The sequence below is a fragment of the Gopherus flavomarginatus genome, chromosome 4 (genome assembly GCF_025201925.1).
Source record: "Gopherus flavomarginatus isolate rGopFla2 chromosome 4, rGopFla2.mat.asm, whole genome shotgun sequence".
In the NCBI taxonomy this organism is placed as follows: domain Eukaryota; kingdom Metazoa; phylum Chordata; order Testudines; family Testudinidae; genus Gopherus; species Gopherus flavomarginatus.
In genome coordinates, this window is record NC_066620.1 from 24,447,142 (window position 1) to 24,735,499 (window position 288,358).

Genomic DNA, 288,358 nt, shown 5'->3' on the forward strand with positions numbered 1-288,358 from the left:
CAGGGAAATATATATCTACATAGTCCATGATATGAAACGTTAGCTGCTGCATATTTTATCTACAGTTCTTCAACATAAAAAGTCCAAAACCTTTTTTCATTCTTGACAACCTGATCTCAGTTTCAGCTAGAAACAATGATCCAAATGTATCTAGGGCAAATATGCTACGATTGGGGCAAATGTATGAGAGAGAGTCTGTGCCTAAGCTAGTATTCCTAAGCTGCCTTATTGTGGATGCCATGGCACCATTTAAGGCTGAGATGAGTTTTGCACTTAGAACAGCTGTTCACCCTCTTTATTACAAAGGAAAGTTATAACTTATAGGCCCCAAAATTACATTTACTCTTTAAGTACTGAATGAATTTGTAAGCAAATCTTTTAAATTATTAAAATTAATTTTAGTATAAGTCCTTTAAGAAATTTTCCACTTGTCAGACTTTTCCCCTGAATGATCTTAATGGAAAAATGCAGACTATTCAAGCTTCCCATGTAATTAAAACTCCCTGATATCTTGTGCATAGACTACAATGGAAAAAATCTTTTAAGGATTAATAGGCATATTTTTCAGTTTTTCTTCATAACTGAAAGTTTCTCCTTCAGCAGAGGCTGAAGAATAATATTCTCTGACAGATAATTCTACAAAGAAATGCCTTCTTCCAAAATAGCTGTTTCTCCTATTGTTATCAATGAGCCAGAGGTTACAGGTTGCTCTTGGCTAAAATGTCATTTTCTATTCACCTTCTCCTCACTGGCTCCTCCTCCTGATAGCATAAGGGGCAGGGAGGCCTCCACCTTCCTTGAGGGCAGCTTGCTTCACTTCAGTCAGGAATAATTGGAGGTGGCCATTTTGAAAGAGGGCATCTGAAAGCAAGGAAACATATGGTCTTAACCCCACCAAGAATAATGGGAGATGGTAGCCATTTGGAAGGAGACCAAATCCTCAAGAGTTTCTCTGAAGAAGAAGGTTTAATTCTTCAGAGAAGAGCAACAAAAATTATTAAAGGTCTAGAAAGGTGACCTATGAGGGAAGATTGACAAAATTGGGTTTGTTTAGCCTGGAAAAGAGAAGACTGGGCGGGGACATGATAACAGTTTTCAAGTATATAAAAGGTTGTTATAAGGAGGAGGGAGAAAATTTGTTCTTCTTAACCTCTGAGGTTAGGACAAAAAGCAATGGCCTTAAATTGTAGCAAGGGAGGTTTAGGTCAGACATTAGGAAAAACTTCCTAACTGTCACGGTGGCTAAGTACTGGAAGAAATTGCCTAGGGAGGTTGTGGAATCTCCATCATTGGGGATTTTTACGAACAGGTGAGACAAACACCTGTCAGGAATGGTCTAGATAATACTTAGCCCTGCATAGTGCAGGGGACTGGACTAGATGTCCTCTCAAGGTCCCTTCCAGTCCTATGAGTCTATGATTCAGACTCTGCTGACAGATAAACATTCCCATGACCATTAATCCTAAATATTTCTGTTCAAAGCAACTCGTTGCACAAGATCGACTCAAGAGGGAGGGCAAAAAGGAGGGGGAGTTAGGGTGTGGAATGCAGGAAACAGGATGGGGAAATTACAGAAGGTGAGTGAAGGAATGTGGACGTAAGGTTTTAGTGCAGGACCAAGATGAAAGGGAAGTTGAACAGTGAAGGAGAAGATATTTTAACATGTCTGATAATTGCAAACATTTAAAGAAAACACAAAATCGGTATTTGAAATCTGATACGCTTAAAATGTCCCCGATACAAAAGCCCTACACTCAGAATTCCAAATCATAAGTAAGACTACGATTATGTCGCAGAGATCATGGACTTGGTGACCTCCATAACTTTTTCCACTTCAGTCCCGGGGCAGCAGGACTGGAGCTGTCAGCCGCTGGAGACCCCTGCAGCTCCCAGCTGCCCTGGGGGAACCCAGAGCTCTGAGCCATTGCAGGTAGTGAGAGGACCCAGAGTTCCTAAACACCACAGGTAGCAGAGGGACCTTGACCTCCCAGCCACAGTGGCAGTGGGTGCTGGATCCCACCTCCCTTTCCTCCCACAGTAGGGCTCAGGCTCACCCCATTTTGTCACAGTTATTTTTAGTAAAAGTCAGGGACAGGTCACAGGCTTCCATGAATTTTTGTTTATTGCCTGTGACCTGTCTGTGACTTTTACTAAAAATAACCCTGACAAAATCTTAATCATAAGTGAAAAGAGAAGGCAGCCATTCTATAGATTGTTGGGTTATCTGCAAGCTGTTGGGCTACAAGCAGGAATTTCTGCATGTAATCTGTGTCCTGTGTTATGCAGATTTAAGTATTATAAAGGTGTTTTATGTCCTTCAAATAAATAAAGCTGTTAATCTAATCTAGGTATGCTTGCATAAAGTGCTGCCTTGGGGGAATACTACTCTCCCTGCAGTCAACAGGTGCAGGACTATTTGGGGGGTGGGGAAATATAGGAGATTTAAATTAAGGTCTGACCATGCTTCCAGTGTGCTTACTGGCCAAACATCCACATGCATTCAGAGGAGCAGGCCATCAGTCTGTACATGGAACAGTAAGAACAGCTGGAGCCCAACATTCCAATACATAGCATCAGTAACATTGTGAGACGGAAGGGAGCAATCTGACCCCTGTAGGTCCGCCCACCTGCTTGAAATTTATAATTTACCCCTCTTCTAGGTGCTTTCCTAACTCCGGCTGGAATGTGGTGCTGCTGACACTTTTACCTAGTGAAGAAGATTACAAGTGCAGAAGGAAATTGTCTGAATTAGCAGCTGATCTGACAACATAGAACAACCACACTGCAGGAACAGTATGTGACTGATAATGGTAACAGTCACAGTTCCAGGGCAAACTGCTCCTTTGTCTGCTCCAGGGTCTCCTCAAAGTGACCTCTTTAGGATTCAGGCCTCCAGCTGCCACCTTTCTGTGGGCTGGAACCAGCATTCTTCTCCCACTACGCCCCCTACAATCACTGTGCTTATGCCAGCAGCTCTAAGTGTATATGGAAGTTATTTTAAGAGAGACCTTTTTAGGGTATGTTTCTCACTGAAGAAAGGATCTTTCCTCCCATAAAGTCTGGAAAAAATCACCACATGGGAATTCCTCCAGCATAGGTGGAACCTGCAGGTGATGTAGAGACAGTATAGTGTCGGCACTTGCTGGCCCCCGTCACAGCTTCTGTTGCTTCATGGTTGGAAAAAAGATGCGAGGCTGGACTATCTCAATGTTCCAACTATTGTCAATTGCTGGAATGTGCCCTCACAGGCAATGGAACACAGTTAAGAACAATCGTGAGGGTGCTCTGGCTTATGCCAAGACTGCTCCTTTGCATAGCCAACTCCAGAATTGGGAAGCCTCAAAGTTGTTGTAAAACCACATTTGCTTCTCCCCATTAAATAAGTACAGTTCAGCCAAACTTGAGAATTGGTGCCCTTTGAGTCTTTTTTCCGCCCTCTAACCCTTCAGCCCCCAATATATCTTCTGAGTCATAAGCTTTTATGAAACCAGCCACATGGTCCCCCTCCTAGGATCATATGACTAAAATAAGCATCAACTTTTTCTACTGCCCTATTAGTATCTCAAAGAGAGAGGAAAAGAAGAGACTGGAGTTGGACACCAATTATTGCACTAAGATCAAAGATAACACCATATTTTCCACTATGGGCGTAGAAAGGTCTCAGACCATGGTTTGAATGTTATGAGAAGCCATCTTCTCTCAGTATTGTTAGTTCTTTCCTTACAATGAAGAGGCATTAGGCAGAAGAAATATCAGCTATATGGTCACCTGGAAGTTCTTCTGAGAAAAGTTCAAGAGATGGTTAGATGCTATTTTTTTACTTATTCAAAAACCAGTGGAAGCTGTTCACAGAATCTAAGGCAGCACTGGATTTTTAGTTCAGAAAATGATTTTCCTTTTTACTCTTGTAATTCTTTGATAATCAGGAATTATTTCACAGTTGAATCTTATTGCAATCAAGGCAGACTTTTTTGCCTCCTCTAAAATCCAGATTCCCATTGACAAGTGGATAGGGTACCAACCAGAAAGTCTGTTGTTTGCCTAACTATAAACTATCATGTTTATAATGGGTAATCTAATAATTGATTTCTCGAATAGTGTGACTATAGGTCTAAACCCTGGAAACCAACTCTTGATCCTGCAATGAGCTTCACACATCAGACCCATGCATCCATTCAGAGCCCACTGAACTATGCAGACACAGGGGGTGCCCAAGCAAAGGTCATTGGATGATCATGGCCTGAATGTTTGCAAAGAGTAATTAGAAACATTAGCCACTGAGTATTAAGAAGTGTAGGCCCCAAAATGAAATTAGGGAATAGACGTAGGTGATATAGTGAAACCTTACAGTCTGTCTCTACCATTTCAGCCAATCAGTGGCTGGATTAGCCCTTAGTCATGTGGCCTAGGCAATATTTTTATTCACAGCCCTTGTAGAAACAAGGCTATTTTTCCATCCTTCTAGTGGTTTCTAATATGTTTCAAACCTCCTAATGGTGAACTAAAAAGCTTTTTAACCCATCAAGCCCTGAGTTCAGACTTCAGTGTTGCAAGTGAAACACAAACAGGTTCAAAGAATAGCTTAGTGTGCCAGATTTAGCTGCAGGGTTCAATTTGTGAATTAGCTACAGACTTCCTTTGTGACATCATGTAACCCACATGCTTTATACTGCAGCATTTGACTTTATCTTTTTCCACAGAAAGGGAGAGAAACCATGGGGAAGAGACATGGATTGCAGAGTACGGCAACTCAGCTAGAAGGGTCCAGAAACACCCAGAGCATGATAGTTACCGAACACACTCAGTATCTGTTCTGATTCTATATAGGAAGTTTTCATTGTGGTCCACCCACCTGGCAAGTTATAAGAAGTTGATATTTAATCTATCCCAGTATCTTGTCTTCCAATAGTAGTCAATGCTAGGCGCTTCAGAGGGAATGAGCAGAACAGGCAGTCATTGAATAATCCATACTCTGTCATCTACTCCCACCTTCTGGTAATCAGAGGCTAGAGAAACCCAAAGCATGGGCTTGTATTCCTGACCATCTTAGCTAATAGTCATTGATGGACCTACCATCCACGAACTTATCTAATTCTTTTTTTGAATACAGACTTTTGGCTTTACAACAGACCCTGGCAACAATAGTCTCAGCCAAGTTCCTAGTGAACAGGTGATCATATCACAAAAATATTCACAATTGCATGCAGCCATTCAATGAATTTATTGTGATCAGAAGACATTGCCATCTCATGGCCATTCACTAGCTTATATACAACCCACAGTGTAAGTGATATAAATACTTTCAAATGTTTTACACAGTTTGAGGGATGTGGCAATTTCCTGCAAAGTCTCTGAAAGATCTTATTGTATTAAATTTATATATAAACTATGGCCCTGGATTGTATGTAATGTCTCTAGAGAGGAGGTGTGACAGACATTGCAACCACATGCAGTATCTTTAGATTCCTTTGTTGTAGAGAAATGGTTCGTGTATGACTTGTTCTAGTCCATGAGGGAGGGCCACCATAGCTCGTCCAGGAACTGAAAACACCATGGTGATTAAAGTCAATCAGCCAAGTTGTATCATCCCTGTACTCCTCCCTGCCCCTCAGAGGTACCATCCCCTGGGAAAGCTTCCATATACTAGTTCAGATTACTTTCTTCAGAGAGCAGGTGACAAATAAATGACTGTTGGATAAATATCCTGATTTTAAACTGACTCGGGGCCTGTTTCTGAGCCAGCAAAGGGACAGAACCTTTTGTCTGGAGGGTGGCGGGGCTCAATCCTTGTGGAAATGTTGGAAGCACTTGACCTACTAGGGCCTCATAAGACTGATAAGTGACTTCTGGGAAGCTTTTAGCATTTATGTAGATTCGTGTATTGTTTTCAATATGTTTCGCCTGCAGTGCATTTATCTTTAGAGTAAATGTGCTTGCTTAGAAGGAGCTGTGTGGTAGCTTATAACTGTGGGCAATACCCTGGTCATAGCCCTTGAAGAGAAAGTGAAGTGGAAGCACTGCCCTTTTCAGGAAAACTGGTTTGCTGAGGATATTTCAGTGTAATCTAGGGCGTCATGCAGCCTTAAAACCCCAGTCAGAAGGGAGTGAGATGTGGATCTCGACCCACATGAACAGACAGCTGGGAGACTAAAGTGGAGCCTGTGAGAGACTTCTGAGAGGGAATACAGCTGTAGGTCCCCTGAAACTGTGACAAACAGCTACAAGAAGTTGTTTGCAGTGGATCTTCTGTATCAGGCTATTACACCCTTGGTGACAGCCCATGTATAGTCATGCACATTTGTCTTCTTGCCAGTTAATCTATAGTGCTAATGATGGTGAAGAAGAAAAAGGATAGTGTTTCTGCTGGTATGCTGAGGGTAGTAGTAAGTCTTTCTGGTGCTCTTTGTGTCTAGTTTAAAGAATGGCCTCTCCACTAGTGTGACACAATACAGTGCTAGATTGGTGCCTCTGAGGGACAGTCCCAAGGAAAAAAAAATCAGTATAGTGGTTTCGGCCAAGTCTCCATTGCTTCTCATCAGGAAACCAAAATGTGGTTGATTGTGATTATGGTTGCACTTGTGCAGCACAAGAGGAAAGAAGTCATTCAAAGAATTTATTGTGACCGAAAGATATTACCATCTCATGGCCATTCACTAGCTTATATACAAGGAGGAGATAGTCTCAGTCCAGTTCCCATATCACAAAAATATTCACAATTGCACTCAATGATAACTTGTCTTTGCAAACTCAATAGAGCTGTTACGGTTTGAAAGTGTCTGGAGACAAAGAAAGCCAGACTGACAAACTCTCACAGACAATTGATGGGGAGGAGAAGAAAGCAGGCCATGCTGGCAGTTGTGACCAGGATTGGACACAGGAGATTCTAATGTGGATTTGTTCAGTTCAGCACCTATAATATGAGAAGAAAGCTAATCTAATCTATCTTGTAGTGAAACATAAAATGAGATGAGACCAAATATGCATGTAGGTTGGCTGTTTCCAAATCCTTCCTTCTCAAATGCTTTGTTCCAACTGCTCAATTAATATACTTCATTTTAAGAAGGCTGTTGGGCAGTTCCATGGGTCATGGATTCAAAAAGGGAGAACCAAGCAGGTGCTCAAATCAAGATAGGCCTGCTCAGTAAGAAGCAGTTGCCTTGGTATTCATGGTGTAGCCAAGTCCTGGTCTAAGGGGAAGAACTGCAAAATCCCATCATGAAGCAGGTAAAGTCTAAAGGTCCAAGACCTGAGGTGAGGAGACCAGTAAGGGGACAGAGGTGCAGCTAGCCCCATAACCATGACAAATATAATGTTCCAATCATTTTAGGACCAAGAACTGTCGTCAGTGTTTAAGTGGAAAGAATTTTAATTTTCAAAGGTGCCTAAAGGAATTAGAAGTTGAATGAAATTCAGTGGAGTTGGGCACCTAACTGCCTTAGTCTCCTTCGAAAATCTCAGCCTTACTTCATACATTTAATTTTAATTCGCAGCACAATATCACCCCATCTACTCTTTCTCCTCTTTCCCTCTGATACTTGGGTATGACAAGAAAGTCACAGCTAGAGAAGGATTATGATGGAGTTATTTTATTCCCAGGGCTGCTCAGTTATTTCAGCAGCATGCTAACAGCTTTGACAATTCCACTGCTTTCAGGAGTTTCAGTGGCTTGAAGCACTTCTCAGCAGCTTTGAGGCTTGCTTCAAACAGTAGCATGCATGTGAGGCTTTCCATGAAAACCATGATGGTCTGAAGCCTCTTTGCCAGAGTTCACATCTCAGATAAATTGTGTGAGTTCTAGTTAAACACAGTACACATACTTGTAAGTACAATAATTTGTGTATATAGTCAAGGCCAGTATTTGGGGGGAAATAACAAGTTCATTTTGTTCCTTAACGTTGGAAAAATCACTTCTCTGATCTTTACTTCAATATCTGAGTCACATGAATTTTCTTAACTCCTCTGTCTATCTAATCTACCTATATACACCAGACATCACCATATACCTACATCATCACCTGTATACCACCCAAGCATTTTAAAAAAACACAAGAATCTCTCTTCCTTCCCAGTGTGTAGGAGAAAGACCTTCCTTCATTTATAGGTATTTTTGTTTATCTGTCTGTGTCAGAGAGACAGTCCAACAGAAGGGAGGGGTTTTGTGTTGTCGTGTGTGTATGTGAGAGAGGGGGAGGCAAGAGAGAGAGGGGGAAGAGAGAGAGTAGAATGTCTTGAGGTGAAGCTAAATGGAAGAGATTAATTTTTTATTTAATCCTGAAACTGGTGAGGTCTCTGCCCACCTTTATACGCTATATTAGAAGAATGAGCTGCAGATTCTAGGTCCAGCTCCTGTGGAAGTCCAGTCTCTTGCACTCATGAGCCACTCCCACATTTTTAAGCTGGGGGGAAATGTTCTCTGGAGAACTTGCTGCTATGGAGTGCAGTGTACCAATAAATCCAGCAGCAGATTGCAAACCTAGAGAAATAACTCTGAAGCCATGTGTCAAAGCTTTCCTATTCTGAGATCAAAAGGTAAAGCTAGAAGTGCTACAGCAATGGTCAGAAAAGGGCAATCACTACTGAATACAGGGTTTACAGAGCATTTTTGCAAGGGACAATGGAGCATTAATGGAGAAAGGTTATTACTATGTAATTTACAAGTGTGCTTATCATCCAGAAATTAACCATGAAATTGGCACCATCAGCTCAGTTTATTTGCTTTTATCCTAAGTGCTTCTGCTGCAGTGCCCATTGGTGAGGGGAAAGGATCTAATGAATTGGGCCTGAATAAAACCTCCAAGTCTAAACACTCCTGAAGTTCAGATGCAAATCTGAACTAGGCAGATTGGATCCATCCCAAGTTACTCTGAGCCTGATTCTGCAGCCCTTACACATGGTGAGTACTCACTAACACAAGCAGTCTGACTGACTTTCAGTGGGAGTACTCATGGGACTGCTTCTCTGCGTGAGTAAACGGTGAAGAATTGGCCTATAGCAGTCTTCATTTGGGGCGTGGTCCCAAGCCTACTGAAGCCAATGGAAAGACTCCCATTGCTTTTGGATCAGGACCTAAATAATTTTCAATTTTCTTTGACACACTGAGATTTACTAATCTGATATTTTCCTCCATGCAAATTAACTGTAATACACTAATTATATATCTTTCCTCCTCCACAGCAAAGCTGGTCGAAAGATACAGCACTCTATATCCCTTACTTTCCCCTAAATTTATTAATGAGATCTGCAGAGACCAAGATTAATTATTCATTCTTATTTTTAAGCTTTTTCTTTTAAATCTTTTAGTAGGACAATTAAGTAGCACATGCATTTTTGTGATAAACCTAATTTACAGTAATAAGTCATTTCTGGGCAGTGAAATATTTTCTTGTTTTGGTTTCTTAACCCTGTAGACATTTTATTTACAGTACATTTTCCTAATTAGCTGCAGGTACTAGAATGTTCAGAAGGTGCATATGTCAAACTTGAATCAGTTCATAGCAGGCTCCACCGAATGCTATCATACAAATAAGCAGTATTGATATGAATAGGCAAGATTTGTTAGCTTTTGATTACATTTTTAGAATTATTTTTAAACATTTTTGAGTAAATATACTGCTCAGAAAAGTGAAGAAGTAATAGTGCTATCTTGGGACATGTTGTTAGGGACCATATAAACAGAAATTCCCCTCTTCCCCTGTAATAACCTTAGTCCCAGATTTGGACCTTAGCGTCCAAAATATGGGGGTTAGCATGAAAACCTCCAAGCTTAGTTACCAGCTTGGACCTGGTACCTGCTGCCACCACCCAAAAAATTAGAGTGTTTTGGGGCACTCTGGTCCCTCTGAAAAACCTTCCCTGGGGACCCCAAGACCCAAATCCCTTGAGTCTCACAACAAAGGGAAATAATCCTTTTTCCCTTCCCCCCTCCAGGTGCTCCTGGAGAGATACACAGACACAAGCTCTGTGAATCCAAACAGAGTGAATCTCCCTCTCTGTTCCCAATCCTGGAAACCAAAAGTACTTTCCTATTCCCCCAGAGGGAATGCAAAGTCAGGCTAGCAATCCAACACACAAATCTCCCCTTGATTTCTTCCTCCCACCAATTCCCTGGTGAGTACAGACTCAATTTCCCTGAAGTAAAGAAAAACTCCAACAGGTCTTAAAAGAAAGCTTTATATAAAAAGAAAGAAAAATAAGTACAAATAATCTCTCTGTATTAAGATGATACAACACAGGGCAATTGCTTAAAAGAATATTGAATAAACAGCCTTATTTAAAAAGAATACAAATCAAAGCACTCCAGCACTTATATTCATGCAAATACCAAAAAAAAGAAAACCATAGAACTTACTATCTGATCTCTTTGTCCTTACACTTAGAAACAGAAGACTAGAAAGTAGAGCTACTTCTCCAAAGCTCAGAGAGGCAGGCAGACGGAAAACAAAGACACAGAGACACAATTCCCTCCACCCAAAGTTGAAAAAATCCGGTTTCCTGATTGGTCCTCTGGTCAGGTGCTTCAGGTGAAAGAGACATTAACCCTTAGCTATCTGTTTATGACATCCCCCAACACAAAAGCCAAGTAAATAGGCCCTATTTGGCATGCAGATAGGATCTTCCATATGCCTACCGGCCCAGGCATGGTGTTGGGTAGTTCTACAGCCCCTCTGGGGCTGCTATTCCAGTTCCTCATTTGGAGCAGTGTATGGAATCCTTGTGGATCGCCTGCACAGAGATTTGTATCCACATAACCAAATACCCAGTGGTCTCACACTCCCACCTCTCTCAGAGCTTACTCTACCCACCTCACTTTCTGGAGAGCCTGCATGGAGTCCACCTCTGCCATCAGCAAAGAATGCAGAATTCCACACAAGGGCATCACACCCATTCTAGGCACAGTAGAGGCATTGAGGTTCACTCTGCAGCCCCAGTGGACATGGAGAAATGTCACCCCACATGGATAGTAACATAGATAAATGAGTTTATGGTGTGCTCAAGCCCTGGGCAAGCTTCTCCAAACATGCATCTCCCTTCCCCACCCTTTGTAGTTTCATTTTATTCTTGGATAAGAAATGAAAGCCTATAAACACAAAAACCAAATCTTGCTCTAATTTGCCCACTTAGCAACCTCATTCAACCCCAATGGGATATGGTCCATTTCTTTTAATGAAGCTGTTTTATATTTGAAGTGAGACCAGATTCAGAGCTAGAGAACAAAAGTACAAACCATAAATGGAAAGCTCCTAAATGAATCTACTATGGCACCTGAATTATTATCTACCATTAAAGTTTATTACTTTCCTTGCTTGGTGCCTGTGGCTGTTTTCTCCTGCAGCCACGTAAAGCAGTATGAATAAGTCAGACTCCAACAGCTCAGTTGGTTTTTGCTGGTATCACACTGCTAATCTTTCCTTAATTTATAAGTATTCATGCATAAATTGCTCATGCTCAAAGGTATCATAGAATATCAGGGTTAGAAAGTCATCTAGTCCAACCCACTACTCAAAGCAGGACCAATCTCCAGACAGATTTTTGCTCCCAATCTTTAAACAGCCCCCTCAAGGGCTGAGCTCACAACCCTGCATTTAGAAGATCAAGGCTTAACCCACTGAGCTATCCCTACCCCACTTTGGTCACTCTACCCACAGCCCCCCTTTTACACACTGCAAGTGTCCTGCCTTCACTATAGCTCCTATGTCCCTGCCACCTGAGGGAAGAATTTCCAGGAAATTCTATGAGGTTCACTTCAGAGAGTTTCTGGCCCAACTCCTCTCCAGAGGGTACCTATCCCATGACATGATACAATTCAGTTCTATAATTCCTTTGTTTGTGGAAACTGTTGTGTAATAAAGAACTCTGGTACCAAGGGTCAGATCCAGAGCTGGAGTGAATCTGCATCCCCCACTGAATTTTTTGGTACAATTCTATATATTGTGTGGTAAGCTGTTGCTAACTTCCAGGCTCTGGATATGGCATGGTCCACTGTTTCTCTTAACTGTGCATGAATTTTGTAGTGGCTCTAAAACATCTCAGAATTGTCATAAACAAGCACAGTGAGCATGATGGGTTCTTTTTATGTATTCAGCTATGAAGGCATCTCTAATGAATGTTCTCCTGACCTTACTAGCTTTCGTGTTCTGAAATGGTGCAAGCAGTGCTGCTGGAAAAGCATTTTTCTCCTGACACAGAGAGGTGAAGTTATGTGGACCATTGATCTAACATTTCTGGAGGGCCTTAAATGACAGAGATGCTGTGAGACAGCATGTAATAGAAGATGGGATTGTGATTCAGTGAGACAGGAACCAACTTAGGTGCCCTGAAATTTAAAGGTCCTTATGCCATTTGTAACTTCTAGTTTCCTTGAAGAGACAACTTCTTTCCATTTCCTGGAAGACTTCTCTTTCTTTCTGGTGCCAGGTCCAATCAGAAAACCTCAGAGAGGAGTAATATTTACACAGACAGTTTGTGGTGATGTTACAGAACTTCCACACCAGAGCCTTAGTGAGTATAGTCAAAGCTTGGAGAAAAAAAACAAACAAACTTTTGAGTAAAGGTATATGAGCATCAACTCTTTCTCCTCACCACTCCACACTAAATCAGCTCATAGGCACTGCCTTTTTGTTACAGGGCTGTACAAACACCGACTCCGACACAGGAGCAGCTCTATGTTTTTTGCCGACCCAAGCACGGTAGTCGGGCGTCCTTTGGCAGCATGCCTGTGGGCGGTCCACTGGTCAAACAGATTTGGCAGCATTTCTGCAGGTGATCTGCCAGTCCCATGCCTTCGTACCCACTGCCAAATTGCTGCCAAAGCCGCAAGAACAGCAGACCTCCTGCAGTCATCCCTAACGGCGACCAGTATGCCTCCCCCTGCGGCTTGCCACCCCATGCACGTGCTTGCTGCGCTGGTGCCTGGAGCCGTCCCTATTCTGACACCAGAAAACAACATAATAATGCTGTCCTCATCGGCAGGCAAATCTATTCAGAAATAGCATCCCACGGAAGGATACTCAACATCCCCCAGCAATATGAGATGGAAGCACTAAGTTCTCCATCACCCATTCCCACTATCACAAGTCCTGTCACCCCACTTATAAAAATTCATTTGTTGGCCTCTACTCAGTAGGTGAGATGATATTCAGGTTCACCTCTACTCTGTAAGGAAGTACTTGAATGACACATTTCACAACAGGAGATAATTCCCAATCCAACAGACTTCTGGTCCTCTCAAGGGCCCTGGGTCTGGTTTTGCAACCTTTCTTAACTCATAACTAGGTATCACTGAAAAGTCTTTCCTTTCTAGAACTCAAGCACTTTGCAGTCCGGCATCAACATAAATCAGATCCACCTAGAACTGCTCTCCGGTTTCATCCCACTTGGCTGCTGTCCCCATCCCTCTCTGCTCTTATCCCTCCTTCAACTCATTTCTCCTCCCTTTCTGCTGACCTCTCCTCAACCCACTCCTCAAATCCTTCTCTCCCTCTGGCTCTATTCTCCTTTTAGTTTCTGTCTCCCCATCTCTATTCCAGTAAGGCTGGTCATTTTCATTGCCTGGCCACCAGTACAGGGAGCACTGAGAGCACAGGAGAAACAGACAGACTCCCTGCTCTCACTTCCTGTGCTTGGTGCCACAGCAGCCCTGAGCCACCAAGAAGAACAATTGCATGGAAAATCCTGCTTACCCTGCAGCCCCATGAAGGAGCATGCTCAGGGCAGCCAAAACCTTTGGCACATTTAGCTGCCAAACTCTAACAAGTCTCTACTGAGCATGTAAGAGCTGAGATTTTTTCAGAGGCTTCTAAATTGGACAAATTTGGGCAGATTTTCATGGGGATGACAAAAGGCATGGCGCTGATAGCAGATGTAACAAAGCGACCTCTTGGGGGGACACTACTGAGAGTATCAATTCAGGACAAATTGCGTAGAGCAGGGCAGTCACAGCCCACGGCTGGGTTTCCTCCACGTCTAAGGCACACCAAACCAGCCACACTGAGTGGAGTTCGGTCTCACCCTCACTGGCTAACCAGAAGTCATACGAGCAATTCCCTTAGACACTCCAGTTTCCCAGTATCACCACCAGCAGCCACTTCTTATGGGGATGAATGGTTATGAAAACCAATACCCCAGTAAAAGAAAAAAGATTCTCCTGATCCCAAAGGACCAAGCCCCAGATCCAGGTCAATATACAAATCAGAGTTTACCCACAAATCATGCTGTTGCCAATCCCTTAGAATCTAAACTCTAAAGATTTATTCATAAAAAGAAAGAAATATAGATGAGAGCTTAATTTGGTTAAATGGAATCAATTACATACAGTAATGGCAAAGTTCTTAGTTCAAGCTTGTAGCAGTGATGGAATAAACTGCAGGTTCAAATCAAGTCTCTGGAGAACATACACAGCTTGGATGGGTCATTTAGTCCTTTGTTCAGAGCTTCAGCTTGTAGCAAGGTTCCTTCAAAGGTAAGAAGCAGGATTGAAGACAAAATGGGGGGCGGGGTTTCCAGGACCTTTTATACCCTCTGCCATGTGGAAGGAACTCCCGTTGTTCTGACTGTGGAAAATCACAGCAGCAAGATGGAGTTTGGAGTCACATGGGCAAGTCATATGTCCATGCATGACTCAGTTTGCAGACGGCAGCCATTGCTCACATGCTACCTTGAATGTCCCTTGAAGGCTCCTCAGACGTGGATTGGAGTCTCCTAAGGTCCACTGTCAGTTAAGTGTTTCTCCATGGGGCACTTACTCAGAATAGTCCTTTCTCAAGAAGCTGACCAAATGCTTCACTGATGCTACTTAGAATCAAGCACATTGAGATACAAGTACATAGCCAATATTCATAACTTTAAATACAAAAATGATACACACATATAGACAGCATAACCAGCAAATTACAACCTTTCCATAGACACCTTACATGACCTCTTTTGTACATGATTTGCTGCAAATATATAACAGTGGTTGCAATGATCTATATTGAGGTAGGCAACCTATGGCACATGTGCCAAAAGTGGCATGCGAGCTGGTTTCCAGTGGCACTCTCACTGCCCAGGTCCTGGCCAGTGGTCCAGAGGGATCTGCATTTTAATTTAATTTTAAATGAAGCTTCTTAAACATTTTAAAAACCTTATTTACTTTACATACAACAATAGTTTAGTTATATATTATAGACATAGAAAGAGATCTCTAAAAACATTAAAATCTATTACTGGCAAGCGAAACCTTAAATCAGAGTGATAAATGAAGACTTGGCACACCACTTCTGAAAGGTTGCCGACCCCTGATCTATATGTTCACAGTTTATGTCAATAACGTTACAGCAGGGTAACCCCAAATTTCAAGCACCTGCTTCAAAAGCATGGAAATGCTAGGAGTGTCTTAGTTAATGAGGTATCAGAATTTTTTAACCTGGGCAACAGTGTCTTTTTTCCCCTAACCTTATCCTTGGAAACAGCTGAACCATTTTGGCTGAGGACTTCAAAAAAATTTCCACCCAGCATAGCTTTTATAATGAGAAGTGTTGAGTAACCTTAATTATAGGTGTCACTACCAGCTCTGTATGTCACTTACTGACCACAGGTAACATAGGCAAAACAAAAACTCTTCTCTGTGAAGGATTTATGCTTGGCTGCCTAAAGCTAAAGTCAGAGAATACTAGGGTTGGAAGGGACCTCAGGAGGTCATCTAGTCTAATCCCCTGCTCAAAGCAGGACCAATCCCCAGATAGATGTTTGCCCCACATTCCTAGAATGCCAGATTGGAAAAATGTTGGCCTTTGACAGTTTGTGTCTCCATTTCCCCATCTGTGAAAATGGAAATATTATTTCCTCCCTGTTTGCAGGGAGGATCCTTCCTCTGGACTTTGTTTTGAACCTACAGACAGCTCTTTCCTCTAGTTCTCTGTGAAGTATTCAGAGGGCCGATCGGTTGTATGGTTGAATCCAATGAGGGGGGAAGGAGAAAACTGTTCCCTTGGTATATTTGGTACAACAATTAGCGAAAGAAAAAATAGAACCACATTTCACACAGCCAAAATCCAAAATGTCTGAGTAGAAAATTCTAGCATCTGTAATTAAAAACTAAGGGAAATTGCACAGAGTAAAATCCCCACACAAACCAGAACGTAAAAACAGGAGAATATCAAAATCTGAAAATGATGTGAAAGAAGAGAGCATTTTATTTAAATATTAATGCATGATGAGACTAGCTCCTTCAAAATGTAAGACTAAAATACTGGTTTAAAATTTGTTTTACAATTTATATAGGCTCTGATTCAAGAAAAAAATCCCTATTCAGGACAGTGCTTAAGCATGTGCTTAAAGTTGACATCTGCTTAATTGCCCTTCCTGAACCATGGTCTAAGGGTCTAATTAATTTACAGTATTACAACTACAAACATTTTTTCCAAGAAATGCAGTACGTGTGACTGTAAAGCCCTCCCAATATTGCTATTTTGCAGATAATGTCAAATAAAATGTTAATTGTGTCCTTGTCCTAGTTTGTTTTGACTCAGCTAGATGGAGCAGTTATTAAGATTCCCTCCTGAATACAGTTGATCTGGGTTCAAAGTTTCCTGCAGAGAATTCAAAAAACAGGCTGGTTGAATTAATAGAGTATGTGAGGTTTGTATTGGCTGTATATGCTGTAATTAAAATAATTTTTTCTAAGCCTTTTTTGAGGGTGGAGAGATGTATGTGGACATGGAAGGGGGCTCCAATTCCAGATTAATTTAAGTTTAGCTGATTTGCTTCTCCTTTCTATTTGGATTGCTTTTTAGTTTTTAGTTGTTTGTAGTTTGGTTGCAGAGAGTGAGACCTGTTACCATTTATATTATTGGTCTATTTTCTTAGCTAGAGTACAGGAACTGTTCCCATGGTAACATTTTCTGGTGCACTTTTTCTTGGCTTTTCAAGGCTGCTTTGCGTGTGCTCTGTGGTGCTCTGTTAACCTTCATCATGCATATGCAGCATTTCTACAAACTACCTGTTCTGGTTGTTTGTGGGGGGAGGTTATCTGTTTGGTTAGTTTTTTGCTAATTTAGAGTCTCTTTAGAGTATATTTGCTTCTATTATTGTGAAGCTTAGTGCCAATGAAAGGGAACAGACTGACAGCCCTGCTCTAACAAGGTACAGCAGAGTTCAAGCATCTTCACACCATCCTCCCTGTGAGTCTCATCTTAATCTGCTGGGCCATTTCCAGAGCCGAGAGAATTGTTTAGCTTCTTCACTCATCCATTAGTTGGCCTCTCTGCTGAGAACACGATGCTGGTTTTATGACGGGGGGCTCTGGTCAAGATTTTCCAAAGTGATTAGTGAGTTTGAAAGCCTCGCTTTTCGGGAGCTCAGCTACAGACACCTTAAAGGAGCTTGATTTCTGGATTACTGCTCTCTGGAAATCAGGCCTTTTAAGGTGTCTCTATGTGGACATCTGAAAACCAAAGCACCCTAAATCACTAGTCACTTTCGAAAATCTTGATCTAATGCACTGGGATAAGGATCGAGGTCCTGCAAACCAGCTACCTTATTTAATGCAGTCCATTGAGCAGACCTCAACATGAATTAAATCACCTTCCCCACTTCCTCTTAGACAAGTTATGGGGATTTCTCTTTTTTAATCTCTCTGGATGAGTCTTTTTCTCAGGACCCTCCCATTGCTCTAGACACAAGTGACAAATTTAGAAAATGAATTCTATTGCAACTGACATAAAAGACTAAGGAAGAATCATTAGTCTCCTTTTTAATCATCTGTAGTAATGAGTCTAGTAATGATTGCACCTGTCCCTCTTTTCATACAGTCCCCTTTTTTCATGCCATTTAGTGTGAGATTTCCAGTGATCTGCTTTTTTTCTCACATTGTCCTAGTTGTCTGAAGACTTCTAAATAAATTATTCAATCATTTACTTCAACATCTTCACCAGAGCCAAAATATCAAGGCTACTGCATTGAATAAGAACTTGACAGGAGTGGCCAAATTTACTGACCCTTTGAGCCACATATGATAATCTTCAGAAGTTTGAGAGCTGCAAGACACACACAACCTTTACACATGCATTTTTTAAAACAGTAACATCCTACTTACTGTATCACACCTAATTACTGCTAGTGCTAGAGGTTTTGTGGGTCTCCATCCTGGTCGTAAATCTTTGGAAATCTGATTGATATGTTGTCAAGGCAGAACAGAGGAAATGTTGATTTGTAAGGTCTGCACAATATTTCTATTTTATGAACTTCATCATGGACTAGAGGGATTCACAGCAGTATGTTGCGCAGAAAATTGAAATGAGTCACACACTAGTCTTCTTGAGTTGAGGATACTTCATTCCTGGCACTTACTTCCAGAACTCAATTGTTGAGTATGATTTATGCATCATCTTTAGGTCCAATAGTTCCATTTCTACAGTAGATGTTTCTGTTCCCATGGTTTTGGGAATTGGACAGCTGTCGTTGATCACATCAACGATGAATGGGTTTACAAGAAAGGCAAAGCGGATCTCAGGGTTTGGCTATACTTGCAGCTGTACAGCGCTGGGAGTTACAGCTGTCTTCGTATAGCTGTGTAGGGAAAGCGCTGCAATGTGGCCACACTGACAGCTATCAGCGCTGCAGTGTGGCCACATTTGCAGCATTTGCAGCGCTGTTGGGAGTGGTGCATTATGGGCAGCTATCCCACAGAGCACCTCTTCCCATTCTGGCACCGTGGGTTGTGGGAAGGGGGCGGAGGGTGTAGGTCATTCTGGTTCCTGTCCCAACGCCCTGTAATGCATTGCTTCACATCCCAGCAATGCCTGTGTTTCCGTCCACTCGTGGCGCCAGCTTTGCATGGTTTCAGTGCAGCGCGATTCTGTGTTCCGTTTTGGTCTGCGGGAAATGGAGCCCGAACTGCTGAGGAGTATGCTGACGAGTCTCGCCAGCACATCACGTTTGGCAGTTGAGCTATTCCTTAAGATCCAAAGTGATAGTGAAGACTCCAACGATGATAGCGAGTCGCGTAAGGCGTACGACACGAAATTGCTTGTGACATTCACAGACATGCTCAGCACTGTGGAACGCCGCTTTTGGGCTCGGGAAACAAGCACTGACTGGTGGGATCACATCGTCATGCAAGTCTGGGATGACGAGCAGTGGCTGCAGAACTTTTGGATGAGAAAAGCCACTTTCATGGGACTGTGTGAGGAGCTTGCCCCCACTCTGCGGCGCAAGGACACGAGATTGAGAGCTGCCCTGCCAGTGGAGAAGCGGGTGGCTATTTCAATCTGGAAGCTGGCAACTCCAGACAGCTACCGATCGGTCGTGAACCAATTTGCAGTGGGAAAGTCGACTGTTGGAATTGTCTTGATGCAAGTTTGAAGGGCCATTAATCGCATCCTGCTAAGAAGAACCATGACTCTGGGGAACGTGCAGGACATTGTGGATGGCTTTGCACAAATGGGTTTCCCTAACAGTGGAAGGGCGATAGATGGGACGCATATTCCTATTCTGGCACCACTGCACCTAGCATCCGAGTACGTTAATTGGAATGGGTATTTCTCTATGATTCTTCAGGCGCTTGTGGATCACCGTGGGAGTTTCATTGACATTAACGCAGACTGAACCAGAAATGTGCATGATGCACGCATCTTTCGGAACACTGGCCTCTTCAGGAAGCTGCAGGCTGGGACTTTTTCCCCAGACTGGAAGATCACATTAGGGGACATGGAAATGCCCATTGTGATCCTTGGAGACCCTGCTTACCCGTTAATGCCATGGCTCATGAAACCATACACAGGGAGCCTTGACAGCAGCAAGGAAAGGTTCAAGTACAGGCTGAGCCAGTGCCGAATGACTGTTGAGTGTGCTTTTGGCCGTTTAAAGGGGCACTGGTGATCTCTGTATGGGAAGCTGGACTTGGGGGAAAGCAGCATCCCCGCGGTTATATCCACGTGCTGTACCCTCCATAATATTTGTGAAGAGAAGGGTGAAAGATTCAGTCAGGCATGGACTTCCGAGGTTCAACACCTGGAGGCTGAATTTGCACAGCCAGAGAGCAGGGCTACTAGAGAGGCCCAGCACAGGGCTGCAAGGATTAGGGATGCCTTGAGGGAGGAGTTTGAGGCTGAAAACCAACAGTAATGTTTGCTGCCTTGCATGGGAGTGAAGTACAGTGGTTACAAGGTTAGAAGGAATCTGTGTTTCCTAAGCTGATTTGCAGTGCCTGTTTCTTTCTTGAGCTAAGGTATCTTTAACTTTCTGCAATAATAAAGACTGTTTTTAAAGCCAAAAATTAATTTATTGAAGACACACAACTTTTTTTGAATCTGAAAGGGCAAGGGGGTGGGTTGGGGAACTGTACAGTCACAGGTTCGCATATGTCCTCTCTGGAGTGCTGTGCAATGACTGCTGCACTTCAGAATGGCTATACTGCATGGTGATGGGGGCTGAGTGCAGAGGGTAAGGGTCATAGTTCTCAGGGCTGGTTGGTGAACGTACAGATGTTGGAGGCAGCTGGTAGTGGTAAGAACCCGGATGCTGGAAGGGGGTGTGGAGCTAACATGGGGGCACAAGGGAAAGAGCTTTGGGACAAGGGCAGCGAGGGGGGCGGTGGCGGTAGTGCTCCACCTGCATGGCTACAGGTGCCTGGAAAGAGTCCGCTTGGCGCTCCAGGATGCTTATCAGCCGCTCAGCACATTGCTTCCTTTGCGCTGCATTTTCCTTGCGGATCCTGCTTTCTCTCTCCCTCCACTCCTGCACTTTTTTGATTCTCTGTGAGAGATTGGTGCATCACTTCTTGCAGCATGTCCTCTTTGCTTTTTCGCGGCCTCTTCCGGAGGTTTTGTAGTCTCTCAGCCGGTGATAACGTGGACAGTCAAGATCTCAAGGTTGCTTCTGTAAACGCAAAATGCAACACTTAACAAGGGGCAGCACTGTTTATACCAGACAGAGTAATTCCCCCGCATTGAAGCAGGGCACATTAACAGTCTTCACAATAGCATAACTTTCTCATCCCAAAGAGAGCGCACATAACCCACAGGAGCCCCAAAATGGTGAGTAAGGGGGACTGACTGTTTCAGGGCTGTGCTGGGGTTTCTGTGCATTGGGGAAAGCAAACAGCTGTGGGGGCATCTACACTGAACACTATCCCAACAGTTTCCACAGGAGTTTATCCTGGAAGATATCTCACTGCTGCGGGTCACCTGGGAAGCATGGGAGGGTCTTCTACTGCAATGCGGATTCCGCCCTGGCCCCTATGCAGCTTGCCTGTGTGCAGCAATGGTCCCCCACCCCTCGTGGCACAGTGGCGTGGATGCGTTAGCCTGACTGGGACAAGGACCACAGTGGCTCTCCCAATAAACCTGCGCAAGCACATTGCCCACAGTCTGGCTGAGACTTTTGAAGAGATTACCGAGGCCGATTACTGCGATGTGATAGATCACATCAATGCGTTATTCCGCATCTAGGCATGCATGCATGCAGCCCTAACCCTCCTTCCTCTCCCGAAAAGTTTCCATCCTGAAAATAAAAGCCGCTTACCGGGAACCCGCTCCTCTGTTTGTCCTCCACCAAGTACCGGCTGCTGTGTCTGGCTGTCTCCCTCCTGGCTTGAGAAGAGCTCCTGGTTGCATGCCTCCAGGGACTCTGGGGTGTCTCCACCCACCCCAGTACCCTCAGTCTCACTTTCCTCCTCCTCCTCTCCCCGCTCTGATGTGTCCATGGTGGTCCTCAGAGTGGAGGTGGGGTCACCCCCAAGTATCGCGTCCATCTCTTTGTAGAAATGGCAGGTCGTGGGGGCAGCACCGGAGCAGCAGTTTCCCTCACAGGCTTTGCAGTGGGCACTCCGCAGCTCCTTCACTTTAACCCTGCACTGCAGCGCGTCTCGGTCATGGCCCCTTTCCATCGTGGCCCCTGATATCTGCCCATAGGTATCATAGTTCCTACAGCTGGAGCGCAGCTGGGACTGCACAGCTTCCTCCCCCTAAACACTGATGAGGTCCAGCAACTCGCTATTGCTCCATGCTGGGGCTCGTTTGCCGCATGGAGGCATGGTCACCTGCAAAGATTCACTGATTGCACTCCACACCTGGCTGAGCAAATAGGAAGGGGATTTTTCAAATTCCTGGGGAATTTAAAGGAGGGTCTGACGGTTGGTCACCTGAGGCCAGGGCAGTAGAGGTCGAACTGATGAGCAGAGTGGCTAGAATAGGCATTCTGGGATACTTCCAAATACCTCTGGAGGACAATAACAGAGCTTTTGGCTGGGGGAAGTAGAGAGAGATTAGCCACAGTAGAAGGATGGCGTGAATCTTCCCCTTCTGTCGCTTCTCCTGGCCCTGGGATCTATTTGTTACTTAACAGGCTGAACTTTTGGTGAGGAAAGAAATTTTGACACAACCCAGCAGCCACCTCCTTGTGGGCCACCGTACTTGTTGAGAAATACTGTATTTAAAAAAATGGCATAGCATAGCAAATGTGTTTCATCAAGCATGTACTGGTCTTCACAGACAAGGTCAACTCCCACACTGCTGTCCTGGATAACACAGTATGGGGAGGAGGTGAGCAGCCCTCAGTGGTGACAGAACAGGTTAAGGACTATTTAGAAAAGCTGGACATGCAAAAGTCCATGGAGTCCACATCTAATGAAGCCGAGGGTGCTGAGGGAATTGATGTGATTGCAGAGCCTTTGGCCATTATCTTTGAAAACTCATGGTGATAGGGGGAGATCCCAGACAATTGGAAAAAGGCAAATATAGTGCCCATCTTTAAAAAAGGGAAGAAGGAGAACCCAGGGAACTACAGACAGGTCAGCTTCACCTCAGTCCATGGAAAAATGATGGAGCAGGTCCTTAAGGAAACCATTTTGAAGCACTTGAAGGAGAGGAAGGTGATCAGGAACAGTCAACGTGAATTCACCAAGGGCAGGTCGTGCCTGACCAATCTGATTGCCTTCTATGATGAAAGCAGTGAACGTGATACATCTTGACTTTAGCAACGCTTTTGATATGGATTCCCACAGTATTCTTGCCAGCAAGTTAAAAAAATATGGATTGGATGAATGGACTATAACGTGGATAGAAAGCTGGGTAGATTGTCGGGCTCAATGGGTAGTGATCAACGGCTGGATGTGTAGTGGGCAGCCAGTATCAAGTGGAGTGCCCCAGGGGTCAGTCCTGGGGCTAGGTTTGTTCAACATCTTTATTAACAATCTGGATGATGGGATATGGGTTGCAATCTCAGCAAGTTCGCAGATGCTGGGGAGAGACGTAGATACACTGGAGGGTATGGACAGGGTCCAGCATGACCTAGACAAATTGGTGGATTGGGCCAAAAGAAATCTGATGATGTTCAACAAGGACTAGTGCAGAGTCTTCCACTTCAGACGGAAGAATCTCATGTACCGCTACAGGCTGGGGTCCGACTGGCTAAGCAGCAGTTCTGCAGAAAAGGACTTGGCGATTACAATGGATGAGAAGCTGGATATGAGTCATCAGTGTGCCCTTGTTGCCAAGAAAGGTAACGGCATATTGGGCTGCATTAGTAGGAGTGTTGCCAGCAGATCAAGGGAAGTGGTTATTCCCCTCTATTTGGCACTGGTGAGGCCACATCTGGAGTATTGCGTCCAGTTTTGGGCCCCTCACTACAGAAAGGACGTGGACAAATTGAAGAGAGTCCAGTGGAGGGCAACGAAAATAATCAGAGGGCTGGGGCACATGACTTATGAGGAGAAGCTGAGAGAACTGGGCTTGTTTAGTCTGCAGAAGAGAAGAGTGAGAGGGGATTTGATAGCAGCCTTCAGTGACCTGAAGGAGGGTTCCAAAGAGGATGGAGCTAGGCTGTTCTCGGTGGCAGATGACAGAACAAGGAGCAATGGTCTCAAGTTGCAGTGTGGGAGGTCTAGGTTGTATATTAGGAAACACTATTTCACTAGCAGGGTGGTGAAGCATGGGAATGGGTTACCTAGGAAGGTGGTGGAGGAATCTCCATCCTTAGAGGTTTTTAAGGCCCGGCTTGAGAAAGCCCTGGCTGGGATGATTTAGTTGGTGTTGGTCCTGCTTTGAGCAGGGGGTTGGACTAGATGACCTCATGAAGTCTCTTCCAAGCCTAATCTTCTATGGTTCTGATTTTACGGCTGATATAAATAGACATGCCCCATTATGTATATAGAGAGGCCTAGTTCCCGCTGAGTTTAGTGGCCTTACTTTTAGATTCTCAGCTCTCTACAAGCAATAGGAGTAGCTCCTTCTTTATGAGTGAGTCTTCAGGGGCATTTCCAGTGTGGCTTCAGACAGTCATGGCCTATATATCCTTAGCTGAATGTTTCACCTGAGCCTGTATAATAGTTTTTAAGGTTGGACCTTGCAGAAATATGCCTAGATGTATTTGCTGCTCTATTTTGTAGGAATACAGCCTCAAACCGGTCTCCCTGAGCATATTTCCTCACATATCTTCAGCTCAGACTCTTTTCTAAGTGTCATATTTGTGAGACGAGTATTGAGTATCACTTTCTGCTGGGAGCAGGTTCTCAATATGTCCAGTTTGATTTGGGGCTTCATTTAAACTTTATACATAGAATGGAATGAATTAGTGTCTGGAATTGGGGGTGGGGTTTGTTGGGGAGGTCATTGACAGTGACAAGTGAAGCAGAATGTAATTGAACACAGAGAAAATCTTTGGTGCAGTCGATCTTGAAGAGTCTCAGTTTAATATAGCATAATACCATACACAGCTCCTGCTCTGCAGAGTACGCTTGTACTAGATCTGAGCCCGTGTTCAAAGTACTGAAGAGAGCATGACAGCTGTGTATCTTATTCATAAACATGGCCTGTCAACTGTAGCCTTTTGGGAGCAGACTGCACTAGAGTCATTCAATTTGTTTTAAAAAAGTGCTCTTCCGTGTTGTCTAGCCCCTTAAAACAAAATAATTTACTCCATGTAAGAACAAGACTAAACTGTTTGCAGTTTTGTTTTAGCTGTGCTGGACTCAGAATCTGAGAGAGACAAGGTGGGTGAGGACATATCTTTCACTGGACCATCTTCTTTTTGGTGGAAGGGACAAGCTTTGAACTTCACAGAGCTTCTCTTCAGGTCTGGAGAAGGTAAGCAAGAGTGTCACAGCTACATACAAGGTAGAAAAGATTGTTAAGCATAAGGGGTTCACACTTGTTGAAGGAGGCCACTTGAAGTGAACAATTCACTCCCCTGTAGCTATAGCACAAAGGAGGGTGGTAGGCAGCAGGGTGTGTTATAATGAGCCATAAAACCAGTCTCTGTTAAGTCCATGGTTTTTATTGTCTAGCAGTTATTTATTTAAGTTCTCAAAACTCATATTTAGAAGGTTTTGTGCAGGTTTCCTTTGAGGATGAGGCCTGAAAGCTCAGATATAGAGTTATCTCTTTATGAAAAGTTTTTACCCATGGGTGACAGGGTGTTTTTGTCTTTTAGCATTTTTCTGTGTGAGTACATTTTAGAACATAGTGATTTTCTGGTTTCATCCATATAGTTGTTGTGGCATTTACTGGATGAGGTGCATCACATGTTGTGATAGGCACATGTAGAACCCATGGATCTTGAAAGGTGTGTTGTGGAGTGCATTGATCCATCTAACAGTGGAGATGTGTCTGCAGGTTTTCCATTTGTTACTTTGGCAGGTGCCACTTTGAGTTGCTGAGTCCTAGTCTATGAGGAGCTCCTGATTATGAGATTGGAAGGTTTGGAGGGTGGTTTGAAGGCCAGAAGAGGGGGTTCAGGAAAGATTTCTTTCAGGGTAGTCATCAAATATGGGTTGTATGGGTGGGGGTGGTAGGTGACAATTATGGGTGTGCAATCAGTGGGGATTTTTCTATATTGGAGCAGGTTCTTTTGGGGTATTGAGGTAACCCAAAATATGATCTGCTTCTCTGATGGAGCATCCTTGTGTGGTGTTAAGGTTAGTTTCCTGGCCTTTTTCTTCAGAGCATATTCTGTGATATGTGAGTGTAGATGACATATTTCTTGGTGCATCTGGGGTGGTTACTGGATCTGTGGGGTTCTTGTATACAGTTGTCTGTAGAGTTCTGTTGTTGAAGCTGATCAAGGAAATCGATGCTGGTGTAGGAGTGTTCTAGAAAGTGTTTGATTGGATGGGTGAAGTTTATTGAAGCTGTGGTGGAAATCTACGAGGAAGCTGAGCTAGTCTGTCCACAGGATGAAAATATCATCAACCATCCACAGGCATGTCCACTTGCAGCTCCCAGAGGCTGCGGCTCCCGCAACTTCCTGCTGCTTCCCGCAGCTCCCATTGGCCGGTAACAGCAAACTGCGGCCACTGGGAGCTGTGGGAGGCCATGCCTACGGATGGTCGATGTAAACAATCTATCTTGTGGCCCACAAGCAGACTACCCTGATAGGCCGCGTGCAGCCCATGGGCCACAGGTTGCCCACCACTGCTGTAGGTCATATTATGATCTTATGTTACACTTGTGTAACAGTATTGTCTTCAGATTATAACCTCAGTCTCACCTGTGCTTTCATTGGCACACTGAAAGTGGACTAAGGTTAATAGACTTTAAGGCCAGCAGGGACCATTACGATCACCTAGTCTGACCTCCTGCATAACACAGGCCATAGAACCTCATCAAGTTATTTTTGCATCAAGCCCACACTTCCAGTTTGAGCTATAGCATATATTTTAGAGACATATCCTCCCTTTATTTAAAACCTTCAAGTGATGGAGATTCCACCGCATCCCTACGCAAGCTGTTTAGTGGCTAATTACTTTCACAGTTAAAACTGTCTCATTTCTAGTCTGAATTTGTTTAGCATCAGCTTCCAACCAGTGGAGGTTATTATACCTTTTTCTGTGAGATTAAAGAGCTGCCTTCTACTCCTCCCTGATCTTGTCCTTTGCTTATCCAACCAAGGACTGCATATCTTCCCTATGTAAATTCTAATCATCTCTTGGATTAACTAATTAACTTGACCTTCTTTAATCTCTCAAAATAAAACACGATTTCTGGACATCAGATCATTCTTGTAGCACTTTTCTGAACCTTTTCCAATTTGTCAACATTATTTTTGAAGTGTGGGCACTAGAACTAGACCCAGAATTACAGTAACAGTCTCGCTAATGCTGTATACATAGCCAGTACCACCTCCTCTTTAGTCCTGCTTGATATCACTCCTCCTGCATTTACACACCCAAGGATTTCATTCATCTGCTTAGCTACACCCTTGTATGGGAGTTCATGTTCAATTGGTAAACTATCATAATCCTTAAATCCATTTCAGAGTCACTGCTTTCCAGGATACAGTCACTCATCTTATAAGTGTGACCTACATTCTTTGTTCCTAGATATGTGACCCTGCATTTGACTGTAGTAACACACATTGTTCAAATGAACCCATTTTACCAAGCAAACCAGGTCGGTCTGTAAAACTGACCTGTTCCCATCCATTATTTACCATTCGGCCATTTTGGGTGTCATATGCAATTTTTGTCCTAGCTCATTCATAAAGTTATTGAATAGCATTTGGCCAAGAACAGATCCCTGTGGGATTCCACTAGAAACACCCCTAATGGGTAATAATTCTCCATTTACAGTTAGTTTTTGTAATCTATCAGTTAGCCAGTTTTTAGCCCGTTTAAATGGGCTGCGTGGACTCAGGAGAACTGTACTCTATTTCTGACTCTGCCACTCACTGCTTGGTGACCTTGGACAAGTCACTTTACTTCTCTGACTTGTTTTAATAATAAATAATTAGTATCAGGTGCAACTGCTGGAACAATAGCATTGTTTTCTAACAAGAAAGAACAGAACTTGCACTTGACCCTGAAATGGTAATAGGAGTAAAAAGCAGCAAAAACTTCTTTTGGCACTGAAGTCAGCAGATAGGACACTGAGTACATATAAGGAGAATATTATTTCAGTTAGGGCCATTTTTTACATAGTGAAGCCCTGTTAAAGGCTAAATGATTCCCAAGATATATGTTGAAGTCTCTCAGATTAGAGATTAGGATATAATGACTGTTCTTAAAATTCTGTTAGTTTCACTACACACAAGTAGTAAGATCTTGCTCCTTCTGGACCTCAGCACAGATATGCAGATGGAAGATGGCTACCCTGATAAGTCCTTCCATAAAGGGAAGAAGTTGAAGTCGATATATATATAGTTTTACATTCTGAATTTTGCTATTTTTATCCTAATTTTCTTCTTTCTTGACCAATGTATATTATGGGATTTAGGGCAATAGCCAAAAGATAGTGATGAGCAATAAAGAACCTAAAATCCAGGGCAAAAATCTATGAAGTATTTTTCTTTCTGTTCAGAAACATTTCTGAGTGAGTGCTTATTACAATGAAAAAGGATTTAGCTACAGTAATTTTCTTTTCTCTATAGGAAGTGACTGTTTAACAAAAAAACCCAATTCCTATTCAGAAACACTATGACAATCTCATAGGACATTTTCCCAAAGATACTCATTTCAATCCTCAGTTATGGACAAAGACTCCTGGAACAGTCTCAGAAGTAACCCTGGGCTCCCTTCATTCTGGACCAGCTGTATACCAAACTGAACTCATGCACAACAAGGCTGCTTTAAATTAACCCATTTGCCAATGGAACTCATAGATCAACAGGGCAGACTGGGCTCACCATCCCATAAAGAATCCTTGGCTAGTCCCTGTTTCTCATGGCTGCTCCCCGTATGCCACCAGCAGGAAGGAGTGGATGGAGTAGAAGCCACTATGTTGATTCTCCATCCAAGCAATTCTCCCTACACTAAGATGATCCTCCCATGCCCAGCTATATCAGAATGATAAGTTGTTCTGTGCCAGCTACCTTACAAAAACCAACACCACCACACAGTAGGATCTGGGCCAGTGTATCTAAGGCCTGGTCTACACTACGCGTTTACACCGATTTTAGCAGCGTTAAACCGATTTAACGCTGCACCCATCCACACAATGAGACCCTTTATATCGATATAAAGGGCTCTTTAAACTGGTTTCTGTACTCCTCCCCGACGAGAGGAGTAGCGCTGAAGTCGGTATTACCATATCGGATTAGGGTTAATGTGGCCACAAATCGACGGTATTGGCCTCCGGACGGTATCCCACAGTGCACCACTGTGACCGCTCTGGACAGCAATCTGAACTCGGATGCACTGGCCAGTTAGACAGGAAAAGCCCCGCGAACTTTTGAATTGCATTTCCTGTTTGCCCAGCATGGAGCTCTGATCAGCACGGGCGGCGATGCAGTCCCAAATCCAAAAAGAGCTCCAGCATGGACCATACGGGAGATACTGGATCTGATCACTGCATGGGGAGACAAATCTGTTCTATCAGAGCTCTGTTACAGAAGATGAAATGACAAAGCATTTGAAAAAATTCTCCAGGCTATGATACAGAGTCCACAGCACAGTGCTCTGTGACAAGCGTTAACGGAAAGCCAAAGAATCAAATGGACGCTCATGGAGGAAGGGAGGGGGGACTGAGGATTCCAGCTATCCCACAGTCCCTGCAGTCTCCGAAAAGCATTTGCATTCTTGGTTGAGCTCCCAATGCCTGTAGGGTCAAACACATTGTCAGGGTATATCTTGTCAATTTGCTCCCCCTCCCCCTCGTGAAAGAAAAGGGAAAAAAATCGTTTCTTGACTTTTTTCAATGTCACTGTATGTCTACTGAATGCTGCTGATAGACACGTTGCTGGGGCAATGAACAGCAGCATCCTCTCCCCTTCCTTCCCCGGTGGCAGACGGTAGAGTGCAGTAGGACTGGTAGCCATCCTCGTCATCAGCCCGTGAGTGCTCCTGACTGTCCTCAGGTGAGGTCGGCTGGGGGCGCCTGGGTAAAAATAGAAATGACTCCCGGTTATTCCCGGGAGATGGTACAGAACGGCTGGTAACCATCCTCATCATAGCAACTGGGGGCTGAACTCCATCAGCCCCCCCCCTTTCATGTCTAAAGAAAAGATTCTGTACTGCCTGGACTATCATAGCAGCGGGATGCTGCGCTCCTCTCCCCTCCACCATTTAATGTCCTGCCTGGACTATCATAGCAGCTGGAGGCTGCCTCCCCCTCATTCTATCTCACTAAAACATCAGTGTTCCTTAATCCGGAATTCTTTATTACTTCATCACACAAATGGGGGGGACCCTGCAATGGTAGCCCAGAAAGGTTGGGGAAGGAGGGAAGAAACGGGTGGGGTTGCTGCAGGGACACCCCTTAGAATGGCATGCAGCTCATCATTTCTGTGGGATCTGACACGGAGCGGCTGTGCTCTCTGGTTCTCTGGTACACTGGTTCTCTAGTACACTTGCCCCATATTCTAGGCAGGACTGACTCTATTTTTAGATAGAACATAAAGGAGGGAATGACCCAGGGGGTCATTCCCATTTTTGTCTTTGTGCCCCCAGCTGACCTCAGCCAACCTCAGCGAAGGTCAGTCAGGAGCACCCATGACAGCAGGAGACGATACAGAACGACTGATAACCGTCATCTCATTGCTAATTTACAATGGCACAGCAGATGGTACAGAATGACTGGTAACCGTCTCTGCTACCTTGCAAAGGCAAATGAATGCTGCTGTGTAGCATTGCAGTAACACCTCTGTCAGCAGCATCCAGTACAAATATGGTGACAGTGACAAAAGGCAAAACGGGCTCCACGGTTGCCATGCTATGGCGTCTGCCAGTGCAATCCGGGGAAAAAGGGCGTGAAATGATTGTCTGCCATTGCTTTCACAGAGGAAGGAATGAGTGACGGCATTTACCCAGAATCACCCGTGACACTGTTTTTGAACCATCATGCATTGGGACCTCAACCCAGAATTCCAATGGGCGGGGGTGACTGCGGGACCTATAGGATAGCTATGGGATAGCTACCCACAATGCAACACTCCAGAAATCGACACTAGCCTCGGTACATGGACGCACACCACCGAATTATTGTGCTTAGTGTGGCTGCGTGCATTCGACTTTATACAATCTGTTTTACAAAACCAGTTTATGCAAAATTGGAATAATCCTGTAGTGTAGACGTACCCTAAGCAGCAGAATCTAAGCAGCAGGGAGTAGACAAGACAAGTTAAGGGGCCGGAATTTCTATTTTTGAGCATCCAGTTCTTCCAGTGACTGCATTGGGAGATAGAGCTAGATTATGTATTTTTGAACACTAATGTAATTACTATAGAAGAAGTATTTAGAATAGATCTGTCAGTGAACAGAATTTGCTTTTGGCATCAGTTTGCATATCTCATGAAATGCATCATTAAAAGAAAGCAAACAACTATGGGATTAAATAATTTATTACCATTGCTAAGATGAACACAGATACTTGATACTCAATTGTATGCAGAACTGTAAAAAAATAGTTTTAATACAGTATCAAAATTTACACAAGTGTAACATCAAAAGACCAGTGTCCCTTGAATTAGCCCCTGCAGGTAAATACTACTGTTTTACTTCCCCCTCCCCACTTATTATAGGAATACAACAATTTAAGTTAATGATAAAACTGCTTGAGAGAAAAATATGGAAATGTAAGAAGCATTTTTTATATATATATAATAACTATTTTAAAAATGCCATGTTTCAAATTAACAGCCAGATTCTGCAGTCCTCACTCAAGGAAAAGGAATCAACAAGAGTTGTGCCTGAGAAAGGAATGCTGGATTGGAGGCCTTACAACTATGTTGAACGGTACCAAATAAAATGACAGAACAGATATAATTACCGCCACAAATTAATCCATAACAGTTTTCTGAAGACAGGAAGTTGATTTTACACTACCACATAAAAAAGGTTGCACAGCAGCCCAACTACATTCCACTAGCTACAAACCAGTAATACAACATATAACAAGCCCACAAAAAACAGAGGATATCACCTTTGAATCAAATTTTAGTAATCAAGAACAAACCCAAAACCTGGGAATTGTTGCATTCCTATTTTTTGATGCTCAGCTATGGTAAAAAGTTAAGCAACAGCATTCAGTCACAAGCCTGTCGCACATTCATACAAGAAAGTATTGTTGCATTTAGATATACAATAAATACCTATCACAGCATTTCAATACACACAATCTAATGTTATACACATAGAAAAAAACAAACTAAGCACATCTAGGGCACCTCCTGGTCAAAATTCAGGCAATCTGAACAAGAGCTTTTAGCCTCAGAATAAATTAAAGACATGCTTTGAGAAGGATAAAAGTTTTCTTTGAAAGAACACTACAGTAGGCAAGGAAAGCTTTTCATAAAAGTAGTGCAATCTTTTAGACTCATATTTTAGCTAAATAAAACAGCATGTCTCTAAACTAAGTGGTAGAAATTAGCACTGGCAATTGGAAAATGCTCTCAGAAAAGAACTCTGATGGTGGGTTTGGTTTGAGGTCTTAAATGTTGTTACCTCAGTGTTCTTTTCAAGGGATGGTGCCCATCAGGTATGTCTCCAGGAGGCGTGCACCAAAGAGAATGAAAAATGTCTATCTTCACTTTCATTTAGAAAGAAATTGTGTTTTACTACATGTACTGTAGTTTTTGCTACACTACTGGCTGGTTAGGAAATTTTATGGTCTTTTAGCACCTCAAAATGCAAGTTATTCTAAAAAAAAAAATAATTTCAGCTGCAAATTGCCTAAGCACCATTAACTAATACTGTAGACTGAAGTGTGAGCTACCAAGTAACTGACTTTCTTGTAACTGTGATGACTGAAGGCACAGTTTTTTGGTGTCTCTCCACTCTGGTGAAAAACTCCTGCTAAACCTAATGGAAAATTCATTCAGACTCAGTAAAGGTTCACTGTAACTATCTTTAAAAAAAATCATGTTCGTGTATCTCCTGCAGAATACCAATTATGCTTTAAATAAGAAGCATTCAGATCTTTTCATTCTGAGTGTGTATTTTTGAATGACAATGCCATGGCTAAGAGGCAGAGTTTAACTATACAGTACACTGAAATGACAGTGCCAGGACTCTAGGGTACATAACTGTTGTTTGAAAGACTTTTATGAAGAAGCTGTGCCAATTTTCAAAGCAGTAGTGTAGTCAAGAGTAAACAGAGTTTACCCACTTCTCAGTTGGAGAGTATGGAGTTTAGGTCAGTTTATCCACTTTTTTACACCACTTCACCACTGTTTCGAAGAAGTCATGTATACTGCATGTAGACATCCTGTTGTCAGCTGAGAAGTTACTGTGGATAGAATAAGTTCCCTCTGTCCGTCACTGGCTATTTAAATTCTATCTTCTGAGAGAGGTGACACTCAGGTCCTTTTACATAGGTCCCTTATATTGATTTCCTGACAAATGTTGTCTAATTCCAGGACATGAACCTGCAGCATCTCCAAGCTTCCGCCACACAACCTAAAGGCAAGTGATAGAAAGAGATGTCAGCTGTATCGTCCAACCAAAAGTGGATTTATGTATCTGTATGCATCACACACACACACACACACACACACACACACACACACACACACACACACACACACACACACACAGAGTTCAGCATAGACAGAAATAGAGGCAGAGAGACAAAATAAGAAGGAAGAATATATTTGGAAGGAAATACAGTATCTTCATTGTTGACCACTTGTTTCTTAGAAGTCTGTTCAGGAGCAATGTCTGTCTTGAAAACAAGGTTTATAAATCTTAATGCAATTGTTTATTAGGCAAAACTCCCATCAAAGTCAATGTCAGGCACACAGGCCCAAATGCAGCAAAGTGTTTAAGCAAGTTCTTAGCTTTAAGAACATGAGTAGCCCCACTGAAATCAACGGAAGTGGTCCTATACTTAAAGTTAAGCACATGCTCCAGGGCCTTTGCTGGATCAGGGTCATACACGTTTTAGTGAGAATGTTCAAGATTTTTCACAGTGTGGACTACAAGTGAACAGATTTGCTCCTTGTCCTCACCTCTGTTCCCATTCATGACTGTATTAAATACATGCCACAATTACAACAATTCTTAGCACAGAAAGGTAATATTAGGAAAGCATTTAGTGTATTCGTAGTTGGCTTTTAATGAAGTTTACAAACAGGAAACAAGAACAGTTAGCAACACATGACTTTGCATCTCTCTGTGGACCTCCAAGAAGCAAGAATTGGATCATTGGACAAGATTGGTTATTAGAAAGAGAAATAGAAACAAGACAGGGTCAGAAGTAAAGATGAAATATGGGAGTACAAAATCAAGCACAGGGCTGTGAAGAGGAGATTTGTCTTTGGACAGTTGGATGGCCCAAACCAAGATTCCAGAGCCCAATACCCTCTGAATTTTGTATTCCAAATTGGCCCTACATTGTCACCTGAGCCCTGTCTGTTTTGAAGGAGATGGGTGGAATGAACAAAAAGGCTGTTCCTAACAAAACAGTAACAGTAAAACTCATGGAAAATATGTCGATAACCAGAGACCAGTGTCACACCTATAGCACAGTAATTGACACCTATAGGCTAGTTTCGCAAAGGGACTTAAGTGTCCCGATGCCTCCAGAGTGAGGCAGCAGCGCACATGCTGAGAGGCAGAAACACAGGTGACTTTAACTGCAAAAACTTAGGTACCTACAGGGTCAAGCAGCAGGTGAGTGGTAGGCTGTGAATCACAGTGGTGCCTAAATCCCAAAGTCCCAGATTTAGGTGCCACTGGGATTCACAAAATCCACACTCAGCTGCCCCCTAACCCTCAAACTTAGTTGGAACCAAACTTTTTGCTGTAAAAGTTCCCTAGTCACCCAGCAATTGTAAAGATTAAGAAGCAAAGTTCCCTCATAACTTTTAGCCCAGTGGTTAGGATGTGAAAGATACCCAGGTCCTCTTTATTTTTCCAGAGAGTCATTGGAGCAGGGGTACTGGATCCCAGGTGAGTGCCCTGCCCTATCCACCAGGCAACAGAGCCATTGTCACACTGTCTCCAGCCCAGGGATTTCAATTATTTAGCAAAGTGGAACAGCTTCAACAGGTGAGATTTAGGGAGACTCACATGAGACTATCCCATAGCTCAGTGGTTAGGGCCCTCACCTAAGAGGTGATAGATCCTTGTTCAAAACCCTTTTCATCAGCTGCATGGGGGTTAATATCAGAATTTGAATGGGACAACCACATGGGATCTCCAGGGCCGGCTCCAGGCCACAGCACGCCAAGCGCGTGCTTGGGGCGGCATGCCGCAGGGGGCACTCTGCGGGTTGCTGGGAGGGCGGCAGGCGGCTCTGGTGGAACTGCCGCAGGCGTGGCTGCGGACGCTCCGCTGGTCTGCGGCTCCGGTGGACCTCCCGCAGACACGCCTGCGGCAGCTCCACCGGAGCCAAGGGACCATCGGTCCCTCCGCAGAAACGCCTGCGGGAGGTCCACCAGAGCCGCGGGACCGGCTAGCAGCAAAGCGCTCCCCGTGGCGTGCCGCCGTGCTTGGGACGGCGAAATTGCTAGAGCCAGCCCTGGGGATCTCTCATCACCATCAACAGCCATCTTTGCTTACGTGTGGAAAGCAACCTATATACGGGCCTTGAAGCTATTCCAGCATATTGAGTTTGGTACTAGTTAGGATTTTCACTGGCACCTTTCTGAATACAGAGTAATGTGGGCCAAACATCTCAGGAGTGGCCGCAAATACCCACAAAGGCCCATTTGTCCTCAATCAAGTAATTGTATTTGGAACCTCATTTGTGTGGGCATGTCTAAACAAGGAGATATGCCCCAGCTTGCTACACAGTAACTCTACAGTGCTCCAGCAAGCCAGGCACCAAATAGCAATGTGGATGCTACTGTCGCATGCTAGAAGTTTCCCAGTGGTGTGCACCCTGATGTACTGTTGATACAAACAGTAGTATGTCAATAAGTACTAGCAGTAGTAGGGTCCACTGGGACAGTTAGCGTGCAGCACGCTGGAGCACCGCAGATTTACAGTGCAGCAAGCTGGGCAGAAGTTCTCATGCTTTTGAATGCCAGCTCACAGTAGCTAATATGAGAGAATAACTCCAATTGCACCTAGGATTGTTACTTGTGATAAGACAGTGGCTAGAGGCTCCAATCAAAACCACGTGTTTCACTGTACTAAGCACTGTACAAATGCAAAGTAAAAGGCCTATTTAAAAGTTATGTAGACACCCAATGTGAATAAAAAGAGGAATGTGTTAGAAATGGTTCCTCTTGAGGAACTGGCATAATTAGTGTGGAATACACATGCATCCTGAGGGGAGAATGTGCCCCTTAGTGTAAGTTAGGGGAATCCTTAGGGATGGAAAGTGTGCTGAAAACATTACAAGGCCTTCATATTCTGTGATGCAGACATTTTATAAACTGAAAAACCACATAGTAGATAAATATTTTAAAAACAAAACCAAAATTTTCAGACTTGACTAGTCATTTTGGGGTCTCAACAGTTAGAGTGCTCACCTACCCTCTGAAAATCAGGTCCCTTTAAGATGCCCCAAACTGAACACCCCAAAAAAAGGTACCTCAAAAAATCAGTAGTGACTATTGAAAACTCTGACCCAGAATACAGAGAGAAAATGATCACATGACAAATATTTCACCTAAAAAAACAAAGCTAAACAGGAGCAAAGTAATGATTCTGTAAGCCCTAGGAAACTACATTGAGAATTAAAACAAAAGAATAAATAGCTAATCAAAGGTTTGCATTTCATCTGAATACACATGGATAACCCAAGGAGAAACAAACATTTAAAAAGTTTAAAGAATATATCTAAGCAATAATGGAGTAAAAACATTTAGCATTTCTATGCAAAGGAGATGGAAAAAAAAAGTATTTTTAAAAAAACGTTAAATTTAAAACGCAAAACATAAGTACATTGGGAAGAAATGATTGTGTCAGACATAATACATGAACATTTCAGACATGAAATTACATAACTATTGGGAAGTTTTATGGATTTCTATAACAATATTTATCATTTAGAAAATACTTTTTATCCATAAATCACAAAGCTCCGTGTACAGGTGGGTAATTATCACTAGCATTTTATAGATGGTAAAATGGAGGCACCAAGATGTTAATACAACTCTACGCCGATATAACGCTTGTCAAGGTTTTTTCCCCCACTTTGAACTTTAGGGTACAAAAAGTGGGGACCTAAATGAACACTTTTAAGCTTAATTACTAGCTTAAATCTGGTACATTGCCACCAGCCAGAATTTAGTGTCTGGCGCACTTTCTGTTCCCCCAAAACCTTCCCTGGGGAACCCAGACCCAAACCCCTTGGGTATTAAAACAAGGAGAAATTAACCATCCCCCTCCTTTTCCTCCCAGACTTTCCCCTCCCTGGGTTGCCTTGAGAGGCTTCACACCGATCCAAACTCCTTGGATCTTAAAACAAGGAGGAATTAACCATCCCCCTTCCTTTCCCCCCACCAATCCCTGGTGAGTTCAGACTCAATCCCTTTGATTTTAAAACAAGGAAAAATCAATCAGGTTCTTAAAAGGAAAGTTTTTAAGTAAAAGTTATCTCTGTAAAATCAGGATGGAAAATGCTTTACAGGGTACTCCGATTCATATAGACTAGAGGGACCCTCCCCCAGCCTTAGATTCAAAGTTACAGCAAACAGAGGTAAAAATCCTTCCAGTAAAAAGACACATTTACAAGTTGAGAAAAGAAACATAAGACTAATCTGCCTTGCCTGGCTACTACTTACAATTTTGAAACATGGAAGACTGATTCAGAAAGATTTGGAGAACCTGGAATGATGTCCCATCCCTCTCAGTCCCGAGAGCGAACAACGAACTAAACAAAAAAGCACAAACAAAGACTTCCCTCCACCAAGATTTGAAAGTATCTTGTGCCCCTATTGGTCCTCTGGTCAGGTGTCAGCCAGGTTTACTGAGCTTCTTAATCTTTTACAGGTAAAAGAGACATTAACCATTAACCATCTGTTTATGACAACACTGTCCTCGGGAGCCAAAAAAATCGTACCGTGTTGTAGGTGAAACTGCGTTATATCGAACTTGCTTTGATCTGCTGGAGCGCGCAGCCCTGCCCCCGCCCCGGAGCGCTGCTTTACCGGGTTATATCCAAATTCGTGTTATATCCGGTTGCGTTATATCGGGGTAGAGGTGTATACTTGCCCAATGTCACGCAGAGATTAGACATCTTTTAACATCCTAGTCTTGATGACAAAGCTGTGAATAAAACCCAGGTCTCCTGAGTCCCATTCTAGTGTCTTATCCATTGGACCACTTTCTCTCTTTATAGAGATATATTTATATATTATAAACATAAAATACGCTGACCAAAATGCAATGATTATTTAGTTTGTAAAAATTCAGTAAATTATATTATTGAAAAATCAGAGTGTAATTGGCTTAATTTTTATATGAAAACTTTAAAGGCACATTGTCAGCAATTTTTAAATATTAATAACCTGGGTACAAATACTGTTTCGGGTTTCAGTACAGAATACAAAATTAAGCACATTAAACTTACATTGCACATTTCTCTGACTATAGCTTTTTCTGTCTCACTAAGGTCATGATCATATTCTTTACCAAGCTGCCGATCTATATTTTCCTGAGCTTCCAAGACCTGGGTATGTTAAAAAAAAAGTAAATTTTATTTTACAAATGAAATTTGTTCTTCAACTACAATAAGAACATTAAGAAATTTAACCTCTAAAAAGGCCTTTTCAGTGTAAGAATATGCATGTGTAATTGAATAATAGATTTAAGTGTAATGAAGCAGATCAGAGTATGCAGTCAGCACACAATTCCTCCAGTACACAATGAAATTGGACTAAATTTAAAAACTTGATGCAGAAATTAGGAGGTCAGAACAGATGATCAGAATGGTCTCTTTTGGCCTTAAGATATGAAAGGGGCTGCACCTTACATCAGTCTATAACCTACATGGAACTTGTACACAGTAGAACCTAAAGGATATAAACACCAGAGTTACGGACTTACCAATCAACCAGACACCCTGTCAAACTGGAAGTCATCAATCAGACAGTAGTGCATAGGAAAAAGAGAAAAAAAGCAAATACTGTACTGCCTCAGGGCATTAGACCCGAGCCTCTGGGCCTCAGCCATGGAGGGTTGGGGCTGCAGCTGCAGGGTTGGAGACAGGGGGGACGGGGCGGTCGGGCTCCAGGCGGGGGTGGGGCTCAGGGCTTTTGACCCTTGGGAGCACCATGGCTCTGTTCCCGGCTTTAGCTCCACAGGGGGTGCCAGGGCTTGGGTCTTCAGCCCTATGGCTCTGCTCCTGGTTTCAGCCCCAGGGGTGCTGGGGCTTGAGCTATGAGGGGAGTACTGGTTTCAGTCCCTGTAGCTAAAGCCCCGATCCCGCCCCTCCTGCTGAAATCAGGAGTGGAGCTGCTGGGCTGAAGCTCCAAGCCCCAGTTCCCTGCCCCAGCTGAAGCCAGGAACAGAGCTGTGAAGCTGAAGCTCCAATCTCTGGTCCTACAGGCACCAACTTCATTGGTGCTCTGGGGCTCGAGCATCCATGGAAAAAAAAAAGTTGGTGCTCAGCCCACTGGCAGGCCCCACCAATCAGCTCCTCTCCCTCTCTCCTAGCACCCCCCACCCACCACAGTCAGCTGTTCAGCGGTGTACAGGAGGTGTTGGGGATGAGAGGGAGGAATGGAAGTAGCAAGGGGCAGAATGGGGGCAGGGCAGAGCGGGGGTAGGGAGAGGTAGGACAGGAAATGGTGTGGCAGGATTGGGGGCTTGGGGGAAAGGGTGTAGTGGGGGCAGGGCATGAGGTAGAGTGAGGGTTGAGCCCCTGGGAACACAGAAAGTCAGCACCTTTGCCTGGCGCCATTCCCCCGCTGAAACCAGGAGCAGTCTGGCGATTCCCACAGGGCAGAAGCTGGGAACGGAGCTTTGGGCCTGAAGCCCTGAGCCCCAGTGCCCCCTGCAAGGCTGAAACCAGAAGCTAAGCTGTGGGGCTAAGCTGAAACCCAAGGACCCATTGACATCAATGTGCTTTGAACTATGCCCTTGAGATCTGGATTCAGGCAAGGATCCTGATTCAGGAAAGCACTTACACACACACGCACACTTAACTTTGAAGTCCATGGAATTTAAACACATGCTTAACTTAAGCATGTGCTCAAGTGCTTTACTACAGGGCTGCCCGGGAGGAGGGGGGGCAAGTGGGGCAATTTGCTCCAGGGGCCCCGCGAACCCTGGCCGAGAATCTCTTCCCTGGCTAGAGGAGCCTTTTTAATTTTTACTCACCCGGAGGCGGTCCGGGTCTCCGGCGGCACTTCGGCGGTGGGGGACCCTTCAGTCGCTCTGGGTCTTAGGCAGCATTTCGGCGGTGGGTCCTTCAGTGCTGCCGAAGACACGGAGCGAGTGAAGGACCCGCTGCTGCAGACTTGGAGCGCTGCCCAGTGAGTACAAGCACTGCAGTGGGTGGCGCCTTTCTTTATGTCCACTCCCCCGTTTTGCCCCAGGCCCCCTGAATGCTCTGGGCAGCCCTGCTTTACTAAACTGAAGCTTTGGGGGGCACCTTTCCGAGATACACCACATAGGAGCTGACTTTTTGTGTGCTCCAGAGAATTGTATTAAAAATCAACTTAATGTTTAATAGACTTCAGTTTTGAGGAAAACAAAGATCTAATTTATTTTATTTTTGCTAAATATATTCATGGTGATGGTGAAAGGTGCTACTCTCTTCTATGTTCTGAGTCACTGAGGTACAAACACTAAGGATATACCTCGCCCTATCTAGACAGTTCTTAAAGGGTTTTGGGGGGTTAAGTAACTCCTGGATGGAAAATAAAACTTTCTGAAATTCCTTTATGTTGCAGAGCATCTGCACAAAAGGAGGGTCAGTGGCCCACTTCATCTTACACATAGGGATAAAAAACCCACAGCTGGCTCGAGTCCCAGAGCTCATGCTGCAAGGCTGAAAAATCGCTATGTAGACGTTTAGGCTCAGACTTCAGCCCAAACTTTGGGACCCTGTGATGGTGGAAGGTCCCACAGCTTGGACTCCAGCCCAAGCCTGAATGTCCACACAGAGATTTTGAGCCCCGACAGCCCAAGATCCACAAGCCTGAATCGGCTGACTCAGGCTAGCTCCTGCCATGCCACAAGTCTTTTATCCCTGTGTAGACATACCCTCAGTGATCCTAAGTCAGGAGCCTTAGGCCTGGTCTACAGTTAGGACTTGTAAACCAACTAAAGGTATGACACCAACTCAGGAGTAAAGGATTAAGTTACAGCAAATTAAGACCACTTTACTCCGGAATCACATCATCCACACAGGGGTTTAATGTGCTTACACTGACTTCAGGCATTTAGATGATTCACCTTAACTTTCCTTAGTGCAAACATTTCTGCAGAAGTTTCACTAGCGTAGTTTAAAAAAAAATCAGTACAAATTTCTAATGTAGACAAGACCTTGTGTTGGGGCTGAGGCAGCAACAAGGGACTGCGTTTAAGTACAGAGATTCCATGAGAGTTCCAGGCTTATCTATACACAAAAGCTTTCCTCACTTTATAGATACCAGTGTAGTTAAAGTGGAACAATCCCGTTACTGTAGATAGAGCGTTGTTGGTATAAAGGGGCCTTCTACTGGCATAGCTATTCCTATATAGAAATGGAATAAGCTCTACCAGGAAAAGGCACCGGTATGCTAGTATAACTGTGTTCATACTAGGGCTTGTACCACCCCTAATCAAAACAGTTATACAGGTAACTTTCCATTACAGACCAGGCCCAAGAGAGGCAGAGGTCCAAGTGAGCTTATTCTTGGAGACAGGGCAGTGGAGGGAGTTGTCTTATGTGTTGTTTGTGACCACCTCTTTTCAAGGGATCAGGACTCGTATACATTTTTCAGTCTGGCTGAAAGGAAGAAATTTTATTTAACTGGATAAAATTTAGCACACACAGGAAAATGCCTAGCATCGTTCATCTCTATTTCTGCCTGCTGATACAATTCCTATCAGGATAAAAGCAGGGGCATCACATCACAGAAAACTAAATTTTGTATACATCTAACCATTTTAATAACCCTAATGAGTACTTTACCACTGTAAACACATCCACTTACACTATCAGACACTATCAAAAGCATGTTGATAATTGTTCCAATCAAAGCAATTCGCCAGAGGCTATACAGAGATAACTACAATAATCTTATTTTGTACATCCACATGATCTCTAGGCTAAGTTGTTTTAAGCAGCTTTGTTTTCCATAATGACAGCAGGTGAAATTCACCCATCTGTGGAGGGCACACACGAGACCGTTGGTGCTGCTGAAACATGCACTTCTCAAGCACAGAGGAAACTGAATGGCTTCCCCACCCCTGGATACTACAGGGCTGGGATTTGCACTGCCCCCAAGCAGACTGGGTGTAGGGGAGCAGCCACAGGAACCTCAATTATGTGCAGGTGGCAGGAGGCTAGTCCTAAGGTACAGTAGTGGATGTGGAGAGGCTGCCCAAACCCTGACATTCTGCTGAAGGAATGGCTTTCACTGCCACAACGCCTAAACATTTAACCAGCATAGAAAGCTGTTTACTCAAGCTTTATGTAGGAGAATTCAATGTCACCCATCCACATGACTTCACTGGCACTTTTGTCTGAGTGAGGAGTGCAAAACTGGGCCCCTTAAGTAACTAATTTATCCTTACGTCATTTCCTGGTATGGCAGGTAAGGAGTTACAGTGAGTATTATTCCCGTTTTCAAATGAGTAAGCTGTGTAAGAATGATTCCCCCATACCTCACAGAAGGTTATCACTGTCAGACCTGGGAGTTCCTGGTTCTATGCTCAGACCATTAGGTCATGACTTTCTCTGTCAATTAGTAACACAATTGTCCAAATTGTCTCGAAAAGAGAAAAGATTTCTATTGCATAGCTGAGGCATATATAGTGGTGGGACCGTGTACTTGCACAGTTGCCATGAGAAATCTCATGATATGCTAGATACCTCCTGACGGGTCATTGTAACATTTTATTTCATTAAGGGAAGTAGTTGCTGCTAAAGTCACAAAGGGCCAGACTGTGAGCCCTTTGCTCACATAATTTCTTAGAAATCAACAGGACTATTTCTTGTGTGCTCAGCAAAGTAAGAAAGAGGTTCACAATCTGGACCAAAGTTAGCATGAGAACTGAAGAGATTATCGTGCATCGTTTTCAGCACTACATAGTAGTATAATCACACTCTCTGAAATCACATGACAAAGTTCATACCATTCATGTGCATGCTGTATAATTTGGTTTCATTTTTATAAAAAAATGTGTTTGTGATTCATATTATTCAACTTATACTGTAGCAGAGAATACATCTAGTCACAGAACGCTTGTCCCACCCTTCATCATAATCATAGTAATAAAAGAAAATATGTATCATTTATTATGGGAACACAGTGGGACCATTGTGCTAGACACTGTATGCTCACAACGGAGTTAGTCGCTGAACCAAAGAGCTCACACTCTTAAGTACATGACTGAAATAAAAAATAATGTTGTATATGAAGATATTGCAGGGATATTGCTCTAAGTACAATGGAACATATGTCAAACAACATACGTAACATTTTGCACATACTGTATGGGAGTGTGTTACCTTAATAGCATTTACAACTGCTTCAGGCTGCTGAGAAGGTGAGACATGTCCACTGAAGCTAGCTGGATGGTTTGGAGAGCAGTAACTCCCATCTGCTCCTGATGGCATCCTAAGGGGACCCTTAGTAGAAAATTAAAAACTATTTAATAATGAAAGATGTTTGTAACTAAATAAACAGACGTAAATTTTTTTAAAAGGTGGGTTTATCATGTGAGCATGGAGGGCATATTTCATTCAAAACCTTTGCCTATCTCTATGACAAGTCTAAAACACCTCAGCTACATTGATCAAACTGCCTGAGTTTGATTCTCTAAAGACGCTTGTTACCCTTGTGAGTGGTCATGTCATAAACAGATAGCTAAGGGTTAATGTCTCTTTCACCTGAAGCACCTGACCAGAGGACCAATCAGAAAACCGGATTTTTTCAACTCTGGGTGGAGGGAAGTTTGTGTCTGAGTCTTTTGTCTGTCTGCCTGCTTTCTCTGAGCTTTGGAGAAGTAGTTTCTACTTTCTAATCTTCTGTTTCTAAGTGTAAGGACAAAGAGATCAGATAGTAAGTTATATGGTTTCTTTTCTTTGGTATTTGCATGAATATAAGTGCTGGAGTGCTTTGATTTGTATTCTTTTTGAATAAGGCTGTTTATTCAATATTCTTTTAAGCAATTGACCCTGTATTGTATCATCTTAATACAGAGAGACCATTTGTATGTATTTTTCCTTTCTTTTTTATATAAAGCTTTCTTTTAAGACCTGTTGAAGTTTTCTTTACTGGGAAATTTCAGGGAAATTGAGTCTGTACTCACCAGGGAATTGGTGGGAGGAAGAAATCGGGGAGATCTGTGTGTTGGATTTGCTAGCCTGATTTTGCATTCCCTCTGGGGGAATAGGAAAGTGCTTTTGTTTCCAGGACTGGGAACGGAGAGGGGGAGTCACTCTGTTTGGATTCACAGAGCTTGTGTCTGTGTATCTCTCCAGGAGCACCTGGAGGGGGGAAGGGAAAAAGGATTATTTCCCTTGGTTGTGAGACTCAAGGGATTTGGGTCTTGGGGTCCCCAGGGAAGGTTTTTCAGGGGGACCAGAGTGCCCCAAAACACTCTAATTTTTTTGGGTGGTGGCAGCAGGTACCAGGTCCAAGCTGGTAACTAAGCTTGGAGGTTTTCATGCTAACCCCCATATTTTGGACGCTAAGGTCCAAATCTGGGACTAAGGTTATGACAGGTCACCTACCAGCACAGAGATGAAACATGGTTAAGTGGTTAGAGCATAAGGAACAAGATGCTTTGGCTCTAGTCTCAGCTTTGCCACTAACTTAGCATCTGCAAGGTGTTCTACCAAGGTCTGTCTGTACAGAGCAGCTTGCTGGACTGGAGCCTCACTGAAATCTTGAGCATGTCACTGAAACACTGTGGCTCAGTTTTCCCATCTGGGAAATTAGGATACTGCTACTTACAGACAGTCTTCAGAAGGGTGTTGTGAAGCTTAAAGGTAAACAGTTTTGGCCCCAAATATAAGTGTCACAGTTCAGGGCAACTGCACCTGTTTTCACCTCCATGGTCCAGCTCCTCAGTTGTTACCTCTCTTGGGAAGAGACCTGTGTCTCTCTCCCTCTTGACAAGGGTTATTCCAAGCTGCACAGTTCCCTGCCTACACTGAGTTCCCAGCAAGTCAGACTACCTAAGCAGGCCTGCTTTGCTTTCTCCTCAGAGGCTATACACAGAACAATCACCCTCAATTAAAAGTTTCCACACAGCCAATTCTGAGCAAACGCATATATTTTCAAGGTGAAGGCATTACAGAGGAAACCAGGGGCGGCTCTAGACATTTCACCACCCCAAGCACGGCGGCATGCCGCGGGGGGGCGCTCTGCCGGTCGCCGGTACTGCAGCTCCGGTGGACCTCCTGCAGGCGTGCCTGTGGAGGGTACACTGGTCCCACGGACCACTGGTCCCGCGGCCCGAAGCCGCAGAACCAGCAGACCCTCCGCAGGCACGCCTGCAGAAGGTCCACCGGAGCCGCCCGCCGCCCTCCCGGCGACCGGCAGAGCGCCCCCCACGGCATGCTGCCCCAAGCACATGCTTGGTGTGTTGGGGCCTGGAGCCGCCCCTGGAGGAAACGTATTACAACAATAAACAAAACCTACACACATGCTAATAAGCTTAGCAGAGATCGTCCCAATTCCAGCAAGGGCTCAGGAAGGATTCAGTCCATGAAATCCCACCAAGATTTTTTTCTGCGGTCACAAGTTCAGAACAGCTTTTGTTCAGAACAAGCACACTCAGGACTCAGAGTCACTCATTGATACAGTTTGGGTCTTTGACCTTGGGACCCTGGGAACAAGTAATCAGCAAAGGTCCCCTCCTCAGGGCAAAGCGTCAAAACATGAGCTCTTGTGTACCCAGAGAGGGTATATTTGCCTACACCTCCCCCTAGAGATTTTCTGGGAAACTCACCTAGATTTGTTTGTCCCATAAGTTCATTTTTCTCTGGAACGTTGTTTTAAATAGTCCTTTGATCCCCATAACACTTCCTAGGGTTTATACTAGTCACATCTCCCTTACTGAAGTTACATAGAATTGCACATTAACACAAAGTTTGCATTTTGAATACAATGGACTCCAAAAGGTACTTAAACTTAATTCAGTACACTTTTTTTTCCCCAAGGATTATGCAGGAAGTCACTGTATCTATCACAGTAGGTTTTGAGAATGCCTAACCTCAATCAAAATGTTTACATGAGTGGGAGTGGATTTTTTAATTACAGTTAAATTGACTGGAAAGAGTTTAATTTTGGAACATTCCCCTGTAGAGTTTGCAGCCCAAATACTGCTGTACTTATTCGGTGAGGGGCAGTGCGAGTGGGGAAAGATACAGGACTCCTGATTTATCCTTTTCCCACTTTAAACATATGCAGTCTGCTAAAGATAAAATGACATGTGGGTCCTCGAAAGTCACCTGCATTCTCTCACTGCTTGTGCAATGGCATCAAATGTTACCAGCCTTGGAAGCAGCTCCCATTTATGGACATATGGCTCAGACGGCAGCCTGGCAAGTCCATTCTCTTTTCTTTTGGCCTGTGGCATTCAGAAATGCCATGAGTGGCATCAGTGGATCTTCTCCCACTCTGAGAGGAGTGTAGACTTCCAGTGAGTAGGGGAATGAGGCAGTGAAGGAAAAGGGAAGGGATAGCTCAGTTGTCTGAGCATTGGCCTGCTAAAACCAGGGTTGTGAGTTCAACACTTGAGGGGGCCATTTAGGGATCTGGGGCAAAAAGCTGTCTGGGGACTGGTCCTGTTTTGAGCAGGGGGTTGGACTAGATGACCTCCTGAGGTCCCTTCCAACCTTGATGAGAGGAATTTTAAAAATGTAACAATACAAAAACTCAAAAGGAAAAAAAACACCAATGATACAGAGACAAAGGGGGAGAGGGAAAGCCAAGAGAGTAGCAGCTGGCCTTGCGTGAGAAGATGCAGGATACATCTACACTGCAATAAAAAAACCTGCAGCACCACGTCTCAGAGCCTGGGTCAGCTGACGCAGGGTATGTCTATACTTACCAGGGAGCGACGCTGTGGCAATCGATCCACTCGGGGTCAAGTTAGTGGGTCTAGTGAAGACCCACTAAATTGACCACAGATAGCTTTCCTTTCCTGTCAACTCATAGACTCATCCCACCGGAATGAGAAGCGTAAGACAAGTCAACAGGAGAATTTCTCTCCTCAACCCAGCACAGTGTAGACACTGCACTAAGTGGACCTAAGCTATGCCGATTCCAGCATGTTATTCATCTTATTGTGTAACTTTTGTCAACTTAACTCCATAGTGTAGACCTATCCTCAGTCTCATGGGGTTTAGGCTGCAGGGTGAAAATTGCACTGTAGAAGCTTGGGCCCAGGCTGGACCCCAGCCTCTGAGACTCACACTCTGTGCAGGCTCCAGCCCAAACCTGAACAGCCACACTGCAACTGTTAGCCCCACAGCGTGAGCCCCACGCTCCTGAGTCAGCTGACCTGGGCCTTTTACTGCAGTGTAGATGTGCCCTAAGGGGATACCAAAGCATAAAGAGTTTGAGGACCAGCATGATCTCGTGGATGAAGCACTGAAGCAGGGATCGACAACCTTTGGCACGTGGCTTGCCAGGGTAAGCACCCTTGTGGGCTGAGCCGGTTTGTTTACCTGATGCATCTGCAGGTTTGGCCAATTGTGGCTCCCACTGGCCATGGTTCACCGTCCCAGACCAATGGGGGCGGTGGGAAGTGGCGCGGGCTGAGGGATGTGCTGGCCGCCACTTCCCAGAGCCCCCATTGGCCTGGGACAGCGAATCGCGGCCAGTGGGAGCCGCAATCGGCCAAACCTGCAGATGCAGCAGATAAACAAACCGGCCCAGCCGACCAGGGTGCTAACCTTGGTGAGCTGCCTGCCAAAGGTTGCCGATTCCTGCACTGAGGAAAGCTGGGTTGTATTACTGCCTCTGCTACTGATCTACTGTAAGACCTTGGTAAGTCACTCCCCACTCTTCTTCTGCTTCACCTCTCACTCTTCATCTGTCTTGACCATTTACATTTGTAAACTCTACAAGGCAGGGGCTCTCTCTCACATTGACCATGTCTACACTATAGACTTCATCCAGCATAGCTATGCCGGCCAGAGGTGTGAATCTTGACTGACATAGCTACATAGACAGAAGCCAGTAAAAGCTGCATCAACACTAGAAGCACTTTGCCAGTGTAGTATAATGGTATAGATATACTGGTAAAGCATCCCTAGTGTAGACATGGCCTATGTGCTTAGCTGGGGCGTTTAGGTACTTCTGTAACAGAAACAGTAAAATCATAATAGCCACTGATCTAAGCATTTAAACAACAAACAACAACAGTTAGTAATTCTTTTCAACAGGGACTTAGAGTTGGCATTCTGCTGCAATAACTTCACTAGCTAAGTAAACATTTGCTGTTTGAGCACCTCAACTTGCAGTATTCAAAGGAGTTCCTATAACAACAATAGGGAGCAAAAGGCATAACTGCTGTGCTGAAGAAACCTTATCTAGCAGCCTACTTCAGTTAAATGCTAAAAATACTGTCTTGCAATAGCAACCCAATAACACCACAGAGAAAAACAGCTATGTAATACACTTAGGAGGTGCGGATGATCTTTTCAACTTGACTGTTCTAATATGATCCCTTGCTGTTTTCATCCTTCAGACAGAAGTTAACTGAAAAAGAAAGAAAATCATGCAAAGCAAAGCAAAGCAAAGCAAAAGAAAGCATTTAGAAGTTGCTAAATTAGAGGAAATTAACATTTTTTTTGTTGGAAACACTGTATTACATACAAAATTCCCTAATTATTTGTTCTGTAGAAATGGGAATGCATTTCTGTTATAATCATAATAGTTAATAGTGCCAAGAACCTCCAATGAAAATCAGTGCCTCATTGTGCTAGGTCCTGTGCAAACATAATATGAGACAGTCTCTCTCCCAAACAGCCTTCAATCTAAATAGAAAACACAAAGGGGCTGACCGGGGGAGAATAGGCACAGGGAAGTGACATGCAACTGAATTCCCTGACAATATTGCATAAGAAACAGCCTGAGTTTGTATGTTCTGAGTGATTTTATGAAAACATTTTGGGCCTGCATCTCCATTATGTTACCCTTGATATAGATATGTACATCAGTGCAAAGTGTAAATGACTGCACAAGATGAAGGGAACAGAGAATTGTCTGATTATTACAGACAAGGGGCCTGATCCTGAGACTTTCTGGGAATTCACAGCACACTGAGATTGTGGGACTGAGCCGCATGTGTGAAAAATCCTAGAAATAAAAGCATAGCTACAGAAATGAGAATGCTCCTATATAGACATCATAAACTGTATGCTGAACACATGTAAATGAGTGTTTAGATCAGCATTTGAAACCAGTTTAGGTTCTCAAGCATCTCATCCTATACCATTCATCTTTTCAAAGGATGCTAGGATTTTTCTATTTTATGAGAAAGTGATTAAAACAATTGTAACTGATGGCATATGAACCTAGTAATTGGGCTGATAACACTGACATACAAATGTATTTATCACAATATATAGTGAATCTTACTGTTCTCCGAAGTGATATACTGGTATCAATTTGGGAAGGGAGTTTGGATTTATTTCTCTGTTATATAAAGTAAAAATGTATAGATCTGCTAGTCACTGGACAAGCCTAAAGCTACTCTTTTGGAAAGGAAATAAGTGTTCAGTGGGGAGGGAAGAAAGGAGTAATAAAATAGATTGGAGCAATTCTGTTTTAGGGAAAATTCTCTCAGGTCCATTTGTTTTCTTATGAGTCAATATTTTCAGTTTCGTTACTGACCCCATGGCCAGTGAAAATGCTGGCCAATTTCAAACTGTGTAAAATAAATAAATATTGATATTAAAAGCAAGGAAAATACAAGATGCTGCACATGCATCTAAAACCTCCCATATGCCAGAAAATATGAGTCCTGCGAGTTGTGCTGCTGTCAAGAGTCCATGCCTTCCTGCAGGCGCTATGATTTCTTCCAGGAAGTCACTTCTGTGTACGCACAGAATGCTTACCCCCACCACTGTCCCCAACTGAACATGAGAAATAGTTGTTAACATTTATGGTTCAAAGCAACCACTGTTCTCAAGGCAAATCCAATGCACACATTCATAAGAGGTGTTTGGAAAATGAACCTCTCTCCCTCAGGCAACCAACTCCTTTTGTCCTTTCACAAGAGGCAACAGCTTCCTATGTGCTACGAAAGGTGCTTTACTGCCCCTGCCTGCCATCCATCTGAGCAGCTCAATGTGGCTTACAAAGACTTGCCCGAAGTTGTTTACTTTGTGAGAGTAGACTCTAAAGATAGACTCAGTTTCTCATTTTGGATCTGGACATCAAGCGTTCCAAAGCTGGGAGCAGTTTGGAGCTCAGGTTTTCGTTTGGCCCATTAAGTAGATAACGGGTTAAGAGTCAAAGAACTGGTTGGGGATCTCAGTGCTACCAACTTTGGTGTACTTCCTTATCAGAGGTTTTGGTCTGGGCCACTTCTGGCAAATAGTGGCAGTGCTGTATCATCAGACTGATCTTCTGCAGCAGCACTGAGAGGAGTCACTAGGGATGCTTATGAACTAATAAATAAAGAATAAGGTCAAGGTTTTCTAAAGAAACTATAGTAAAAGCTGTTTTATCTGACACTTCACCAACCGGAAAGCTCTATAAACCGGTATTTCTGATATTCACTGAAATTCTAGTTTATAGTCTGGTTGGCGCGGGGCTGGCAAGGGGCTGGGGAGTGGGAGGGGGTGTGGAGCATGGGTTCTGGGAGGGAGTTTGGGTGTTGGAGGGGGCTCAGGGCAGTGGGTTGGGGTGTGGGAGGAGGTGTGGGGTGCCAGATCTGAGGGGTGCTCAGTTCAGGCAGCTTCCTACAAGTGGTGAACTGTCCTGGCTGGTCCTAGGCTGAGGTGTGGCAGGCAGCTCTGTGCACTGTCTCCGCCCGCAGGTTCTGCCCCCGCAGCTCTCATTGGCCAGGGTTCCCAGCCAGTGGGAGAAGCGGAGCTAGAGCTTGGGGCGGTGGCAGCACGCAGAGTCGCCTGCCACACCTCCATCTAAGAACAGCTGGGACAGATTGACACTTGTGGGGAGCCGCCCGAGGTGAGCACCCCCCTGATTTGACACCCCCCACCTCCTCCTGTGCCCCAACCTGCTGCCCCGAGACCCCTCTTGCACCCAGACTCCCTCGCAGAGCCTGTGCTCCACACCCCCTCCCACGCCCCAACCCTCAGTCCCACACACCCCCCCCCCCCACACCCAAACTCTCTTCCTCTTAGTTAACTGGCATTTTTCACTTACTGGCACCCCCAATTCCCTCAACATGATGGATAAAATAGCTTTTACTGTAGTAATTGTGAGTGCCTCCATTTTTGGGTGTCCAACCTGAGATCTCCAAAAGGGGACCAATTTTCAGAAGGAAAGTGCTCAGCACTTTTTGAGAATCAAGCCTCTTTCAAGTGTCTCAAAAGAGACACCCCAAAACTGAGGCAAACAAAACCTCTAGTCACTTTTGAAAATCATGATCTGTGTTTGGAAAATGTAAAAAAATTAAAGCTGATTCTTATATTGAAAGTGAAGCTAGGTAAAACTCTTGGTATTCTGAAGATTGATGGATGCCAAGTGAAGTCTTGGATGATTCTGCAGCACAGCACTTGCGATTCTCTATTAAATGCCCACAAGAGGTACCTACATAGTTACTAATTACCATAGGAACTTCTTAGGGTGGCCAGGAGCCTGTCACATGAGAGTTGTGCAGTGGCCTGAATTCCACCCCCATAGAAGAAAGCATTTAGAAGCAGGTCCTTGCTTCTTTGTTAAAATCAGTGCACTCAGGGTTCCGTCACTTCATAACTGCAGGACCTCTTGCACCTTATTCTGAGGCAGCTGGTTCTGGCTTCTGTCAGAAACAGACACTGAAATAGACTGACCGTTGGTTTGACCCACTATGGCAATTCCTATGGTCACTACTGGGCACCGTAGACTCCATTATGAGCCTGAGAATCATAGACTATCAGGCTTGGAAGGGACCTCAGGAGGTTATATAGTCCAATCCTCTGCTCAGAGAAGGACCTATACCCAATTAAATCATCCCAGCCACGGCTTTGTCAAGCCTGACCTTAAAAACCTCTAAGGAAGGAGATTCCACCACCTCCCTAGGTAACCCATTCCAGTGCTTCACTACCCTCCTAGTGAAAACGTTTTTCCTAATATCCAGCCTAAACCTCCCCCACTGCAACTTGAGACTATTACTTCTTGTTCTGTCATCTGCTACCACTGAGAACAGTCTAGATCCATCCTCTTTGGAACCCTCCCATCATCCAGATCATTAATAAAGATTTTGAACAAAACCAGCCCCAGGACTGACCCCTGAGGCATTGCACTTGATACCGGCTGCCAACTAGACATCAAGCCGTGATCACTACCCATTGAGCCCAATGTCCTACCCAGCTTTCTACCCACCTTATAGTCCATTCATCCAATCCATACTTCTTTAATTTGCTGGCAAAAATACTGTGGGAGAACGTATCAAAAGTCAAGATATATTATGTTCACTGCTTTCCCCATATCCACAGAGCCAGTTCTCTCATCACAGAAGGCAAGCAGGTTGGTCAGGCATGACTTGCCCTTGGTGAATCCATGTTGACTGTTCCTGATCACCTTTCTCTCCTCCAAGTGCTTCAAAATGGTTTCCTTAAGGACCTGCTACATCATTTTTCCCAGGGACTGAGGTGAGGCTGACTGGTCTGTAGTTCCTCAGGTTCTTTTTCTTCCCTTTTTTAAATATGGGCACTATATTTGCCTTTTTCCAATCATCCATAATGCACATTGGAAAGCATAATCCTAACTATACATATAAAACGATGGGGTCTAAATTAACTGTTTCCACTCCAGGAAGAGATCTTGTAGTCATTGTGGATAGTTCTCTGACAACATCCATTCCATCAAGAAAGAGACAGATAATAGGACAGAAAATATCATGTTGCTTCTATATAAGTCCATGGTACACCCATATCTTGAATACTGCGTGCAAATGTGGTTGCTCCATCTCAAAAAAGATACATTGGAATTGGAAAACATTCAGAAAAAGGCAACAAAAATGATTAGGGATACGGAATGGCTTCCTTATGAGGAGAGATTAATAAGACCGGGACTTTTCAATTTGGAAAAGAGATGGCTAAGCGGAGATATGATTGAGGTATATAAAATCATGACTGGTGTAGAGAAAGTAGATAAGGAAGTGTTATTTACTACTTCTCATAACACAAAAACAAGGGGTCACCAAATGAAATTAATAGGCAGCAGGTTTAAAACAAACAAAAGGAAGAATTTCTTCACACAATGTGTCAATCTGTGGAACTCCTTGCCAGAGGATGTTGTAAAGGCCAAGACCATAACAGCGTTCAAAAAAAGAACTAGATAAATTCATGGCACATAGTTCCATCAATGGCTATTAGCCAGGATGGGCAGGAAAGGTGTCCCTAGCCTCTGTTTGCCAGAAGCTGGGAATGAGCAACAGGGGGTGGATCACTTGATGATTACCTGTTTTGTTCATTCCCTCTAGGGTACCTGGCACTGGCCACCGTCAGAAGGATACTGGGCTAGATGGACCTTTGGTCTGACCCAGCAGGGCCATTCGTATATTCTTAACACTTCCCTTTCTTTATAGCCACAAAACTACAGCAGAGGGAGATGGAATCAATAAACATGTGAACCTATTTTCTATTGTAACTAAACCTATTGAATTCCTAATACCAGGTCACCCAAAGCAGCTCTTTAATGAACAGGAAACAGAGTAAAATCTAGCACAGCTTCACTATATTGCTCTAGGAAAAAAATAAAACAAACAGAAATCTTGCATCTCCCTGGCGTTGACCCCAGAAAATTGGTGAAACTCAGACTTTATTTCCACAGTGCACAGGTGTAAGTGCACTTCACAAATACCTAAGTCACACAGTAAAGGCTCTTATGTAACAGTGCATGAAACAGCTTGCTCCTTTAAGTGGAAAGCTAATCCTAGGCCTTTTGCTACTTGAGCTACCGTAAAATATCATTTTTCGGCCTATGCTATTGATAAACATGGCCATGAACGAAAATCCACTATAGCATATTATGCACTGTATCGGAACTCAACGTACATTCAATTTGTCAGCCAGCCGCCATCCACGAAAGCTTGTTGTTTACTATCTTGTTTACTATCTCACTAGCTTTGGCTATCCATGACACATGCAAGAATATCCAAAAAGGAAGAGACACAATACACTGCTACCCAGAGGAGAGCTGTATTCACCTCCAAAGCTTCCTTCAGAGAAAAATACATTTTTTCCTATCCACTGGGGTCTGCACCAATTGCTCACTGGGCATAGGACATTCTATATTCTACTTCAGCAAATGTAAAGCATATTCTTCCTGCTGGGTAACTCCCATTCCAGTTCAATCACTGCCTGATTTTGAAATTCATTCACTTCCCCACTGTGACAGGTTCCCCCTGGGGTGCCATTTGGAAATGGGGTACCACTGAGCCCCCCGATCCACCTGCTTGGGCTCCCTTTATACTGTACTGCTGTGACCAGCCTGCCAAGCACTCTCCCGAGCTCCAGCACATATACAGATAGGGACACACCCAGCTGCAGATGTGATCAGCTCTGCCTGGGGAGGTTACAGAGAAGGAACTACCCAGCTGCTTAAGTGCAGACCCCCCTCTGGAGCGTAAACCCAAAATTATACAATTTTGTGCTGCACAGAGATCTGTACAGTGTAAGCTCATGAAATTTGCCCCCTCCCTCAGTGTGGAAAATGATACGCAACAGCTTTCTGCCCCAAGTTATGACTCCTACCCACTGGTTTTAGACAAAGCAAAAATAAATTCAAGCAGGTTGCAGAGATTCTTAAGGGGCCAGTTGCACTTGATTACAGCTTAAACCCCCCAGGTGTTCCTTTCACAGGCTAAAAATCCCTTTAGCCTGGGTCCAACACTCCCCCCGCCACCCCCAGTTCAGTCTGTGTTCCTCAGGTGTTTCCTAGAGTCTCTTTGTTGCAGGAATCAGTGAAGAATTACCATGATGTCACTCCCCTGCCTTAAATAGCTTTTATATAGGGTGGAAAAACTGTCTCAAAGCTTGGTTCCCACGCCAGTCAGTGGAAAAACACTGGTATTCCAAGATGGAGTCCAGCACCAGGTGACCTGGTTACATGTCCCTATAGTGCCACAACAGCCATTGCTCAGGAGGCTGTTTTTAGCTTCCTCAGGAAGATTCCCTGTTGGGAGATGAGCTTCTTCTAAAACCTCTTGTTTTCTCCTAATGGCTCATGAACCTGAATGGGCCCTTCCCAGCCAGCCATCTAGACTGAGCATCTTTTGCCTAGTGGGTGTTTCCCAGGTGTAAACACATTTGTCAATATTCCTAACTCCAGATACAAAATGATACCTGCATACAAATAGGATAATCATATTCAGTAAACCATTAACCTTTCCAGTGATATTTCACATGGCCTATCTTGCATACAGAATACACCATAGTTATGCCATAATCATATCTCTTTGAAGAATATGGGGTGCAGTGTCCCACGCACCCTCCCCTGTTACCTCTAGTTCTTGCAAGACAGAGGGTATATTTCTTGACTTGTTTGAAATACTCAAGAGAATGGGGGGGTGGGGAAGGAAGTAACTGGGATAGCAGGATAAACTGGACTTACATGGCCATGCTGTGAGGAAAAGGCCATTAAGATAAACTGGCAAGGAGTTTGTTGAAAATAATACTGTTGATTAAAATGTACATTGTGTCATTTTTGTTCACTACGTTTCTTGCTTTTGTAGATCTCAGAAAACCTCCATTTAAGGTGTTTTTTTTTTTATAATTTCTTCAATGAAGGCAGCATCTTAGAACTATAGCCTCTCTGAATTCCCATCTGATGTTAAAAACCTTTTCAGATGGATATTTCCAACTGCATTCACTTGCTGTTTCTGAATCCTTCCTTAGAGCAGATCTCATCACTAAATAACAATATAACTAAACTAGCCTTTCACAACCCACAACACAGAGCCTGAAGAAAAATGCACTGATCTACAGCTAAACAGGACATTGAACAGCAGAACTAAGGAGTGCATGTGTCATTTTTTAAAAATTTCAGTTTCCAAAATAAATAATCTCAAAAGTAGTGGATACTGACACCTGACATGTGACGGGGCATAACTTTTTGTAACCCTGACCCAGTAAATGAAGCAGTCTCTTATTCGCAATCCTATATGCCTTCTTTATCCTGTAATATCAGAAGGGAAGTAAATCTTTGGCAAAAAAACACATGATGTCACGACCCTATTATACACAGTTGAATGGATAAAAAGAAAAGTAAAGCAAACAATGAACATGAAAGGCCTGTCTGGGATCCATGCTTAGCCCTGCTAGAATACAACACTCTATTAATATTGTCAGTTGAGAAACTGAGTCAGAGAAGTGAAGTCAGTCAGCACAAGGCCACAAGGGAAAGTCAGCATCTGACCAAGGATTAGAAGGTTGGAATTCCTAGCTCCTAGTCCTATGCTCAGAACATTAGATCACATCTATTTTCTACTTTATTTTTTACTTAACTACCAACCACTTTCAAACAGCATATTAATGAAGCAAAGATGATTCAATCTTCACATTCTGGACAGTCCTTTAAACTTCATTGGAAAAAACAATTCACTCTGAATTGTCATCTGATGTAATTTTAAAAAAGCATATGCTTTCACCAGGCAATTTGACACAAAATTATAACATATACAATTAAACCAATTGCGAGATCAACATATTAGACAACAGCTAAAAGTTAATTTAGTGCATGTTTTGTCTAACATGAGCATTTTTACTATATGAAAATCTTGCAATACCTTATTAAATCTCTAGATGTGCATGATTCTACAAGAAGAAATTTGGGAGCTCTAATTACAGGTAGTACAATGGAGAAGTCTCCAGTAACAGCACTGAAGTTACAGTAAAGTAGTGAGAGAGTTAATCAATTCTTATCTGTCTTTATCTTACATACCTACTCAACACAATGGAAATACAACTCACTCCAGATAGTACTATATTTATAGACCTTATAGACAGGTCTTTTAAGTGTTACTGTACCACAAACCTTCTTAAGAGCTAAACAGAATACATCTATGACTTCCTACAGACCCTTAAACTCATATTTGTTATTTCCTTTAAGATAGTAAATAGTTTTGGTTAGGCATGTTTATCAGCAATCCATGCTGAAATTGTACTGGTGGAGGTCTTCTCCCATTTTATCCCTACTGTGTGTTTCTAGTGTTTCCCTAAAGCAGAAATCACCCTTAGTGGTATGGAATTTCCTAGGTCTTCTCTAGATCATTTATTAGATATTGATGTCAAATTAGCATCTCTTTTGGAGTAAACTCATATTTTCACTCCAGCTCCACCTGTCTGAAGTTGCTAGCACTATTAGTATCTTCTGAATCTGTGGTAATAATGACTTCCATTTGCTCACTTTTCCTGCTAGTACCATTCCATGCCTGTTTGCTTGCAGCTCCTTTTCATCACAGTTTGGTCAGCTCCTGGTCAGTTTTATGCCACCGAGAAACCAAAGCCTCCTGAGAAGTTCTGTCTGTGTCTCTTTGGATAACTTGTTCTGATCTGGCCTGGCTGTAGCAGAGGAGAGGCAAGTGTAAGAAGCTGAATAATCCCATTTGCAATCTGAAGCATCTTTAAAGGACTGACAGTTGGGAGATCACTGTGAATTTGTCATGGGACCACAAGACAAATAATGCTGGTTAATTAGTGATCCCCTGTAAAAAGCCTACAATGACTGCAGGAAGATGTCATTTTGTGACCCTTTACTGAGTACTGTGACTGAGTTTAAAAAAAAAAGTTTTTCGGAAAGTTCTTTAAAATCTCTTTTGCTGGCTATTAGAGCAACAGAAGAAAAGACTTGAGGCTACAAAAACAACGAGGAGTCCGGTGGCACCTTAAAGACTAACAGATTTATTTGGGCATAAGCTTTTGTGGGTAACAAACCCACTTCTTCAGAGGCATAGAGTGAAAATTACAGATTCAGGCATAAATATACTGACACATGAAGAGAAGGGAGTTACCTTAGAAGTGGAGAACCAGTGTTAACAAGGCCAATTCAGTCAGGGTGGATGTGGTCTACTCCCAATAATTGATGAGGAGGTGTCAATACCAAGAGAAGGAAAATTGCTTTTGTAGTGAGCCAGCCATTTCCAGTCTCTATTCAATCCCAAATTAATGGTGCTAAATTTGCAAATGAATTGTAGCTCTGCAGTGTCTGAAGAAGAAAGAAGTGCTAGAGGAGCAGCAACAATGCATGGTGGCTGTGGCACCTCGGCAGAGTGCAGATGGGGAAGGGATAAATAGTTACATGGTCTGTACTTTAGACAGTTGCTTATTTGTTCTTTGTCTATTACCGTCTATGTCTTGTCTATTTAGATCATAAACTCTTTGGGGCAGAAATTGTCTCCTATGTGTCTGAATAGCACCTTGCACAATGGATCCCACGCCTCAACAGGGGGCCTTCAGCACTATGATAACAATAATAAATAAATAAAAGTCCCAGGAATCAAGAAACTGAAAAGGAAGGACAGAATGCACAGAAAGAAAGAGTGCTAGATAACCTCATAGATTCTTTCACTGACACATTGGCTAACCTGTGCATAAGCTCTGCCTTGTCAGACTTGTGCTGCTTTGCCATGGAAGCTGAGAATTCAATTCCTCTAGCTCTTGTACACTCATATAAACTTCTGGCAACAACAACATTCTTTTTGTTTGTCCAGACTTGGTTGTCCTGGCAATATTTGCCTCTGGCTTCCTATTTCATTACTAGGTGGGACTTGTAGCCAAGTTACATAAACAGAGACTTCTTTTTCATTCTAATCCTTTCTTCTCTCCACCATACAACTTAAAATGGAACTAATATAAGAAGAGAGTGGCTCGACAGGAATATTCTTACCAAATACATTAATTGACTACACAGCACATGTACACTTGTGTTGTTTCAACATACAATGTTATCATCACTCCTAGAAATATAATCAACCTATTCAATTCACAAGCTTCTTTTTCTTTTACCTGACTTTTGGAGGCCTGATTCTGATTGCACACCAGTGTAGATAAGGAGTCAATGGGACAGATTTTGTTCACAGTTACACATGAGGGAAAATCTGGAATAATGACTGCCTAATCAGTGGAGTTATTCTAGATCAGTAGCTCTCAATCTTTCCAGACTACTATATCCCTTTCAGGAATCCGATTAGCCTTCAGTACCCCAAATTTGACCTCACTGAAAAAACTACGGGCTTAGAAAATCAGACATAAAAATACAAAAGTGTCACAGCACGCTATTATTGAAAAAGTGCTTACTTTCTCATTTTTATCATATAATTATAAAATAGATCAATTGGAATATAAATATTGTACTTGCATTTCAGTGTACAGTATATAAGGCAGTATAAACAAGTCATTGTCTGTATTAAATTTTAGTTTGTACTGACTTCACTGGTGCTTTTCATGTAGCCTGTTGTAAAACTAGGCAAATATCTAGATGAGTTGATGTATCCCCTGGAAGATCTCTGCATATCCCCAAGGGTAAATGTACCCCTTCTTGAGAACCACTGTTCTAGACGTCCACCAACATAACTGAGATCAGAATGTCACCTAATGGATTTACATCAATGTAATATTGATGTAAATGAAGTATGAATCCAGTTTTTTCTTTAAAAAGCTTCTTGACTACTGCAAAGTGTCTCAGTACAAGCAAGCATTATGTCTCTGTTAACTTCACAATGTACTATCAGAGATAGCCTAAAATTCTATGCACAAGAGCTGATCAATAGGTAGAGACTAACAGCAGAAAAGGCACATGAGAAGGGTGATGCATAAGTTGTTTTTGTATGGTGCATCTTATAACATATTGCATTTTAATACAGCCAGCTCATTTACTGCAAATCTTTGGTTAAGGACTGTGGTTACAATATTATGCATGTTATTTACTGCGTGCAATAAAGATGTGAGGTCAGATCACACCCTCTGCTTTTATGCATGGGGACAAAAAAGCCTGTAAATAAGGGCCTAATTTTTGTAGCAGCCTCTCCATCCAAACATTCAGAGATTTCCCAAACAGATCCCCACTCTATGCTCTTAACCACCCCACCTTTCTCACCTACCCATTAATTAAATCAGAAGGGGACTTCTGTTCAACCACTCTTTTTTTATCCTTTCTATTCTACTACCTTGTGAATGTGCTCTAACCACCCAGATTCTTCTATTTTAGTCCAAGAAAATGCAATCCTAATTTACTGGAAACTTGTCTGGAACAGAGATACGAACACTGCTAAAATGAATCAAAATTTTAGTCAAGTAAATATCAGTAGAAAATCTTGGGAAACTGATTTTAGGATTAAGCAACTGCAACTCTCTCTAGACTTTACTATATGCTTACACGGTGTCTAGAACAATGGGGCCAGAACCTGGCTGAGAATTCCGTAATACAAGTGGCAAATACTAATCATTTTAATGGGAGCTGTGTTGACCGTCACATTAATGAAAAAAACTTTTCTTATATAAATAATTTTACTCTTAACTTTACAGCGAAGCGGTAGAAGACAAACCAGAATCAGCTTCTATCTGAAACAAGCAACTCCATTCTGTTCAGGATTCACAGAGCCATGTACTGTCATGTGAAAGGTGGCCATGAGAACTTTCAATCCACCTCCCACAATCTGACATAACAATAGCAACTATTTTACACAAGAGTTGTGCCTTTTTTACATAAGGACTGAAACTAGTCTATACACTAAGGCCTAACCTACACTAGAAAAGGCAAACCCTCCTAATGTAGACGCAGTTTACACCAGCAAAGGAGGTGCTTTTGCCAACACAGCTTATCTTGGTTTTCTCAAACAAAATAAGCTATCCCAGCAAAAGCACCTTTTTTGCTGGTATAACACTAGGGCTTTGCCAGTATAAAAAGGTTTTAAAAAATTATACCCCAACATTACCGCAGTGACAAAAAGTTTAAGTGTAGACCTGGACTAAGACAAATTTCTTGCACTGAAGATATTAAATTAAAGATAGACAAGACAAACAAAAACATGAAATAAAACTTCACATAAGATGGTGCAGAGATATTATTCTTCACTGCGAGTTTCTGGTAAGGCTTAAACAGGAATTCTAAACTTACCCTGAATATATAGGTGAAAATAATCACCGTATAAACCAAGTTGCTTAAACATACATACATACTGGATACACTCTTCCAGTAATATTATATCTAACCATGAATCTCCTGAAAAGAAGTCTGACATTACTGTTTCCTAAGTCTGCTTTCTTTCTGATCCACCAAAATCATCATAAATATTTTGTGCTTCTGTGAATTGCGGAGAACAGCCATGGGCCAAACCACAGATCTCTTAAAGAGTCTTATTACATGCCAGATTTTCTTGGTTCGAATTACACCACCATCCTTGCCCAAATTGTGTCTCTCTATGTACATCACTTGCAAGCATTGTTATGTACTTTTGTGTTTGAGAAGCACTGATATTAATCTAAAATATACTGCTTCCTCATGCCTAGCCAATGTAGTTTGGCAACTGGTAGGAAGACCCTGTTGCATGCTGTAAGTCTTGGAAAGTATCTGGTTTCTTTGCCAAAACTCATATCTATGGTCATATTTTGAATGTGCTTGGATTATATCTTTTGTTTGCCATCTGAAAACAAATACATGCTAATTGCTGCCCCCATCAACAAAGCAAATTTACAACTTGTCTGCAGCTTCTCAAACTCTTAAAATGTACTAGAATGGAATCAACCAGCATGAGAGCAAATGTTGGGAGACTTTCGCAGTCTTAAATGAATAGAAGCATTTTTGTACCATTTCTATTCCCTGCTCTGACCGAAATATTGACTCATTGTAGCTATTGTTTTTTTCCCTAGCCATTGTAATCTCTTGTCATAGTGCAGCAAACTAGAGCTCAAAATTCAATTTGGACAGTGAAGATATCACTGAAACACTTTTCTCTGAAGAGATGTGTCATAACTTTCCTACTCAGATCTGAACCTTAGAGTTCAGAACATGAGAAGCTAGCATGAAACCTCCAACTTAATTACCAGCTTGGATCTGATATCGCTGCCACCAGCCAGAATTCCAGTGTCTGGCTCACTCTGGTCTCCTCAAAACCTTCCCTGGGGAACCCCAAGACTTAGATGCCCTGAGTCTCACCACAAAGGGAAATAACCCACTTCCCTTCTCCCTCTTTACCTCCTCCCAGATTTCCCTGCCCTGGGTACTCTAGGAGATCCCCTGCTTCAAGTCCTTGAAACACCACACCGAGAAATCAAATATTTCTCTCCCCTCACCCAGAGGTTATGCAAATTCAGGCTTAGTAAATCTATTACAAAGAGATTCTCTCTTCCCCCCTGTCTTCTCTCTCCCACCAATTCCCTGGTGAGCTGCAGACTCAATCCCCTTGAGCCCCCACTAAAAAAAAAATCCAACAGGTCTTAAAAAGAAAGCTTTATATAAAAAGAAAGAAAAAGACACAAAATGGTCTCTGTATCAAGGTGACAATATACAGGGTCAATTGCTTAAAAGAAAAAAATGAATAAACAGCCTTATCCAAAAAGAATACAATTTAACACATTCCAGCAACTACACACATGTAAATACAAAAAAAACAATATAAACCTATTATCTTACTATCTTTGTACTTACAACTTGGAAACAGAAGATTAGAAAGCCTGGAGATTCCTGTGGTCACTCTCAGAGCCCAGAAAGAGAACAGATCAAGAACAAAGGACTCACACCCAAAACTTCCCTCCACCCAGATTTGAAAAAGTCTTGTTTCCTGATTGGTCCTCTGGTCAGATGTTGTTTGTTACCCCTTTCCAGGTGAAAGAGACATTAACCCTTAGCTATCTGTTTATGACAAGGTGCCTGCTGCTAAATATTAATAAAACCTTTAAGTTACAGGTAGAGGGTGGCTGAAATAAAAACTAATATGTAAGAAAAAAGACAAGAAAAGCAAAGGAAAAGGAGAGATAACTAATAGATTGTCAAGGGGTTTTGTGCTCTATGCAGGGTATAAATGGTCACACCATTACAAGTTGGTATGAGTAATCAGCAGTGGCTCTATGTTTTTGCCGCCTCAAGCACCCATTTCTGCGGGTGATCAGCCGGTCCCATGCCTTCGGCGTTCCTGGGGCGGCAAGCCGCGGGTACGCGCTTGCTGCGCTGGTGCTTGGAGCTGCCCCTGTGAGTAATGAATATCTAGAAGAGGAGAAATAGGGCAGGGGAGGAAAGGGCTTAAAAAGAGGAGGCATAGGAGAAGAAGAGAGGTGAGCAGGCAGGAAAAAATAAGCATCATAAGTAGCACTGATCATACTCACTGAGGGATAGAATAGCTATTAACAAGTGTATCAATAACAGTTCACCTCTCTCACTCTCTTCTAATATGTACAGTTCGGGAGCTTTAAAATCCCTGTTGTCCTGCAGGATGAGTGCCACTGAATAACAAGGGGTTTTGTTGTTTTTTGTTTTTACAAAAAGACATTCCCTTCCCACAACACAGGTGGAGTTTTTATATCTGTACCAGGAAAGGAACTTCATTTGATGTTGTACATTTGGAGTGGAATTGTCAAAAGCACTGAGAGTCAGCCTAACCCTCATAAAACTCCCATCGCCTTCATCAGAAAGAGAGTTAGACCAATATGGAGAGAGCTTTTGAAAATCAAAATCCCATCTATGTCTTTCTATTTCTGCTTCAGCCTGACAAGTGTCCATAGTATAGTTACCATGTTTCCCATAATGACAACCAACCCAGACAGACAAGGTTAGGCACTATTGCCCTTTTTAACCTTAGTAACTTTGAATATAGAAAAACAGATCAGATAGAATGTTGCCTGAACAAGAGTCTTTCACCAACTCACCTGAAAGCCCCAGAATATTCTTAATAGAACATGCTGGCTGGGTCCCGACTGTCTCATATAAATGAAACACTAAATGGGTCACTTGCTGGTGGATTCTCTGCAGCTTGAGATCTTCAAACCACAATTTGAAGACTTCAATAACTCAGACATAGGTTAGGGGTTTGTTATAGAAGTGGATGGGTAGGATTCTGTGGCCTGCTTTGTGCAGGAGGTCAGACTAGATGATCATATTGGTCCCTTCTGACCCTAAAGTCTATGAGTCTATGACTATGACTTCAGAATGGGCTAGCAGTTCACTATGCTTCCTTCCTGTACTGAAAGCAATGAAATTCCTAAGATGAGCAGACATGCTATGAAAGGCCAACACGTCATTCTCATCGTTTCTAATGATAAAGTGTTCACAGGTGTTTGGTTAGCTTCTAGAACCAATAAAACAAGCCATAGAGACACACATTTGGCCATAAAGCATATATTTTTGGCAAGATGCAGACTTCATTGCCACTTAATTATTCCCCTTGCATTTCCCTCAGCTTGTGCCCTCCACCAAAAACACCACAGCCTCTATTGTAGACTTTTAGGCACTATTTTTAGAACTGACTAGTGATTTTGGATACCCAACATGAAAGACCTTAAAGGGCTATGATTTTCAGAGGTTGGGAGTTCTGCGCTTTCTGAAAAATCAGACACCTTTACAGTGTCTCAGGTGTGCACCCCAAAATGGAGACAAACAAAACCACTAGAAACTTGAAAAATTTTGGCCCTAAAGCGTTTCCTGAATGACCTATCTCCATCTCCTACTACTGCTTCACCACACCAAGACAAATCACAAATTATGTTTTTAGGTCAATCATTTTCATTTGCCTTGAACATCTTGCTTGGCAAGACAATAATACTCTGCATAACAGAGTATCTTGCATCTCAAATGCTCTGCAAATGTTATTTTATATATGATAATCCTCATTATCCCTTGCAGGTGGTAAGTATTATATGCCCATTTTTCAGATGAATAAACTAAGGTATAGAGAAGTTAAATCAATTGCTCAAGGTCACGTAACTAATCAATGGCAGAACAAAGAATAGAACCAAGATCACTCCTTTAACTATTAGACAAAACTTTGCTTAAAATCTGCTTTAGCAAAGACATCACCAACTCTGATCCTGAGCCATCCTTGAAACTAACGCATTTGTCTCTATACTTTATAAAAACGATTAAATTAGAGTATATGAATATCGCTGCCCCTTCCCTTTACCACTATCTTCAGTTTTACATACAAGTGATAGTATTCTGAGTAAGTACTCCTCTAACTCGATATATCATGATCCGATATAACACAAATTCAGATATAATGCGGTAAAGCAGTGCTCCGATGGGGCGGGTCTGCGCACTCTGGTGGATCAAAGCAAGTTCAAGATAACGCAGTAAGATTTTTTGGCTCATGAGGACAGCGTTATATCAAGATAGAGGTGTACAATCAACTAGCAATACATGGCTATTTTTTTAAATGAACACGGTATTTCACTTTGAAAAGTTATTGATTTCCACAGTATTTTAAATGAAATATAGTAGCAAGATGCATTAGTGAATAAAAAAATTAAGATATATTTGAAAAATGCAAATATTAATTCATTGCTAATAAATAAAAATAATTAAAAGAAAAAGAAAAGCATGTACCAAGGGGAGCTAACTCCAATTCACTTGATGTTTATTTTTAAAATGTAATTTCAGTCTTCCCATTAAGCACTGAATACATCCCCCCCCAAAAAATTACAATAACCAATTTATTATTTTAAGTGCTTGACCATTTCCATTTTTGAATCAAAGTAATAACATATGAACCGCCAAACAAAAGGTTTATATTTTAGAAAGATATAAAGACAGAAATTCACTCTTAAGATGAAACTAGGACTGTCAAAGGTCAGCTGTTTGTAATTTTAAATGTCTTAATTGTTAGTTATAACATAAGTTTCAGCCCCCAGTGAGTTCTTACAAGGTATCAACACTTGTAAAGGAAAAAAAAATGCTCTGAAGTATTGTCATGATCTCAAATACACCAGTAGAAATGCTTCACTATAATCAGCAATGAGAAATGAAAATAAAAGATGCTAGAGGCTTTGATTACTGTAATGAGAGCCTTTGATCACTGCGAGAGTTCAATTATATCAGTGTCCCACTGCAGAAAACACTGATGTTTAACACTAATATATAAGCGTTACTATCTAGCTAGGAGCTACTGTTCCTATCAACAGGAAGTCACCCACCTGGGGTAGCATGCGATTTTCCTCCTCCAGCTGTCTTACTCTTGCCTCCAGCTGCCTAACATAGGACAAGGTTGAGTCTAAAATTAAAAAGAAAAAACTCACATTATACACACAGGTCTGCTTTTGTGCACTAGCATCAGTGCCTATATAAGACAGGAGATTTCTGATTTGGAGTAATCATAGCAGATATCTCCTCTTAAATGTACCTTACAACCTTCAGTTCTGTTTCTCTCTAAGATAATACCAGTTAGTGCTGATACCATAAGTAGTTTAAAACGTTAAGACTTGGCAGAATCAGCCTAATTCCTTGTTGATTTTGAGTCTAAACTACTGTACTTTAAATCAGTGGTTCTCAAACTTGGGCCGCCACTTGTTCAGGGAAAGCCACTGGCAAGCCGGTACATCCCTCATCCCACACTGCTTCCTGCAGTCCCCATTGGCCTGGAGCAGCGAACCAGTGGGAGCCGTGATTGGCCGAACCTGCAGACGCGGCAGATAAACAAACCGGCCCAGCCTGCCAGAGGCTTTCCCTGAACAAGCGGCAGCCCAAGCTTGAGAACCACTGCTTTAAATGACAAGGCAGTTGCTTCTACACTACAACACAATAAAAGTCCTGAAGAAAGGCAATGAAGATCAATTTCTGCTAATACCTACCCTAAGCTTTCTGAATTTGCTGTGCTATGTAACCACATACGATTTTAGAAACATAAGAACAATACAGTGAACTATGGGGTCACTTGCACAAGCATGGAGATAAAAAAGTTTGTTCTATAGCAAGAGCCAATCACAGAGGTAAATCTTGTTCATCCCATCCTGCTCACCCAATTCACACAAATATTTTCATTGGCCTCAGGTGAAGAAGGAGAGCAGGATTTCCCTCAGCTATGAGATTCAAAAAATAAGCATACATCAATCCCATGGGCTCACTTCCACCCTGAAGAGAGTCACATATGGCCAGTTCTCCTCTCACTGAAGCAAACAGTTTTCCTAATGACTTAAATGGGAGCAGGATTTGGTTCATAAGGAGAACCAAAGCCAAAAATCAGAATATTCCAATACAGATGACCAAGCATATCTTGACCCATATGGAAGCTCTGCAGGTAGAAAACTGCCTCTAAAGAAAATGTTCATGGAATGAGGTGTAGTTTAATTGTAATATAAAAAACTACTTCTCAGTACAAGAGCATAACCGTGACTCTACCAGCCCCTATTAATTCAGAAGAAGTCAGCCCTTCTCTGGGACCTGATTCATTAATCCTCTACACCATTTTTATGCTCGTATACTCTAGTGACTTTAGTTAGAATTACACCAGCCACTACTCATGGAACAGAGTGTAGAATTAGCTCTTTGGTCTTGAAAGGGTGCGTCTGTGGACATGCTGGGTCAGGTGTTCCACTGGCATAAACCCAATGGCTCCACTGACTTCACTGGAGTTCCCCGATTGAAATTAGCTGTGCATTTGGCACTCTAGATCCCTAATATATCCAAATCAATTCATGTACCAGCCAGTCCATGAAATAAATATGACAGGAGACAGGGAATGTAATGTAGTTGTAGTTATGTTGGTCCCAGGATATTAGAGAGACAAGGTAGGTAAGGCAATATATTTCCAACAAAAGCTATTACTTCACCCACCTTGTCTCTCTAGTAGACTAGGTTTCACTTACCACCCTTATGAGGAGGTAGTAGACTAAGGGCTATTTTAATTCTGAATTAGAGTGTCCACTGGGGGGTTAATATAGTTTAACTAATCCACTTTAAATTCATACCTTTATTTAATTCTGATTAACTTTCCTGAGTGTCTCCACGAATACAAGCCCTAAAACAGCAGTTCTCAAACTGCTGGTTGGGACCGTAAAGTGGGTTGCAACCCCATTTTAATTGTGTCACCAGGGCTGGCTTTAATCGTGTTGCTGGGGCCCGGGGCTAAAGGCCAAGCCTCACCGCCTAGGGCCACCAAAGCTCGAGGGCTTCAGTCCTGGGTGGCCGGGCTCAGGTTACATGTCCCCGGCATGGAGCACTGGGGCTCAGGCTTTGGCCCTCCTACCCACGGCAGCAGGGCTCAGGTGGGCTTGGGCTTCGGTCCCTCCTCCTGGGGTTGTGTACTAATTTTTGTTGTCAGAAGGGGGTCGCAGTGCAATGAAGTTTGAGAAACCCTGCCTTAAAATATGCAAACACATGTAGTTCATATGAAGTTACAGAACATGAAGGCAATATAAAGTCATTTGTCAGAAATGATTAGTACACAGTGAAGTAGTGGACTATACATAAAAACAGAGGGAGAAAGGTAATCTGAGGTTTTATATGCTGTGCTCTGCAAGTGTTGTATTAACTAGTGCTGGATGAGTCTCTGTAGAGTCCCACAGTTTGGTTTAGATAAGCACTGAAGTTGCAAAGCTTATCCAAAACTAACCACATCCTTTAAGAGGACCTCCCACCTCATGACCCTCCTTCATTCTCTGTAACCCACCCCTTGTAGTAGCAGCACTCACAACTGTCTCACACAGTACCTTTCCTACCTTAAGGGCAGTTATTTTGGGAAGTAGTTCACAGTACATTCTTCCCTTCCAACAACACTCTTCTTGCGGAAAGACTATATACTTCTCCCTCTCCTACAGTACGATCTTCTCAAGGGAGTTGATTTGCAGATTTCCACAGCAAGAGGAGGCTTCTGGACTCAGTGCTGCTTCTTTTGAACATCATGCTCTTGCCAACACATGCCACTGTGCCATTTTCTTTGGAATTCACTTTTACTCTTGATGCTTTTTGCTTCTGCCATTTTCTACTCTACCACCTTTCGCATCACATACATACATATTATATTTGTAAAAGATTTTCACCCCTCATATTCCCTTGTTTGATACTTTATAGCTTAAGGACCAGATCCATAGTTGGTGTAAATCTACTCTACTGAAGTCAATGTTGATTTCCACTATCTGAGCATCTAGTGTAAAATCTCCTAGTTTTTCAACCCTTCCATAGTATGAAAGATTTTAATCTCCCTACCAATCCCATAAATACTAACAATTAGGTCAGATACAAAGGGCCTGATCTAGCAAATGCTAATTGAAATGAGTAGTCCTGGTGCCCTTCATTATTACAAATACATATATTGAAGTATAAGTTAATATACTCAAGTTATGTTGTAAAATGGACACCATAAATTACCCTGGGAGAAATTTTATCTCCATTGAAGTCAGTGGAAAAATTCCCAATGATTGCTATGGAGCAGGATTTCATTCACCCTATATTCAGTGCAGCACAGTCAAAGGCATTACGAGAACTGTAGCTATAACACTGACCAGAGCTATATTAGTGTTGCTTCCCAGTTTAGCATTTTGCAAGATGCTCTAATACATCTGTCAAGAGGTAAGCCATGTCCTCTTAAGGCCCTGCCAGGGCACTCCACCCTCGTGTTTGTTCAATTACCAGACTTGGATTGGCTCAAGAACATGAACCTCCTTCCTGGGGAATGATTTATTCAGTTTTCTACAATGGGTGACTTACTTTGTTGCTCCAGACCTTCATGCTGGAGTCCCAATAAAAGGCCCAGTCAGCTCTTTGTCCCAGTTCAGGAGCCCCCGCACCCTACTTTCTGGAGCTGGTGTTGTGCTTCAGCCACTGTCTCTCCTTACTGCTGGAACCCCACCAGCTCTCCTCCTTGGGGCTGGGTTATAATTTTGCCAGCTGTAGAGCGTTAACTAACTTCTCCCTCTGTTGGCCCCTTTATCCTCAATTAATCCTTCGGTTAAGAGGATCCAGCAGGCAGCCTTCTCCTGCTGGTGTCTTATTGCTTCTAATTTAGGGCCCCAGAGGAGCCTTTTTACTCCCTATAGTGTCTGCAGGCATCTGACCTGTCATGAGAGTGGAGACAGCATTTATACTGGACCTCTTTTCCGAGCTCACTCCCAGTTGTTTGGAGGGGAGAGAGGAGCCTTTCCCGCCCTTTCTGAAAGACTCCTGGCCTCAGATTCTTAAAGATATAATGACAGGATTTCCTCCCAAGCATCATTTATTCCCAGGATCACTTTCTCTCTGTCCCCATTACACTAATGCGAGGAGCCTAGGTAACAAGATGGAGGAACTGGAGCTACTGGTGCAGGAAGTGAAACCGGATATTATAGGGATAACAGAAACCTGGTGGAATAGTACTCATGACTGGAGTACAGGTATTGAAGGCTATCTGCTGTTTAGAAAAGACAGGAAGAAAGGCAAAGGTGGTGGAGTAGCCTTGTACATCAATGATGAGATTAACTGTAATGAAATAAGAAGTGATGGAATGGATAAGACAAAGTCTGTCTGGGCAAAAATCACACTGGGTAAAAAAGCAACTAGAGCTTCCCCTGAGATAGTGCTTGGGGTGTGCTATAGACCACCGGGATCTGATTTGGATATGGATAGAGACCTCTTTAATGTTTTTAATGAAGTAAACACAAAGGGGAAATGTGTGATTATGGGAGACTTCAAATTCCTGGATATAGACTGGAGGACAAGTGCTTGCAAGAATAATAGGGGTCAGATTTTTCTGGATGTGATAGCGGATGGATTTCTTCATCAAGTAGTTGAAGTACCTACGAGAGGGGATGCCATTTTAGATTTGGTTTTGGTGAGCAGTGAGGACCTAGTAGAAGAAATGGTGGTAGGGGACAACCTTGGTTCGAGTGATCATGAGCTGATTCAGTTCAAACTAGAAGGATAAACAAATGTAGATCTGGGATTAGGGTTTTCGACTTCTCGAGGGCTAATTTTAAAGAGTTAAGGAAACTAGTTAGGGAAGTGGATTGGACGGAGGAACTTGTGGATTTAAATGCGGAAGAGGCCTGGAATTACTTTAAGTCGCAGCTGCGGAAATTGTCAGAAGCCTGCATCCCAAGAAAGGGGAAAAAAACCATGGGCAGGAGTTGTAGGCCAAGCTGGATGAGCAAGCAACTCAGAGAGGGGATTAGAGAAAAGCGGAAAGCTTACAGGGAGTGGAAGAAAGGCAGGATTAGCAAGGGAAGCTACCTTGGTGAGGTCAGAACATGTAGGGATAAAGTGAGGAAGGCTAAAAGCCGCATTGAACTGGACCTTGCAAAGGGAATCAAAACCAATAGTAAAAGGTTCTACAGCCACATAAATAAGAAGAAAACAAAGAAAGAAGAAGTGGGGCCGCTATACACTGAGGATGGAATGGAGGTTAAGGATAACCTAGGCATGGCCCAATATCTAAATAAGTACTTTGCCTCAGTTTTTAATAAGACTAGTGAGGCGTTTAGCGATGATGGAGGGATGATAAACGGGAATGTGGATATGGAGGTGGATATTACCGCAACTGAAGTAGAGGCCAAACTTGAACTGCTTAATGGAACAAAATCGGAGGGCCCGGACAATCTCCATCCGAGGATATTAAAGGAACTGGCGCATGAAATTGCGAGCCCGTTAGCGAGAATTTTTAAGCAATCGATAAACTCGGGGGTTGTGCCGTACGACTGGAGGATTGCTAACGTAGTTCCTATTTTTAAGAAAGGGAATGAAAGTGATCCGAGTAATTATAGGCCTGTTAGCTTGAGGTCTGTAGTATGTAAGGTCTTGGAAAAAATTTTAAGGGAGAAAGTAGTTAAGGACATAGAGGTCAATGGTAATTGGGACGAATTGCAACATGGATTTACTAAAGGTAGATCGTGCCAAACCAATCTGATCTCCTTCTTTGAGAAGGTGACGGATTACTTAGATAAAGGAAATGCGGTAGATATAATTTACCTCGATTTTAGTAAGGCGTTTGACACGGTTCCACATGGGGAACTGTTAGTTAAATTGGAAAAGATGGGGATGAATATGAAAGTTGTAAGGTGGATAAGGAACTGGTTAAAGGGGAGACTCCAGCGGGTCGTATTGAAGGGTGAACTGTCAGGCTGGAAGGAGGTCACTAGTGGAGTCCCTCAAGGATCGGTTTTGGGACCGATCTTATTTAACCTTTTTATTACTGACCTTGGCACAAAGAGCGGGAATGTGCTAATAAAGTTTGTGGATGACACAAAGCTGGGGGGTATTGCTAACACGGAGAAGGACAGGGATACTATTCAGGAAGATCTGGACCACCTTGTAAACTGGAGTAATAGTAATAGGATGAAATACAATAGTGAAAAGTGCAAGGTCATGCACTTAGGGATTAATAATAAGAATTTTAGATATACGTTGGGGACGCATCAGTTGGAAGCGACAGAGGAGGAGAAGGACCTTGGGGTATTGGTTGATAGCAGGATGACTATGAGCCGCCAATGCGATACGGCTGTTAAAAAAGCAAATGCGATTTTAGGATGCATCACGCGAGGTATTTCCAGCAAGGATAAGGAGGTGTTAGTACCGTTATATAAGGCGCTGGTGAGACCCCATCTGGAATATTGTGTGCAGTTCTGGTGTCTCATGTTCAAGAAGGATGAATTCAAACTGGAACAGGTCCAGAGACGGGCTACTAGGATGATCCAAGGAATGGAAAACCTGCCTTATGAAAGGAGACTCAAAGAGCTTGGCTTGTTTAGCCTGGCCAAAATAAGGCTGCAGGGGGATATGCTTGCTCTATATAAATATATCAGGGGGGTTAACGTTAGGAAGGGAGAGGAATTATTTAAGTTTAGTACTAATGTAGGCACGAGGACAAATGGGTACAAACTGGATATAAGGAAGTTTAGACTTGAAATTAGACGAAGGTTTCTAACCATTAGAGGAGTGAAGTTCTGGAACAGCCTTCCGAGGGAAGTAGTGGGGGCAAAAGACTTTTCTGGTTTTAAGACTAAGCTTGATAAGTATATGGAGAGGATGTTATGATAGGATAGTTTAATTTGGGCAATTGATCTTGGATTATCACCAGATAAGTCTGCTCAATGGTCTGCGGGGAGATGTTGGATGGGATGGGAACTGAGTTACTGCAGAGAATTCCTTCTTGGGTGCTGGCTGGTGAGTCTTGCCCACATGCTCAGGGTTTAGCTGATCGCCATATTTGTGGTCGGGAAGGAATTTTCCTCCAGGGCAGATTGGCAGGGGCCCTGGAGGTTTTTCGCCTTCCCCTGCAGCGTGGGGCATGGGTCGCTTGCTGGTGGATTCTCTGCAGCTTGAGGTCTTCAAACCAATTTTGAGGATTTCAATAACTCAGTCCTGGGTTAGGGGTTGTTATAAAAGTGGATGGGTAGGGTTCTGTGGCCTGCCTTGTGCAGGAGGTCAGACTAGATGATCATATTGGTCCCTTCTGACCTATGAGTCTATGAGGTCCATATAATGAACCCTTAAAGCCTTAAAAGGCCACGTCACGTGGCAAGGTGGCTCACACCTATAAGGGGCAAATTACCCCACCACAAAATATCAGACAATAATTATTATTTTGAAAGACAAATTGATAATCATTGGACAAACAAGATGATTTTCAGCTGATGTAATTAGTAAAGCCATTTGTGTTTTATGCTTCTCTAAGTAGATTAATTTATTATCCGTGTAGTACTTAGGATTTCTAATGCATGGCAAAAGACCTCCATTTACTACCAAACAAATCTTAAGCTTTGGTTGCACGGCTGCTTACATATAGAATATTAACTCCCAAACACATGTGATCTGAGCTCCCTCAGTCTTAAAACAACTAATATATAATGGAAAAATATTTGTATTAATACCAGTAAAAGCTCTATTGTCATGACAAAGCTTGACAAAGCCTTAGCTGAGATGATTGAGTTGGTGTTGGTCCTGCTTTGAGCAGGGGATTGGACTAGATGACCTCCAGAGGTCTCTTCCAACCCTAATATTCTATGATTCTATGATCTGAATATCAGCGTAAACCTGTCAGTGATGTTGCGGCCAAATGAGGACTTGGATAACACCAAACAATTTGTTTTTACTCAAGAACTAAACAGGATTTGCACCCAGAGACAGGATACTGGAGAAGATGGACCACTTCTTCTTAGGGCTTGTCTACACTACTGTGCAGGGTTGATCTAAGATATGCAACTTCGGCTATGCGAATACCGAAGCTGAAGTCGACATATTTAGATCGACTTACCGTGGTGTCTTCACTGAGGTAAGTGGACAGATGACACTCTCCTAGTGACTCCACTTGCACTCCTCGTTCTGGCGGAGTACTGGAGTCGACGGGAGAGTGCTCAGTGGTGGATTTATCGCGTCTATACTAATCTATACTAGATGCAATAAATTGACCCCCACTAGATCAACTGCTGCCCACTGATCTGGCGGGTAGTGTAGACAAGCCTTTAGTTTATGTGCAACGTGCCTCAGGTGGCACATGACTAGGATTCATCACTGAATTTGGTCTGCTGGTTGGATCATTAGCTTCCCTGGCTTGGGCTGAGTACTGATGGGGAGTGCGATTTGAATGCTAATCCATCTCTCCCCACCAATGGACCACTGGTCAGATCCAGTGTGGGAACTCCTAGCTTCATGTTTGGTTGCATTTACTTCTGCTTCTCCCATAGTCCAATATTTTGTTTGTAGACATTTGTTCTACTAAAGCAGCAATATTGAACGAGTTCCATTCTACTTCATTAAATATGATCCCTGTCAAATAAATAGGTATTTTACAATTATAGTATTATTCATTAAAGCCATGAGCACAACAAATGGAGATGGAAAAGGCTGTTAGATCACAGAATCATAGAATAGAAAGAATATCAGGGTTGGAAGGGACCGCAGAAGGTCATCTAGTCAGGGCCGGTGCAACTATTTAGGTGATCTAGGTGGTCGCCTAGGGTGCTGGGATTTAGGGGGAGGCATTTTCTTTGGCAGTGACCGTGGTGGCCGGATCTTCGGCCGCCCTGGTCACTGCCGGCATTTAGGCGAAGGGAGCTGGGGCAGGGGAGCATGGGGAGGGCCGCCTGCAGCAAGTGGTGGGGGCGGCAAACAGGGCCCACCCCAGCTTACCCCTGTCCCAGCTTACCCCTGCCCCGTCTCCTCCCCGAGCATGCCGTGGCTGCTTCACTTCTCCCGCCTTCCAGGCTTGCGGAGCCTAACCTGATTGGCGCCACAAGCCTGGGAGGCAGGAGAAGTGAAGCAGCGATGGCGTGCTCGGGGAGGAAGTGGAGCACGGGTGAGCTGCTTCAGTTCTCCCACTTCCCTAGGCTGCTGCAGGGGAGGGGGCCTCAGGGCGGAGGGGGGGCACATCAAGGTGGGGGCTCAGGGACAGGGGAGGGCGCAAGGTGGAAGTTTCGCCTAGGGAACGAAACATCCTTGCACCGGACCTACATCTAGTCCAACTCCCTGCTCAAAGCAGGACCAATCCCCAACTATATCATCCCAGCCAGGGCTTTGTCAAGCCTAACCTTAAAAACCTCTAAGGAAGGAGATTCCACCCACCGCCCAGGTAACCCATTCCAGTGCTTCACCACCCTCCTAGTGAAAAAGTTTTTCCTAATATCCAGCCTAAACCTCCTCCACTGCAACTTGAGACCATTACTCTTTGTTCTGTCACCTAGTACCACTGAGAACAGTCTCGCTCCATCCTCTTTGGAACCCCCTTTCAGGTAGTTGAAAGCAGCTATCAAATCTCCTCTCATTCTTCTCTTCTGCAGACTAAATAATCTGAGTTCCCTCAGCTTCTCCTCATAAATCATGTGCTCCAGCTCCCTAATCATCTTTGTTGCCCTCCGCTGGACTCTTTCCAATTTTTCCTCATCCTTCTTGTAGTGTGGGGTCCAAAACTGGACACAGTACTCCAGATGAGGCTCACCAGTGTCAAATAGAGTGGAATGATCACGTCCCTCAATCTGCTGGCAGTGCTCCTACCTATATAGCCCAAAATGCCATTAGTCTTCTTGGCAACAAGGGCACACTGGTGACTTATATCCAGCTTCTCATCCACTGTTACCCCTGCATCCTTTTCTGCAGAACTGCTGCCTAGCCACTCAGTCCCTAGTCTGTAGAAGTATATGGGATTCTTCTGTCCTAAGTGGAGGACTCTGCACTTGTCCTTGTTGAACCTCATCAGATTTCTTTTGGCCCAATCCTCTAATTTGTCTAGGTGTCTCTGTATCCTATCCCTACCCTATCCTATCTCTACCACTCCTCCCAGTTTAGTGTCATCTGCAAACCTGCTGAGCGTGCCATCCTCCAGATCATTAATGAAGATAATGAACAAAACGGCCCCAGGACCAACCCATGGGGCACTCTGCTTGATACTGTCGGCTCCATATCTCGTTGCAATTGATCACTACCCATTGAGCCCGATGATCTAGCAAGCTTTATATCCACCTTATATCTATTCATCTAGCCCATACTTCTTTAACTTGCTAGAAAGAATACTGTGGATAGCCACATCAAAAGCTTTGCTAAAGTCGAGGAATAACACATCTACTGCTTTCCCCTCATCCCACAGAGCCAGTTATCTCATCATAGAAGGCAATTAGGTTAGTCAGGCATGACTTGCCCTTGGTGAATCCATGCTGGCTGTTCCTGATCACTTTCCTCTCCTCTCATATTATTTCACAGACCCCTGAAGACACAGGATTGTTTCCTTGGTGTTTTACAGGGTATGTCTACACTGCAGTAAAACATCTGCTGCTGTCCTGTGCCAGCTGACTTGAGCTCATGAGACTCCGGCTGTGGGGTTATAAAATTGCAGAGTAGACGTCCAGGCTCAGGCTAGAGCCCCGGCTCTGAGACCCTGTGATGGGGAAAGGGTCCCAGTGTCTGGGCTCCACTTGAGCCCATATATCTACACTGCAATTTTATAGCCCTGCAGCCCGAGTCCTGTGAGCCTAGTCAGCTGACACAGGCCAGCCACGGGTGTCTTATTGCAGTGCAGACAGACCTTTAAGAGTCTCCTTCCAATCTGCAAGTACATTCAGATGTACTGGGTCTGCTGTATTCAGACGTACTCCTCAAATGTTCCCTTTTTACATCAGCTCCACATGCTGTTAACATAGTTGGAAGTGTAGTCATTGTGCCTCACTCCGTTCTGAGAATGAAACTAAAATTCTTGATTATCTGTATAATAACAGTGTATTATGTGGTAGTTTATCCTCAAAAACTTAATACCATATTTTTATAGAAATTATGAGACAATCTGCCCTCATTCTGTATCAGTTAGTCTAACATGTTATTAGAGGACTTCAGTATTTATGTAGCTGATCGTTTTTCTCTTATGATATCAGAATCCTTGAAATTGCTAGATATTTTTGGTTTGTGTCAAACTATGTTAGAGCCTGATGTGATCCCATATGCATATTCTTGACTTGTTTTTAATCACACAGAATATCCATTTTCAGTGTGTCTGTGACTGATCTCCCTACATCAAATACTTCTGTAATGTTCTTTAAACTAGATTTCCTCCATTTTAGAATGGTTGAGGATGTCACATTAAATTCTATTTTTTTAAGACAGCTTCTCTTTGTTCTGTTTTTTCCACTAGGGCTTTCTCATACAATGAATATGGCTTAGGCCCTGATTCAGTGCTAACCTCCAGTTCATTAATGAAGATAATGAACAAAACCGACCCCAGGACCAACCCATGGGGCACTCTGCTTGATACTGTCGGCTCCATATCTCGTTGCAATTGATCACTACCCATTAAGCCCGATGATCTAGCAAGCTTTATATCCACCTTATATCTATTCATCCAGCCCATACTTCTTTAACCTGCTAGAAAGAATACTGTGGATAGCCATATCAAAAGCTTTGCTAAAGTCGAGGAATAACACATCTACTGCTTTCCCTTCATCCCACAGAGCCAGTTATCTCATCATAGAAGGCAATTAGGTTAGTCAGGCATGACTTGCCCTTGGTGAATCCATGCTGACTGTTTCTGATCACTTTCCTCTCCTCTCATATTATTTCACAGACCCCTGAAGTCAATAGTGGGTTTTCCATTGACTTAAATAGGCCTTGGATAAGCCATTAGTGCATGTAGTCATGTTTCCCTTTAGTGATTGGCCCAACTGACTCTAATAGTCTGCTAATTAGACAGCAAAAAACATCTTCTTTAACTCAAGCATTAGCACTCTGGTTTTCAGTGCTTAAGGTGCTGAGTTTTTAGTTGTGCTGACAACATTTGTGTCTATATATATATATATATATATATATATATATATATATATATATATGTGTGTGTGTGTGTGTGACCATTGTTCATTACGCAGCTCCTTTTTGAATAGCGCTTTTATTTTGTACAATCAAGGAGCTAGCTGATAGTTCCTTCACTGATGTGCAGTTCTGTTAAATTGAAAGGAATCTCATAATATGGCTGGTCAGAAGAGGAAAAATAAAATGTGATGGAAAATGTTAAAATAATCTTGTTTTGGTTTTCATCAAAACTTTCTGATTAGCTCTATTTGATAATCATAATTTACATGGTGTGTTCCAAGATCTAAATAAGCCTTGTTATATTCTGATGAATGTGGTGACCATATTTCAAATACAGTGAGAAATTCTCAAGTGGTGTAAATCGGTAAAATTACATTGAAGTCAGTGGAGCCATCTAGTTACATCAGCAAAGAACTGTGTGCCAAGATATATAGGTAGCTGATGAATTTGGTTCAATTAAAAATATTTGCAAAAGGCTCAAACAATAAGAAAAGCCTTTAAGATGCTGGCTGTAGTCTTTGGAAAGCTATTACAAAAACGTGAAGGGTACGGATAACCTTGCTTTCACTGTACTACTTTGGGCAGGAACATAAGATTTGCAATATCGTATCAGACCAGGACAATCAAGTCCATCTCCTGGCAACGACAACTAATATCTCACTGGATGAAAGGTTAGAATCTGCACATAGCCAACTATCTAATATTACAGAATATAAATCTTTTCCCTTGTACCTTACAGTGACCAAGTAACAGCTCGAAGCATGATTGATTACTCCTATATTAACAGTCATAACTAGAAATGTTATAACCATATCCAGCCTATTTTAAAATCTAGTTACTATATATTATCAACATCCTGTTCTTATTTACACTGGTATAAATTCATTGAAGCTACTCTGTATTTCCACTAGCCCTATTAGAGTTGCATCCCTTGTATGACATTCTTAAATCCTAGAAAGCTTCTTGTTAAAGTAAGGTGAAATTCCTCTGAAACCCAATAACATTAAGACTAGCACTATCATATAGATAAAACTGAGGTCTGCCTAAGGGAGAATTGTATTAAGCTCAGCAAAACGTTTAGCAACTGTTCATTGTGGAAGTGTCTGGTAAAGCATGTTTTCTAGAACACCTATGGCAGCAAAAACCTTCGAATAGGATTTGTATCACTCAGATTATTGCTCTTTTGACAAGAATAATTATGTCTTAAATTTTGCTGCAGTAAAACTGAGCACTCTCATCTGCGATTATTGGTCACAACTATTCAACTTTTTTCCTGTAACTAACAATATAAAACTTATTTTGTTGGTGGTGGTCGTGGTTATTTTTGGCTTTGTTTGTCAATTCACTAAACTCGGTTCCATGGATACTGCTCTGATTATTTCAAAATTAAGTCTTAGTGCTTGTAAGCTTTATACTTTAACTAGAATGTATCCTTCAGATTATTATTCTTTCGATCAAAACAGTGACTTTTGTTTCTCAGGCAACAGGTGCTCTACCTCCTGTTTTCAAAACACATAGGATCCAGACATGTAAGTAATTATATGTCTCTAGAATTAGACATTTTTATCCAAATTTTCTTACGTGACTAGTGTTTTATCAGTTGCAGCTTTTAATTGCAAATTATATCTATTTGTTGCAGTCAGAGTCTTGTATTTTTTCAGAGTCTTGACTCTGCTATAGTCAAGGCTTTAATGGTTTATCGACGGAGTCTGACTGGGGTTGTCTGCGTGTTTGCATTTGTCTGGACTTAAGTGCTACTTTGACACTGTAGATGATGACATCGTTTTGAATTGGGGCTGCACTGACTAGGGCCAGAGTGCATTAGTTTTGCTCCTACTCAACTTGATGGCATAATTCTGTTTCCGTAGCAGACTTTTGTTTGACTCCTGCTGATGTCACTTAAGGAGTCCCTCAAAAGTTTGTTCTAAGCCGCGCTCTTATTTGCTATTTAGATGTTGCCTTTGAGACAGGTTATTAAAAATACAGGCTTGGGTTTCTACTTTCTGTTGAGGATAAGCAGATTTATATTTTATTTAAGAATAATATTGATTCTACTGTCTTGGTGTAGGAGATTTATTATTGCACATAAAACTTTGGATGCAACAAAATTTCCTCCAGATGAATTTAGCTCTAACAAAAGTTCTCCTTTTGGACCCCTTTCTTAGCTCTTGGCAAAAAGCCTCTACTACAAAAGTGAATCTCAATGGCCAGGAAATCATCACTAGATCTAAGACCAGATATAATATGTGGTAGTCTTGATTCCAACTTCTCCTCTAAAATTATAGTAAGATTTATTTTTAACAGCTGCATAACAATGCCACTATGAGGGCCTGCAGTAACATTCACACCATTGATTCAGGCTTTTTGTTGACTCATGGGTTGACATTCGTGATGCTTTTCTCACAGGGTTACTTGATACCCTTTCAGCTCAGCTTCCGTCTGCGCAAAATGGATCTGCTAGGTTATCAATGAAAACTGAGAAAAATCAAACCCATTATGCCATTGCTAAACTTTTCTCACTAGTTGCAGGTTTGTTCCAAAATTGATTTTGTGTGCTTCAGGATTGTTAGAGGTCTTTCTGGCCTTTCTTATTTCATTGAGTGGTTAGTTCCATATACCAACATGCTCTCCTTTACTCTTTAGCAATGCTTCCCTGCCTCAAGATGCATCCCACTGCACTTTGAATGCAGCAAGCAGGACTGGTGTTCAGAATGGGTTTGATCCAAAGCCCATTGAACTCATTAGAAAGACTGACAAAACTGAGCTTTAGAGCAGCCTCAGTAAGAGAAGAAGAGCGGAAGAAGGAAACAAGGACACAGGCTGGGATGAGGGACAGCAGGATTAGTAGTATGGAAAGATCACTACATGGGAAGGAGAAATCTGAGAAAGGATTACGAAGTGGTCCAGGAGCAAGAGATAACCATGGGGAGGGCTCCACAACTAGGGCATGGAGAGAAGCACATGGATAGGAGAAAAAGAAAGCATCAGGTCTAGGGAAATAATCTTCAGTTTGTGTCACAGCTTTAAAATTCCTATCTGTTTTATTTGTATTCATTATTGTTATTAATAAACAACTCCTTACTTAAGAGGCCCCCCTGCTCTACAAAATATATTAACAATACAGAAGCATAAGTTCCTATGAATCAGCTACTGACTACCCTCCAGCATCAACTCTTCCTTCTCCCACCCAGCTGTACAGAAACAGAGTGCCACTGTTCCATGACTCTGCAAAAGGAAAACAGATATGTCTTAACATCTGATGGCCAAATCCAGTGAGGTGCTGAGTTCATGCAATTGTAGTTGCTCAGCACCTCACAGTGCTGGATACAGAAGTAATAGCTACACCTCTGATCAAAGAAGGGACAGATTTTCAGACTCTGCAAAATCAAAAAGCCACTTGCTGGACTTAATAGCCTGAAGAAGCACATAAATGTCCAAAAATGAGATTGGTTGAGAGTTTAACTATTGATACAGTAATCCAAGTGGATTATAGGATATTTCTGGGTTTACGCCGCTAAACACCAGCTTCTTCCATGGCGAGGGGCAGACAAACAACCTGACCCTTAAAGGCAAATTTTCACTCCAATATAAGAATAACTTGGGCAAGGACGCTTGGGTCTAATGTGATTATTTTTTGTGTGCCAAAAACTCTCCTTTGTAGTAAAAAGCTTTTGAAAGGGCCAGGAATCCCAAACATTCACTTCTGAACAGAGCTTTGTAAATTAACATATGCCATCCCATCCAGAATGGGTGTGGCTAAAAATAACCATTAAATAGATTAAAATACAATGTGGAAAATGCCTTCTTAGGTGAATTAAATACATCTGCTGGCATTCTAAACCATACAACACCAAAGTAATCTCCTGGGACTTGAAGAGGGCTTTCAAACACAGATCGTGCCACAAAAAAAAACCTAGTATATAAATGTATTAAGTACAATATTGATCATAAAATTTTCTTCTAGATAAAGAAATCATCTTAGCAACTGAGGTCAAAGAAAGATACTGGGATGGGTAGAAAGAAAACTTACTAGCACCAACGCAGAAGAGACTAGTTAGATCTGATCTTGTTCACGCAACAGACAAAAAACTTTTGTAATTTAAGTTACTGTTTAGACTTACCATTACAATTAAAATATATGTCCTGGACACCAAGGAATCTCACAGTAACAAACAAACCCTACAAAGAACACCACCCATTTAGCTACCTAAAAGGATCCAGTTAAGAAAAACAAATATTCCAAATATCCATACAGTTCATATAATCTCTAACCTAAATGTACAAGTGTAAAACATAAAACACATTCAAACAACAACCTTATATTCTTCCCCATGATTCTAACCAAAACTCAACCTCCAGATCAAAAACTCTTTTATGCCTACCCATCATACATCCACCCTCTAATACTCACCCACTGCAAACATAGAGCCCCTCATTCAATAAACCAAGCCAATACATTATTTATTTGCCATGTTTGTAGAATGTTTACATTTTATTTGTAGTCAATGACCTAAAACAATTATATGATGTTGTAGTTATAAAACAATCCTATTGCTACTAGACAAGTGATGGGGAGGTGGATGAGGACGATCGCTCCTGGGTTGCTTTTCCTGCTGAATTACCTTATTTGACAATGGTAGTGCTTGCTCATGGAATTTGCAGGGATGTTCCTTCTGTGACATTTTAAACCATTATCTCAATTCTCAGTCATGGAAACATAAATCATCATTAGCAGTAAAAAGAAAAGTTATTCTGCTTTATGGTCAGAGCTATAAACATTTCCAAGAGTTTCTTATTAGCTATATTACAAACATTGCCAATGCACAATTTTGTATTGAAATAATGAATCAGACTTTCTAAAGAGCGGTACAAATTAACTCTGAATTTCAGATTTGTGCTTCATTTCCCCCAAAGATTTGGGTTACAAAAGATGAGCTGATTGGAAGACCTCAAAATGACTCCTTTAGTTAAAGTTGCATAGACATCTCTATTCTTAACAGGAAAATACTATTATTCAGTCTCCCTCAGACTTTTTTTACCTTTTGGATTTAATTTTTCCAAGTTTGTTCTTAGTCCCAGTGTGGATGCAGTTATGTCACTATCAAAGTGCTTATTGCAGTATAGCTGATTCCTATATGAGAAAGCTGTATTGGTATGAGCACTTTTATGCTGATATTCCTGTGTTCACTCTAGAGCCTGAACAAGTACTAAATTTTTTGGTCAAAAAAAAAAAAAAAGGATCACCCCTACCCCCCCGACTGAAATAGTTATACTGGTACAAAATTGTGTGGAGATGAGGCCTGAGATAGTGGTTTTAAGTTTCATTTCACAGTTTCTCTTAACAGTGGTTTGTAGCATGTGATCCATTAGGATTTAATCATTTCTCCCTTTTCTGACCCAGTGTTTGTCACTTTATTTGTTAAATTACATGAACTGCTTTTCAGCCAGAGTCCTCATTTTGCCCCTTGGACTCTTTCCAGTGGCTTTAATGGGCATTAGATTAGGCCCTTTATATAGATAAGGGGGCACACTGCTTGTGCAACGCAAAGGGGCCTTTGAAAACTGGTCCTTCGTGGCTTCACCATGCTTGTCTCTGATATGATGTTGAGCCAGTGATCCCAATCACCACACTCAGGGATGCCAGTCTTTCACCCATCAGTCCAATTTTCCTTCAATCACCTGCGTGCTTTCTCCCTTTACATTCTGATACATAGGACAAGCTCTCTGTAAAAGTCCACCAAGTCACTACATTGTCCTCCTTCTGACCTCTCTTCTGCCACAATGCCTACAAAACGCTTGACAATGGCTAGGCAGCTGGGGTGCAGACACCGCTGCTTATTATGTTAACTGTAATCATCTCACTGTTATCTTGTGCTCACCATCTGTTGTATCCACCTGTTTTATATTTTATAGCTAGATAGGCAACATAACAACAGGATTACAAACAAAATGGGACCTTGAACACCAATTGGGGCCTCTAGACATGATCCCAATGCAAATAAAATCTAGATCTCCTAAGGCCCCACAATGCACTTCAACCATTAGATATTCTTCCTCTCAAGAACACTAGGAAAAAAGTTAGGCACTAGAGCCTGGACTAAAGAATGTGAATATTCTCAAGGGGATCTCTTGGGGCCATTTGTCGTGTGGAGTAGCTGTCACTGTTATGTAAGGATGTAGATATGATTGCAGAGACCAAAGTCATCCTCCATTTTGAAGGCAGGGTCCTGCACTGCAAGAAGCTGTAGGCTGCAGTCAATATCAGGCTCTGGATGGCATTGTGTTAGAATGATGTAACATGAAATATAAATAATGTCTGTGTTAAATACAATCTCCCCGTGCCTTTAACACAACTACACACTTATGCCATGAAAGTTGGGCATTGATAAAGCAATGGATTAAACCCAGAGCACCCAACGTTAAGCATCGCATATTACACTCAAATCATTTGGCAGCCCTGTCATGCTGACCTTCAGCTCAGCTGCAGAATTTCATGCATTTGGCTGAGCTGCAGGCAGAAACTACAGCTGCTATGGCAGCTAGAGACCACTGTGGCACATGCTGCCGTACCTCTTCGTCTCTACTCTCCCTGCTGGAAGGAGTGTCAGCAGCTGCACAAGGTGTATCCCTTGTCTTCCTCTGCCCCCCAAACCATACTACACCAGCGATCCCCACTCCCGTACTGGCACCAACCCCAACCTCAGCCTGCCATCCAATACCAAAGAACTTTGCCCACCCTCAAACAACCACTAACCCTCAAAACCCCAGCAGTCACAGGCAACCAGCAAACATCACTCCCCATTACCAGCTACTCCAGCATCCACCTAACTTCCCCCTTTGTAGCATCTAAACAGCCACTAGCAAATTTTCCACAGCTCCTTGTTCTGACCCTGTCACTGCTTAGGACAGAGTGTGTTGATCATAAGTGAATATGCAAATTAGATAATTAAGCAATTTGTATAAATGCCACATGCCACTGCATAAAATCAGCACCTTACGGGAAAACAAAATATACCACATAAATACTAGCTAGCTGAATTTCCTGGCCCGCGTTCACAGAGAGAGAGCTCAATAATATTGTAATATGTTGCTGTTTTGTTACTGTGGTGCTGATTAAGACATTGCTTCAAAAATTTAGAGGAAAAGCAATCTAAAACCAGTACACAAAAGTGCTGTCAGATTACATCATACATATTCTTCTATCTGCTTTAAGGTTGTACTACCAATCTGAGGAGAGATCATGTGTATATGGATCTATCCTCCATCCTCAGTTACTAACGTGCTATTACTGCAACTCCTGGCAGCTGCTTTATGAAAAATAGAATTTCTTTCCATTCAGATCCCAAATTGTGGCAGATGAATAGTTACGATAAATAACCACACGACATTGTCTAGGTGCCAGGTATATTTTGGGTGGGGAAGGGTGGGCCTTACTCTGAAGCATCAGAGATTGGCCACAGACAGGAAACCTGATAGGGTGGACTGATGCTCTGAGATAGGACAGAGAACTATTTTATAGATGCCAAGCTGACATGTCTTGTTCACATGCTCAGGATCATGCTGACTGCCAGCTTTGGGATTGAGAAGGAATTTTTCCCCAACTCAGACTGGCAGAGACCTTCAGGATTTTTCATCTTCCTCAACAGCACATGGTAGTTCACCCACTGAGATCAACTGGGCATATCTCACCTAATCAATTCCCTGCCAATACAGGGGCCTCGGGATTGATGGAACGTCAGTGTCTTCCATTCTCTGTCCATGGCACACAGCCCTGAGGAGTGAAATGCTTCAGTCCAACTAAAGTCTTTGGTATTCAGAAAAGGGTACATAGGTGAAATTTCATGATTTTGGTTTGTCCCATCATGAGCCAATGATTTCCATATGCTCTATCAGAGTTTATGATTGAATGTCTGCCTAACCAACTAATGAAGTCAGAACAGTTTGAACCATGCTGCTGCACTGGTAACATACCTCCAGCTGCCTCCACGGGAGCATGCTGTCATAGATTCCCCTAGTTGCCATCACCTCCATGGACACATCCTTCAAAGGGGTTTCCCAGCACAAACAGGATTGTGGAAAAGCTAATACAATCAGAGGTTCAGGCCGTGTTAAGGTCCTAATTCGGCACAGATAGCAAGTGCTTATCTGCTTTGTTGGATCAGAATCCAACTCACCACCTGCTTCTCCAATGGTGTCCAAAGGGGGGTGATCTGCACCCTCCACCTATTCTTCTGCGTCCAAGTGCTTGCTATGATGACTAGGGTGACCATATTTCCCTATGCTGAATATGGGACACCTGGTAGAATTACTCATATTCAAGAAAGTTCAATGGCAATCAATCAGAACTATGCAGTACAAACATTCAAATTAACATCAAGTTGACTGAGTCCTTGTTAAAAAGAAATACTGCATAGTTGGATTCTTTTTATTTATCTTTTTATCTTTAAGGCTTTAGGGTTCACACGAGGAGAGGTGACACACACACACACCTCTCTCACACGGGGAGTGACCAATTGACCCAACGCTCCCTGCCCAGCACTCTCTTCCCTCCACGCCTGGCTGTGCCCCTAGGATGGACCCACCTCTCCTGGCACCTGGCACCATGTCTTCTCAAGGCAACATGTGGGGGAGGGCACACAGGGTCACATGCCCTCCCCCTCCCAAGATTTTTGCCAGGATTCATACCAGATTGTGGCCAGCAGCAGCCTTTTGGCACTGTGTGGAATAGAAGGGATGGTAACAGCTTCCAGTTCTGGGGCAGCGGGTGTGGGGGGGGGAAGGGATGACTTGGCCCATGTCTTTGCAGAGCTCATCTCTCCCCCACACACACACACTCCCCCTTGGCTGGAAGCAGCTTGTCCCTTCCTGTCCACACAGTGTCGAAAAGCAGCTAACATAGCCACCAACATAACCCAGTTGCCTCCTGTCCCCGAACTACAGCGTGGGCAGGAAGAGGTTAAGCCCTAAGACTGCATTGTGCACCAGAGCCCAGGGAAACTGGCTGCAGGGGCTTCAGCAAACCCAGCCAGAGAGGTGGCTCAGCAGGGGAGGGTGCCTAGGGGACGGAGTGGGTGAAAAGGGTGCTAAGCCCTTGCCTGGGAGGCTGATGTGGAGCCTGCAGGGTCAGGGTGCGAATGGGCTGGAAATCACTTTCCCTCCTCCACTCCAGAGCTTAGCTGAGGGGCAGAGAGGCTTCCCTGTACCAATGCTGTGTGGGGTTTTGGTCCGTGCAGTGTTCGGCTCCTCTTGGCCAACAGTCTTGGGCTTGGGCTTTCCCGGGACCCCCGGCCCAGCTAGAGGCAGTGGGGGAAGGAAGAAGCCTGCCGGCCAGGCTGTTGATGAGCTGAGCGCTCTGACCAGGGGCTGGTTCTCTGCACAGCGCTGGGAGCGGGATGTGCCCTGCCAGAGAGGATATAGAGGAGCAGTGGGAATGGGGCAAAGCAAGGAGAGGACAGCAAGACGGGGAGTACGTAAACGGCTGATGGGTGGATGGCAGAGGTGACATGTAACCAGCCACTGCCTGCCACCTGCCTGCACTCACCAGCCACTGCGGCATGCAGCCAGTGTAAGCCAGAAACAGAGTAGGGGGCAGGGCCCTGCTGCCCGAGAGCCAGCATGCAGCAGAAGCTGCACTGACAGACTGGCAGGGGAATGGCCGGCCCTGCATAATCCAGCTTTGCCCCACCATCAGCCTTGCATACCTGCCCCCATTGACCCTGCCACACACCACTGGGATCCGGCCAGCAGCAGGACTTGCCAGTACTGATGGGTGGGAGGACAGAAAATACGTGACAATTTGCCCATTTTTAAGAAAATTCGGGACACCTGCAGGAGGGCTTAAATACGGGACTGTCCCTTTAAAAATGGGATGTCTGGTGACCCTAGATGAAACAGATGTGCCAGCCACATTACATTTATATCAAGCAGCAAAGAAAAGCTTTCTAGGGAAGGATTCATTTTCACTAAAGTACTATACAAAGCTAATATATAAAAATGTAAACAAACAGCACTGTGTCCAAGTGACCCTGAAGGATAGCGTTTAGCTGGTCAGTGTACCAAGCTAAGTAAAGGGCTCTAACTTCGACTATGCAAAGAACGAAATATTTTTAAAGTGTATGTGCTATCCCAGTGCTCCACATCATCTACTTCCAGCTACTTTCAGGTGTTTTCTCTTGGTTTTGCTCTTATAATTTCCTCTGTTGCTGTTCCAGAATTAATCCTTCTGATAATGGTGGCAAATGATTTGAATGAAGCAGAGTTACCTTAAGTAAACTAAAAAATATCAGAATATAATGGGCTTTTCATCTGCAGATCCCACAGTACTTTACATTGCACACATGACTGCAAGAGCAGACAGATTTGAACAGCAAAATTTGCTGTTTTTAGAAGACAACGGTTTTTCAATAGCAACTAGTGATTTTGGGTGCCCAGCTTGAGACATTTCAAAGAGATCTGGTTTTCCAAGAAAGGGTGCTTAGAACTTCTGAAAAATCAGGCCCCCTTATGTCATCAGGGTGACATCCAGAAGCTGGGGACCTCAAAGTCAATAGTCACTTTTGAACATTTAGGATTCTCTGTAATCCAATATTTAGCCTAAATTATGATACCCTTAATCACACTGATTTCACCACAAATAGTGTAATTGATGTAAATGGATCTACGATAGGAGCAAGATATTGTTCAATGCAAACAAAGGCACCACAATTTGGTCCTTCAGAAAATACAAGTTATTAACATAACATGCTGTGGTGGTTGGAGATGTATCCTTCCTCCAGCTAAACAGGGGAGATCTGCATGGAGGGAGCCCTCCATCTGGATCATATGGAATGGACGGGTTTAGCACTTGCTTATTTGAACACAATAGAGGTATGTTATCAAAGTGCGGGGTTTCAGTCAAGATTTCCTGAAACATCAATGGGAGATGCATGCTAAAATTCACACCTCATCTTAAAAATCTCTCTAAGTCTATCCTGGAGAGTCCCAGTCTTTTGCTGTGTTCTTTGAGGTATGTGCATTTGTTTAGTTCCCTGAGAAATCTCTCTTGCAGTCTCCATTTGTTATAAACATACATATTTTATACTTCTGGAGAAAAAGGAAGAGAGTGAGTAAAAAAAATAAACATAAGAAAATTCTATCTGATTTAGAGCTACATTTGGTGGAAATAGAAACATAAGGCTCTTCAAAATACACAAGAGACAGGGAGGGAATCCCAAATATAGGAGTTCCATGCCAGAATATGAGAGCTGGCAAGTATATTGTTTACTAAGTGCTTGGGGCCAGATCCTCAGCTGGTTAAATCAGCATTACTCCACTGATGTCAATACAGCTATGCTGATTTATACCAGCTAAGGATCTGGCCCCTCAATGAATAAATCTTGTTTATCAGCCAGTCCAATCAGTGACAGCACTTTATTCAGGAGACTGAGATATCAATATAACCTTTTAGTTTGCCATTTCTGTAAACCTTAAATCCAAATCACAGACTCGTGTGCAGTTTTCTCTTCAGTGTCATGATTTAATCAGAAATAGCTTGGTACAGATGCAAAGGTAAATGAGATCAGTCATACATAAAACACAGCTATGTTTCTCTTACCCTTCTATGTATAATTTCAAATTGTAGAGCAGTTAGAGAGGAAGATTTATTCAAGCTGGCACAGGGAGGATGTAAACTGCACCTCCCTGAGCCAGACATGGCCTCTGTACACTAGAGGAATTCATCCCAAGGGAGAGCAGGTGGTGATGCTGTCGCCTGCCCTCACCCTGTTTGTCTGTTGGTTGTAGCAGCTTTAATTTCCACATAGCAGAGGTTGCTGAGATGGATATGCTGACTTACATGTCCCCCAGCCACCTGGCCATGCCCATTTCTTGGCCAGCACCACCCACTTTCCAGGCTGCACTGGCTCACTACAGACCACATACCTCCCAGCCGAAGGCAGGCTGTGGCCACGTTATGTCAGCACTACATCCTCCCCTAGCACCCATTCAGCTGCTGCATCTCTCTGGCAGTCATCTATCAAACCCAACCAAAACTCCAGGTTCTTTAACACAGACCATCATCTTCTCCTCCTTACTATTCAGAGGCCAGTAGTTTATCTAACCAATTCCTCTAAGCTACACCATCTACTGCATAGGAGAAGTAATCAAATATATTTAGGAATGGCTCTAAATAAATGACTATGCACTGATACATAAATATAGATCTGTCGGTATATACTTGTTTGTAATACCCAGCCAAACATAACCCAGCTAGCAATTTCTGACTGTACCATCTTTCTGCAATGAGCTGTTTCTGTTGAAGGCTCTCAAAACCACGGTATGTTTCTACCTACCGAGTGTCCCTGCCTGCAGGTATATGGGATCTTGGGGAGCAATTACCACACAGGTGGGGTGCAAAATAAACTTTATTAAGAAAATGCAAAAAAAGGGAAAATTTAATAGTGAGGGGTATGGGGTTTGTTAAGGTAGGCAATTGGGGAGGGAGTTCTTTTAGTATAGTATTGGGGGTTTCAATAGTGGGGTACAATACAGTGGGGTACAATACAGTTGGTAACCAACTAACACTGAAGTATAAATGTAACAGGTAGCTAACAATTTCTATGTAAAGGGTGTGTCACAGCAGCATATAACCAATTAACAGTTATGGGTAAAATGTGTTAAATAACCAACAACTCTAGGTAAAAATGTGTCACAGTGGTGTAAATATAAAATGTGAGGTGTGTGAGAGAGAAAAAGGGTAACCAATGGGTTTTATGCTAGACTTCAGTAATACAATTGAGGTTTGGCAGCAGTAGGAGCGGGGTGAACACGTGGGGGAAGGGATTAAAAGAGAGAGAGAGAGAGAGAGAGAAAGGCAGTGGTAGAGGAATGAGGTTAGGGGATGGGGGAAGAGGAGCACATGGTGGAGCAGAAACCAAAGATAGAGGCGCTACAGAGGGAGATTTAAACTCAGGGAGACACAGAGAGCAGACAGGCTGCAAGTTTAAACAGCAGAGAGACTGCAATGAGTGACTGGGGAGCTCGGGGGGGGGGGGGGGATTGGGGCAGTGGGAAGACAAATTCAAATAGTAAAAACCTTATCTATCCCCTAACTTAATCAAACATATAAAATGACAAGCAGCTACAGAATACAACCAGGCAATGATTTTCTAAACTTATCTTAACCAACAATTAGGCAACACAACAAATATCACAGAAACTTACAAGCTCTACAATCTCAACAAACTATGACTTATTAAATTAAAAAAAAACAAGACCTATGGTGCACCTTATGCTATGGGGAGGTTACAGAGGGCAGAGTGGTATGTATCCAGGACCCAGCTCCCAAGGAAGCCAAGGGATGGTGGCTACAGCGGTGGATACAGCTGAAAGCAGAGAGCCCCAAGGCAAAGCCCACAGGAGCAGAGCTTAGCAGTGGCAAAGAGCCCTGTAGTTTAAGAGAGGTTTTTAAGACACAGACCAAGGTTTAGCTTGAGTCTGTGTGCTGGGGAAACAGAGCCAGCAGCTAAAATAATAAAATAAAAGTATAGAAAGTTTTACAGAGGGATTCTTACCAGTCCCCAAGGCAGCAGCAAAGGCAGAAGCAGCAGCAACATCAGAAGAGGCAAGGAGGGTTCGGTACAGTCTCAATAATCAGGAGATCTCTCAGGTAGCAATTTGTTCTTCGTGGGGGGGGTTTCAAAAAACGGGGGTACGCTCAAAAATAAAACGAGAGCGGAGAAAGGACCCCCCAGAACCCCTGGCTGATCAGACCAGGCAGCAATGCAGGAACCTTTCTGAGGTGTGTTTCAAAAATGTCTGGTTTTAAAGGCAAACTTGGGCAGTTTTCCCACCAGTAATCCTGATAGGCTCCCTCTGTCACAGGGGAGGGGGCACAGGGGAAAAAACTGAAGGTAAGCCCAGAGACATGCCTGGACATAGTCCTGTGCAATAGGTGACTCAAGAGCACATGAGACTATGACTCATGCCCAGGATCTTAAAACCACAATAGGCCTTGCAGCTCTGGACATTGCCTACCCTACACCAAGCCCAGGTTCAACGAGGTGATAACAGGACTAACCCTTTGAAAAGGGCAGTGGTCCCACTTAGCATGCAGCACAAGTGGCCATCCCTTTGAGAAGGGCAATGGCTCTTGTTAAACAACTTAAGGGGCCCTCCCTTTGAGAAGGGCAGTGGCCCTGGTAAACAACTTAACAGCCAGGGAAGGGCGGCCACAGGAGAACAGAAAACAAAATGGAGTCTGGGGAAACAAAATGGAATAGGGGAATAGCTGTAACGGACACCGAGGACTGGTGAGTTGGTCTCGACCACCTTCTCAATCCCTTATGGAAAAGTGCAATTTAATTCAATGGGCATTAAATCAGTAGGATTCTACAGAAACTACTCTTAAACCTATAAAATGTACTACAAAATGATTTCCATTCTGGCTTCTCTAGGTTTTATTTTGTACCTTTTTTGTTCCTTTTCTATAAACAGGGATGTTGTCCTGTATTAAACACTATTGGAAGCTTCCAAAATTCTAGACAAAGGCTATACTTTTCTATTACATTGTACAGGACTTTTCCATAAGAGAGATCACAGCTGGTTACCTCTATTATCCAGCTGACACAAACATGTGTTTTAAACAAAGTCTCTCTTCTTTATCTCCTGGTTCTTTCAACAGTGGGCAAGCAGCTCCCTTTCCTAAATAACTGAACTCCACTTTAAGCTACAATGGATAGTGGAAACAACAATATCCTTCAGAGCTCATAGTGCAATGTGGACAGAACAGAGACCCATACCTGCTGCAATCTTCATGGAGAAACAGCCTCTTTTTAGAGTGCTGTTACCAGAGTACAGGACTATTACTATTATTATTGAAGTTTATATTACAGTAGTGCCCAGAGGTTCCATTCAAGGTAGGGGCCCCATTGTGGTAGGTGTTATACAGCTACACAGCTCTCAAGAATTTACAGTCTAAGAAATGAGCTCAAAGGGCCTGATCCAAACCACAGGAGATTCCTCATATTACATGTAATGACACAAACCTAAGTAGCCAGGCTAGACATTTCTACATATTACATTGCTTTATACTTCACACAGCACATTTCAATAACTGTGGTTTAATAATTTGAGAAAATACTTTAGGATGATAGAACCAACAATCTACTCGTAGCTATCATAATCATTTTATTAATACATATGGAAAAATCATAGAATCATAGACTATTAGGGTTGGAAGGGACCTCAGGAGGTCATCTAGTCCAACCCCCTGCTCCAAGCAGGACCAATCCCCAGATTTTTACCCCAGTTCCCTTAATGGCCCCCTCAGGGATTGAACTCACAACCCTGGGTTTAGTAGGCCAATGCTCAAACCCCTGAGCTATCCCTCCCCCCAAATATAGTAGTCTTGTAAAAAATGAAAGTTCTAGAAAAAAAAATGTTGACATTTTTACTCTCCCAAAAGCTACAGGCTGGAAAGACATCTCTGGCGAATTTTTAGGATTAAGATAAAAAGACATCCCTATTCCCAGAGTCCTGTATCATAAAAGGCAGATATGACTTCAAGGATGAATTGCAATGGGTCAGAGGGGAATTGCAAATCAGATGATATCATATACATATAGCTACCATAACTCATTAAAAAAACAATAAAAAGACAACCTCTTATTTTATTAAGTAAGTTTGAGCTCAGATAGTACAGTGATGAAGCTATAGAAGTATCTAGATAGAAAGGTTCTGTAATTGATCTAGCAGGGTAGGTACTAGATCAGAATGCAGATAGCACCCTGCGGAGCTTGAAGGTAATGGGGAAAAGCAACTACAAGGATTCAGATATTTTAAACCAGAAGACACCATTATGATTTGTTAGTCTGATCTTCTGTATATCACAGACTACAAATTTGACTCTAATAACTTTTCGTTGAACTAGAGCAGTTAGAAAGACTTCCTATTTTGATTTAAAGTGATGAATACATTTTTCCATCTCTAGGGGAATCAATCCCATCCCTTGGTACGTTGTTCCAATAGTTAGTTACTCTCACTGTTAAATTTGTGCTTATTTCCAATTTGAACTTTACTAACTTCAACTGCTAGCCATTGGAGCTTATTATACCTTTGTGCACAGGATTAAAGAATCCTCTGCTATCAGAAATCGTCTCTCGGGACTTATAGACTGCGTTCAAGTTATCTTTTAACCTTGACTTGATAAGCTAACTATTTTCTGAGTTGTCCCTCCTTCACTGACAGAACTAGAGCTGGTCACAATATGTTTTTTTTAATTTGTGGAAACTTGAGGGGAAAAAACCAAAAAAAAAACCAAAACCCATTTTTCCATCTAAAAATAGATTTGACAGAAGATTTTCAACTAGCCCCAGCCACAACCCAACGGTGGGGTTAGAGGCAGCAAATTACTAAGTAGGGACATACTCACCCTGTGCCAGGAATACCCAGATTAAGAATTATTGCAATTCCCATTACATCAATGCTGTACCCACTCATGCTTGTGGCAATGCTTATTGTAGTGTCATCAGGTTTGGCTGCTGGCTTCGGTCTCCCTACATCACCTCCAGTTGTCTCTGTGAGTTCAGTGGTAGGGAGGGCCTTGCTATTATGCTCATCCACAGAGTGTGCTGTGGTTGTGGGATAGCACCAGGAAACCCATTTCTCTCATTCCCAGCCACTTGGTCTACATCATGTTTTACACAAGAAGGGCAGAGACCGCTCTCAGTACAAGGCTGCAGGGCTACCTGTCAAGAACTAGAGCACTAAATTTCCTGTTTTCTGGCTCTTGTCAGCAGTAGAAATTGGCCTCACAGCACAGAGATTTTTCATGGTCTGGTAATAATCTCATATGCATCTGAAAACTTCCTAAGAAATGTAAGAGACAGCACCCCAAGCAAAAAAACTTCTCCATAGAAATTCACTGTGGACTTTTCCAGCCCAAAATTAAACCTTTCTACCTAAACAAGAGTCTAACTTGTTTCTGACTCTACAGGGACAAAAATTGTGGGCATAAAGCTCAGGGGCAGGCTTTTATGTGACCTTGGTCTACTCATGATGTGCAAGGTAGCCTTTTGTTGAGGACTGCTGGTCAAGAGCTCAACAAAAATAAAGATTCCTAATGCAGACTGAAAAAAAAAAAATCTCAGTATGCGGTGATTGGAGATTAAACAAATGTCCCTCTCTCTTATTCCTCTAATAGTAGCAATTACTGCACAGTGAATCCCTGAGACAGTTGACATGCAAACACTCTGCTTCCTGGAAACATGCCAATGTCTGAGGGAGATTACAAGCTGACTTTTTTCTGGTAGCATAAACAAACTTCAACTAGACTCTGCAACAACAAATGAAGCAGAAGAATTATCAGCCAGAACAGAAGCTGATCACCACCTCCTGCTCTATCGAAGACTAGATTCTTAGCTGTCAGCACTGACAGACCAGGTCTGAATGAGGGACTGGCCCTTTTATGGAAAATTGCAGATTTACAGATAGCCAAGATTTCCTTGACTTGACTTGCTCCTATGAGATGTTGGGCTGAGTGCCCTCAACTCCCATTAGAGTACTCAGCACTTCATAGGATCGGTCCCTAAAGGAGCAAGTGGTACTAGAAAAGTAGTAATCTGAATTATGTTTGCTTCTTTTATTGAAAAAAACAATCAGCTTGCACAAAAGGGTGTAAGAGAACAGGCATCTCTGAAACCTCTCTTTAAGACACCACATAGGCTGCAAAGCTAAAGTAAGGAAGTGACTGACAGTTTTTCCACCTCAATGTCTACATCTTCCCATTCCTGACTGTTACAAAGAAGTCCACGGATGAATTCTTTCCAGGTTCAATAACTCACAATATTCCTGGGCTTAGCTTTGCTCCTTGCGTTAAGGGACCTCCAACTGAGCCAGTCTGCACAGATGGCTGAGTTTTCCAACAGTACTTGTTATACCGTGCCTTTGTACTTAGTCACATACACAAAACATAGGAAGACACTCCCTGCTCTATGGAGTTTAAAATTTTAATGGGTAAAAATAGACACAAAACGTACTTTGCAATCAGAAGGAAATTACAGGAAGATAGATTCTTTTTCTGACTAGCACAAGATCTTTGAAGCCTTCACATCATCCTTATATCATACAGCTAACTTCATTGCTCAAAGTTACAACAGATTCTTTACACACCAAGCTAAACTGCAGCATTTACCCTCGGTGTGCAACGGGGCCTATTAGCTGTACATTTAGCAAAGGAGCACTGTATCGTGCTCTGTGGCCTTTAAGTCCTTGACAATAATCACCTTTTAGATAATTCCTTACAACTGTGAGTGAATTTAAGTATTGTCTTTTCAACAACTGCACCCGTCTTCCAAAAAATCCCTACCCCAAGCAGAGCTTTTTATAAGCAGAGAAGGGGCAGGGGCCAAAGGCCCTGTGAAGCCCACTAGAGATTTCACTATGCCATTCTACTTAACTTGTGAGGCACTTAAACTATGGTGACCAGAACACAATCCTGAACAGATAGGTAGATCTGAGTTTTTTATAAGGCACCTACCATTGTGATATTGCAATACCAAGGCTAAATGCTTGTGAAAGGTGACATACTGTCAGCCCTGGAAGTAACATCCTCTACTGACCAGAGAACAGGTACAATTTTGGCAGTTCCATCTTCACCCTGGCATGCTGTTACTATGTCTCAGTCTCCAAGCTTATTTAGCTCTTGGCCCCTCTACTGAAACTTCAAGCAAGGGTGCCTAAGTATGAAGATGGTTTTTGCTACATGGACTCTTCTCTATTGATATAACAAGACTGAGACCAGCCTTTTGTTTCACAATGGCCACTGAGAAGACACTGGCTGAACAGCAATGGCATCCAGTCCCAGCTGACACCTTCTGGATTTAAACTAGCAGTCTAAGAGTGAAAGAACCTGATTCCCCTTATCAATTTCCTGGGCCATCCAGTCCCTAACATATGAACACTTATCTTCAACTGATCTCTATTGGCTTGATATACTGATATTCTGTAAGCAATATATGCCCTGTAATCATGCAATCGTTTCTGTTGGTTTTATTATAATAATCACTGAATTATTGTACATGTTAATAAAGACAGTTTATTTGTCTCTTGAGTGTAAATATCTGTTCTTGCTCAGCTCTTGTAAGAATATAAAGTAGGGGAGATATAGCAGGAGCAGCTTTCAAGGGATGTGATCTTTTTTCCCTACATGCTTCTGTTGGGAAGCAACTGAGAAATAAGCTCATATTTGGTTTTGAAGCTCAGAGAATGGAGAAAAAAGAGGAAACTTGACCTCAAATTAAACTAACAAATGAAACAAATCTGTTACTATGGAAGCCAAAGGAATGTAGATATGTTTGAAAAAAGTAAAAGCAGAGAGTAAATAAGTAATAAATAATATTTTTTTTTATTTTAGGTAAGTCATCTTGTCTATTTAATCTCATTTTTAATCACTGAGCAAAAATGCTTCTTATGTTATAACTGGTAAAGAATCGACTATAAACCAAAACAGAAAAATTGATGTTTTTTAATACGGCGACCCTCCTCAAAAACAGTCATTACTACAGACAAGAATTTCTTCTGAAACATTGCGATCCCTCAAATTTAGCATCAAAGCATTAGCTAAAAAAATTGTTAACTGTGGGTAACAAAAATTATTGTTTCACAGTAATTGACTATGCAGTGAGGTCTCCTAATTTTCTAACGTTCTTATAGTGGCTCATGTAATACCACATGTAATACCTGCTGTTAACAATGCCATACAGCTAATTCATTCCTTTAGCTAATAACTGCCTTTCAGAGTATTAAGTGAGAACATTAAAATCACAATTGAAAATATTTTAGTTTGAAAGATCTATCATAGCTGAATTATAGAACTTAGGACGTCACATTTATTACAGCACAATACTTACTGCCTGTGTGATATTTTACAATGTTTTATTTAAAATACTGGGATTAGTATATGAAGTATTTTAGAAACCTAGTCAACAGTGTCACTAACTAGAGTCTGTGAAACTTATTGTTATTAAGCTGGCAACGTAACAATGTGTTTTAAACTGAAACATATCTCCATACCTGTTGTGGTCTGACAAGCTGCATGTTGTGCTTACAAAAAATGTCACATACAGATACAATCTCTATTGGCATCTTTGCAATCCTTTTCTTTTCACTTCTTTGCATGTGTGTGCATACAAGTAAAAGTACAGCATAACTCAAGGGTTTTCAACCTTTTTCCTTCTGAGTCCCTCCCACCCCCACATGCTATAAAGATTCCACAGCCTACCTGTGCCACCACAAGTGTTTTTCAGTAGATTAAAAGCCAGAGGTGGCGTTAAGGGGTAGCACAATTGCGCAAGGCCCCATGCCACAGGGGACCTTGTGAAGCTAAGCTGCTGGGCTTCGGCTTCAGCCCCGCAGAGCGGGGCTCGGGATTCAGCTTTCTGCCCTGGGCCTCTGTGACTCTAACGCTCGCTCTGCTCTCTGGTTTATTTTGGTGGACCACCTGAAACCTGCTCGCAGCCTCCTAGTGCGCCTGGACCCCTGGTTGAGAGCCACTGGCATAACTGACTACGCAACTGGAAAAAAAGTCCTCTCTTTAGCCACAAAACAGATAAGCATCTATGCTTACTTCTCAGAAGCTATTGTCCCAGATGTGCCTTAGGGACCTGACTTGGAGTGAGAAGGTAGTTCTCCGCATCTATTTAATCCTCCTCTTCTCTGCAGACACTTCAGCAAGCTGGCTATGTTACAGCTAAACATGGTGGCAATTTCATCATGCAATTAACCATCCATTTCTATGCGCTCTGCCAAATGACAAAATCCACAGCCCTGAAGTCTTCAAATTCCACCTGTCTTGCAGTGGATTTCCTGGCCCATAAGATGAATTCCACTGACATTAAGACCTGAATTTCTGAAGAGTTGCAGGCATTCAGTATCTAGGAAAATCAGCTTCTAGATGTCTCAAGTCAGGCACCCACAAACAGATATCCAAAATTAATGAACATGGAAGAATGCTGGCCTCTGTGTATTGTACTGTGCTCACTTATCCAGTAGCAATTACATTACAATGTGTAAAACACTCAAAGGGTAGAGAAAGAGAAGTCCTTCATCACTAAGACACGGAACCACAATTATTCTTGTAAAAATCAGCCTACAGGGCTATTATAAGTTATACATTTACATTGTCTTTTATCTTCCAGCTGTAAAAGCATTCTAACAAATCTGCTGATTCAAACAACTGCCTTTATATGAAAAAGAATGCAAATCTCCTTTCAATTCAGAATCCAGAAATATTATAGCAACTCAAGAGTGCATGAATATACATTAAGTTTTAAAATACTTTGTGTACATCTTCTTGTAAAACTTGTTTATCACACTGCCCGCAAACCAGGAAGAATTAGCAGGGGAAGCAAAAGTGGATGGGAACCTGGGAGGCAGTGACCATGAGATGGTCGAGTTCAGGATCCTGACACAAGGAAGAAAGGAGAGCAGCAGAATACAGTCCCTGGACTTTAGAAAAGCAGACTTTGACTCCCTCAGGGAACTGATGGGCAGGATCCCTTGGGAGGATAACATGAGGGGCAAACGAGTGCAGGAGAGCTGGCTGTATTTTAAAGAATCCTTACTGAGGTTGCAGGAACAAACCATCCTGATGTGTAGAAAGAATAGTAAATATGACAGGCGACCAGCTTGGCTTAACTGTGAAATCCTTGCTGATCTTAAACACAAAAGAAGAAGCTTATAAGAAGTGGAAGATTGGACAAATGACCAGGGAGGAGTATAAAAAATATTGCTCAGGCATGCAGGAGTGAAATCAGGAGGGCCAAATCACACTTGGAGTTGCAGCTAGCAAGAGATGTTAAGAGTAACAAGAAGGGTTTCTTCAGGTATGTTAGCAACAAGAAGAAAGTCAAGGAAAGTGTGCACCCCTTAATGAATGAGGGAGGCAACCCAGTGACAGAGGATGTGGAAAAAGCTAATGTACTCAATGCTTTTTTTGCCTCTGTCTTCACAAACAAGGTCAGCTCACAGACTGCTCCACTGGGCAGCACAGCATGGGGAGGAGGTGACCAGCCCTCTGTGGAGAAAGAAGTGGTTCGGGACTATTTAGAAAAGCTGGACAAGCACAAGTCCATGGAGCCGGATGCGCTGCATCCGAGGGTGCTAAAGGAGTCGGCAGATGTGATTGCAGAGCCATTGGCCATTATCTTTGAAAACTCATGGCAACCAGGGGAGGTCCCAGATGACTGGAAAAAGACTAATGTAGTGCCCATCTTTAAAAAAGGGAAGGAGGAGGATCCAGGGAACTACAGGCCAGTCAGCCTCACCTCAGTCCCTGGAAAAATCATGGAGCAGGTCCTCAAGGAATCAGTTCTGAAGCACTTAGAGGAGAGGAAAGTGATCAGGAACAGTCAGTATGGATTTACCAAGGGCACGTCATGCCTGACTAACCTAATTGCCTTCTATGATGAGATAACTGGGTCTGTGGATGACGGGAAAGAAGTGGATGTGTTATTCCTCGACTTTAGCAAAGCTTTTGTTATGGCTTCCCACAGTATTCTTGCCGGCATGTTAAAGAAGTATGGGCTGGCTGAATGGACTATAAGGTGGACAGAAAGCTGGCTAGAACGTTGGGCTCAACGGGTAGTGATCAATGGCTCCATGTCTAGTTAGCAGCTGGTATCAAGTGGCGTGCCCCAAGGGACAGTCCTGGGGCTGGTTATGTTCAATATCTTCATTAATGATCTGGAGGATGGCGTGGACTTCACTCTCAGCAAGTTTGCAGATGACACTAAACCGGGAAGACTGGTAGATATGCTGGAGGGTAAGGATAGGATACAGAGGGATCTAGACAAATTAGAGGATTGGGCCAAAAGAAATCTGATGAGATTCAACAAGGACAAGTGCAGAGTCCTACACTTAGGACGGAGGAATCCCATGCACTGCTACAGACTAGGGACCAAGTGGCTAGGCAGCAGTTCTGCAGAAAAGGACATAGGGGTTACAGTGGACGAGAAGCTGGATATGAGTCAACAGTGTGCCCTTGTTGCCAAGAAGACTAATGGCATTTTGGGCTGCATAAGTAGGAGCATTGCCAGCAGATCGAGGGAACTGATCGTTCTCCACTATTCTCCTCATCTGGAGTACTGTTTCTGGTTTTGGGCCCCACACTACAAGAAGGATGTGGAAAAAATGGAAAAAGTCCAGCAGAGGGCAACAAAAATGATTAGGATGCTGGAACACATGACTTATGAGGAGAGGCTGAGGGAACTGGGATTGTTTAGTCTGCAGAAGAGAAGAATGAGGGGGGGATTTGATAGCTGCTTTCAACTACCTGAAATGGGGTTCCAAAGAGGATGGATCTAGACTGTTCTCAGTGGTACCAGATCACAGAGTAAGGAGTAATGGTCTCAAGTTGTAGTGGGGCAGGTTTAGGTTGGATATTAGGAAAAACTTTTTCACTAGAAGGGTGGTGAAGCACTAGAATGGGTTACCTAGGGAGGTGGTGGAATCTCCTTCCTTAGAGGTTTTTAAGGTCAGGCTTGACAAAGCCCTGTCTGGGATGATTTAGTTAGGAATTGATCCTGCTTTGAGCAGGGGGTTGGACTAGATGACCTCCTGAGGTCCCTTCCAACCCTGATATTCTATGATTCTATAATTCCACTTAACCATTCTCTCTCTAGAGACAAGGGTCACAGTCTACTGAGCCATTTTCATCATAAGCCAGCGAGGGAGCTGAGGAGAAGCTATCCTCCCTTGCACAGTCTCTGTTGTCTCCCAGTCTCAGTGATTAATCAAGGGGGCAAAATGGGGGAAACCCAGGCCTGCCCTCTACTTCAGGCTCCAGCCTGGGGACCCTAATAGTATCAGTTATGGTAGCTGACCTTTTAGGAACAGGATACGTACAATTCCCTGGGCTACTTCCCACAGCAGCCCTCACTTCCTCAAGCTCCACTTCATCCTTACCTCAGTGCCTCCTTCCTTGTGCCTAATATGGTGTGTACAGCTCAGTCTCTCCAACAGCAAAACTTCTTCTCACAGCTCCTGACATACACGCCCACCTGACTAACTGGGAGGCTTTTAACTAGTTTCAGCCAGTCCCTGATTGGCCTCAGGTGTCCCAATCAACCTAGTGTCCTCCCTGCCTTCTGGAAAGTTCTTAATTGGACCCAAGTGTCTTAATTGACCTGGAGCAGCAGCCATTTGTTTAGCCTGGGGCTAATATATCGATCTCCCACTACTTTTCTATAGCCATCTGGCCTTGCCTCACCGATAGATAGATAGATAGATAGATAGATAGATAGATAGATATTAGCCACACTCACACCCTATATACGTTAGTATGCATTCAGTACAAATAGCATTCAGCACAAATAGTACAGCACTTCTAATTGGCCTGTACCTTTACTACAATCCTGTTCTCTTATGCTAAGTATCCCATAACACCTTTAAGTAAGCTTGGGCATAAGCAGATAGGAAACTTGTCAAAATCAAAATACATTTGTTCTATGTCTTAGTACAAGCTAGGGCAGTACCTCCATGGAACAGTACCTGAAATGCTAGTATCTAAAACAAAGATAAGGAAGGAACAGAACTAGAAAGTAGGGAACTGGGACAAATAGGTTGGATTTTAGTGACATTGTCAAGAGATGTGCGTGACGTTCCCCTCTGGTGTTATCTGGACTGGTGATCCGCTAGGTCTCTCCAATCCTTGACTCTGGGAGCCATCCTTACCTTGCTCTGCTGCGAGAACCCCCACTCCTGGGATGTTCACACACAGCCTCTGGTATGTAAGCTGCTCCTTGGATTGTGCAGTCAAATGACACTAGCCAATATCTCTGATCCCAGACACAACCCTAGGAACCTCCATCTTGCACTGTCCAGTTATGCCTGCTGGACATTGCAAGCTTATATGAGTTCATCAATTTAACAAATAAATTAACATGTACCAGGCTTGTTATCCCAAGGGGAGTCTCTGACATGCTTCAAACCAAACTCACTGCTTCAGGAATAATAAACAAAAAAATGTATTAACTACAAAGATAGATTTTAAGTGATTATAAGTCAAAGCACAAGTCGGATTTGGTCAAATGAAATAAATGCAAGACGCATTCTAAACTGATCTTAACACTCTCAGTGCCCTTACAAACTTAGATGCTTCTCTCCACAGGCTGGCTGGTTGCCCTTCAGCGAGGCTCTCCCCTTTGATCAGTGCTTCAGTTGCTTGGTGGTGATGTCTATAGATGGAGGTGGAAGAGAGAGGAAGAGCATGGCAAACATCTCTCCCTTTATCATGTTCTTTCTTCCCTCTTAGCTTTGTCCCCCCCCCCACTTCAGGATCAGGTGATCATTACCTCATCGTAGTCCCAAGCCGACCAAGGGAAGGGCGGTGACTCACTCAAGAGTCCAACAAATCCTTTGTTGCTGCCTAGGCCTGTGTTCTTTGTTCCTCAAGGGCTGGGCTGAACTTGTCCCATACATGCACTGATGAGATGTGAACTGCCCCTCTGCTCTTGGAGAGATTTGTCTGGGACTGTTTTAAGCCATGAGGACACATTTTCAGCCTCATAACTATATACATGAAATTACAACCTATAACATAACTGTAACAGCAATTACTATAACATGACTATAACAGTGATGCTCAGTGCATCATGAGCCTTCTGAAGACACCTGACATGACAAACTTTGCATTGGATACCACACGATCATTTTATAAGGATGAACATGGGGGTGCTGGTACAGAGCATCACAATGTGTAACTAGTAAAATCATCATATAAATAATACCAGCTGAAATTTATAACTTAGGGAACATACCTCCTACATAAGGTGAACGTAACATTGCTGCAAAAGAGGCTTCCTGGGGATTGGTATTGTGTAGAATCTTTGTCCTGTAACTATATTATTATTGGCTTAGAGCAATAAACCTGACTAAATTGGTTATTTGGCCTCTTGAGTATATTTCATATCAAACCAAAGTGTGGTCAAACAATTGACTATGCAATTTATCAACACAATTCACACTGCACTCACAGGTTTGCTTTCAGGCAGAGACAAAAGTTCTAAAAACCTATTAATTAATGATTACCAAATTACTTCTTACAGGGGCTGCCACTAAGAAGTAAACATTTACACAATTGAGATATCATAGTTATTTTCCATTTTAGATATAAAGAAATACTACAGAAACTCTGGGTAAATAGTATCAGAGGGGTAGCCATGTTAGTCTGGATCTGTAAAAAGCAACAAAGAGTCCTGTGGCACCTTATAAACTAACAGATGTATTGGAGAATAAGCTTTTGTGGGTGAATACCCACTTTGTCAGACGCATGTGTAAATACTGACTTTTCAACAGCAGTTACTGTAAAATGCATTTTTATATTATTACAGAACGTATCACAGAACTGATTAAATTGGCCTAGTGCATCTAACTGAAGACCGCTATAGGCCCTGATCTTTCAAATGGCACTTGTACTCCAGCAGAGTCCCACTGACTTCAGTAGGGCTGATCATACTGTACCTTGTAGAACTGGGGCTAAGGTCTGAAGAACAAGGAGCCATAAATTCATTTCTGTCTGTGACTCCCCTGATTTCAGCAGCAATTTGCTTTGAGGCACATCAGTTACCATATGTTCAAATAACTCTGTGCTTATGCATAATGGGATGAACTGACTTTTTCATTTTAATACACTTTCATCTCAGGTTTTCATTTTCCTTCCAGATAGTGTAATAATGGGGAGAGAGGAAAAGAAAATCATTCCTGTGTGTCTTCTCTCAAAAGTGTACGCTATCCAGTGTGTGGATGGAATTCTAAAATGTACCTCATATTATTGTTTTGACAGAACATAAGAGAGCTCTTCCAAACCTTCAAAGACTCCTCTGGAAACGTATATTTTAGGAACTTTTTATCTCATATACTGTGACAGCTGCTATAATGGCTTCTTTGTTTTTCAATATACATATTTAGAGTTTGCTTTAAATGGGAAATAGTCATCTGACATCTCTGCAACTGCTGCCCATGAGAACTGAATCCTAACAATCCTTATGTCATTTCTGCTAGAGGAAAACAATTGGGGCATATACATAGTAGCTACTTTTTAAAATGAAAATAAAGTTTGTGTTCACAAAATATATGGACTAAATAAGTAGTCTTGACACAATGCATAGTGCAAGTTCCCAAATACTATTCTGCCAATGCACTAGATAATCCCTATTTGCATCACTCCTTCCCTTGTAGTCTAACGAAAACTGCAGGTTGTTTAGCACGTTACTGAAGCATATAGTGGCTTTATGATGTGCATAACTGGAGATCAGGAAAAAATTCAATTTATTCATGATCATGATTAGAACGTGAATATAGGTCACCAGAGGTCAAAGTTGAGTGCACCAACAATCCCCTTAATAAACTAACATTAGTAGCTATAAGCAATGTTATTAACATATAACATTAATGAGGCATGTAAATATCCAGCTGTTAGAATGGAAAACCTGTGACGATGATTTGGAATAATTTAATGCTGCAGTTTGCTTCCAGAAATATTACTTTCATGTTAAATTAAATGCAAATACAATTCTATTAAAAATCAGAAGTACCTAGCTGGTACATTCTGTATGTATTACTGAGGTAGGCACACAAACCCATTTTTAAGTTATTTCACAATAAAGGGAATGACTAACTTACCTTACCTATCAATAATCCCTATAGAGATTCACTTGGAATATCAATGGTAGTGAATAGTCTGACAATGAGTAATCAGCCTTAAAATGAGCTAACTGACTCATTACTGTGTGGCAAGCTCATATTCTCTACAAAATAAGGCTTCATAAAACATCTAGGCACCAACACCACCCGGAAAGTGCAAGAATGTCTATATGTGAAATTAGTCACTGTTAGAACACTAAGCTTGGTTAAAAAAAAAAAAAAGTGCCACCGATAATGATAGAACTGTAAATTTCTACATTATATAAGCATTTCAATTTACAGGGTTAAGAGTTGTTTCCCATTCTTCACCTAATGCAAATCACAAAAATCTGAGTTTCACATGGAACACTTCTGCATGAATTTTAGTGCAGTAATGTACTAAAAAATATATAATTATTATTTGCTATCAGTGGCTCTAAAAGTATTTAAATATCCAAGTTGCTTTGGCTGAAAGACCATGAAAGAAAAAGGTAAGGAAGGGCTATCTAAGCAGTATAGGCAAATCTGATGAGTCATGCTCATCATGTGTAAAAGCATGGAACCTCTGATGAAGAATGTGAATAATATAGCTGAATACCACCCTGGCTGTATATTTACAAGTGCATAAGGACTGATGTAAAAATCAATATAATGACATAAGCATCAATATAAAGTTCCCTCTTTTGTCCTTCTAGTGTAAATGGAAGTCTTAATTAGCAATGAGTAAACTTGAATGGTTGAAAGTTAAGGTTTGTGTTTGAATAAGAATCTATAAGAACAGATGTTTATCTGAAACATCTCCAAACTAAGCAAACATTGAGTGTGTAAAATTGAGGTGAAAATCTCAAGAGAACAGGCTCTTTCCCAAGATTTTTATCATTTACATTTGTGAGCCCAGCTGCAAAAAACATATATAAAAATGAGGTTGGTGGAAATTTGCCACCAAAATTTTCAAAAACAGCTGCTGATTCTGGATGCTTCAGTCTTTCAGTGCCCACGCTGAGCCATCTTGAACAGCCAAGCACTGAGGAACCCAAAATCAGAGGCAACTTTTGAAGATGTTGGCTTTTTTCTTTTCTGAACCAATTATGTCACAGCAACCAATTTTTGGATTAATTATCTGACCAGGCAAGGAGCATGTTTTCTGCCTCTGTAGCTTTGTGTAGGATTTTCTGCTTTTAAATCAAGCTGAACTGAGCCTTAAATGAAAGCTATCTGCTAACAGGAACTGCTTTTTTGAGGATGAGTGCATACATCTGCAATGTCTATGCCATCTCCTACTATACATAAAAATGCATTTACAAAATTGAGAGCCTTACAAACCACTGTACATAAACAATATATTTCATCCAAGTTGAACCAGTGCCATGTTTTCCTTTAGAAAGTAATAATAGGTTATTACATGCCCAATATGTAAGTTAAGAAACTTTTTTGGAAAAAAGAATCTTAAGACATGATCCAAAGCCCTTGGAAATCAACTAATGTCTTTCTATTAACTTCAATGGGCTCTGGATCATGCCCTTAATTTTGTCCTTAATCACATCAACAAATTTGAAAAATCCCTCAGAGAAATTCCTGTAGTTGTTTTAAAATGTCTAATCCAGGAGGACCACAATTTAATGAGTTTCTAAATTTACATTTTTAGAAATAAAAAAAAAAGTGACCTACTATCTATTTAACAACAGCTATCTGTTTTTGATATCTTTAGACTGTGACTTCTTATAGTGAAATAGTCCTGTTAGAGCCATTGTGTGGAGCTGAGTGAGATGACAGAAGGAATTGATTATTTTTGTTGCAACATGAAAATATTACTTTTTTGCATTTTCCATGCTAAGTGGGAGTTCCTCAGTATATCCATGTTGTGGCCTCACAAATCTTCAAAAGGATCCGTATGGGGAGAGTTTAACTTGTGTTATTATCTGTATTTGCTCAATGTACTAAGCCAGACCATAGGTAATATAAGCCATTACCCAAATAACAAGTATTAATTTAAATACTAGTGAGAAATAGGACAAAAAACTAACAAATATGTAAATAACATTAACATAAATGGGAAAAACTTTTTAAAGTATCCTTTGGTGATTATTAATTTTAAGGTGGATTCACAATTTCACATCATCCAATGGTTTACAGAGCTGGATACAACTAGACATGTCTCATCATAGCAGAGTCTACATACCTTTTACCTGATAGTTCTTTAAGTGGAAGTGATTTTCTCTTCACGTGATATTCCTTATAAAACTTTTTCCCCCATTTGTATTTAAGAAAACTGCATCTTTCTGCATTGACCATTTTGTGACATATCACATTCACATCTTTTTATATCAGTCACTTTGGATTAACATTTATATGCATTTTAATAGAGACAAGCAATGTACCCAAATATAGCATTCCATTTAGTTGATTTAGCTATTCATTTCATTTTGGCAACAGACTGAGCTATTCTCTACATCAGAGGTCGGCAACCTTTCAGAAGTGGTGTGCCGAGTCTTCATTTATTCACTCTAATTTAAGGTTCGCGTGCCAGTAATACATTTAAATGTTTTTTAGAAGGTCTGTCTCTACAAGTCTATATATTACATAACTAAACTAGTGTTGTATTGTAAAATAAACAAGGTTGTCAAAATGTTTAAGAAGCTTCATTTAAAATTAAATTAAAATGTCGATCTTATGGCGTCGGCCTGCTCAGCCCGCTGCTGGTCTGGGGCTCTGTTCACCTAGGTCGGCAGCGGGCTGAGTGGGGCCTGCGGCCGGGACCCCAGCTGGGAAGGCTCTGGCAGCCAGAACCCCAGACTGGCAGCAGGCTGTGTGGGGCTAGTAGCCGGGATCCCAGACCAGCAGTGGGCTGAGCCGCTCAGCCCACTGCCGCTCAGGGGTTCCATCCGCCGGCTCCTGTCAGCTGGGATCCCGGCTGCCGGACCCGCACAGCCCGCTGCCGGTCTGGGGTCCCGGCCCTGCTCACATACAGTGGGTACCTACCTTCTCCCTGGTTCTGGCCCATTCTCTTCCTCTCTCTGCAATAAGCTGAGGGTGGGAATGGACCAAGCACAGGGCTGGCCGTGAAGGGTCTGGCCAGGAGCTAGAATGAGGGAGGGGGCTCAGGATTGGGGCAGGAGGTTTGGGTGTGGGGGCACTTACCTGGGCAGCTCCCATTTGGTGTGAGGGGTGCAGGTGGGAATGTGAGTGGGGGTGCAGGAGCTCCTGTTTGGTGCTCAGGGTGGGGGTCAGGATGTGGGGGGTGCATGGGATGTGGGGGAGCTGTGGATGTGGGGGGTGCAAGAGTCAGGGCAGAGGGCTGGGGGCATGTGAGGGGGTGCAGGTGTCAGGGAGGGGGGGGCTGGGTATGTGTGGGGGTGCCAGAGTCAGGGCTGGGGTCATGGGGATGGGGTGAAGGAGTCAACAGAGGGCTGGGTGGTACAGGGCTCAAGGCAGCGGCCTGGGGGTGTGTGGGGGGGTTCAGGGCTCAGGGCAGAGGGCTGAGTGTGTGTGGCGGGGGTCAGGGCTCAGAGCAGAGGGCTGGATTACTGCTCCCCCCAGAACCCCCAACTCCCCCCGCTCCTTGTCTCGACTACCCCCTCCTGGGACTCCATCCCCTAGCTAAGCCTCCTGCCCTTGTCCCCTGACTGCCCCCCTAAGACCTTCCCCCCTACCTGTCCCCTGACTGCCCCAACCCTTATCCACACACCTGCAACCAGACAGAACTCCCTGGACTCCTATGCCTATCTAACCGCTCCCCGCCCCCTGACAGGACCCCCAGAACTCTGGACCCATACAACGACCCCTGCTCCCTGCCTGCCCCAACCCCTCTCCACACTCCTACCTCCTGACAGCCCTCCCAGACCTCCCAACTCACCTAAAACCCCCAGCTCCTTGACCCATGACCAGCCCCTCCAGAGACCCCCCCCAACCTAACTGCCACCCAAGACCCTCCTTGCTCCCTGTCCCCTGACTGCCCTGACCGCTATCCACCCCCAACCCCTAACATACCCCAGGACTCCCATGCCCCATCCAATCCCTCCCTGTTCCCTGACTGCCCCCTTCAGAGATCCCCACCCCTAACCAACCCCCCGGGATCCCACCCCCCATCCAACTCCCCCTGTTCCCTATCTCCTGACTGCCCCCACCCCTTATCCAACCCCCACTCGGCCCTGGCCCCGGCCTCCTTACCATGAGACTCTCCACTTATCCGGAGCCTTGCCGCCACACATGTGCGCAGCCCCGCCCCTCAGAGCGCTGCACGCGTGGCAGCCGGGCTCCGGATGAGTGGGGTGCGTCTTTCCCTCCCCACGGAGCCAAACGCTGCCCTGCGGAAGCGCACAGCCCTGGCCCCCAGAGCACTGCGTGCACGGCGGCAGGGCTCCAGGGGAAGGGGGGAAGGCGGGGGAGGGGCCGGCGGCTTGCTGCACTCGGCCCAGCGCTCCGGCCCGGAAGTGCAGACTCTGCAGCTTGCCACATCGGCAGGATTTTTAGTGGCACACTGGAGTCCCGGCAGGCCCCAGTGTGCCATTAAAAATTGGCTCGCGTGCCATAGGTTGCTGACCCCTGCTCTACATACTATTCTGTCATGGTGCTATTTTCCTTAAGTCTTTATCTGGGTGAAGGAAAAATCAGCTGCATTAGCTGAAAAACTTTTACTGCCTCCATTAGTCAGGGAAAATTTGTAATAACAAATATTTTATTTGTAAGTTATATTAATGCTGATAATTACAACTCTGTAGTGTACGTATGTGTTCTTTCTTCCATACATAGCACAGCAGTTTCAGCTATGAAATAGTAATGGTGGGATGCATTCTAGGATGTTCTAAGCTTCTTTAAGCCTGACTTCACAGCCTGTACCATAACTCTAAGGAATCATTTATCCAGAGGGAAACACACATGACTCTCGGAGAGCCCGATTCTTCATAGCCCTTTTGTAAGTAACAGTGGGAAGTGAAGGTGACTGTCTCAATGGGGTTGTCCAGGAGCTCTGGGAGGTATTTTGCCTTCCTTGAGGCAGAATGCTCCCCAGTCCTCCTCCTGGAGCAGCGTGACTCACATTAGTTCCAACACAGTATATAAATGCTACAGAAATCCAGATCAGACTTCAGGGGATTACAGCGTACGCATTAGAGCTCAGAGCTCCCCAAAGCACATTAAATTATTTAAAAATTTAGCACCCTACATTACCAGAAATAATCAAAGGCCACAATCCTTACTGACAAAAAAGACAAAATGACAAAAATCCCCACTCACACACCAACATGATGTTTCTAGACCCCTTCTAGAATTACAAATTTTACAAAATTGAAATGCCTCTGAACTCAAACTGTCTTATCCAATTACCCCCAAAATTTCCCTCTCCCCTCACAAAATTGTCCTCTGGCAGAGAACCACACATAAGAAATATTCAGGTGGACGGATTTATTTCTGCTCCACCTGGTGAGGGGGTTGAGAGTTAAATTGGGGCTTACAACAGAAAGATAGACACAACCTTTTCTATGGAGAGAGACACTGACAAATACCATTCGGTGTTGTCACAGATCTGGTTGAGCTCCCCATGCTGGACACTCAGACTGCTGTGAGGGGATCCAAACACCGGATCCCACATGCCCTTAGCTTGCTGGAGCTGGCCAGAGTTTATGCATTCTTTCTGAGTTTAGGCCTTCAGGCATTTACTCTGGGTGCAGGTGTAACGCCAACAGACCTTGGTCTTCAGCAGGTGGGACTGAAGTGGGGATCTCTGGAGCTTAGTGCATGAGCCTCTACAGCATGAGCTAAAAGCCAATTGGCTGTTAGCTAAGGCTACAGGGCAGACTCATTAATCTCTCTCTAAGTGGTCTTGGTGCCACTAGATGGGATAGAACACTATACCCAGGAGGTGTGGGGGATACACAGGCACCCCTCTTTGCAGTGGGGACCCCACAGTATAACTACCAAGACACTGAAACTAATTCTATCTATCCCAAGCCTCCTCAAAAGCTCTTGCATGTTCCTCAGAATCCCACCAAACATGTGGGCTTTGCAGTTTACAGTTTACCTCTTTAAAGGCACATGACAGAGGCTTATCAAAAGGTTTCTGACTGAATTACTACTAAGAGATAAGGCATAATCATGTACATAACAATGATCACCCTGAACACAGTGCCCCTCACTCCAGCTCACCCTTTGTTTATGAGTCATCTGAGGACAGATAGACAGGATTCCCTCCACCCCAGATCAGGCCCCATCAACAACTTTCATCAGCTTGAGAAGGTGAAAATAACCAAAAACCCAGAGTAGGACAGCTACTGCTCTTTTATAACTTTCCAGTCTCCTCTCTCATGTGACGTCCTGATCAGCCTCAACAGGTGAGAACTGACCCCTGACAAGCAACCTCATTGTCAGGCAACTTCTCCCCTGAGAAACCAATTTTCCAAGGTAGGAGTCAGCTTTTTGTCTCTAGGGTGCTTCTATTTGAATACAGGACTATCAAGGTTTAACTACTGTTAGTCCTGTGCCACTACCCCTTGGAACTCCAGCCCAATATGGCAATAAAAGCACAACAGAGAATGCAAACAACATTCAAAATGGGGTCTGCAGTCTGACACAGATCCATGTAAACAGTCCCCAAAATTACACATAATTCATAAGTTGTACATAGATTCTCCAGATCATCACAGGAGTCTTATAAAATCTTCTGCTTCCAGCTAGGCTGACCAGATAGCAAGTGTGAAAAATCAGAACATTTTTTTTTGGGGCATATTTAAAACAAAGCCCCTAATATTAGGACGTTTGGTTAATCACCTTTAACATAATACAATAACTTTTAACATTCCTGTGGTGGGAAGAACACCTCAACAGCCCAACACTGTGGCATTTAATTTCAGAAAGGAGAACTATGCAAAAATGAGGGGGTTAGTTAAATAGAAATTAAAAGGTACAGTGACTAGAGTGAAATCCCTGCAAGTTGCATGGACACTTTTCAAAGACACCATAATAGAGGCCCAATTTAAAAGTATACTCCAAATTAAAAAACACAGTAAAAGAACTAAAAAAGAGCCACCGTGGCTTAATAATCATGTAAAAGAAGCAGTGAGAGATAAAAAGGCATCTTTTAAAAAGTGGAAGTCAAATCCTAGTGAGGTAAATAGAAACGAGCATAAAAACTGCCAAATTAAGTGTAAAATGTAATAAGAAAAGCCAAAAAGGAGTTTGAAGAACAGCTAGCCAAAAACTCAAAAGGTAGTAACAAAATGTTTTTTCAAGTACATCAGAAGCAAGAAGCCTGCTAAACAACCACTGGGGCACCTGGATGATCGAGATACAAAAGGAGTGCTTAAAGACGATAAAGTCATTGCAGAGAAACTAAATGGATTCTTTGCTTCAGTCTTCACGGCTGACGATGTTAGGGAGATTTTCAAACCTGAGCCGGCTTTTGTAGGTGACAAATCTGAGGAACTGTCACAGATTGAAGTGTTACTAGAGGAGGTTTTGGAATTAATCGATAAACTTACCAGTAACAACTCACCGGGACCAGATGGCATTCACCCAAGAGTTCTGAAAGAACTCAAATGTGAAATTGCGGAACCACTAACTATGGTTTGTAACCTGTCCTTTAAACCAGCTTCTGTACCCAATGACTGGAAGATAGCTAATGTAACGCCAATATTTAAAAAGGTCTCTAGGGGTGATCGCGGCAATTACAGACCGGTAAGTCTAAAGTTAATATCGGGCAAATTAGTTGAAACAATAGTAAAGAATAAAATTGTCAGTCACATAGAAGAACATAAATTGTTGAGCAAATGTCAACATGGTTTCTGTAAAGGGAAATCATGTCTTACTAATCTATTAGAGTTCTTTGAAGGAGTCAACAAACATATGGACAAGGCAGACCCAGTGGACACAGTGCACTTAGATTTCCAGAAAGCCTTTGACAAGGTCCCTCACCAAAGGCTCTTACGTAAATTATGTTGTCATGGGATAAGAGGGAAGATCCTTTCATGGACTGAGAACTGGTTAAAAGACAGGGAACAAAGGGTATGGAGAAGGGTAACTAGTGGTGTTCATAGAATCATAGAATCTCAGGGTTGGAAGGGACTTCAGGAGGTCATCTAGTCCAAACCCCTGCTCAGAGCAGGACCAATTCCCAGCTAAATCATCCCAGCCAGAGCTTTGTCAAGCCTGACCTTAAAAAACCTCTAAGGAAGGAGATTCCACCACCTCCCTAGGTAACCCATTCCAGTGATTCACCACTCTCTAAGTGAAAAAGTTTTTCCTAATATCCAAAATAAACCTCCCCCACTGCAACTTGAGACCATTACTCCTTGTTCTGTCATCTGGTACTACTGAGAACAGTCTAGATCCATCCTCTTTGGAACCCCCTTTCAGGCAGTTGAAAGCAGCTATCAAATCCCACCTCATTCTTCTCTTCTGCAGACTAAACAATCCCAGTTCCCTCAGCATCTCCTCATAAGTCATGTGCTCCAGCCCCCTAATCATTTTTGTTGCCCTCCGCTGGACTCTTTCCAATTTTTCCACATCCTTCTTGTAGTGTGGGGCCCAAAACTGGACACAGTACTCCAGATGAGAACTCACCAACGTTGAATAGAGGGGAATGATCACATCCCTCGATCTGCTGGCAATGCTCCTACTTATGCAGCCCCAAATGCCGTTAGCCTTGTTGGCAACAAGGGCACACTGTTGACTCAATCCAGCTTCTCGTTCACCATAACCCCTAGGTCCTTTTCTGCAGAACTGCTTCCTAGCCATTCAGTCCCTAGTCTGTAACAGTGAATGGGATTCTTCCGTCCTAAGTGCTGGACTCTGCACTTGTCCTTGTTGAACCTCATCAGGTTTCTTTTGGCCCAGTCCTCTAATTTGTCTAGGTCCCTCTGTATCCTATCCCTACCCTCCGGAGTATCTACCACTCCTCCAAGTTTAGTGTCATCTGCAAACTTGCTGAGAGTGCAGTCCACGCCATCCTCCAGATCATTAATGAAGATATTGAACAAAACTGGCCCCAGGATCTGTTCCCCAAGGGTCAGTCCTAAGACCAATCCTATTCAACTTATTCATAAATGATCTGGAGAAAGGGGTAAACAGTGAGATGGCAAAGTTTGCAGATGATACTAAACTGCTCAAGATAGTTAAGACCAAAGTAGACATTGAATGACTTCAAAACGATCTCACAAAACTAAGTGATTGGGCAACAAAATGGCAAATGAAATTAAATGTGGATAAATGTAAAGTAATGTGCAATAGAAAAAATAACTCCAACTATATATACAATATGATGGGGGCTAATTTAGCTACAAATAACCAGGAAAAATATCTTGGAGTCATCGTAGATAGTTTTCTGTAGACATCTACGCAGTGTGCAGTGGCAGTCAAAAAAGCAAACAGGATGTTGGGAATAATTAAAAAGGGGATAAAGAATAAGAAGGAAAATATCTTATTGCCCTTATATAAATCCATGGTACACCTATATCTTGAGTACTGCATACAGATGTGGTCTCCTCATCTCAAAAAAGATATACTGGCATTAGAAAAGGTTCAGAGAAGGGCAAGTAAAATGAATAGGGTTTGGAATGGGTCCCATCTGAGGAGAGATTAAAGAGTCTAGGACTTTTCAGCTTGGAAAAAGGACTAAGGGAAGATATGATAGAGGAATATAAAATCATGAGTGATGTGGAGACAGTGATCAAGAAAAAGTTATTTACTCATTCCCATAATAAGAGAACTAGGGACCACCAACTGAAATTAATGGGCAGCAGGTTAAAACAAATAAAAGGAAGTTCTTCTTCACACAGCACACAATCAACCTGCGGAACTCCTTGCCTGAGGAGGTTGTGAAGGCTAGGACTATAACAGGGCTTAAAAGAGAATTGGATAAATTCATGGTGGTTAAGTTCATAAATGGCTATTAGGGCAGGATGGGTAAGAAATGGTGTCCTAGCCTCTGTTTGTCAGACAGTGGTGATGGATGGCAGGACAGAGATCACTTGATCATTACCTGTTAGGTTCACTCCCTCTGGGGCACCTGGCATTGGCCACTGTTCATAGACAGGATACTTGGCTGGATGGACTTTCAGTCTGACCCAGCACGGCCACTCTTATGTTCACTCTACTTTCAGCAGAGATGAACAGTGGCACCTGTCAGCATGCATTTTCATCTCAGTAAATGGACATTTACTAGAATTATGCCTTGGGTGTGAAATAAGAATATGCCCATGAAGCTAGAATGCCACCCCCTGTATTAATTGAACCATGGAGAAGGTTCTTGAAGGTCCTAAGTGTTTTTTTTCTAGTGAGACATAAAATTAAGAGTTAATTTATTGTCTGATGTTCTCTGTTTATACTCAGAGCCTTCAGTGGAAAGTATCTGCCCACACAGGTATATCCATGTATCTGTCTTTTGTTTTGAGGTACCATAATGAGAGGCGGGAGGGTTGCTTCTGGAAACAATGTCTGACTGATACTAACATCATTCCCAGATAGTAATGTTAGGCATAATGAGAATTCGGAGAACCCAGGGTTATAGCAGGTCTGGGGTAATACCAGTAGATTCAGCTTTAATTTTTATTAGCCATGTTTCAGGTTGTTTAATAATGGGCAGGATATTGCGCATCATAAATGAAAGAGATAAAAGTTATAAGAACTTGTCTTCCACATGATTTGTTTATAATGCTACACATTTGTAATTTAAAGGCACAAGCAATGCTTTCTGCACAGGTTTTATCAACCTGAGGATAGTAATATCGCAGACTTTTACCGAGAGTTTATTACATTTCTAGCAAGATGACAAATAACAAACACCAAGCTTTCATTTTTCCAGCCAAGAATTTAAATCCCTCCTGAAGACCTATTTCCATAGCACCTACAAGAAACTAGCTGACAAAGTTATCTACTTATTCCCTTCTTTATTCTATGGTGAACTGCAGGGACTAAACCTGGGAACAGCTGTGGGACAGGGAAGGAGGAAAGAGCAAGAGCTGACTTATGGAGGAAGAACAGGAATTTAGTATATTTAACTTTTAAAATACATACAAAATTAAAATCCATAACAAACAAAGATGTTACTAATAAGACGTGCACTTATCATTTCCCTGACCACTTTGCTTGTCTACTGTATACCTCTCCACTGCCATCCTTCTGTCTCTGTCTTTTAAACTGTGCATTGTTTAGGGCAGAGACTATGTCTTCCTTTGTGTTTGGCAAGTGCCTGGCACATTTGGAGCATTGCTACAATTTAGCTAATAATAATACATCAAATTATCCATAGGGAACTCCAACAAGACACCTATAAGGAAGAAGCAAAAGCAAAGGCAAAAGGTCAGAAAGAGTAAGAGAGGATGGCAGAGGAGCAATAGCCAGTGCAGCAGAAAATGACACAATGTGATATCTGAGTAATTTAGTTTTCACCATTCCTCAGCATGTTTGGATATTGCTCTCAGGCTGTGACCTTCACTAAGTTGTGACTATAGCAGAAAAATAGCTCAGGCCAAGATTCCATAGCACATACATCAAGAGGATACACCTACAGGTCATCATACAATTTAATTTGCAACCAATATAAAATACCCACAACTAAAGTTACATCCTCACTCCATCTAGTGCTAGTTCGAAACCCAGAAGAATCCTGGCTTTTGTAACAGCATGCAGAGGGCCAAATTCTGCCCTCAGTCATACCTCAAGATAACAGGCCAAACCCATTTCTGGAGTAAGTCCACTGAAGTCAATGGAGATACCATAAGGGTGAATTTGTCCCAATATGGTTGCATAGGACATACTGAAAACAGATTTTGGCCCATAATGGTATTTTTAAAAATAACAAAATTAATATATTTACTTTAACAACAATAAATACTTCTGCCTGCTATATACTGTCTGGGCAGAACTCTGATGGGTTTAAAAGGAAATCTCAATGCCAAATTCAGCATGGCAATCTGGTGGAATAGGTATAGAACAGGTGTAAATCACTCAGTAAAACAGGATAAGTGGTAATACTGGTTTATTACCTGTTTAGCTGGGATGTGGGTATTCTTTACCTCCTGGCAGTAGCTTATTTTACTACACCCCTCTGGCACATTGTTTTTCATGCCCAATGAATGCCAAATCGGTGCACACTATCCCACTTTACCATTTACATCTGTTTTATAACCAACTTATGGCTGACATAAAATGTCAACCACCATTTGTTTGGCTGCTCAGTCTGACTCCCTGAATGCAGCTTCTGGGAAGCCACTCCAGGCTAAGTACTCACTAGGTCCCCAACTGGTCTTTATTTTAGAAGTTTGCAGTACTTGAAACTGCCCACTTCAGCCCTAATTAATAACGTTCTCAAGCGCTGTTATTTTTCTCCTCACAGCTGCCAGATGGAGCAATGCAGATTACTCTCTGCCTCATCATTTGAGCATATAATTTTTTAAAAAGCATCTGTTACGTAGTGTACTTCTTCCCCTTTGATCCCAGCACATTTGCCCCATTTGATCGTAGCACATAATAACCAAGTGTAATGAATGCTGCCTTCCCTCTGAGCTTCAGACTCTATTACTGGGCCACTTCACTGTTTTCATTATGTGCTTATTTTTATTAAAAATCTTTCTCATAACAAATAACTAACAGGCCAGTGTAACAGGTCGGTCTGAAACCCAGCTGGCCTAGTGATCACGCTGTTGCTCCATAGTTCTTTTTAATATCTCTGTTCTGGAAGGCCTCAGCCCTTCTTTGTGCATCCCTTCCTTTTCCCTCAGGGTTCTGTCATGACAGAGGGAGGCTGGGAGCAAGGTAGGGGACCTGAGGCCCTCCCACTCCACCAGGTCCCGAACCAGGCCCTAAAAGAGCATTTCAGTGCCCGGACCACTTGTTGGTCCACCCTTTTGGAGAACTGTGTAATAAATTGTGTTACTGAAACATATACCTAACAGAATATTACTAACCATTAGGAAAAGGATAGATAATAAATCAGAAAATATCATAATGCCACTACATACATCCATGGTATGCCCACATCTTGCCCACTGTGTGCAGTATTCGTCACCCCATCTTATAAAAGCTATATTAGAAATGGAAAAGGCACAAAGAAGGGCAATAAAAATGATTAGGAATATGGAACAGCTTCCATATGAGGAGTGTAGTGGACCGGCGTGGCTCCCCTCCTCCCCGGAGAGGGTTGAGCCCTGCCGGAGGCCAGAATGCGTGGAGCTACGGAGCACTGAACCTGCCCCTCAAAGGGCCAGGTGGCGACCCGGAACTATAAAAGCCGACCCTCAGAGCTCAATCAGGCCCCACCAGCCGGAGAGAGCAGACGTCCCTCAGGGAGCCCGAGACTGGGAGACTCCGGCGACCCAGGGGAGCCACCCGGACTGGCCAGAGCTCCCCCGTGCTCGCTACTGGGAGGAGCTGCTGGAGCCTCCCCGCGCTCGCTACCCGGAGGAGCTGCCGGAGCCTCCCCGCGCTCACTACTCGGAGGAGCCGCCGGAGCCTCCCCGCGCTCGCTACCCGGAGGAGCTGCTGGAGCCTCCCCGCGCTCACTACCCGGAGGAGCTGCTGGAGCCTCCCCGCGCTCACTACCCGGAGGAGCTGCCGGAGCCTCCCCGCGCTCACTACCCGGAGGAGCCGCCGGAGCTTCCCCGCGCTCGCTACCCGGAGGAGCTGCCGGAGCCTCCCCGCGCTCACTACCCGGAGGAGCCGCCGGAGCTTCCCCGCGCTCGCTACCCGGAGGAGCTGCCGGAGCCTCCCCGCGCCTGCTACCTGCTTCCCCACGCCTGCTACCCGGAGGAGCCGCCGGAGCTTCCCCGTGCCTGCTACCTGGAGGAGCCAACGGGGCTTCCCCGCACCTGCTGCTACCTGGAGGAGCCGCCGGCGCTACCCTGGCCTGACTATCCCAAGGAACTCCCAGACCTACCACCCAGCCCCGGTCGTGATCAGCCTATGCTTGTGGACCCTTCAGAGGCAGATGTTAGGACCCAGGTAGGTCCCGAGGGGGAGTACGGAAGCAGCCCAGGGGCAGCCAGCCCCAGTCAGGCTGCAGAGTTGCCAGAGTCTGTCAGTGTGTTGAGGCCAGGATCCCCACTGACTGGCCAGCGGAGTGACTGCTGCTGTTAGGGCCTTGGGCTGGGATGCAGTGGTGTGGGAGGGCCTGCGTCCCCCCTGCCACCCTACTCTGGGGTGGCAGACTCTCCCTCTCCCTGGCCTGAGGAGGCCGATAACTGTCATTGTTGCTCAGTCCTGAGTCAAGGCCTGAGCTTACTGATTCAGTGTTTGCTTCCCCGCGCCGACCTAGGGCTGGGCTTTGAAAACTGCTACTGTTGCTCAGTCCTGACTCAAGGCCTGAGCTTACTGACCCAATGTTTGCTGCCTCACCCTGCCCTATGGCTGGGCCTTGAACCATTACTGTTGCTCAGCCCTGACGCAGGCCTGAGCTTACTGACTCTGTGTTTGCTGTCCACCCTGACGTAGGGTCCGGCGCCTCCCGGTTGTTACAGCTCCGCCCTGCCGGAGGGCCTGAGCCCCTCGCCTGCTGGGCAGACAAGTACCGCCAGGACTGCCAGGCTAGTTTCCTGGACCAACCGGAGTAGAGTGGGCAGGCGTGGCTCCCCTCCTCCCTGGAGAGGGTCGAGCCCCGGCACCACACGTGTACAGGGAGAAATTAAAAAGACTGGGACTGTTCAGCTTGGAAAAGAGACAACTAAGGAGTGTATGACAGAAGTCTGTAAAGTCATGAAAAGGTGGAGAGAAAGTGAATAAAGAAGTGTTATTTACTGCTTCACATAACACAAGAACTAGGGGTCACTTGATGAAATTAATAGCAAGTAGGTTTATAAAACACAAAAAGAATTTCTTCTTTTTCACATAACACTCAGTCAACCTGTGGAACTCATTGCCATGGGATATTTTGAAGGCCAAAAGTATAACTGTGTTCAAAAAAAGAATTAAATATTTTCATGAGGATCAGTGGCTATTAGCCAAGATGGTCAGGGACACATCTGGTTGGGTGTCACTAAACTACCAACTACCAGAAGCTGGGACTGGATGACAGGGGATGGATCACTCAGTAATTGCTGCGTTCTGTTCATTCACTTTGAAGCACCTGGCACCAGCCACTGTCAGAAGACAGGATACTGGGATAGATGGACCAATAATCTGACCCAGATGGCTGTTCTTATATACTGAATGTTAGAAAAATTAATATAATTTATAGTGTTTATAGTATTATAAGAAAATATAATGGAATGTTTACTTTTTTATGTCTTTCTGCTAAGTTCTGAAATGCTGCAGCAGCAGAAACAGCTTCAGGGATGTGTACTATATGAAACTGGTTTGTGTGTCTGAAGTATAAAATAGCAAGGTGAAGCAGAATGTCAAGAGGGAGTTGCTAGCTCCAGGTGTATTTCCCTCCCTCCCAACAAGACAAGCTAACAAGTAAAAACCCAAGGCTATATAAACAGACCAATAAGAAGAATGAACAACTGCTGTAAGATAAGAAAAACTGGAGGGAGCCAGTGGGGTTGACAGCAGAGAAGAGATGGGGTTGGAAATCAGACAGATAAAAGTAAGTTTTATCAGGATAGGGAAAATGTATTAGTTTAGGATCGTTGTGATTTATGCAGGAGAAATTAGGAGTTTATAGTAGATAAGCACACAGATGAGGTAACATAGAAAACTAAGTGTGTACAAAGTTACAGAACAAGGGATAAAAGATAGATGTTTGACAATAAGAGAGTGGAGAAGACATGGGGTGAACATATCAGAGGCCAGAGATTTGAAAGGAGTCACACTGTCCCCAAGGAAGGTAATTTGACCATTTACCTTTTTGTCTTATCTGGTTTTGCATGTATATTGTAATTCATGAGTGATAATAACATTGTCTTTAAAACATACATCATAAGAGCTAAAAGAAACTGTTTAAGCCTAAATTGAAGTGAATTTCATTTTTCATCCAGCAATGCCAAACTATGCTCCCTGCTGGATCGTTTCCTACTGAGCAGGAGCACCTCTATTTGGGGTCAAGTATCAGAGGGGCAGCCGTGTTAGTCTGGATCTGTAAAAGCAGCAAAGAGTCCTGTGGCACCTTATAGACTAACAGAAGTTTTGGAGCATGAGCTTTCATGGGTGAATACCCACTTCGTCGGATGCATGTGACGAAGTGGGTATTCACCCACGAAAACCCAAGCTCCAAAACGTCTGTTAGTCTATAAGGTGCCACAGGATTCTTTGCTGCTTTTACAGATCCAGACTAGCACGGCTACCCCTCTGATGCTTGACAAGATCCTTCTAGTCCAGAATTCCATCTCCAACAGTGCCCAATAGCAGATGCTTCAATGGAAAGTGTAAAAACCCTGCAGTAGACAGATGTTGAATAATCTGCCTCCCTCAATAGATCAGCTCCTGTCCTTAATACTTAGAGACTGGCTTATTTATATAAAGGCATTACAATATTCTCCCATTCTAACATCTTGCTAGCTTTTTTGACCACATTGAGCAGCATTCTTCACTGAGTGTCTACAATGATACCCAGGTAATACCAGAGTTGATGCAGTAAATTTAGAACCCTGTAAGGTGTATGAGTAGTTCACATTTTTCCTCCCAATGTTCATCATTTTGTATTTATCAACCCTGAATTTCATTTGTCATAATATTGCACCTTCATCTAGCTTGGTTAGGTCTCTCTGAAGCGCCTCACAGTCCTCTCTGGTCCTGACTTTTCCTAAGTAACTTTTTGTCATCTGCAAAACTTGCTACCTTACTGCTCACTCTCCCTTCTAGATTATTAATAAATATATTAAATAGCATGAGACCTAGGACAGAATCTTGAGGCACCTGCTGTTAACCTTTTGTCATGATAAAAATTGACCATTTAATCCTACTATTTGCTTTCTGTTTCCTAGCCAGTTTTTGATCCAAGCCAATACTATGCCTCTCACATGATTAGTTTATTTAATAGCCTCCTTTGCTTTTGGAAGTCCAAATAAATTATGTCAACCAGTGATCTTTTATCCACCACTTTATTAACACATTTAGAGAACTCTAAGAGATTAGTAAGACATCATTTTCCTTTGCAGAAAACTTGCATTATCTTCCAGGAGTTCTGTTGTTTTATTTTTAATTATTGTTTCAAGCAATGGGCCAGGTGAAAACCAATGGGCTAGGTGCTGATGTAAAGCATACTGATTTATAATTCTCAAATCAACCCTAGAACCTTAAAGTATAGGAACAATATTTGCTACTCTCCAGTCCTCGGAACATTTTAATGGGGGATTGGATATCTGTATTAGTAATTCAGCCTCTTCATATTTCTCCTAGATATACCAACTGTGCCTGGTGACTTATTTCCTTTGACATTATTAATTCTTTCCTGTACTACTACTTCTGACACTTCAGTTTCCAAGAGTAACTCATCTTTATTATCAGAAAAGTGCAGGTCTTAGGTAGGTATCTCTCCAACATCCTCTGTGGTGAAGACTGATGCAAAGAAATTTTTTAGCTTCTCAGCGATGTACTTGCCTTCCTTAATTGTTCCATAGCCTCTGGAGATTCCAGTGGGCCCACAAGTGGAACTTCTAATTCCCTTCTTGCATATTGCCTGCTGTAATTTATGCTTTTGCTTCACTAGGGTCAGATTTTCAAATTTTGAATGATTTCTGCTTGGCTTGAATAGCCTCTCAACTTTTGCCATTTAGCCATATTTGATTTACTTCTTGCCTTCATTGTTCCCTTTTTGTTCAGCATTACACATGCTTTGTGAGATTCTATTACTGTTCCCTCAAGTACTATCCATGCCACTTCTACGGATATTACTTCCCTTACTTTTAACGTTAGGGCCTATTAGACTAGTCTCATTAAAATGAAATCTGCTTTTCTGAAGTTTAGTGCAATTGTGTCACTTTTTGGTATCCTAACTTTTGGTTCCCTTGGATGGTGAATCTAATTACATTTTGGTCACTATTATTCAGTGGCTCAGCTACTATCACTTCCTGAATTAGCTCTTGTGTTACTTATGATTGTCAAGAGTACCTTCTCCTCTTATGTGCTCTAGAAATTGCTGTTCCAATAAGTGAACACTTAAAATGTTGAGAAATTGTTTCACTAAATTTTGTCCCATTCTGCCATTTGACTATTTTACTGGTGGATAGTTGAAGTCCCCCATTATTGCCATTTTATTAGATTTTGCTGCCTCATTGATTTCTTTCAACATTGTGCACTCAATTTCTATTTCTTGAACTGGAGGCCAATAGTATAGCCCTACTAATATATTTACTTTCTTATTGCTTAGGACTTGTATACAAATAGTTTCAACTGTGTGGTTCTCTCTACTCACAATAGTTATCTCATTAGATTCCATGGAATCCTTTATATATAACGTTAGTCCCCACCTCTTTGGTGCAGTTTATCTTTCTCGTATAGTTTGTAACCAGATAATACATTTTTTGTTGAATTTTGCCATTCCACCAAGTTTCTAATGCCTGTTATATCAAAGTTATATCACCTATTTTTGCTTTGAACAGATTGTGGCCAACTGCAGCATGGTGGGTGCAAGAGTAAAACATGTGGGGCCTGATTCACTGTCCCAAGCCTTCCCATGTACCTCTCCAGTGATGCAAAGACTATGGAATTGGGATTACCAAGCCTGCTGGGGAATCCCTTGTATAGGGAAGTCTCCAGGGGATATAGATCCACTTCCTTCCCCATTCTTCCCCAACCTTCAGAGCAGAGAGCATATCAGGTTGGGAAATGGAAGGGGCTCCTTGCCCCCTCTGAACCAGCACATTCAGACACAATCTGGCCCTCAGAAAGTAACTTGAATCTGTTGATCCAATTCACAACAATATGAAGTTGAGTACAAAAGTTAGGGAGCAGAATATTATGTGTAATTTGAACCATTGCTTGAAGGCCCAAACTCAAATCTGTCTGGCAAATAGTGGGAAGCAAAAGTTAATAAGCATGGACCTGGCTGTTGGAAACACTAGAGCAAATGAAGGAGGATGGGAATTGTCATTCAGCAAACCTGTGCAGTTAGAGATTACAGTTGTCTCCATTAGCCAGGAGGCAGGGCTAGAAGAAGGGAAGAAAAGGGTGAAAGTTTGGCTCAATAACATGAATATTATTGATTACAAAGCTGTGAGACCAGCGACATCACTTGGCACTTGACATCACATTGGATGGGGCAAATTATTTAAATGCATGTGATACATTATGTTAACAAATCAGCCAGATATTCATGGATTAGAATAAAAATAATAAAGTAACAACTCCCAGGCCTGCCCAGCAGTGTCACAACAAACACGCTAACATGCTAAATCTGAGTTTGTGACTCTCACACAGTCTTAAGAAGAAGGAGTGTCTTGTGTGACTCTACAATGAGCTGTGAGTTGTTGTCTTCCCTTTCCATAGAGGGTCCCTGGTTCTAATGAAGCTCCCCTTGACAAGAAAGGGAGATATCACAGTCCAAACATGCTTCTCAGATCACCAAGAAGATTCTGTGCCATTTTAGAATCTGATCCTGAGTCCACCGCAGTCAATGGCAAAGCTCCCACTGAATTCAACAGATTCAGGATCAGACCCTTAGTGGATTAGAGGATTATTCCTAGGTATCCTATGATACTGCTGCACTCAGCAGCCCATAATGAATGACTACACCTATTTTCACAAATCTTACTTAATGAGAACATGGAAATTAATATCAGTCACTTTCTTACAAGCATGTCTATTACATGACATGCAGCATTCTTTATTTCTCCTATTATCTAGTTACCATAAGTAATAAGCTTAATTGTTGACAATTCAAAAGTGCCACTCTTTTCCCACTACCACATATCCTCATAGAAATGGGGAAGATATTGACATATTTCCTTGAATCACGTGGTGGATGTCAAGCTTCTATGACAACAGGGAAGAGTATGCATATCCCCACTGAATTCATTATATAAGTCATGAAAAAAAAGAAAAATGATTACTAACACTGGCAAGATATGAAACCCATAGGTCATTATGCTGCAATATTTAAACAATTTAATTTCTGTTGGTTAATAAAATACCATAACTCCACATCAAATTCAAGTGAAATTTGACAAATTTACCATAGTCAGGTAAGCTGATTTTGAATAAATTAGTGCTGCTGCTGAGTTTTTTTTCAAGCATACTTCTGCCAATTAAGCAAACAATATCAAGTACATATATACTTCACAGCCTTATCCCTAAGGATATTTGCTTCTTTTTCACAAAGGTCCCTAAGACACGTTTTACATTTCCTCTTATTTATTGGTCTTTATTTCTTTAATTCTTCATATAGGTTTTATTGTTACCTCTACACCCCCAATATTTAGCTCTGAGTTATATTTTTTTACCTTTGTTTTGCTGCTACAGAATGCCACTTTCTTTGCATGCTTTTGTCACTTATTTTAAAAGACACTTTTTTTCTTATTTGGCCAACAAGAATTGAAATTGTAGTTTACAAATTTGTTCCTATCCCATATCCTGTTGGTTTAAATTTTGTCAGTACACTTTGCCTGTATTCATATCCCCTTTATCCTTCTGGTCTATGAATTTTCAGACATGTGATAATTATTATCTGGAGGCAGACAGGGAAATGATATACTGTGTTCAGCACTGTGCCAAGTAAAATTTACAAACAAAAGGTAATGTATCTTACACCAGAAACACTACACTATGTTGAGTACAACACCAAAATATGCTGAATACAAATAAGCAGCACTTTCTACACAAGTACATACAAATACATAGGCTCCCAAATGAGACAGAATACCTAGGAATATATGGCTAAAGTCACATTTGTATAGATACACTTCTAAGTCATACCTACTGGTCTCAAGTCTGGCTCTCTGTGACCCCAGAGAAGATTCACTGAGGAAGCAAATACCATGATGCTACCACTTACACTCTTCTTGGTTTTCTGCCAAGGAGCATATGGCTGCAATATCCACCAGGGGGAGGAGGTCCATAGCATATGGAACTAGGATATGCTGAACCAGAGAATTCCTCCTGCTACCTTGACTGCACTGTTTTCGCAAGCCAGCCAGCTCTACTCACATTTGTTGGCTGACATGTAAAATACTGGCTGATCTGTTTTAACTAGGGCCATCAAGCGATTAAAAAAAATTGTGATTAATTGCACGATTTAAAAAATTAATTGCTGTTAAACAATAATAACATTTATTTAAACATTTTTGGATGTTTTCTACATTTTCAAATATATTGATTTCAATTACAATACAGAATACAAAGTATATAGTGCTCATTTTATATTTATTTTTATTACAAATATTTTGTACTGTGAAAACAAAAGAAATAGTATTTTTCAATTCACCTCATACAAGTACTGTAACGCAATCTCTTTATCATGCAAGTTGAACTTACAAATATAGAATTATGTACAAAAAAACCCTGCATTCAAAAATAAAACAATGTAAAACTTTAGAGCCTACAAGTCTACTCAGTCCTATTTCTTGTTCAGCCAATCATTCATCAACCCCACAGAATATTGGGGTTGGAAAGGACCTCAAAAGGTCATCTAGTCCAACTGCCTGCTCAAAGCAGGACCAATCCCCAGACAGATTTTTACCCCAGTTCTCTAAATGACTCCCCTAAGAATTAAACTCAGAACCCTGGGTTTAGCAGGCCAATGCTCAAACCACTGAACTATTGCTCCCCCAATTTGCAGTAGATAAAGCTGCCCACTTCTTGTTTACAGTGTCACCTGAAAATGAGAACAAGCGTTAACATGGCACTGTTGTAGCCAGCATTGCAAGATATTTATGAGCCAGATGCTCTGAAGATTCATAGTCCCTTCATGCTTCAGCCACCATTCCAGAGGACATGCATCCATGCTGATGACGGGTTCTGCTCGACAACAATCCAAAGCAGTGCTGACCAACGCATGTTCATTTTCATCATCCAACTCAGATGCCACCAGGAGAAGGTTGATTTTCTCTTTTGGTGGTTCAGGTTCTGTAGTTTCTGCATTGCTGGGTTGCTCTTTTAAGACTTCCGAAAGCATGCTCCACACCTCATCCCTCTCAGATTTTGGAAGGCACTTCAGATACTTAAACCTTGGGTTGAGTATTATAGCTATCTTTAGAAATCTCACATTGGTACCTTCTTTGCGTTTTGTCAAATCTGCAGTGAAAGTTCTCTTAAAATGAACAACATGCTAAGGCATCATCCAAGAGTGCTATAACATGAATTATATGGCAGAATGTGGGTAAAACAGACCAGGAGATACACAATTCTCCCCCAAGGAGTTCAGTCACAAATTTAATTAATGGATTATTTTTTAACAAGCATCATCAGCATGGAAGCATGTCTTCTGGAATGGCGGCCAAAGCATGAAGGGGCATACAAATGTTTAGCATATCTGACACATAAATACCTTGCAATGCCAGCTACAACAGTGCCACACAAATGCCTGTTCTCACTTTCTGGTGACATTGTAAATAAGTAGAATTATCTCCCATAAAGGTAAGCAAACTTGTTTGTCTTGGCGACTGGCTGAAGAAGAAGTAGGACTGAGCAGGCTTGTAGGCACTAAAGTTTCACATTGTTTTGTTTTTGAGTGCAGTTATGTAACAAAAAAAATCTACATTTGTAAGTTGCACTTTCACAATAAAGACACTGCACTGCAGTACTGGTATGAGGTGAAAAAAATATTTAATAAATTTCAATTGGTATTCTATTGTTTAACAGTATAACTAAAACTGTTATTAATCGCGACTAATATTTTCGAGTTAATCACGTTAGTCAACTGCAATTAATTGACAGCCATAGTTTTAACCCAACATGTGGGCTTTGGATAGCTCAGTGGTTTGAGCATTAGCCTGCTAAACCTGGGGTTGTGAGTTCAATCCTTGAGGTGGGCCATTTGGAGATTTGTCCTGCTTTGAGCAGGAGGTTGGACTTAGATGATCTCTTGAGGTCCCTTCCAACCCTAATGATCTATGACTTTCTATAGGTGTTTCCTGTCTTGTGTGGAGTTTTCCTTTATCACTTTTGAGAAGTGCAAAAGTGCCTGCCCTCTTTTATTAACCATTACTTTTAAACCTTTAAGGCTCAAAACTGAATATGAATGGTGTTAACTCACCAATGCAATAAAACAGCAACTGATAAAAATCCCTGTAAAAACTGAAATATAGTTCATTCTTCTTGCAAGTTTGCATGCAGCTTACAAAAACGTAAGTGATGCTGGCATTTTTTCACAAATCCTCAGAAAAGGCCTGGATACAGACTATCTATCAGAAAACTATCAAGTTAGATTTTCAAATTAGGCTAAAATGATCCCAAATGAGCAGATTACTTAAAACTATATTACTCATGAAGAACGTTTTGGTGTTGGACTACCTTAGTTTTTATACTCCAAAGCTAAATGCTGAAAAATGGGAAGCTATGTCCTCAGTTTGACTCCTCTTATCTTTAATGTCCATATGCATTCCTGCTGCAGTATTAATCAGCTTTGCATTTATAATAAGCCCTTTTTTGTATATCAGGCTACACAATAGGCACATAGCCTTTTTTAGTCTACCTGCACATTATGGACCAAATCTTCAAAGCCGGGGCACAACTAATGCCCCCACAAAGCCACGCACTTAGATGAGTCAAGGGGCATTTGTACACACTACAAAAGACAGTTAGGTGTGCAGTTATCTGATCTGTATACACAACTACATCTTCGTTTCATGGGTCGAATAGGCAAGCATGACTTCGGGGGTCTATCAGCCGTACCATCTTTAAAAATTAGGCACCACATGGAATAAAGCTGTTAACATCACTCCAAAACTAATGTGTAAATTTCTGAATTCTAAAACCAGCAATTTTCACATTCACACAAAACACACATTCACTGTGGGACTTTCAGAAATGCTCAGCATTGGCCAAACTCAACTAAATGTGTTAGTCTCTAATGCGCCACAAGTACTCCTCATTCTTTTTGCTGATACAGACTAACACAGCTACCACTCTGAAATCTGCTCCCATTGACATTAAGGGAAATGTCAACATTTACTTCAGTGGAAGCAGAGTTATGTCAGGCTAAGGTCTTTTGGAACTCCAGTCCTACATGTGTAGAGACAGATCCTGAAAACTGATCTATACATGCAGATACCATTATTATATTAGAGTCCCACTGAAGTCCATTCATAGATTGTGTAAAAACATATTTAGTTATGTTTGCAGTAAATACATTTCAGTATATTTGTCTTTAAAAGTTATAATTGAGGTAGTGACATGAGGGAGCTACTAACTGCAATAACATTAGGATTGCCACTGATCCACTTCTTGTCACTTCCAAGGACTTTGACATGACTTGCAGTAACTGGGGAAGAAAAGAATCAAATGGTTGGTGATATAAAAAATAGGGTCATGTCTTCAGTTGAAGTAAATCAGCTCCACTGAAATCAGTGGAAGCCAGCTTATATTAGCTGAGGATTTCACATATAATCTTTCAACATTTTTAACTGCTATACAAGATTTGAGAATAACTAGGATCAGCATGGTATATCTTATGCTATCCATAGGCACTGACTCAGCACCCCCAGGCAAAGGAAAAAGCTGGCACCTATAACCATCAAGTCCATAATTTCAGGGGACATGCAATGGTTGAACTTAGTTCGTCGTGTTTTTTCTTCTCTGTCCCTCTGACCTGTACTCTGGCAATGCTAAAGGAAATGCAGGTCTAGAGGTTCAAAATGATTTACTCAAAGTTATTTTCTGTATCATACAGGAAGTTAATCTAGATGATCATAATGGTCCCTTTTGGCCTTGGAGTCTATGAATTTTCTCCCTACATAACTGTAGCTTCTTCAGAATTATTTTTCATATTATTTTAACAACTTTGTTTTAGAAAAAGAACTAGAGGGTGAATGCAGTAAGAAAAAAACAGTTATGCACAAGCAAGGAGCCCTGTTTTTCTGGCTGTTCCTACAGTTAGCTTAATAAATAACTGTACTCAGACTCACTTATAATGGAAGAAGAAGAGATGAAGAAGTTACTGTCAGAGGAAAACTGGGCTACGTGAAACATCAAACTGACATCCTCATCTTTATCCCCTTCCGTCTCCAAAATCTTAAGTGTGTGCAATATTACTTGATTTCAGCAAGAATCTATTTAGCTAAATGAAAAGACTCTCCAAAATGTGAGTGCTATCAATACCCTCTTCATCCCTATACACTCTCAGACATTTTACATGCACTCTAGCTCCTCCAACATGACATCTCCAATATTACTGTAGCTTAGTATCCAACTTCGGCATCCACTACTTGAACCTCCCAACAATTATTGATCTACTGTGACTGAAGATCTTTCATGTGATGAATTTTGCTGAGTAATTTCCACAGAATGATAGTTAACATTTGCAGTGGAATTCTTTCCACTCCTTCTGGAAAGAATATTCTTTTTCTAGTGCTCGAATACAGGGTGCAGCTCCAGCTTGCTTTGTGTAACTCAAACCATAAGATCCTCCATTGCTATGAATTTCTATTTCAATTCACCTTCTTTGCATCTGCTATTAATTTCTTGCATTTATGTCCATGCTAACATCACCCTCATTGTTTTTATCATGTTCTTGTAAAGGGATCTGTTTTAGATTTTCACAATGTACTTGCCAGAAGAAATAATGCTGTTTACTGCTCTTCAAAGGAAATGTTCTCTCCACATATGCTAAGCATTGTCTGCTCTTGTCACGGTGCATCTTGCCGATTTCCTTCCCTTACCTTGACTCCAATACAGTCTCCTCATTTTTAACCACTCATTCAACTGATAGTTGAGTATGATGCCCATCTACCCCTGCTCGTGCTTCTTTCATTATCCTCCTGCCTTTAGCAGGCTTATCTAATCTGGTTCCTCCTGAAGCTGCACATTGCATTTCTTAACTCTCAGCCTCCCTGAAAAACTCATGATATTGTTGACTTCAGTGAAGCAAGGTTTTTATTTAGTTTCAGAAAAAAAAAATCAAACTATTTGTATGTATGTAAGTGGTAACTTCAAATGTTTCTGGGTATTCTGTTTATAAGAACTCTGTATTTTCCATCATTCCGGGTTAAAAATGTAGAATAAGATTACCTAATACTTTCTCTGAATTCTCTACATAGACTAAAACCTGCTCTCAGTGACATCAGTGTAAACCAAAAGTGACTCCATTCTAACTAGTTGAGTTATTCTGAATGGACATTGGTGTCAGTGAACAGGATTTGGGCTAGAGCACCTTCCAGTCTGTTTAATGCCAATCAGTTCACTGGAGTTTTGCCTCTTCTATGAACCATCAGAGTTGTACAAAGCTAAAGAATATAAGATGCAGTTTGCAATCCTGTACTGCATCTAAGTTTTCTTTTCCCTCATGTTGTGTCCCACAAGCTTTTCAAAGGTACATGTCTCTTTGTTCTGTGCCTAAAAAGTGTTGCAGCGTAGTAATCTTAACAATGCAACTACAATAAACCCTGCTGGGACCATGAAAAAACTTTAGATGCAGTGTCTTTGAAAGAAAACAATGTGGGGGTCTTCCCAGTTCCTAGTAGTCTTAGTTCAAGTATAAGTAACCATTCCAACTCTAAGGAAGCCAGTTTACACAGGTGCAGAAGTCCAGAACCAGGATATAGGATATTTAGGTGAAACCCTCTCCTACTGAAATCAAATGGGAACTTTGCTGTGGTTTTGATAACTTAATTCACTTGCTAGATCAAATTTCCCAGCATCTGTTTTTGTTATTTGGAGCTTAATCAGCCATACATTCTCTCCTTCTGAAAAAAGGGGTTGAACAATCACTCCAGTATCCCCTACCCTGACAGGAACAGCATTAAATGGAGTTGAACATCCAAATATTTGTCTGTCTGAGAAATTTCACTCCTACCGCTTCCTGCCATTCTTTCCATCTATCCAAACCATTTGATGCACATTCAAAGACTCATGATTTAAATTCATTCTGAATGCACAATCTACAGACATTATTAAAATTAAAATGAACTAAAAAAACACCAAGAGCACTTTCCCAATACAACACCACATAAGAAATCCCTCAACAGCAGACAACACAAGCAAAACTTCAGTGGCTCAAAAAACTGCTGTATTTCCACTGAGTTCTGCTACTGCTTCAGGTGATCCTGGCACTGGCCTTGTGCTCTAGGGCTCCTTACACCATAGCAAAAATAAAAACAAATCCAAAACAAAAACACCCACATTCAAGGTTTTCTCATGCCAAGAAAATATAATAATAAAAATATCCTGCCATACTCTGGAACTCTTCACTCATTCTCTGTTTATTTCTCTATAATGATGGGAAAGTGGAAACATTTATTGAGGTGACAAACAATGGCTTCTAGAAATTGAGATGTCTAGAAACAGTCAAATGAGTAATGTCACTTTCTGTATATCTCTGGTTCCTTTCTGAAATGATCCAATAACAAGTAAAGATACAGCTGCCGTAAACTTTCCAAAGTACAGTTAAAGCACAAGTATACTGCACAATGCATTTTAGATCCCCAGTGAACTGTTTGAACAATTTTTAAGACAGCTTTCCTCCCTAAATGAATTAACAGAATGCATCATTTCTATCATTAGCAAAAGAGTACGTCCAGAGTACTATAACTTCCTCCTAGATGGTTGCCACTTCTTTCTTTTCAGCAATGAAAAACAGGTGATGAAGCATAGTGTGCAAAGTATAAATGTAATAAAACAATAATGTACCCTCAGCTGTACATAATAGACCAAACTCTGCTCATGAATGCACGCACACAAGTCCCACTGGCATAAATGGGAGCCCTGTATATACATTTGAGAGGAGAATTTTACCCACCAGGATTAAGCTGATAAACTAAGAAAGTGATGACAGGATTAACAATCTTTGTGGATGGGGGGAAGCAGTAGATGTGATATATCTCAATTTTAGTAAGGTCTTGTCTACACTACCAAGTTTTGTCACCAAAAACTGCTTTTTGTCAACCAGTGAGTACATACACACTGTGATAAGACTTTTGTTGGGAAAAATGCCCAGTTTGGTGACTAAATACATCCATCCTGACAAGAGACTTTACGTCTTTTTGCTCTACGTTTTTCTCGACAAAGTGTCAGTGTAGACATCATGCTTGATTTCATCACTTTCATTGGCCTCCAGGAGGTATCCCACAATGCACATCCTGACCGCTCTGGTCAGCAGTTTGAACTCCACTGTCCTGCAGCTAAGTAAACAACCATCCGTCCCCTACCCCCCCTTAAAAGTCCCAGGAATTTTTGAAATTCCAGTTTTGTTGGCTCGGCATGGAGAGGCCTCATTGCATCTTCCCAGGTGACCAGGATGGATTATCACATCCAATGCCCTCCCACTTGGACCACTGCAGAGCTGTTGGTTCTGATCGGTATATGGGGAGACGAGGCTGTGCAGTCCGAGCTGCAATGGAGCCATAGGAACTGGGATACCTATGGGCACATTTCTCAAGGCTTGTGAGAAAAGGGATATGATCAGGACATGCTGCAGTGCAGAGCGGAGATAAAGGAGCTGAGGCAGATGTACCATAAGGCGAGGGAGGCAAACCGTTGCTCCGCTGCTTCACCTAAGACCTGCTGGTTCTATAAGGAGCTGGATGCTATCCTCGATTGCGACCCCACCTCCACTGCCAAGAGCCCCATGGATACTTCGAAGAGAACAAAGGCGGCAGAAAGGGGACCTAACCTGAAGGTCGAAGTCATTGATAAAGAGCTGGAGTTAGATGAGAATGTGCAGCTCCTGGTGGGGTTGACCAGTGGGGCAGGTATTCAGGAACTGTTCTCCACCCCTGAAGCGTCTAGTCAGTCTCAACAGTTGCTCTCTGGGGAGCAAGAAGTAGGAGATGAGATGCCCGGTAAGTGGCTGTGACTTGTGTAGTGCAGAGGTGCATTCAGGGTATAGAAATGTGGGAGGCTGACTGTGTTTCTGTGAGGTGAAAATTTCCCTGTGTAGCTAATCAGTACGGTGGAATAGGGTGTTGATGCACAGTGAGACAGGGTGGATAAAAATCAATGATTTTTTTTAATCAAAAAAATTCAATTTTTTATTTAAATCAGATTTTTTTGATAAAATATTTTTTGAAGAAAAAACCCATCTAAAGATAGTTTTAATTATGATACATTATAGCTCAAAAAATAGAGATTCTAAATTCTAATTCTGTAGTATGAGATAATATATTCGTGTAAGTTTTGTAAATGAGTTCCAATAGTTCATCGATTAGGTACCAAATCTTATGAGGTTCCAGGGATTTCTGCATAGATTATTTAGGTTAATCTTTCTATTTACCCAATGGGACTCAGTGCTCAGTCTCGAAAAGGGTTTTTTCTATGCGGCTCTTCAGAAGTTAATATGTGGCTTGCTGTATCGGCACCAACTCTGGAGCTGGAGCTACAGGCGCCAACTTTCCAATCTGCTGGGGGGTGCTCACTGTTCAACCCCTGGCTCTGCCACAGGACCTGCCCCCACTCCACCCCTTTCCGCCCCCTCCCCTGAGTCTGCAGTGCCCTCGCTCCTCCCCCTTCCCACCACCGAGACCGCCTGCACATCACAAAAGAAGCTGATTGGGAGGTGTGGGGAGGTACTGATTGGCGGGGCTGCTGGTGGGCATGAGGTGGTGGCAGGGAAGCTGATGGGGGACTGCTGACGTATTACTGTGGCTCTTTGGCAATGTACATTGGTAAATTTTGGCTCCTTCTCAGGCTCAGGTTGGCTACCCCGGTCTAGAAGATACCATCAGAGACGCTTAGTTTTGCAGTTCTCAAACTGTGGATTTGTGTCTCCAGAGATAACATGCTTGTTAACAGCAAAAATGTTTTAAATAAATAAATAATATACAGAGGTGAGAAATAACAGACCTCAATCCTATCGTCCCTCTGCAAATTTGTGTACACAGTCAATCCCTTACCTCTCTCTAAAAATGCAAAGTTTCAAAAAGTTCAATGAATAGAAGATTGTTGGGGGTGGAATAGATCTGGACAAGGAGAAGAAATCTGGAGATAAATGTGAGACGGGAGGGACAGAAAGTAGAAACAAAAGTGAAACTGTTTGAGCAGCATATTCCAGAAGTCTTGAGGCCTTTCTGAGTGTAGCCTTCATTGATTTGAGATCTACCATACCATTCTGTCACTAGAAGGGAAAACCTGTAATGGCAGCAGGCTGTAAAAGAGATCTAGTTTGGGAATATTTTAATAAAGTTCCTCTACCTGTGGGTAAGACAGGCATATGTGCAAAATGCAAACAGTGCAACAAAGAAATGCAAGGGCTGGTTGCCCAAATGAAACAACCTCATGAGAAGTGTTCCTTCTCCGGAGGAAGCTGCACTGAAGATTCCAAAAGGAACATGCCTGAACATGCAGGATCTTCAAGTTGCTAATAACCAACAAGAATGCACTTTTATGTAGAAATCCATGATTAAATCGAGTCTTCCTGACTAGTGATTTAAATCATGATTTAAATCAATTTGATTTAAATCAAATCCACCCTGTGGCGAGATCTCATGGGAATCCTCCAGAGAGCTTTCCAGGAAAGTTTCCTGGAGGCACTTGGTAATCCTCTGCTGAAGGTTCCATGGCAAAGCAGCTTTGTTCCTCCCCACATTGTAGGAAACTTTTCTGCGCCATTCGGCAATCACTTGTGCAGGGACCAAAGCAGCACATGGGTGAGCAGCATAGTGAGCAGATCTCCATGCTTACCGTTAGCAGTGAGATGTCTGTTAGAATGAACCCCTGCCTGTGGAAAAGTGTGCAAGAATTTTAGATTTTTTTTCCATAGAATGCTGCACTACAACCCTTGGAGAGTGTGTGTGTTCTTTTCCCCATGTGGAGTGTTGCGCCCTCCCCTCTCACCCCCTCTCACCTACACTCATCATGGTTTGGCTGTTCACAGAGATGTGTGTCTAGCTAGGGTCAGTGAGAAAGTGATTGCAATGTTGCAAAAGGTGTACTTAACTGAAATGTTACAATGCTATGTGTGAATTTAACAATCCCGGTTCTGTGCATTGTCCCCCGTGCTTCACCAGATGTGGCCTTGAGGAACTCCCCATGCACCCCTGTTGAGCATCTCTGCCAGATAAGAAAGCGCCCAAGACACAGCAAAGTTGATATGTTCCAGGAGGTCCTGCAGTTCTCCAATGCAAAAAAAAAAAAAGTGGGGGGAACGTAAGGAGTGCTGGGAAGCTGAACAGTAGAACAGAAAAGAGAATCATGCATTAGTTAGGGACACAACTGAGAAGATGATAATGGAGGAGCAAATGCACATGTCGCAGTCCTTAACAGTGAGGCAGACTGAGCAGATCCATGCTTGCTCTCCCCTGCAGCACACTCAGAACACTTTTCCATGCCCCCCCCAACTCCGCCCACACTTTTCACTTTCTCGGATTTCTAGGTTTCCCCTTCACTCCACCTCCTCAGACAACTTTCACAATGATATCTGGACCTAAACACAGTCGTGAAAGTTTTCCCTTCCCTGGTTCCTCCTTTCCTTGCAGGCATCTCTATGTTTGTGTGTGCTGTTTCTTGTTCAATAAAATCAAAGTTCTTTAATGGTGAATCACCTTTACTTTTTTTTAAACAAATTGAGATTGCAGGCACTACCAATACATGTGCAGGCATTGTTATCATTGTCTTACAGGAATATAAGGCCCAAAATGACACCATTGCATCCTAGGAAAACTGACAGAGATATACATTACTGGTCCTCATTGTCAAAGTGCTGCCTCAAAGGCTCCCTGATTCAAACTGCCCCCCTCTGGATTCCTCTGACAGCCCTGGTATCTGGCTGTTCAAAATCAGCAGCCAAGCGGTCTGCCTCAGCACTCCACCCCGAGCAAACCTGTCACTCTTAGCTTCACAGAGATAATGCAACATACAGCACACATCTATGACCATAGGAATATTATCTTCATTAAGGTCTAGCCTGCCATAAAGGTATCACCAGCACACCAATAATCTGCCAAAGAAACATTCAATTGTCATCCGGCACCTACTCAGCCTGTTATTGAACTGCTCCTTACTGCTGTCCAGGCTTCCTGTGTAAGGTTTCATGAGCCATGGCTGTAAGCGGTATGCTGGGTCTCCCAGGATCACTATGGGCATTTCAGCATCCCCCACAGTAATCTTCTGGTTTGGAAAGAAAGTCCCCACTTGTAGCTTTCTGTACAGGCTGGTGTTCCTGAAGATGTGTGCATCATGCATCTTCCCGGAGCACCCCATGTTGATGTCAGTGAAACGCCCTCAGTGATCCACAAGGATCTGCAACACCATAGGAAAGTACCCTTTCCTATTGATGTACTCTGTTGCAAGGTGATCTGGTGCCAAAATTGGAATATGTGTGCCATCTATCACCCTTCCACATCTAGAGAACCCCATTTCTGCAACGCCGTCCACTATTTCATGCACATTTCCAAGAGTCACGGTCCTTCGTAGCAGGATGTGAATAATTGCCCTGCATACTTGCATTAACACAGCCTCAATGGTCGACTTCCTCACTCCAAACTGATTCCCGATGACTGGTAGCAGTCTGGAGACGCCAGCTTCTACACAGTGATTGCCATATGCTTCTCTACCAATAGGGCAGAGCTCTCATTCTGGTGTTCTTGCACCTCAGATCTGGGGCAAGCTCCACACACAGTGCCAGGAAGGTGGCTTTCCACATCCAAAAGTTCAATAGCCACTGCTCTTCACCCCACTCCTGCATGATGATTCTATCCCACCATTCAATGCTTGTTTCGCGAGCCAAAAAGTGATGGTCTACCCTATGCAGCTGCTCTATGAATGCCAAAAGCAATTTAAAGTTGCTCCTATCCATGTCACGCAGAATGTCAGGTGCCTGCAAGTCTTCTTCAGTTAGGAACTTGACAATTAACTGCACTGCCATGTGCAATGCCTTCATGACAATTAAGAAAGCATAGGAGAGCAGTGCAGGATCCATCTCTTCTCACAAAGATGTTGAGGTGCACAGCAAAGAAGGACTGTTGCAAAAATGCTGCAAAAGAAAGCTGGAAGCCCCTGGACTGCTGGGACATAAAGCAATGCAATATGGGACATTTAGCCCAAGACATGCTGTGATGTGATCCACTCTGCTTTCCATAGCAACATAAGGTGTCGAGCTGGCCTGTGGAATAGTTACCCACAGTGCAATGCTCATACTGTTGATGATAGTGCCCCTATTGTGGATGCGATCTGCTGACAGAGGGAGCAAGTGTGAACATGAGAGTCCAATTTTTATTATGTTGACTTTTGGGTGGGTCGCCATCACTTTTGTCAACAAAAATCTGTAGTGTAGACATAGCCTAAATCTATTGATACTGTCTCACATGACCTTCTCATAAGCAAATTTTGCAAATACAGCCTAGACAAAACTACTATACAGTGGGTGCACAACTGATTTGAAAACCATACGCAGAGAGTACTTATCAATGGTTCACAGTCAAGCTGGAAGGGTATATGAGTGGGTTCCTATACAGAGATCTGTCCTGGGTCCAGTTCTGTTCAATATAGTCATAAATGATTTGGAAAATGGCATAGAGAGTACACTTATAAAGTCTGTGAACAATACCAGCTGGGACAATTTGCAAGAATTTAGGAGGACAAAATTAGAATTCAAAATTATCTTAACAAAGTGGAATAATTGTATGAAATAAACAGGATGAAACAGGATGAAATTCAATAAGGACAAATGCAAAGTACATAATTCAGGAAGGTAAAATAGGAAATGACTGCCTAGCACGGAGTACTGCAGAAAAGGATCTGGGGTTATAGTGGATCACAAACTAAATATGAGTCAACTATGTAACACTGTTGCAACAAAGCAAACACCATTCTGGAATGTAAAGCAGGAATGTAAGCAAGACACAAGGAATAATTCTTCCACTGTACTCAGCACTGATCAGGCCTCAGTGGGAATACTGTGTCCAGTTTTGGGCACCACGTTTCAGGAAAGCGGACACATCGGAGAAAGTCCAGAGGAAAGCAACAAAAATGATTAAAGGTCTAGAAAACATGATCCACAAGGAAAGATTTTAAAAAAATGAGTTTGTTTACACTGGAGAAGAGAAGACTGAGGGGGCACATGATAATAAACTTCAAGTACATAAAAGGTTGTTATAAAGAGGAGAGTGATAAATTGTTCTCCTTATCCACTGAGGTCAGGACAAGAAGTAATGGACTTAAATTGCAGCAAGAGAGATTGAGGTAAGACATTAGGAAAAACGTCCTAACTGTAAAGGTAGTTAAGCACTGGAACAAAGTACTTAAAGAAGTTGTGGAATCTCCATCATTGGGGGGGCGGGGTTACGAACAAGTTAGATAAACACCTGTCATAGATGGTCTAGATAATACTTAGACCTGCCCCAGAACAAGGGACTGAACTAGATGACCTATTGATGTCCCTTCAGCTCCTGCATTTCTATGATGCAATAGTCTCCTCTCATTCTGCCCTTTTTCATAAACATCTCTCAATTCAGATGTTTCAATTTTAAGAATTATTTACATTACAAAAAGTAATAATATATTTACATATTTTCCTGATAATATATTATGTACTTGTCCATACATAGGGGACTGAGTCATTTATCTAACGTCCTGAACGGGAAAACCGAGAAGTGTGCTGCTTGCCAGGAGCTAGGATTCATGATGAGGTGATTTAGAAAAAGCAGAAAGCCTACAAGGAGTGGAAGATGGGTGGGATTAGCAAGGAAAGCTACCTTAGTGAGGTCAGAACATGTAGGGATAAAGTGAGAAAGGCTAAAAGCCATGTAGAGTTGGACCTTGCAAAGGGAATTAAAACCAATAGTAAAAGATTCTATAGCCATATAAATAAGAAGAAAACAAAGAAGAAGTGGGACCGCTAAACACTGAGGACGGAATGGAGGTTAAGGACAACCTCGGCATGGCCCAATATCTAAATAAATACTTTGCCTCAGTCTTTAATAAGGCTAATGAGGAGCTTAGGGATAATGGAAGGATGACAAATGGGAATGAGGATATGGAGGTAGATACTACCACATCCGAGGTAGAAGCCAAACTTGAACAGCTTAATGGGACAAAATCGGAGGGCCCAGATAATCTTCATCCACGAATATTAAAGGAACTGGCACATGAAATTGCAAGCCCATTAGCAAGAATTTTTAATGAATTGGTAAACTCAGGGGTTGTACCGTACGACTGGAGAATTGCTAACATAGTTCCTATCTTTAAGAAAGGGAAAAAAAGTGGTCCGAGTAACTATAGGCCTGTTAGTTTGACATCGGTAGTATGTAAGGTCTTGGAAAAAAATCTGAAGGAGAAAGTAGTTAAGGACATTGAGGTCAATGGTAATTGGGACAAATTACAACATGGTTTTACAAAAGGTAGATCGTGCCAAACCAACCTGATCTCCTTTTTTGAGAAGGTGACAGATTATTTAGACAAAAGAAATGCAGTATATCTAATTTACCTCAATTTCAGTAAGGCATTTGACACGGTTCCACGTGCAGAATTATTAGTTAAATTGGAAAAGATGGAGATCAATATGAAAATTGAAAGGTGGATAAGGAACTGGTTAAAGGGGAGACTACAACAGGTCGTACTGAAGGGTGAACTGTCAGGCTGGAAGGAGGTTACTAGTGGAGTTCCTCAAGGATCAGTTTTGGGACCAATCTTATTTAACCTTTTTATTACTGAACTTGGCACAAAAAGCGGGAATGTGCTAATAAAGTTTGCGGATGACACAAAGCTTGGAGGTATTGCTAACACAGAGAAGGACCAGGATATCATACAGGAAGATCTGGATGACCTTGTAAACTGGAGTAATAGTAATAGGATGAAATTTAATAGTAAAAAGTGCAAGGTCATGCATTTAGGGATTAATAATAAGAATTTTAGTTATACATTGGGGACACATCAGTTGGAAGCAACAGAGGAGCAGAAGGACCTTGGAGTATTGGTTGATCACAGGATGACTATGAGCCGTCAATGTCATATGGCCGTTAAAAAAGCTAATACAGTTTTAGGATGCATCAGGCGAGGTATTTCCAGCAAAGATAAGGAGGTGTTAGTACCGTTATATAAGGCACTGGTGAGACCTCATCTGGAATACTGTGTGCAGTTCTGGTCTCCCATGTTTAAGAAGGATGAATTCAAACTGGAACAGATTCAGAGACGGGCTACTAGGATGATCCCAGGAATGAAAAACCTGTCTTATGAAAGGAGACTCAAAGAGCTTGGCTTGTTTAGCCTAACCAAAAGAAGGTTGAGGAGGGATATGCTTGCTCTTTATAAATATATCAGAGGGATTAATATTAGGGAGGGAGAGGAATTATTTAAGCTTAGAACCAATGTGGACACAAGAACAAATGGATATAAACTGGACACTAGGAAGTTTAGACTTGAAATTAGATGAAGGTTTCTAACCATTAGAGGAGTCAAGTTCTGGAACAGCCTTCCAAGGGGAGTAGTGGGGGCAAAAGACATACCTGGCTTTAAGACTAAGCTTGATAAGGTTATGGAATGGATGGTATGATGGGATAGTTTAATTTTGGCAACTGATCTTTGATTATCAGCTGGCATGTATGCCCAGTGGTCTGTGATGGGATGTTAGATGGGATGGGATCTGAGTTACTGCAGAGAATTCTTTCCTGAGTGCTGGCTGGTGAGTCTTGCCCACATGCTCAGGGTTTAGCTGATCGCCATATTTGGGGTCAGGAAGGAATTTTCCTCCGGGGTAGATTGGCAGGGGCCCTGGAGGTTTTTCACCTTCCTCTGCAGCGTGGGGCAGGGGTCACTTGCTGGTGGATTCTCTGCAGCTTGAGGTTTTCAAACCACAATTTGAAGACTTCAATAACTCAGACATAGGTTAGGGGTTTGTTATAGAAGTGGATGGTAGGATTCTGTGGCCTGCTTTGTGCAGGAGGTCAGACTAGATGATCATATTGGTCCCTTCTGACCCTAAAGTCTATGAGTCTATGTGACAGACAGACTGCCAAGACTCATCAAGCCCTTGGATCGCTACCCCTTCCTGCTTCTCCACGTGGGTAACAGTGATACTGCCAAGAATGACTTTGAGCAGATCACTGCAGACTACATGGCTCTGGGAAGAAGGATAAAGGAGTCTGAGGCTCAAGTGGTGTTCTCGTCCATCCTCCCTGTGGAAGGAAAAGGTCTTGGTAGAGACCTTCAAATCGTAGAATTCAACAAATGGCTATGCAGGTGGTGTCAGAGAGAAGGCTTTGGATTCTTTGACCATGGGATGGTGTTCCAAGAAGGAGGATTGCTAGGCAGAGTCAGGCTCAACCTAACGAAGAGAGAGAAGAGCATCTTCGCAAACAGGCTGGCTAACCTAGTGAGGAGGGCTTTAAACTAGCTTCACCAGGGGGAAGGAGCCCAAGGTCCTGGGGGAAGTGGAATACCGGGAAGAAGCACAAGAAGGAGAGCACAAGAAGGGAGGACTCCTGCCTCATACTGAGAAAGCAGGACAATCAGCGAGTTATCTCAAGTGCCTACACACAAATGCAAGAAGCCTGGGAAACAAGCAGGGAGAACTGGAAGTCCTGGCACAGTCAAGGAATTATGATGTGATTGGAATAACAGAGACTTGGTGGGATAACTCACATGACTGCAGTACTGTCATGCATGGATGTAAACTGTTCAGGAAGGACAGGTAGGGCAGAAAAGGTGGGGGAGTTGCACTGTATGTAAGAGAGCAGCATGACTGCTCAGAGCTCCAGTATGAAACTGCAGAAAACCTGAGAGTCTCTGGATTAAGTTTAGAAGTGTGAGCAACGAGGGTGATGTCGTGGCGGGAGTCTGCTATAGACAACCAGAGCAGGGGGATGAGGTGGATGAGGCTTTCTTCCAGCAACTAACAGAAGTTACTAGATCACAGGCCCTGGTTCTCATAGGAGACTTCAATCACCCTGATATCTGCTGGGAGAAGAATGCAGCGGTGCACAGACCATCCAGGAAGTTTCTGGAAAGTGTATGGGACAATTTCCTGGTGCAAGCGCTGGAGGAACCAACTAGGGACAGAGCTCTTCTTGACCTGCTGCTCACAAACAGGGAAGAATTAGAAGGGGAAGCAAAAGTGGATGGGAACCTGGGAGGCAGTGATCATGAAATAGTCAAGTTCAGGATCCTGACACAAGGAAGAAAGGAGAACAGCAGAATACGGATCCTGGACTTCAGAAAAGCAGACTGACTCCCTCAGGGAACTGATGGGCAGGATCCCCTGGGAGGATAACATGAGGGGCAAACGAGTGCAGGAAAGCTGGCTGTATTTTAAAGAATCCTTATTGAGGTTGCAGGAACAAACCATCCTGATGTGTAGAAAGAATAGTAAATATGGCAGGTGACCAGCTTGGCTTAACTGTGAAATCCTTGCTGATCTTAAAAACGAAAAAAAAAGCTTACAAGAAATGGAAGATTTGACAAATGACCAGGGAAGAGTACAAAAATATTGCTCAGGCATGCAGGAGTGAAATCAGGAAGGCTAAATCACACTTGGAGTTGCAGCTAGAAAGAGATGTTAAGAGTAACAAGAAGGGTTTCTTCAGGTATGTTAGCAACAAGAAGAAAGTCAAGGAAAGTGTGCACTCCTTAATGAATGAGGGACGCAACCTAGTGACAGAGGATGTGGAAAAAGCTAATGTACTCAATACTTTTTTTGCCTCTGTCTTCACAAACAAGATCAGCTCCCAGACTGCTGCACTGGGCAGCACAGCATGGAGAGGAAGTGACCAGCCCTCTGAGGAGAAAGAAATGGTTCAGGACTATTTAGAAAAGCTGGACAAGCACAAGTCTATGGGGCTGGATGCGCTGCATCCAAGGGTGCTAAAGGAGTTGGTGGATGTGATTGCAGAGCTATTGGCTATTATATTTGAAAACTCATGGCGATCGCGGGAGGTCTCGAATGACTGGAAAAAGACTAATGTAGTGCCCATCTTTAAAAAGGGGAAGAAGAAGAATCCGGGGAACTACAGGCCAGTCAGTCTCACCTCAGTCCCTGGAAAAATCATGGAGCACGTCCACAAGGAATCAATTCTGAAGCACTTAGAGGAAAGTGATCAGGAACAGTCAGTATAGATTTACCAAGGGCAAATCATGCCTGATTAACCTAATTGCCTTCTGTGACAAGATAACTGGCTCTGTAGATGAGGGGAAAGCAGTGGACGTGTTATTCTTTGACTTTAGCAAAGCTTCTGAATCGGTCTTCCATAGTATTCTTGATGGCAGGTTAAAGAAGTATGGGCTGGATGAAATGGACTATAAGGTGGACAGAAAGCTGGCTAGAACGTCGGGCTCAACCAGAGTGATCAATGGCTCCATGTCTAGTTGGCAGCCAGTATCAAGCGGCATGCCCCAAGGGACAGTCCTGGGGCTGATTATGTTCAATATCTTCATTAATGATCTGGAGGATGGTGTAGACTTCACTCTTGGCAAGTCTGCAGATGACATTAAACTGGGAAGACTGGTAGATACGCTGGAGGGTAGGAATAGGATACAGAGGGACCTAGACAAATCAGAGGACTGGGCCAAAAGAAACCTGATGAGGTTCAACAAGGACAAGTGCAGAGTCCTACACTTAGGATGGAAGAATCCCATGCACTGCTACAGACTAGGGACCGAATGGCTAGGCAGCAGTTCTGCAGAAAAGGACCAAGGGGTTACAGTGGATGAGAAGCTGGATATGAGTCAACAGTGTGCCCTTGTTGCCAACAAGGCTAACGGCATTTGGGGCTGTATAAGTAGGAGCATTGCCAGCAGATAGAAGGACGTGATCATTCCCCTCTATCCAACATTGGTGAGGCCTCATCTGGAGTACTGTGTCCGGTTTTGGGCCCCACACTACAAGAAGGATGTGGAAAAAAATGGAAAGAGTCCAGTGGAGGGCAACAAAAATGATTAAGGGGCTGGAACACATGACTTATGAGTAGAGGCTGAGGGAACTGGGATTGTTTAGTCTGCAGAAGAGAAGAATGAGGGGAGGATTTGATAGCTGCTTTCAACTACCTGAAACAGGGTTTTAAAGAGGAGGGATCTAGACTGTTCTCAGTGGTATCAGATGACAGAATAAGGAAAAATGGTCTCAAGTTGCAGTGAGGGAGGTTTAGGTTGGATATTAGGAAAAACTTTTTCACTAGGATGGTGGTGAAGCACTAGAATGGGTTACCTAGGGAGGTGGTGCAATTTCCTTCCTTAGAGGTTTTTAAGGTCATGCTTGATAAAGCCCTGGCTGGGATGATTTAGTTGGGGATTTGTCCTGCTTTGAGCAGGGGGTTGGACTAGATGACCTCCTGAGGTCCCTTACAACCTTGATATTCTATGATTCTATGATCAGTTATGATATACCATCAGATCAGAGTCAGATGGAGGTATGTTGGCTCATATAATTAGACCACAGGGGTTTGCATAATTACAGTATGGTTATTTACTTTACCAGCCATGAAGGACAGAGACCTAACTCTTTGCAGTTTCAGATGACACTTTACTTATGGTTATATAACATCTTTAGAAGTTAAAATTGATAATGGAATGTGGCAGGTAACTGAGTATGGAACACAAGTATCTTTATTATTAACATAAACACTATCTCAGATTATTAAGATATTGTAAAGATTTGTAGCAATACAATTGCAGGAGGCTCAATGTCTCAGCAAACCTTTTTTGATAATTCACATTCTGCCAATATAAAGAAGACTAGTATCAAGCTTTACCTGGCAATTTTGGAAAGACAACTTCAATGGAGTTGTAACCAAGAACAAAATTTGTATAGTTAGATATAGCTGAACCATTTTGCCAGCCTTTGGCATGAAAGTAACCATTAATAGCACACTGCTGCACTGCCCAAAAGTTCATGACAAGAAGTGAATGATAATGTATCCAGTTAAAATTTACAGGGGAAATGTAGGTAAGCAAAATGTAATTACCCATGTTAATGTATAGTCACAAAACATTGGAAAACTCTCCCATTCTCATAAAAAGTGTCTGGGACTTTAAATAACAAGTAAGAAGGATTTCAACTTAATCTCTCATCCTCTAATCTCATCATGTTTATTACTGACTCAGAGGAAAAATGCTGTGTACTGCATTACCAACATCACTTCCTGCAGCCCTCAGGTTTTCCTTAGAGGATGCCCATCAAAGTAATGACCCTGCCTCTCCCTGCTTAGCTTATAAAATATGAGTAAAGTATAGCTTGAGGTAGTACAGTTGCATTAAACATAAGCATATTGCGAGCATAATCTGCTCACAAATGTTAATTTCACTGCACACTTACACAGACATACTGAGTTCTAACAAGATCTTGCTTTCTACTGAAGTGCACATGTAAATAATTTTCAGATGCTTAGTTATGCCTTGATTGTGATGTTTATTGGTTGTCGTTTTTAAAATATTAAATGTATCAACATGCCAGTAGTCACTATAGGTAGAAATTTATAGAAGCTAAATATAACATAAGTAGGGCCCTACCAAATTCACCGTCAGTTTTGGTCAATTTCACAGTCATAGGATTTTTTAAACTGTAAATGTCATGAGTTCAGCTATTTAAATGTGAAATTTCATGGTGGTGTAAGTGTAGGGGTCCTGACCCAAAAAGGAGTGGGGGGGGTCGCAAGGTTATTGTAAGAGGAATTGTGGTATTGCTACACTTACTTCTGCGCTGCTGCAGGTGGCGGCACTGCCTTCAGAGCTGGGCAGCTGTAGAGTAGCGGCTGCTGGCCAGAAGCCCAGCTCCGAAGGCAGAGCCACCATCAGCAGCACTGCAGAAGTAAGGATGGCAGGGTATGGTATTGCCACCGTTATTTCTGTGCTGCTGCCTGCAGAGCTGAGCACCTAGCCAACAGCCATCACTCTCCAGCCGTCCAGCTCTGAAAGCAGCGCAAAAATAAGGGTGGCAATACCACGATCCTCTGAAACATAAGCGTGTGACTCCTACAACTTCCTTTTGGGTCAGGACCTCCAATTTGACAAACTCTGGTTTCCCATGAAATCAGTATAGTATAGGGTAAAAGCACAGAAAAGACCAGATTTCATGGTCTGTGATGCGTTTTTCATGGACGTGAATTTGGTAGGGCCCTAAACATAGGGCATTGACATATAGGACCAAAATTCTTCATTTTTGCATACTTTCAGCCATTGGTTTCTGCTGTCTAGGAAGATGTTGCTGGTGTATAAAGATGGGTCTTACAATATGCTCAGAACAAGGCATGACTTGGGCTCATCCTAATCTCTAGCTAGTGGGTGTTTAACTACCCTGGGTACATCACAGTAAATGTTCTGCCCCCAACTCCCTAGAGTTCAAACTAAGGATTGCTATGTGTGTGCCAATAACTGAAGTCACTATGAGAGATCCCACAGGAAAAGGTGGATTGAGAGAGTTCAAATTAGGCCCACTGAGGGCTTTAAAGAACAGAACAACCACCTTGAAACTGAATCAGAATAAAATAAGCCACGCTGTTAATTTTAGCAGGTTGCCATAAAAGGCTACAAAACTAGGTTCCTAACATATCTCAAGAAAAATACTGAAGTTCTATAGCTGTGAAAAGTACATTTTAATAACTCTTTCTTCCTTCATTCTTAGTGTATTTCAGTCATTTTTTCAATCACATAACATCCCAGGGTCTGCAAACTAAACAAGCGATAAGTGAATAATCCACTAAAAACTGATTCTGCGTGTGGGTTTCACATTTTTAGGGCAATACAGCACCAAATCACCGACATGGAGCTAGGACATCTATTTCATGCATGAAGCAGCACTTTATCATGGTACAAGTATCTGTATCTTTTATTAAACTGTCTGCAGTCTCTGGCTAGTTCCAAGACCCTGCAATAGGTTTTCACATTATATTCACCTGATCTTAAAATAAATCAAACCTTGCACAATTTCCTGTAAATACTGGATTCTTAGAAAATTATTTAACAATTTCAACTACTGAAACTTTCTACCTCAACAAACATAATTTAATGATTTCAGGCATCTTCTCCTTTGCTTACCCTTTTACTTATATACTAATTGGATTGGTAGTATCACCTTCTACAGTTTAGCCAATTAAACTTTACAGAACTTATCTTTTATTTCAGCCTTCAAATTAGCCTAGAGCAGTAGCTCTGCCTTGTATGTTAAACATCTGTAACAAGTACAAGCAGCAGCAACAACAATACTGAAAGCAATTAGTACACATTTGCATTTTCTAAACAATTTTAGAGTATAATCTGGAAATGAAGGGAGAGAGATTTTCCCATTTGGGGAGGGTCTTCAAGGTTGTTCTAAAAATCCATTAACAAGAAGCCCTTACATAGATGAGCTCTTTGCAATTTTGCCACATTTAGATTTTCCACCAGACAACTGTCTAAGCTAAATGCAAATGCTGATTTAAGCATCATTTGGAAATATCCCTTTCCATCACATCGGCATTTTCTATAGCTTGCTATTGAGAAAAAAAGGACTGTATTTTGATTAGTGAAATAAATGAGACCTAGAATACTAAACAAGAAAGTGGAAGTGGAGGTGGAGGAGCAGAAGAAGAAGGCAGGAGGGATAATTCAGCAGTTTGGTCCTTGGTACCAGTACTTGGTCCTGCTAGTGAAGGCAGGGGGCTAGACTCAATGACCTTTCAAGGTCCCTTCCAGTTCTAGGAGATAGGATATCTCCATTAATTTATTTATTTTTATTCTTTTAAGAAGAGCAGGAGGCGGCAGCAGCAGCAGCAGAAAGATGCACAAGATTTTACCACCTCCAAATTGTAAAGAGCTAAAACACATTTCCTGATCCACTAAACTGTCAGATGAGAATGGTGCCATTTTAGCACACTCTCAACCAGCTTATATCTATTAACTAACAACAATTCATTAATTTACTTAAAGAATGAGGGCTAAATTGTGCCCTCAGTTATTCATGTGCATGGAACTTTTGTGTATATGTCTTGGGCTAGAGTCTGGCCCCAGATATCCACATTTCTGTAATTTTGACACTTCTTTGTCTAGATCTTTGTTTCACAAACCATCAATATACAATATGTAGAATGGAGCCACAAAAATCATTTTATCCACAGTAACAGTATAGAGTTATGCAGCATTCCATATCTCGTATTATTATTATTATTATTATTATTATTATTACAGATGGAGAGCTCCTCTTACAAGGTAAATATGCTAGCAAGCAAAATGCAGAGCCCTGAAATCCTGTTTCAGGAAAGAAATTCAATTTGATCCACGTGACTTCTGTGATATTTATACTCAACACACAAGTTAATTAAACCTCCATCCAGTTAAGCAGAGTTTTTAAGAGCAGCAGTGAACTGAATACAAATAGTAGAGATTACAGAATCTCAGACAGCATGACCTGATCCAGTTCCAGTGGAAGCTAATGTGACACTCCCATTAACCTCAATGGGAGCAGGAACAGTCCTCCATATCTTAAATTTGCCATTCAGTTTTATTTTCATTTTCTCAAGAGGAGTTTTAAACATTTCCCAAGTTCTTGTGTCCCTTCTTCCCATAATCCTAGAGGTCCTTCTGTATTTGTCACAAGAGGAATACAAATAACACCTCATTAGGAGCCAGGAAATATCCCCTCTTGATCATCCCTATTATTTTACAGTTTAAAGGGCATAACAGGCATGTGTTTAGAACTGTCACTGTTTTCTTCCCTCTCTTCCTTCTCTACTTACCCTAATCTTTTCCCACACTGGTAGTAACAACTAATGTGAAAAACAAACAATAAGATGCCCCTTTTCAAAAGCTCATTGTCAAGAACGAAGCACAGATCCCTATGCAAACAAATCACAAAAGATTGCTACCCAACAAGCTCTTAGTACCAGGGTAAATTTCCTCTCTACTTTTGCCATTCTATGTGTGACAGTACTTCTCATAAGGCTTTATGGAAATATGCTTAGAATGTGTTATATGCAAACAAAACAAACAAACAAACAAAAAGAAGGGTATGATTAACCTAAGTAAAATATTCTGGAACTACCAGTGTAGTCTTCCAAACATACATCACTCTCATTCTCAAGAGGTCAGTTGCATGCTGAGTAGTAATTTTATTTCTGCTTTAGAGACAGTGATGATCTTTTGGATGTTTTGTGAAAACACCTGGCCCCACCCCACTCTCTATCCTTTTCAGTACCTTCAGGACTATGTTCTGGACATATCATCTTCCAAATATGATTAACAAATGAGGTGCATGCAAAAAACTAATTCCAGACTCTAATAATTGAGAAGTTCCCTCAGATCTTCCACTGGTGTAAACCAGAGTAACTTCAGTGACTTCAATGGAATTATGCCCGTTTACACCAACTGAGGATTTGGCCTACACTGTTTTCTTTTGATGCCCGATCAATTCAGCTAAATGCCCTGTATTTCACATGCATCACTGTGAGCAACCATGGTTTATAGCATAAGGCACCTGAGATATCGCTTATGGTGAGTGTAAAAGGCCCAAGGTCAACATAGGGGAGTCTGTGGGCATTTGCTACTAGAAATATTTAGAAAAACTATTTTTAAAATGGGGACTTCTTTGCTTATTTCCAGCACTTATTTTTTTTACAACAGGTATAATTACATTTTTATTTCTATGGTAGACTCTTGTTTGCTTTCATTTTCCCCTATAAAGCTGAGAATTCCTTAATACAGTTGGCTCTCCCCATGCCCATATTTACCAACTCCTTCATGGCAATGTTTAGGAAAGGGCTCATAACCCCTTTCGCTCTTGTCTGAGAACCTAGTCCAACAACCAGTGAAGTCAGTGGCAGTTTTTTCTATTGACTTTAATGATCTGATAGATGATCCATTACTCCTGTCATGACTTAGCCTTCACTAAGGTCAGAGCCCTTCTCTCCGAGGCACTCAAGAACAGGTATCGCTAACATGACATTTTCTCATCCAGCACCATTGTTTGAAATACACGGACACCAATACAAAGAGAACAATCATCTGTGCAACCTCTTGGCTTAAGAGCATAGTATTTCCAAAAATCTGTCCTCAGTTACAGTATTCACAACTGGAGTAAATGAGATTTCAGTGGAGTTACGCCAGTGGCCCCGGACCTGGGAGCTGAATTCGACCCAAGGTGCACAATACTGTTCTACTCTTGGCAGAAGACCACACTAAAGCAATTCAATTATATTTTTACTTTGAGCAGGTGCTTAAGAAAAATATTAAAGGGAAAGCAGAGAACACTCTTGCAAAGTAACAGGAAATTATTCCAGCCCCATGAAATATGACAGACTATAACATATGCCTTAACATATATACACCAAATGCCTTAAGTGCTTTCTCACATACAACAATGCCGCTTCAAGTTCTATACACTGTTTGGTCCACCAGTGTGTGTCCAGTACTTGTTTACAAACTGATTTATTGCACATGCATGGTCTTTTGCCTATCACTATAACAACGACCTGCCTACATCCTTGTGTAATTTCTTCTTCACATCACTAATTTGTGTAATTTCAAATATACCCTGTGTACGCAGTCACAATGTTTATCTGTTTAACCAACAGTATAGTCTAGGTGTCTAACTGCTTACTCAGTTGGATACTTTGTTATACTGGTAACTATTCCTCTGAAGCACAAATCATTTGTTTTTAAAAAAACAACAATCTTCTTTATGGGGAATTCCAAATCTACAATACATGGAGCATGAACTACCTATAATGCAGAGTGAATTATTATCAATATGGCCCCTCTTTGGAAGCATATTTTATTTTACACTGCAATCTGAGTTACAAAAAAAACCTTAATTATTTCTTTGAGGAGCAATTTTTTGTGCTTCATCAAAAGGATTTTTTAAGTGTCTCCAATCCTCATTCACTAAACTAGTTTCTACTACCATAGTCTTTTCTCCAAGCAGAGGATCTGCTCTCTAAACTTTAATTTTTAAAAACTGAAAATAAATTTGTTTTTAATTTTGTTCATCTAACTCAAAAATCCATTTCTCGGGCATCTTCCAGGAAAGGTTTCCACCTCCACGGTGTCTTTTGTTGGTGTTAAATTTATCAGAATTACCATTTAGACAAGATGAGAGATTAGAGGTAATCAGGTTGTGTGTTAGCCTTTAGCTTCATGACATTTTCTATGCATTACAAATTTTTTAAGAAAGCTTTCCAACTTTCTGTCTTTGTAAGATTATTTAGTTAGTTTCTTGATAATTTTCAAAGAAACATACTTATAACAAATGACTGGAAAAATCCTCAATCTGTTTTCTGAACTGTAAGGAATTGTTTTCAGACCTTAGCTAAAGACCTAATCTGTTAAATGACTGTATCACTAAGACACAGTATGTAGTAAGAAGCTTTCATTATTTTCAAAATGTATTATCAATGCTGGATTTTCTTCCTCCTAATCAAATGTGGATGGATGTTTCCACAGTATGTGCACAAACAGCAAATCTAAACAAATCTATACTGCTTTGTCAGAGTTTTGTGCAGTCAGGATTTTTTCTACTGATTGTTCTGGCCCTTTGGGGATTTCCAGTGCATTTATGCACCATTTCATAGTGCCACACTAACAATGTGACAGTTAATAGTGAGGCGGCCCTTCCAATCCAAACACCCCTTTTCATAAATTTTCTCAGAATTATTTTGGAAAAATCCATTAAAACCTGTTCAATCATTCTTGTGTTATCCAAACATGGGGGACAGGCAGTTTTCAACTGTTAAGAAACTTTTCAGATTTTCTTTTTAATTACACCCTGCTAACTCAAACACAGCATTATTTGAAAAACTCATCAGAGGAATTACTTTAAGGGTGACTTGTGGCTTTAGGCATAGCCTTCAGCAAGGGGTGGTGTGAGATGGCTCCATCTGCAGAGTAACCTTGCTAGGTATCATGATTCAGACACTCCTCTTAGGGTATGTCTACACTACAAAATTAGGTCAATTTATAGAAGTCATTTTTTTAGGAAGCGATTTTATACAGTCAATTGTGTGTGTCCTCAAGTGCACTAAGTTGCATTAAGTCGGTGGAGTCCGTCCACAGTACTGAGGCTAGCGTTGACTTTCAGAGCATTGCACTGTGGGTAGCTATCCCACAGTTCCTGCAGTCTCCACCACCCATTGGAATTCTGGGTTCAGCTCCCACTGCCTGAGGGGTCAAAAACATTGTCATGGGTGGTTTTGGGTACATGTTGTCAATCGCCCCTCCCTCCATGAGAGCAACGGCAAACAATCGTTTAATGCCTTTTTTCCACACAGACACCATATCATGGCAAGCATGCAGCCCTCTCAGCTCAGCCGCCGCTGTTGTGTCCTGGGTACTGCTGGCAGCAGACGGTACAATGGAGGTGCAAACCATCGTCATGCTTCTGCTGCCACTCTGCTCGCCTGCTCTGGCAGCAGACGGTACAAAAGGGCTGAAAACCATTGTCATTGAACGACCGAATGACCGCTTCCACTGCCACTCAGCACTCCTGTTCTGGCAGCAGACGGCAAACAGCATTATTTCGGGCTGTGAACTGTGAGGGCTCCTTGTAAGTCATGTGCCCCAGCTCCCTGATCATTTATGTAGCCATTCCCTGGACTCGCTCCAATTTGTCCACATCCTTTCTGTAGTGGGAGGACCAAAACTGGACACAATACTCCAGGTATGGGCTGAATAGAGGGGAATAATCACTTACCTCAATCTGCTGGCAATGCTCCTATTAATGCAGCCCAATATGCCATTAGCCTTCTTGGCAACAAGGGCACACTGTTGACTCATATCCAGCTTCTCATTCACTGTAATCTCCAGGTCCTTTTCTGCAGAACTGCTGCTTAGCCAATCAGTCCCCAGCCTGTAGCAGGGCATGGGATTCTTCTGTCCTAAGTGAAGGACTCTGAACTTGTCCTTGTTAACCTCATCAGATTTCTTTTGGCCCAATCCTCCAATGTGTCTAGGTCACTCTGGACCCTATTCCTACCTTCCAGCATATCTACCTCTCCTCACAACTTAGTGTCATCCACGAACTTGCTGAGGGTGCAATCTATCTCATCGACCAGATCATTAATAAATATGTTGAACAAAATCAGCCCCAGGACCGAACCCTGGCACACTCCGCTTGAGACCAGCTGCCAACTAGACATTGAGCCGTTGATCACTACCCATTGAGCCTCACAGTCTAGCCAGCTTTCTATCCACCTTATAGGCCATTCATCCAATACATACTTTTTTAAGTTGCTGGCAAGAATACTGCGGGAGACCGTATCAAAAGCTTTGCTGAAATCAAGATATATCACGTCCTCTATTTTCCCCGTATCCACAGAACCAGTTATCTCATCATAGAAGGCAATCAGATTGGTCAGGCATGACTTGCCCTTTGTGAATCTATGTTGACTGTTTTTTATCACCTTCCTCCCCTCTAAGTGCTTCAAAATGGTTTCCTTGAGGATCCACTCCATAATTTTTCCAGGGACTGAGGTGAGGCTGACCAGTCTGTAGTTCCCCAGGTTCTCCTTCTTCCCTTTTTTAAAGATGGGCGCTATATTTGCCCTTTTTCCAATCATCCAGGACCTCCCCTGATTTCCACGAGTTTTCAAAGATAATGGCCAACGGCTCTGTAATCACATTAGATCTGGACCCATAGACTTGGGCATGTCCAGCTTTTCTAAATAGTCCTTAACCTGTTCTTTCACCTCTGAGGGCTGCTTACCTCCTCCCCATACTATGTTGCCCAGGACAGCCGTGTGGGAGCTAACCTTGTCTGTGAAGACCGAGGCAAAAAAAGCATTGAGTACTTCAGCTTTTTCCACATCCTCTGTCATTAGGTTGCCTCCCCCATTCATAAGGGTCCCACACTTTCCCTGACCTTTTTCTTGTTGCTAACATACCTTCTTGTTACTCATCACATCCCTTGCTAGCTGCAACTCAAGTTGTGCTTTGGCCTTCCTGATGACACCTCTGCATGCTCAAGCAATATTTTTATACTCCTCCCTAGCCATCTAACCAAGTTTCCACTTCTTGTAAGCTTCCTTTTTGTGTTTAAGCTCACCAAAGATTTCACTGTTAAGCCAAGCTGTTCGCCTACCATATTTGCTATTTTTTCTGCACATCGGGACGATCCATATGATTTCTATAGAGGCCTTCCTCAGAAGTACCAGCTGCTCCCACAGCCAGGGGCAATCAGAGCATAGCACAGTGTTAAAAATACCTGACTCTCAACTACACCAGTAACTCAGTACCATTGCTACCATTGGTGGCAGTGGCTATAATACAGATACTAATTGTTCTAAGGGGCAGTTCAGGCTAACAATCCGGAAACCATCACAGACACTACAATTTGTTTATTTAGTAATACTAAAACCTTCAACCATTAAATATATCACACACCGAAAAAAAACTATATTAAACCTATCTTTGAAAGTTAGGAAAAGCCAGATTCATGGATTCCTATTCACCCATAATTCTGCTCCCTTGCACATCTATCCTGTGCACTGAATAAGGCGGGAGTCCTGTGGAAAAAGCAGCATGTGCTCATGTAATTAAAGACTGTATCAGATGCACAAGGGATCCAAATTAAGGTAGCTTACTTCTGATTTTTCCTAGCTTTTCAGTGTTTGAGTTTTCAACCTAAATAATGTTATTTATAGTAGGTTTGTGTGTGTAAGTGTCTGTGTGATTTCCTGGGGGGTTTTTTAAGAAAAAGATAAAACAAATTCTATTATGTGCACCTCTAACAACTCCCTATTGCACATCATCATCAGGCTAGAGGCATGAACCTTTAGTACTGCAACACTTGAGCTACAGGATCGACCATTTGAACAACAAGAGAACATTATCTTCCCAGAAGCAACAATTGGTTGCTAGATCCTGGTGCTGGTCCCAGAGATGTCCAGGAATCAGGAATAAGTCCAGTCTAGTGTTACTCTCTCCTTCCCCCCACTACTACCATCCCCACTCCCACAGTTTAGGGAGTTCCTCTCCTCTGTGTTGCCCAATGAGGGAGAGATTGGCCTCTGGTGCCATTGTGTTGAGTCCAGAACATGGTTGTGGGAAGCCTAGCTGATCAACCTCTCTCTCTCTCCTGCCCCATGTGGTGACCTCAGAGGGACTGGGAAGTAAATGTGCCACTAGGGCCATATGTTGGGTCTTAGTGTTTACAGTGGAGGAATGGGGGAGCACAGTGAATTTTTTTCCCCTTCCACTACAGCTGTTCTGAGAGCTCCCTGGTTTTCTGCATGTAGTGGGAGCTGCTGCTACTGCTGCTTTGGCGGCAGCATGAGCCTGACTTCGGTATATTCAAAGATTTGGGCAGGCTGGCAGGAACTCAACAGAGAGAGGGAAATGGTGATTTTTAACACTCAGGCAAACCTGAGTAGAATTTCATAGGGCAAAGAAAAGGCAATTCTGCAGAAAAAGGAGATCCTCCCTGCTGAGTATCACAGGCCTGCTGAAATCAATGAGGATGCTTTTCTCTCAAGGGAGCAGAATTAAGGTTGAACAGGAATCCATGAATCTGGCTTTTCCTAACTTTCAAAGATAAGTTTAATATGGCTTTTTTTCGGTGTGTGATATATTTAACAGTTGAAGGTTTTATTATTATTTTCTTCTCAAAGAAAAGCTTCCTTTACAATGGAAAATATTAGGCAACCTAAATATCGGAGTCATTACCAGGTTCCCCTATAATAAGCAGTTTAAGACCCAGCCCATTAGTATTTCTATGGCGTCATGCAGCCAACATTGTTTCTGTAACAGTCTAAGACAGGGGTCGGCAACTTTCAGAACATAGCCCACGGCTTCCCGCAGCTCTTACTGGCCAGGAATGGTGAACCATGGCACCTGGGAGCTGCAGAGGGCCATACCTGCAGATGGTCAACGTAAACAAAATGTCTCACGGCCTGCCAGCAGATTACTCTGATGGGCCATGTGCCAAAGGTTGCCGACCTCTAGTCTAGGAGACTGTGGACTCAATAGGAATCCTCAAACGCATGAAGTTACTTGCATAAACAAATGTAGGACCAGGCCCTAAATTCCTTCTCTAACTAGATTAGCTGATCCTAGATATGATACCAAAGTGAGTTCCCCTGTTCTCAGAGAAAGAAAAACTACAACATTAATATTATTTTCTAGAATTTTGCCCATAATGAGAAAATAGTCCAGGTAAGAGAGGAAAAGTGTTGGTCCTAGGAAGCAGCAACAGGAGCTTTCTGTGTTAAATTTTATATTAATAGTGCATATTCCTAAAAGGTCAGTGCACATTAAAAAATGTTCATTACATAGGGTCGCCAGTTTTGGTTGGATGTATTCCTGGAGATTTCATCACGACATAATCTTTAATTAAAGATTGATCTTTAATTCCTGGCGACTCCAGGCCAATCCTGGAGGCGTGGCAACCCTATCATTACAAATCTGTGCTTCCAGTTAAGGCTTTGTGCATTATGGGCAGAGGTGAAAGTAAGCCTATATGCCCCAGTATGGTGTACTGGCAGCCCTTTAAATTGCTGCCAGAGCCCCGCTGCTGGAGCCCCGGGGTAGCAGCAGCAAGGCTCCGGGGGTTATTTAAAAGGGCGGGGCTCCCCTGCCTCTACTGCCCTGGGCCCTTTAAATAGCCGCCGGAGCCCCGCCGCCACTACCCCAGGGCTCTAGGGGCTATTTAAAGGGCCTGGGCGGTAGAAGCAGGGGAGTCCTGGGCCCTTTAAATAGCCTCGGAGCCCTGCTGCCAGAGCTCTGGGGTAGTAGCAGCAGCAGGGGCTCCAGCAGCAGTTTAAAGGGCCTGGGGTGGTAGCGGCGGCCATGCCCTGAGCCATTTAAACCGCTGCTGGAGCCCCCGGCTGCTGCTGCTACCCCGGCAGGGGAGGGGGAGGGCACTTACCGGGTACAGGGTGGGCTGGGGCTGACTCTGACCTCCCCATCCCTGCCCCTTCCACCCGAGGCCCCACCTCTTTATGGGGGCAAGAGCCAGCCCCAACCCAGCCCCGTACCGGTAAGTCCCTATTTCTACTTTCACCCCTGATTATGGGAGACATTTTCTTGTTGCTTGTCTGCCTAAGCTCTGCCCAGTTCAATCAGTATGCGCACTCAAAAAATGCAGCAGGTTGCTGGATAATGTAACTGCTAGAAAGCTGCAGAGAAGCATTAGCCCCTGTCATCAGTCTTCCATTGTGTTAGGCCCTGGAGCATTTCCTAATACAGTAATGCGAGTGATGCTAATCAGATCCTCATATCTTGATGCCTTACAGAGTTTCTAGAGGGCTGTATTAATCAATATCATCACTTTCCCATCATTGTGCAAGGAGAGTAATTTTATATATGCAGCATTTGTTAAGATTAATATTTTTGCCCACCTTAACTTTAATAGAAATCTGTCTTACAGACTTCGTCCTCTTACTAATTTTTGCTCATGCTGGGTAATAGTTTAACAATATGTTGAAGTATTTCTGATTATCTACTTTTTGGAAGAAAAATGAGTGACTAACACAAACTTTTTCCACGAAGGCCAAGATCTTCATTTTTGATAACATTTTCAATTTAATATTTCCTTTCACAGCACATTGATTAATGTACTGCTAGACTACATTTTTCTTCAAATGATATATTTTGTACATTTCAGAATAAACACTAGCAAATATATTTACTGACCTTTTAAGGCTGTTAGAGTTCAAAAACAAAATTTCTTGTCATAGCCACTGCAAAATAAGTCACTGTTAAAAAATACTATTGATAGTCTCCCAAATAAACCAAAGCTATTTGAATAATATACAGGGAACATGGAAATGTCTGAAAGAGACTAATAGACTTTTATGTGTTGTTTTTAAATTACAATCCAACGGCCGAATACTTTAAAGGTCAAACGGATTCTAAAGACAGCCAAGTAATCTGAAACATCTATGATGAATGTGCTGTTAATTATTTATAACAGTTCAATAGGCAGCTGCTAAAAGTTTCTGAAACTACATAGCATCTTACATTTATAGTGAAGATTTTAAAGTAAAATTAATATATTTCAGTCAAAGAACCAGCATGCTGAAAAGTAAATCTGTACATTTTACTCATATGAGTAGAGTACCAGCTGCTGTAATGGGAATACTTAGATTAGTAACACAAGTAGGATTTGGCCCTAAGCGATTCACTATTTAAGAGCAAATTTAACACTCACTGCTCTGTTCATTTAACTTTCCTTTAACAGGTCAGATCTATTTTTAAACAGGAAATGTGTAGTTTATTTCTTCTCAGTATTTTTTCTCAGCTAAAAGACAATGCTACTGATACTCAGGACCCAATTATGCCTCCTTTGAAAAAGGAATAGGGAGAAGGCAAATGCCTGAGCACTAGCCTCACAACAGAAGAATGATGTCTCTGAAACAGACAATCCTACCAGTGATGAAGGCCATATTAAGTTCCTAGACACACAAACCAGTTTTTAACCACTCTTTGCTATTCATACTGTAGAGCCCGTACTGCTAAGGGAGAATAAGCTAATTCTTTCCTGACCTGCACATTATTATCAGAACTGTTAACCAGTTCCAGTCGGCAAATTTCTATTACTTGTAATGTACCAAGCCAGAAAGAACTAAGTCTGACATTGGGATACTCTACACTGAATTCACAGGGCTAGCAGTTAGAAAATCCAATTTTGTACATGTAAAAAATTTGATCTGTGTCACACGGGGGTTTAAAGAAGTGAGTCACTTGGTAGAGTATAACTAAGGTTACCACCTTGGAAATGCAAAAAAAGTCACACCCTACCCCCACAAGGCAACACTGCAACCTCCCTCCCCCTTCAACAGCCATATATAGAATCCAGAGAGAACTCACATATAGATAAGATTGATAACATCATTTTCTTACTGCAGATGTGGGAACACTGCAGCATCTTTACCTGGACACAGAAACTTTTAACATTAGATATCCCAGTACATTGTGATAATAATGCAAATCTTTAGACCCACATAAATACAGGGTCACCCGGGGGGGGGTGCAAGTGGAGCAATTTGCCCCAGGCCCCGCAGGGGCCCCCATGAGAATATAGTATTCTATAATATTGCAACTTTTTTTTTATGGAAGAGGCCCCTGAGATTGCTTTGCCCCAGGCCCCCTGAATCCTCTGTGCGGCCCTGCATAAATAACTCAGCAGATTTAATTATTTTTCTGGTAACTGGTAAATCCATAGAAAAGCAGCCAAGACAGTCAAATGTTGGTCAGGTCATAATCCTAGGTATAACTGCTCCAAAATGTTAATGCCCCACTCTGCCTTTCCTAATGCTGCTGGAATCGATAGTTCCAATGGAACAAAAGGGTAACTGATCACCTGGATGGAATTTTCTGCAGCAAGTCACTCCTTAATTGACTTGATCAGCCTGTGACTCTTCAGTTCCTGTAAGCTTTTTCAGCATTAGGCTACTCTTCTGCTAGGGCTACTAATATAAAGACATTGTCTAGCTCCTACACAGGGGTGAAGGGGGCAACAAGAGCCCCCTCTCCATGCCCCTGCACAGCAGTTGATCAGAGCTCTAATGGGAGAGTAGGACCTCCTCCTTCCTAGCACTCCCACAGGTACTAGCGGTCAGGGAGAGGTAAGGGAAGGGGCAGGCCTCCTAACCTCCTGCTACACTGGCCAACAGGGAATGTCCATAAAGGTGGTAAAGCAGTGTGTGCTGGCTTGGAGCCCGTAAGAGGGAACCTAGCTGGGTCTTTCCATGTCATTTCCTGCACTCCTAGAACAGAAAACAGCCCATAGTTTGGAATTCCCAACTGCTAGTGGTCAACGCGGCTGCTAACTCCTCTTTAAATATGAGGTAGCTTTATGAAAGGCTGTGGAAGAAGGCAGGGCCAGGAGTACAGTGATGAGGAGGCTTCCCCCTCCTTTATATTCCTATTTATTATTGAGGCAGTAAATCAGTTCAACCATCGTGTCATGTTAGATGACCCCCTTTCTGTGGCAAGCCACCCTGGGTTGGATGTGATTTGGCAACGGGGCTTTTACAGTTAAACATCTACATCGCCAGTTATCCTGTGAGAACCTCACAACAGCAACACTTGTCCTCAGGACCACATGCCTCAGTTACTGTAATCCTCACTTAGCAGGGTTTCTCCAGTGCTGGCAGCTTGTTCAGAATGCAGCCAGGACAGCACAGATGCCCTGTGGCTATAGCTACTGTTACCATGAAAGGGCCACCCTGTGTGCTTCTCATCAGCTGCCTGCTGCTGTCAATTGATTTTAAGATAGCACTCTTGATTTTTAAAGCCCTTAATGGTCTCAAAGTCAGTTATAGCTTCAGCCTCAGCTTGGTGGGTCTCTGTGGTCAGGCACTATCCATCCTTTAAGTTCCTCACCTCTGCTTCTTAAAGTTGGTTTAAAATGTGGGACTTGCTTCTCCCTAAAATCCATTTCCATCAAGCTCTCCTTGACTTCTATAAAACACCTTAAAACTTCTTGCTATGAAGGTTTATTTGTTACTGTAAGAATTGTGGACCCTATATCCATGCCTCTCTGTCCTTTTAACCATTTTCCCCGTTTGTTTTTTCTAGATTCCTTTGATTTTATTTTTTCAAAGGTAGTTTTACTATTTTAACTCTTTTAATTATTGCAGTGTTTTTAATGAAGTACAGTTCTTTAGTTCTATTACACTCATTATTTATCATATCATCATGAGATGGTGCAAAAGCCACTAAGCAGCACAATGTAACCAGGGCCAGCTCTCGGTTTTTTGTTGCCCCAAGCAAAAAAAAATTAACCTCCGAGAGCACAACTGCCTAAGCAAAAAAATAAAAACCAGAAACCCCAGAATGCTGTCCCTGGAATTGTGCTGCCCCAAGCACATGCTTGGTTTGCTGGTGCCTAGAGCTGGTCCTGAATGTAACATTTCTAAATGGTTCCAAAAGGAATAATAGTTTTCAACGGCCCTAGGCAAATGCAAGACACCTCTTAACAGGGAGTGCCTGCAGTAGCCTTGTTAAAAACAAGTACTGTATCTGCACTGTGGATAGACAGGTTACAATAAGAGAGAGAAAGCATTCAGCTCTGCTTGTATAATAACAAAATGAAGTGTGTCGGGAAAATGCCATGATCTCCAGATTTACACATGCTGCATTAAGAACTATGCCTATATTAATATGAAGTTCATTTTGTTATTATACAAGCACAAACACACACCATGTTAAAGCTGTATTTAAATAACTTTAGGAAAAAAGGGAAATATTAGTTATATAACAATATAGGGTCAACATACAATAATTTGCTTAACACTGTTAATTCCGTATTTACATATGTACCAATATGCATCACAACAGTATAATTGTAATTTCTTATTGTAAATGACCAAAACATCAATAATTGAAATCCTCCCTCCAAAAAAAACCCAAAAATCCACGCCTGAACTGAACAATTTAGCTGGCAGCTAGTTCCAAACAAACCCCATCCTGCATATAGGGAATGAACTAGGCTCAATTCTGTATTCACTAACAATTCAGACCTCAGAAGCTACAGAAGCATTGTCTGTCAGCATTTTCGAGAGAAACGGATATAATCCCACCTACTGTTTGGCTGTGCTAGACGTTCTGTACAAACAAGGCTATCGCATTATTAAAAAGCAAAAGAATATATCTCATCAAGTACCGGAGCTACTCAATCAGAGGAAGGCGCTTAATGTCATTTCCTTTACAATGTACAGCTTTAATTTTTAAAACACCAGGCAGTGTCCATCCTAGAAATCTTCATCAGAAGCATGGCAAACACCAAGTCTCTTTACACTTCCACTCAAACTACCATATCTCCAAATCGATCCCCTTTCTCTACCAACAGGAGACTTCCCTGATACCACTCAATTTCCCCTTTCCACCACTGTGAGATTCCTGCCATTTCCTCTTTCTGCCCTACCCCTCATACAAAGTTCCCATCTGTACTCCAGCCTCAACCTTCTCACAGCTTTTGATATTGCTGATCACCCCCTTCTCCAGGACATTCTGTCCCCCTCCCCTTGGCTTTCATTGCCTCCACTCCCTTCCCTTTACCCTTTCAATGTATCCTTCAATGATTTCTCTCTCACTCCCTCTGCAAAGGACCTACAGGGTTTTGTCCTTGTCCACTACGTTGTCCAACCTCATCCATTCACACAAATTTAACTATCATCTTTATTGTGATGGCTTTCAAATCTATTTCCCCATGTCTGACCAGTCTCTGCCTGTCCAGTCCTGTATATTTAAATTTCTTTCTCTAAGGTTTCAACCTGGATGGCTCACTGACAACTCAAGCTGAACACGTTCATGTAGCGCAGAAGCACTATCACTTGGGATATTTAAAACTAGACTGAACACAAAACAAGAAGGAATCACATATAATGTGGTTCTTCTCTGACAAATGACATCGGGGGTCTCATGGTTGTTGTCTCTCAGTGATTTCCATATCAAATGCATCTATCTTAAAAGTAAAATGATGAGGTATGAGCCTTGATAGTTTGACTCTCAGAGAATTTCTTATGTGTGTTTTGCTAAAAATAATTGATTTTGTGCTATTTTCACTGTCTGTATTAAAATACTTATTTTTTGATTAGGCACTTTAAACTTCTAACCACTTATTGCTCATTTTACCTTAAGTTGGGGCAATGATTTAATTATTTGACCTATACCCAGTAAAAGTTTTTCAGTGGCACGCTATTATTATAAAATTGACTAAATACATTAGGAATATTTTCACAGGAGAATATTATATGTCTCTGCAGAATGTTTTACAGCAAAGACCTTTATAAAAGAGTGTTACATCATAAGTGACACCATTTGTTCCTACACTTCAGCTTGCAAGAAATACTGATTTTAAAACAAAATGTAATGAAGTCTTTCTGAAAAACTACTGCCCTGTGATCCTTAAAATATGCACATATTTCAAGGAGCCAATAATCAAACCAATCTAATTAAGAAATAGATATTAATAAGGCCATCAAAAATGTTAGTAAATCATACTCAGGACACATAACCTGATGTTTGCACTAGTTTTTATGTAGGATTAAAATAGTAATGGAACCTCATCTGAGATTTACTCTATGGATGATTTAGAGAGATTAAATTGCACTCAAACAGGTTTTACAAAATAAAAAATCCCATTAAAAATTCAACATTAACACCACAGGAACCTGCAATAATTGTGTTATCTTTCTGTACATATAACAGAAGGTGCTACAGTACCAATCACTACAGAGTGAAAAGTGTTTAGGCTAAGATTTGCACAGCCACCAGAAGTTGTCTATAGTAGTAATACAAAGACTAAGGCCATGGCTACACTAGAGAGTTGCAGCGCTGGTGAGGGGATTACAGCGCTGCAACTTAGGATGTGGCCACACTTGCAAAGCACAGCCAGCGCTGCAACTCGCTGGTTGCAGTGCTGGCTGTACACCCGGTCGAGCCTCGAGTGTAGTGATTCCAGCGCTGGTGATCCAGCGCTGGTCAGCAAGTGTGGACCCCACTAGCGCTTTTATTGACCTCCGGGGTATAAGGAGGTATCCCAGAATTCCTGTCCACAACAAACCGGAAGAAAGGGAGAGCTCGGAGTTCAGCTAAACTGCTTATTTAAAAAACAAACACAGCTCCTGTTTGCTGAGCGAGCGGAGGCAGGCAGGGGAATTACTTTGGAATGTTCACAACTGTTTGCTTGAAGAGAGAAACAGCACGCTCACACGGCAGAGGGGGAGGGAGAAGTCCATGTTGAGCAGATGCTTATCTGGTCTGACTGCTATTTAGGAGTACATAATTTGCATTTAGTGAATGAGAGAGGGGTGGGGGAAGGGGGTCAGAACTTTTAAAATGATTGAAGGTAGGCACTGTGTGTCTTCCAGTCCTTAGAACTTGCAAGGCAGGGAGCTGAGAACAGTGTCAACTCCAAAAATCCATTCTGTCTGTCTCCTCCACGCTCCCTGTCACATTCCACCCCCCCCCCTTTTGAAAAGCACGTTGCAGCCACTTGAATGCTGGGATAGCTGCCCACAATGCACCACTCCCAACAGTGCTGCAAATGTTGCAAATGTGGCCACACTGCATCGCTGGTAGCTGTCAGTGTGGCCACACTGCAGCGCTGGCCCTACACAGCTGTACGAACACAGCTGTAACTACCAGCGCTGCAGAACTGTAAGTGTAGCCATGGCCTAAGGTTGTTGCACTACACTGTAACATGAAAAACAGGTCACAAGAAACAAGATTAGAAATTAAAGCTGCCTTCACAAACATGATCACAGCATGTAATCCTTTCATCAATTTTTACTTAAAGCGTCAATTCTTTGTTAAGATTTTGGGGGGAGAGAGTGCCTTAAATTGCACTTTTTACTTATGAGCAAGGATCTTTTAGACAATCTCATTACAAGCACATTGCCATCTATTCATGGGTTTTCTACATCAAAAATAAAAAAGTAGCTTAGTTTCCCTTTGGCCTAGCAAAAAAAGAGATCTCCCTAAGAAGCTTATTTTAAAAGGAAACACACTGATAATGTTGATATTATGATAATGATTAAAAATGAGGTTTTCTATGCATGATAGTAAAGCTTTATTTCCCCTAAGATATTAGCTTTAAAAGACCTATAAGAGGAGATAGTGTTGCCTAGTGGGCAGCACACTGGCCTGGGACTCACGATATCTGGGTTCCACGCGTAGCTTTGCTGTTGGGTGACCTGGGGCAAGTCACTTCCCCTCTCAGATTCCCCATCTGTATAACAGGGATAATGATACTGAACTCCTGTGTAAATCAACTGATGAAAAGGACTAGATCTGAGAAGCTGGCTAGCTTCGATTTATCAGTTCACCAGCAGCTGTTTCGAAACATCCAGGCCTCGACCCTACAAAGACTTACGCACATACATAACATTATGCATGCAAGCAGTCCTACTGAAATCAATACTCACAAACTAAAGTTGTGCAATACACCGGTCTGATGGCCATCTTCTTGGGGACTTAACAGGGGCCTTCAGAATTGAAAGTATGAGTTTCTCCAGCTGAAGCTTAGAGGCCAAGGATCTCCAGGTGACACTGTAATGGACTCATATCTTTTTTCATTCAGGCACAGAGGGGGTCCTGAAACACATATGCACCCTCAGGTTACGCCTATGTCAAGTCTTTGTGGACTAGGGTCTGCAACTGAAAGGTGTAAAAGAGGAGAGGATTTTCAGATCGCTCTTCACAACATCCAAGCCACAGGTGTAAAAAACAATCAAAGCTACAGTGTCCCAATCACCAAGGCCACTGCAGCTGTTTCCATCCAGGAGACCACAGTGTTCACTTGAGCCTGTCAGCAGCTCAACAGGTCTCTGAGGAATGCAGCAGTCAGTTTATACAATTAGAATCAGAGCAGCAAATGTCAGGTCAGGGATGTATACTGGGGCTGAAGGGAGCAGACTTAGTACAATTGCTGATTGCCAGCAAATTAAAAAGATTAGGGATTTTCAGTTCCTGCTTTTGCCAGCTGTTCTGCTTAAACACACTGTAGACCAGGGGTCGGCAACCTATGGCACGCATGCCAAATGTGGCACACGAGCCAATTTTTAATGGCACGTGGGGCGGGCTGAGCGGATCAGCCCGCTGCCATTGAGGTGCTTTCTGCCACCGGCCCCTTGCCAGCCGGGGTACCCCCTGCAGCAGCCCCACTCAGCCTCCACTCCCAGCCTGGGGGAAGGAACCCCAGGCTGGCAGGGGACTGAGACCCCAGCTGGCAGGAGCCCGAGGCAGAAAGCGCCTGAATGGCAGCGGGCTGAGCCGCTCAGCCTGCATCCGCTCTGGGATTCCCGCTGCTGGCCCCTTGCCAGCCGGGGTCCCCCCTGCAGCAGCCCCACTCAGCCCCCACTGCCAGCCTGGGGGAAGGAACCCCAGGCTGACAGGGGACTGAGACCCCAGCTGGCAGGAGCCCGCGGCTGAAACCCCAGAGCAGCAGCGAGCTGAGCCACTCAACCTGCAGCCGCTCTGGGATTCGAGCAGGAATTCAAGCAGGAATTCTTGCTGTTCAGCCATGGACACACTTACACAATGGCACAGCAGTGTGTGTGTTGCGGAAGCTGGTCTGAGGAAACAACTGGAGTTGATCACTCAGTGAGAATAGAACTAGAGTGCAGTGAGAGACACATATCAAGCGAGTAGTTGTGGCCAAGTGGTTAAGGTGCTAGACTAGAAACCCCTTGGAGTCTCCCTGTGCAGGTTTGAGTCCTGCTAACTATGGAGGAAGTTGTGGGTCTTTAGTTTCAACAGAGCTGGGTCTTGTCTCACTCTTAAGCTAGGCCTACACTAAAGGGTAATGTGGCTTTAGTTAAAGTGTTTTAATTGAACAGCTGTTGCATGTCCACCGTGTCACCAGAGCACATTCATGCTAGAATCTCTTGGATCACCACAGAGAGCAGTGCACTGTGGGTAGCTATCCCACTGTGCAACTGGCTGCAGGGTGCTTTGGGAAGGGTTTACAATGCCTCACGGGCTGGTACAGCATCACATGATGCAGGTTTCTCTATCCCATTGTTCTATGGGCATCCTACTAGATTTTCAACTGCAATGTGCAAGTGGTGGGGTAGAGAGCGTGTGTGGGTGGGGGGAGAGAGACAGTGTGTGCATTGCGGAAGAGTGAGTATGTCGGCACGCTGTCTCTAAGTTCAGACAGCTGCTGGAAGCAACCAGTTCTGAGGCAGGGGACAGCCCCGACATCAGCCACCCTTCTCTCACTGGCTCAGCTCAGCAGAGCAGTCTCTGTCACATGCGCACACACTGCTGCCTGCTTAGCTCTGTGTCAGGGGTGCTGGAACAGGGGGTTTTGAGGGCCATGGCCCCACCACTCTTTACTGGCTGTTAGGACAAATGATGGAGTGGGGGGGGAAGGGTGCAGTCTTGGGGAAGATGCTTCCGTGGGTGTGTGACCTCGGGGGGAGAGGTGCTGTGACTGGGGGTCCTTAGGGAAGGGGTGTCATGGGGGTGCCACAGTTCAGACAATGGTGCCCTCCCCCCCGTAAGGAAGCTTCTGCCACCCCTGCTCTATGTGGGCAGAGCGGGAGAGAGCAGCATCCACGGTAGTGATCTGCTCCCCCGTCGCAGCCCCACTCAGCCCCCACTGCCAGCCTGGGGTTCCTTCCCCCAGGCTGGCAGGGGGCTGAGACCCCAGCTGGCAGGAGCCCGTGGCTGAAACCTCAGAGCAGGCTCTTTGCCAGCCAGGGTCCCCCCTGCGGCAGCCCCACTTACCTTGCGCAGGCACCCTTCCAGACAAGGTCCAGGCCTGCAGCCCTGCTCAGCCCTACTGGGGCCAGCTCACTCACCTCAGCTGCCAATCTGGGGTTCCAGTTGCTGACCTCTTGCCAGCCTGGTCTAGATCTCCAGCCCTGCTCAGCCTGCTTTCTGGCCTGGAGTCCCTGAAAGCCACCCTGGGCTCTTCTCCTGGCCTTGGATCACTGCTCTGCAGCCTCACTGCTGTGGCCCATTGTTCCCAGCCTGGGACAGTGAGGGTTGCACACAAGGGAAGAGGAGGTGCAGCTCAGCACCCCCATCTTAAAATTGCTTATCTCAGACCACACTGTGTTTGACCTTGTGCCTGCCTTCTATCATCATTTTTTCCCCACTGAGAGTTGAAGGGAACATTTGACAAAATGGCAGTTCCTAAGAAAGTGAAGCTAGATGTCTGATCATTTCAGCCTGCTTGGACAGATGCATTAGAGTTTACTGAAAAGAAGGACCATGCTATTTGTGCTTTCTGTTATGAAAGTGTTGTTTGTCGCACATCAAGTGTTCGACGACATTTTGAAACGAAGTACGAGAAAACTTTTCTTGACAAAGCAGACAAGACCGAATCAATCAAAAAGGCGGTAGCAGCCTATGAGAAGCAAAGTAGTGTTTTTAAAAGCTTAAGTTTAAGTAAAAATCAAGCTACAGAAGGAAGTTACAAGATTGCACAGTGCATTGCAAAAAACGGAAAGCCGTTTACAAATGGGAAATATATAAAAGAAGTTTTTTTCAGCAGTTCGGAGATTTTGTTCAATGATTTGCCAAATAAAGATACAATCACGTCTAGAATAAAAGATCTGCCCATCTCTGCCAGAACAGCTGAGAGATACATAAGTGAAATGGCAGAAAACATTAAGGAAAAGCAGACAACTACATTGAAAGACACAGCAGTGTTTAGTGTTGCAGTTGATGAGAGTGTGGATATACATGATGTTCCACGTTTGGCAGTTGTTGCAAGATACTGTGCTTCTGATGAAATCCAAGAGGAACTTTGTTGCCTAAAACCCCTGCATGGCACAACAAAAGGGGAAGATATACTGGAAAGTTTTGTAAACCATTTTGAAGAACGAGGAGTTGATATCAGAAAAATATTTTGTGTGACAACAGATGGTGCTCCTGCCATGGTCGGAAAACAGAAGGGATTTGTAAAGTTGCTTGAAGATCAAATTAGCCATCCAACAGTCAAATTTCACTGTATCATCCATCAAGAAAACCTGTGTGCTAAAATTTCTAATTCAGAGCTTAATAATGTGATGAATACAGTGGTGTGAATTGTGAATTTCCTTGTTGCTCGATCTGCTTTGACTTACAGACAATTTCAAGCACTGCTAGAAGAGATGGACAGTGCTTATAACGACATCTCACTTCACAGCAACATTCGGTGGCTAAGTCGTGGCAAGGTTTTGGTGCGCTTTGTAAACTGTTTTGATGCAATCAAGGCCTTTTTGTCGGAAAAAGAACAAAAGTACCCCGAACTGGATGATGACAAATGGCTGTGTAAGCTCATGTTTCTAACTGATATCACCGCTCACCTAAATGAACTCAACCTCTGTCTCCAGGGTGCAGAGCAAACAGTTGTGGATCTTTATGAAGTCTGGAAAGCATTTGTTGTGAAACTAGCATTTTTTTCCCAGGGATATTCAAATGTCTACTTTCCGCTATTTCCAACTCATAAAAGAGCTATTGACACGTTGCACTGTCAATGTCGATGAGATTGGAAAGTACATGCAAGAACTGGAATCAGAATTTTCTGACAGATTTCAAGATTTCCAGCAATTTGGCCCAATGCTTTCTTTTCTAATTAAACCTGAAAAGTTCAACGAAAACGACTTGGATTTGTCTGTATTTCAGTGGATGGGTCTTGAAGATTTCGAAATGCAACTCATTCAGTTAAAAAGCTCAGAATTGTGGACATCAAAGTTTGTAGATCTGCGGAGCGCACTTGAAGTCACCGAGAGAGATCATGGGGCCTCTATTCTGACCTGCTGAACATCTCTGCCAGTGAAATTTAACTGTTTGAAGAAAATTGCGTTTGCAATGTTTTCAGCATTTGGATCCACATACCTGTGTGAACAGGTATTTTCACACATAAAATCTGTCCTCTGTCCTTCTCGGAGTCAGTTAACAAGTGATCATTCAGAAGCCTGTATGCAGCTTAAAGTATCCAAATACGTGCCAGACATTGGAAAACTCAGCAAGGAAAAGCAAGGGCAAGGATCACACTTAACTGATAAGATCTGCATTTTAATTTAATTTTAAACAAAGCTTCTGAAACATTTTGAAAACCTTGTTTACTTTACATATAACAGTAGTTTGGTTATATATTAAAGACTTATAGAGAGACTTTCTAAAAAATGTTAAAATGTATTACCGGCACACGAAGCCTTAAATTAGAGTGTATAAATGAAGACTTGGCACACCACTGCTGAAAGGTTGCCGACCTCTGCTGTAGACATTACTCTGGGGACGATATTCCATTGTGTGTTTATTTCAGCAGCTGCTTGATGGTTTATATTTTTTTTTCAATTTTCTGCACAATACTTTTTTAAAAAGATGGCTTTACAAAAACAAGGATTATTGAGCAAACAGAAGATACAGGAGCTGAACTGCTATAATGTCCCCATCCTACCAGGTAAGGCATGCTTCCTGACTGGTGTGCAGTGCCCTGATCTCTCAAAGAGCTGAGGCACTCAAGGAGCTCCCAGGAAGTACACAGCACCTTGAAAGAGCAGGTCCTAACAAGCCTGTGCAAAATAACAGCACACAGTAAAATGCCAAGCATTATCGGAATAGCTATCAAGGACAATTTACTTCCATGCATCTACTATTGAACGGATGGAAACACAAACTATGGCAAAACCTGTAATATAAACCAACACTGCCCTCAGCAATCTCTGCTACAGGAAACAGACAGACCATCACACCAATATTTTAACAGAATTTCTGCTCACAATGCAGGATTAGATGGCATTACTACTTACAGTATTAAATGCTCAATCCAGTGGAAATTAACCTAGGCAGCTGCAGTCTCCCAGAAGCTCTGCAGAATTCCTATTAATCCAGTAGCTAGACTCAGCCCTGGGTTAGCCAGAATAATCTAGGGTGGTTGAAAGTCCACAGTGAGTTCTGCAGTTGGCTAGCATATTTCCAAAGTGGGCAGCACGGATCATGGCTGGGGCACCGATCCAGCACACTGGAGCCTTTGCCAGTGGCCTCCTCTGCACCCTGCCCCCAATTTAATTTAGAGCTGCCTTCCTCCAGAGGAAACCTCTAGCATGCCCTTCTGTCACGGTATAATCCCCCACTCTGAACCTTAGCGTCCAAAAGATGGGGTACCAGCATGAATTCCTCTAAGCTCAATTACCAGCTCAGTACTTGTAGCGCTGCCACCAACCAGGAATTTCAGTGCCTGGTACACTCTGGTCCCCCCAAAACCTTGCCCGGGGACCCCCCAAGACCCAGTCCCTCTGGATCTTAACACAAGGAAGGTAAACCCTTTCCCTCCCCGTTGCCTCTCCCAGGCTTCCCCTTCCTGGGTTACCCTGGAAGATCACTGTGATTCAAACTCCTTGAATCTTAAAAGAGAGGAAAATTCATCTTCCCTCCTCCTTCTCCCTCCCCCTCCCAGACTCTCCCTGAGAGAGAAAGTAATCCCTAACACAGAGAGAAAATTAACCTTTCTCTCCCCCTTCCCTCCTTTCTCCCCACCAATTCCCTGGTGGATCCAGACCCCATCCCCTGGGGTCTCACCAGAAAGAAAAAACAATCAGATTCTTAAACAAGAAAAGCTTTTAATTAAAGAAAGAAAAAACAGTAAAAATTATCTTTGTAAATTTAAGATGGAATATGTTACAGGGTCTTTCAGCTATAGACACTGGGAATACCCTCCCAGCCTAAGTATACAAGTACAAATTAAAATCCTTTCAGCAAAATACAAATTTGAACTCCTTCCAGCCAAATATACATTTGCAAATAAAGAAAACAAACATAAGCCTAACTCGCCTTATCTACCTAGTACTTACTATTCTGGACATATAAAAGACTGTATCACAGAGATTGGAGAGAAACCTGGTTGCACATCTGGTCACTCTCAGAACCCAGAGAGAACTACAACCAACACTAACAGCACACACACAGACTTCCCTCCCTCAAGATTTGAAAGTATCCTGCCCCGTGATTGGTCCTCTGGTCAGGTGACAGCCAGGCTCACTGATCTTGTTAACCCTTTACAGGCAAAAGAGACATGAAGTACTTCTGTTCTATTAACCCTTAACTATCTGTTTATGACACCTTCCTACAAAGTGAATCCCTCTGGGACACAGCGGTCCCTGCTGGCACAGACAGGAGCATGTAACTTTTCCCTATGTCAGTGAGGGTGAATTGAGCCCAATAGCTGCCACTGTGACAGTGATGTTGATGGGAGAAATACCCTTTTATTCACCAAACCCACATAACCCCTTCCTTTAAAGCAGACTCGCCAGGCCTTATTCTCATTTACACTGAAGCTCCTTAACACTGCCAGAACAGTCTAAGAATCAGGCCTTCTGACTGCCTGGCTTCATTGTCATGCACAGGAATCATGCTCATGATAATGACATTGGAGGAACTGCACAAAAGATACTCAGGACATATCCAGACATCCTGCTGCAAAGGAAACTTCATCATGAACTGAGGAAGAATCTTAAAAGGAGTCATGGCCAAATGTTCCTGTTCTGCTCTGGCCAACCTGGGAAGCCCTTTCCTGAAGGTAACTAACAAAAGCAGCTTTGATAACCACAGGTAAAACTGTCCACACCTGTAAAGTTCCCAGAGTTGGCCACAAACTCCTGTGTTCCCGACTTACTCAAACTATCTCCTGATTTCGGCCTGCTGCTGCCCTCCCTAAGAGGCTAGCTTGTGTGCCACCTACCTCTCTCCTCACTTATGCTGTCTCTCCATTCCTCTACCAGCCTGTCACAGTGCAAAAGGCACTGCAAGATCAAGAGACAAACGAAGAGAATGTCATCTGTGGGCTGCCTGTCTATCTAGCAGCTTCACATCAGGAACACCCCTCCCAATTATGAGGACAGTAATGGGGAGATTGGTTAGAGTGCCATGGGAGGGAAAGAAGAAATACTGGATGAGTCTCAGTGTTTTGATTTAGGGAGCTCCTCATTCTCTGAGACACATTTCTCACTATTAGTGCTGTTTGTTTTCACTCTTCCTATTTCTCTCACTTAGGACAATGAAAATACACTCAGTTTCACTCTGGAGTGTAGTCTCTTTCCAGTCAATTTCATGTTCTCATTCATTAGTACTACGTATTTTGGGGTTGCAAAAAAGGCAGGGAATTTCTGGGGAACAGGGGAGATTAAATGTATTTCTACTAGAATTTCATGTAAATTCACTGAAATGTTATTTATGGGTTTGTAAAAGTATGTTATTAAAAATATTAAATTTGGGGGCAAATGTCACCTATTTCATCCTATTTTGCCATTATGCAGATATCTGAAATCTTATAGCAAGGAAGTGATAAGACTGATATCTAAAAACAATCTGCTGACAAACATCTCTTCCAAATGTAACCATAATAACAAGAAATAAACAAAACTGAGATTTGCCACATTAATAAAACAGAGAGCTCTTGCACATTAGTACATTCAAACCAATATTTCATTCTCAAAGCAAAAAATAGTGATTTCACATTGGAATATAATTCAGTCACTCAAACAACCCTCTTGTCCAAATGGATATCGAAATCCTTCCAGCAACTGAGTTTGCTGGCTTTAAAATAAAAAACCTTCAAATGACAGAGTGTTGTCCTGGAAACAGACTCCTAGTTTCACAATCTATGGTATGCATTTCCAAGTGGCTGTTGATAAATGTTTACATTAATATGTATTACAATGTGTATTAAAAAAAACTCTGTTTAATTTGAATTGTTGCAGAAATGTCAAGAAAGAGGATAATGCAGCTCCCTTTACCCAGAATCTCTTTTTGCTGTTAGACTTCCTCAAGTATCTTTTCTCTGTCCCTTGAATCTGTACCCCGGATATACCAGCAGGACTGTGATCAACACATTGAGTTGACACTATCCAACTAATTCTCAACAAAACCAGGATGACAGGATGTCTTGAGGTGATATAACTCTGAGAGCCATGATTCCAAAATAGTCTGATCAGTCATTTTCATGCTCTCAGTTAATCCACTGATTCATCTTTACTAGCTTGAGTACAATTTTTCAGTAGGTTCTAAAAGATGAATTCTCCTCATTTTCCATGTTAGTACCTTGATATGGAAGTGAAAAGAGATATGAGTCCAGATACCCAAAAGCTAACAGAGTTTGGTTGAATATATATCCAAGATGCTCTTTGTCTACGTAGCTCTCCAAACTATACACCTGCTCTGTAGAAGCAACTAGATGAAATGTAGCATTCCACATATTGATTGCAGAGTTTATCAGGCTTCATTTCTTATCAAGTTCCAACAAGGAATAAATCAAAGAATACTAAGCACCTGTACCTGGAGGAGACACTGATTCTGGTGTCTTCTGTTGTTTAGTTAAGACTGCAGAGCCTTTGGTCTTGGTGATTCGAGATCTGGTTAGGAAAAAAAACTTTGTTGGAATGCTTTGTTTTATGTTTCATTGTTTTTATGGATTTAATAATACAGCAAACCCTAAAATGATTCAAAGTCCCACAACAGAAATGAAAACAATGTACTAAAATAACAGTTAAATAATGTCATTGAAAAGAGCACTGCAGGAACTAGGTTAGAATGTTCCAATTTTAGCCCCACCACATTTGTTTCAACAGGTTTAGTTTTACTGGTTTTGTTTAACTAACTCCAGTGAAATGCTACATAATCCATAGCTGGGCAATATCTTCTGAAATCTATCAATCTTTTCAGTACTGACTCGGACAACAAAAATCATTGGATGCATTTTTAAAATCCTTAGATTCATCCACTGTAAAATTCTCAACTGAAAGAGACTCCTACCCTAAACCAACATAGAATGTGAGTCACGAAGCAATGTATTACCCCAGCTGTAAGTAAGGTTATTTAAACGTGAGTAACTTGGTAGCAAATCACTCCAAGAATGTTTAAAAAAGCACTACAGATGTTAGGTCTTAGCTGTAAATTCACATTTCTAAAACTTCCAGGCAATGATCAAGGGAGAGCCTTACAATTTATAAGCCCATAAAAACAGATGCACTAAAAGAATCATAGCTATACAGTCATAGCCATTGGGCCATGAAGCTAAACATTTGGAAGCACACGGAAGGCAAATCTGACTCTGCTGATTAAATGGAACGAGTTGGTTCTATGTCATTTAAACTTTAAATCTAAGCTATGTCATAGGAGTTCTGGAAAACTTATTGAGTGCTTCCCAAGATTACAAAGTCTTTTAAATGTCTACTGAATCTTGTTTATTTACTGTATTAGTTCATGTTTGCTTTGTTGTACTGTTTATCTCAGGGCTCACTTTGATTAGCCTTTCATTAACTGTAATAAATCTCTGTTATCCCTAACAGAGTTTTAAATGCTGCTGTGTTTGACTAATTTAAACAACCACTTAAAATCATAGATTTTTACGGAACTGCACTATAAATATTGCAGTCTCTTCTCCTCCATCAGCCAGCATTATCTGTAATACCTTTCAGGATAACCTAGTGCAACTTTCATACAAATCAGATGTAAGAGAAATATACACCAGGCTTTCTGAGAAATGTACTCACTGAATCATAGTGGTAAAAAATGAAACAGTGATCTATACCATCCCCTTTTCCGACAGTCTTTTCCAACAGTCCAAGAGTGTTTTCCAAAATAGGCAAGTGTGCAGCAAAATAGGAGAGGGAAAATACACTAGCTCTGCAGCAAACCTGACGCAGTTTGAACCACAGAATTTTTTATATTCACTGCAAATCTGCACATATCTATTTATATTTTATTAAAGTTACGAGGTACGTGAGGTAATGTCTTTTATTGGACCAACTTCTGCTGGTGGAAGAGACAAGCTTTCGAACTTCACAGAGTTCTCCTCACGTCTCTATTAAGACAAAATAAAAGACCAAGTGCTATCCAAATGTTTACAAACTTTTTCATACAGTAGACTACATCTTGAGATCAAAATCACCTAGTGGGCACACCTCCAATCCAGATTTCACATCTTCTTGGAGGCTATTTTGCTTAGTTACCTCAAAAAGTAATATCAATATAGAAACAAGAAACAAACTAATTTGAAGAATATCTAGCCAAAAAATTCAAAGGTAATAACAAAATGCTTTTTAAGTACATCAGAAGCAGGAAACCTGCTAAACAACCAGTGGGGCCCTGGATGATCGAGATACAAAAGGAGCACTTGAAGATGATAAAGTCATTGCGGAGAAACTAAATGAATTCTTTGCTTCAGTCTTCACGGCTGAGGATGTTAGGGAGATTTCCAAATCTGAGCTGTCCTTTGTAGGTGACAAATCTGAGAAATTGTCACAGATTGAAGTGTCACTAGAGGAGGTTTTGGAATTAATTGATAAACTTAACAGTAACAAGTCACTGGGACCAGAAGGCATTCACCCAAGAGTTCTGAAAGAACTCAAATGTGAAATTGGGAACTATTAACTATGGTTTGTAACCTGTCCTTTAAATCAGCTTCTGTACCCAATGACTGGAAGATAGCTAATGTAACAACAATATTTAAAAAGGACTCTAGAGGTGACCCCGGCAATTACAGACCGGTAAGTCTAATGTCAGTACCAGGCAAATTAGTTGAAACAATGGTAAAGGATAAAATTGTTGGACACATAGAAGAACATAAATTGTTGGGCAAAAGTCAACATGGTTTCTGGAAAGGGAAATCATGTCTTACTAATCTATTGGAGTTATCTGAAGGGGTCAACAAACATGTGGACAAGGGGGATCGAGTGGACACAGTGTACTTAGATTTCCAGAAAGCTTCTGATAAGGTCCCTTACATAAATTAAGTTGTCATGGGATAAGAGGGAAGACCTTGTCATGGATTGAGAACTGGTTAAAAGACAAGGAACAAAGAATAGGAATAAATGGTAAATTTTCAGAATGGAGAGGGGTAACTAGTGGTGTTCCCCAAGGGTCAGTCCTAGGACCAATCCTATTCAACTTATTCATAAATGATCTGGAGAAAGGGGTAAACAGTGAGGTGGCAAAGTTTGCAGATGATACTAAATGGTTAAGACCAAAGCAGACTGTGAAGAACTTCAAAAAGATGTCACAAAACTAAGTGATTGGGCAACAAAATGGCAAATGAAATTGAATGTGGATAAATGTAAAGTCATGCACCTTGGAAAAAATAACCCCAACTATACATACAATATGATGGGGGCTAATTTAGCTACAACTAATCAAGAAAGAGATCTTGGAGTCATGATGGATAGTTCTCTGAAGACACCCATGCAGTGTGCAGCGGCAATCAAAAAAGCAAACAGGATATTAGGAATAATTAAAAAAGGGATAGAGAATAAAACGGATAATATCTTATTGCCCTTATATAAATCCATGGTACACACACATCTTGAATACTGCATACAGATGTGGGCTCCTCATCTCAAAAGAGATATACTGGCGGTAGAAAAGGTTCAGAGAAGGGAAACTAAAATGATTAGGGGTTTGGAACAGGTCCCATATGAATAGAGATTAAAGAGACTAGGACTTTTCAGCTTGGAAAAGAGGAGACTAAAGGTGGATATGATAAAGGTATATAAAATTATGAGTGGTGTGGAGAAAGTGAATAAGGAAAAGTTATTTACTTGTTCCCATAATATAAGAACAAGTACTAGAGGCCACCAAATGAAATGAATGGTCAACAGGTTTAAAACAAATAAAAGTAAGTTCTCCTTCACACACAGTAAACCTGTGGAACTCCTTGACTGAGGAGGTTGTGAAGGTCAGGACTTATAAGAGAACTGGATAAATTCATGGAGGTTAAGTCCATTAATGGCTGTTAGCCAGGATGGGTAAGGAATAGTGTCCCTAGCCTTTGTTTGTCAGAGGGTGGATATGGATGGCAGCAGAGAGATCACTTGATCACTACCTGTTGGATTCACTCCCTCTGGGGCACCTGGTATTGGTCACTGTCGGTAGACAGGATACTGGGCTCAATGGACCTTTGGTCTGACCCATTCTTAGGTTCTTATGTTCTTAATTGTAATGGGATTGACATAGCTACTCGACTAAGTCTCTTCCCCAATCTTTCCTCTATTAATTTCCTGGGAATACACTCTACCTTTATTACTACTGAAATGTACCTCATTGCCTTGCAACTCTCATTGCTCTAAGTTCCAGGTTTCTTTGTGGTTTGGTTCTGTCCCGTCATAAATGTTACCGCTCCAGTTTTGAGACTGTCTGCAAATGTGATCACAACTGAACTTACATCAAAGAAAGGCCATGCAGCAGCACAAAGGGTGCAGAGAGGGTTGTGTTTTGTTTTGGGGATGGGTTTTTACTATTTTTTACTATTTTACTATTTTTAGGTTCCTTGATCAAAAAAATGCCTGGAAAATCTAAAAAAATCTGGACTGATCTACAAGTACTCCTAGACGAATTCTGCGTCACTGTGCAAAGCAGAATTTGAGCAGAAATTAATGTTGTGCATGAAGAAATTCCTTTCCTCCCCTCCCGCTCCCCCTCTCCCCTCCAAAAAATGGACTATAGAACTGCTGGCCACCACTAGAGGCCACTGAATCCAGCAGAGCTCAGCTCACAAATAGAAGGGAGGGGGAGGGGGAAGGGAGCTGGAGGGTTCCGGGCAGCTGCAGTACTAAACACGACCTGAAGGAAGGAGATGGCATGGAGGAAACTCCGTACAAGACCAGGACCCAGCATCAGGCAGTTTCCACCTCTGGGCTCTGGGGGTCAGGGGTACGGGTGTCTGGGCTGGGAGGCACCTCATGACTGGGTTCTGCGGGAGAGGGGGCAGAGAAACAGGAACTGGGTTGTCGTATGGGGTTTCCTTAACTATTCCTGGGGGATTTTTTTTGTGTGTCTGTATTGTTACAGACACACTTGTTGATTGGTATTTTGACATAAATTATTAAAATAACTGAAGCTGGCATGATTATATAGTGTTATTTTGACAAATAAAATTTGCAGAATTTTAAAATATCGTGCACAAAATTTTTAATTTTTGGTGCAGAATTTTTAATTTTTTGGTGAACTCCCCCAGAAGTATCTATAAGTAACCAAATCATCACTGCTGGATAACTTACAAATGCTTTTACCTTTGTAATAGAGGGCTCTAGCATCAGTGATCTAGTGGCCACAGCCGGAAAACCAATGTGTAGACAAATCACAAACATGCACGTAGGTATGGTAAAAGAAAGAGCAGTTTTTCAAAAACTGTAACCTAAAAACACAGGAATTGCCATTGTGGATCCATCTAGTCCTATTGTCTGTCTCAAACAGTGACCAAAACCAGCTATGTTAAAGGAAGATGCAAGATACCCTGCAGTAGGTAGTCATGGAATAACAGGCTCACCGTGAAGTTTCCTCCAAACCTCCATTAGCAGAGGTTGGCTTATGCCGTCTAGCAGGAGGGTTTGGTTTCTTCCAAAACTCTTAAAGTTTTTGTTTGTTTGTTTTCATCTCCACTATTATAGCTCTGTACGTTATCAAAATCCCAAGAAACAGTAAATCCTCTTTTTAATCATACTAAGCTCTTAGTCTTAATGGTATCTTGCGGCAGTGAATTGTGCTAACTGGGGTTTAAGAGAACAAGGAGTCTCATCCTATCAAAAATATTTTCCCAAAATGCCGTTGTACAGCATTTTACCCTTTTTCCATTTGAGACTCCAAACTCCAGAGCACCTTCAGAAGACAAAAATATGGAAGGTTAGAAAATATACCTTCTGACAGTCTTAAAATACAAGATTGAAAGGTTGCACACAGACTGGCATTTTGAAGGTGTACTATTCTCTGGAAAAAGCAGCAGCGTTCAGAAATTGAGCAACTTGAGTTCCAAGCTGATTCTCTTCATGGGGACTACACTGTAACTATTCAAGTAGCACCACCTGGACAATGTTTATTTCAAGACCACTAATTGAACATAATGCTGAATGCTCTCTTGGTAGGGAAAAAAATCTTTGTATGTGACATAAAAGAACTAAATTCAGCCTAGCAGTTCTCGGGCTCAGTAATTAAGGCAATGCTTGCTAGCTCTAAAACCAATAAACAAAATCACTCTAGCAATAAAAACTAGGCATGCACAGTTTTATTACACCTCACTAAACAGATATATTCTTGGAATCCCTAAATACCATATAACACCAGAAAGCACCTGTACAGCATGATTTCTACATTTGAATAGTAAACGTAGGCTGCTGGTATTTTCATTTTCACTTCACCTGACCACTCGGGCTCCTCATTACTCATTGTTAACCCACTCTACTCTAGATCCTATTACAACTGGCAGCCATTCTTTTAAGGCTTTACTATTTCAAAAGGGCAGTAAGAAATATTCTGTTAGCATACACAGAAGGAAAGAAAAGAGGCTTTTTCATTAATGTGCATTATAAATCTGAAGAGAGTGAAGAGGTTAAGCAAGCACCACTTATGAAGAATTATGATAATATTGTTGATCTGCATTAAAACAGCCAGACCTCAGATAGTCTGACAATTTAATCACCAAAATATATCTAAAAAGCATGTTTTACATTGCAACAATATTGCAGTACAGAAACCCAGTTTCAAGTGATGCATAAGACCCAATTCTCAAATCAACAGGAGCTTCCTTTGAGTAAAGAACTGAGTTAAGAGTTCAAGAGCTGCGGCAGACCTTCCCTCCCAGCCCCAAAATATTAGTGCATACTTCAGGTAGACAAACATTCTGAGATCCTCCAATTCTGAGATCCTCCTGATGGTTCCCACTGAAATCAATGAGCCTTTCCATAGATCCTTTCAATGGGTGCTGAAACAACCTCCTAGTCACTAATCTAAAATCAAAATATAACATAAAAATCAATTAAGAAACTATAGCTCAAATGCATCCCAAGTGTCATCCCAGTAAAGTCTGTGGATTTGAATGAGAATTGGATTGCCTAAGAGTAAAGGTGCTACTAAACATGGCACAGTGATTTAATATGCTAGCTCTTCACCTCTGGAAGTCTGTCTTCAAACCTCATTTAAGTTCTAATATATACTTGAAACGAGTTGGGTAGTCACACACCTCAAATGACCCAGACAATCTGGCACAGCTGTTAGATTCTGTTCTGCAAAAGTCAAACACTGGGAACATCAGGACACTTGCTGGTCTGGAATTGATAGGACTGCGCAGATGCCTCTGTATAATTGCAACATGCCTAGCTTTAGCCATACACACCTGGGGAAAGTGACAATGACTCAGAGGGTCTATCAGTCATGAAAGTTAATTCAAATAAAGCATACTTTTAAAAGTGACAGATAACTCGCCTGAAGTACAGTTATCTCCTATTTCCTTGATGTGATTCCCACTCATTCTAACAATCAGTGATACCACTTTGGTGCCACTGGGCCTTTACAGCAGCCGCTGGACACAGTAATAGTTCATAGTGAGGAACAAAACACATGCAAAGCAGAGACCAGAGTGGCAGTATTGCTACAGGACAGGACTACTGCTGAAGTAGCCCATCAAGAAAAAGCAGATAGCAAAATATTTTTTAACTCTTATTTGGCACAGCAACAGGTGAGAAGGAATGAGGAAGGAGGTCCTGACAGAGACACACAGGAAAGCAGAAAAGGATAGGAGAGAAGCAGAAGATAAAGAAGAGGAAGAGTGGAGGAAAAACATATGTATAAGATTAAAGGGGTTTCAAATACTAATGTCCTCAGGACCTAGGAATTCTCATGAACTCCTTTGGCGTTAGCAGATGTTACTGGCCTTTTATTCATGAGATATACTAGGTTTACCATTTGCTAAGCTCCATTCTCCAGATACACAAGCACCTGTTTTCTTAGTTCCCCTACTGCTAACCTTTCCTGTTGAACTGGTGGAGCCCTTAGACTGTTTGTAAATATTGCTTAGGTGGCATTTTCCCATCACATACAGGGTTAGGGTGACCATACAGCAAGTATAAAAAATCAGGACGGGGGCGGGGGGTAATAGGTGCCTATGTACGAAAAAGCCCCCAAAATCAGGACTGTCCCTATAAAATCGGGACAGCTGGTCATCCTATACAGGGTTGACCGTGGATCTCCTGAAGGATGCAGTATGTATGGGACCAAACAGGGCTTAGATAGTAAGATTTCTAGGATATAGGATTTGTCACACCAGCCAGACAACCGGGCTAACAAGTACTGGTCTCATGTCTGTGTTTTCAGAGAAATTTCAACAAATCCATCTGACACCTGGATGCCAAACCAACTCCCAAGAATTTCCATTAAGTTCAATGGGAGTGGATCAGCCCCCCGGCCAACTGTACAATGCTGTACACGGAGGAAGAGCAGATTTCTTTCCTGATGCCTGAGACAATCAGCATCATGATGCACTGAATCACAAAGTGAAACTACCCCTATTTTAACATGCATAACAACACGTATAATGGCTGGTCACTCGCCCCTTTTTAAATGCAGCTAAGGTATTACATTCTGTAAACTCCTGTGGTGAGGTTGATTACACGCTGCATGAAGTAGCATTTGCTTTAATGGAAGGTTCATTTTATGTGGTTTATGCTCTCCTGCCTGCCATTCACTTCACTGAGTGACCTGGTGTCTCACAGTGTGGGGCAGTTCACAACAGGAGGAGTGTTCGTTTTCACTCTGGGGAAGGGTTACAAAGACATAAAGGGCAGTTAAAGCTCTACCACCAATTAGAAGTCCATGAAGATTGGACACCTAACTCCAATTTGTGCCTTTTGAAAATCTTTTCCTATACTCTTTGTAATTTTATTTACCTCAATACTAGTAAGTCCCCTCAACTCTTTTCCTTTCAAAGCCAATTAATCCTAGCTTTTTGCAGTCTCTCCTCCTATGTAAGTTCTGCTTCCACTCCTCTCCCCCACCATCTTTGTTGTCCTGCCCTGAAGCTTCTCATCTTTCCTGTACCCTCCTCGAGGTATGGGAACCAAAATTAAGCACAATATTCCATGCAAGAACATGTCATTGCTTCATATCCATTTATTTATATTACGTATTTTACAATATTTCTTCTTTATTAATGCACCCAAGCACACTAGTCACTTTTTAAATATATAGGGAAGAGACAGAAAGACAGAAGCAGAGAGAGAAGGGTGTATAACATTAATAAACGTTAATATAAATCTCAAGATTAAATTTTTACATGATCTTAAAAGTTATGGTTAAGACATACTGTAACACTGCAGAGCCCACTGTTCTCTTATTCCCAAACCTGATCAGACAGGAATCATTACAGCACTTACAGAACAATTCCCTAGATCTGATGCTCAAATTAAAAGAGTTACTGTTTATTTAAACCACAGAAAACCTGAATTGGTGCAATTTCTGCCACCAGTCATGAGCACAACTACCATACATATGAAATGGAGATGCAAAAACTGATGGCAAACAGGCTTGATGTAGGTCAATCCAGACTGCGCTGGCCCTGTGTGGGTGCGCAAAGTGCTCAGAGACAGGTGTAATAAGCTTTCTTCCACCCTTTATGTCCCACAGGAACCAGCCAAAATCCAATCCCTTACATTCCCTGAACACAAGGACGGTGTAATGCTGCCACTGCTCTACTCCTGAAGGGAACAAGAAGCGCAAGGGAGAGGTCTGGGCCCTCTTCCATACTAGCCTAACAAATAAGGCCACTGTGTGCATGGAGAAAGTGTATTGCACCCATTCAGACGTGGGCTATTCCAAAGGCCCAACACAAGAATTATTGCGGGTTGAGCCAAAATACCATGGCCACATCTCCTTAGAACAGCATTCTGTAGGCCTAACTCTGCCTTCACTGAAGTCAGTGATAAAACTGACATTGATTTCAACGGGGGCAGAGTTAGGCCACCAATGAGTGCTTATGAAAATCTCACCAAATTTTTTCTTTGCGTGACTATCCAACTTAAACAGTAAACTTTGGAATTTGGCCAATGTTGGCTTAAAATGGGTATTTCTCATTAGCTTACAGTAAAGCCTGTCTTAAAAGTTCACACACTTTATTTTGTACCTCTTGCATAGTGCTGAATTTTTAGCTGAACCCATTCAGAAAAGGGTACTAGCATTTCAGAAATACAGCCTGGACATAGCACATTCATGCAATGTGCATGTTTCACTGTTGTCTGGTCTTACCTATATTGGTGTAAGGATGGAGGGCTGATAAATGCAATCATCGGTAACAATTCCCACTTCTGTGTGCATTGTTGTATCAGCTGTTGTATGATTCCCAGTTCAATCTTTAAACTTTTCGTAAACAGAGTGGTGATGTGCCAGTACATACAGACAACTGTTTAAACAAGATTAGGCAGCTTTATAAACCAACATTAGTGCTCTTATTAAGATATGGAGTCATTTTTGGAAAGATGATTCACCAGATACTAGAACATTTAAAGCATCAATAAAATATTTCCAGTGTGGTTAACAATATGTAAGGTAGTACTTACAATTCTCCCCAAAGTGTTCACACACAAATTCTCCAGCAACATGAAGCTAACCAAAAGCCATAATCTTCATATTACAAACTGCACCTCCAGCATTAACCACAATAGCCCACAAAAATTTTTTGTTGTTATAGCAAATTCAACATATTCCAGTCATGTAGATACCCATATATAGGAGTCCGGTGGAAAGACTTCCACTGACATCAGTGGGCTTTGGGCAGTATGTCTCAAACCTGTATCACTTCAGTGAGCACATTTCCACTGCAATCAATAGGAGATCAAATACTCACAGAATATCAGGGTTGGAAGAGACTTTGCCACCCTCCTAGTGAAAAAGTTTTTCCTAATATCGAACTGAAATCTTCCCCACTGCAACTTGAGACCATTACTCCCTGTTCTGTCATCTGATACCATTGAGAACAGTCTGAATCCATCCTCTTTGGAACCCTCTTTCAGGTAGTTGAAAGCAGCTATCAAATCCCCCCTCATTCTTCTCTACTGTAGACTAAATAATCCCAGTTCCCTCAGCCTCTCCTCATAAATCATGTGCTCCAGCCCCCTAATCATTTTTGTTGCCCTCCGCTGGACTCTTTCCAATTTTTCCACATCCTTCTTGTAATGTGAGGCCCAAAACTGGACACAGTACTCCAGATGAGGCGTCACCAATGCCGAATAGAGGGGAACGATCACGTCCCTCAATCTGCTGGCAATGCTCCTACCTATACAGCCCAAACTGCCGTTAGTCTTCTTGGCAACAAGGGCACACTGTTGATTCATATCCAGCTTCTCGTCCACTCTAACCTCTAGGTCCTTTTCTGCAAAACTGCTTCCTAGCCACTCAGTTCCTAGTCCGTAGCAGTACATGGGATTCGTCCGTCCTAAGTGCAGGACTCTGCACTTCTCCTTGTTGAACCTCATCAGATTTCTTTTGGCCCAATCCTCTAATTTGTCTAGGTCCCTCTGTAACCTATCCCTACCCTCCAGTGTATCTACCACTCCTCCCAGTTTTGTGTCATCTGCAGACTTGCTGAGGATACAATCCACGCCATCCTCCAGATCATTAATGAAGATATCGAACAAAACCGGCCCCAGGACCGACCCTTGGGGCACTCCCTTGATACCGGCTGCCAACTAGACATGGAGCCATTGATCAATGCCCGTTGAGCCTGATGTTCTAGCCAGCTTTCTATCCACCTTACAGTCAATTCATCCAGCCCATACTTCTTTAACTTGCCGGCAAGAATACTGTGGGAGACTGTATCAAAAACTTTGCTAAAAACAAGGAATAACACGTCCACTGCTTTCTCTTCATTCACAGAGCCAGTTATCTCATCATACAAGTAGATCTACAAGTAGAAGTTCTGTCAAACTGGATTGATCCTGAAACTCTTATTCATGTGAACCATCAAAATAGTCCCATTGATGTCAACAAAACTATTCGCAAGAGTAAGAGTTACCCGCCTGAGTAAGTAGTGCTAGATTAGACCCTTACTGACAGGATTAAAGTGGTTTCCATTAAAAAGGCTACATTTACCAACAAGTTACCATACCATAGTATTTAAGACACCAAAATGATTACCTAGTCTGAGTATAGGAAAATAATTGTATCTTAAATAGCACTGAGTACTGACTCTGATAAAACTTCGACTTTTTAAAGGGGTTTACTTTACCTTAAATAAACCTGCAGAAGAACATATGCCATTGCTTTGTTCTTTGGCCATTGCATACTACCCAGCAGAAAACAAATAAATCAGTTGCAATATTGCCATTCAACCTTTTCTCCCAGAAGACACAGAGCAATTTCTTCTGTGCTCATTCACATACAAGCAGGATGTTCTGCTATGCACTGTCTTTCCTTAAAAAGCAACATATTTATAACAGTAATTGTTCATAATTTAAGATGTGTGTCCATTTAACCTACAAATATTTTTGCTTGAAATAAATACTGCTGCACTTGTTCTGTACATGAGTTCCCATACCTCCAGCAGTATGTACCAGTTAGTGCTAGTCAGCACTTTTACTTTGGCTCATTAATAACCTCAACAGGAAGCAAGAGGCAGCTCTAAAAGCCTTTGATATTTTCCTTTGACACAAAAATCAAAGTCCAGACTAAAACAGATTCAGAAAATGGGAGATTTACAATAAACCACTTAGAATAAAAAACTCAAACTACTAGCTCTCAAAGCATATTAATTTATATAGAGGGACATATACAATACCTATACTTATGTCAGAGTTAAAGATTGTCATGCCTTATTTCTAGATTCCATAAATGTTTATTGTAAAACTTATTTTACCATTGCTATTTTGTCCTATAATTTCTGCAGCCTTCTTATCCCTAAATAGTTCTGTGCTCATTAAGCAGAACACTTTAAGAGTAATCACTATAAAACATTATTAACTGTTACAACATATGTTGTATTCAGTTAATATCCTTAAGAAGAAGTACATATTTTCAGTTACAAACACTGGGCCGATTTCTACTCTCTGGCCCCAATTCAGCAGAGCATTTAAGCACACAAAACTTCTGAGCAGATGAGGGAACCCATTTCAGTGGAAAGTATAGAGCACTTTCCCATCTTCTAGCTTTTTTAAACTTTTACAATATTATCATTAGTATTTGAAAATTAATACATGAAAAACATATCAAAATGCAATCATACTTTTGGCATAAAGAGAGGGGAAACAGAAATTTAAACTTTAAGCTTAAAACTTAAACTTAAAATCTTTTACTTATCCAGTTGTGCCTACAAAACTGCTCTCAAGTTCAAGCAGCTCCCATTAACTTCAGTGTGAGCCCGAAGCATGCATCTGAGAAAACTAGGCCTTAAGTATTACAACACATAGTATTCCACACACTGTAGCATATTTACTTAATATCATACAATTCAGATACCCCTATAATAACCTACTAAAACAGCCTTAACTCCACAGTGTTTGTCAGTTTTAATCAAACTCTTAAGCTATTTTTATACCTTTTGTATTTATTATAACACATACAGTAGGGCAAAATTTTGCCATGGTAACTGTGCTACTAACTATACTGCTCTATCAGAAGTGATGCAAGTATTAATGACAGCAGAATTTTGGACAGCAAGAAACGTATCTATAGGAGCTTTCATTTTACTAGAAATATGTTCATTGTTTACAAAAGTGCTTTCCAAATACCAAGAGCAATTACTCTATTTCAAGTCTGCATAACACAATTTTTTCAAAACAATGTTCCTCAAAAAAAAAGGGAGCAGCTCTAATTCTAAGCATTTTCTATTTTTTCACAATTTATAAATTGGAAATGGATTTGTATCCACACAAAAACAACCAGTTAGTGTTCAGGCTGGTAACTGTCATATAAGAGTGACATAACCATAATCTGCGATGTTGCTTCAGGCCCATGTTATTTGAAACTGCCAAATTAGAAATCTCAGACAAAATTTGTAGTATAAATGTGAAAGATTAACAACATCTGTAATAAGGAACAACAATGCAACTGTAATAAGGAACAAACATTTGTGTGTATGTTAGGATTTTTCTCTCTTGTGTTTTTACAGAAATAATGATGTTCATGTCCCCACTGCAGAAAAATTCCACAAAATATTAATGCACTATCTCATTAGAGTAATACACATACCAAATTTTACTCTTTCTCTCTCTCACACACACACAATTTCTAGCCCTACATAGGGCTCAATCTTGCAAAGCACTAACTAACATCACCTCCCGCTGAAGTCACAGGATGGTTTGGCATCAGGCAGAATTACAGCCCAATCCAAAGTCTAAGGCAGTCAATGGGTATCTTTCCATTGATTTCAAAGGAGTTTGGATCAGGCCTCTGATGAATAAGGTAATATTCTGGTTACATATTTAACACATAGTTTACATCGAAACAATTTTAAACCTTTCTATTCATCATATGCTAACATGAACATTTCATTCCTGTTGGTTAAACAAATGATAGTCACAAATAATATCGCAATGAGATTGCCAGTACCTCACAAAATGAACACTATACATTGATATTTGATCAAACACATGCTGTCTTGTACTAATTGAATATATACTGTGATGGAAATTTATATAGATTTTTATCTAACCCACACAGGATCCCAAATACGCATAACAATTTTGATGATTTTTTTTTAAATGCAACGGTTATTGCATTATTTTTATTCTATTCCACTATGTTTTGGGCCAAGTTTTCACAAGGGCCCTCTACATTCATGCTTGTAAATTGCATCATCTTTGCCCATGTGAAACCTGAGTTTGCACTCAAATTCTGGGTAATCTAATTCACAATTCTCTAATCTGCACTCAAATGTGCAGGCTTTTTGCACATGTACCAGTATGCATAGAATTGTGCAAAAACAGATTTACAGGCCACTTATGAAAATGTAGTTCTTTATTACCAATGTCTATCTTGCAATTTTTTTAGAGTAATTGACAAAACAGTTACAGTATAGTTCGGAAGCAGAAAAGTTACCTAAATTTTAACTTAGAGGGTTTAATCCTGCACTACTGAAGTCATTAGGAACTTTGCCACTGATTTCAATGGCCCCAAGGTCAGATTCTAACTTCAGATGTGAACCTCACAATTACCTTACTTCACTCACGGTTAAGTCATATTATACAAAAAAACAAAGGAAAAGTACAGTGAAGGCCCTTGAGCACCCAAAGGCCTCCACTAACATGATTAGATAATGGGCAGGATTGAAGGAGCATTTTGAGTGCACGTAAAGTCTGATCCAGCTCAATAGTTAACAGAGAGACTCCCAAATTACTGGCTCCTCCCTTCAGCTCATTATGACTTCAGTCCAAATTGTGGAAAGCTGCAATACTTTACTCAAGAGATGCCAATCAGTTCAGGTTTAAACCTGCAACTTCTCTAATTTCATTGGAAATAACATGGCCAAATTTTCAAGGGATCTCATTACACCTCTACCTCGCTATAATGATGTCCTCAGGAGCCAAAAAATCTTACCACGTTATAGGGGAAACCACATTATACTGAATTTGCTTTGATCCACCAGAGTGCGCAGCCCTGCCCCCCCAGAGCACTGCTTTACCACTTTATATCTAAATTTGTGTTATATTGGGTCGCATTATATCGAGGTAGAGGTATTATATCGAGGTATTTGTATGTAGAATATTAGTCAGCATGCCCATTTGCACACACAAAACTTGCATCTATATCTGCAAGCATGCAAATATATTTTTGGGTGTGCTAAGAGATGATTTAAGATATCAAAGTGGATAGATTCATGAATAATGTGATTGCAAATAAGGAGGCCCTTTGAAAATGAATCACTACATTAAAATATTAGGAGGTTCAATGTTTTTCATTCATTTTAAATGAAATAAACTGAACGAAAAAAGAAATATACTTTAATAAAGCATAAGAAGTTTTTTAAATGTCTATATCTTTAAATCTACATTCTCATTTTTCAAATATTCACTTTAATTAATTGTTTTAAAAATTAATTAGAAATCTCCATATTTTAACCATCCCTCAGGGTTTGGTGGTGTTGTGAATCCACACTTCACTAGGAATAAGCCAGTCCACAGGCCTGAGGAGTAGGTCATCTCATAAACGAAACCCTCTTGTAAGTCATGCATTATTTATAGATGGATTGACTTGAGGGAGCAATGTCACAAGCTGATGAGGATTGCAACCTAGGCATGTAATTCATTATGGCCTTGATCCTAAAAGCAGATCCACACAGGAAGACCTTTATGCCATTGCAGAGTTCCATTTTAGTCTGGCCTTTCAGAGCTGGGACCTATAAACCCTCTCCTCAGCCTCTTACTCAGGCAAAATTTCCATTGTCGGCAGAGTTGTAGGATGTCCTACTCCAAATCAGAGTAAGAAGAGGTGAGGAATGGGTTTTATAACTGCATAACTAAGACTCAGGCCCTCCCTTATGGAAATACCATATAGAATGTAAAAGGAATTAAATCAAGCAAATTCTATGGAAAATACTGGAAAGATCTATAGAATTTATAGGTAGGTTTTTCATCCATTCTATAAATATTCTACAACAGAGGTAGACTATTGTATTGAGTTCTATAGGCTGATTTTAAAAGGTATTGTAGTCTATTAATTTCTATAGGATGCTTCCATAATGTTTTTCTCCTGCCAAAATACCAAGGGCTCAATTCAGAAAGATACTTAAGCATGTGCTTCTGGAATTGGAACACTAAAGAGCAGAAAAAAAACACTTAAAATCCTCTCTAATTCCGTTTATTTTATTTTCAATTCATTAATAAATATATACCAACTATTGGGTTTGAGACACTGTAGGGGCCTGTGGAAAAGTAACAGACTTCAGGAAGCTATCTGATTCATCTCTTAACTAGAAGATGGGTAGCTCAGGAAACTGGCACTGAGATGGGGAAGCTTTCAGTTTTAAGTAGGTGGCTCACATCCAATCAGCATCAGACCTAACCAGAAGTTGTTATTATTTAATAGCTGACTTCAGTGTAATTCCACATAGGTATAAGGGTCTGTCTATATAACTATCATTGTAGGATCAGGGCCTAGAATTGTTAATCTGTCACAGACATGACATTTACACACTTAAGTGACATGGTTGCATTATCCCTTACGTATCTATTAAGTCTAACTGCCGATGGATGTCTGAATGGCTACATTATGCCTGCCTCACTTCATAATGAAATAATAATATCTAGTTCTTACTGGCTTTATCATTACTTGTAATTGTTCTTTTCAAAAGTGGCTGGTATAATTTTACATCGACTTTAGTAGTCTTTGTAAATGTGGTTTCAGTAAATATGTCGACTCACCATTCATTCCATTGTATACACTCCTGTGATGAGGTGACATATCATCTGCTACTTGTCTCCTCAGGGTACCTTCTCTGCTGCCTCCACTGAGATGTTTGAAATGCTCCGGACTCCCCACATAATGTTGTTTGAGATGCTCAGGGCTTGTCCCCCTCACTTTCTGGAGATGTTCTGTGCTTCCACTCAATGTGTGTTTCTGAAGATGCTCGGGGCTTCCACTGCTGTGCTTTTGATGCTCTGGGCTACTACTAGGCCTATGTTTTTGAAAATGTTCAGGGCTACTACTTAAAATGTGCTTTGGAAGAGTTTCTGGACTACTACTGGTGTGCTTTTGCTGTTCAGGACTACCTTTGCCAACGTTTTTATGATGTTCTGGACTTGGTCCTTTTAGATGCTTCTGGTGATCGGGACTTCCAGAACTCTTAGGTTTTTGGAGATGCTCTGGGCTAACACTCCTATGTTTTTGATGCTCAGGGCTTCCCTCGCCCCTACTTTTTTGGAGATGTTCAGGACTAGTATTTGGATGGTGTTTATGATGGTCTGGACTGTCCGTACTTCCAGTGCTAGAGGTGCTGCTCCCATCACCAACATCTCGTATGTAAGAACTTGTTGCATTTAGCTGGCAGAGGCTGATTTGGCTGTCAATGGAACTCCTGCTGCCTGCCCCACCACTTTTCTCTTCATCCAGCAAAACACACAGTTCTTTCAGTTCCATGTTTTCTTTAACCACTTCTTCTTGTCTCACTTCCAATTCTTTCAGTTTCTGTAAATATAAGGCAACCTCTTTGTGCATAACCCCAGCACTGTACCTGCCCAATCTCTGCCACTCTCGCGATACCTTCTTGCCTTTCTGCCTATCATCATCCAGAAAACAGCAAAGGTCTCTCAGTTCTTGGTTATCTTCTTGCAACTTCTGATTGATATCCTTTAAAAGAAAGAAAATAATTAGAGAGACATGTCTAAAAATTAACATTCATTCTAATGGTAACATTACATAAGCCAATTAGCAGAGCTGTTGTAATTGTAGACATGTCATCTAACTTCCCCATCCTGCTCCACTCAGCATACGTCAATCAATTTTGCACGTACGATTCTACTATGACTGCATAATGTTTCTGTAAAACAAAGACATTAGGCAGCACAAAACTAAACATCTCACTGAATAAATCTCAAAGGTTCAGAGGTTAATTTCAGATATGGTGTGAAAAGTTCAATTTTTTAACCAAAACTCATCCATAACCTTTTAATGTCAAACAACATAGAAAAAATATATTTATCACAACTTCTCTCAGAAGATTTCCTCTATCGTGAAATGTCCTCTTTTGTGTTATTGCTGAATAACAGGAAGTGTAGAGGCACTAATGATTATATATATGATTATACTTTGATTTTACTATATCTGTAATCTAATCTATATCTAGATAGATTGATAGATGATTGAAGGTTTATATATATATACTTTTCAGAGCGCAAAAGAATTGGGGGTTTCATTTGGTTTGATTCCAATTTTGGACAAAAGAATCTGGTCAAGTTTGATTTAGTCCAGACTGATTCAGCCATTCTGAAATGAAATCATTTCTTATTAATAACTCTTAACAGTCTCAGTTCAAAGAAGACTAAGAAGTACATACCCCGTACCCTTCTCTAACTACTGAACATTCATGCTCTAAAGTAAAAACATTCAAGAACATAAAAACATAAGAACAGCCATATTGCTATAGTAGGACATGATGCAAAATAAAACTTTTTTAGCATTCATTATGGTTGTTCTCAGTTTTAATAATCTGGCCTGTGATCATATTCATCATTTGCAACTCAGGGTATTTTTTTCCACCTTTTAATGCTTTTGTAACATTCTGTGTATTTGTGACACATATTCATTTTGTAAATGCTCACACTTTAAATACATTTCCTATACTTCCCTTTTCTTCTGTATTATTTGAAATACAAGATGAATTACACATATGATGTTTTAGCATTTTTGTTTCCTAGTAGCAAAGATGGATGTTTATTCAGCAATGTTTATACAGGCTTGGATTTTCAAAGGAACATGTAGAAGCTAGGTGCCCAAATTCCATTGAAATTCAGTGAAGAGTAGGCACCTAACTCCCTTAAATACCTTAGAAAATCACAACCATGTAGTCTTCTGAAACTAAGATCAAGCTTTTAAAGAGAGAATAAGGCTTCTGTAATGAATAACATCTACAATGAATACTTAAAACATTACAAAGCAGGCCTACAAATTATAAGAAGAAAATTCATTTTCAAGTCCCAGTTCAAAATATGAAGAAAAAAGGGGAAATAAAAGTATCACTTAGGAAGTTCAGAGTTAAGATAGTAACTTATAACTCATTCCCTATCACATTCCAATGTGGTTTCTTAATTAAACTTACCTAGTATATAAGGCCATACACTCTAGTCACACTCCTGCACCACCAAGGGAGCAAGCTGCAGAGAGAGTGACAGCCTAAACTCTGCACTTCCTTGCATTGCTATTGTAATTTAGAACCTTAGCTTTATTTTAACTAAGATAATTGTATCATCAGATGGGACCCCGGGACACCTCCTGAAGTGCAGACAGATGCCATTTATCGCCAAAGTGGAAACAGGTCTAGTCATGCTTTGCAAAACAGGGCATATGAGGAGAGAAATGAAGTCTTCTCTCTCTCACTGATTTTCTGTTTTATTCCACACCATTACATTGGTCTACAATTTTTGAGAAGTCGTCTGCTTCAAAGATAAAATGTGATATTTATTATGTATTTTGATGTGCTGAATTCAAATATGACAATTAAAACAACTGATTGGCTACTGTTTCTAAGATATTTAAGTTTTTACATTTTATGTCTATGTATATTATGTAGATAGTAGAGTTTTAATCATAAATTGTAAACCTAGGTCTTTTCATGTGTTTATGGTTGCTTTACATGATAATATTTCACCTGTCCTGTTTATGTAACACTTTAAAAATCAGCAAAAGGGTTATATAAATAAAATTTATTATGAAACAAAAGGCAAAAAACTATTATGTACATAGTTTAGTCCTATTCAGTGTCTACTCAGCGCTTCTTGGCTTGTCTCTTGTATTCATTAAATGGAGCATCTCTTGTCACTCTCCAGCAATAGTCTGCAAGCATTGATGGGCTCCATTTGCCCTGATAGCCTGCCAGGAGATTCCACTGTTGTAGTCTGGAGCCCAACAGCTCTGCCTTACTCTTGGGTAGTTGCAAATCCCTGACAAGGTCATTCAGTTCACCTTGTGTTATGAGGTGTGCTTCAGAGGAGGAGGATGGGAGAAAATGTGGGTCCTGTGACATTGATGGTTCAGGACCAGAAGTTTCATCCTATTCCTCATCTGACTCAAGTGAGAATGAATCTGGTGCATCAGGAACCGGCAGTCCTTCTCTGTGGGGTACTGGGCGTATAGCTGATGGAATGTTTGGATAATGCACAGTCCACTTTTTCTTCTTTGACACACTTTTCCCAACTGGAGGCACCATGCAGAAGTAACAATTGCTGGTATGATCTGTTGGCTCTCTCCAAATCATTGGCACTGCAAAAGGCATAGATTTCCTTTTCCTGTTCAACCACTGGAGAAGATTTGTTGCACAAGTGTTGCAGCATATGTGTGGGGCCCACCTCTTGTCCTGATCTCCAATTTTGCAGCCAAAATAAAGGAGAGAGGCTTTCTTAACTATAGTGGTTATACTGCATTTTTGTGATGCAAAAGTCACTTCACCACAAACATAGCAGAAGTTATCTGCACTGTTCACACAAGTATGAGGCATCTCTGCTCACTTTGGCTAAACAGAAATGTGTCCATTTGCAAAATCAAACACTGACAAACAAGAGAGCGCGACACTGTATGATTTCTAGAGCTGATATAGGGCAATTTGTTCAGCAGAGTGATGTAAGCTTCGTTATAATTGCATCATCCATGACTTCTAGCAATAACATGATGCAATTCATATCATGTATGATGCAATACCAGCTTCAGATTGCATCATTCATTGTTTTGCCTAAAAAGCAAGTACTGTCCAAACCCAGTCATAGATTTATTCATAGATCCGGTCAAAGATGTATTTTAGTCATTTCTAGTTTAAATTGAGATCCCTTCCCTTTATAACTCACTTATCCTCCGCCATTCCCAAGTCAAGGGTCGTATATACTACCCAATAGCATATCTTGAAAACTAGAGCCAATCAACAATTTTAAGCATCATTTTCGTTCTCAGTGACCCAGAATTAGTAAAGTTGGACTACATTTATTTCAGAAGCATTTTGGCTGTAGAGCAGTGTTATCAATCACCCATTTCTAGCATATTAGAAGAGATTTTTCTTAACCAAAGTACATAATATGGGCTAACATATGCATCTACGGTACTTTGTCAGAAAAGAACTTCCCCAGATAATATTTCATAAGTCCATACCTCTCCCTATGTGTCTCCTCTCATTACCCTCTCATAACTCCTCAGTTTCAACTCAATATATAAACTATATAAATCCCAACTGGAATAAATTTTTGTTCCATATAACAGCTTTGGCATGCTACATCATAGCTGTAGCTATGACACAGCCCCAGTTCTCAAAGGCAGGGTGAGTATCCATGAGTGATTGTGCCTCTCACCCAGAAAACATTAAAACAATTAGGAATAAATAACTGCAGGCCTGATCTGCCTCCCATTGAAGTCAATGGAAATATTCCATTTAGAATGGTTGGGTCAGGTCTTAAAACAGAAACAGCACATCAAAAAGTGGAAACTCTCTGAAAATATGCCCAACTCATAGATTTTGTTAAAACATCTTGCTCGAGAAGAGCTTCAACTGCAATTGGCTTTTAAAAGAAATTAAAGCAGGGAATCAGAAAAATATAAGTATTTAATCAGAGGACATGCTCTCACTAAAGAAATCAAAGTATGGTATGGATGAACCCAAAATCAAAGAGGTTTCCAACAATCTGTCCCAGGAGTGGAAAGCATAATTACTATGTGCTGCACACTGAAAATGATCAAGGCTTCCCAGAAGCCCGGTGAGAAGCTTTATTGATAAAGTAAGAAACAATCTTAAGATAGCAACAGTTAACATGACAGTCAGACAATCTTAAAAACAACAATCTTTGAATCTATCCAGCATTGTATATTTTATCCTTTCACGTGCACTTGAAATGAGAACATTTAAACCTACTGAAATCTATACGTTTTGAGGGCAAGAATTCAAAGAATCAAAGATACCCATCCCTACAAAAAAGTTTTTGATGTACATTGCTCCATATACTTGTTCTAGACCCTGGACACAGTTTGCCACTTGTTTCCTGCATACTCTAGGGAGGAGATAAAAGTAGAGTGATTTTTTTAAAGAAGCTACTCCTATTCATTGTGGGATGAATCCAGTCATCCTTATTGAGGTTCTACTCTGTCCTCACTAAGGGTACGTCTTCACTACCCGCCGTATCAGCGGGTAGCAATCGATTGCTCGGGGATCGATATATCGCATCTCATCTAGACGCGATATATCGATCCCCAAACGCGCTTATATTGATTCTGTAACTCCACCAACCCGAACGGAGTTGCAGAATCGACAGGAGGAGCCGCGGACATCGATCCCGTGCCGTGAGGACAGTGAGTAATTCGATCTTAGATACTTCGACTTCAGCTACGTTATTCACGTAGCTGAAGTTGCGTATCTAAGATCGATTTTCCCCCATAGTGTAGACCAGCCCTAAGACAAACTCCTATCAACCCTCCGTGAGAATTTACCTAAATAATGATTGAGTAAAAGTATTTGGGGAAGTAGGGGAATTGCCCCTGTATGATGCACATGCAGATAGGAAATCCCCCTTCTGTTTGAAAGGGCAGATCCCTGAACCCACGGAAGGCCCTCTGCAAGTCCAGGGATGTGAGAGAGAAAGACAACTTCATCATCCCCCATCCCCCTAACCTCATGGGGAATCTGTGCTTCTCTTCTCCAAACCTTCCCGCAAAATACCACCAGGAGACTCTTGCCAAATTTTATTTGCTCCAAGCACAGAACAGCCCAACAGACCGCAGGGCAGCGGGCTCAGCCCCGCAGCCAAACCCCTCCAGCAGCGCCCCTGAAGCGGGCTCAGCGCAGGAGGAGCGCCCAGCCCAGTGCCAGGCGGCAGCGGCCCCCCCTACCCCCGCCCCTCACCTTGAGGCCGCGGATCTCGCCGAGGTGGAGCTGCAGGCGGCGGTTCACCTCCCGGATGAGGTTGCTGTGGTCCAGCATCGCGCTCATCTTCTCCGCCTCGGCCCTGCGCAGGCTGCGGATCAGCTCCTCCTTGCTCCACTTCAGCAGCTCCTCGTCGGACACCTTGGACAGGTCCTCGGCGGGGGCCGCCCCGCCGCTGTCCGCCGCCTTATTAGACATGGTGGCAGCCCAAGTCCAACCTCCTTTCCCGCGGCTGCGGCCGCCCTGGCAGCAGACGGGGGACCCCAAAGCCAGCCCGGGCTCAGCCCGCTCCCCAGCAAGCCACCCCCCGGCTCTGCTGCTGCTGCTTCAGAGAGTGGGAGGAGGGGCTCCTCAGCCCGGACAGCAGCGGCTCACAGGAGGGGGAGCCCCGAAACCCAGTCCAGGGGCTGCCCTCTCCCAGCAAGTTGGCCGCGATGTGCTGCTGCTGTGCTGATGCAAGGCGGGGATCTTCCGGACCCGGACCGCAGGTCCTGACAGAGCGGGGGAGGTAGGCTGAAGTCTGGGGGATCCAGCCTGGGGATCACACCCGCCTCCGCAAGTCCGCTGCAGCTGGCTCTGCTCCTCGCCGCTCCTGGCTGTGCTTATCCCCCGAAGCCATCCTTGCTAATTAGGGCTCTGACTGTACCGAGTTCTCCTCCGGCACGCGGCGGAGCCATGCGAAGTCCCAAGCTGAAGCACCATGGTGGATGGGACGGGAGGGCGGGAGGCTGGGGAGCAGGATCCCGCGGGGCGAGGGGAAGCGCCTCTTAAAAGCAGACGCAGCTTCGGGGGCCTGGTTGCTCGCCCCCTCTGCCCGCGCAGCAGTAAGGGTGAGGGGTGCAGGCCGAGGGCAGTGCCGCTGCCGCCGCCCCGCTCCTTGGCATGCCTCCTCGGCGCGTACCCGCAGGGCGGCACTGAGGCTGCATCGGACTCAGGGCTGGGAGCGGGAGGCGGCGGAGCTTTGGAGCGCCTGCAGCCGCAGCCGGAGACTCACGGGCCGCTCCTCCCGCTGAGGCGCTCCCGGCACGAGTGAGCTGACCCGGAGCAGCGCGCGGCTTTTCACCGAGGCTCGTGCCATGTGCGAGCCCACCGGGAGGGAGTCGCCAGCCGCCGTCCAGCGTGGCTCTCGGGCGCCACCTGCCGCATGCCAGTGACTCCGCTGCCTGTGCATGTGGCTTCACACAGCGGGCTCCTCGGCCAGCCTAGCTCTCCGCTCAGCCCTCTTGAAAGCCCCGCCTGTGCAATGGCGAGGTAGGGGGACGGAGGGCGGGGCAGCAGTCCTCATTTGGGATCTGCTGCGAGCCTGGGCACTAGCCAGGGTCGGTGCAAGGATGTTTCACGCCCTAGGTGAAACTTCCACCTTGCGCCCCCCCACACCCCCGCCCTGAGGCGCCCCCCCTTGCAGCAGCTCCACCCTGAGCCACCCCACCCTGCTCGAGCTCACCTGGTTCATACACAGGGGCGGCTCTAGACATTTCGCCACCCCAAACACAGCGGCATGCTGCAGGGGGCGCTCTGCCAGTCTCCGGTCCCGCGGCTCCAGTGGACCTCCCGCAGGCGTGCCTGCAGAGGGTCCGCTGGTCCCACGGCTCCACCGAAGCTGTGGGACCAGCGGACCCTCCGCAGGCATGCCGCCAAAGGCTAGCTGCCTGCTGCCCTCCCAGCGACCAGCAGAGCACCCCCCGCGGCATGCTGCCCCAAGAACGCGCTTGGCGTGCTGGGGCCTGGAGCCACCCCGTCCGCGCATGAGCACCCCGAGCACGCCGTCGCTGCTTCACTTCTCCCACCTCCCAGGCTTGCGTCACCTAAGCTGATTGGCGCCGCAAGCCTGGGAGGCGGGAGAAGTGAAGCAGCTCACCCCTGCCCCCTGCGTGCTCTGGGAGGAGGCGGGGCAGGGGTGAGCTGGGACGGGGAGTTCCCCTGCATGCTGCCACCCCCTCCTTACTTGCTGCAGGAGGCCCTCCCCACGCTCCCCTGCCCCAGCTCCCTCTGCCTAAATGCCAGCAGCGACTAGGGCGGCCGAAGATCCGGCTGTCGTGGTCGCTGCTGCTGAAGAAAATAGCGTCCCCCAAATCCCAGTGCCCTAGGCGACCGCCTAGGTCACCTAAATGGTTGCACTGGCCCTGGCACTAGCTATAGTCAGGAGAGATAGGGGAGCAAGTAGTAGAATCTATGACTGACAAGCTTCACTTAACCTCAGAATATCAGGTTTGGAAGGGATCTCAGGAGATCATCTCAAAGCAGGGCCAATCTGCAGACAGATTTTTACCCCAGGTCCCAAAATGCCCCCCCTCAGGGACTGAACTCACAACCCTGGGTTCAGCAGGCTAATGCTCAAACCACTGAGCAATCCCTTCCCCCTTGCTGCTTCATCCCAACCCTGGGCAGAACATGTCTGCCCCCGAAGAGGTGGGAAGGAGTCATTGGTGTTCAAGGAATGATCCATAAATTCCAAGCTGGTAAAGGACCGTTGTGATCATCTGGTCTAGAACTTCTGATCTAGAACATCCAGAACAGGGGTGTGCAAACTACGGCCTGCGGGCTGGATCTGGCCCACGAGATATTTTTAGCTGGTCTGCAAGCTCCCACTGGGGCGTGCGGTCAAGGCCCACATCACGCGGCTCGGCCCTGCTCTGGCACTCCGGCCGGGACACAGGGTTGGGGCCGCACCATGCAGCTTGGCTCCACTCCAGCGCTTGGGTCGGGGGCCACACCACATGGCTCGGACCCGCTCCAGGGCGCAGGGTCTGGGACGCAGCACATGGCTCCAGGAAGGCATGGCATGGCCCCACTCTGGCACTCTAGCCAGGGCTCAAGGTTGGGGGCTGCTCCATGCAGCTCCTGAAAGCCACAGTGTGGCCTAGCTCTGGCTTCTACGTGCTCCAATAGCCACCTCCGGCACTCCAATGGGAGCTGCAGGGGCAGTGACTGCAGCTGAGGCAGTGTGCAGAGTCGCCAGGCCATGCCTCCATGTAGGAGCTGGAGAGGGACATGCCACTGCTTCTGGGAGCCACTTGAGGTAAGCACTGCTCGGAGCCTGCACCCATGAGCCTCTCCCCATGCCCCAACACTCTGCCCCAGCTCTGATCCCCCTCCTGCTCTTCAAACCCCTCGATCCCAGTCCAGAGCACCCTCCTGCACCCCAAACCTCTCGTCCCCAGTCCCACCCCAGAGCCCGCACTCCCAGCCGAAACCTGCACCCTTCATGCACCCCCAATTCCAATTTTCTGAGCTTTCTATGGGCCAAAAAGTTTGCTCACAGATGATCTAGAACTTCCCCAGAATAATTCCTAGAGCAGTGGTTCTCAACCAGGGATACATGTACACAGCTAGATTTTTGCCTAGTCTAATAACTAGCAAAGTCAGTACAAACTAAAATTTCATACAGACAATGGCTTGTTTATACTGGTCTATAAACTAAACTTTGAAATGTAAGTATAATATTTATATTCCAATTGATTTATTTTATAATTATAGGGTAAAATGAGAAAATAAGCACTTTTTTCAGTAATAGTGTGCTGAGACACTTTTGTATTTTTATGTCTGATCTTGTAAACAAGTAGTTTTTAAGTGAGGTGGAACTTGAGATACATAAGACAAATCCGACTCCTGACAGTCTGGAAAGGTTGAGAGCCACTATCCTAGGGACCGAATGGCTAGGAAACAGTTCTGCAGAAAAGGACCTAGGGGTTACAGTGGACGAGAAGCTTTATATGAGTCAACAGTGTGCCCTTGTTGCCAACAAGGCTAACAGCATTTTGGGCTATATAAGTAGGGGCATTGCCAGCAGATCGAGGGATGTGATCATTTCCCTTTATTCGACATTGGTAAGGCCTCATCTGGAGTACTGTGTCCAGTTTTGGGCCCCACACTGCAAGAAGGATGTGGAAAAATTGGAAAGAGTCCAGCGGAGGGCAACAAAAATGATTAGGGGCTGGAGCACATGACTTATGAGGAGAAGCTGAGGGTATCATAACCTTAGTCCCAGATTTGGACCTTAGCGTCCAAAATATGGGGGTTAGCATGAAAACCTCCAAGCTTAGTTACCAGCTTGGACCTGGTACTTGCTGCCACCACCCAAAAAATTAGAGTGTTTTGGGGCACTCTGGTCCCCCTGAAAAACCTTCCCTGGGGACCCCAAGACCCAAATCCCTTGAGCCTCACAACAAAGGGAAATAATCCTTTTTCCCTTCCCCCCTCCAGGTGCTCCTGGAGAGATACACAGACACAAGCTCTGTGAATCCAAACAGAGTAACTCCCCCTCTCCGTTTCCAGTCCTGGAAACAAAAGCACTTTCCTCTTCACCCAGAGGAAATGCAAAATCAGGCTAGCAAATGCAACACACACAGATCTCCCCCTGATTTCTTCCTCCCACCAATTCCCTGGTGAGTACAGACTCAATTTCCCTGAAATTTCCCAGAAAAGAAAACTCCAACAGGTCTTAAAAGAAAGCTTTATATAAAAAAGAAAGGAAAAATACATACAAATGGTCTCTCTGTATTAAGGTGACAAAATACAGGGTCAATTGCTTAAAAGAATATTGAATAAACAGCCTTATTCAAAAAGAATACAAATCAAAGCACTCCAGCACTTATATTCATGCAAATACCAAAGAAAAGAAACCATATAACTTACTATCTGATCTCTTTGTCCTTACACTTAGAAACAGAAGATTAGAAAACAGAAACTACTTCTCCAAAGCTCAGAGAAAGCAGGCAGACAGATAAAGACCTCAGACACAAAATTCCCTCCACCCAAAGTTGAAAAAATCCGGTTTCCTGATTGGTCCTCTGGTCAGGTGCTTCAGGTGAAAGAGACATTAACCCTTAGCTATCTGTTTATGACAGAGGGAACTGAGATTGTTTAGTCTGCAGAAGAGAAGAATGAGGTGGGATTTGATAGCTGCTTTCAGCTACCTGAAAGGAGATTCCAAAGAGGATGGATCTAGACTGTTCTCAGTGGTACCTGATGACAGAACAAGGAGTAATGGTCTCAAGTTGCAGTGGGGGAGGTTTAGGTTGGATATTAGGAAAAACTTTTTCACTCAGAGAGTGGTGAATCACTGGAATGGGTTACCTAGGGAGGTGGTGGAATCTCCTTCCTTAGAGGTTTTTAAGGTCAGGCTTGACAAAGCCCTGGCTGGGATGATTTAGTTGGGAAGCGATCCTACTTTGAGCAGGGAGTTGGATTATATGACCTCCTGAGGTCCCTTCCAACCCTGATATTCTATGATTCTATGATTCCTAGAGCACATCTTGTAGAAAAATATCCAGTCTTGATTTTAAAATCATCAGGGATGTGGACTCCAGCACAAATTGTTCGGTAAATTGTTCCAATGGTTAATCACTCTCTCCATTAAAAAATTTACAGCTGATTTCCATGAACAAGACTGCTAAAGATTAATTACTATTGTTTGTTGCTGCTGCTGCTGCTTCTATTCTTGTTACCCCACTTAGACCCTGGTCAAGCAGAACTGTTCTCTGCAGTACATTACAAACTATACCAAGATACTCAGATTTTGCAACCTTGAAGCCTAATGAACAATTTGACGGAAGGGTGAGATTTGAAACCAGTGTTCAAACACATTTATATAAACTATTTTAAATTGAAATATAACTGCACAAAACCATCCTACCTGTTAGTACTCTTGTTTTCTCTAATGGAGCAAATGAAATTGTTTGTTTGAGATTGCCAGCAACAAAAAGCTGCATTTCATACACTTTGTCCTGACCCTTCATTTACAGAGATAATTTACCTTTATGGGCCAAATTCAGATCTGGTGTAATTGGCTACAACACCATTTTGTGGAAAGTTATGTACACTTGCAATATATTGCTATCTGGGATTTCAGATTCCAAGTGCTCAACACTGTGAGAGTTATTGTAGAGTTGTGAGGGCCAAACATTTTCCAGTTTGCCTAAAAAAGTAAATACCCTGTACTAGGACTAATCTTTTTCATGGAAGACTTGAAAGTGTAGCCTTATAGTCCATCAATGTTCCTCACCAAGTAAGGTGATCTGATGTATCTCAATTTTACCATTGGCAGACAGAGCCGCCCAGAGGATTCAGGGGGCCTGGAGTCTTCCGCCCGCCGAATTGCTGCCTAACACCCAGTACTTCGGCAGTGGGTCCCGGGGTGGAAGGACCCCCCACCGTGGGTCTTCGGGGCACTTCGGCGGCAGGTCCCGGAGCGGAAGGACCTCCCACTGCCAAATTGCCGCTGAAGACCCTGGGGTCCTGGGGTGGAAGGACCCCCCAATGCAGGTCTTCTGGCTCTGGCATAAGACATTTGCTGCTGGATAGCATACATCCCTCAGAGTCCTGCAATCACTGTCACAGTGAAGTCACTAAGGATTTTGCTGCCCCAGGCAACTGCCTAGTCGGTCTATAAAAGAGAGCCAGTCACTGCCACAAGAGCATGCTAGCCTAGAATTATTTTCTTCTCTTGGTAATATTTTAAAGTTGTCACAAGAACAGCTTTATCTGAAGCCTTTTCTCTTTTCTGTTTCTAATCTTCTGAATCTGAATCCTTCCCATTCCATCAGATGTCACTCAGGGCACAAACAAGATTCCACCCTCCCTGTCTATCCTAGGCCACTGTTCATGTGTCCTCTATGTTGTTAAGTGCCATAAGTTTTCCATCTCTAAATAGTGTTTGTAGGAAGGATTCTTTCGGCCAGCTCCTTTTACATGTTCCACCAGCTGCCCAGTGGCATGCTTACCCCATGGGAGGCACTCCGGCTTCATCTGTACCACATCCCGGATATTTGCATCTTCTTTTCTAGATATTTTTGGAGATGAGGAGTTGTTGATCTCTGAAGGATCTTGGCTTTTATTACAAATTAATTCTATTTAATACTTGCTATTTTCCTGAGGCATTTCCTTTCAAAGCATGTAAATGTCTGGGCAGACCTTTGGTGGATTTCTAGCTTTCACGTGCAAATGTTAAGACGGAAATAACATTTGAGTTGAAGATTCAGTTTGGTCTCTAAGTTGTAGATTTTCAGTGACCAAATTTTGTGTAAGCTGGTGAACACAGCTGCAACCTTGCTAATTCATGACTTTATTTCCTTCTGGACATCCTCATTTGCTTGCACCTTACTGCCTAATGTGAATTGATTCACCTTTTGTATTCCTTGCCATCTTAATGTAATGCTTGAGTTGGGAATTGCTGGGGTTCTCAGTTAGATTTGGTTTTTCATGACGGATTATTAACCCCATCTTTTCTGTGATGCGGGACCTTCTTGGTTGATCTGTAACTTAGAAGAGTTATGGTATCAGCAAAATCTAGATCTCCTAGTGTGCTGCTGCTGACCTATGTGATTTCTAATCTTAATGGAAAAAAAACCAGTGAAGATATCCTGAATCTGCCTGCCTCTGACACAGGGGCTCAGTGGTAGCGGGACAACATAGGAGACATACAGAACTACAGTTCCACAAAGAGAATTGGGAGAGGGTGGGGCTGTGGTTCCCCCGACCCATGGTTGACACAGGGCTATGCCTACAAGGCACAATCAAGCTCCAAATGTTTAGTGAAGTGCAGTCAGGGTGGGCATATATCCTGTAACTCTGAGCAGCATTTTGAACTCTCTCAGATTGGTCACACTGAAAGGAGTTTAAAAAATGTAAAGTTAGGCTGGTCAGGAAATAACTTTTTACAGACGGAAACGTTTAGATGAAAAGAATGTTTGTTTTAATCAAAATTTGCCTTCAATTTTTTTTGTTTTTAGTTTTTAAAAAAGAAAATCCCACACTAAACATATTTTAGTTTTTGACAAAGAGTCCTGTGGCACCTTATAGACTAACAGACATATTGGAGCATAAGCTTTCATGGGTGAAAGCTTATGAATATCCAAAAAATACTTAATGTAAATGGAATTTTTTTCATGGAAATTTCCATTTGGAAAACCATTTTCCACTGAAAAAGTCTTTTGAAAAAAAATCTGCCCAGTTCTAGTGGAAATATAGCAAAAGGTCATCAAGAGTGTTAGTTTTTCATCCTCAAATAAACTTTATTTTTTCCATTTTGATGTAATTAAAAAAAGAACAGTGTCTGAGAAAGGCAACAATAAATAATTATTTTACTTATTCTCAAAAATTAGCAGTATATTAGCTGAAGGGTTAATTTGGGTTAGCATTTTATAATTCCAATCATATTTTTCGATAAAACAAAAAGAGGTGCCTGGAAATTGTCTTGTTTTGTGTCTAGTCCAAAAATGGACTAGTCTGCACATGGAATACTCTCCTACCTGGGCCTGAAATTTATGACACTCACCAGGACTAGCATTTCATACACCTTGTGTTGAGACCTACGAAGAATACAGGTCTGAAATGTACTGCTTAGGAGAATCATTATAGTCTTCCATACAGCTCTCCATATCTTTGTCATCAGGATGGATCACAGTGTATAATACTAACTGGAGCATAAGGAAAATTATGGTCGCTGTAAAACATGTTTTTTAGAGAAAGCTTAATAATGACAAATTTAAAACAGTTTAATGCAAACCTATCTCTACTAATAGAAACAAGAAATTATCAAGCAAGAACTAATCTTGAACATTTTAATAAGAAAAGAATGTTATCCCCCAAGCATGTGTAACAAGATGAGAATGAAAGTGGGAAAAGCTACATAATTTTTTTCTCATGGCAATATTAAAACTACACTCTCAAGATCCTTCTCAGATATTTCACATTGTAACAGGGTGACTCACCTGTTAAGGGCTCATGCCAGGCAACCCTGACTACAGAATGAGCCATACCTGGGAGAGATCAGGATGATTTCCCTATAAACAGTAGCAGAAGGCTACAATGAAGGGCTGGGGTTCAGGAAATTGTAAAGAGGCTGTAGAACAGTGGTCTCTAACCTTTTTACACCCAAGATCACTGTTTGAATCCCAGGATCTACCCTTTCTGAGGCCCTACTCCTTCCCCCAAACCCCACCCCATTCACTCCATCCCCTCTGCTCTCCATCGCTTGCCCTTCCCCACCCTCACTCACTGGAGTAGGAGCTTGGGGTTTGGGAGGGGGTGAGGGCTCTGGGTTGGAGCTGAGGAGTTCACAATCTGGGAGGGGGCTATGGGCTGACTCTGGGGAAGGGGCTTGAGTTGCAGGAGAGGTGAAGGGTGCAAGCTCTGGAAAGGAGTTTGGGTGCGGGAGGGGGCTCCAGGCTGGAGCAGAGTGTTGGGGTGCAGGAGGGAGTATAGGGTGATGGCTCTGGGAGGGGGCTCAGGGCTGGGGCTGGGGTGCAGGAAGGGTTTGGAGTGCTAGCTTCAGGTGGGGGCTCAGGGCTGGGGGTTAGGGTGCGGCCTCCGACTGGGCAGCGCTTACCTCTGGAGGATCCCAGTCAGTGGCGCAGCGTGGCTGCTGCTAAGGCAGGCTACCTGCCTACTCCGGCCCCATACCACTCCCAGAAGGGTCCAACATGCCCCTGCAGCCCCTGGGGTGGGCAGGGGGCACGTGGCTCCGCACACTACCCGTCTCTGCAAGCACCACCCCTGCAGCTCCTATTGGCCACAGGTTCCCAATGGGAGCTGCGGGGATGGTGCTTGCAGGCAGGAGCAATTCACAGTGGGAGACCCCTGCCCACCTGCCCCCGGGGCTGTGCTGGCCGCTTCTGGGAGTGGCACCGCCAGAAAGCATGACTGACTGGGAGATCCTCTAGGATCAACCAGTTGGTGAGCACTGCTGTAGAGAGTGTGAAAGGCTCCTGTAGGGAAGACCCTGAGACCAAAGGAGCTGTGACAGAGAAATTGCAATGGGCAGGAGCTCCTGCTAGAGACCTTGAGGGCTTGTCTACACTTACGGGGGGATCGACGCACAGCAACAATGCATCAGCGGTCAATTTAGCGAGTCTAGTGAAGACCCGCTAAATCAACCACAGAGCGCTCTCCAGTCAACTACTGTACTCCACCTGAACGAGAAGCGCAAGAGAGAGCATCTCTCATCGACATAGCGTAGTGTGGACCCCACAGTAAGTAGATCTAAATATGTTGACTTTAGCTATGTTATTCACATACCTGAAGTTGCATAACTTAGATTGCTCTCCCTCCGTAGTGTAGGCAAGGCCTGAGAGAAGGGTTTGGGCCTGGAAGCTAGAACCAGAGGATTGAAGAAGGCTCAGCTCTGGTCAAGTGAAGCATGAGAGACTTTGAACTGAGACTTAGGTCTGGGAAAAAGGGCTCAGGACTCCCTATCCATTAGGGGCAGGCAACCCAGGTCGCCTGGAGTGCTGAGCTTGTGGGGAGCTGGGCTCGGGATGCTGTTTCTGTTGTTAGTGACAAAAGGGAAAATAGAATGAAGTAAAATATTTCAGGTATTCCATATGTGGATTCATTTTTCACTAACTTCCTACAATGTTCTGGACCCTGGTGGAATCTCTGGAACCTTCCAGGTTTTCTGAGAGCTACGTTTTCCTTGAAACTCCTAGAATGCTGTCAGCCATGCCCTCGTAGGTATATCGGGCAGGGCATCGCCAGTCAGTCAGTGAGATATAAGAATGAAGTGAGACCCCAGCTGCAATATTGTGAATCTTTTTTAGTGTGATTGTGAAAGTGTACTTGTGTTTTAAGACTTGTCCACCCAGTGTTGGTGCTCAGTTCAATTTCTTGATGTTATTACATTTCAGTTATTATTAAAATTAAAAAGTTTCTATAAGTTAGAGGAAACCGTTTTTTTATTTGCTTACATATAGCATAAATAAATACAGATTTATAGATCCTAGTATGCAAATATATCATCTTCTATGACAGGGCCAAATCATGCAATGCAAATAGTGCATCAAAGTCGTGAAATGGGCTACAAGTACAATAAAAATAAGATATTCAAAAGTTTAACAAATATGGGGGGCACCAAAGATGCTTCTCACCTGGGGTACCATTTGGTCTAGGGCCAGCCCTGGAGAGAGTGACTGAACTGGGGTTGGGGCCTGAAGGGGCACTATGTAAGGATCCAATATATGGGACCCCAAGAGGGGAATGTTTTAACTATCTGTGGACTGTGAGTTATTAAGAGGCCCTGAAAAGGGTGTAACAGCACTGCAGAGTGACCTCTCACCATGAGGGAGTGCCCGGAAAAGGGGAGAAATTGGTAGCAGCACTGGAGTGACCTCTTGCCATGAGGGGTTGCTCAGAATCCAGCAGGCCCTGTTGTGCCAATGTTTAATACTTTCCTTGAGGTAAGGGGTTTGGTTTTGTTCACACACACACACACACACACACACACACACACACACACTTGATTTTTGTGATAAGAATTACTTCTGAAATATACCAATTTTCATAGTAAACATTTGGGTCTCAATCCTGCAAGCCCTTACTCAGGTGAATAATCCTCACTCACAATTGAATAGTCCATGAGACTATAGGGTAAGTAAGGGGATTATAAGATTGGGGCCCTGGAGCTTCTATTTATTTTAGATACTTTTATGGTGGCCATCACCATAGTCTCTGAGCACCTCACACTGTGCAACACCCCTGTGAGGAAGGGCAGTGCTAGTCTCTCCATTGTTACAAATGGAGAACTGAGGTTAAGTGATTTGCCCAAGGTCACACAATCTGTGGTGGAACACCCAAACCCTCAGACTGGTGCCTTAACCACTGGACCATCTTGTCTCCATATAAGCTCATGGGTCATGACCTTGCAACCCTTTCCTTACCTGAATAATCCTTTACTAGTTGGGGCTGTGTATGTGCCATGCAGCTAGTATACTGTAACTGCTGGTTACTAAACTATTAATAACTGTTTCACTCTTACCTTCTGCTCAATATCCTGCTTGTTGGATTCACCTGCTGCCATTCATTACTTAGATGGCAAGCTGTTTGGGGTAGCTATTGTTCTTCCACTAGCTGTGTGTACAGCACCTAGCACAATGAGGCCCTCGTTGTTGATTGGTGTCTTTAGGCACTACAGTAATAAATAATAATTATTAATCACTTTCACTTCTCCAATTAGGATTAAAGCTGTTCAATAAAAGGCTGCCAAAAAATAAAATGCAAACAGAGTAGTTTTGTAGATGCCTTTGTACTCAAATGTCTTTTTGCTTAAGCTTTTCATAAATACTAATTTGCTGTGACCAGAGACCAGACCTGGGAAATTCCAACCCAAAATGCAACAGCTTGACAAAGTTGTAAGAAACTGGAAAGACTTTTAAAATGGAAACATTCAAGTAACTTTTACTATAGCTTTGCTTATACACTAGCTATAATACGGACACAAATGAAAGAATTATGATTTAAGGGGAAAAAACGCTTTTTATTTATTTTTAAATTATATATTCAATCCGTCAGATCTGGCCTTAGATATGGGGACTGAAGGCAGCATACATCTCAAATTTCCATTGATGCTCATGAATGGTATAATGTCCTTGGTATCTTCTATCATGTCGGGTCTATGTGAAAATTCAAGAGAGAATTGCAAAGTTTGTGTGTGTTTGGCAGTGGTAGAAGACATATGGCACAGGAGGAAAAGAAAAGTATATTATTTATGCCATCAATTTTTTTTCTCTCCTATCCTAAGGAAAAACAACTGATGTGTAACAAGTTATACATAAGGATCGGCAGTGGCCCCTGTACAGTACAGCATTCTTTTTTTTCTTTTCTTTTTTTTTAATAATCGACCTTACTACAAATCAGGGTTGGTGAATAAGATTACTTCTCTCCTTCTTTGTCCCCACCGCTCAGAGCTGCTAGTACATCCTCCTAGTTTTCTCAACAACAGAGGACTGAAGGGAGATGTGTGGATTTTTTTTTCTGGTTTGTTTGTTTTGTCATGGGGATTTAATAGATACAAATGGAACCATGAAGTTAAAGTTCCTTTGGTGTGAAAACTGCTTGGTGGTGTTAGTTTTCTAACAGTTAAGTGGAGAAGAGAAGGATAACAAGCTGATCTGGGCAGTGCTGAGTTTTTCATTTTATAAACACCTGGCTAGAGTTCGGGCACAGGCAAAAACCTAGGATATGGATACCTTGAAATTTTGGACTTTCTGAATATGAACCCACACTAGATGGGGATTTTCCAAAATGGCTCTTATCTTTTGAGTGTGTAAATGCAAATTCCCCAATTTGAGCAAGCCCAAATGTGGGGTTGTCACAATCCATATCTGGAGCCAGATCCTAATTTTATCATTTAAAATCCACTTCCTATGCTTGACTTATTGTAGTGGGTGCAATGGGTACAAAAATGTTAATATAACTTAGAGCCTTAACTCAGCTTCCTGTTATATGCTGTGAATACAGCAAACAATATACAGCATAGTAGTAATGTGAAAAATGAACAATGTTCCACACATCTGATGTTGATTGTGATTGTGAACTTTTCTGCAGCCAAGTGCACTCAGAGTTTCAGAAGCCCTTCCACTGTCGTCTTTGATAGTTTCTTTTGTTAGCTGATTCTCTAGTGACACTGGACACAGCGGCAGCAAAGCAACGGTATTAGCATCAGTTATAGCTGCAGAACTGGTGGGAATAGTGGATTGCATGGACCCCTAGTGGGAGAGGATGGCTATGTTTTCTGTGTCATTTTATTTAGCTTTTTTAATTTCCCCTTTTCTTTGTTTGAAGCATGAGATACTGAGCTGTATTCTACCCTCAATGGAACAAATAACTCTACTTAAATAGTCTCAGATACAGTTACAATTGTTAGTCATATAGGGCCCCTGCCTCCATTCCATCCTGCCTCACTTGACAGCTGGGGATTCCCCTGATATGGGCAGGATTCCTGAGTGGCATAGATGCCATAGCTACTTACTAGTCTCTATACCATCTGCTCTTGCCTTCCTTCCACCCAGTATATGTGGCTTTTTAGGGTCAAACTAGAGACTAGAGTAAATGTGTGGCCACAGAACCTTGTGATCTGCAATTCCTGGCCATCAGAGCAGTCCCCAGGCAACTGTTGCAGCTAGTGTAGCTTATAGCAGCCACTCAACCACCCAGGATCAGAGGGAGTGGACTCTTCAGGTCCTCTGCTGAACACAGGTCAGCCAAACTTCAAAAGAAGTAAAAGGTTGGAAGGTGCTGTAGCAGCTTGTTTTGTCTCACAAAAGCCTCAGGACTGGCCTCACTTCTGAGAGCCACAAATTGAGACTTTAAAAAAAATTCTGGGACATTTTCATTAAAAACACAAGCGCTAAACAGCTGTGCTCTTCTCCTCCACAACACATCTGGAATTCCTGCAGTCACATCTATACTTACAGTAGCTGCCATTGAAGAAGAAAGGCAACTACGTTTTCAAACCTATTTATTCATTCCAGTGAGGCACATGTAAATCAATAGATTTCAAACTCCTTTCAAGATTTAAAAAATAGATTGAGTAATTAGTCCTTACATCAAGTTACAGCATGGTTCTAGGAAATGCCATCTTTCCAGCTCAGGAGAAAACCTACCTGGAACAATAACTTGAAGGCATCCAAAGATGTTAAACTAAAATTGTTAATGATAACATTTTATGGGGTTGATGTTACCCTGAAGAGCTTGGCAAGTTTTTCCATATAGCTGACAGTTTATTCTGGCCAGGGTCCAAGAGAGCTTCATCTCTCTAACATCTGTGGGTTTGTTTTAACTATACTTCTATTTATCATTTTGGGAGCCTTTAACTTCATTTTGTCTTCATATTTGATAAGTAAGTTAATGAGGAGCCAGATGCTTCCCTCCATTTATGCTGACGAAGAGAAGCAAAGCAGGTGGGAAGGATGAAGTGGGTATCCTTCACAAAATGTTTTCTTCCCTCCTGCAAACCCCACTGCTAATGTACCAAGCAATAGGGGTTCCACAGGTTGGGAAGAGCTGAAGATGGAGAACAGCTGCTCTGTATGCATGCTCCTCTTCTAATCAGCCTGGAAGTGAATGCAGCTTTACTACTCTCTCCATGGCTGCCTTCAGAGAGGTGCCTTGGGCATAGGTACTGGGGGATAACCAATGGAAGTATGGCTTCTGAGGGAGGTCAGTGGAAAGTCAGGCGGCACACAGTGTGCTCTGTACCCATCACGACTATCCTGAGATCCGAGGAGCTAGAACTAGGTTTCTGCATAGCACCTAAGAGTCCTCCCAGTGGCAGGTTACAAACATTACCCTCTTGAAGAGAAAATATGGAGGAAACTCCAAACTTGCTGACATTCCATTGTTCTTCTACCTTTCTGTTCCTCACCCCAGCTTCTTCTCATTTGATCTCTGGCCTCAACGCTGTGAGTTAACAATTTCCATATAAGCTCTTATAACAAACTAATGAATTTGGGAAATTTTTTTAACTGTATTAATTTGCACTGATCATTTTTATTAATCTTTTGAAGTGTTTTAGTAAAATTCAGTCTCTAAAATGTAATTTATTGGCACATTGCTTGGATGGTGAGCTCAACTAAGACACAATGTATTTCAGGGTTCATGGATCAAAAACTTCAATTTATTCCCCAAAGAGGTGCAGTGTTAGTTTTCCTAACCACTGTGCCAGTAGGCCATATATCTGGCCTGGAGAGACAGTTGGCCCAATTCTTGCTGCTCTGCACCATATGTTTCAGTCACACCAGCACAAAGTGAGGGCAAAAAGCTAACAAATTCATGTTGCACTGGTGTAAATGACTACACAAGAAGCAGTCCAACAGGCCCACTATCTAAAAGTGAGGGTATAGTTCAGTTTCCATTCACATTCGCTCCTTCACTTCTCTGCTTAGATTTCCATGAAGCGTGCCTATTCATACAGACGAGCTACATTTTAAGCTGTGCAGCCACTCAGCCATGCAGCAGGCTTTCAAGGCCATGCAGGGAGAGGTGCCCCTCCCCTGGCCAAACCCAAGTCCACTGGAGCTGCTGGGGAGAGGAGCCCCTCCTTCGGCCCAGCCCAGTCCCGCCAGAGCTGTCGAGGAGAGGAGCCCCTTCCTCGCCCCAGCCCAGGCCTGCTGGAGCTGCCGCACCTGAGGAGAGATGCCTGTCACCCGCCCCGAAACTGCTGTGGCGAGAGAGGGCTGGTGGGGAGTCCTCTCTCCCCGCTGCAGCACCAGGGCAGCCTGCACGCCAAACTCCTCATCTCTGGCCCCACCCCAGAGCCTTCACCCCCTGCACCCAACCCTCTGCCCCAGCCCTGAGCCCCTTCTGTACCCCGAATCCCTCATCCCTAGCCCCACCGGAGAGCCCACACCCTCATCCAGAGCCCTAATCCCCCAACACCCCAACCCTCTGTCCTAGCCCTGAGCCTCCTCCTGCACCCCAATCCTCTCATCCTTGGCCCCACCCCCGAGACCATACCCGCAGCCAGAGCCTTCACCTCCACCCCACACTCCAGTCCTCTGCCCCAGCCCTGAGCCCACTCCCACATGCCGAATCCCTCAACCCCGCCCCCACCACATGAATTTTGTTATGTGCACCAGTATGGAGGTGCTGTGTGATACATCACCTTCATATTGGTGCACATAACAAAATTCATTCCACACATGGACGTGAAAAATTAGAGGGAACATGGCGGACGACAATTGTAGCTGTTTCAATATGCACACGTATCCTCTAAGATCTGGACTAATAGCCCTTACTCCACATGGGCAACCAAACCACATTGCATAGTAACAATTTTCAGCCACGTTGACTGACTACTTTGATTCAAACTAGAGGTGAAATGTTCCATATCCTGTCATCAATCCCCTGACACACAAGGCATAGTATTTTTATTCTTTGCAGTCCCAAAGTATTGTTCTTTGAACTGGTCTATTTCATGATGAGGTAATTATTTCTTGTATATAATATTGTTATGCATGGCTTATTTTTGCATAGGTTTGTAAAATTGAATTTTAAATAAAATTACTCCATAGCAAAAGTCAGTGGGAGAGATCCTTAACTAGTTACAGCAGCATAACTCCGCTGAGTTCAGTGGAGCGGTATCCATTGGCATCAGTAGAGAATTTGGCCCTATATGTTTTGTGTGTGGATAGCTAAAATGAAGCATTGCCCCCCTCCTTCACAGGTACAGTGTTTTGTAAGTAGGCTCTGCCATTCCAATGAATACCCACAAATGTGGCATTTGCTAACATCTTTGTTTATAGTTCTATCAAAACTGTGATACAGAGATAATTCAGAAGTTCACCTGAAGGGCACAGCTTAAAATGCACATAGAAGCAGACTCTTAGCAAAGCCATTGACAGTTTAAGGCTGTGCATCCTGGAAGGATTCCTGAGTAGCAAGTGCCACAGATCAGTCATTTTTGGGGTGGGGGAATTAGAAACACACACAGCAGGAATTGAGTTCATTTCAAGTTCAGATATATCACGCATTTGAGAGTTAAATGCACAGAAGTAATATACACATAAGATCCAGGCTAACTTAAGTGTTGTCCTTAAAATGGGAAGCTATGGTTTAGAGGAGACAAACCCACGTAATAAGCATTCTCCAGAGATCCTTCAAATGCAACAGCTGCTCTTGGATCTGAATTTGCACACCCTGTTCAGTCAGTCACTCAGAAGAAGGGATGTGGGGGCTCTCCAAGGTACAAAATAATCAGCTTTCTCCTGCAAAGGCACAGAAACTTTTCAAGGATGTTGGTCTGAAATGGTCCCAATACTTCTGTACATCTTTAAGGATGTGCTCCCCCATCATCAATTCTAAGTACAGCTTTGAAAATTGTATATGCAAACAAAAGATTAGAGCTGGTTGGAAAATGGGATACTTTGTCCACAGAAAATTTGACAAATGAAAAAAATGTCTTCTATCCATTGAAATTGTCACTGACTTTTTGTTGAATTAACCAAAAAATGCAAAAATTGATGTTTGGCTAAACAATTTTGATTTTCACTTTTCTGGTAAAGAAAGGAGCACTTTGTGAGGAAAGCAAACACCTTCCATGAAAATTTTCATTTTACCAACAAACCCAATCTTCCATCAAAAAAAAAAAAGTTGAGAGAAAATGTTTGACCAGCCTTACAAAGGTATTTTGGGGGAAAAAAGAAGAAAAGGTAAATAGTATGTTGGCTAAAATGGTTAATTTGTAGCTAATGTTGCAGATGTCATGTAGGTTTACTGCAAAGAGCTCTACAGCTGCCTTCCTCTTAAAGCTATTCAGCAATTGCAACTAGTGTAGACTGAAACTGCCCACTAATAAATAGACTTGTTCACACTTACTGTCTTCATTGATCTGGCACAGATACAACTGGTTGGAGTTTAGTTTAGCAATTCTGATGATGTTACACAAGAGGGATAGAGTCTGAAGCTTGTTTAGTCTTAGACATGTGGGCCCTGCCAGGTTAACAGAAGTAAACAGCAATTAACACTCATTTTGTCAACATAATCTGAATATACCTAGGGAGAAGATCAGTTGAGTAAGACAGTGCCATTTTTATATAGTAATTTTTCATAGTAAAGCAATATATTAAGCTAGTTAAGGAAAACCCACATAAGAAACGCAGCAAGTAGCAGATAGTAAAGTAGCTTGAGATTCAGTGAAAAGAGAAGATTTACAGTGAGGAAAGAACAAAATGAAAGTAATGTGACAAAGAAGATTTTAAGTTCCATGGTAGTGGGGATTCTGTCAAGTACCAATAAACTTAGTAATGAAATCTAAAAAGATTATAGAGGGCCAGTGATGGCAGAAATTAGACAATGTCCAGACAATGCCTGTGCAGATGGTAATAGTGAAACCATGGGGACTGTGGTAGACATTAGAGAAATAAATAGAGAAAATAAGGAAAACATTTTAGCCCTCACAATCAAGATGGTTAGTCCTGCTGAAAATAAAGATCAATCTGGGAATTCATGGGGAAATTTACTGATGTTAAATGCTTGGAGAAAGATCGCCATGCTGTCTTAACTGACAAAGATAGCCTTAAGCAGTAAAAATACAGGGTCTTTAGGGATTAGAGACGAGAAAAAATTGCAATTGCCAGAAAGTGTAGTGTTCTAATATGGGCTAGCTACCTTTCCATTTTCAGTGTCTGCTGTCGGGGTATGTGGTTTACAGGCATCAGAGACCAAGAAGGGGAAACAAACAAATCTGTGAGCAGGTGAGTGTGAATTGCCTCTGACTTCTCCCATTGTAGTGTGTTAACTCTCCCAGTGACTTCCTGCACTGGCCTGGCATGTGTAAGAGAATTTGTGCCAAATTTTGCAACAAATTTTAGAAATGATCAAGATTATTGATACTGAAACTGAAAGAGGATGATCCATGAATCCTATCATTCTATCCGTCTGTCTGCCTAGGTAGTATCATCACTGTATCAGAGTTCTTTTACTCTGTATCTTTCTCTCTCCATTCTGTTCTGATTCTAGAATATGGTCAAATGACATAGCAACTGCCAATTGTACTGACAGTTTGGCAAGTGGTGGCCTATTTGATACCTGTTGTCATGTCATATTTAATAATACTTTGAAAATTTTCATTCTCCAGGCACCACTAAAATACTCACTAACAAACATATATAAATGTAGGGAATGCCATGCTTAAAAAAAGGTTTACAAGCAACTGGAAAGGCAACTCAAGAGACTGTTAAATTATTAGTATTGAGCTGCATGGATCATTTGTCTCTTCATGATACAAACTCTTTTGTCATGCTGCTGATTCCCATCATCATTCTTTAAATATCTAGTTAAGCTGTGTGTGATATCTTAGGTAACTGAAGTATTCCAAGAAGCACTAGCCTCATATTACACATTGTTGTAGCATTCTGTATGGTACAGTATTGCAGTCACATGCATATTATTGGTGTGTTCATTATTTGAGTTTATTGCTTAAATTAAGATAGATGTGTGTAATTTTCCAAAGTATGCTAGCTGCATACAGGACTTCTGTGCTCCCAGAGATGGATGTACCTAATTTCTGGGCATCACAAGCATAGCTAAGGGTATTGAAGCCCAAGTGGAATTTTCAGACTCAATAAGGGGCCATCTGGTAGAGTTACATGGATAAAAATTAAGCATAATCAATGCTAGTAGATAGTGATCCAGTTTTGGTCAAGAGGCCAGGGCATCACTGGAAGAGCTGCCTGTAGAGAGCTTCTTATACAGAAGAAAAAGTTGGAGAAACAACAGGTTATTGATTGTAGTTCAAAGTTGAAATTTATCCAAAAAAGTGAGTTGGCATACAGGGGAAAGGGAGTGGGAGTGCACATTTCAAAGCAGCAACTGCAGCAGGATGAGAAATAAAGGTGGATCTAATCCAGAAACTTGATTTCCTAGCATGATATAGCAATCACTAATCAAGGTTTAAATATAAGGTTTCAACCTCTGAATAGCTGACACCAGAGCCAATTAGGGGTCGTTCCTGGGGAGTTTGGAGAATTAAGGATAAGAGGTTATTACATAAGAGTCTAAAGTTGGAGACAGGACAACCAATGCATGGTTAAAAAGAAATCATATTTTATTAGGCATTCAGATTATGTATTAGCGAGCTGGCTAGATAATCTAGGGCTTGATCCAAAGCTCACTGAAGTAAATAGAAGTCTTTCTATTACCTGCAAGAGCCTTTGGATCAGGTCCTTGCAGAATTCGGTGTCTGCTGGCTTTATCCCTCATCTTCAGAAGTGGATTACAGTTTTGTGGGGCCCTAGGCCAAGGCAAATGGGGGCCCCTCACTCCTTTTGCCTGCCGTCCTCCTGCCCTTTTCCTCTCACCCCCAAGTTTACATCTTCATAATCCAATTACAGTCAAGAGTACTAATTAAACCTAGTGGATAATTATTGTAATAATAGTACTTAGTATTTATATAGGACTTTCTGTTTTCAAAGCACTTTACAGGCATTAACTAATTAATGAAAAAAATTAATTTAGAAATCAATGGAGGAGCATAGCATATTATTAGAATTAGCAACTCAATTATACTCCCTCTCTGACCATTACACTTGTAAAAATGCTCCTTATTTCTTTTACTAGTGTGCATTACTTAAACTGAGACTGAATTTCACAACCACTGAGATCTAGGACCCATTTTTACAGAGTGCACTGAGCATTCACTGAGGAATACAGTGCTTCACCGAACATACAGCAGAACAAGGCCCCAAATCTTCTGTCTACTTCTGTGCTTGAAGCAAAAGGCAGAGAATCCAGAAGCAAGCACCCCAGTATGTTCCCCTTCTCTCAACCGCACAGAAACACTTCCTGGTGCTCTGGAATGGTCAGACTCTGCGAATGGACATGGCTGCCTTCCACAGCATCAACGCCTCATCAGCCCTTTGTGGAAAACTTCTATACAACTTAATATGAAGTGATGATATAGAATGGTTCAAAAATTCTTAGATTAAATAGGAAGTTATACTCCCACCATTTTTTCCTCTTTAAATTCAATTGGTTTTTAAAGTACTTTCACAGAACCCTGTTAGTTTCATCCCTATTAAAGTCTATAAGACTTTGCATAAGAGACACCATGCAGTACTGTATAGACTAATGAAAACCCCACAGGAGCTATGCTGCACTGCATAGCAGTGTGGAGGTGCAAGGCCTCTAGCAGATTTGAGGAGATCCATGGGCTAAACCCCTATCACTACTGCATGTGAGCAAATCCGTCCCTTCCAAAGAAAACGATCAGTTGGTAACTCCACAAGACAGAGTTTCTTTGCAGCAATAAATTACAGAGGGGCAAGTTAGGCTCTTTTAAAATGTGAAGGAGAATTCTTTTCATTCTTAATTCCAAATTAAGACTTCAAGATACAGTACAGCAATAATGGAAAAAACGCATTTGGCAAAGTCCCTGGCAATCTTCACCTGCCGTTTTAATTATTATTTCCTTTTCATGTTTGCCATTGATTGCACCTATCTGATTGATCTTTTTGAGGTCTGGAAATGTTCCTGGTTTTGCAGATTGCTACTTTGCAAGAAGACTAGATTGAGTGTCAAGATAACTCACATCCATTGCTTTTTCCCAACTCTTTTCATTCATTTGTTTGAACACAGCAGAAGAGTATCATATTAAATAGCCCTAAAGGTATACCACACAAGAACAGTCATTCAAACACATCACTAGTCATTGACACATACTGCCTAAAATAAAAATAAACCTTCCCTAAATGATCAAGCAAAGAATCTTTGTTCATAAAGAAAATTTGAGGCATATGAGCCTCTATGAAAAGATATTTTGCCTGCTGACACATTCCTAATATTGCCCTCACCATCTGCTGAGAATTTATTGTTGCCCTTCTGCGGCTTTGCACATCTGTTTACAAAAGTTAAATCATAATGCAGCATTTTTCCCTGTATATTTATGGACCATGCCCAACCCTTCCCCCATTCCCACTTTCTTTATGGCCAGGTCCCAATTGCCTAGCATGTGTATCTTGTAAGTATTCTCTTATCCCCCCAAGGTAACAGGTCCTCTTGACCTGCTGCTTACAAACAGGGAAGAATTGGTAGGGGAAGTAGAAGTGGGTGGCAACCTGGGCAGCAGTGACCATGAGATGGTTGAGTTCAGGATCCTCACAAAAGGAAGAAAGGAGAGTAGCAAAATACGGACCCTGGACTTCAGAAAAGCAGACTTTGATGGGCAGGCTCCCCTGGGAGGCTAATATGAGGGGGAAAGGAGTCCAGGAAAGCTGGCTGTATTTTAAAGAAGCCTTATTGAGGGCGCAGGAACAAAGCATCCCAACGTGCAGAAAGATTCATGGATTCATAGACTTAAGGTCAGAAGGGACCATTATGGTCATCTAGTGTGATCTGCACAATGCAGGCCACAGAATCTCACCGACCCACTCCTAGAACAAACCCCTAACCTATGTCTGAGTTACTGAAGTCCTCAAATCATGGTTTAAAGACCGCAAGGTGCAGAGAATCCTCCAGCAAGTGACCCATGCCTTATGCTGCAGAGGAAGGCGAAAAAACCTCCAGGACCTCTGCCAATCTTCCCTGGAGGAAAATTCCTTCCCAACCCCAAATATGGCGATCAGTTAAACCCTGAGCATGTGGGCAAGACTCACCAGCCAGCACCCAGGAAATAATTCTCTGTAGTAATTCAGATCCCACCTCATCTAACATCCCATCACAGACCATTGGGCATATTTACCTGCTAATAATCAAAGATGAATTAACTGCCAAAATTAGGCTATCCCATCATACTATCCCCTCCATAAACTTATCAAGTTTAGTCTTGAAGCCAGATATATCTTTTGCCTCCACTACTCCCCTTGGAAGGGTGTTCCATAACTTCACTCTTCTAATGGTTAGAAACCTTCATCTAATTTCAAGTCTAAACTTCCTAGTGTCCAGTTTATATCCATTTGTTCTTGTGTCCACATTGGTACTAAGCTTAAATAATTCCTCTCCCTCCCTTATATTTATCCCTCTGATATATTTATAAAGAACAATCATATCTCCCCTCAGCCTGTTTTTTGGTTAGGCTAAACAAGCCAAGCTCTTTCAGTCTCCTTTCATAAGACAGGTTTTCCATTCCTTGGATCATCCTAGTAGCCCTTCTCTGTACCTGTTCCAGTTTGAATTCATCCTTCTTAAACATGGGAGGAGATCAGAACTGCACACAGTATTCCAGATGAGGTCTCACCAGTGCCTTGTATAACGGTACTAACACCACCTTATCTTTACTGGAAATACCTTGCCTGATGCATCCTAAAACCGCATTAGCTTTTCCAATGGCCATATCACATTGGCGCTCATAGTCATCCTGTGATCAACCAATACTCCAAGGTCCTTCTCCTCCTCTGTTACTTCCAACTGATGTGTCCCCAATTTATAACCAAAATTCTTATTAATAATCCCTAAATGCATGACCTTGCACTTTTCACTATTAAATTTCATCCTATTACTATTACTCCAGTTTACAAGGTCATCCAGATCTTCCTATATGATATCCCGGTCCTTCTCTGTGTTAGCAATACCTCCCAGCTTTGTGTCATTCGCAAACTTTATTAGCACATTCCCACTTTTTGTGCCAAGGTCAGTAATAAAAAGATTAAATAAGATTGATCCCAAAACCGATCCCTGAGGAAATCCACTAGGAACCTCCTTCCAGCCTGACAGTTCATCTTTCAGTATGACCCATTGTAGTCTCCCCTTTAACCAGTTCCTTATCCACCTTTCAATTTTCATACTGATCCCCATCTTTTCCAATTTAATTAATAATTCCCTATGTGGAACTGTATCAAATGCCTTACTGAAATTGAGGTAAATTAGATCCATTGTGTTTCCTTTGTCTAAAAAATCTGTTACCTTCTCAAAGAAGGAGATCAGGTTGGTTTGGCACAATCTACCTTTTGTAAAACCATGTTGTATTTTGTCTCAGTTACCATTGGCCTCAATGTCCTTAACTACTTTCTCCTTCAAAATTTTTTCCAAGACCTTACATACTACAGATGTCAAACTAACAAGCCTATAGTTCACCTTTTTTCCCTTTCTTAAAAGTACAAACTATGTTAGCAATTCTCCAGTTTTACGGTACAACCCCTGAGTTTACTGATTCATTAAAAATTCTTGCAATTTCATGTGCCAGTTCATTTAATATTCTTGGATGAAGATTATCTGGGCCCTCTGATTTCGTCCCATTAAGCTGTTAAAATTTGGCTTCTACCTCGGATGTGGTAATATCTACCTCCATATCCTCATTTTCATTTGTCATCCTACTATTATCCCTAAGCTCCTCATTAGCCTCATTAAAGACTGAGGCAAAGTATTTGTTTAGATATTGGGCCATGCCTAGATTATCCTTAACCTCCACTCCATCCTCAGTATTTAGCGATCCCACTTCTTCTTTCTTTGTTTTCTTCTTATTTATATGGCTATAGAACCTTTTACTATTGGTTTTAATTCCCTTTGCAAGGTCCAACTCTACATGGCGTTTGGTCTCTCTCACTTTATCCCTACATGTTCTGACCTCAATAAGGTAGCTTTTCTTGCTAACACCTCCCAACTTCCACTCCTTGTAGGCTTTCTGCTTTTTCTTAATCACCTCTCTGAGATGCTTGCTCATCCAGCTTGGTCTACAACATCTGCCCATGAATTTTTTCCCCTTTCTTGGGATGCAGGCTTCTGATAGTTTCTGCAACTTTGACTTGAAGTAATTCCAGGCCTCCTCCCCTTTAGATCCACAAGTTCTTCAGTCCAATCCACTTCTCTAACTAATTTCCTTAATTCTTTAAAGTTAGCCCTTTTAAAATCAAAAACCCTAGTCCCAGATCTATTTTTGTTTATCCTTCCATCTAGTTTGAACAGAATTAGCTCATGATCACTCAAACCAAGGTTGTCCCCTACAACCATTTCTTCTATGAGGTCCTCACTACTCACCAAAACCAAATCTAAAATGGCATCCTCTCTTGCTGGTTCTTTAACTACTTGGTGAAGGAACCCAACAGCTATTGCATCCAGAAAAATCTGAACCCTATTATTATTACTAGCACTTGTTCTCCAGTCTATATCTGGGAAGTTAAAGTCTCCCATGATCACACAATTCCCATTAGTGTTTACTTCATTAAAAACATTAAAGAGGTCTCTATCCATATCCAGATCAGATCCCAGAGGTCTGTAGCACACCCCAAGCACTATCTCATGGGAAGCTCTAGTAGCTTTCTTTCCCAATGTGATTTTGGCCCAGATAGACTCTGTCTTATCCATTCCATCACTTTTTATTTCTTTACAGTTTACCTCATCATTGATATACAATGCTACTCCACAACCTTTGCCTTTATTTCTGTCTTTCCTAAACAGCACATAGGCTTCAATACCTGTACTCCAGTCATGACTACTATTCCACCATGTTTCTGTTATCCCTATAATATCCAGTTTCACTTCCTGCACCAGTAGCTCTAGTTCCTCCATTTTGTTATATAGACTCCTCACATTACTGAACAAACATCTTAATTTTTGCTGTTTGGCTTCACTAACATTCTTTACCCGATTAGGCACAGACATTCTACCACCAGTATCACCTATTAGACTAGTATCTACACTACCCTTACTCCTTATGTCCATTCTCCTATCCACAGCTGTATCCTTTCTTACTTTGTTTTCTTCCCTCTCAATTTTAAATTCTGATGTGGAGATTACCTGGAAATCTCCCAACCATCTCCCTCAAATTCCTAGTTTAAAGCTCTCTTAATCGGTTGTGCCAGCCTCCATCCTAGAAGTCTATTTCCCTCCTTACTCAAGTGAAGTCCATCCTGAGAGAACAGTCCTCTGTTCCTGGATGCTTCCCAGTGGCCATACATCCCAAAGACCTCCTTATAGTACCACTGTCTAAGCCATCTGTTGATCGCCATAATCTTGTCACACCTTTGTTGCCCTTCTCTAGGAACAGGCAGAATCCCACTGAAGATCACCTGAGCCTCGAGTTCCTTAAGCATCTTCCCCAGTCTGGCATAGTCTCCCTTGATACGTTCCAGCGAGAATCTAGCCGTATCATTCGTTCCCACATGAAGGACAATAAGCGGATTCTTTCCTGCTCCCCTTAGGATCCTTTTCAGCCTCAGGTCCGCATCCCATATCTAAGCAAAGAATAGCAAATATGGCAGATGATCAGCTTGGCTTAACAGTGAAATCTTCTGTGAGCTTAAACACAAAAAGGAAGCTTACAGGAAGTGGAAACTTGGACAGATGACTAGGGAGGAGTATAAAATATTGCTCGAGCATGCAAGGGTGTAATCAGGAAGGCCAAAACACAACTGGAGTTGCAGCTAGCAAGGGATGTGAAGGGTAACAAAAAGGGTTTCTACAGGTATGTTAGCAGCAAGAAAAAGGTCAGGGAAAGTGTGGGACTGTTAATGAATGGAGGCGGCAACCTAGTGACAGATGATGTGGAAAAAGCTGAAGTACTCAATGCTTTTTTTGCCTCGGTCTTCATAGACAAGGTCAGCTCCCACACTGCTCTTCTGGGCAACACAGTATGGAGAGGAGGTGAGCAGCCCTCAGTGGTGAAAGAACAGATTCAGAACTGTTCAGAAAAGCTGGACATACCCAAGTCCATGGGTCCAGATCTAAGGCATCCAAGGGTGCTCAAGGAATTGGCTGATGTGATTGCAGAACTATTGGCCATTATCTTTGAAAACTTGTGATGATCGGAGGAGGTCCGGGATGATTGGAAAAAGGCAAATATAGTGCCCATCTTTAAAAAAGGGAAGAAGGAGAACCTGGGGAACTACAGACTGGTCAGCTTCACCTCAGTCCCTGGAAAAATCATAGAGCATATCCTCAAGAAAACCAGGAGGAGAGGAAAGTGATAAGGAACAGTCATCGTGGATTCCCCAAGGGCAAGTCATGCCTTCTATGATGAGATAATTGGCTCTGTGGATATGGGGAAAGCAGTGGATGTGATATATCTTGACGTTAGCAAAGGTTTTGATACAGTCTTCCACAGTATTCTTGCCTGCAAGTAAAAAAGTATGGATTGGATGAATGGACTACAGGGTGGATAGAAAGTTGGCCAGATTGTTGGGCTCACTGGGTAGTGATCAAAAGCTCAATGTCAAGTTGGCTACAGACTTGCTAAGCAGCAATTTTGCAGAAAAGGATCTGGGGATTACAGTGGATGAGAAGCTGGATATGAGTCAGCAGTGTGCCCTTGTTGCCAAAAGGGCTAACGGCATATTGGGCTGCATTAGTAAGAGTGTTGCCAGCAGATCAGGGGAAGTGATTATTCCCTTCTATTTGGCACTGGTGAGGCCACAGCTGGAGTATTGTGTCCAGTTTTGGGCCCCTTACTACAGAAGGGATGAGAACAAATTGGAGAGAGTCCAGCAGAGGGCAACAAAAATGATCAGGGGGCTGGGGCACATGATTTTCGAGGCGAGGCTGAGGGAACTGGGCTTGTTTAGTCTGCAGAAGAGAAGAACGAGGGGGGATTTGATAGCAGCCTTCAACTACCTGAAGAGGGGTTCCAAAGAGGTTGGAGCTTGGCTGTTCTCAGTGGTGGTCGATGACACAACAAGGAGCAATGGTCTCAAGTTGCAGTGCGGGAGGTCTAGGTTGGATATTAGGAAACACTATTTCACTAGGAGGGTGGTGAAGCATTGGAATGGGTTACCTAGGGAGGTGGTGGAATCTCCATCCATAGAGGTTTTTAAGGCCCAGCTTGAGAAAGCCCTGGCTGGGATGATTTAGTTGGTGTGGTCCTGCTTTGAGCAGGGGGTTGGACTAGATGACCTCTTGAGGTCTGTTCAAACCTTAATCTTCTATGATTCTATGATTTTTGGGCAGTAGATTTGGACTTATAAATGCTAAAGAAGAGAAAGTTTCTCTGGCTTGGTTTAGCTACAGTATTTACATAGTTTTTCTTCCTGTATCTTTGCTATTTGTCTAGCTGTAGAAACCTATGTGCAGTTGACCTTCTCCATTCTAAATTGGCTTTTTGTGCATTTACATGTTTCCAATCAATAAAATCAATAGCACGCTTATCATGTTTTCCACATTACATAAATAAATATAGATCTAATGCCTCCAGTATATAGTTTTAGGTGATAAAGAAAAGGGATTTCCCTAATCAAAAGCAACATAAATTACTCAAGTTCTGTTGAATAAAGCTCTTACTAATAATTTAATCATCAGAGAGAAATTCCCATCAAGATAGTGAGATGCCCACTAACTCCTAACAGCCATCTGTGGTTAGTTGCCTGTCATGTACTTCTGTACCAGACATGGACTTGCCATAAAGCCTGTTTATATACACAAGATGTGTTCAACATAAGATCCTTTAATGCTCTGCCAGGCATAGCTGTTATCTTAAATAAAGTATTTTATATACATCACCACCCAGTGGCTGAACAATATAATACAGCTTCACATTCCATTACACTGCAGATTTTTAACTTGCTAGTTTGCAATATCTCCAGCAACACAAAGGAATGTCTTGATTTGCATGAACTTGATCACTTCAGTAAGATTACTTTACTCATTTAATACAGGGTAGAAATTAGGCCTAATGATGTACTGCTTAGGGTATGTCTACACTTGAAATGCTACAGCAGCACAGCTGCACCACTGCAGCACTTCAATGTAGACACTACCTATCCAACAGGAGGGATTCTGCCATTGTCATAGGTAATCCACCTCCTCGCAAGAAGAATTCTCCTGTTGACCTGGCACTGTCTACACGAGGACTTAGGTTGGTTTAATGCTGCCGCGGGGGGGGGGGGGGGGTGATTTTTCACACCTCTGACAAATGTAGTAAACCAGATGGAATTGTCTATTGTAGACCAGGCATAATTCATAGTTCACATAGCCTTCTGGATTATCAATGTCTTGACATGGAATGCGTAGCTTCTCATTAGGGGTACAATTTGTTTTAGGTTGCGGTCACACTTGGAATCATCTCTTTCATGCCTTCTTACCTGCTGGGAAGAAAACTCTCCAACAAAAGTTAGTGAAACATGGAGTTTGGAATGAAAGGGAATCCACTGCGATTACTTCAAATTCAGCCATGGAAGTTTATTTTTATTTTATATTTTTACAGGAAAGGATAGTAGTGGTAATAGAGAACTGGAACTCTAAAAGTTGAGGCACTTGACAATAAGAACATAGGTATTACTGAGTGTTTCATTGAAAATGTGGACCTGGATGGTTCAGGTCCTGGTATTGGGATACACAGCCTTACATGAGGTAATCAGTTTGAACCCCACATGTGTGTAGTGACTAGTGTCATCAGCATCTGGTGGTTGTTCAGTGATCCATGTAGACTACACTAATGGAAAACAGTCAATTTTCTGAAGGACACAACCATATTAGAAAACTTCTAGATTTGGCACCTTTGTTAGTAGGCTCATCTGAGAGCCCAGGGAATGAATGAGCATGGCTGTGGTATGAGCTCCTAGTTAGGATTCAGGCACTCATATGGGAGCGTGAACAAGATTGCACTGCTGCCGACTGTATTGTACCTTTTCTGTGGATAAACAGAAGATTTTCCTAATGTGTCTTCTCTCCCGACATCGTTCATAAGAGCTACATTTACTTATAAAAATAAAAAGGGAAAAAAACTTGAAGAAAGCAGGAGATGAAAAATGTTCTTTTTTATAGAAATTAACTAAACAAAAGAAACACCAGGTGGAGAAATATTTCCTAAGAAATTACAGTTCTGTAGATCCTCAATTTCATTTCTACATTTATCAGTTCTGCCCACCTGGTCTTCCACTCACACATCCTTAGGAACATTAATGCTCATGAAAGCACATAAAGTTTTCATAATAAAGACTGTTTCAGTTCACTGTACTGGAGGAAAAAACAGTGTATTCAATATGCTTACTGTGAGAAACCCATTGTTGTCTGCTGTAACTAATCATCATATGTGCAGTCCATTGCACAGCAAGTTGACCTGCCCCAATTTCAGTCAACTACAAGAGGACTGGGAGAGGAGTGCAACACCAGCCAAAGCTGATCACTTGGAGCTACACAGCTCCAGTCTGCTGGATACCTATGCAGAGTAGGTGTGTTCATGTAAATACAGTTTGCTCCTGAAGTCTCTCCCCCTCCCCAACTAGCTGTCAGGGAGAGTTCCTTCAGACCCTGCTTACATCTATGAAACTCTCTCATGCCTTGCAGATTTCAGAAATTTCTCAGATTAGAGTTGATGAACAGTGGTTTATGAAAAAAAATCCAATTATTTAATGGTAGCCAAAACCAGCACAGCTTTCTCCTTCCCCAGCATTTCTTTAGCTAATTAGGCACCTCTTAGGGAAGCTCTCTATGTCGTGTCTTGATTAAAGACTTTCTTTCCAGGTTAGGAAATGTATGTTACCTACTGGACAAAGTTTAAGTCACATGGCACCTATTAACTTGAATAGGAGTCAAGTAACTAACTGCTGGGATCACTGCGTTGAATATTGTGGGGTAAGAATTTATTTATTGCCAGTCGTGATCACTGAAAAGTAGTTTCTCTCAAGAATTAATAATCTCTTTATTAAACTCATTCCATTCTAAACTCTGGAAACAGTGTAAGAGGTCTGTTCACCATGCCTGAGTTTCACAGAGATTAGCTCCATTGGAGACAGAATACTAACCTCGTAAATGCAAAATTTTCAAACTTAGGTTTGACAATTGGCCATCATTTTGTTATGATCGTGTGCCATATCATACAGACCAAGCCAATAACTGCTGTAATCATTTTACAGCTTGTGAGTGAGTCTTAACCCTTAACATTAGGTTCCTAAATTCCTATTTAGAAGTCTAATATAAATAAGTGTGAACATTTTTGCGTAAGTGTCCATCACAATAAGATCAGTGGTCTGTCAAATCAAGAGTCAAATATCAAACACCATGAGTCAGTCATGACCAGTCATGTGTGTGGTATAAGAAGAGAGCCCACGATCACATGATAAACTTTCTCACTGCTTGTTACCATAAAATCCTTCTTTAATCCTTATCTCCACAGGGCTAAGACTCATTCACAAGCTGTAAAATGGATTACAGCAGTTACTGTCTTGGTCTGTGTGATATGGCACATGATCATAACAAAATTGTCAAACCAAGCCATTGTTTTCAGAGAAGCCAAGTTGGAGACATGCAATTAGTTTGATGAATACAGTCAGTCTTTTCCACTGCACTGAGTGGTGTCCACACACTCTGATCAAATTGAAGTCTGTGACACAAATATTTCATTTCCAAATTTACAGTGAAATCAAGTTTCAGAATTAAGGTAATTCCTCAATTTGTAACTCCCTGTAGATTTTTTTAAAAAGTGGTAGTGTTCCTGCATACACTATTGTGATGACTGTACATTTTTCTTGTTCTTCTAAGTAATCCACCTGTTTCCCACACATACTTTATCAACTGCTCCAAGAGTATCTAAGCATCACTGAAGCCAGAACATTACAAAAACAGCCTATGTGTCAATGTCTGGTTCACCAGTAGATGGCTCCCTGTTACAATTTTGCAATAGGAGCTCTGTTGTACTGCAAAATTAAAGTATCTCTTCACTATAATGGCCTAATTCTGATCTTTCAGCGATCCACTCTGAACACAGAGCCTCACATAAAAATACATGAGAAGAGACCAAGGTGAAGCAAAACTCCATGAGGAATTCCATAATGGAGTCCGCAAGTGAGCAAGTTCTGTGACCACAATTCACAAATCTCAAGCAATCCACTGCATGCCAGAGCATCTTCACAGAGCGTCTCTGCCTCCACACCAGTTCCAAGGCCCCCTGGCTACGTGGTTCAATTCTCGCCCACCACTTCTATTTGATCTTCACAGTACAGAAGAGCTTCCCCCAAGACTGTGTTAACTTTGAGATGTATTCGCCACAGGGCAAATAGGGGAAAGGATGATGCACTTAGCACACCAGCATCCCCTGGCCTACTTTTTTTCCTCTCCAGAGCCAAGTTCGTAGGGAACTCTGCTTCAGAGGACAATCCAGCCCGTAGATACTGGACTGTGTTAAAGGTTCACATACTGTTCAGTACAAAGATTTGCATACTTTATGTGTGTTCAGCCATTATGACATAGAAAACATACTGCCACAGATACTAGGCATTGCACTAGAATGAACTGCTGTTGATAAAGTTTCTTCTCTGTATGCCTTATATAAGTGGTTATGCATGCATTTATTATTAATATTTCACACATTTTATAGTTATAAATTGCCTGAAATCTGAGAGTCTCTACATGATTTTTAAAAGTATAAATTAAGAATCACAAAATTCCTCTTCAACATTCCACAGAATTCCCCAGTTTACAGGTGAAGAACTGAGCCACACATAAATAAGACTTGTTCAAAAAGTTACATAGTTACAAAATTCACGTTAGTGGGAGAGCTGAAATAGCCTGACTCCAGGCTTTAACCACTAGATAATGCTCCCTCCCAACACTCCTGAGAGGTAGGCAATGTTATTGTATGTTCACAGACAGGTAAACTGGACACCGAAGGGGTAGGGGATTTACTTAGGTTACCCAGCAAATCAGAGCTGAGTCAGGAATAAAACAGAAGTTCTGATTCCACACACACACACACACACACACACACACACACACACACACAAATGGAAATACACATTCATAATTTACACTGGGCCTCATGGTTATTTCTGACAATATGCATCAGATGTACAAAGAAAACTTGTGGCTGTTTCCTGAAAAGTCACTGATCCTTTGGGTTAAAGTTCTTAATCCTGAAAGTGTTTGATACAAAAAATGCCATGAAAGCTATTACTTCTGTGTGCTAAAGTCACTGCTCCCTCTAATATTCTGATCTTGAGAGAAAGACCCTGGAGTGTATGAGTGCATAGAAATATGGAAATGTCCAGCCTCCTAACCTATGGCCCTCAATAAAGAGAACATGTACTGATGAACACATTATATTTTATTAAGTACAGTAGCTAAGAATAACACTAGCTCTTTGTCTGAGGAAAAGGACTTCTGTAAAATTCGAAATTTCATTCTATAAATAAGACTCCTACCACATTGTATCTATCTAGGGATCTCTGCCAAAGACAGTTGGCAAAGGTACCTGTAGGGAGGCGCCCTGGCTCCCCGCCGCGCCTGAGAGGGACGAGCCAGAGCAGGTGCCTCCATGGGCGGAGTCACCACCGCCTGTCCCCGCCCCCCGGAAGTCAAGGGGCGGGACAGGAAGTATAAAAGCCCGGCCTCAGCGCTAAGTTGGCCACAGGCTGCCGGAGAGGACGGATGCTGGTGCCCGAGCTCCCGCCGGGCCCAGCCTGCCCCGTGCTCACTACCCGGAGGAGCACTGGCCTGACCTGCCTCGAGCCCGGTATCCGGAGGAGCGCTGGCCTGACCTGTCCCGCGCTTACTACCCGGAGGAGCACTGGCCTGACCTGCCTCGTGCCCGGTATCTGGAGGAGCCCATGGTCTGGGACCCGCCGGACAACGCCAGCGGAGGACAGGTACCTAGAGAGGGGGAGACTGGAAGTGGCCTGGGAGACTGGAAGCCGACCCCAGTCTGGCTCCAGGGGACCCTGAACCAATGTCAATGTGTTGTGGCCAGGATTCCCCACGGACTGCAGCGAACCCTTGCTGCTGCTAGGGCCCCGGGCTGGGACGCAGTGGAGTGGGAGGGCCTGCGTCCCCCCTGCCACCCTTCCAAGGGTGGCAGACTTCCCCCTCTCCCTGGCCTGAGGAGGCCTTCTGTATGGACTCACGGTTTAGACTGCTGCTCAGCCCCTGCCTAAGAGTCTGAGCTTGAACTACTTACTGCCCCACCCTGCCCCAGGGCCGGACTTATAGGCTGTGTGTTTTGCTCAGCCTGCTGACAGGCCTGAGCCTGAACTGCTTACTGCCCCGCCCTGCCCCAGGGCCAGGCTTATAGACTTTGTGGTTGCTCAGCCTGCTGAAAGGCCTGAGCCTGACTGCCTCCTGCGCGCCCTGCCCAAGGGCCTGGGCTTATAGACTTTGTGTACCCAACCCTGCTGAAGGGCCGGGATTCTGCCTTGTTTATAGACCCTCTATTCCCTCAGCCCCTGCTGAGGGGTTCAGCCTACACGGACTGCTGCCTGTAGGGAGGCGCCCTGGCTCCCCGCTGCGCCTGAGAGGGACGAGCCCCAGCACCAGACCCTTACACGTGGTACCAGAAGTGGGGAGTTCCGCCCAGGATGTAGGCACGGACTCTTAACTCCGGTGAATGGGGGGCTGCGGGAGAAAGAGCTCCCTCCCCCGAGGCGGACAGGTCACAACTCGTCACCCTTCTGACCAAGACCCAGGAGCAGCAGCAAGCGGCTCAGTCGCGGCAACAAGAGGAGCAGCAGGTCGCCCAGCTTCAGCAGCAGCAGCAGCTCGTCGAGTAGCTGGGGACTCAACAGCACCAGCTGATCCAGGACCTGGTCAAGCAGCAGCAGGAGTTTCAGCTGAAATGCCTCCAGCACCTCGCAGCGGAGCATGCCCCACGAGACGGGGCCCAGTCGGGAGGCACCAATGGGGCCCTACGCCCCAGCCCACCGATCCGGCTGACAAAGATAGGCCCTGGCAACGACCCCGAGGCCTTCCTCGTCACCTTCGAGCGGGTGACGGCCGTTGCGGGGTGGAACATGGACCAATGGGACTCCATCCTGGCCCCATACCTGACAGGAATGGCTCAGGCGGTCTACCGAGGCCTGTCCACCAAGGCCACCCAGAACTATAGTCAGGTGAAATCCGCTATCCTGGACGATGTGAGTCCGGAGACTTTCCGGCAGCGGTTCAGGGGCCTGACATACCCCGCCCGGGCCCGGCCTCATATGGTGGCCCAGGAACTCCGGGAGACCTGCCGGCGGTGGTTGCAGCCCGAACATCGAACGTCAGACAAGCTAGCAGAGCAGGTGATCCTGGAAAAGTTCACCCACATCCTCCCATCACGAGGAAGGGCCTGAGTCCTCTGTCATCGACCGACAACCCTGGCCGCCACTGTCACCCTGATGGAGGACTTCCTAGCGGCAGAAGCCCCGGTGGGCCCAACTGGTCGAGCAACCCCACCAGAGCCGGAATGCCAAACCCCGAGAAGAAGGCACCACCCACCCGGGCTGCAGCACCACCTGCATGGCCGGCCCAAGTCCCAACTCCCGCACCCCGGAAGATGCACTGGAGCCCTTCTAGGGACTTCCCCAGGATCCGGCCCCAATCGGAACGAACCGACCTGGGGCCTTGTTTCTCTTGCGGCAAGGCCGGACATCTCCAGAGAGACTGCCCCCAAATGGAGTGCACCTTTGGCCAAGTCTGCTCCAGGGAGGCTCGTGCCCGTCGCCCACAGCCAGCCAAGATTACTGCGCCCGTAGTGGTTGAGGGGTACCCGACTCAGGCTGCGGGCACACATTGATCCGCGACCACTTAGGTCCCCAGGCGGATGCACGCCTGGGGGAAATCCGCCTGCAGTGCATCCACGGCGACATCCAGCCTTACCCCAGCGCCCGGGCCCAACTGACAATAGACGGGGTGACCTGACGGATGGTAGTAGGTCTCCCACCCAGGCTGGCATATCCAGTGATCCTGGGCCGGGACTGGCCCGAGTTCCCAGCCGTCCTACGCCAACATACCAGAGGCGGCCCGGGTCCTGTACCGGCCTTGGAGGGGGAGACCACAGAAGTGAAAGAAGATGAGCGAGAGGTCCCAGAAACAGAGGAGGATGAGCAGGACCCACCCGAGCCCCCCACTGAGATAAAGGATGGGGAGGATGCTTCCCTGGGGGAGGTAGGGGATCCCTCGGCCCCCACGGACTTCTGCCGGGATCAACGAGCTGACCCCACCCTCAGCGAGGCATATGAGCAGCTGGCCGCAGTGGATGGGACCATCCTCGATCTGGGTCGAGCAGCCCGGTGGCCGCACTTTGAATTGCGACAGGACCGCTTGTATTGGGTCGAGAGGGACCCGCATACCAGGGAGCCCCGAACTCAACTCCTCGTGCCCCAATACCATTGACGAGCGGTCAACAAACAGGCCCATGATGTCCCGGCTGCTGGACATCTGGGGCCCGAGAAGACCCTAGCCAGAATATTGGGATGCTTCTATTGGATGGGTATACACCGGGAGGTGAAGAACTATTGTACCTCCTGCTCGGATTGCCAGTTGACCGCCCCGGCAAGAACACCCAAGTCCCCGCTGGTCCCGATGCCACTAATAGAGATCCCTTTCGAGCGTGTGGCCATGGATCTGGTGGGACCCCTCCCTAAGAGTGTTGCGGGGTTCCAGTACATCCTAGTGATGCTGGACTATGCCACCCGGTTCCACAAAGCAATCCCGCTCCATAACATCACCGCCCGCACCATCGCAGGCGAACTGGTCAAGGTCTTCGCCTGCATCAGCTTGCCCCGGGAGATCCTCACGGATCAGGGGACCAACCTCACCTCGCGGTTGTTGCAGCTGGTGTGCGGGCTCCTGGGGATCAAGCAGCTACGGACATCGGTGTATCATCCCCAAACCGATGGGTTGGTAGAGAGGTTCAATCAAACCCTGAAGGGCATGTTATGGAAATTTCCCACGGAGGACCTCCGCCGGTGGGACCAGCTACTCCTGCCCTTGCTCTTGGCGGTGCGAGAGGTCCCCCAGTCATCAAGCAAGTTCTCGCCTTTTGAACTATTGTATGGCCGCCGACCCCGGGGCCTCTTGGACCTAATGAGGGAAACCTGGGAGCAAACCCCATCACCTGCCCAGGGTCTCCTAAAATATGTGATCCAGCTCCAGGAGCGTCTCAAACAGGCTGGGACCCTGGTGTGAGCAAATTTGAAAGCTGCCCAAGAAATGCAGGCCCAGACATACAACCGGGACACGGGCACCCGCGACTTCCAACCTGGAGGCCAAGTCTTACTCCTCCTCCCCTCCAGTGAGTCCAAGATCCAGGCTCGATGGCAGGGCCCTTAGGAGGTGGTTCAAAAGGTGGGCCCTGTTACTTATGAGATTCGTCAGCCTGACCGACGGAAAGAGCTCCAGCATTACCACGTCAACCTCCTCAAGCCCTGGCGGGAACGAGAAGGTTTGTTGATTAATCCCTATCCACCGGAACCCGAGCTAGGGCCCCAGATACACCCCAGTGAGGACCCCGAGGGACCCCAGCTTGGGGAGACGCTGACGGAAGAACAGCTCGAGCAAACCCGCTGCCTCCTTCAAGCGTTCCCCCATACTTTTACGGCCCAGCCGGGATACACCTCCATGGTATATCATTGAATTCAGACGGAGCCGGGGGTGGTGATCTGGGCCGCGACCAGACCTCGGCCGTATCACCGAAAGCGGATCATTGATGACGAAGTGTGGGCTATGCTAGACCTAGGAGTAATCGAACCTTCGCAAAGTGAGTGGCGTAGTCCAGTCGTCCTGGTGCCAAAGCCCAATGGCTCCCAGCAATTTTGTATTGACTTTAGGCATGAGGTAGGCGTCTCCAAGTTTGACGCCTACCTCATGCCCCGAATAGATGAGCTGCTGGCCCGGTTAGGAGAGGCCCACTATATCACTACCCTGGACTTAAGCAAGGGATACTGGCAGATCCCCCTGGAGCCGGCCTCCAGGGAGAAGACCGCGTTCGCCACTCCGACCGGCCTGTATCAATTCACGCGGATACTCTTCGGCCTTCATGGGGCACCCGCCACGTTCCAGCGTTTGATGGACTGCCTCCTCCAACCGCATCAGGACTACGCCGCAGCCTATCTAGATGACGTAGTCGTCTACAGTCGGCTTTGGGAAACCCACTTAGAAAAGGTCGCCGCTGTCCTAAGGTCCTTGCGGGCGGTCGGGTTAATGGCAAACCCTAAGAAGTGCCGCATCGGCTGGTGTGAGACCACCTACTTGGGGTATACCGTCGGAAATGGGCAAGTGAAACCTCTCATAAATAAGGTTCAGGCTATCGCAGCCTGTCCTCCTCCGACCACGAAACGCCAAGTCCGCCAGTTCTTGGGGCTGGCGGGGTATTATCGATGGATCATTCCCCAGGCAATGGCCGCCCCCTTGACAAGGCTCCTCGCCAAGGACAGCCCGCGACAAGTACGCTGGACCTCCAAATGTGACGAGGCTTTCCAGTCGCTTAAGGCAAGCCTTTGTAGTAAGCCGGTCTTGTTTAGCCCTGACTTCCATCGACCATTCGTCCTGCAGACGGACGCGTCAGAAGTAGGGCTCGGGGCTGTCCTCTCACAGGAGGTGGATGGGGAGGAGCATCCGGTCCTTTACATCAGCCGGAAGCTGTTCCCCAGAGAGCAAAACTATGCAGTGGTTGAAAAGGAAGCCCTCGCAGCGAAGTGGGCCTGCGATGCCTTGCGTTACTACCTCCTTGGGGCCCCGTTCACCTTGGTCACCGACCACTCCGCCCTTCAATGGTTGTGCCGCATGAAGGACCACAACATGCGACTCCAACGGTGGTACTTGGCTATGTAACCCTATGCCTTCACCATCCACCACAGGGCTGGAAAGGACCACGCCAATGCGGACTTCCTTTCCCGCTTGGGAGGTATGGACGAGCCTGGCGCCGTTGCCCGGGAGCCAGCCTTGAGGGGTGGGGGTGTGTAGGGAATTGCCCTGGCTCCCCGCCGCGCCTGAAAGGGATGAGCCAGAGCAGGTGCCTCAGTGGGCGGAGTCACCACCACCTGTCCCCAGCCCCCGGAAGTCAAGGGGCAGGACAGGAAGTATAAAGGCCCAGCCTCAGCGCTCAGTTGGCCGCAGGCTGCCGGAGAGGACGGACGCTGGTGCTCGAGCTCCCACCGGGCCCAGCCTGCCCCGTGCTCACTACCCGGAGGAGCGCTGGCCTGACCTGCCTCGGGCCCGGTATCCGGAGGAGCGCTGGCCTGACCTGCCCCGTGCTCACTACCCGGAGGAGCGCTGGCCTGACCTGCCTCGGGCCCGGTATCCGGAGGAGCGCTGGCCTGACCTGCCCCGCGCTCACTACCCAGAGGAGCGCTGGCCTGACCTGCCTCGTGCCCAGTATCCGCAGGAGCTGCTGGAGCTTCCCACCGCCCAGTATCCAGAGGAGCCTATGGTCTGGGACCAGCCGGACAATGCCAGCGGAGGACAGGTACCTAGAGAGGGGGAGACTGAAAGTGGCCTCGGAGACTGGAAGCCGACCCCAGTCTGGCTCCAGGGTACCCTGAAACAATGTCAGTGTGTTGCGGCCAGGACTCCCCACTGACTGCAGTGAACCCTTGCCGCTGCTAGGGCCCCGGGCTGGGACGCAGTGGAGTAGGAGGGCCTGCGTCCCCCCTGCCACCCTTCCAAGGGTGGCAGACTTCCCCCTCTCCCTGGCCTGAGGAGGCCCTCTGTATGGACTTACGGTTTAGACTGCTGCTCAGCCCCTGCCTAAGAGTCTGAGCTTGAACTGTTTACTGCCCCGCCCTGCCCCAGGGCCAGGCTTATAGACTTTGTGGTTGCTCAGCCTGCTGACAGGCCTTGAGCTTGAACTGCTTACTGCCCCGCCCTGCCCCAGGGCCGGGCTTATAGACTTTGTGTGTACCCGACCCTGCTGAAGGGCTGGGATTCTGCCTTGTTTATAGACCCTCTATTCCCTCAGCCCCTGCTGAGGGGTTCGGCCTAAACAGACTGCTGCCTGTAGGGAGGTGCCCTGGCTCCCCGCTGCGCCTGAGAGGGACGAGCCCCAGCACCGGACCCTTACAGTACGTATCAGGCTCATTCACGTGCGTGAGGCTGAATAAGTCTGTTAGGCTTACAGTGGAACAAGCCTAACTAAAACTGCACACATTAACACTCCATGCCTTAAGTAAAATGTACAATTGCATACAGATGATACCTATGAGGCTGGTAAAACAAAGGAACCACATATGACCTTCAGTTAATTTTGTGTCAAAACTTCAGGCAGTTGTGTGGGAGGGGTCTCCATTCAGAGTATGGAAAGCTTGACACCATCTGGGGCCAGGTCCTGTTCTCACTGTAGTCAATGGGAGCTTTGCCATTGAGTTCACTGACAATAGGATTGGGCCTTTAAAAATACTAGGGCCTGATCCTGCAAGATGCCTGATGTGATTTGGGAGTGTTTTAGATGAGGTACAAGCCACTGGAGAATCTGGCCTAGAAATGGAGACAATACTATTTCTGCAAATTAAAAGATTTAGGGATATGTATGTTTTCACCATATATACAGAGCCATTGTTGTACAAGGGTTATGGCCTCATGGACATGAAGATAAGATTCTGCAGGGCCCCCTGATTGGTGATTGCCCTTGGGTTTCCTACTTAGATTTTCCCTTCTGCATACTTGATGTGCAAGGGGATGACTTCTACAATCCTTCTGTTTATGCAAACTATCTGAAGTATTATAGTGCACCCATTCCCATAAACACCAGTGACTTTGGCTCATCTATGTCAGTAAGCCCCAGCTCTGAGTTAGTGCTAGTGTTGAGCCACCTGGCCTGGGGAGGAGCTGCCAATTTCTGCTCTACTCAAATTCTTAACCCGATCCCATCACAGCAGGGCTGAAGCATTGTGACTGGCACTCAGACACTGTAGTGTACTACCTTCATTGTACCCAGCCACTTCTGTGTCCAGTGAGGGTGGCCCAACTTTCTCCCCACTTTCTTTGGGGTCACTGTCTTCTTGCAAGCGATAAGAGTGACTATGGTAGGGGTCGGCAACCTATCAGAAGTAGTGTGCCGAGTCTTTATTTATTCACTCTAATTTAAGGTTTCGCATGCCGTTCATACATTTCAACATTTTTAGAAGGTCTCTTTCTATAAATCTATAAGATATAACTAAGCTATTGTTGTACGTAAAGTAAATGAGGTTTTTTAAATGTTTAAGAAGCTTCATTTAAAATTAAATTAAAATGCAGAGCCCTCCAGATCAGTGGCCAGGACCCGGGCAGTGTAAGTGAAAATGAGCTTGCGTGCCGCCTTCGGCACACGTGCCATAGGTTGCCTACCCCTGGACTATGGCCAGACTTTGCATAGGAATCCCAGGGCAGGGAAGAAAATATTAATTTTGCTTTCCCACCCTTGCATAGTGCAAGGCCAGACATGATGCATGCCAAGCACCCCTCCCTGAACTGTCTCAGTAAATTCCTCATTGAGGGTATGGCTACACTTGAAATTTCAAAGCGCTGCCGCGACAGCGCTGTGGGAGCGCTGCCGCGGCAGCGCTTTGAAGTGTGAGTGTAGTCGGAGTGCCAGTGCTGGGAGAGAGCTCTCCCAGCGCTGCACGTAAACCACATCCCTTATGGGTGTAGCTTGCAGCGCTGGGAGCTGCGCTGCAGCACTGATTACACTGAGGCTTTACAGTGCTGTATCTTGCAGCACTCAGGGGGGTGTTTTTTCACACCCCTGAGCACGAAAGTTGCAGCTGTAAAGTGCCAGTGTAGCCATGAGAAAAGAAAGAAGTACAAAGGTAATCAAAGGAAAGGAACAATGGGAGATCTTGGTGGTTCAACCAAGAAATTTCACAACCCTCTCCCTTCCACCCTCCCCCAGCCACTTACTGTCCCCAGCATCCTTCCTTGTTATACTCAGTTTAGGATTCTAGCCTGCAAAGACTTCCTCCCATGGGACTCTGTGGAGGACTATGCATATTTAGGCTAGGAACTATTTGCAGGATCACACTCCTAGATCCTATGTTTATTTGAGGCTGTAGTTGTGTCTTTATTCTCTATGCAAAGTTTCATACACACTTAGGGCATAATAGACAATTGTAAAATAAGAAATTATTGTAACTATTAATAACTTATATGATGGTTCCAGCATTTGCTGTTTGCCACTGTATTTTTAGCCCGATACAAAATGCTTTCTAAAAATCCATGTACATTTTTAAAATTGTGATGTAGTTGATACTCAGTGAAATAAACTATGTTGCACTCTTTAATTTAATAACACTAGGCCCCAGCTAATGCACATTTAACAATGGCATTTAACTGAAAGAAATCATTCCACACCCTCACTCTCTCATTAAGCTCTTGTGATTTGTGCTTTCCTTGTGCCAGCTGACTAATTAAGCCCCCAAAAGCAGCTTTCAAAAGCTGGATAAGGCATGATTTATGCAGAGAAGCATCTTTTTTTCCCCATAACAACATTGTTTTAAATGAAATAAAAACATGACTTGGACTCTGTTAGAATAAAATATTATCACAAGCAGAATTATCTTAGCTCAGTTTGATTTTAATGAGTGAAATAGTCATACTTTTCTTTCTTGTTCTATTGCTTGTGATGGAGAAAAATTACATTTGCACTTACTAAATCTGTGCCTACATTTATCAATGAGACATCCTTTTCTATGAGCTTATTATATCTTCCTGCAGAAGTTGTGGCACTAATATGTAGCTGTGGCTAATATGAAGCTGATAGACCAGTTGCCAGCTCGTCAAGCTGAGCACTGACAAATTCATAGCTGGAAAACTGACCAGCTTACCTATATGTTAGTATTGTTCAAGATAGCTGTGAGACTTGTAAGAATGTGTGCAGTGTTTAGACACTACAAAATGCTTATAAGTTGCTGCATGCACTAATTTCACTTGTAATGTCCCACGCTATCAGGTGATATACAAGTTTTGCTTTATAATTGTAAAAATTCCTGCTGAGAACCCAGTCAAGAGGAATCGTACACCACCCATCAAGAAGGACTGTCAAAAACTAAATGGGCCATACAGAAGCATCATGATACAAAGACTTGGTTAATGGCCCTCTCACACTCAGGAAGGTGCAATATGCAAGAAAGCCCATCCCATCAGTTAAGTGCTGAAAGGAGGAGATAAAACAAGGACACAAGAAAATTTTCTCCTTCCCCTTTGCTGTTTGGATTCTGACAAGGCTGGAGAGCTATGAAAAGAAGCAGAGATCCCCAGGGTCAAACTGGGTTAGCCCTAAAAGATATTCAGTGGTAACGGATTACTACAATATATATATATATATATATATATATATATATATATATATATATATATATATATATATGTGCCTGCTTTAACCTGCAAATAACTTTCATTTCTTTTCTCTAGTTAATCCTTAATTAGTTTGCTATAGGATTGGCTACAAGTGTTCTGTTTGGTCTGAGATCTGAAGTACAAATTGAGCTGGGGTAAGTGACTGGTCTCTCGGGACTCCAAGTTACCTGAATCTTTTGTGATCTTTAGTGTATGGCAACCAGCTATCACTAAGTCCAGCTTGCCTGAGTGGCAAAACAGACTAGAATGCCCAAGGGGACTATCTGTGTCTCCAGGGTAAGTGTTACAGTGTTTTCGGAGTTTGCATTTGTGACTGGGTTGGTGAAATGCAATTGTAGAACATTCAGCCAGGGGGTGTCTGCCCTGCTTTTTTATGGTCTGCCTGAGGCTGACACTCCCAGTTGTGAACCATTCCAGACAACGTAACAGCTATATCATCCCCTTTGCAATACATATGGCACATTGTTCAAATGACCTGTAATACAGTACAATATAGTGTGGTTTATAAAGAAGTTACTGGTAGGAATCACTTTGGGTAACCTTAAGAAATGCTTCTAGAGTTATAACGTTGGATTTTCCTCAGGAAAATATTCCATGATTTTATTTTAATAGTCAAATGTAAATTTAAGACCAACTAAAATCTGAGATTCCTATTTTGTTAACAACCATATAGAGATACACCTATCTCATAGAACTGGAATTTCATCCAACCCCCTGCCTTTACTAGCAGGACCAAGTACTGATTTTGCCCCAGCTCTTTAAGTGGCCCTGTCAACTACTGAACTCACAACTCTGGGTTTAGCAGGACACTTCTCAAACCACTGAGGGTATGGCTACATTTGGAATTTCAAAGCGCTGCCGCGGCAGCGCTTTGAAGTGTGAGTGTAGTCAGAGCGGCAGCGCTGGGAGAGAGCTCTCCCAGCGCTGCATGTAAACCACATCCCTTACGGGTGTAGCGTGCAGCGCTGGGAGCCGCGCTCCCAGCGCTGCTGCCCTGATTACACTGATGCTTTACAGCGCTGTATCTTGCAGCGCTCAGGGGGGTGTTTTTTCACACCCCAGTTGCAGCGCTGTAAAGTGTGAGTGTAGCCAAGGCCTGAGCCATCCCTCCCTATTTAAGAACAAAATGGAATTTGAAGGCACAGCCCTTGCAGGGCTAAACAAACACACTAGTATTGGGTGGTTCAGCTAAATGTATAATAGAGTGTTTGGTCAAAATGAATAAATAATAAATGGCCTCATTTTCTGAGGTGTGCAGTACTGACAAATCCCACTGAAGTCAATGAGAGTGAGAAGTGCTCAGCACATTGGGAAAATCAGGTAAAAAATAATAATAGTTTATATGTATATAGAATCTTTCATCCATGGGCCAGATCCTTAGCTTGTGTGAACTGGCACAACCGCATTAAAGTAAATGAAGCTGTGACAATTCACACCAGCTGAGGAACTACTGCCATGTACCTAAAAGTGCTCTAGTTAGCTAGACTTCACACACCCCTTAAGGTAGGTGAGTATTATTACGCCCATTTTACATGCAGGTTACATTAGATAGGATGCAAATTTTTTAAGGGATACAAACCCTCATACTTCAGGTCACTAACCAACCAACAGCCTGAGGTTAGGAAGAAATGTAACTCTAGAATGTCCTATAAGTCTTTTATAGGATTTCTTGTACATCCTTCGGAGCAACTAGTATTGGCCACTGTTTGTGATGACTAGATGCTGAACTAGATGGACTATTGGTTTGATCCTGTACAGCAATTCCTACGTTCCCTAAGCTGAGGCACAGAAAGGTTAAGGGATATGGCTAAAATTGCACGGCCAATGGCAACACTAGGAACAGAATTCTAGAGTCTTTCATTAACTAATCATGACCTTGCCTCTCCACAATGAAGTCTGAACCAAGCATAAAAATCTGTTTGTTTGGGCCAATGCAAACTGCAATGCATACAAATACATAAGAATGTACATCACCAAAGGATGTTGGTGCTTGCACTAAGTAGTGGAACATGGATCAGAAGCTGTCAGGCAAGTCAAAAGGTACAGGAAATCAGCACTTGTTTTAGTACCAGTATGAGCATGGCTTGCAGTACTTTGGGGGAAGAAAGGAAAGGGAGATAAGGGTCTGTACTGTTTGGAGAGAGAAGGCAATTCTGCACTGTAGTGCTCTTGTGGCAATTGCTGGCAAGTTTTACTAACTGTCAAATAATTTTCCCTACTTTTTAATATTCTGGATTATTAAAAAGAAAGGTAACATGATATGGGAAGTGCACACATTTTCAAAGGGCACACAGGGAGTTTCCTAATGTCTGTAACTTGTCATGCAGTTGGCATGATGAGATTTATTTTCTGCAACAAGTTTCTCTAAGCAAGCCCTAGTTAGTAGCTTTAGCTGTTGCAGGAGAGCGCATGGCCCAGAATGCCATTTGCTGCTGCCACACAATTGGTTACAACTATTTAGAAAGAAAATTAAGTGAGTTTTAAGTTTCACATCAAGTGACTCCAGTTAGCCAGGCTTTTGGTTTTGATTTGGATTGCGCCACAGAAGACTGAAAATAGATTTGGCTCTAGCAGGTGCACAGAACATGTTTTGCTTTGTTTTGTTGCCACCTTGCCGTACAGTACTTAGATCTCTTCATCTTAAAAGCATTGGACAAACATTGCCTAATTATTAAGCCTTATAACACTCTCTGACAGTCTGCTTTATAGTAAGAATAACCATGTTTATAGATGTGGGGGAGGGATAGCTCAGTGGTTTGAGCATTGGCCTGCTAAACCCAGGATTATAAACTCAATCCTTGAGGGGGCTATTTGGGGTAAAAATCTGTCTGGGGATTGGTCCTGCTTTGAGCAGGGGGTTGGACTAGATGACCTCCTGAGGTCCCTTCCAACCCTGATATCCTATGAGGAGACTGAGAAAGGTCAAGTGAGCAGCCCATGATCACAGGAAGAATCAGAGCTGAAGTTCCTGGTCCTCCCCCTATACTCACATTGTTAGGCCCTGATCCTGCAAACATTTATACATGGATCTTTCCTTGTGATTTAAAAAGAGCACTGCCACAGGGTATGTTTTCTTGGCAAGGCCAGCTCCCATAAGGATTGCTAAATGGCAAAACCAGTCACACCGTGTTGCATTTAGCTGTGTAATTCTGATTCTTCACCCCCCACCCCACCCATGTATTGCACTTTCAACGCTCTAAGCACTCTATATCTGCAGCCATTTCAGAGCAGATTTCAAAGAAAACTATCAAAGGACATACACATTCCATGCTCTCTCATGTCCATTCTTGTTTGATTGGTCCCTTAATAGAAAATAGAGGTCTTGCAAATTGAAGTATCTGTGTATTCTTTTTGTATGGAAAAATATAACGTTGTGTTGAAAATCCCTCCCTAAAGTCCCCACTGGTATCAGTACAGGAGTGAAAATCATACCTGCTTCTGCTAGGGAGCAGGCAGGCAGCAAGCATGTGGAAGAAAAAACCCCAAAGGCTTGTGAAGAACATCTTTCTGCAGTACTGCCAGGCTGTTTCCAGAGATGTGAGTGCTGGGCTGCATGAAGGGTGGGATGTAACAGAGAGCTTGGAGAGCTGGACACTGGAGTGGGACTCAGGAGACCTAGGTTTTATTGGTGACTCTGCCACTGACCCGCTGGGTGACCTTGGGCAAGTTACTTCATCATTCTCTGCCTGTTTCCCCTCCCACACTTCATCTGCCTTGTCTATAACTATGTGGTCCTGATCTCACTTGAGGTCTCTAGCTGCTTATTGTAACAAGTGCTGATACCAACCCTACAAATGAGCATGAGGACTGACTTATCATACCCCAGAAAAGGCTGCTGCAGGATGAGGATGAGGTGGACAGGTATGGCAGTGTGAGGAAGCTTGCACTGACACTGCCTGTGCTGTACCTGCTTTGTGATTCAGGGTACCTCTACCCTGTAGCTGGAGGTGTAATTTCCAGCTTGTGTAGACATACCTGTACTAGCTTTGATCACGATAGCACATCAGAATAGCAGTGTAGCCACAACAACATGGGCAGTGGCATGGGCTAGTCACCTGAGTACATACCTAGGGTTACAGATGGGATTTTATTTGGAAGACTAGCCCATCCTGGCATAGCTACAATGCTATTTTTAGTGTGCTAGCTCAGTCAAAGCTAGCATGTGTACATCCATCTAACCTGGAAATTGCACCTCCAGCTTCAGTGTGGACATATTCTCAGTGAAGGAATCCAGGGCCAGATCCTCAGCTGGTGTAAATGGGGGTAGCCCTGCTGAAGTCTTTCGTGAGCCTCAGAACCACTGAAAAGAAAGTGAAATGTTAGTAAGTTTACAGAAAATTGCGTAGACGTTAAAATAATTCAGTCATTTTAAGCTTCCTTCTCTTATTTTTATGTTGCATCCTGTATTTGACTTTAAGTCTGTGTCATGTATTTAGATCCTATAGAATCTACAGCTGTGTATTTCTCCTTAGCTTATGACTGCCATTCTAGCAAGATTCAGTCCTATCTGAGGCATATGTGATCCTCCTGTGTTTGGAATCACACTCAGAATGGAATTGAACTCTCATCACTCGAGCCACAAGGAATCTGCTAGGAGGGAAGAAACCCCAACTGAGAAGAAGTGTTCTAATGAGACACTTGACATATCCTAGAATCATTAATCTTAGAGCCAGTGACATTCACACAGGAGGTATTGATGGGCCTGACCAACAGTCATTTGACTCATCCACTGCTAAAGGCTCTAGTTCATCCCAGTTGCCTCTCCTCTATATCATATTATCTGTGAATTCTTGGATATCACCATCTAAAAAAGGAAATTTAAAATGTCGATTGTAAATCTTTCCTGGCCACACAAGACACATCACACAGGCTTTCACATACCAAATCTACAAGACCATTCAGCCTTTGTTCATAGTTCCCTCTGTGTCCTTGTAACACTCTCGCTTCCATGCCATGCAGCCTTGGATTTCCTCCCTGACCCAGTCTGCTATCCCTCCACCCTCACCTTTTGAACATCCCTTCTTAAAATATGTTTTTCCCATCAGACCTACTGACAGTATTTCCACCTCACCTCCCCATAAAGTGTACAAAAAAGCCACAAGAACAAAGAAAGTATGGAACTTAAAGAAAACTATTGAGAACTGTTACAATGAACACAGACTCTTACAATGAACACTTCAAATAAGACCCCTAAATGTACCGTATAAAACACCTAAATAAGTGGCCTAATTTTCAAAAGTGCTGAAACTTAAATGATGGTGTGTTATTTTCTTTACCATCTAATCCAATTTTTATAGTCTTCCTATTAATGTTGTGTTTGTTAATTTTTAAATGTATCATATCTGGTTTTCATGGAAAAGTGCTGACTGGCACTTTGGCCACAAGGTGAAGTTCCTTTATTTCTCCACAGAACAGATATGGCACACTGTGTGACCTTGAGCAAGACACTTCACCTGCTGTATTCCATGTTCCCCATCTGTAAAGAATTATTCTTATTTACCTTTCCGGGGATGTTGTGAGGAGTGATTATCTCATGTTTATACAGTACTTAGAGAATAAAAATAAATCAATATGAACTACAATGTGCCTTATAGGTACAGCTTTGAATTACAGGCAGTGTGCAGTTGCCCAGTTGTACTGGGAGAGAAGTAATTTACCACATCTTTTTAAGATGTGTACTGTGCTCTCCTGTTCCTAGCCAGCCAACTCTGCTGGCCACTGCATAAGGGAGTTGAGCTATGCCACCATCAATTCCCAACTGATTTTCCTGTACTTCATTGACTGTAGGGGCACCACTTATGTAGGATGCACTGGGGAGAAAAGTGTGGGGAAGGGCAGCCATTATGCCCTCACCACCTAGTATGGGTCTGTAGAAGAAGTACAGGTTAGCCCTATATAAGTGCTAAGCATCAATATTATTTTATCAATGTACCAGATTTGAGATATGCCCATAACTAAATATATATGGGGGTGGGGGTTGTTTGTTTTTGCCTTTTTTTTTGTGTGCTAAGCATAATTGTAAAACCCAGCTTATATATTGGATCTTTTTTGTTGTTCCTTGCACCAATACAACCGTTACATTTATGAAATGTACAACAGTAATATTCTTCTAAAATGCCAACAAGCTCATTTTGTCAGCTTCTCAGATGAGTGCTGCTATTGTAATTCAGTGATTGGAAATATTACTTCTGCAGTGCTATCATGATGTTGGCAATTCACTTCACCTCTCCATTCACCACTATCAGGTATACAATGGGGATAAAATGTATCACACCTACCTCAGAACTTTCCAGGCTGTTGTGATGCTTAATCAGCTAACGTGCAAAGTGCTTTGAGATCCTTGGGGAAAAAAGCCCAGCAAAGTTCTAAACATTGATTAAATTATTGCCATTATGCTGTAAGCAAGAATAAGGTGGAAAATATTTAGTATTTTTAGTGACTTAACAAATGAGTTCAATGATATTCATTGACAGTCTGGATTATACTACAGCAGGAGCATAAAATAATACATATTTGAAAGATACCATATGCTGCATTATATTATAATTGTATTATGGTAATGTTATATATGATATTTCTGTATACATTAAGAAACCAAAACAAAATAGCATACCACTCCTCTCTGTTATATTGGCACATAATGGATTAAGAAGGTGCTGAAAGATGACTAAAGAGGCAAAGTCTTATTTCACACCACTGTACTAACTCCACTAAACTTAATGGAATTACAGCAACGCAAGTAGGATCAAAATCATGCCCATAGCAACATTTCAGTGCATGGGATTTTATACCTTCTACTTACACTATTTGGAGTTTCAGGTACAATTCTTTTACAAATATAAAATGACACCCCTATGTCTCATATAATCTGTATTCCACTGGGAAGAAATATATTTGTGGATATAATGAAGTGATGAGCTGCGGAATGAAGAGTGGGAGTGTCATAGTATAATTCCCAATTCTGAACCTTAGCGTCCAAAATATGGGTACTAGCATGAATTCCCCTAAGCTTAGTTACCAGCTTAGATCCTGTAGTCCTGCCACCAATCAGGACTTAGAGTAGAGTGCCTGATAAACTCTGGTCTCCCCCAAAACCTTCCCTGGGGACCCCCAAAACCCAAACTCCTTGAGTCTCACAACAAAGGGGAATAAACCATTTCCCTTCCCCCTCCTTCCCTCCAGGTGTTCCCTCCCTGGGCTCCTGGAGAGAGATCCAGATTCAAGCTCCGTGAATCTAAACAAAGGGATTCCCCCTTCTCCTTTCTTCCTCCCAGATCTTTCCCGTCCTGGGTGCACTAGGAAATCACCATGATTCAAACTTTTTGAATCACAACACAGAGAAATCAGGTGGGTTCCCCTCCCCTTTTTCTCCCCCTCCCTTCTCCTTCCCTGTTAAGTACAGACTCAATTCCCTTGAGCCTCAACAAGGGGAAAATCAGACAGGTCTTAAAAGCAAAACTTTTAATAAAAGAAAAAAGAATAAAGAAAATCACTGTAAATTCAAGATGGAATATTACAGGGTCTGTCAGTTTATAGACACTAGAAAGAAGCCTCCCCCCAGCAAAATACAGTTTAAAATACTTCCAGCAAACTACACATTTGCAAATACAGAAACAATCAAAAGACTATAACCGCCCCTCTTACTAAATTACTCACTATAAAAGACTGTAGCAGGGAGATTGGCAAGAAAACTGGTTTGCCCGTCTAGTCCCTTCCAGGACCCAGAGAGAACAAAGCCAAACCCAAAAACACAAACAAAGGCTTCCCTCCACCGAGATTTGAAAGTATCTTGTCTCCTGATTGGTCCCCTGGTCAGGTGTTTGTTTCCCTGTTTGTTAACCCTTTACAGGTAAAAGAGACATTAACCCTTAACTATCTGTTTATGACGGGGGGGAATTAGTAAACTAAATATCCAGCTTTGAAAGTTATTCCATATATTATTATTTCAGAGTGAAAACACAGAGCAGGAAGAAATGAGAAAAGATTCAGAAGAGGTAGCTTCAACAGAGTAATTCAAAATTATGTGCATAGCTGGAAGCAAGTCATAACATTTTCACCTGATAATATGGTTACTATGTAAGGAAACAATGCTTAGAAATCTTTCTCTTTTAGAATTCAGATTGAGAGAGCCAAAGCATTAGTACTGTCTATCTGCAGTGACACTTGAAAACTAATCAAAGGAAAATAGTAATATACAATCAAGGAGGTGTGTGAGGATGAATGACAAAACATTACTAACATAAAACAAATAAGTAGCTATTATTTGTCCTCTCAAGGCATAAACTACCATCTGATGATAAAGGCCTGGTCTCTTACAAAAGAATAGGCTTACCACATTGACTGCTTTATATTCAGTGGGTGTATACAGACAACAGCAGATATTAGGAAATGGTGGGAGTAGAGAAGTCTTTTCTTAGATCTGTTTTCAACCTCTGAAACTGCACCCTGAGGAATTACAGTATAATACTTTGCACTTCTTCAGAATCTATCAGAGGATTTCAAACCAACTGAGATATTAAATTAATTTATCCACACAAGGTGCTATATGCTTTTACAGATGGGCACTCTGAAACAGTGAGGTCAAGCAACTTACCTGAGGTCAACAGTGAGGCAAGGGTATCAACATAGCTCCACTGAAGTCCATGGAGTTTCACAGATTTAAGATTGGTGGGAATCCAGTCCAATGGAGAAACGTTGGTGGAACAACCAGTATAAGTGGGATCAGATCCAGGCCTAAGATTCAACAGGAAAGCTACAGAATGTACACAGCCTGGATGCTAGCCCATGACGCATGGCCTCATTGGTAGCAGCTCTCACATCTGTTCCAAACAGGTAAGACACCCCAGATGATGTCTGACTTTATAGTTCCTATTCCCTGTGGCAGAGGGTCATGCTGTGAATAAAGCAGCAGTAGAGGAATAGGGGGAGGGGGGAGAGAGGGAGAGAGAAACAAGACCAGTCGAGAATAAAGGGCTGAGTGAATATTTTGTGAACCTCTCCCTTTCCCCTAATATTGACCAGGGAGAGATGACAGCCCTTGAGTATGCAATACTCCACGTAGACCTTAAAAAAGGCAGCTATGTTAAAGTTCTACCAAAAAAAAAAACCTATTCAAAGAAGAAGAAATATGTTTCTCAGTTAAACCTGTGACATGGCAGGAGGATAATTTAGTGCCCCCGCCTAACTCTATTGCCAGCAAAAGACCCAGCGATTACTGCCATCGAGTATAGAGTACCTGTTTAAACAGCAAGAGACAGAAACTCTCATGTTACCAGAGCCAAATTCATTTGAAAAGCTGATTGAATTAATTGAGTCAATTTCCATCTTTTCTTTTCAGCAGGGTAGATGCAGATTTGAAAGCTTTAGGTGATGGGATTGCAACTCATTAGGAAACGACAGACGAGGAGGAGAAGCCAGAAAATGAATGTGGCTTCAGCAGGAGAATTTTAAAAAATGCCATTTGTCTTCATGACACCGAGAGGGAAGAGCCAGGAGATTGTGTGTGTGTATTTAGTTTTCAAAGAGCTCTGACCTCAGTGCTTCAGTCAAACTGGCAGTAAGCAAGAGATGGTGGTGTGAACTTTGTGGTGTGTAGTTGCAAGAGCTCTAAAGACTGAGTCCTCCTCTGCTGTCTGGACTTGGATGGGTTAAGGCAACAGAGTTTGACTGTTTAATTGCTGCCTGCCAGAGATTAAAAAAAAAGTGGGCACAATGAGGGGTTCATTTTTCAAAAATTATCTGAAAAGGGAGAGCAAGTCAGTTGACTGAGATGCTTACACAGGAAGTTGATAGCATCTGCTAAAAGTTTTTAAAGTGCAGCCCCCGGTTACAACTTGCATTGCATCGAACAGACTTAAGGCGGCATGGGAATTTTTAGTGGATCACCCATAGACTCTGAAACTTCTTTTGTCTTGGCTGGGGAAATTATCCCCCCTCCCCCTTGTAGGGGGCCCATGCAAGGCCCTTTATGCTACAAGATGTCACACAGTAGCCCCACAGGGGGCCTGGGGGGCAGGATGTACATCAACTGGCCAAATAGGGAGGACTCTATACCCTTTACCTGGCACAAGTGATACAGATAGAGCTGTGGGAAACTGGTTGAGGGGCACTTTATCCATTCTTATGCAGTTACAGAAGCTGGGAACCCCCACATAAGGAGAGAGGGTTCAGCAGCCACAATTCAAATTGCGTTGGAGGGGTACCAGTCAGTTGCCTGGAAAAGCAGTGGCACTACAACCACCTGACCATCCTGCCTATAGGGGATGAGTTAATTCTGTCCTCTGGTTTCCAGGATATAGCCTCTTTACACCAACCTCATGTGGAATATCTCTCTGCAGATCCCTCTGTTCTCATATCACCTCAACCTCAAATATTCTCCAAGTAGGATTGTTTATCTAGGCAATATTTCAACACATTCTCTTTTATTTACTTTCAGTTATGGATGAGGGAGGAGATGTTTAGCAAATGTGGAGGAGATTGCATAGTATTATTTGTTAACAAGACAGTGCACTTCTTCTTGTGCCAGAAAGGATGGTTTCAGTGCTCATCTGGGAAGATGAGAACTATGTAAAGCCCAGATGAACTGCTTGCTGCCAGGGGAGTTGTGAACTACCAGTTATGTACCAGAGGCAATATTTATGCTCATAGAGGTATCTGGAGACAATTAATTTCTGTTGTAATAACATCAGGGGGAAACTCAATATATCCAATGAGACTTGTATGGCTCCTTCCTGTTAGTGCTCAGCTCTTTGATTTGTGAAGAAATAATCCAGTTCTTATGCTTGAACTCTGATATTGCAGCAAGAACACAAAACTGTTCTTGTACCTACTCTGTGTGAACCCGATCCAGTGTCATTTTACAGAGAGTGCTGGCATATTGTTCCCTTAATCACCTGACTGGCTGGACCCATTGCACTTCACCTGCACTTTAGCCATCAGAAATATATGCATCAAACACAATCCTCATGACTTTCACCGATGTCCCTGAAAACCTTGCACTAATAGGCCTGTGTGAAGAAAGGGAGTTTGTCATTTCTGTATACAGCAACATGATAGGGAACTGATGCTGGGCATCATTCTCTTCATCCTCAAGCTGGGTTTAGAACTAGCAGATTTTTCAATGACTCTGTAGGGGGAGATGGAGAAAGCTATATCCCATAACTAAGTCAGACTCAATTATTTTATATCAAAACAATATTTTAGCTTTTAATGAGTGCAACTGCCAATACAAAGAGTCACACATTATGAATCACTATTTTCTCCTTCCTAGCACTTTCTAATTTCCTGCTAAGGAGACAGGGCTGAATGGGTCATTAATCTGAATTAGAAATAGCATGACCTGCTCTGCTCTTTATCCACTAATGCTTTCCAATAGCACTACAGAAAGGGATTTTGGATTTCAAACGGCTGCAGGATGTGGGTATAGAAGGATTTTATTTTAAATAATGTCAAGAAGGGTATTTTTATTGACAAACACCTGTGTTTAAATGCAGTACAGGGTTCTCTGTCACATATATCACAGAAAGTTAACCAGTCACTAGGTAATGTGTTCCCTAAACAAAAAGGCATGAGGATTTGTTTCCTCTAAATCCCATTTAAACATTAGTACACATAGTTACACTTTTTAAAAAATACACAGTAGAGTGAAGGTCCGACGTATTTTCATTACTATATTTTATTAACATATGAAAACATACCAATTAATAGCAATTTTAAAATGAAAGAAAGACATTTTGTATTTTACATACAAAAATATTGTATTTTGCATAATGTATTTTACATTAACCATGTGCCTTTCATCACATAGGATCCCAGAGCACATCAGACAATAGACCACATTGTGCCACTGCTTTTTAAGCAGAGCTCCTCATTGGACTTCAATAGGCAGTTGTTAAAATCCAATGGCGTATTATATGACCAGTGACCCCAAATCTGCAAACATGGCATTGGAGCCTTATTTTATTTTTGTATTACCACAGGACTTAGGAGCCCAGTCATAGGCCAGGACCTCACTGTATGAGGCACTGTACAAACACTGTACAGATATTTTACATCTTAAAAGAGACTCAAATGTTCCACAGGCCTCCTACCAGCCCTCTTATAATGGGGTGAAATTCATCCTGTGTAATTTTCCCTCACATGAATAGTTCCACTGAAGACAATGGGACTTGTTACCAGAGTTAAATTATTCATGGGAGCAAGCATTTGCAGAAGGAGTTCCATGGCTTCTACGTGAGTTCACATGACTCTGGATACTTAGAGCAAGATTTGGGCCTACTACACAGGATACTAGTTAAATGCAGCCACACCTGGGATGAAGGGCAGTAGCCAACTGGGACACAGCACTCTGCACAGCTGCAGCAGTCTGAGGGAAGTTTTAACTGAGGACACTGGTGCAAATGTACCACAGATCTTTAACATTAGAGAACTCTGCCAGTTCTCAATACAAATTATTCAGTAACGATTCTCTGCTCCTCACATTCGTTCTTAGAAGGCAAGACTGTCAATATTGAGATGTCTTTCTTTATTTCTTTGGTAGATTAAACCCCTAATGTTGTCATAAGGCACTTTTACTATATCAAACCTCTTCAGCAGTTAGTTGTAATTAGATCAAGTCATCTTTCCTCTTACTTGAACCTCCGTTTCCCAGGGCAGTACAGTTATCTGTTTTTTGTATGGTGTTAGAAAGTTGTATTTGGCAACATACATAATTTCAGGCTCATAGACCTTATTGCTGAACATTTATTAAAGTAGACTGATAAATTAGAGCTAAGCAAATTAATTACGGCTAAAGAGACAGCTTTTCAATTGTTTCAACTATGGGCTGATTAGATCTACTTGAGAAATGCAGGAAGGATGGAGGTGACAAGTATTTCATATTTCAGCAATATTTCAGTTCCTGTTCACTAATGTAATGGGATACAAGGACAGATACTGATACTAGTGCTCCTGAGGGGGCAGAACATTTTGCATGCAACATTTTGAAGTATTTAAAAATATTAATGCTCAAATGAAAATTATGCTTGCTACAGGTAAAATATGAAACATACTGCCAAGATAATTTCATTTATCTTATAACTTGTTCCACAAAACGCAGTGTTTTGAGGGGTTCCAGACAAAGGAAAATGTGAAACGAAATATTAAAAGTTGAAACAAGACTCGCATTGGTTAATAAGAGTTTATTGGTCTCAATTTTTATGTAAAATGGTATGTATCAAAAGTCTGTCACACACAGATTGCAAACACTTCCATGTAGAAGATATAGGATCAATTTTTCATCTTATTTTCTATTAATGGCTGCCAGTGTCTTAGCAGCAGTGGACAGGATAGAGCTGGAGAATGAAAAATTGTCTTCCTTTCTATATTTGCTTCCCTCGAGTCTGTTTCTTTTTACAAGACATAAAAATATCCAGAGATAACAGAAGTATTTCCTTTGATCCAAAAACCATGTCTTTTTTTATCCTAAGCAAAAGATGAAAGAGTGAAAACAAATGGAAGCTCCTGACCTCTGGACACCTCTTACACACAGACATTCCAGACCAGATGAACCAGAAAGGTTGAATTAGCCTTTCAAAGTCTGAGCCTAGTTAGAATTAATTCACCCATCCCTATCAGCTGTTTGACTAGTTTGGGTTCCATTGCGTTCAGCAGAAGAATCATAGGCACTTGTGCCATTGGCCTTTGGTATGAGAGCACAGTTTTAATGCCATGATGCTGTTTTCAGTACATTGTGCTGGTAGGTTTCTTTTATCCAACTCTGCCAAAACATAATGAAGACTTTTGTAGTCAAACAGTAAAGAATATAGGAATTGCCCTACTAACTGAGAGCAGTTAGTCCAGTATCCTGCCTTTGACAAAAAAACAGTGTCAGTTGCTTCTGAGGAAGGCCACCCCTTTCAGTCAAACATAGCAGATTCTCATTAGAGCCACCAGACTTGGACTGTCTTCTTCTGCGGAAAACATAAGTAGCCTTCTTGGGATTCGGAGATGATCCAATCAGTCATATCATCATCCTCGTCATCTGCCAACTCTCAAGGAGTTTAACTGTTTCTTAAAGAAAACCTTGAATTATCCCTTTGAAATGGTCCCCTCTGCAGAGTTCACAAATGTCCTGACAGTCAGTACTATCATGTCAAGAAAAATAAATTATGTCTCAACAAAATTCAGTGGCCATCTGATTCCGACAGTCATCACTATACACAATTTACATTACGTTTTCAAAAATAATGAATGTGCCCTGGTTTTATTAGTTTCTATCTTAACCCCTTTTTTGCCTTAAACAATGTTTCCATCTCATTGTTAAAAGACAGCATAGGTCTCATGAGAGGGATCACACTGAGAGCTCTGCCAGCTGAAGCCCTACTGTACATGCATGAACAGAACAAGTACAGCACAGGATGTGGAAGCACAAGCTTCCTGAAATAACCTCACTAAAAAGCATCAACATGAGTCAGAAGGATCACCTTAAGGGTCAGAGAAATAGTTTTAACCTCTATTCCCATTCAGCCTATGGCTCTCTGTTGAGACTGCCAGAAAAGTTGATTTTTATAATTTGAATTCTGGTAATTCCTGTAAGTCCAACCGAGATCGATCCCTCTTCTGCTAGGCACTGTACAAACTCATAGTAAGATTGTAAGAGCTTGGCTACGCTGGAGAGTTGCAGCGCTGGCGGTGTGTTTACGGCACTGCAACTTACTCTCCGTCCACACTTGCAAGGCACATACAGCGCTGCATCTCCCTGGCTGCAGCGCTGGCTGTATTCCTGCTCTGCCTGGGGTATAACGATTGCAGTGCTGCTGATGCAGCGCTGCTCCCCCAGTGTGGCCACCAAAAGCGCTGTAATTGGCCTCCAGATTATTCGGAGGTATCCCAGAATGCCTGTTCAGCCACTCTGCTCATCAGTTCGCACTCTACTGCCCTGGCCTCAGGTGACCCGCCCTTTAAATGTCCCGGGAATTTTAAAAATCCCCTTCCTGTTTGCTCAGCCAGGTGTGGAGTGCAATCAGAATCTTTCCAGGTGACCATGCCTCCACACACCAAACGAGCCCCAGAATGGAGCAATGGCGAGTTGCTGGACCTCATCAGTGTTTGGGGTGAGGAAGCTGTGCAGTCACAGCTGCGCTCCAGCCGTAAGAATTACAATACTATGGGCAGATCTCAAGGGCCATGCTGGAAAGGGGCCATGACCGGGACACGGTGCAGTGAAGGGTTAAAGTGAAGGAGCTGCGGAGTACCTATTGCAAAGCCCGCGAGGGAAACGGCCGCTCAGATGCTGCCCCCACGACCTGCCGTTTTTACAAGGAGCTGGACGCGATACTTGGGGGTGACCCCACTGCCAATCCGACGACCACGATGGACACTTCAGAGCGGTGGGAGGAGGGTGGGGGAGAGGAGGAGGAGGAGAGGGAGGGGAACGGGGGGGAGGAAACCAAGAGTGAGGCTACTGGAGTGGAGGGAGACAGCCCGGAGTCCCAGGAGGCATGCAGCCAGGAGCTCTTTTCAAGCCAGGAGGAAGGTAGCCAGTCGCAGCAGCCGGTACTTGGTGAAGCACAAGCAGAGGAGAGGGTTCCCGGTAAGTGGCTTTTATTTTCAGGATGGAAATGTTCCGGGAGAGGAGGGGGGGTTATGGCTGCATGCATGCATGCCTAGATGTGGAATAGCCCATTGATGTGATCTGTCACGTCGCGGTAATCGGCCTCGGTAATCTCTTCAAAAGTTTCAGCCAGAGCATGGGCAATGCGCTTCCGCAAGTTTATAGGGAGAGCCACTGTGGTCCTTGTCCCAATCAGGCTAACGCGTCCATGCCACTGTGCCACGAAGGGTGGGGGGACCATTGCTGCACACAGGCAAGCTGCACAGGGGCCAGGGAGGAATCCGCATTGCTGTAGAAGACCCTCCCGCTCTTGCCAGGTAACCCGCAGCCACGAGATATCTTCCAGGATTAACTCCTGTGGAAAATGTTGGGAGACTGTTCAGTGTAGATGCCCCCTGCAGCAGTTTGCTTTCCCCAGCACACAGAAACCCCTGCACATCCCTGAAGCAATCAGTCCCCCTTACTCACCATTTCCTGCCTCCTGTGGGTTATGTGCGCTCTGGTTGGTATGGGAAAAGTATGCTAAAGTGAAGACTGTAAACTCCTTCACTGTGTGGGAGTTACTGTCTGGGTGAGATTATAAACAATGCTGTCTCTGTTAACTGTTGCCATTTTTGCCTTTCAAAAAATGTCCTTGACTACGCGACTGCCTGTATCATCGAGTGCTCAGAGGCTACAAAACCTCAGGAAGAAGCCGCGAAAAAGCAAAGAAGACATGCTGAAATCAGTTATGTATCACTCTGCCAGAGAGAGTAAAAAACTGCAGGACTGGAGGAAAAAACTGCAGGACTGGAGGGAAAAGGAAAGCAGGATCCGCCAGAGAAATGCAGCGGCTAAGAAGAAAAGCACAAAGCAGCTGATAAGCATCCTGGCGTGCCAAGCGGACTCTATCCAGTCACTCGTAGCCATGCAGGCAGAGCACTACCGTACCGGTCCCCCCCCCCGTCCCAAAGCTCTTTCCCTTGTGTCCCAATGTCAGCTCCAATCCCCCTTCCCCACCATCCAGGTTCTTACCACCACCAGCTGCCCCCAACACCTGTACGTTCACCAACCAGCCCTGAGAACTACGACCCTTACCATCTGCACTCAATCACCATCACCATGCAGTATTTTCATCCTGAAGTGTAGCAGTCATGGCACAGCACTCCAGACAGGACATATTCAAACCTGTGACTGTACAGTGCACCACCCCACCCCCCTGCCCTTTTAGGTTCCCAAAATATTGTCTGTCTGTCAAGAAAGTTATTTTTTTTTTCAATAAATGAATTCTTGGCTTTGAAAACAGTCTTTATTATTGCAGAAAGTGAAAGATACCATAGCCCAGGAAAGAAACAGGCACTGCAAATTAGCTTAGGAAACACAGATTCCTACTAACATTGTATCCACTGCACTTCACTCCCGTGCAAGGCACCAAACGTTACTGTTGGTTTTCAGCCTCAAATTCCTCCCTCAAAGCATCCCTAATCCTTGTAGACCTGTGCTGGGCCTCTCTAGTAGCCCTGCTCTCTGGCTGTGCAAATTCAGCCTCCAGGTGTTGAACCTCGGAGGTCCATTCCTGACTGAATGTTTCACCCTTCCCTTCACAAATATTATGGAGGGTACAGCACGCGGATATAATCGCAGGGATGCTGCTTTCCCCCAAGTCTAGTTTCCCATACAGAGATCGTCAGCACTCTTTTAAACTGCCAAAAGCACACTCCACAGTCATTCGGCACCGGCTCAGCCTGTAGTTGAACTGGTCCTTGTTCCTGTCAAGCTTCCCTGTATACAGTTTCATGAGCCAAGGCATTAACGGGTAAGTGGGGTCTCCAAGGATCACAATGGGCATTTTGACGTCCCCTACTGTGATCTTCCAGTCTGGGAAAAAAGTCCCAGCCTGCAGCTTCCTGAACAGGCCACTGTTCCAAAAGATGCATGCATCATGCACCTTTCCAGGACAGCCTGTGTAAATGTCAATGAAACACCCACGGTGAATCACAAGCGCCTGGAGAACTATAGAGAAATACCCCTTCCAATTAATGTACTCGGATGCTAGGTAGGGTGATGCCAGAATAGGAATACGCGTCCCATCAATCGCCCCTCCACAGTTAGGGAAACCCATTTGTGCAAAGCCGTCCACAATGTGTCATGGTTCCCCAGAGTCATGGTTCTTCTTAGCAAGATGCGATTAATGGCCCTGCAAACTTGCATCAACGCGATTCCAACGGTCGACTTTCCCACTCCAAACTGGTTCGCGACCGATCGGTAGCTGTCTGGAGTTGCCATCTTCCAGACTGCAATAGCCACCCACTTCTCCACTGGCAGGGCAGCTCTCAATCTCATGTCCTTGCACCACAGGGTGGGGGCGAGCTCAGCACACAGTCCCATGAAAGTGGTTTTTCTCATCCGAAAGTTCTGCAGCCACTCATTGTCATCCCAGACTTCCATGACGATGTGATCCCACCACTCAGTGCTTGTTTCCCGAGCCCAAAGGCGGCGTTCCACGGTGCTGAGCATTTCCGTGAATGCCACAAGCAATTTAGTGTCATATGAGTCAGGCGACTCGATACCATCGTTGGACTCCTCACTGTCACTTTGGAGCTGAAGGAACAGCTCAACTGCCAAACGTGATGTGCTAGCGACACTCATCAGCAAAGTCCTCAGCAGCTCGGGCTCCATTTCCCACAGAAATCGCGCTGCAGAGAAACCATTGGGAGAGTCACAATGGCGCCAAACGTGGACGGAAAAACAGCGACTGCTGGGATGTGGAGCAATGCATCATGGGGCGTTGGGCCAGGAAGCAGAATGACCCGCACCCTTCCATCCCCTTCCCACAACCCACGGTGCCAAAATGGGACGAGGTGCTCTGTGGGATAGCTGCCCATAATGCACCACTCCCAACAGCGCTGCAAATGCTGCAAATGTGGCCACACTGCAGCGCTGGTAGCTGTCAGTGTGGCCACACTGCAGCACTTTCCCTACACAGCTGTACGAAGACAGCTGTAACTCCCAGCGCTGTACAGCTGCAAGTGTAGCCATAACCTAAGGGGATTGGACTAGATGACCTCCTGAGGTCTCTTCCAACCCTAATCTATGATTTTATGTAAGCCATTCAGGACAGGGACTATCTAAACAGAAAAGATAGAGAAAGTGGGAGAAAAGTTTTATTATCCACCATGTTAGAGATTTGAAACTGAAGCACAGAGAGATTTGTGTGACATTGGGCAAGTCTGAAGCAGAGCTGGGAATGGACTGCTGATTTCCTGAATCATGGTGCCTTAACCACAAGGCCATCCTTTCTCTAAGGGTTTGGCTACACTTGCAGCTGTACAGAGCTGGGAGTTAAAGCTGTCTTCGTACAGCTGTATAGGGAAAGCGCTGCAGTATGGCCACACAGACAGCTACCAGCGCTGCAGTGTGTCCACATTTGCAAGATTTGCAGCTGTGTTGGGGGTGGTGCATTATGGGCAGCTATCCCAGCGTTCAATTGGCTGCAACGTGCTTTTCAAAAGAGGGGAGTGGGGTGGAGTGTGACAGGGAACGTGGGGGAGAGAGAGAGTGGATTTTTGGAGCTGACACTGTGTCAGCAGCTGCCTTGCAAGTTCTGACCCCTTCCCCAACCCCTCTCTCATTCACTAAATGCAAATAGTCTTCATTGTTTTTTTCCTCACAGGCCAGATAAGCAGTTGCTCCGAAACGGACCCCGTCCCCTCCCCACCCGCCGTGCTGCTTCTCTCCTCAAGCAAACACTAGCTGTGGACATTCCAAAGGGATCCCCCTGCCTGCCTCATTCACAGCAAACAGTAGCTGTGTTTGTTTTTTAGATAAGCAGCTCCGGGAGCCCCGAGTTCACAACAAAACACAGAGAGGCATCACAACAAAACAGAGAGTGTTATCTTTACTTAAAAGCATTATGGGAAGGTTCTGGAGGTCAGTTACAGCGTAGGAAGATTAATCACTGTTTACCCTGGCACCCCAGCGCTGCAACAGCAGCGCTGTTCTCTTTGTTCCTGTCGTCGAGGTGGAGTACATGCAGCACAGTAGCCAGGGAGATACAGCGCTGTATGTGCCTTGCCAGTGTGGACGGGGAGTAAGTTACAGCGCTGTAAAGCCACTACCAGTGCTGTAACTCTCAAGTGTAGCCAAGCCCTAAGGTAAAGTTTTTTTGTGATGGGAATGCCTGTCTCCTATTAACAAAAGAGGGACTTTCAGCTCTAAGCAGCTATTGGATGGTAACAATTTTCAAATATTACCACTCTGGGCTGAATTTGAATGCATTTTCTAGGGTTGATCAGCTGTATGCCATAACCCAGCCAAGCCTGCTGCTTACATCAGTCTCCCCACCAATAAAGACAGACAGGAGAGGTTAGGTTGGTGCTCTACACAGCATCCTCACCCTCCTGTGGAATAAAACCCATGGGAGAGAGTCATATATGGGATAATAGAGATTCCATCAATATAATCATTCACAGTCACCCCTTCCACACACTGAAACCCACTTTGAGGCAGGGATTCATACCTGCCATAGGTGAGGAAGGACATCAGTGGTTAGGGTGCTACCTACAATAGGAAACTCATGTTCTATTCACTGATCTGTCACAGAATTCCTTTGTGCCACTTAATCTCAGCAATCCATCTGCAAAATGGGAACAATAAGACTTCCCTACCTCACATGAGTATTGTGGAGAAACACACTAAGGATTGTGAGGTGCTCTACATACTACTGCTCTGGAGGCCATACAAGTACCTAAGCTAGATGAGAGTATGCCCTCCCTGCCACCTAACTTTTCTCTTTTTCTTTTAGTTCATGAGACTATGGTGCACTAGCCCACACTTTATGTGCTGTGAGGTTACAGAGGGTCAGGGTGTTGCATCAGCACAGCCCAGTTTGTCACATTTTACATTGCTATAGGTAAAAACCAACATTCATGTTGTTTCCCCAACTTTTGCTCTTAGGCTGACACAGCAAAGAGCAAATGTTTACAGCCCAGTCAGGGCCGGCTCCAGGCACCAGCTTAGCAAGCAGGTGCTTGGGGCAGCCCCTTGGAGAGGGGCGGCATGTCCAGCTATTCGGCGGCAATTCAGTGGAGGGTCCCTCACTCCCAGTCGGAGCGAAGGACCTCCCGCTGAATTGCTGCAGATCGTGATCACAGCTTTCTTTTTTTTTGTCTGCTTGGGGCGGCAAAACCCCTGGAGCCGGCCCAACCCCTGGAGCCGGCCCTGAGCCCAGTTACAATACGCCCCCAGTTAGAAGTTGCTAATGGCAATGCTGACAAACCTTTCATTACTGTAATGCTAACAGGAATTGCTGTAATAGTATTTTGCACAGTATATTAATGCTTTCAATACAAATTTACTTGATTAGCCAGTTTCTTACTTACTCTTACAGCCTGAGGCCAATCAGCAGTCAGACATAGAATCATAGAACTGGAAGGGACCTTGAGAGGTCACCTAGTCCAGTCCCCTGCACTCAAGGCAGGACTAAGTATTACCTAGACCATCCCTGACAGGTGTTTGTCCACCCTGCTCTTAAAAAGCCTCAATGATGGAGAATCTACCACCTCTCTAGGCAATTTATTCCAGTGCTTAACCACTTCGACAGTTAAGAAGTTTTTCCTAATGTCCATCCTAAACCGTCCTTGCTGCAATTTAAGCCCATTGCTTCTTGTCCTATCCTCAGAAGTTAAGAAGAACAATTTTTCTCCCTCCTTGTAACAATCTTTTATGTATTTGAAACTCCTGCAGTACTCCTTCCTAGGCAGTCATTTCCCATTTTGCATGTATGCAACTGATTGTTCCTTCCTAAGTGGAGTACTTTGCATTTGTCCTTATTGAATTTCATCCTATTTACTTCAGACCATTTCTCCAGTTTGTCCAGATCATTTTGAATTTTAATCCTATCCTCCAAAGCTTGGTATCATCTGAAAACTTTATAAATGTACTCTCTATGCTATTGTCTAAATCATTGATGAAGATATTGAACAGAACCAGACCCAGAACCAATCGCTGCAGGACCCCACTCGTTATGCCCTTCCAGCATGACTGTGAACCACTGATGATTACTCTCTGGGAATGATTTTCCAACCAGTTATGCACCCACCTTATAGTAGCTCCATCTAGGTTGTATTTCCCTATTTTTATTTATGAGAGGGTCCTGTGAGACAATATCAAAAGCCTTACTGAAGTCAAGATATATCTCACCTACCGCCTCTTCCCATCTACCAGACTTGTTATTCTGTCAAAGAAAGCTATCAGGTTCGTTTGACACAATTTGTTCTTGACAAATCCATGCTGACTGTTATTTATCACCTTATTATCTTCTAGGTGTTTGCAAATTGATTGCTTAATTATCTGCTCCATTATCTTTCCGGGTACAGAAGTTAAGCTGACTGGTCTGTAATTCATCGGGTTGTCCTTATTTCCCTTTTTATAGATGGGCACTATATTTGCCCTTTTCCAGTCTTCTGGAATGTCTCTCATCTTCCATGACTTTTCAAAGATAATTGCTAATGGCTCCTCAGTCAGCTCCTTGAGTATTCTAAGATGCATTTCATCAGACCCTGTAATTTGAAGACATCTAACTTGTTTAAGTAATTTTTTACTTGTTCTTTCCCTATTTTAGACTCTGATCCTACCTCATTTTCACTGGTATTCACTAGGTTAGACATCCAAAATCGCCACCAACCTTCTTGGTGAAAACCGAAAGAAGTCATTAAGCACCTCTGCAATTTCCACATTTTCTGTTAGGCCTGGTCTACACTATGATTTTAGGTCAAATTTAGCAGCGTTACCTTGATTTAAGCCTGGACCCATCCATACAACGAAGCCCCTTTTTTTTTTACTTAAAGGGCTCTTTAAATCAACTTCTTTTCTCCACCTCTGACTAGGGGATTAGTGCTGAAATCGGCCTTGCCAGGTCGAATTTGGGGTAGTGTGGATGCAATTCGACATATTGGCCTCCAGAAGCTATCCCAAAGTGCTACATTGTGACTGCTCTGGACAGTGCTCTCAACTCAGATGCACTGGCCAGGTAGACAGGAAAAGGCCCACAAACTTTTGAATCTCATTTCCTGTTTGGCCAGCATGGCAAGGTGCAGGTGAGTGCAGATCTCAATTAGCAGAGGTGATCATGATGGAGTCCTAGGATCACAAAAGAGCTCCAGCATGGACCGAACGGGAGGTACGGGATCTGCTCGCCCTATGTGGAGACAAATCCATGCTAGCTGAATTCCATTCCAGTAAACAAAATGCCAAAACATTAGAAAAAAGTCTCAAAGAGCATGAAGGACAAAGGCCATAAGAGGGATACAAAGCAGTGCGGCATGAAAATTTAGGAGCTAAGGCAAGCCTACCTAAAAACCAGAGAGGCAAACGGCCACTCCAGGTCAGAGCCCAGAACATGCCACTTCTATGATGAGCTGCATGCCATACTAGGGAGTGCAGCCACCACTATCCCAACCCTGTGCTTTGACTCCATCAATGGAGAATTACGCAACACGGAAGTGGGTTTTGAGGATGAGGAAGATAATGATGAAGAGATTGAAGATAGCTCACAGCAAGGAAGTGGAGAAACCGGTTTCCCCAACAGCCAAGATATGTTTCTTGCCCTGGACCTGGAGCCAGTAACCCTCGAACCCACCCAAGGCGTGCTCCTGGACCCTGAAGGCAGAGAAGGAACCTCTGGTGAGTGTACCTTTGTAAATATTACACATGGTTTAAAAGCAAGTGTGTTCATTATTTAATTTGCCCTGGCATTTGAGGCCAGTACAGCTACTGGAAAAGTCTGTTAATGTGTATGGGGATGGAGCAGAAATCCTCCAGGGACATCTCCATAAAGCTCTCCTGGAAGTACTCCCAAAGCCTTTGCAAAAGGTTTCTGGGGAGGGCGGCCTTATTCCATCCACCATGGTAGGACACTGTACCGTGCCAGGCCAGTAGCACATAGTCAGGAATCATTTCATAACAAAGCATGGCAGTGTATGAGCCCAGTGTTTGCTGGCATTCAAACAACATCCGTTCTTTATCTTGCTGTGTTATCCTCAGGAGAGTGATATCATTCATGGTCACCTGGTTGAAATACGGTGCTTTTATTAAGAGGACATTCAGAGGTGCCTGTTCCTGCTCAGCTGTGGCTGAACAGAAATGTTCCACGCTGTTAGCCATGTGGTGGGGGAGGGGTGAAGCGTGAGTGATCTTTCACACCAAACCGGCAGGCCCTCAATACAAGATGCAAAATGCAATCTTGTAATGAAAGCATATGTGCTGTGTAATGTGAACAGCAAGGTTTAACGTGAAAGAGTGTACCCATTGTTCTCTAAAATGTGTCTTTTTAACTACCACTCTCCTTTTTCCTCCACCAGCTACAAATGTTTCTCCTTTGCAGAGGCTAGCGAATATCAGAAGGTGAAAAAAATGCACTCGGGATGAAATGTTCTCTGAGCTCCTGCTGTCCTCCCACACTGACAGAGCACAGCGGAATGCGTGGAGGGAGACAATGTCAAAGTGCAGGAAAGCACAGTACAAACATGAGGAGAGGTGGCAGGAAGAGAGTAAGTGGGAGGCTGAAGAGAGTAAGTGGCTTCAGCTTGATGACAGAAGGCAAAAGTCGATGCTCAGGCTGCTGGAAGATCAAACTCTCGTATGGTTGAGCTGCAGGAAAGGCAGCAGGAGCACAGACCGCTGCTACAGCCCTTGTGTAACCAAAAGCCCTCCTCCCCAAGTTCCACAGCCTCCTCACCCAACATCCAAGAACATGGTGGGGGGCCTCCGGCCACCCAGCCACTCCACCCCAGAGGATTTCCCAAGCAACAGAAGGCTAGCCTTCAATAAGTTTTAAAGTTTTTAAGTTTTTAAGTTTTAAAGTGCAGTGTAGCCTTGTCTTTCCCTCCTACCCCACCCCTCCCAGGCTACCTTGGCAGTTATCCCTCTTTTTTTGTGATTAATTAATAAAGAATTCATGAATGTGAAGCAACAATGACTTTATTGCCTCTGCTAGCAGTGATCGAAGGGGGGAGGGGAGGGTGGCTAGCTTACAGGGAAGTAGAGAGAAACAAGGGGGGGTTTCATCAAGGAGAAACAAACAGAACTTTCACACTGTAGCCTGGCCAGTCATGAAACTGGTTTTCAAAGCTTCTCTGATGTGCAGCATGCCCTGCTGTGCTCTTCTAATCTCCCTGGTGTCTGGCTGCATGTAATCAGCGGCCAGGCGATTTGCCTCAACCTCCCACCCCACCATAAACGTCTCCCCCTTACTCTCACAGATATTGTGGAGCACACAGCAGGCAGTAATAACAATGGGAATATTGGTTTCGCTGAGGTCTGTCCAAGTCAGTAAACTGTGCCAGCATGCTTTTAAACATCCAAATGCACATTTTACCACCATTCTGCACTTGCTCAGCCTATAGTTGAACAGCTCCTGACTACTGTCCAGGGTGCCTGTAAGTAGAGTCAGGATGAGCTCTACCCTGACATCTGGTGGTGAATTATGGCAAATGTGGAAAAGAACTAAGGGGACTGATCTTGTTTGCATAGGCACACCCACTCCACCTAGCATGAGCCCCCGGCAGCCCCAAATGGTCACTTTGACAGCTGTGGGATCCCCAATTTCTCAGTTATTGGGGTGGGAGGAATAAAGTGCTGTTACCCTGATTATGTGAATGAAGAACCATGAGACTGTTTTATGACAGAGGGTCTCACCATCAACTAAGTAGCACTCGCTAGACAAGGGACACGGGTTTCAAAACCCAGTGAATTGAGAGAGGTTGGGGGACAGGTGTGTGTATGTGGTGGTAAGGGCCCATTTTGAAGGTGTGGCACACCAGTTGCATTGCATTCTCCCTTCCTCCTGTTAAATTTGTTAGTCTCTAAGGTGTCACAAGTATTCCTGTTCTTTTTGCAGATACAGACTAACATAGCTGCTACTCTAAGAACTAATTTTGATTCCTTTAGGAGTCCAGCTAGAGACTGCTAAGCTGACTTCACTGTGGGCCAATAGTGCACTAGCACTGGGGTTCCCCTACTACAAGCTGAAATCACTAAAAGAGCTAAAATTATTGAGCTGAGATCACTGAGTGCTGTGTTAATTAGTGGAGGAGCCTGAAGATATATTGCTAAGCAGCTGGCAGAGCAGTCTACAGGATGGTTGGAGCAGTGAGCGGAGTGGAGTGGAGCTGAGCAGTTTGCAGGGACAGCTGGAGTGGTTCATGGGACAGCTGGTGGAATGGAGCAGCTAGTGGAGCGGAGCAGCATGTGGGACAGTTGGAGCGGCCCACAGAACAGCGAGTGGAGCAGAGCGGAGCAGTTCGCAGGGACGACTGGAGGAGTGGAGCAGAGCGGCTAGGGGAGCAGAGCAGTTCGTGGTGAAGGCAGGAGCAGATCTCCACAGAGAGGCGGGGCAGTCGGCCTTGGCCCATGTAAGGTGCTCCTTAACACCCCACGTGTGTCCTGCCCCCATTCCACCCAGGCTGGGGGGGTAAAACTCTGCAGATGAACTTTTGAACTCTGGGGCGGCACTGACCAGGGACAGAGACTTTTGGGTTGTTGGACTTTGGGGTGATTTGGACTTAAGACCCTGAGGGGAAAAGGACATTGCCAGAATTACTTGGAGGTGGGTCTTTTGCTCATGGTTTGTGTTATGAATCCTGTTTGTGGTGTTTCCCCAACGTAATGCTGCATTGTTTCCCTCCTTTATTAAAAGAATTTTGCTACACTCAGACTCCGTGCTTGCGAGAGGGGAAGTATTGCCTCCTAAAGGTGCCCAGGGGGCTGGTATGTAATTGTCCCAGGTCACTGGGTGGGGGCTCGAGCCGGTTTTGCATTGCGTTATTGAAACAGAACGCCTGGATACTGAACCCGGCCCTTGCTGCTGCCAACTCAGAGGGGCAGAAGAGTTACATGTGTATGGCTTCATGAGTCATGGCATTAAGAGTTAGGCTGGGTCCCCAAGGATAACTATAGGCATATCAACATCCCCAACAGTTATTTTCTGGTCTGGGAAGAAAGTCTCTTCCTGCAGCTTTTGAAACAGACCAAAGTTCCTGAAGACACGAGCATCATGTACCTTTCCCGGCGATCCCACGTTGATGTTGGTGAAACATCCCTTGTGATCCACCAGTGCTTGCAGCATCATTGAAAAGTACCCCTTTCGGTTTATGTACTAGCTGGGTTCCTCCAGTGCCAAAATAGGGATATGGGTTCCATCTATCGCCCCACCACAGTTAGGGAATCCCATTTCAGCAAAGCCATCCACTATGACCTGCACATTTCCCAGAGTCACTACCCTTGATATCAACAGCTCTTTGATTTAGTTGGGCATTGGTCCTGCTTTGAGCAAGGTGTTGGACTAGATGACCTCCTGAGGTCTCTTCAAACCCTGATATTCTATGATTCTATGACTGCATTGGCTACATGGATCACAGCAGCCCCCACAGTAGATTTGCCCACTCCAAATTGAGTCCCGACTGACCGGTAGCTGTCTGGTGTTGCAAGCTTCCATAGGTCTATTGCCACTCACTTCTCAACTGTGAGGGCTGTCTTCATCTTGGTATTCTGGTGCTTCAGGGAAGGGGAAAGCAAGTCACAAAGTTCCATGAAAGTGCCCTTACACATGCGAAAGTTTCGCAGCCACTGGGAATCACGAACCTGCCCCATTAACACCATGATGTGCACATTGCCGGGGCCCATACTTTGTGAGAAGTCTGTGTCCATGTCTATATCCTCATCACTCTCGTCACCACACTGCCGTTGCCTCCTCGCCTGGTTTTGCTTTAGCAGGTTCTGGTTCTGCATATACTCCAGATAATGTGTGTGGTGTTTACAGTGCTCATAATTGCCGCGGTGATCTGAGTGGGCTCCATGATCCCAGTGCTATGGCGTCTGGGCTGAAAAAAGGCGCAAAACGACTGTCTGCTCTGACAGAGGGAGAGGCAACTGATGACATGGCTTACAGGGAATTAAAGTCCACAAAGGGGGTGGCTTTGCATTAAGAAGAAACACAAACAACTGTCACAAAGAATGGCCCCCTCAAGGATTGAACTCAAAGTCCTGGGTTTAGCAGGCCATCGATTTCATGGAGGAAGGAAGCAAATGAATACAAAAGAAACTGTGCAGTTTGACTGCTAGCCATCATTGTCGCCTGGGTGCTTGGAAGAAGATGGGAATGACCTGGCTGAGTCACTCACATGTCTGCTCAGGTGCCCCGACTGACCTCACTGAGGTTGGTTAAAAGAGCACCGAGGAGTACAATGACAACGGCTACCAGTCGTAACACAGTCTGCTGCCAAAAGGCAATGAGTTGCTGCTGCGTAGCAATGCAGTCCCATGTCTGCCAGCACCCAGGAGACTTACGGTGACGGTCAGCTGTGCGGGTTCCATGCTTGTTGTGGTATGGCATCTGCACAGGTAACCCAGGAAAAAAGGTGCAAAATGTTTGTCTGCTGTTGCTTTCACAGAGGGAACGAGGGTGAGGGGGCTGGCAACATGTATCCAGAATCACCCGTGACACTGTTTTTGCCCCATCAGGCATTGGGATATAAACCCAGAATTCCAATGGGCGGCGGAGACTGCAGAACTGTGAGATAGCTACCCACAGAGCAATGCTCCGGAAGTCGACACTAGCCTCGGTACTGTGGATGCAGTTCTCCAACTTCATGCACTAAGAGCATTTTGTGTGGAGACGCACAATCAACTCTATAAAAAAGATTTCTGAAAAACCGACTTCTATAAATATGACCTATTTTCATAGCGTAGACATACCCTTATTGTCTCCTCCCACTCTCCCATTTAGTAATGGATTTACTCTGTCCTTGGTCTTCCTCTTGCTTCTAATCTATTTGTAGAATGTTTTCTTGTTTCCTTTTATGTCCCTAGCTAGTTTGAACTCATTATGTGTCTTGGCTTTTCTAATTTTGTCCCTATATACTTGTGTTATTTGTTTATATTCATCCTTTGTAATTTGACCGAGTTTCCACTTTTTGTAGGACTCTTTTCTGACTTTTAGATCACTGAAGATCTCCTGGTTAAGCCAGGGTGGTCTCTTGCCATACTTCCTACCTTTCCTATGCAGTGGGATAGATTGCTTTTTTGCCCTTAATAATGTCTCTTTGAAACACTGCCAACTGTCTTCAATTGTTTTTCTCCTTAGACTTCCTTCCCATGGGATTTTACCTACCAACTCCTTGAGTTTGATAAAGTCTGCCTTCTTGAAATCCATTGTCTTTATTGTGCAGTTCTCCCTCCTACCATTCCTTAGAATCATGAACTCTACCATTTCATGATCACTTTCATCCATAGGCTATGGAAGCTGCTTTTTTCATTTAAAACCACATCAGGGAACTTAAATTTACATGCTACAGTAAATGAAACTATTAAATTGTATTTACTGTAAAAGTCTATTAATATGCATCATTCTGGAATAGCATAAAATTGAGTGCATGTAACTAAAATGCATTGCATTTAATGGATGTGGAGAAAATACAGAAATATGGGTAGTGGGATTAACATATTAAGTCCAAGCAAGATGCCACTGCTGTCCACAGCTGGGTGATTTTCTTTCCAGTTAGTTTGTTACTGAGATAGAACAAGATATACACAGTGGGCAGTGCTGAGATGCAGTACAAATATTCCTGCAAATACTTTGGCAGTTTCAATAGCTACTAGATAAATATAATCCAGACATGTATCAGGGACCTCTTTATCCATGGTCAAAGGGGATTTCTCTATCTGCTTCCCAGCACCAATACACGAGCACTTTCATTTCCCCATGTTGGTTTTCCACACAAATGTACAATGCACACATATCACTCATTGTTTTCTTATTATAGTGATCATGCCAACAGCAACTGTCAAGGTTGCAAAGCAGTTTCCATTATAACCCTGTTTCTATGCACTGAACTTTCCCAAAGTACTCACTTTTGAGGATGAATTTGTTGATGGTAGGCCTCTGGCTAAAGATGATTTATTGTTTGTGTGAACTTGTGTAAAATGCCTCTCAGAATTGCATGCTGCAGAGGGAGGATGGGACTGCGCTAGCCCTCAGAGGGGTAAGCGTGCACTTCCCCTTCACATCTAGCTCTGCTGGCCAGTGTGATGGGAAGAGAAGGCAGGGGCAGCTCTAGGGTTTTTGCCACTCCAAGCATGGCAGGCAGGCCGCCTCCGGCGGTCTGCCTGCAGAGAGTCCGCTGGTCCCGCGGCTTCAGCGGACCTCCCGAAGCCGCAGGACCAGCGGACCCTCCGCAGGCAAGCCGCGGAAGGCAGCCTGCCTGCCGCCCTCGCGGCACGGGCAAAGTGCCCCCCGTGGTTTGCTGCCCCAAGCACACGCTTGGCATGCTGGGGCCTGAAGCCGCACCTAGAGAAAGGAAGGACAATGACCCCACATGGCTGCTGCAGCTAGAGGTGCTAGTATAGTGCAGACCATGCCCTCCAGCAAGTATTTTGTACCTTATCATACTTAAATCTGTGCACGGATAAGGCACAATTAAGTACTGAAGCAACACAGTTAAAAGTCACAAGGAGTCAGGGACTGCAGGAGTTAAGGTTCCATCATCCACAGGGCACATGAGCCATATTCTTAGTTGAGTTTAATTCAGTAATCTAGCTCTTCAATTAAGTTTCTTCTGGGCAGAGACTGTCCCTCACTAAGAGCCTGAACCAAAGTCCAGTGAAATCACTGGAAAACATGCTGTTGACTGAAGTGGGCTTTGGATCAGCACCTCTATGATGGGGTGTCAATCCTGAGTGGAATTTTGAGTGCAACCTAAATAAAATAAATGATTACATTGTATTTATACTCCTGTTGTTCACACTAAATATGTAGCCTAGTACATACTCTGAGTCATGAAATGGGTACCATAAAATTTACATGATATGTAACGTGGCCAAGTTAGTACTGCTGTTGGAACCTTAGCAGATCTGTCATATACAAATGCAGAAACTAGGTCATTTTCCATGACTTCAACAATGCTAAAGTTAATACATATACAGCCTTTTCCAAAGGGTGAACAAATATTCTTACAAAATCCCTCTGAAGCAGCTACAGCCCTAATCCTGCAAACACTCAGGCACATGCTGCACTCTAAGCCTGTGGGCAATTTAAGTCAATTAAAATTAAAAGCTATGCAAGTCTTTGCAATAATGAGGGTGATGTTCTCTTACTGACATTTTACAGATGAGGAAATGGAGGCAGTGCCATTAAGTGACATGTACAAATTCAGAGGGATAGTGCGTCATGGTCAGTACTTGGATCCAGTTCTCTTAGCTCTATAGAAGGTTTGCTGCTGGTCAGATTCATGCAGAACGAGGGTGAATGCTGTTGGAGTGTATTCAAGAGATGAAACAAACTGTTCACCACCTCTTGTCAGCCCTCCTTCATTCATCTCCATCCTGTGGGAAGTTAAATGATTTTAAAAACAATATTTCAAGGCCTTTCTGCTGCGCTCCCTCAGTGGGTGTTAGTCTGCGAGTCCCAATGCTGCGGTGAGTTTGCTCTGCCACAGATGGTGCTTTCTGTCAGTCAGTCGAAGGAAGCACAGTATGTGGCAGAGAGCTGAATCAACATGACACAGCTGGACTCATGCTAGGGCTGCACAGCTGTAGGAGCAGAGACCCTTTTTAAAACATTGCTCTTCCCCTTCCATGTCCCCTCCACACAGGCCTGGTCAGACATTAGCCAGCTGAGGGGGTAGGGAGTTTCACGGGCCACATGGAATTTGAGAGTAGAAGAGCGGTAGGTTGGGGACTAGATTTTGGAATCCAGTAGATAGCAACACAATAAGTGGGACAAGTTTGTGATAATAACAGGAACTCAGTAGACATTCAGCATGGGACTATGGCTTGATCCAGGACTGGGATTGCAGAAAGGCAGCAGCAAAGGGTGAGGGACTATCATAACCTTAGTCCCAGATTTGGACCTTAGCGTCCAAAATATGGGGGTTAGCATGAAAACCTCCAAGCTTAGTTACCAGCTTGGACCTGGTACTTGCTGCCACCACCCAAAAAATTAGAGTGTTTTGGGGCACTCTGGTCCCCCTGAAAAACCTTCCCTGGGGACCCCAAGACCCAAATCCCTTGAGTCTCACAACAAAGGGAAATAATCCTTTTTCCCTTCCCCCCTCCAGGTGCTCCTGGAGAGATACACAGACACAAGCTCTGTGAAACTACACAGAGTGACTCCCCCTCTCTGTTTCCAGTCCTGGAAACAAAAAGTACTTTCCTATTCCCCCAGAGGGAATGCAAAATCAGGTTAGCAAATCCAACACACAGATCTCCCCGATTTCTTCCTCCCACCAATTCCCTGGTGAGTACAGACTCAATCTCCCTGAAGTAAAGAAAAACTCCAACCGGTCTTAAAAGAAAGCTTTATATAAAAAGAAAGAAAAATACATACAAATGGGCTCTCTGTATTAAGATGATACAATACAGGGTCAATTGCTTAAAAGAATATTGAATAAACAGCCTTATTCAAAAAGAATACAAATCAAAGCACTCCAGCACTTATATTCATGCAAATACCAAAGACAAGAAACCATATAACTTACTATCTGATCTCTTTGTCCTTACACTTAGAAACAGAAGACTAGAAAGTAGAAACTACTTCTCCAAAGCTCAGAGAAAGCAGGCAGACAGAAAACAAAGACTCAGACACAAACTTCCCTCCACCCAAAGTTGAAAAAATCCGGTTTCCTGATTGGTCCTCTGGTCAGGTGCTTCAGGTGAAAGAGACATTAACCCTTAGCTATCTGTTTATGACACGCCCCCCAAATTGCAGACAGTGGGGAAGCTCACTGGCGGCGATTTCCTTCTAGAACATTAAAATAAACAGATTAATACAACACATGCACCTTTACATATACCCCTAAGTATATAAGTAACAGACTTCTACATTTTAAGAACACTTTTTAACTACTGAAGTCTGGGAAACTCTCACGGGAGAGTGCATCAGCAACTTTATTAGAAGCTCCTGTGATGTGTTGAATTTCAAAATCAAAATCTTGGAGAGCTAAACTCCAACGAAGAAGTTTCTTGTTGTTCCCCTTGGCAGTATGAAGCCACTTTAGTGCAGCATGGTCAGTTTGTAGTTGGAACCGCCGTCCCCAAACATATGGGCGTAGCTTTTCCAGGGCGTACACAATGGCATAGCATTCCTTTTCACTGACTGACCAGTGACTTTCCCTCTCAGACAGTTTCTTGCTGAGAAATACGACAGGATGGAAGTTGTGATCTGTTGCTTCCTGCATGAGCACTGCTCCTATACCACGCTCAGATGCATCTGTGGTTACTAGGAATGGCTTGTCAAAATCCGGGGCCCTGAGCACAGGGTCAGACATGAGCATCGCCTTAAGCTGGGTAAAGGCCTTTTGACACTCATCAGTCCACTTAACGGCATTTGGCTGGGTCTTTTTGGTCAGGTCGGTCAGTGGGGCAGCGATTTGGCTGTAGTGTGGTACAAATCGCCTGTAGTATCCGGCCAAGCCTAAGAAGGATTGGACCTGCTTCTTGGACCGTGGGACAGGCCACTTTTGGATAGCATCCACCTTGGCCTGTAGGGGGTTTATGGTTCCTCGACCCACCTGGTGCCCCAGGTAAGTCACTCTGTTTTGGCCTATTTGACACTTTTTGGCCTTAACAGTTAGTCCTGCCTGCCTGATGCTCTCAAAGACCTTTTCCAGGTGTAGTAGGTGTTCGGGCCAGGAGTCTGAAAAAATGGCCACATCATCGAGGTAGGCAACTGCAAATTCTCCCAGTCCAGCTAGTAGACCATCTACCAGCCTCTGGAAGGTGGCGGGTGCAGTTCGAAGGCCGAAAGGAAGGACATTGAATTCATACACCCCCGCATGGGTGACGAATGCTGACCTCTCCTTGGCAGGTTCATCTAGCGGTACTTGCCAGTACCCCTTGGTTAAGTCTATTGTAGAGATGAACTGGGCACGTCCCAACTTCTCCAATAGCTCATCAGTGCGTGGCATTGGATAGTTGTCCGGACGAGTTACTGCATTTAGCTTACGGTAGTCCACGCAAAAGCGTATTTCCCCATCTGGTTTGGGTACCAGAACCACTGGAGATGCCCATGCACTGGTAGATGAGCGGATTATACCCATCTGTAGCATGTTCTGGATCTCCCATTCTATAGCAGCTTGGGCATGAGGAGACACTCGGTAGGGTGGGGTTCTGATTGGGTGAGCATTACCTGTATCAATGGAGTGGTATGCCCGTTCAGTCCGTCCTGGGGTGGCTGAGAACAATGGGGCGAAGCTAGTGCACAGCTCCTTGATTTGTTGCCGCTGCAGACGTTCCAGGGTGGTTGAGAGGTTCACCTCTTCCACGCCACCGTCTTTTTTCCCGTCGTAGTAGACACCGTCAGGCCACTCAGCATCATCTCCCTGGACTGTAAACTGACAAACCTGTAAGTCTCTGGAATAGAAAGGCTTGAGAGAATTAACATGGTACACTTTAGGCTTTAGTGAGGAATTGGGAAATGCTATGAGGTAGTTTACAGCTCCCAGGCGCTCTTGGACCGTGAAGGGCCCTTCCCATGATGCTTCCATCTTATGGGCCTGTTGCGCCTTCAAGACCATAACCTGGTCTCCTACCTTGAAGGAACGTTCTCTGGCATGTCTGTCATACCAGGCCTTTTGCTCTTCTTGAGCATCCTTTAGGTTCTCTCTAGCAAGGGCTAAAGAGTGTCGGAGGGTGCTTTGTAGGTTGCTTACAAAGTCCAGAATGTTAGTTCCTGGAGAAGGCGTAAACCCCTCCCATTGCTGCTTCACCAACTGTAATGGCCCCTTAACCTCGTGACCATACACAAGTTCAAACGGTGAAAACCCTAAACTGGGATGTGGTACAGCCCTGTAGGCAAACAGCAACTGCTGCAACACTAGGTCCCAATTATTGGAGAATTCGTTGATGAATTTTCGTATCATGGCCCCCAAAGTTCCATTGAACCTTTCCACCAGGCCATTGGTTTGATGGTGGTACGGGGTGGCAACCAAGTGATTCACCCCATGAGTTTCCCACAGTTTTTCCATGGTCCCTGCCAGGAATTAGACCCTGAATCTGTAAGGATGTCAGAGGGCCAACCGACCCTGGCAAAGATGTCTGTTAGGGCCAGGCACACAGTGTTAGCCCTGGTGTTGCCTAGAGCTACTGCTTCTGGCCATCGGGTAGCAAAGTCCACTAAAGTCAGTACGTACTGCTTTCCTCTGGGCGTCTTTTTTGGGAAAGGGCCCAGAATATCCACAGCTACTCGCTGAAATGGGACCTTAATTATGGGGAGTGGCTGGAGAGGGGCCTTGACCTGGTCTTGAGGCTTTCCCACTCTTTGGCATACCTCACAAGACCGGACATACTTGGCAACGTCCTTGCCCATCCCCTCCCAGTGGAAGGACTTCCCCAACCGGTCCTTGGTTCTGTTCACCCCAGCATGGCCACTGGGATGATCATGGGCTAAGCTTAAGAGCTTCCCCCGGTACTTAGTTGGAACCACCAACTGTTTTTTGCGGCTGCCATTCTTCCCGGTGTCCACCAGAAAGAATTTCCTTGTATAAAAGTCCTTGTCTATAACAAACCGGGATCGATTAGAAGAGCTGAGAGGCGGTGGGGTGCTCCGTGCCGCCGCCCAAGCTTTCTGAAGGCTGTCATCTGCTTCCTGCTCAGTCTGGAACTGTTCCCTTGAGGCTGGGGTCACCAGTTCTTCCTCAGACTGTGGACTTGGGCTTGGTCCCTCTGGAAGCGATGTAGGTGATGGGGTTGTTTCCGTTGCTGGTGTACCGCTCTCCGCTGGTGCACCTGAGGGTATTTCAGGCTCTGGCTGAGCCTTTTGGGTATGGCTGTCTTTTGCTTCTGCCAGTTCTGGCTCGCTGGCGCCCTCTGGCGTTGAGTTTGAAGATGTGGTTGCACTTGCTGGTGCTGGTTGCTGTTCCAGTTCCGGGCCTGGGACTGGAGGTGCTGTGGCTGTTTCAGTGGTTGGCATGGAATCCGGGTCCACTACCTCTGTCTGGGTCTCTGGTAACACAGACGGAGCGTCTGTGGACGGTTCAGGAACAGGAATGGGTCTGGAAGCTTGCCTGGTTTGGCTACGTGTAATCATTCCCACTCTCTTGGCCCGCCTCACCTGGTTGGCCAAGTCTTCCCCCAGTAGCATGGGGATAGGATAATTGTCATAGACTGCAAAAGTCCACATTCCTGACCAGCCTTTGTACTGGACAGGCAGTTGAGCTGTAGGCAAGTCTAGAGCTTGTGACATGAAGGGGTAAATTGTAACTTTGGCCTTTGGGTTGATGAATTTAGGGTCAACGAAGCATTGGTGGATAGCTGACACTTGTGCCCCCGTGTCTCTCCACGCAGTAACCTTCTTTCCGCCCACTCTCAAATTTTCCCTTCGCTCCAAGGGTATTTGAGAGGCATCTGGGCCTGGGGATCTTTGGTGTGATGGTGGTGTAATGAATTGCACTCGCATGGTGTTCTTGGGACAGTTGGCCTTGATATGTCCCAGTTCATTACACTTAAAGCATCTTCCATCTGATGGGTCACTGGGCCGAGGTGAGTTACTGGAGACTGGTGAGGTTGAAGGGTAGGGTATCTGTGGCTTTACTTGGGTGGTATGTGGGGTCTTTGGCTGTCCTCGGTTGTAGGGTTTATGGTCTGTGTGCCCCCTGGGGTAATCGTTCCCCTTGACAGTAGCTTTCTTGCTTTCTGCCAGTTCCATCCATTTGGCTCCAATCTCCCCCGCCTCAGCGATATCTTTGGGATTTCCATCTTGTATGTACCGTGTGATGTCTTCAGGAACACCATCCAAGAACTGCTCCATTTGTATGAGGAGGTGCAGTTCTTCCAAGGTTTGAATGTTGTTTCCTGTTATCCAGGCCTCATAGTTTTTTTGCAATGTAGTAGGCGTGTTTGGGAAATGACACCTCTGGTTTCCACTTTTGGGTTCTGAAATGCCGACGGGCATGATCTGGGGTTATCCCCATTCTGTATCTGGCCTTGGTTTGAAAAAGTTTATAGTCATTCATTTGCTGCTTAGGCATTTCAGCTGCCACCTCTGCTAAAGGTCCACTGAGCTGTGACCTTAATTCTACCATGTACTGGTCTTCGGGAATGCTGTACCCAAGACAGGCTCTTTCAAAATTTTCCAAGAAGGCCTCGGTGTCATCACCTGCCTTGTAGGTGGGAAATTTCCTGTGCTGTGGAGCAATAATTGGCGCCGGGTTGTTAGGGTTGGCTGGCACAGGCAGCCCAGCTTTTGCCAACTCCAGTTCATGTTTTCTCTGTTTTTTCCTTCTCTTCATTCTCTTTTTGTTGTTTTTCCATGTCTCGGCGGTGGGCCAACTCTTCTTCTGCTTGTTTCCTTCGGTAGGCCACCTCTTCTTCTTCTAGTTTTCTTTTGTGTGCTGCCTCTTGGGCTGCCTGTTCTCTTTGGAAGGCTGCCAGTTTCATGCTTTCTTCCTTTTCTTTCATCTCCATCTCTCGCCTGTGTTCAGCTTCTTTGATTTGTTCTTCGGCCTCAATTTTTGCCTTAGAAGTCATGGTTCCTGTTTTCTTGTGTTGGGGTGCCCTCCGGTGTTTATCTTCTGAACTGCAGGTTCTCTGTTGCCTCCTGAAGTCTGCCTAGCAACAGTGCCTTTAGCTAATTTTCAATGTTAAGTAAACCTGAAAAACCACTTTATTTGCATTCATATAGTGCTGGTAATGACTCTCAATGGGAGTGCTATTGTGTGACAAAAGACCCTCAACAGTCTCTTAATGGCTTCTCGCTTAACATGCAAGCCACAAACTGCCAGAGAGAGCAGAAAAAAAAATTCTCTCTGGTTCCCTTTTAAAACCAACTGTTTCTCTCTGCTAAAAAGCCCTTAGCAGAGAAGAGAAAAATATAATATTCCTACTGGCTTCTGGATTCTGTCTATATCCCACCACTGCTACACCATATCAATACCTTAGTCCCAGATTTGGACCTTAGCGTCCAAAATATGGGGGTTAGCATGAAAACCTCCAAGCTTAGTTACCAGCTTGGACCTAGTACTTGCTGCCACCACCCAAAAAATTAGAGTGTTTTGGGGCACTCTGGTCCCCCTGAAAAACCTTCCCTGGGGACCCCAAGACCCAAATCCCTTGAGTCTCACAACAAAGGGAAATAATCCTTTTTCCCTTCCCCCCTCCAGGTGCTCCTGGAGAGATACACAGACACAAGCTCTGTGAAACTACACAGAGTGACTCCCCCTCTCTGTTTCCAGTCCTGGAAACAAAAAGTACTTTCCTATTCCCCCAGAGGGAATGCAAAATCAGGCTAGCAATCCAACACACAGATCTCCCCGATTTCTTCCTCCCACCAATTCCCTGGTGAGTACAGACTCAATCTCCCTGAAGTAAAGAAAAACTCCAACCGGTCTTAAAAGAAAGCTTTATATAAAAAGAAAGAAAAATACATACAAATGGGCTCTCTGTATTAAGATGATACAATACAGGGTCAATTGCTTAAAAGAATATTGAATAAACAGCCTTATTCAAAAAGAATACAAATCAAAGCACTCCAGCACTTATATTCATGCAAATACCAAAGAAAAGAAACCATATAACTTACTATCTGATCTCTTTGTCCTTACACTTAGAAACAGAAGACTAGAAAGTAGAAACTACTTCTCCAAAGCTCAGAGAAAGCAGGCAGACAGAAAACAAAGACTAAGGGCTTGTCTACATCAGAAAGTTGCAGCGCTGGTGAGGGAGTTACAGCGCTGCAACTTAGGAGGTGTACACATCTGCAGGGCACCACCAGCGCTGCAACTCCCTGTTTGCAGCGCTGGCCGTACTCCTGTTTTGTCTCGGGTGTAGAGGATCCAGCGCTGGTGATCCAGCGCTGGTAATCAAGTATAGGACACTTACCAGCGCTTTTCTTGACCTCCGTGGAATAAGCAGGTATCCCAGCATACCTGAGGAAGCCTCTGGTAATCAAGCTGGTCTCCTTCCCCGGCTTGCTCTCGCGTTCCCCGAACCCCGAGCAAGCAGGTCTCCTTCCCTGCGGTTTTGCAGGGTGGTTCCGGGAACGCGAGAGCAAACCGGGGAAGGAGACCAGCTTCGCCGCGGTTTGCTCTCGCGTTCCCCGAACAAGCAGGTCTCCTTCCCTGCGGTTTGCACGGTGGTTCGCGGAACGCGAGAGCAAACCGCGGCGAAGCTGGTCTCCTTTCCCGGTTTGCTCTCGCGTTCCCCGAACCCGAGCAAGCAGGTCTCCTTCCCTGCGGTTTGCAGGGTGGTTCGCGGAACGCGAGAGCAAATCGCGGCGAAGCTGGTCTCCTTCCCCGGTTTGCTCTCGCGTTCCCCGAACCCGAGCAAGCAGGTCTCCTTCCCTGCGGTTTGCACGGTGGTTCGCGGAACGCGAGAGCAAACCGCGGCGAAGCTGGTCTCCTTTCCCGGTTTGCTCTCGCGTTCCCCGAACCCGAGCAAGCAGGTCTCCTTCCCTGCGGTTTGCAGGGTGGTTCGCGGAACGCGAGAGCAAACCGCGGCGAAGCTGGTCTCCTTTCCCGGTTTGCTCTCGCGTTCCCCGAACCCAAGCAAGCAGGTCTCCTTCCCTGCGGTTTGCAGGGTGGTTCGCGGAACGCGAGAGCAAACCGCGGCGAAGCTGGTCTCCTTTCCCGGTTTGCTCTCGCGTTCCCCGAAACCCCTTGAAGCCGCCCAACAGCGCTGCAGTGTGGCCACATCTAACACCACTTGCAGCGCTGGTTGCTGTAAGTGTGGCCACTCTGCAGCGCTGGCCCTATACAGCTGTACTAATACAGCTGTAACAACCAGCGCTGCAAAATTTTAGATGTAGACATGGCCTCAGACACAAACTTCCCTCCACCCAAAGTTGAAAAAATCCGGTTTCCTGATTGGTCCTCTGGTCAGGTGCTTCAGGTGAAAGAGACATTAACCCTTAGCTATCTGTTTATGACAGGGACCAGAACAGATCTCCTAATCCAAGTACTGGGGCCAATTGAAGTCAGTGAAATTATTTCTGTTGACACCAGCGGTTTTAGATGACAATTCCACATTTCTGCTGGTATTAAATGGCAGATCTGATTGGAAAGCTTCTGCAAATGCCATGGGCTACTACCTCTAATAACTCCACTTCAAAGTTAGAACACCACATAGATGAATTAAGGATCTCTCTGTCTCTGTCTCATGGCGCTGCTGGTCCGGCCGATCGCGGCTCATGTTGGCCACAGTTATGGGCGGTGCTCTATGTTCTTGGGGAACCATGGCACAATATCCAGCTTGTCTGACTCATGAAGGACACGCCCGCCCCAGCCTCTTTCCTTTTACCAATCAGAGGAAAGACTTACAGAAAGCAATGAAAAAGCAATGGGAGACATACCTAAACCCTCCTGACAAGGGTGATAGAATTAAGGCAACTCCCCTAGCCTCATCTGCATCAAAGATGGGCCAGGAAGGCATCTCCATTAGCATACAGAATGGAGAACAGAGATTCCAAGGCAAGAACTGCACTGAACTCTGGGACCAGAAAAGCAGGGAAGCACTGCATGATGGGGGATCTCTGCTCCAGATGTTAATGAACCTACACCTGCACACACCCAGCTCAGTAGTTATCAGACAAATTCTAGTAATGAATCCTTGATTAATATCCAAAATACTGAAGCTGCCTAAAGCTCCCTTGAAGGAACACCGCCCATAGCCAGGAATGATCAGTTCCTAGCCCAGTGTTTCCCAAACTTGGGAAGCCGCTTGCGTAGGGAAAACCCCTGGTGGGCCAGGCCGGTTTGTCTACCTGCTGCGCCCACAGGTCCAGCCGATTGCGGCTCCCACTGGCCGCGGTTCGCTGCTCCAGGTCAATGGGAGCTGCTGGAAGCGGCGGCCAATATATCCCTCAGCCCGCACCGCTTCCAGCAGCTCCCATTGGCCTGGAGCAGCGAACTGTGGCCAACATGAGCTGTGATCGGCCGGACCTGCAGGTAAACAAACCAGCCTGGCCCGCCACGGGTTTTCCTTACACAAGCGGCATCCCAAGTTTGGGAAACACTGGGCTAGACTAAAGAAAACCCTTGAGTCATCAGTTTACCCACAAACAAATCTACTGTTCTCCCTTGAACCATTGTTGTTTCCCTAAAAAAAACCAAACACTCTACCCACGCTCACGTAAATGTTCTGATGCCTGGATCCAAACTCTGCATCCGTTCCATTGGGACTTCATCTTCTCCTGACTGATCATGCTGGGGGCTCTGTCTATCTCCAGCACTCAGGACACCTGGGAACCCTGACCAGTTCATGGAGTGGTGAGACCCCAGCTCTCTCTCTCTCTGTTTTCTTTTCTACCTCAGGTACAACTTGTTAACCCTGACTTGTTTGATCAGGTATAGTTTTCTATATATGACTTTTGTAATCTTTTCTAACATAACTGTTATGTTGGTTTAGGCTCTCCTTGTGTGGTTATCACTATTATTCAATAAATAACTTCTATGGTTAAACTGGTTGCTTCCCTCCCTCTCTCTCTGAACTTTACTCTTTTGAGTTTTGGCTTCCCCATTTACTCTGCAGCAACACTCCTCTTACCTAAGCTAAAGATCTCTGTAGTGCCCAAAAATACTGTGGGGTTTGCTCATCAAGTGGGTTAGTACCCAAATAATTTTAATGTGAAAGTGGGGACAGGGACGTGCTGAACCTGTGACATATGAGGGTGGCAGCTTGAAAGTGCTGCTTGACCCAGTCTGCTGAGTCCAGGGACATATAAGGGTGGCAGCCCGGAAGTGCTGTTCAACCCAGCCTGCTCAGGCTTACTCTAGTACGGTGCAATACCTGTGGCATATAAGGGTGGCAGCTTGGAAGTGCTGCTTGACCCAACCAACTGAGTCCAGGGACATATAAGGGGTCAGCTTGAGAGTGCTGATTGACCTGGTCCACTCAGACTTGCTCTGTTAAGGGGTGTGTGTGTGTGTGTGTGCGTGCACACGCACACTTATCTGGTTCTGAGGCTGGAGGAACCCAGCCCTGGAGAACCTGGGTCCTGCAGGACAGCTCCATTGGGAGGGAACTTGCAGAAGGAAGAAGTAGAGCTTTGTATGAGAACACAAGTAGTACATTGATAGAATTACAGAACAACCCCCCTCCCTCCGAAGAGTGACCCTAATAAATGAGCATACCACAAAGTAACGGGCAAATCTGGTAACACTGGTGCAGACTCAAGACTACTGTGCATTTGATTTTATGATAAATGCTGTGATAACAGGTAGAAGGCTAGAGTTGTGTTTTCTTTTAATGAAATTTAGAACCTGGAAAACTAGCAAAAAAGTCTACATAAAGGCTAAAATTCAATTATCGCATTCATATCTCCATGCGTGTGGAGGATCAGCATCCCAAATAATTATTCATATATTCAGATTGTAATCAAATGGTCCAGTTTCTTTCTGTTCGTGTTTAATTGTTCTACTGAAAGGCCATTTCATTTCTTTAAAATGCAACCACCATTATAAATGATTACATTAAACATGCAGTTGAAAGATTTAAAAAAAACCCACAACCTGTTACACACAGCTCATAGCATTAATACAGTATACTTTCTTCATTTGTCTCCTTGTTAATGAGCATAAGCTAAGTCTTAGTGTTACAAGATGCTTAGAATATATAGGTCTGAACACTTTTTGGGTTAAAAACCTCCAAACAGAAGATATTAATAATTTCTTTAATTACACTACAATTAATCAAACATAGAAAAATTAGGAAGAATTGGCTGGTTCCTATGGATTAGACTGCAGTAGTCCTAACAAAGTTCAGTAATTTAGCCTGTAATTTGCAGTAATGCATTTCAACTTGAACTCCAGAACAAAAACCAAAGCTGTATAGCAGATGGTGAGGTTAATGTACTTTTATTTAATACTGCCAAAGCTGAAGTTTAGTGGGAACAAAATATTAACACTAAAGTAAACTTATCAAATGAAATCTTTTTATGAACTTACTATAATCAGTTTAAACCTGCTGCAAAAACACACAGCTGTAAAGTCTCTTAAAAGCCCTGTGTTTTTTACTTTTATTCACCAAAGCAAGTCAGCTTGTATAAACCATACTTTTTCCTCTTTTAGTTCTTTTAGGCATGGATTGTTTTTAATTATGGAATATTAATACAATGACTAAGCAGTAATGTGCACTTTTTGCAAAGCAACTGAGTTATGTTTCTTGATTTGTTTTTCTTCATTTTTTAAATTAAGTTGTGACTTGTCATTAACATTAAGGTAAAAGATTCATCCAATTGATTTTACCAGTTAGCTTTTGTAAAATGCATCAGATTTAAGGTCATCTATAAAGGAAGAATTTTTAAAAAATCCTATGGTGCCTATTAAATACTGAAATTTGCAAGAAGAGGAGAAGGAGGAGAATAGAAGTTAGGCATGAATGGAAACCAAATCTTTCTACTGAAGAAAGGATATTAAAATTTACCCATGACACATGGAATAATTGTTAACTTCGAGGGGCTTTGTACTGGCAGAGTTAATATATCACAACAAATAAAAATAATAGCCTTCCGTTAATCTGACGTGCAGTCTGCTTAATTCTTAATTTACATCCAGCATTTAAACAGAAGTAGAGATGACACTTACTGCTACCGGCTGACAAAGGGAAACTGGACTCTAACCAAAATCTATACATACAGGAGTGGAAAAAATGTAAGAATCGAGGAAGATTCTTCCTTCAAATAAGTAGTTGGTGGTGAGATAAAAACTCCTTGGTCACATCCTTAATCAGAAGGGATGTGGGTGTTAGAGAGAAATACATTAGGTACGAATCTTGTCGTATCCTACATTAAACAAGTACACTCAAACAGGGATTTACTTGTGGGTTCTCTGTTAAGCTATACTATAGAGTACTCTACCTTGACTTTCCATGGTGTTAGGTGTTCTCTTGACAAATCTCAGACACAGTCCAATGGCTGATTCTCACCTTGAATTTTCTAAGTACCTCCTGACCAGAGGTGCACTTTTCAGCTAATTCATTTATTTCTTGCTTTGAATGGTGTTACAGAATAGAAGTTGCCTTATGCATTTCCTTGATTCTCTCTTCACAGGACCTTCCTGTTTTAGAGGGAAAAGTGTCTCCATAGTCCAGAATGGGAGATTATTTATATCATTATAGGTCCATTACTCGGATTTCTAAGCACAGGTCATCATGGTGCTATACAAACACAAAACAAACAGAAAGTTCCTGCCCCAAGAAGCTTACCAAGCCTGTGCATTTCAATAATATAAAAGGGCTGTTGGCTTAAAGATGGAAACATACTGTTTTGACACTACCATTCAGCATGAGAAAGACAATAGTTGCACTGCAAGTTCCTTCAGTGTCTTATCCCAGGATGTCCACTCTGTCAGTGCCCTCACATGGCACAGCAAGTTCACATACACAGGCATCAAGACCCTACCATCCTTCTTGGATCTCTGGTTCCATTGGTGGCATGACACCATATTCACCGTTTATCTCTACAACTATTGAACCCTAGCCTTGCCTGGACATCAGCTAAGCACTGCTTGCACACAGGCCATGTTATCCACCATGGCAGCAGACAAGCCTTTGCCATCACATATGCATTGCTTTATCATATGCTAAATGCAACTCACTACTCCTGATAGAGAGATGTGGTCCATCATTCCAGAACTGAGTGATAGATCATTCTAGAAGGAAGATAGAAACTTACTATATGTCTACACTGCAGGTGGCAGAGTTCTTTCCAGCCTGGGTAGACAGACATATACAAGCTCTGCTTGAGCTAACATGCTAAAAATAACAGTGTAGCTGGGGAGAGCATGGGCAGCAACTCAGGCTATCTGCCTAAGTACAATCCTGCCTGGATCCCCTGCGTAAATACTAGGGCAGCTAACCCTCCTGGTCCAGTGAAGACATGCTGTCATGGTATAATTCCCCACTCTGAACCTTAGCGTCCAAAAGATGGGGTACCAGCATGAATTCCTCTAAGCTCAATTACCAGCTTAGATCTTGTAGTGCTGCCACCAACCAGGACTTGCAGTGCCTGGTACACTCTGGTCCCCCAAAAACCTTCCCAGGGGACCCCAAGACCAGACCCCCTGGATCTTACACAAGGAAAGTAAACCCTTTCCCCCACCATTGCCTCTCCCAGGCTTTCCCTCCCTGGGTTACCCTGGAAGATCACTGTGATTCAAACTCCTTGAATCTAAAAACAGAGAGGAATGCACCTTCCCCCCTCCTCTTTCCCCCTCCCCAAGAGGTAATACAGATTCAAGCTCCGTGAATTTAAACAGAGGGATTCCACCTTCCCCCCTCCCTTCTCTCTCCCTGTCTCCTACCAATTCCCTGGTGAGTACAGACTCAATTCCCTTGAGCCTCAACAAGGGGAAAAAATCAATCAGGTCTTAAAAAGAAAAACTTTTAATAAAAGAAAGAAAAAAGTAAAAGTTGTCTCTGTAATTAAGATGGTAAAGGTTACAGGGTCTTTCAGCTTATAGACACTAGAGAGAAGCCTTCCCCCCAGCACAAATACAAATTAAAATACTTCCAGCAAAATACACATTTGCAAATAGAGAAAACAATCAAAAAGACTAAACCACCTTCTACTTATACTTACTATTTGAACAGAAAATTAGAGAGCCTGTAGGTACGTCTGGTTACTCTCAGAACCCAGAGAGAACAACAGACAAACAAACAACACAAAACAAAGACTTCCCTCCCCCAAGATTTGAAAGTATCTTGTCTTCTGATTGGTCCTCTGGTCAGGTGGTCCAGGTTGACTGCTTGTAACCCTTTACAGGTAAAAGAGACATTAACCCTTAACTATCTGTTTATGACACATGCCCTTCCCGTTTTTGCTTTAGAGCGGTTCAGACTGATTCTGCAATTTATTCTCACTGGAGATTATGAGACCAAGGCAAGTAAATGGAAGTTATTCCCAACAGAAAAGGGATTAGGAAAATTGAGACAAATTCAAAAACCAGGTGACAATCTGAAGTTTGGCAACACAGAACAGAAGTCCCAAACATAGACTGTTTCCCCACATCCAATATACATAGTCCTTAAAACTCCACTCTTCCTAGCTGGAACCCACACCAACCTATCTGCTGAGAGCCCTTCCACACTGCTTTCCAGTGTCTTCCACTACAGTTCTATTCTGTTCAGCCAGCCACCCCAGCCAAAGTACAACTCCTCTGTTCCCGGCCTCTACTAGACAATCATTCTTACCAGGGAAGCATTCCTCACTCCTGGATCCAACTCTCTAGCTGGAAGAAATGAGCAGATAAATCTCAGCTGCTCCCCTACCTTCAGCCCTTAGCTCCAGCTTAGGGGCAGCAAACAATTCCTGCTGCTGCTTCTCCTAACTTCAGCCCTCCCTAGCCCTGGCTCCAGGAAGCAACACAGCAAACCCCCCTTATTGCTCTCCTTGCCTTGAGCCATCTTCTGGGAAATCACCTGCTACTTCCTTCCACAGTCCCGAGACCCCTAGTAGCTCTCACCTGCCCCTTCTGACTGTCCCCCACTGCTTTGATTCACTCCCAGCCCTTAGGTGCTGCCCTGCTCTCTTAATTGGCCAGATTGAGAAAACCTGTTCTGACACAAGGCCTACTTCATTTATTGAGCCTAGCTAGACTGTAATCTGTGCATAGCAGTGTATTGGAATAGGAAAGGAGAGCACAGACCTACCACTGCATGCTTTCCTTGTGTCTTATTCCAAGGTGCTGCGATGTGTGCATTGGCAGTGTTTTGTACAGCCTTGTTTTAGTCCAGTACTCAAATACTTGTTGTTTCTAACAATACATGCACTTCAGCAAGCTGGAATCTGTTAGTTACTGTGTTCCTATTGGCTAGAAGGGCCTGGCAACAGTAAAAGATGATATGTTTTATTTAGGTTCCTACATCATGCCTCTCATCATAACCAAGTGCATGGATATGCTACTGTTATAGACTGCACCTCTCTTCAATTAGTCTGATTTTAGCTACTGATGAAAGCATTCAGCTGATAGAAATGCTCTGGCTCCTAAACTGATGAGATTGGTCATTTGATCTTTTATCACTATTTGGAAACCTTTCTTTGTTTAGAAAAAGGTAAAGGCCACTTTGTGCCTTGCTCTTGGGTGGGTGCTCTACGGGAAAGAATAGTTTAAGGGGAGTAGGGAGAAGGCAGGGCCACATCTACTCTCTACTCC

General features: G+C 43.3%; 1 protein-coding gene across 5 annotated transcripts; it reads right to left on the reverse strand.

The window, feature by feature from the left end:
• Nucleotides 1–31,265: 31,265 nt before the first annotated feature.
• On the reverse strand, nucleotides 31,266–198,777 carry CCDC85A (coiled-coil domain containing 85A). Of its 5 annotated transcripts, XM_050952152.1 has the most exons (6): nucleotides 198,479–198,777; nucleotides 192,312–193,236; nucleotides 66,213–66,289; nucleotides 43,467–43,586; nucleotides 38,373–38,471; nucleotides 31,266–33,304 (listed from the first exon to the last, which is right to left on the reverse strand). In XM_050952152.1, the coding sequence occupies exons 1-6, from the start codon at nucleotides 198,695–198,697 to the stop codon at nucleotides 33,215–33,217; spliced, it is 1,530 nt and encodes a 509-aa protein (XP_050808109.1). In that variant the 5' UTR covers nucleotides 198,698–198,777; the 3' UTR covers nucleotides 31,266–33,214. The 5 variants fall into 5 exon arrangements, with proteins under 5 accessions (XP_050808109.1, XP_050808110.1, XP_050808111.1 ...); XM_050952153.1 differs by lacking the exon at nucleotides 38,373–38,471; XM_050952154.1 differs by lacking the exons at nucleotides 38,373–38,471; nucleotides 43,467–43,586.
• Between the last annotated feature and the right edge of the window lie 89,581 nt (nucleotides 198,778–288,358).

Excerpts from the sequence above, each read along its gene's own strand:
- CCDC85A (XM_050952152.1), bottom strand. The coding sequence starts at position 198,697 with ATGTCTAATAAGGCGGCGGACAGCGGCGGGGCGGCCCCCGCCGAGGAC. Across the intron at positions 193,237-198,478 it reads GCGAGATCCGCGGCCTCAAG|GATATCAATCAGAAGTTGCA; the intron begins GTGAGGGGCGGG and ends TTTCTTTTAAAG. Across the intron at positions 66,290-192,311 it reads TGTATACAATGGAATGAATG|ACTCAACCTTGTCCTATGTT; the intron begins GTGAGTCGACAT and ends TTTTAATTTTAG.